The sequence below is a fragment of the Sphaerodactylus townsendi genome, linkage group LG03, assembly GCF_021028975.2.
Source record: "Sphaerodactylus townsendi isolate TG3544 linkage group LG03, MPM_Stown_v2.3, whole genome shotgun sequence".
Lineage (NCBI taxonomy): Eukaryota > Metazoa > Chordata > Lepidosauria > Squamata > Sphaerodactylidae > Sphaerodactylus > Sphaerodactylus townsendi.
Genome location: NC_059427.1, coordinates 121258496 through 121546853, shown reverse-complemented (window position 1 = coordinate 121546853; position 288358 = coordinate 121258496). Strand labels below are relative to the sequence as shown.

Sequence of the window (288358 nt, the reverse complement as noted above, 5' to 3'; positions counted from 1 at the left end):
AGCTTGGAAACAGGGTGAGGCATAGAACTGGAGTTTGGAAACAGGGTGAAGCCTTATCAACTCTTTTATGAGAGATTATTTATGATGCAAGTGATGTGATTGCTCATGCCCAGATGCAGCCTACTCTCTCAAGTTCATGATGAATAATTATTCTGGTGAACTGTGAATGTTCTAAGCTAAGCCCTTGACTGATTATACATTTCTACAGAGAATTTTACCCTGCCACCCAGCTGAGTGAGCTGGAGATGGGTGGTCTCCTGCTGCTCTTGGAAAGCTGGTGCCCCTTTAGAATCTTGAAGAAACTGATTGTTGCCTGTAAAGACACGAAAGGCGACATGCTGGTTGGACAGGCAGAGAGGGATTAGACTGCTGTTGGCTGGCATCCTCCTATGGGCTTCCAGAGAACATTTTTCTCCTTAGCACTGAGAAAAACCTGAAGAGGAATTTCAGAGGATTTTAGCTTGAGGTTTTTAGCAGCCGATTATACTAGCACAAATATTTAGGATCAAATAGTATGACATACAGAGCCATCTAGCTGCCCTTGATCTGGACCGGGGCTTTTTGGGTTCAGCCTGGTGGAACTCTAATGAGACCTATGCCCTGTGCATGACCAGGGAGCTGTAGACATATTCCTCACTTTCAAGTTCTTTATTAGACTGAATTTAATTGAGTACATGACATGCCAAATGTTTGAGGATGGATATATTTTGGGACAGCCCCATACTTTTCATGGCTGCCATGAAGTCCTGAGCCATCCCTGGTAAGCTGATCCTAAGTCCTTAAGAATCAGCAGACTTGGAGATCTGAACATCAGGTCAGTCAGCTCAGGAAAGAAGACTAGTGAGCAACAGGCTAGAGGGAACATCAGTAGAATCTCTGATCTGTCCTATGTCACATACCTTCGTTACAGACACTGAAAATAGGGGAAATGATTGCCAGAGACCCTGGAGATTTTAACACAAATTTTATTCCAAATATGTTTTTGAGATGGTTGAAACTATGGGGAATGGGTAAAACATGAAAGTATTTTTACCAGGTCAAAAAATAATGTATCTCTTATTCAAGTAGCAGTATTCCCTGAACAGACTACATCTTAGTATCATCTTATTTTTATAAAATAAAATGAAACAATAATTATGAATTCATAACTTACTCCAGTACAACCATTAAAGAAGGAAAATACTCTTATAGCCTGATTTAATTGTTGAACATAGGTTATAAAATTCAGTCAACGATTATTGCTCTTACTCAAAAGAATTTCCCCCACATTCGTTTAATATTGACTAGACATGTTTCAATTAAAGGCAGACTTTGATATAAAACCAAGAAACTGGTTATCCTAAATAATGTCCAAACTGTGAAGTCTTTTACATTGCCTTGGTTCCTAAATACCTTCCAGGGATTGCACCTAGTTGATTGAGATGCATTCCTAGCTCAATGTAGTTGTTACAAAATATATGTGTGGTGATTGTATCTAATTGATTGAGATGCATTCCTGCTTTAATGTAATCACTATAAGATATATGTAACCAGCCTGATACATGTTACCATTGCTGTACTGGGACATTCTTTCCTTGATCTTTCTTTTATGGCTTCACATGTTGAGTAGATAACTAGGCTTTCCCCTGACGCATTCTGGTCCCACGGGAAGCCGGACGTTTCCATTGTTCTGTGGGGGCAGGAAACCAGGTGGCTTTATCTCTATCTGTCACCGACCTTGAGTGTCTAAGCTCCAAAATAATTCTTTATCACATTATTTGGGAATAAGGGAGGTAGGATCAACCTTTGGATAAAGAGGTAGCAAAAACCAGGTTCAGCAGGTGCTTCGTTGCCTTCCAATAAATGCTGCTAATCAACAATACAGAATCTGTTTATTGATTCAAGGTCCGAGACCTCACAATACCACTTAGATCTTCAAACAGATAATTATATCTAATTCTTTGCAAGCAATTCATTGTATAGATAAGGAGGGCAGAAATATGACATTGGGACAGAAAGCCATATCTGTTACATTATTGAATGCTTGAGATAAATATACGAGGAAGCAATCTTTTAAGCGGGTTGCCATCCTATAACCAAAGAATGGTTATTCAAAACTCTTCAGATGGTCATTCCTGGATAAACTGAGTTGTCATCTAAACCACAAGCGCTTGAGATTGTCAGAAGGGATCAACACTTTTTTTCTGCTGCTAGTCTAGAAAAAAATATACTTATTATTGGAATAAAAGCTGCAAATTCATTACCATGGACAGGAATATTTTTGCGTAATCTTGTTGTATTGTATCACTACCACTGTGAGTCTTCAAAAGAGACCGCCAATCCCCACCCCAAACCCCACAATAAAATATATTCCATCCCATCAGATCTTTCAGGGATCCTTGCTGAATATAATGAAAATTTTACACATGGATGTAAATCAGGGATGTCGTATATCTTACCCATATCATAGACATTATCTTTTTCCTTATCTTTGAAAAAGCTAATGAGAGGGAAAGTGTGCATTTGCTGACACCGAAGTACCTCTACCCTTTGATAACCAGCAAATGTCTACATAGGCAGGTAGCCAGAAATCTACTTGCTATTAACCACATGTTGTAACTATGTGCTATGCTGAATAAGTTGCTACTTGTTGCGTGCTCAAGGTCACTTAATGCAGTCTGGTTGTACCCTTTAACGATCCTGTGATATAAACTTAGTTATTAAACAGTGGTAAGAGACTACATTTAATAGCCCTTTCAACATATGTTGACAAGCAATGGGAAATTTTAATTCACAATAATGTGTTAATTGCATCAGAGGACAGCAGGTATTCAGTATTCATTAATGGAATACAAAGGCATGAGTTTGTGAGAAGATAAAAATATGCAATATAGTCTATTGGTTTTCATTAGGTTTTCCAGAGCCAATCCATATCTCTAGCCTGTAAGGGCCAATTTACAATATTCTGAAACAGAAAACATTTACGTGCATTCTGTATGTAGTGTTTGTGGAGTTGCAATGTACAGTGGAAATCAGCCATGACAGATGACCAGGGTATCCCAGTTTGTATATACATAGCTAAATACATGTGATTGATCCTCCCATGTAAACTGCACATTATTTCCTACCTAGGAATCGGCATGGACGTCCAAGATCTTTCTTAACACCCAATGATCCTCTCAGCTGCCAATTTAGCGACAAGTACAGGCAAGTGGGAGTGTTGGTCTACTTTGTCAGAATACGCAACCTGTCCCTCAGAGCTGAACTCCATAAACCTATTTGTTCTCCAGCCTCCTGCTCTTTCTTTCGCCCCAACTCAAACCCAATTCGCCCACAAAGAACATTAGATGTTGTGTAAAACAGCAGGGGAATCCTTTAAGCATCGAAAGGCACCACATGGCTGCAGGGAATTGTCTGTACCAGCATTCTGTGATGTGGAGGGCTGTCGGAAATCAGTCTGGCCCAGGCAGACAGCAGAGTGAGGTGGTGATAAAAGTGGCAGAGAGGACTGTGCTACCATTGCAGATTGCAGAAGGAGGACAAGGTTTGTTTGTTTTTTGGTTCTGGTGGGTTTTCCGGGCTGTGTGGCCGTGGTCTGGTGGACAGTGTTCCTAATGTTTTGCCTGCATCTGTGCCTGGCATCTTCAGAGGTGTATCACAGAGGGAAGTCTGTTTCACACTGTTTCACATAGTTTCTCTGTGATACACCTCTGAAGATGCCAGCCACAGATGCAGGCGAAACATTAGGAACAAGATCCGCCAGACCACGGCCACACAGCCCGGAAAACCCACCAGAACCAGTGGAATCCAACCGTGAAAGCCTTTGACAATCCCTTGTTTTTCTTTTCTTTGGGGAGTGGGAGCTTTCCCACACCAACATTTGGGGGAAATTAGCACAGCCTCAAAAGACTTTTTTTTCTCTTTAATTTGCAGGGAGGGTGCGTGTGTGTGGGTGTGTTAAGGGAATAATTCTTCAAAATTGTAGTTGTACAATCCCTTTTACCCCCCTGTGATTCCAACTCCTCATTCTGCTGCGGGTGTACTATTGGCCAGGCCGTGGTACAGAGTAAATACAGCTGTGTCGTCGTTTCAAATGAGCAACACTTTCCCAAACGGACCCGTATTAACAACGATAAGAATAAGGCAAAGCAAAGTAGGGCTTGTGGGCGAACTGGGGATTCCCTCCCGGGTCTTTTTCTGGCGCGCCTGCTGGTCGTCGGGGAATCCTCTTCTTCCCATGCAGCGCCCACTCTGGTCTGGGGTCGTCCTCAGCTGCCCTGGCGGCGAGCGGCCACCTTGGCTTCGTTGCAACGGAGTCTCCACCTCCTCCGCCGCTTCCTCCGCAGGCAGCCACGACGGCTGCAGGGAACCCACGGGGTGAAGAAACCGGACGGCCCTTCTAGGAAGAGGAGAGCGAGCGAGCAAGAGAAGGGGGCAGCGTGGGCCCCAGCAGCACGGCTCCCCTTGCAGCCAGCCAGCGTGAGCAGGTGAGCGGTTGGCAATTTATTACTAGATCGGATCTCGATCACCTTGGGAAGGGGTGGAGAACCACGTTGTTGTTGTTGTTGCTTTTTGCAAACCTCAAGATCTTACCCGGCACTTTTCAGTGATCAACGTGGGTAAGATCTGCCGGCGATTTGTGCCAACACACAGCGTCGAAATGCACCGGCAGGTTGGGGTTAGAGCGTGATCGCGGCTACTCCTGAACGGATAGTTCCGATGCCTGGCCTAAAAGGCAACAGTTCAACTACACCGGTTCTTAACCCTTGACCTACTCCCACCCACCAAGTACACAGGATTATGATATATGCATAGCATGGCGTAAATACACCGATCTCAGGCATCCTGTTTACTGTTTGCCACTTTTGAAGGTCTAGAGGAGAAAATCTAGCAACTGAGTCAGAGTGAGCTGTACAAAACCGCTGTACTGGTCGTTGAAAGTGATTGCCTGGGCCGAATGGACTGGCTGAAATTCCAGATGTTCCCATTCCCCAGCCAAGTTCTGAATCCCCCAACCCCAGATTTGTAGATTGCCCTTTGAGGGTATTCTATAACTGAAATCACTGGTTTGTTTCCTTAAATAATAAATCCTTAGAACTATGCTGTAACTAACAAAATGTTTTTGGGACCCTACATACTAAAACATTTATTATTGCACAGTCTTTTGCTAGATGCAGGAAGCTCCAGTTAGAATGTCCTCTGCTGCCATTTAAAGTACAAGCTGTAAAATCTCAAACCAAACCATCTCTTTTCTTCCCCTGCAAAAATCCAGATTTGTAAATCTGCTCATGACTTGATTGCCAGCTTGTTTGACAGATAGCCGTGAAACTGATTCCTGAAAGCTGCTGCATCTAGACACCACAGGACCAAACTTTTTTAAATGGAGGGTTTAAAAAACAATAACAACAAGATTCATAGAAGAAATTATTTACAAAACTTTAAAACAACAAGTTAGAACTTTACAGACCACAGCATCTCAAAAGCATAGAACAAAAAGATAACAAATCCATTCTGTCTAATAGCAATTAAATATAACAGTTTCTGTTCTATTAAGAACTAGATTCCATTGGATGACAATCTCTAATATCCCAAGCTTTCTGCAAAGCAGTTAAATGGAATTACACAAATATCTCCTTTGATCTATCTAACCAATTTTGTTTTTTAAGAGATAGATTTGGCAAAAGTTAATCTTCATGTGGTAATAAGTTAAAAAGCAATTTTCTGAAATCTTTTTGGGATTATAACATAATTTAATAGACATATTTCAGTAGGGGGGGCGCCAAAAGCAAATGACAAAGAGCTTGTTGCTCTGTCCAAAAAGTACTAGCCCTCACGCATTTCTACAACATGTGCAGAAAATCAACCTTGTCCACAGAACCAGCAATAACTGGCATGATTTCTATAAATTTGTGCTAGTCCCAAAGGGTTTAAATGCCACTGATACAACATTTTTCAAATCCTCCTTCCCCCTGAGCAATATGTGGATAATATGCTAGACTGTTTTATAAGCTATTTTACAACAGTGGGGTGCTGTGTGGTTTCCGGGCTGTATGGCCGTGTTCTAGCAGCATTCTCTCCTGACGTTTCACCTGCATCTGTGGCTGGCATCTTCAGAGGATCCTCTGAAGATGCCAGCCACAGATGCAGGCGAAACATCAGGAGAGAATGCTATTAGGAACACGGCCATACAGCCCGGAAACCACACAGCACCCCAGTGATCCCAGCTGTGAAAGCCCTTGACAATATATTTTACAACACTTTAAATACTTAAAATGTGCCATATGACTCCTAATTAAGATTTATGCTGATATAAAAAAGGAAGGCTTAATATACATATATTTGTTTAAATCTCGGAATATTGCAAAGGGGTAGCCGTGTTGAACAGTTGAACAGCTGTGTTAAAAATAAAATGAGAGCAAATGGACTTTGTATTATTAAACCTCTAAATATCAATGCTAGGTCGCCTTGTCCAGGAAAGGCCTTGTCCTCTATGCTCGGTTTTTTTAGTCCTTTAGGGCAACTATTTTGGCCACTCTGTGAAACAGAATGCTAAACTAGATGGACCATTGGTTTGATCCAGCAAGGCTCTTTTTATGTTCTTAGGTACCTATTGATCAAAACTGGAGGATAAGCATAAAGACACATTATTACTCCTCCTGTGTTGTGTGTGTACAAATAAAAGAGAAATTTGTGTATTCATATGCACTGTATTAAAAAAATTAATAGGAGTGACAGAAGGAAAAGACTATTTGTAGGAAAAGACAACATGTAATCCAGTACATGTTGGTGGGTTTGTGTTATGTTCCTACCAAGGACAGGGGCTTTCAATGGAGTGATGTCATGAAGCATTTCTTAGTGGATAGGTTCATGAAATATGAAGGCCCCTATCTACCACATTAAATTCTGTGTTGAAACAAGTAGGGTAAAGGGAACAAGGGACTCAACTGTATCTATACCCTTCTCTGACCTCAGCCTTTGCGTGCATTGCCTCCTCTTGGTACAAGAGTTTTATAACATCAGATAAAGGCAGCTAAATGGAAACAGGCCAAAGGAGAAACTAGTAAAGAAATAGTGATGAGTAATGCTAGCTGCTACCTCAATAGAGGCGTGTCTGCTATTGTATCAAGAGACATTCATACTCTTGCAAAATAGAAGAGGAAGGCAGATCTCTCCCATGCTAGCTGGATAAAAGACTGAGAGGTACTTTAGAGAAGCACAGAGAGTTCTGCTTACGAGCACGGGCTATTTTGCAGCTATTTCTTTTCATTGAACCATCCACTGCTCACTCTCGTTTGTTTTCCTTGACATAGGTCGGCTGAGGCAAAAGTTCCCAGGGACGATGGTTCAAGGAGAAGCCACCCCTCAGATCTCCAGAGTTCAGGATAAAGGATGGGCCTGGGTGGTCTTAGGAGCCACAATGGTGGTTCATGGCCTTACACTAGGCTTTCCTTCCTGCATTGGAGTCTTTTTCAAAGATCTGCAACGTGATTTCCACGCTAGCAACAGTGAGACGTCATGGTTCCCCTCCATCATGACAGCTGTGCTGCACGCAGGCGGTGAGTATTTTTGACTTATTTTATATCCAAATCCTAGATAATCTGAAAAAAAACCAGCCACAACAATAATAATAAACAAGATTCTAATATCCATGCATAGCAGAAAGTGAGTGGGTGACTTTAAAATCAATATTTCGCTACAGAGGATTGGCCCCCCTGTTGGTTCACTTCAGTTCAACCACTGGAGACAGCACCTTGGAGACAGTACCCATTAAAAAGGTCCCTTGGTTGATACTAACCATACATATGGGAATTGCTGCTTTCAAGAAGAGTGCACTCAGGACCCTTCCGCACATGCAGAATAATGCAATTTCAGTCTACTTTCAAAGCACTTTGCTGCTGGATTTTACTGTGCAAAATAGCAAAATCCACTTGCAAACAATTGTGAAGGTGGATTGAAAGTGCATTATTCTACATGTGTGAAAAGAGCTTCAGGTGTTCCTATGTAAAGGGGGGTTTCTGCTGTGTGGGAACTCTTTTTTCTATCTTTACTTTTCTAACGACACATGTACTCAGTTTTGAATTATTGCTGGTGTTCTCTTCTCCGTGCTTGGCTTCTAAAAAAAATCAGATTTATGGCATGTTTAGCCATTTATTTGACACTTTTATGAAGGCATTTTAAAAATGTTGGGCCCACCTCCAGAGGGGAGGCAATAGTCTTGTGATTGGTTAAACCTTACGGCAATTAGCACTTGGCACAGATGCCTTCTGCTGGAAACCAGAAGAACTGGTTACTCCTGAGCTCATGTCTTTGAAGAAGGTTGTATTTTTGACCCAGTGGGGTAAGTGTTAATCTTCTGCAGGTTCACCACTCAGAGACCAGGCAACAACATTAATAATCTTGGAGGTAAAGTGAGTTAGGAGGCAAGTCAACATCAGGTTACATCATGGTGACAAATGATTGATTTATGGTGGATACTGCACACTACAGCTAAGAGTCCTTCTGGAGGAACACTGAGCAAAAGACCTGAGGAGTGACAGGGATCTCTAGCTGGACAATTGTTGAAAGAAGCTTAGGAAACCATGACAAGGCAAAATCTCAAGCTGCGTAAATGTTTCCCTTACCTGTTGAGTTGACAGAATTCAGACCACACACCAGTTATTTTTTATTGAATGCATCAGATAAACAAATAACAAAATGCAACAAAGTTTTGGCTGTGTAGCTCTTAGAGATAGAAGAGCCCTACTGATTCACCACAAATAGGGGAATGATTGACAGAAGTATTGTGCTGTGTAGCCCATATAAGGCATGTACATACTGCAACCCACCAGGTGCTTCACAAAGCCACTGTTGTGGTCCCAGGAAGATCCCCTCAAAAGGAGAGTTATGAAACATGGCTGGCTTGCATCCTGCAGACTCTGGCTGTTTCCGCATGGCCACGCTCGGGGGGTGCATCTGCGTATACGACGCCAACGCACCCCCTGGGACCGTTCGCACGAATGGTCCCGGTAGGGGCAGGGAAGATGGCGCAGCGTTGCACCATCGCCCGAACGCCTTCCCTTCCCTCCGACCTTCCGGTGCGTCGCCCAGGCCAGGGGACACGTCCCCCTGCCCTGCGCAACAGCTCTGGAGTCGCAGGGCAGGGGGGGCATGTTCCCAGGCCTGGGCGACGCACCGGAAGGTGGGAGGGAAGGGAAGGCGTTCGGGAAAGGGGGGGATGGCGTCTTCCAGCCGCTGCCATTCGCATGGCAGTGGCTGGAAGCTGCTGTTTCCGAAATACCTCACCCAGGGAGCGAGGTTCAGAAACAGCGGCTTCACACTGCTCGGGGGTTGTGAGGCAGCGGCCATGCAAACCCCTCCCCAGGGACGCTGTTTTTAGCGTCCCTGGGTCGCTGTATTCCTCCAGTGCGGAAACAGCCCGTCTGATCAATTTGGTCTATTCAGAATCTCTTCTGTTTAGCCACGGTGCCTCCGTCAGACTAATGACATTATTTACAAGGTTCATGCACTATACCGTCTCGTACTCATGCACCTGTCTTAAAGGATTCTGGTGGTATCCTGGCAACAACGAATCCTGTACGTCTGAGGAATCTCTCGGGGCAGGTGCTAGGTGTGTCCAACCATTCTCAATTTCATATCCTGTGCTTTGTGAAGTCATGTGTAGAATGTCTCATTCTTCAGTGAGGAACAAAGTCATAGCTTTTCTACATGGGAGGATTACAAGCGGTCAATTGAATGATATCATAAAGAAACAGGTGCCTAACATGAATTTCTCCTGGTCTTCTTAGATGGACCTTATCTAGTAAAAGCCTGGAAGGATTTTCCATTTTAGACCATACAGCTGTAGAGGGGCAGAGCTACGTGTGTTGCTGATTTCTGGTAACTGCACCGAAGGTAAAGTCAGCCTGTCCTCTACATAATTTGTTCTTTCACAGGCTGTATGATTGGAAGGGTTATATAAACTAACGATAAGACGGAAAGGAGATTTAAGCCAAGTCACAACAATTAATCATATAATAGGATAAAGTTGAGCTGGGCAGTGGAAAAACATAGAATTTGGCCCTCCCCAAGAATAGCCATATTAAAATTGCAGTCTGGTTTTCTTGAAAGGCTCCTGTGCTATCAGCATCTGCTGTGCAAGTAGTTCTTAAAAGCATAGGAGCATTGCTTGAAAAAAACTGGCAGTCTACCCCTCCAAGTCATTTCCAAAATAAAATGGTTACTTAGAAGCTGAACTTTATAATGTTTTATATGAAACAGAAGACTCCCCTGTTTCTTCTTTAGTTTATTATGTTTGAATTAATTCTAGAGGGTAGCTGTGGGGTTAGACTCTTTTAGCATAAAGAAACAGGAATCTTATAACACCATGAACACTAACTCAATTTTATTCCAGCATAAACTTCCATGGATTTTCATGGTCCATTTCTGAATAGGTGGCTGGTTCATGAAAGCTTATGCTGGAATAAAACATGTTTTTAAGGTACACCAATACTTTTGTTTATGTTTGAACATATACTGATAATTTTCTTTTCTGATCGTTCTGGCTTTTCTGGCACTTTTCTGATTGTTCTGGCTTTTCTCTTTATACCAAAGCCAGGAGCAAAGTATCAATTATCTGCCCTGTGCAAAATGGCAACTGTACTTTTGAATATACTTTTAGGCCACCCAGTGAGTTCATAACTCAGCAGAAACTTCAACTCTGGTCTCCCAACTCCAATCTGATCCTAGTGTTGTCGATTAGACCACACAGCCTCTCATTATATTTGGCTATGAAGGGCTGTGCTATCATGCTTCTCTGGTTTTCCTGTTTGTGTACCCATAACAACTGTGTAACAAATGTAAGTTCAGTAAGTAAAGCTTTACCCGGCACACAGAAACAGTCAATGGAAAGGCTTTGCCCACTGAATTTTCTCATGTCTACAGTTGTTACAAGCTTGAGAGACACAGACCGGAAAAATACCGTTGTAGTTCTAATTTGAATATCAGTATAGGGAAGCTGAGTTAATGGATTACCTTTTGCCCGCTGACATTTGGCTATGCTTTGCCCCGGTGCTTTAAAACTTTGACTCCAAGCTTCTTTTGAGCGGGGGTGGGGGGGGGAAATCTATGTTTCTCCATACACCCACCTGTCCTTGTACCTGCTGATCTTTATTAATCTTTTCTGTGGGTGGTTCTTTCCTGTGTTCACTCTACAAACAATGTGAAACTGAGGGAAAGGGGCCAGTTGTCACTCGGTGCTGATCTTTCCATTCACACACACCAGTGCTGGGAAAACATTAGGAAATTCAAGGTCATTCCAAGGCCATGTGGGAAATAACAAGCTGATATTTGATTTGCCCCAACTAGACCGCAGAACCCATGACACAGTTGACAGATGAGTGAGTCAGAAAGAAACTGTGCTTTGCAGAAAGTAGATGAATCTGGCAAAACCCAGGCAAAACAGAAGACACAAAGGAAAATAAAAAAGGAAGGGAGAAGACACCACTCTGTTCCTGAGGTAGAATTAAAGGTCTGGTTTAAATATGATACTTCAAAGCCGCTTTGCATAGATAGGTAGCAGTCCAATTTAAAGGAGATGTTGTGTGAGCCCAAAGTCTCACAGGAAAGTACATTTTGTCAGCAGTTTGCTGTATTTTTACTCTTCAGGAGTGAAAGGAAAAGTACCTTAGACATTGTGCCTGTGTTCTCATACATGGCTTCTGTTCTGAGCACCCAAATATTTGATTAAAGTTAGTATTAACAGCTTCCTTAAGGGGAGTCAGGATAATGGTTTGTCTGTTTCAATCTTACCTCTGTTAATCTCTTGCCTTTTATAATTTTTAAAAGTTATTTTTCATAAAAACACAACATTATAAAAACAGTTAAACAAACAAAAGAATGAAACTTACTTTCAATTCTAAGTGTAAATATAAAGAAAGAGCCAGTAGAGGTGTACAGATAATGTTCTATAAGAGCATAAAATGTTCAATTGATACTCAATCACAATTATTATTGTATTCTGAATAAAATCTATCAAGTTATAAACTTCTATCGTCCTGCAAATATCACAATACTAATACCTATACATACCAACGATTACACACACACACACTACGTTTCCATTATTCACATCTCTTTTCTTTGTTTCTTTTACATGTGTGAAGAATATGAGATACACATTTTCAATTTATCTTGCAGTTCATGATTAGATCTTTCATTGACCAAGCTCGTTAATTTAGACATTGTTGCATACTCCATTAATTTATTTTCCAAGTTCTCTAAGCTATGGCATTCTTCCATCTTCAAGTTTGTTGCAAATGCCACTCTAGCTTCTGTCATCAAATATCGAAACAGTTCTTCAGAGTTTCTTGTAATATTCTTTGGTAATATGCCTAATAACATAGCCTTGGCCTCCACAGAAAATTTATTTTTTTAAATTAACCATCATTTCTTGGCTTGAAAACCCTACGGGGTTGCCATAAGTCGACTGCAGCTTGATGGCACTTTCCACTTCCACCATTTCCAGTCTTCTCAGTGACTAACATCAAGACTCCGATCTCTCTTGGGTCTTGAAAGGGCTGCTATTTCTGGTGAATATTCTGTGTCTTGAACAACTACATGACAAGCTGCTATATTAAGGCCCAGGAACTCTGTCAGCAACCAAAAATGACAATCCTAAGGTCTTCTCAGCCAAAGACCATGTTTCCATTTCCTGTCCTGACCATAGCAGAAAGACAAAGGGGTCACAAAGAATTTTGTACCCCCGCATTACAAACCCCTTGAAGATTTTTGACACTGATTTGATTTACTGTATGATCTCTCTGGTCTTCCATTCATATTGCAAAGACAAGTTGTACATCAGAGCAGTGTAAGGTACCAGAGAGAGGACCAGAAGCATATTTTTAAACATTTGTGCTAGCCTTTGAGATATTTCCTGGGATTTGGTTTGTTTATTTGTTTTAATGCTTCAGAAAAGATTTGAGAGGAGTTCAACTGAAAGTTCCTGAGAGAGCAGAAGTGTTTTAGTGTCTGGGAGAGACTTGTGATTTTGGCAGGAAAAGAGAATTGGGAGAAAGAGAGTCTGAAACTCTAGCCAGGATAGGAATTTACTTCTAGGTAGAGAAGAATTGCTAGCCCAGGATCTTGGAATATGGTTAAGCAGTCTTGTAGAAGGTTATAGTGGTTAGAACAGAGCAAACTATCAGGGAAAGAGATTGTGTCAGAGCGGGTCCATTCTCTTGTCAGAAAGGGTATATCATGCTTCGTGAGAGGGAGAGGGGGGGGCGCTGACCCGCAGCAAAGTGAAGATCTTAGAACATTTAGGAAACATTCACTGCCTTCAAGTATTGGGAGGTGGGATAATTTTCCCCTTGTGATTCCTGGCCTTCCCAGTAGAGTATATATCTGTTCTTTCTTCATAGTCACTTCCATAGATTCTGTAGAGCTGAAGGACTAGTGGAGGCACAGCAACCAGGTGATTTGGTAGCAGCACCTAGTATACATGCATAAGGGCAATCCCTGGAGCTTGAGAAGTTCTTTAGTTCCATTCCCATCACTTTGCCTGTCATGCCTATCACACACTGAAACCTTGAAACTGACATGGAACCTCATGCATACAAATACACTGTCTTCTTGGATGAAATTGAGGGAGTCCAGGATAACTAGATGCCGTCATCGCCACCTGTAAAATGAGGACTCGCGGCTTTAGAAAATTGCCTTCATCAATGTTGGGAGTTTTTCAAAAGAGTGTCAGAGGGGATATGTTATGGACAAGGCTTGGAAGAAGGGGGTTGGGATTTGTTTCCTTATACAGAAAAGGCATCACAGTCACAGGAATGAAGAGCTCAAAAGAAGGCAAAATGAAATGGTAATGTAAGCCAGGGATCCATTGGCTGGTTGCCAGCTTCTTGCCGCTTCTGCGGTGATCACTGTTGGGTCATGCTACAGCTGTCTAAGCTGTCTGGTTGGCCTTTGAACTATTGCTGCAGGGGCTATATCAGCTTCCGAGATCTCTGTCTCCCAGTTCTCCTTCTGCTGATGAACTGCTGGTAGAGGCATCTTCTCCAGTAAGGTGTACTTTGGTTCCTCCAGAGTTCTTCTGAAGCAACTTTTTACAGGGTTTTTTTAAATACGCACTGGTTTATGAGAGTAGAAATGCATTGTACCTGAGGTTGAAGTTGCTACCAGTTGTCATTTCTGCGGGGAAGATCTTTTGCCTGGCCACTGGGATGGGTTCCCAGTTGGGACTGATTGCACCAGCACCTTCCAAAGGGGTTCTGTCTTCTGGACTCCTTCCTTGCCCTGAAACATTTCCTGCCACCACAGGACCTTGTAGGATCTACACTGAAACTGCATCCTCTCCATCCAACCCACTGTAGGTAAACAGGTGGGTATCACTGTTACCAAGACAAGATCTGAACAGAGTCTACCCTCCATAAGTCCATAACTCTTGGAGGGGACTTGCATGTCCCAAACCTCTTCCTCCAAGTCCAAGGGATTTGCCTCAAGCTCTTGAACTGTAAATTCTACCTGTGCTGCCCCAGGCACTCTCTGACCTGGGACCTTTGGCCTCAGTACTGGAGATGTTCTGTCCCTGGACTCAATCCTTCACTACTCAAAATAACAAATCAGGTCAAGCCAAAGCTGTATTCATTGGCACTTACTCCTGAGTTAACTGGACTAGATCCCACCACTGCCATCATGTAGCAGTAAAAGCCTAGGTACTGTCAGTAACCAGGCATTCTGGATTTGGGCAGTAAACTCAGGTCGAATCCCCACTACTGTCTTAGCCAGGTTTCAGAACACAAACTAACCAGGTTTGAGGGATGACCTCCCCATTGCTTGTGTGGCAGATTCCATTTTGGATGCTCGTTCTCCCCGTTAATCTGCGTTCCGGCAGGACCTGGTTGCAAGTGGCATAGACCCATTAACACGGTTCAGAGCTGATCCAAGGAGAGGGATGAGGGTTGAAACCCTGAGTCATTTCCCACCCTGGAGTGTGACGCGAAATTCAGGCAACCAATGAGTGCTGCGATGTGTGCACAGCCTTTCCTTGGTTTCGTTTCCACTTTTGCGATCGGCCAGCAGAAGGAGATACAAATGTTAAACTGTCAAACGTGTAACTTTGAATCGTTAATGGTTTACACAGGTAAAAATTAACTGTTTGCACAGTTAAACAGTTAAACGTTAAACTTTTACACACTGTTTTTTTTATCATGCCCCTACAATGTACATTTCCGCAGTGGGAAAAGGTCGCGCCCCATCAAGGCACGTCAGACAATCAGGGGAGTCCGGCGAAGCGAGCTCGCCTGGTAGTGGGGATTGCTAAGAGTTCTGCAACCAGGTGTGTCTGCTGTGTGCTCACCTCGGTGGGGAGGGAGAAACTCCAATGAAGAGGACACTGTTTCAACACGAACAGGTTTGAATCTGCGTGCAGATTTCAAGTGTGGATTCAACTGCAGACTGCTTCAAAATCAAAACAACTTTATTGAGAAAATTAGAATGATGATTAAAATCAAACAGAATTATAGCATGGCAATAACAGCTACACAGAAAATAACAAAGTTAAATCAGTAAATACTCACTGAATTCCCACACAGCATTGTTGTTCTTGAGGCCTTAAATTGAAAAGTATAAGCAAAGGTCTCTCTGGTAACAACAAAGATGGGGTGTTAAAAAAAAGAATGAATGCATGTTACATTGAGGACTCTTTATGGAAAATGCTGGCCATAGTCTGATGACCTCTTCCAACCAATTCTAGGGTTTTCCCCTGACCAAACCTTCTAGACTTAGAGTGAATTGTTCCTTCCCAACTGGAATGAGTAGTTTCCCCCCTCCCAGCTGGAAATTTCTCAGCTGCAATGAATATTCTTAATTAGAATCAGCCTAGGAACAGGTCCTTGAAGATAAGCAATTGCAAAACAACAACAACAACAATCCTGCACCTGGCTGGATTTGCAGCTAGCTGAAACCTGAAGATTCTCTTAACGTGGATGCTTTCTTGACAATATCTGTACGTACTTAAGTTTGACACTTAGTTTAATTGCTTTTCAGGGCCTCTCTGCAGCATTCTAGTGGAGCGATTTGGCTGCAGGATGACTGTCATGCTGGGAGGCCTCCTCAGTGGGGTGGGAATGGTTGCCAGCTCATTCTCCCAATCCATTATCCAGCTTTATCTAACTGCTGGATTTATCACTGGTGAGTATATCGAAATGCAGGGTTTGACTGAAAGGGGGATTGGAGAGGTTAGCTCTTCTTTAATCCTAGCTGCTCTGTTACTTTCAAAAAAGCCAGGCAGAGGAAAGTCAAGGCTCGGCAACTGCCTCTGATGGCTACTTGTCTTTTCATTCTATGCACATAAGAACATAAGAAAGAGCCTGCTGGATCAGACCAGAGTCCATCTAGTCCAGCACTCTGCTGCTCGCAGTGGCCCACCAGGTGCCTTTGGGAGCTCACATGCAGGATGTGAAAGCAATGGCCTTCTGTGGCTGTTGCTCCCGAGCACCTGGACTGCACCATTCCTGATGGTTCCCAAGCAGAAAATGAGGAAACATTCACTAATTTCTGAAAAGTGACGTATAATTTCAGAATGTGAATGTAATACTACATAATACTGATCAAACAGTCAACAGAGTATCATGTAGAAGTCAACCGCAATGTATATTGTATCAGTAGAAGCAGGCAGGATCCAAAAGGCAGCAGTGATCTGGAAGCTTTACTGTGTTTATTTTGTATACATTTGAGCTTTTCATTACAAAGCCAAATATTTTACCTCTTGTGTTCCACTGCTTCTTGATCTCACAGTATAATTATTTTGCCTTTGCCTCACTATCTCTGAAGGTAACATTTCAAGCAGTTGCTGGTCCATAGAAGCTTATGCCCCAGTTAACTTTTCAGTCTTTAAGTTGCCACAATACTCCTTTTTGTTTTGTTGTCAACAGATTTAACTTGGGAAAAGGTGGTAACACAGTCTGTAATATTCACAACCTTAGATCATGGCGAATGACAGATTAACCCTTTAGACCATAGGTGTCAAACTCGCGGCCCTCCAGATGTTATGAACTACAGTTCCCATCATCCCCTGCCAGCATCATGTTGGCAGGGGGTGATGGGAACTGTAGTCCATAACATCTGGAGGGCCGCAAGTTTGACACTTGTGCTTTAGACCAACAGCAACTAAAATGAGCATGGAATTGACAATGACATCTGCAGTCAGTTGAAGTACAGAATTTATTGGGATACAATACCAACATTTGAATTCCATGTCTTTGTACTGATAGCAGATATTGTAGCAGATCCAGGTAATACTAGGCCAGGAGAAGCAAATAGGTTCATTCTGAATGGGTAAAGTGGAATGCTAGAATACCAGTGCTAAGGCAGAAAAGCATCTTGGTTTCTAAACAAACTTCTGCATTGCAAGTTGATATTCTTTCATATCTCTCTCTCTTTTTTCTTTAAAGGACTAGGGACCTGTTTTAGTTTCCAGGCAGGAGTCACTGTGCTTGGCTATTATTTTGTACGTCAGCGAGCTCTGGCTAATGCTCTGGCTTCCACTGGTGTCTCCATTGGTTTCACACTATGGCCTCTGCTCTCCCAGTACTTGCTTGATGAGATGGGCTGGAGAAACACTTTCTTCATGCTTGGGGGAGTAATGTTGCACTGCTGTGTATGTGGGGCTGTGATGAGGCCAGTACGAACCAAACAGCCTGACCCATCGCTGAAGTCCAGTCATGGACATTTAGCTGAAGACACACATTTATCCAATGGAAATACCTTGAGTCATGAGGTGCATCGATCAAAGTGTGACACTTGCATCCAGACACTGCAGAAGTACTTAGCTTTTGATGTCTTCTGCAAGAACAAAGGCTACCGGATCTACACCATTGGAATAGCCTGGATGGTGATGGGTTTTGTGCTGCCTATGATCTATCTGGTGCCCTATGCTGTCTTGAATGGAGTGGAGGAGCGCAAGGCATCCCTTCTCATCTCCATCATTGGATTCATTAACATCTTCATGCGCCCCATGGCAGGCCTGCTCTCGGGCCTCAAGATCTTCACCGGTCGGAGGATCTACATTGTCAGTGTGGCTGCAGCTTTTAATGGCCTGAGCAACCTCATCATTGCTATCTCAGCTGAGTATAGTGCTTTTGTCATCTACTGTGTGGTCTACAGCATCTCCATGAGTGTTCTTGGTGCTCTTATTTTTCAAGTGTTGATGGACGTGGTAGAAATGGATAGGTTCTCCAGTGCCTTGGGCCTTTTCACCATCGTGGAGAGCATCACCATTCTCATTGGGCCCCCTCTTGCAGGTGAGATGTGATTCTGATGTTACAGGTATTACATAATTTATTGCAGGAAAGTTATTACCATCTCTAGGAATGCCCCAAGGGTTGTTTTCATCTTCATCGGTAAGGTGCTGACAGTGTACATGGATGATAGAGGACTAAGAGCAAATAACCATCTTAATGGCCATTTCATCCTCCAATTTTCCCATTGGCCATAGGGCCTCGGTCCTTTCCTTTCTTTTTATCCTAATGCCTCCTGTATCCCAGTTGTACTTACCTTGAACCCTGCTTCCTCAGTCCTTTCTAAACAATCCCTGTCTACAAGGCAGTTCTTAAGGCAGAATGATGCAAAAGGAATAATGCTGTCTAATTAACTGAATGTCCATAGAAGCACAGAACTTAAAGGAATGATCCTGTCCCAGCCCCCATGTTCTTTGTTATGTTGTTGTGATAACATGGGATTCTCATTCTGTAAGTGGGTAGGGGAGCAAAGAAGCAGCACTGAGCATCTGGTGAGTGCTACAGTGCAATACATGTGCTCATAAATGGACTGGGTGGATGTGTAGATAGAGGTTTCTGCAAGTGGTTCATGAATGGGAATGTGAAGTGTTTGGAGTGCATGTTCAGCGTAAATGAAATCGGGAAATGGCTTCAGCTAAGTATTGGTTTTTCCAGAGTATGTGTACTTGAATATTGTTGTTGTTGATGATGATCATTTTATATCCATACTTTCCCAGGACACAGGACTGTGATTCTCACAACAACCCTTTGAGGCAGGCTCAGAGAGAGTAGCTGGCATGAGGTCACCCAAAAAGCCTCATGGCTTGTAGGGATTAGAATCCAGATTTCTCTGGTCAAGTTCAACATTATAGCCGCTAACTGGTGGTGGAAAGCCTTTTCAGGTCACAACCGATTTATGGTAACCCCATATGATTTTCAAGGCAAGAGACGTTCATTGGCAGGTTGCCATTGATGGCTCTGCAGAGCAATGCTTGTCTTCTTTGGTGGTCTCCCATTCAACCAGGGCTAACCCTGCTTAGCTTCTGAGATCTGACCAGATCAGGCTAGCTTGGGCGACCCAGGTCACTAATAATACTAAATAAACCCTGCAGGGGGAAAGCCATACGGTACATGGAAATGAAAGGCACAGAAAGAATTAGTCCCCTTCCCACAGCAGGCTCTTTGATCTCTCTGTTGCTCCCTGTCAAGCTGCTTTTCTGTAACAATAAGTTACAGTGCTTTAACATGCAGTTATACATACTGGCCTCTCTCTCTCTCTCTCTCTCTCTCCCTCCCTCTCTCTTTCTCCCCCTCCTCCCCTCCCGCACCCTTCTCCACAGTCTGTCTCTAAACATGGTCGTTAATACTGTAATCATACTCCATTGCAAGTACTTTATGATATTCACAGCAGAAATGCCAATTCTGAACAGATCTCTTTCAAACATGCAGGGGCAACTGGAGACCTTCCATTCTGCCACACATTGTAGTATCTTGCTATCTGATTTTCTGTCTAGGTAGCAGGAAGTGGGCGGGTCAGTGAGGGGTGAGAGTGACTCAGCAGAAATGAGAAGGGTGGTGTCTGACCAGAACTGTTAGTGGTTCTCAACCTTCCTAATTCCGCGACCCTTTAATACAGTTCCTCATGTTGTGGTGACCCCCAACCCTAACATGTATCCATTTTACAGATGGAGAACACTGATGCAGAGAGTCTTAGGCGACCCCTGTGAAAGGGTCGTTTGACCCCCCAAAGGGGTCGTGACCCACAGGTTGAGAACCACTGTGTTAGCACATTGCCCTGCCAAACAGAATTGTTCCAACTGGTATTTCTATTGCAGTGGTGGCAAACCTTTTCGAGACCGAGTGCCCAAATTGCAACTCAAAACCCACTTATTTATCGCAAAGTGCCAACAGGGCAATTTAACCTGAATACTGAGGTTTTAGTTTAGAACAGGGGTCTGCAACCTGCGGCTCCGGAGCCGCATGCGGCTCTTTCAGCCTTATACTGCGGCTCTGCATGGCCTGGAGGTCGGAGCGTAGCATGGGCGTGTCCCTCCAGCCCTCCAGAGCAGTGCTGGAAGGAAAGGTGAGTGGAGGGGCCGAATCGGAGGCAGCCCCACTCTCCGGCTCAGTAGATCTTCGGGGCCATGGAAAACGAGTCCAAATGGCTCTTTGGGTGGTAAAGGTTGCCGACCCCTGGTTTAGAAAAAATGGTTGGCTCCAAGGTGTGTGTTACTCAGGAGTAAGCTTGGTGAAGCAACCTCACAACGCTTCAAATGGGTGAATCACAACTCTAGGAGGGTTTACTCAGAAGCAAGCCCCATTGCCAGCAACCGAGCTTACTCCCAGGTAAAGGATCGTGCCCAGGCCAGCCTAGATGTATGTGTGTGGGGGGTGATTTTCTGCCCCCCCCCACACACACACGACGAACTCTGTGCATGTGTGCCCACAGAAAGGGCTCTGAGTGCCACCTCTGGCACCCGTGCCATAGGTTCGCCATCACTGTTCTATTGGAAGTGTTTCCACTGTTTGCCAGTCACTGTGTCACTGCAGTGGCTGCTTCCATATAAGCCCCTGGAGATGATCCTGTCAAGGCAGGGGCAAAGGCTTTGCTTTTTCTTGTTGGCAGAAACATGGAAGCGGGGGAGAGGGGGCGGTGAGCGGGGAAGATGCTGAAACCAACAAAGCATGGGGACTGGCTGGGGTTAGGGGTGGAGAGAGCTCCTTCAACAGCATGCTTTATTTGTTGCTGCCACTTCCCCACAAACACATGAGGATGCCAGGAAAGATGAGAAGAGCTCGCTCCCCTGCTACCACCTGCGCTCGCTTTGCAAGGGAAAAGTGTAATTGTCTGCAGAACAGGGATGCTTTCTCCCATCTGCCTAAAACTTGGGAAGAAGAATCCCTGGCTGAAGCACACAGTCCTTGATAATTTCATCCGCACTGAATGGGGAGAAAAACAGTTTGATTCTGATATTAAAGACGCCTGCTCACATTTTTTAAAATGGCGAAAGTATTTTGTTTGCAACCTGTGAACACATAATGTGATTAATTTCCCAAATGCCTGGCTACATGCCCTATATTTTGAGCAGGTAGTTGCTTTCTTTGTAATTTTTGGGAGTTAGAATTTGAAGGCACTTGAAAGCAAGCAAAACGAATAAATTCCCATATACATATTTTGGTTTGGGTCCCTTTTTAAAATACAGAGTTGACCCTGTGCTAGCCTTACAGTAGACAGGAAAAGCCAGATGGTATAAAAATAGTCACAGGAAGGAGATGACAAATTGCTAGCACAAAACATAGATGTTAAGACCTTAAAATGTTCGGGGTCCGTTCCCAACCAGAATCAGACAAAGTTCTCTGCTTGGAAAGAATCTGAAAAATAGTTAGGTGTGTGACCCCTGTGCAAGATTGCATGTGTGTGTGTATCATCAAGTCACAACCAGGGGCAGAGTGAGGGGAAACTGCACCTGGGGCATGCATGCACCTTGCACCCCTGCCACGCGTCACCCACCCCTGCCCTGGCCTGACTCCGCCTCCTCCATGGCTCCGTCTGGGGCATCACCCCCCACCCCATGGGCGCTACACCAGTGGTCACAACTGTCTTATGGAGACCTCAGAGGGTTTTCAAAGAAAGATGATTCTCAGAGGTAGTTTGCCATTTTGCCTATCTCTGCATGAGCTGAGAATTCTGGGACAAGTCTGACTTGCCCAAGGTCACACAGCAGTCTTCATGTAGAGAAGTGGGGAATCGAACCCAGTTCTCCAGATTAGAGTCCACTGCTCTTAGCCAGCACAGGATTATTGTGCATGATTGTAGGCATAATCTAATGGTTGAATTAGTGGAGAGTTGAAGCTTTTCACAGAATGCTGGAAAATGACATCATAAAGTAAACAACATGTGTTGAAAGTGGAGCCCGATACCATTGCTAACAAGGGGAAAAAGTCTGGAGGGAAAAAGTCATGTCCTCTTAATAGAATATGGGATGTTTGTGTGTGTAAAGTGCTGTCAAGCCACAGCTGACATGGCAACTCAGTAGGGTTTTCAAGGCAAGAGACTTAACAGAGGTGGTTTGCCATTATCTTCCTCTGCATAGTGTCCCTGGTATTCCTTGATGGCCTTCCCTCTGAGTACTAACCAGGGTTAGTACTAACCCTACTTACCTACCTTCTTAGATCTGGCTAACCTGGGCCATCCAGATGATATTCAAAAGATGTAATTCACCAGGCAATATTATTTATCAGGATGCTGTGAAAAGCTTGAATTGTCTGTTTTCACCCAATAAACCTGTATTAAAGAGCCGGGTGTTTTTTTCTTCGAGCTGTTGCCAATCCTAAATCCAGATATACTGGGCAGTGTAGGATAAAACTTGGATGGGAATCCTGGATGTGCTTCTCTTGTAATGTTTCTGATACTAGTGATAAAAAAACCTAGGAATTGTGGAGTAGATTTGAAAGTATGGAGACAGGAGGAGAGTTAAAGGCACAACAGTTTTGTTTGCGGTTGTACTGACAGCAATGGGGCTTAGTTCTTCCATCTGCAGCTTACTTTCCCTGCCCTCGTGCTCTGGAGAAATTGTCTGATGGATCCCCATAGCAGCTTCCAAAATTCATTATAGGATGCTCATAACCATGTGGACAGATATTATTCTGTGGAAAGGATTCAGAACAAAAGAATTCCCATCTTTGGTCAGGACAATGATCCTCTTAGTCCAACAGTGGCCAGCCATAGCTCTGAGAAGATGACAAGCAGGGCATGAGTCCCTTGGAGCTACCCTGAGAATGAAGGACCCATTTTAATTCGTCATGGCTAGTAGATGTTAAAAGGTCTGTCTGTCTGTTATGTCTGTCTGTTATGCCATCCATTTTTAATCTATCTAAGCTAGTGTTGATCATCACATTTTATAGTCATGAAGCCCATACGTTAATGTTTGGCCTGGCAAGCAATATTGTTTTTGTAGTAAATGCAAGAAGGCTACTACTCACACATACAGTCTGTGTTAACCGTGGACCTCATAGCCTGTGCAGACATTGGTCCCATGTGATCCTAACCAACCTGCACATCCGGACTGTAGGAGTTCCAAGTTCTGAACCTGCTTAATGCCTAGAACTAAAGTTGACTCATTGATAGTTAAATACTTTTTCTCACTTCATACACACCCATCTGTTGGAGATTAAGTTCCAGAGCATGTTAAGTCATGTAAAAATACATTTTTAATAAGGAAAGGGTAGAACCTGAGTAGTAAAAGAGGACAGAGTGAAGCAGAAGCAGCAGCAGCAAGGGGGAAAGAGAATACCAAGAGGGACAGAGAGGTTAGCAGTACAAGAATAAAGGGGAAGCTACTGAAAGGGACAGCAAAATAATGATAGTGCAGAAAATAGGGAAGGCTGAGGAGAAGGAAGGAGTGAAAGGTCATGTAGGAAAGGGCTGGGACTGGCACAAATGTAAGCAAGGACATCCCCCATTCAACATGTCTGCTTGAGAGTTTCTAATATTACCAAGACTTAACCAGAGCAATATGTTGAGAACACTCAGGCTATCACATCTAACATGTTTAAGGGGAAATGTGTACAAACCTAGCTTGCTGCCATGCTTTTATGTGTTCTCCATACCTCCCTCCTTGCACTAAGCATTCCAGTTAAAGAAAGCCAGTTACCCATGATGTACAAATGCAGGTGTGCAAGTTAAGTGAAGACTTCCTCTCTACACATACACACACCCCTAACGAAGATGGAGGGGAAAGGAAGGGCAGCAAGCTGAATCCATACACATTTTTTCTGAATTGTGGCTAATTGTGATATTTGAATGCAGCTATAGATTATCAACCCCAAGTGTCCCCTCAGATAGCACCATTTTGATATCTAGTCCCCTAACAACACTATTAGAAAAGTACTATTGTTCTATGTCAGTGATGGCGAACCTATGGCATGCATGCCAGAGGTGGCACTCAGAGCCCTCTCTGTGGGCATGCACACACAGAGTGAAAATCACACCCCCACACACATCTAGGCTTGTTTGGGCCGCTGGGCACGACGTGCGCATACCGCGGCGAGCAGGGAGCACTCGACTGGTTCCTTTGCTCCAGGTGGCTGCTGCCCAAGGTGGAGGCAGAGGAGGTGGAGATGCTAGTGAGGTGCAGAGTGGAGCCAACCGTTTTTTCTAAACTAAAACCTCAGTATTCAGGTTAAATTGCTGTGTTGGCACTTTGCAATAAATAAGTGGGTTTTGGGTTGCAGTTTGGGCACTCAGTCTCGAAAAGGTTCACTATCACTGTTCTATGTATTGTCGAAGGCTTTCATGGCTGGAATCACTGGGGTGCTGTGTGGCTTCTGGGCTGTATGGCCATGTTCTAGCAGCATTCTCTCCTGACGTTTTGCCTGCATCTGTGCCAGCCGCAGATGCAGGCGAAACGTCAGGAGGGAATGCTGCTAGAACACAGCCATAAGCCCGGAAACCACACAGCACCCCACTACTATTGTTCTGTTTTTACAACAGGAGAACCAGGAACAGAAAGGACAGGATTTGCTTCAGTCCATACAGCAGTGCCATATCTAAACTGAGATTTGGGGGCCCGTTCCACCACCAATTCTCTGGATTATATAATCTCAAAGCATAGTTGTGTTCTATGAAGTTAGGAATTACAATGCAGTTCTTGATGGCAGTCAATGGCCTTGTAATGAAGACTAGTTTAGTTTGGGACAGGAGGATCTGAGTGTGTATAAATCATCAGTTTTATCCTTCTCCCTGAGAACTGTAGCTTCTTGGAAACTGCAGTTCTCTGAAAGGGTGTGGCTAAGAATCCTTATACCCTCAAATACAATTCCCAAGATCATTCGGTAGAAACAATAAAAGTTAAACTGGTATAACACACTAAAGTAACAGGTTTTCAGTGCAAATTTCAGTGAATAGGGGAGTGGGGGTGGCATACTCCTGTAGTTTCTCTGTAGAGGTGTCTGTATTCCATGTTGAATGAAGCCATATGTGCTAGTTTGCAATGCACTTTAAAGAATATAGGGATCATAGTAGAACGTTGGCTGCCATTGACATGTTGACTGAGCTTCTAACTTTTTGTGTTGCAGGTCTTCTTGTGGACCTCACAGGCCATTTTAGTTATGTATTCTACACTTCCAGCTTCTTCATGGTGACAGCAGCTATGTTCATGGGTTTTAGCTTTTGTACCATGGAAACAAAGAAAAAATTGACAGAGAGTCATAAACCGACTCCTGAGGACCCTTCCAGGGGCAGATACACAGAAGTGCCAACAGAATTAGAGCCTGAAAAGAATGGTTCTCCTGCAGTCGTTTATGTGACCAGCATCTGAATCCGGAGGAGCTGGATATTGCTTCCCTTGCTAATGCAAGAGCTCTGATACAAAAAGAGCAAAAAAAAGAACAGTTCCTTCTGAGTTGCCATCCTCCTTTCTGTCGTGACCGACTGCTCAGCCGTATCGAGCTCTGATTTTTCGATGAAGGATCCAGACCAGGAGATAAGGCATGCAGAAAGCCAAAGCCCACATTGGGGAAAAATTTCACAGTGCAAGCCATGGGTGGGGCAAAGGTAGTCACAGTCCCATGACATCTGCATTACTTGAAGCTTAACCATTTTTGTTATCAGTTTTTAAGAATGGAAGGACTTCACCCATCGGTTTATGCACTTTTGTTGTTTCCTGACAAAGTGGCATAAGTCTACCAACGAATGAATAATAACACTTTAGTCATTTTGGTTCTGCTAAACTCTCAGTGAAGTCCACTGGTTGCTTCCCAACTAATCACAAGGGAGGACATCTTGTTTGTTTACCACTGGGTTCTTTGACTATAGCGTTGAAATATTTATGCTTGCTGACCAGTTCCAGGCAGTCTGTTGTGAAATAAGTTCTGTGTGTTTCTACTCTCAGTAGCAGGTAGGTCATATGTACTATAACTAAACGAAGTCAGTTATTTCTGCATTTCTGTAGTATTTTCAGTAATCATAAAGACTCAAAACTGAAGTCACAGAGCATAGCATACCTGGGCTACTCCCAAGTGCCTGCGTATGGGTCACCAATAGTGTCTTATCCCCTTTCGATCTATGCTGCAGAAAAGAAAAGTTCAGGGCTAATCAAAAAGAATGGCCAGTTTGCCAGGAACACCTCTCAAGCCTACTGAACCATGGCAATTGTATGGTTGCCAGTAGAGAGGTATGTTTAGGTTTGTCTCAGTATGGGCATCTGCATTCTTGGAAGTCTACAAGGCTCTAAGTGGAGCAAACTCAAAAGACTTACATAAGCTATATGAAGGTGATGATTATATGTGGGTAATTTGGTCATTTCGTGTGTGTGTATGTGTGTGTGCGCATGCCAGCCTTAGATGCAAGCACAAAACAAAGCAAACCATCAAAATGAAGGGAGACCTTCCCTGCTCTGGTCTGAAGGTTACATTTTTTCAAAACAACCTACACAAGTAGGTGATTAGTGAAATGGCAAACCTCCTCTGAAATCTCCTTCCTGGTGTGACTGTTTCAAACAAAGGCTAGTCTTAAAATCTTCCCAGAATGTTTTCTGAGTTGGCTGGCAAAGTTGTAGACAGCTTTGCCAGGTCCTCCAGATTTGGTACAGTATACTGTTCCAATGCTTGTCAAAATAGCAGTGTTTGAATTGGAACATAACTGTGCTTTAATTTTCTTCTTCTTGCTTTCTCTTCATGATTCCCACGTTATTGTACATTCTTTTCTTCTAGTTCTGCTATCTCAGAAAACACTGACCAAAGATTGTTAGTGTGTTTTAATTTTTTTAGAAAAATGAAAAATATGGTTTTAAATGGCAAGAAACTAGCAAGAAATGGCTAAGAATGCTAGTGTTTTCTAAAACAGAAAGCAATCATTAATGGCACCTATATTAATCTACTTGAGGGCCAAATTGGGAGGGTTAGGGTTACCCCATTCATCAAATCCAGCTGTCTCCTATTACTGCCCTTAATTGTGGCCAAAATAAATATAAGCAAGCAATCACTGTCAAAGTAGATGGAGCAGCCACAGAGGCAGGTCACTTAGTCACCCTTTTTTACTTGGAAAGTGACTTTACGAAGAGGGTGGGTTGAAATCCAGTTCGCTTCATGACTGATATCTACAATGAGGCCTCTGTGAGCTTGCCTTAAAGCTGTTAGGTAAAGGAAGTCCCCCTGTGTAAGAACTGGGCCATTACTGACGCATGAAATGACATCACATCACAACGTTTACTAGGCAGATTATGCTTACGGAAGAAGGAAAAACAATCTGTATTCCCTCTATTGACTCAGGGCTTGCATTGAAAAGAAAGGGGCAATCTGTAGCTACACACCGGCCCCTTTTGCACAGACACTTTAAAATGTTTTCAGGCAGGAAATAAAACGCTTCCTCCATGGAGTTCTGCATTGTTTTTATATTCAATGTTTTATTTACAGCCTAAAACTGTTTTAAAATGAATTCTCTTTCAAAATGATTCTCTGGCTGAAAAAATTTAAAAATGGTTTCATTTGTTTATGTGGTCCCTTTAAGATGTTTCCCATGCGGTACTTCCTCACCAGCATCATTTTGTGAGCTCACTTGTGCCCCTCACTTATTTTGTAGCATTTGAGCAGTTTGTTCAGTTGGGGGGGGGGGGGTAATTTTCAAAGAAAGTAGCGTAGAAGGTGCAGAGAATTGCAGCACCCTGCTGTGAAGCATTGAAACAGCGATTCCACATGACAAACAAAATAAAAGGCAAAAATCACAAAATTGCAGCCAGAAATTGTTTGGAGGGGGTGAGTGCAGACACAAATCTTTGTAAAGGGGAATTGAAAATGTTTTAGAAACTTTTGGGGGGATTTCTGTGGAAAGGGTCACATTTGCATGTATGAGTTCATGTTATAATTAGGTAATAAAGCCACCGTGCCCCATTAGTTTCTTAGTAGCATAATACCAAACAAAACCCTCAGAATTAGTCTATGCTTCCAATCATTTTGAGGGTAAGGTAATTTACCATGTGTGGAGAATGAATTATTAGAATATAAATTCAGTATATATGCATGCAAATTGTGGTTCTGGAAACTTCTGCTTTCAAAATGGCAAAACATGGGATGGTGTAAAAGCCGGAATGAGCCGAAATGGGCATTAAACAACAAATTAGAGGACCACAAAAAACTGTGCCATGCATTAGACGCACTCCAGAACTACAATCTACAAAAAATTACATTTGTTAACCCTTCCCAGGCCAAACATGCCTCCAATACAGCAAAAAAGACCCAGAACAGCTCGGAACAGGCATTAAATGAACTACAGGGCCACAACAAACAGTGGCATGCGTTAGACACACTCTACAATCTAGAACAACAACAACAAAAAACCACAGAGCCAGCCTGCCTCTCTTACCCCTTTCCAGTTGGGCCAAAATGCCTTTGGAGCAAGAAAATGACCCAGAATGGGCATTAAACGAATTAGAGGACCACAAAAAAACCTGTGGCATTCTCTTTTTTGGTACTAGATTGCAGTTCTGGAGTGCATCTAATGCATGCCACAGGTTTTTTTAAAACTAGCGACCTGAGTTCATGTAATTCTATAGCTCTCTCTGTAATGATTGACTTTAAGAATCTTAGGGTCATTATGGTCAATGTATGTGTGCCCCCAAGCCAAGATAAGGAGTCCTTGGCAGCAGTATAGAATAGTCTTTCAACCTATATTGGGGAGTTAGAATTGTTATATCCACATTTAGAAATTATCATAGTAGGTGATTATAATGCTAGGGTAGACAATGATGTGCTAGCTCTTTTCCCCCCGGAAAAATTTATCAAGCTAGATCAATTCCAGATGTTATTCACCCCTCATCTAAAGATGGGATAGTCTATGAGGCTGGTTGCAAATTAGTAAGACTAGCTTTGAGCTGCAATAAAACCTGGCAAATGCAGGGGAGTATACAAACCCCTAGGGGTTGCAGTGTGATAGATTACTTGTTCACCTCCCCGATTATGAAAAATTATTTATTTTTTATTACTTCTGGCCCAGAAACCTATTATCTTATAAAAAGAAGGATCCTAGAGAATGAACAAATTGTTGAGAGAAGCGTGCATTAGTTCTTCCCCTGTCTCCTTAGGAATTAAATTATTGCCAGGCAAAATGGCTGAATAAATATAATTTAATCTCTCCTCAAAAATCTAAGACATTGCACAGTTTATTCATTATCTCATTTTAATTCCCTTCCATCCGTTATGTTATTCGGGAAATTTCAGAGAATAGCATTAGATAAGAGAGTATGCCCTTGTGCAATGGGAGCTGTTGAAACAGAACACATTCTATTGGTCTGTCCAACTCACAGAGCATTGTGTGAAAAAAATTTCTCCTATCCTTGAAGAAAAAAGGAATATTGCAGGGGTTGAATTGATAAATGTTCTCCTTAACAATTATACTGCTGATGTTTGTGAAAGAGTTGCCAAGTTTTTGTTAGGAGCTACAGATAAATGTAAGTTATTGTAACGGGTTTCGTGGATGGTTCAATTTTATGAACTGATTACATGTTTTGCACTTTAGAGCTTTATATTGATTTTAATGCCTATAAAGGCTGAATTAATGAATGAAAACACCAAACTTATACTTCTGTAGTACTGAGGATCTACAGTGATTTTAAGCCCTACTATGCCTTTTGGTTCAACAGCTTTCAGCAAGTAACTCTATTTGCACTGTGCTTCCACAACACACCGCAAGACAAATGAATGTGCTTATTCTCATCCTCCTAAAACCAGGTCCCAAAATGGAATTCAGGCAACCTCCAAGATCTTCAATACTAGGGATTCTCAAGAATGCCTTCACAACATTGAGATGCAAATTGCTAGTAATTCCATATCAGGTAATTAGTCTGCTGCAAGTCTGTTCATAGAACTGAATGGGACCGAAGAACGAGTCTTTGTGAGAGTTTAACAATAGACCAAAAACGTGAAATTGATATAGGCTGCTACCCCCAAAATGTTAACAAGGGACTAGTTTCTAGGCTATGGCCAGTTTGTTACTATTTCTTCTCCAATAATATTGCTGCAAAGCCTATATGTAGTTGTCTTACAATACTTAAAGGTCACATGCACTTTTGTACAACTGACGGCGCTAAAGTGAACTGACATTTAAGATGTTTGAATTTATAATGCAAACAAGCTTTAGTGCTTTTAGTTTCTGGTTAAGGGAATGTATTATGTTTTTTTTCCTCTCAGAACAGAACATTTGAGAAGAGACCTTAGCACTATTCTATCCTTTTCTAAATAAAAACAATCCCATGTAGTAAAGCATCTTTTTGAAGAGGGTTTTTTTTGTATGTGATCTCTGTTGTAAATTTAGTTTTGTGCTTTAGATTTTCTGTGATTTCTCCTAAACTTTCTGTTGTGGATTTAAAAGAAGTATTTCTCCACAAACAAGGTTATACATTGGCTTGGATCCTGATTAAATTTTGCACATTTGCAAGGCATTTATGTGGTTGGAACAGAACATTCTGGGAAATTACAGGGTAGTTAACCTAATGTCTATTCCAGGTAAATTGATGGAAAACATTATTAAAGATAAAATTGTCAAGCATAGAAAAAGATAAGTCCTGCTGAATAAAACCAGTAAGGCTTTTGCAAAGGTAAGTCCTGTCTCTCTAACCTTTTAAAGTTATTTGAAAGTGTCCATAAATATATACAGGTAGAAACTTTGTTTATCTGGATTTTCAGAAGACTTTTGACTTTCAGAAGACTTCAGAAAACTTTTAATACTGGGGATTCTGAAGGATGCCTTCACAACATTGAGATGCAAATTGCTAGTAATTCCATATCAGGTAATTCGCCTGCTGCAAGTCTGTTCATAGAACCTGAAATGGGACCCAAGAACGAGTCTTAAAAATCAGAAGATTTTCAGAAAACTTTTGACAAAGTCCCTCACCAAAACCTCCTGAGCATACTTCAGAGTCATGGGATAAAAGGACTTGGAAATTGGCTGAAAAACAGGAAACAGAGTAGGAATAAATGGTCAGTTCTCACAATGGAGATTTGTGAATAGTGGGGTCCCTCAGGGATCTGTATTGGGATGGGTGCTTTTCAACTTGTTCATAAGTAGACTGGAGTTAGGGAGTGAAATGGACAAATTTGCAGATGACACCAAATTATATAAATCTATCATACTGCCTTTATATAAATCTATGGTGAGATCACGCTTGAAATGTTATGTCCAGTTCTGGTCATCACACCTGAAAAATGATATTGTAGAGCTTGAAAAGGTGCAGAAGAGAGCAACTAAAATGATCTGGAAGCTAGAGCAGCTGCCGTATGGGAATCGGCAATGGGGGAAACACCCTAATCTGGATAACCCCAGGCTAGCCTGATCTCGCCAGATCTCAGACTCTAATCAGGGTCAGCCATGATTAGTATTTAGATAGGAGACCACCAGGAATTCCAGGGTCATGACACAATGGCAGTCATGGCACAATGGCAAACCACTATGAACGTCTCTTGACTTGAAAACCCTAAGTCAGTTGTGACTTGATGGCACAAAAAAAGGTGGGAGGAGGGAGACATGATAGAGCTTTATAAAATTATGCATGGCATGGAGAGAGTAGACAAGGAGCTTTTCTCCCTCTCTTCTGTGACACTAGGACCCAGAGTCATTCTTTGAAGCTGATGGGGTAAGATTCAGGACAGACAAAAGAGAGTATTTACACAACACACGGTTAATTTGCGGAACTCACCACAGTGGCTGCCAACTTGGAAGGAGAGTGGACAGATTCATGGAAGGCAGGGCTATCAATGGCTACTAATCATGACGGACACCTACTCCCACAAGTACCAGATGCAGTATGCCTCTTTAAATCAATTGCTGAGAAGCAGAGGCAGGATGATGCTGTTGGCAGTGTTCCTGTTACGGACTTCCTAGACGTAGCTGGTTGGCCACTGTGTGAACAGAATACTGGACAGGATAGACCTTTGGTCTGATCTAGCACGGCTCTTCTCGTCTTTATTTGTGCCCCACCCTCATTCCCACTTCCCCAAATGCTGTTCTCAAGAATGGGATCACTTATGAATACAAGAGACCATTTGAAATTGGCGGAAATTACCCTACTCCTTCCATTAGCAGAAAATTTAGTCTAGATTCAACCCAATATAATATCTCTGCTCTCTTTTGTTAGAAAAATGATTATGGCCTTGCTGAGACCCATAAAATTCCCAATTTATTTTTCTAGTTGCCTTGCATACGTTAATTGATTTAGCAATGGCAATGTATCAAGGAGGGAGGGGCTGTGGCTCAGTGGTCTGGTATGCAGAAGGTCCCAGGTTTAATCCCCAGCATCTCTAGTTAAAGGGACCAGCAAGTACATGGTTTGAAAGACCTCTACCTTTGACCCCTGGAGAGCTGCCGCCAGTCTGAGTAGACCAGGGGTCGGCAACCTTTAGCACCCAAAGACCATTTGGCCCTGCCTCTCTAAGCCCCGCCCCTGGCCTCCACAAGCCCTGCCTTCAGCCAAGCGGGTGGGATAGAAAGCGGTGGCGACACCAACAACGGCAAGTTGCACATGGCGAGCGCACCTCCTTCCCCACCCCCTCCTTCCTTCCTCTCTCCAGCATCCTTTCCTCTCCTTCCCAGGCGCCAGATAAGGGAAAGAGGGGAAAGGACTCCAAAGGGAGGGAGGGAGGAGGGGTGGGGAAGGAAACACACTCGCTACTTCCCAAGTACAACTTGCCGTCGTTGGCGTCGCTGCTGCGGAGCCGCAGTACGAGGAGGAAAGAACCACATGCGGCTCTGGAACCGTGGGTTGCCGACCCCTGGAGTAGACAATACTGACTTTGATATATCAAGGGTCTGATTCAGTATAACGCAGCTTCATGTATTCAGTGTTAGTTGACAAGTGGGCAGTGATTTTCCTGGCTTCAGGATTAGTTGGTGGGTACAGAGCAGGGTGTCGTTTGACATATTATCTTACTTTTAGTAGATAAATTGTATTTAGGATGTTCCTGCTTCACATTGACCTGTAGTTCCCTAGTCTCACCTCACAAAGCACTACTAGCACCCTTATCCTACCTAACCACCAGTCACTACATTTAAATCTCTCACTAAATATCTCCCTTCGTTTTTTTTTCCCTTTTCTAAAAGTAGGAAACAAGTTTAGTGATGCTCCCATAAATTGTTATCACCACTTGCATTATATATGAACAGGTTATTGTGCTGCTGGTGCTAGATCTGTGGAAAACACCTATAGCACTAAAAGAATAGTTCCAATTTTGATAATACTTGGTAAGGTAATAAGTAACACAGATTTCTTTCACTGGGTTGAAGTTTGTTACATTATAAAACGAAGTTCCTGCTTGCTTGTCAAGCCATAAAACAAAACTGGATTAGTCAGGAAGAGGGCAGGGAAATTGGCCATCAATCAAAAGTCATAAGCTGGTAACACCAACCTAACTAGCTTTATTATGCAAGATTTTAAAAAACTGGCAAAGCTGGGGAAACTGGCCAATAAGGAGAACCTCCCTACTGCTATTGCCTTCTTCTAATGCAACAGTCCTTTTTCACAGCTACCGTAGGAAGTAGTGTGCTATTATGGAAGATAGGTTTAATCACAGGTCTATGACGGACTAAAGCATTAAGTTTTAGATTAGAGAGCCAGCCTGGTGTAGTGGTTAAGTGTGATGGACTCTAATCTGGACAACCAAGTTTGATTCCCCACTATTCCACATAAGCGGTGGGCTCTAACCAGATTCACGTGTTCAATGTTTTTCCTCACTCCTCCACACAAAGCCTGCTGGATGAGCCAGTCACGGTTCTCTTGGAACTCTCTCAGCCACTCCTACCTCACAAGGTGTCTGTGGTGGGGAGAGGAAAAGGAGTTTGTAAGCTGCTTTAAGACTCCTTATACCCTGTTGAGAAAAGCAGGGTATAAATCCAAACTCTTCTAGTGAAATTTACTCCTTAAAGAATATATATTAGTGTAAAGTATTGCAAATGAAACCAGTCACTCCAAAATAAGGAGCCTGCAAGTCAAAGATACTCAAAATCACTTTATTTTAACAATTCTCAGATTTCCCCCACATTGATTCCATGACTCTCCTAATGAGCAATTATTATTAATAATTCAATTTATATCCCACTTATCATGGTTTACAAAGGATTTCCAAGAGGTCTCTTAACCCAAACTGATTACTGCCCATACCTGCTTGGCTTTAACAAGTTTTCTAGATCATAAAACCACAATTTATACCTTGAGTACTTTAAATCATATGCATCATTCACACGCAAGCAAACTAAAACTGAAATTCTTAAAGGACAAGTTATGTTCTTAGCTGAGCCAGCTCAATGAATCAGTGATGTTATGATTGTCCTCAAAACTTAGACCAAATAGTCCCAAAAGTCTGGGATTGAAAGGGATGACATTTTTGAGTTCTTCCAAGATATTTTCCTTGATTAGCTTAGAGCCCATTAAATGCTGCTGACAGCATGTGTCCCACATAACTGCTGATACTGCCATCATCAGTCTGACCTAAAGCAACTACAAGACAGTTTTTCCAAATGCTTCCCTCTTGGTCCAGATCATATGAAAAACTGGCCAAGCAGACATAGAAATGTCATGGCCCCCCCCAAAAAAACCCTGGAAAAATTCAGGGAAAAACTTGTTCTTGTGATTTTCGCAAGGCCTCCCCCTCCAGTTTTTCCAATGCAAAAATTGAACCGGGTGGGGTGGGGTGGGGGGGGAGTCTATGAAATATTTTCTCTTTTAGAATGAGTTAAATACTTTTACTGTAAACGTATACAGCTCATAAATCCAAGGTGCAGTTCCATACCTAGAAGGAAGGATACCCAATCTTTCTGAGGGGAAAATGGAGGGCTCTCGTTGCTTCTCAACAGTTGCATGCCTTCTCTTGTCCTTTCAATCTGGCCTGACTGATCTTCCACAGCTGCCACATTTACCAATAGATTAGCTAAAAAAAATAGTTTATTGTCCTACTTTGCAGGAGGGAGATAAAAATCAGAGGTGAAGCAGAAAATGCACCAAAGCCTCAGAGGAAAACAGAAAGTTTCACTGAGAACTGAGCTCTCTCTAACCAGACAGCAAAAATCAATGTACATGTGTAAGATAGCATAGGGTGCATGAGCTTGCAGTTTTCTCTAAAGCATTGGGTGTATTTGCAACTTTGCTTGACAAAACTATGGCATTAAATAACTTTTAAATTCCATAAATGTCAAAAATTGCAATTTTATATGTTAAGTAAGTTTTAAATGATGTTTTTATGTCGTTAAAGTAGTAACATTATTTTAGGTTTGACAGGACAGAAAGTGTTGCATATATTTCAATTTTTCCCAAAATTGCCATCCCCCCAGAAAATAAAACAGGGGAAAAAATTTCCCATGGCATGGAAATTTCTGGAAATTTTACAGCTCTTAGCAGACATTAAATATATAGAAGTCATTCCTTCCTTGTTGTTATTCATTTGCATCCATTCCCCTTTTCTTTGTCAATCAACTGTGTTTATTTGAGGCACAATTGGGAAAGTTCACTGAGGTGAGTGGGAGAAGCAGAAGAGCACAGTGGTGCGATTCTCATTCATTTCAGTTGAATACGATCTCTCCAGTGAATTGCACACTTCACACTCTTCTTATGCATCATGGTCCTGCTTCTTATGCATCATGGTCCTGCTTCTTATGCATCATGGTCCATATAGTTCAGAATCTTATTCCAACACAGGCTACTCAGATTTTACAGAAAGTTAACAAACTAGGGAAGAAGACAACAGTCCTCCTTCATTGCCCGTCCCCCAACTAATATCCGAAGGCATAATCCAGATTTACTACCTTTAACTTAAACAGCAAACAAATGGTGGAAGCAAGATGAAATACCATTACACCATGATCCTAAATGTATTACAAGTACATACATCCTACTAAAATTATTAACATTACCTATACGCATTACCCACATGCAAATCTGATTTCTCTCTGATAACTATCATTAGCTCATCCAATAACCCAACCCCCCCCAACCCCCCGTTTAAGTCCTTTGAAAATCTGAATCCTGGAAGCAGAATTTTTATCCAAAGTACAATAATAGGAATTCCGAACAGGCATACAAAATACAGGCAGCTCCAACTGAATTATTGTATCCACACCTACAAATATGCAGAGGTCGTCATTTTATCTGCGTAAAAAATGTACATGGAAAAAATAGAGTTATATAATCTGTTTCATTTACAATTGAGTGTCTAACCAATGAGAGTCCTTCCCATGACCAGATCTTCCAGGTGTTATTAAAAGGTGAACAAAGACTGTGTGGTGACCCAATGTAGGAATACTTGAGGAACCTTCACACAGAAGAGATAAAAGACTCTTCTCTTTTGCCTCTTCTCCACCCCTATTTGGCTGAGAAACTTCACAAAAATCTAAATAATGCTTCAAAAATTACTGTGTCCTAGACAATGATTTTTAAAAGTATGTTCAGCAAAGCTAGTTTTACCCCATGCACCAGGCAGTGACCTAGGCGCTTCTGACCAGGCACTAACTATGTTATATATTGGTGAAAAAATTCTAAAGGGAGGCTTTTACTATTCAACATAGTCCTGAATGTTTTTTTTAATCACTTAATACTGTCTGATAAAACAATGGTTTTGTTTCATGTTCCAAGGCATAAGAAATAATTCAGTAAAACAACCAAGAACTGATGTCAAGTTTCCTCACTCCCCAAGCCCGGTTTTACTTGATAAGTCACATCACTCAGTGAACAAGGCAAGTGCACGCAGCTGCTGGAGGCCAAATTGCCCCCCCACACACACACAAAGGTTGTGGGTAGGTGAGAAATCCCACCTGGTCCATTTAGTCAGCAGGCCAGTCAGGTCTCTGTTTCTGTCAGCAGTACAGGCCCACTAAGAGGCACTTCTTTTCTGTGCTAGCTCAGCCAATTGCTTCTGGCGCCTCTGCAGCACTTCTTGGCGCTTCTTCTCATGGCGTTGATACTCCTGGGCACGAAGCTCTTCTATCTCAGGGAAAAACTGATGTCTGTGGTAAACACAGATACACATAGAGTTCAGTGAGTTTTCCTGTCTTACTGGGCAGGTGTCCCTGAGCTTCTCCTTGCCCTTATCAGTACAAACTCAGTACATACATTCCCATCAACTGGGATATCTGCCTGAAAAACTTGTAAAGCAAAAGACAAGACTTTGCAATGAGTGACACTGAACTTCCATTAACTCGGTCCAGCTCCCTCTCTACTTATAGACATCAGGTGTATGAGGCTAACATTTCATCTGATTCCAAGATGCAGATATACAGCTTTTCAGGCATAGTCCAGGTTCAATTCCAGTTCAAGTAACATTGGTGCTTGGGTATTTGTTTAAACAGGCAATGCTTCATGGAAGTTTCTCAGAAGATCTGAACGGGATGGGAGTCTTTGCTGGATTGGGTGTTCAGCCTAGCCATCCAAGGGTCTACTTGGAGTACTGATTTGGCTGACTCCCAGCTTTTAAAAGCAGGGAGTTGATTGGCATCATCTCCCGGGGTTCTGCTGCTATACAGATACTCCAACTGGACCCAAACAGCAGCAACCTTGGCACATAAGGGAATCAGTATACTTTGCTTTGGGTTAAAAAAATACCATCAGCCTGCCTTGTGGGAGGTTATTAGTGTGTGCTCTGGGACCTGAGGTCTCTTTGCAAAAGTAAGAGACTGAGTAAAAGTCGGATTCATATGATTTTAAACTGATCGTTAAATTCATATGATTTTTACATTGGAATGAAATAAAACCACCATGATACTGAGTGTAGAGCATGGGGAGAACCACACCAATCATGCATCCAATGCTTTATGGTGCAACAGGGGTGCATAAATGTGGTTGCAAAGCATGGATCCTCCTAATTTTTATACTAGATCACCTCAAAATCATCATCAGATCACAGATCATGTCCCTAGCTACTGACGTGATGTGATGATGATTTTGGGGTGACAGTGCAAAAATCACGAGGATTCATTAGGATCTGTGCCTTGCAACCACAGTTTTGTGCCACTGTGGGCACCACAACACAACAGATCCATGACTGTTGTGTTCAGATTTGCAGGTAGGGAAATATATGATCTGATGGTGATTTTGGGGGCACCTAGGAAAAAAATCAGGAGGATCCATGAGGATCTGTGCTTTACAACCATGGTTTTGTGCCCTTGTGGCACCATGACACATCAGATCTATGATTGTGTCCAGATCTGTGGATAAGGACCTGACATGGGATCTGATGGTGATTTTAGGGTGACCTAGTGCAAAAATCAGGAGGATCCGTGAGGATTTGTACTTCACCACCACATTTTTGCACCACTGTGGAGCAATGATGCACCAGATCCATTATTCTTGTGTTCAGATCTGCGGCTAGGGACATGACATATGATCTGATGGTGATTTTGGGGTGACCTAGTACCAAAACTACAAATCATGTTTTTATGCTGCTGCAGCGCCACAAAGTATTGGAGCCACGTTTTTTATAATCCATCCCATAGTCCTGACATGTGCTTTGATACTGGTTTGGGGCGAGTTCTTCAAAAAGAGAAGGATCCATGCGGATCCTTTTTCCCTTTAAAATATTCATTTTACAATCAGGGTGCCCAGAAGGCCCCGTTTAAATTATTTATTAGCCGTCTGTGCATTATGTTCACAGCAGCTGTATTGAAATAATACCAATAAAACAATATAATCTAGGTTTAACAGAGATGCATACCCTATTTCTATACTGTCATTCCGCCCTCTGGCTCCTCCCGCGAGAACAACCTCCCCACCTCTTTGGCATTGTACCTGTACACGAAGGCGGTGGCCAAAGCGCATAAAATGCTCCCAAATAAGAACGGCTTAGCTAGCCGCTTCTTCGCCGACATGTGCGACATGCCTGCAAACAAGCACAAAACGCCTCTGCGCAGACCCTTGCCTTCTCCCTTGACCTTTGCAGGCTTCCGTAGGCAAAATAATAATACAGCTTGAATTTCCGGCAAAAATGAGGACTGGCCACGGGCTATGGTGCTCTATGGAAGCACAGTGGCGGCGCTCTACCCCTTGTCGTTTCTATTAGCGAAAGCCTCCCCTACTTTGCATTGGAAGCGAGAGTGAAGCGCCTATTCCATTTGAAACCGGAAGTGTTGATATGGACTGAAGCTTTCCCCCCCTACCTTTAGAGTGCTGCAACTCTATGGTTCCCGGCATTTCTTAGAGGCAACTTCCGACCTGTAGGAGGGGTTTCTTTCCCCCTGCCTTCCATCAAACTCTTGCAGGATGGTTTGCACAGGAGCTTATGACGGTGGGGGAAGTTGCAATATAAAGTGACCGAGAGTGTGAAGCGCTCTCAGGATAGCAGGTAACAAAAAGGAGCAGGGGAGTAAAGCAAAAAATAGTGGAGGTACCTGTGGTGTTCTGTTTTGTGACCCCTGAATGATTATCGGATTTTTGGAGCACAGATTTTTGTACCCCCACCCCCCATGTCAGTGGCATCTCGTAATCCTTGAGGAGCCTCGTGAATTGTTTTGTTTTTGCTGCAACAAACTAGCTAAGATAACCAAGCGCCAGGCTTAAGGGCTGGTCAAACAGTTGATTTCTAAAATAGAAGTGTATGACAGCCTGCCAGTGTGCCATGCGTGTTTTTGATTACATTGCAACAAACTAAGCCAGCTATCCCAAAGGAATCTGTAATACCAAACAACCCCTTTCCCCCTTTATTTCATGTCGTGTAAATCCCTGTTGTTAGTCTTGTTGCTTTGATCTGGCAGAGTTCCTATAGAATAAAGAGAAACAACAAAGATGTTTTCCAGTATACCAGAATTCAAGAGTACCCAGTTGGATAGACTGGGAATTTCCTGGCGATCTGGGGGAAGTGCGGGTGGGTGGGGACAGGGAACTGGGTGGAGTGTAATGCTTTGGAGTCTGCCCTGCAAAACACCCATTTCCTCCAAAAGAACTGTGCTCCATGGTCTGAAGATTAATTGTAATTCTGGGGGAATCTCCAAGCCTCACCTGGAGGTTGAAAATCCTAGTACCCTGTAAAATTGATTACAGTTGGGTCATGACTGCATAGCGATGGTCCCTAGTAGGTTAGAGAACATTTTAAAGGATTTGAAAAACTCAGTTTTATTAGAAGCTAAGTCTTCAGGGTCAGAGATAGTATCATTAAATCCAAGGATAAATAGCAGTGGAAGTACCCGGAGTCAGGCTGCTACTGAAAACTGAATGATGGATTAAATGGACCATGGTCTGATCAAACTATATGTTCTTCTTATGCCTTAAGAGCATAAGGCCCTTAAGTTCGGGGTGCTGGATTGTGCATTAGGAAAAAAAATGCTGAATTTCTGTTATTGTCATATGATTTCCAAAGACTCACAAAATGAGTTTCCCAGGGTAGATGTGAAGCAGGGGAGTTATATCTTCTTGGGTCATCATTTGTGTACTGTAATCAATAGGATTGGAACAGCAGTGCTTTAAACCTCTGTCCTACTGGAAGGGACTATTTATCGATTCGATTTCGAATACCTTTAATGGCATATAAATTGTTTAAGATTAACTTAGCAAGATAATAACAGCCTTTACAACTTTACAATTTCTGACGAGTTAAAATAACCCCATTTAAAAATTTAGCCACCGCTTCCAACAGCTCGTAGTTGTGGCTGTTTAAAAGATATATAACCTTCTGTTTATCTGTAATGCCTTCACTTCCATGCAGGAAGGGGAGACTATTTATCCATAGCAGTATGCTTACAGTGAACCCTAAACAGAATTACCATACAATCCAGGAGTGGGGGGTGGAGATGGAACCCACTTGACATAGTGCAGGTTCATATCTGTAGATTTACTCTCCCCAGGGGACTTACCCTAGCAGAGGGGCAAACATGCAAGTGGGCAGATGCTGTGGCCCTCTGGGACGCCTGACCACAGTGATCCTGCATGCCGAAAGCATGGTCCCAGGCGTGGAGCTGACATTAGTTGGCTTCCACCCCAGCTTTGCAGTGAGTTAAGCGTGGCCTTGCCCTTGAACTTCTGCCACCCTTTTGGGTGGCATAAGTCCATTAAGCTCTGTGGAGGGCTTTTTTGCAGCTGGTTTTGGATGGGTTGCTTTTTCTTTTTCTGCCTCCCTGTGCTTCTGGAGGTAGAGAGGTGGTGTGGCAGTAACCATGTCCCCAGCAGCCTGGGTCTCTGGATTGGGCTGCCCCACTTTTCTATGCCCATTGACCTCAGACAGGTTACTGGGGAAAGTAGGAAAAATAACTGTATTTCTGTATACAGATACCAAATTGTGATTAGAAATAAACATCAAGTGATTTCCTGAATAATCTTGTCAAAAACCTGTACCTAAAATTGAAACTTTAAATAACTGATGTATGTTAATAAGTGGTTAGTTATTGGGCAAATAGCTTAGGATGGAATGGTAAATTCTGAGATTTAATTGGTAACTGTCTGGTTTATTCTGCTTCTTCTCTGGTGAAGAAAGGATTTATTTATACAAACATATGAAGAAGTTCTCTTCAGGTGTGGTGTTGCCCATATTTGCAGAAGCAAACAGTACTGACATTGAAAGCTTGAACAAAGCACAACATAATTGTTCAGTGTTTTGTTTCAAAAATAAAGCCTGAGAACTGCTGGCTATTGCTGTATTGACTGGTCAATTTTATAAGACAATGCCGGGCATTTAAGGATTATCCTACAGGCCCTATTTTTATCCATTCATAATGCATACTGAAGCCATGTGTTAACATGATCTTAAAGGTAAAGTCCCCTGTTCAAGCACTGAGTCATTATTGACCCATATGGTGACAGCACATCATGATGTTCACTAGACAGACTGTGTTGACAGGGTGGTTTACCATTGCCTTCCCCAGTCATTTACATTTTTTCTCCAGCAATCTGGGTACTCACTCTACCAACCTGGGAAGGTTAGAAGGCTGAGTCAACCATGAGCTGGTTTTTTAAAACCAGTTTCCATGGGGATTGAAATCAGGTCATGAACAGAGCTTTGATTTCAGTTGTGTAAAAATATGGCTGTGCATAATTTTGTTACGAGGTTAGTCTCTAGGGAAAGAAAATTAAGCAGAAATCTTATACCTATCAGAACTTTTTAGCAATCCAATAGTGGTATGTACTTCATGAAGCACACCTTTTTCTCCAGTATCATGTCCCAAAACCAGCAGGATCTGCAAGGTCTGAGTCGACTTGAATACCTACAAGCCCTCGTTACTGAATTCCAAGTAACCAAAAGTTCTGGTGAGTATATTTTATTGACTCTTAGCTAATTTCTCTCTGGGTTTATAGATGCCTTATCCAGTTCAGTTGCTTCTTTCTTTGTCTCAAGGGTGGTTTTTGTTATTTTGCAGAAGCCAAGGAGCAAGTACTAGCTAATTTAGCTAATTTTGCTTATGATCCGAAGAACTATGACTATCTCCGGCAGCTCAAGGTCTTGGACCTGTTCCTGGATATGCTCACAGAGGATAACGACACCCTTGTGGAATTTGCACTTGGTAAAGTTTTTAACTTAAATCAGTACGTGAAATTATAGCCTTTTCCAAAGGCTAGTGGGGGTTTAGGAGAAACCAGGATGCCAGCCTCTGTACTTGGAATTAGACATTAGACACATCAGTTCACAGGCAAGGCAGTGTGTCAAAGTTTGGTCAGTAGGAAAGAGTCATGTAGGACAGGGTTAAACATTTTTTTTCTTTGAAACATATGTGATGCTGGCTATGCACATTTTAAAAGAGAAAGCAAATGAAACTGCACTTTTAGTAGAAATTGTAGAACACAGGCTACAATGTCAAAATAGTTAAACATAAACTGAAATTGCAACACTTGGGAGACATTGTCAACTTTGCAGGACTAGCACACATTGAGCTCCCAGCCTGAGACACCTTAAATGCCCTCTTGCTTGGTCTTCGCTTCAGCTATAACCCTATTTCCAATAGGCCCACATTTTGCAAGTGGTATATTGATTCTGGAAAATGTGTGAACTGAGTACAATTCTTACAGATTGCAAAATTTGAATTTTCTGATTCAGATGTAGGTGAGACTTTAGTATATAAAATGATACCTCCAGTTCTCTCCAGGTTTTGCGTGGATTTTATGATTTCTGTAAAATCTGTCCAACACAATGAACACAGACATCCAATTACCATGTGATAACATACTATCATGTGTATGCAGACCATATGATTAACTAGTTTTCTGCATGGTCCTTTCAGGTAGTGAGCAGAATCTTACCACTGTTTTGATTCCCCAGACCTCGGCAGGCTTTCCTTACAACTTGGCAGAATCAGACCAAATGATACCAAATCAGACCAGTTTATATAGATTATATTATATAGATACAATTATATAGTAAATATACCATTATATTATATAGATACCATTATATAGATACCATTGTAAGTTACCACTTGACCAAGTGTTCAGCTATACTCACCTAAAACATGCATCTACTCTAGCATCCCACTGTAGGACCCTCCAAAATGGGAGCTTACCTTGCATGGACCTTCAGAGGAATACTTTTCACAGTCAAGGTTAACATTTAACAGTTTGTTCTTATGGATGTTTACTTGATATTCAGTGAGAATTACCTCCATGTTAGCATGCTTTTCAATAATGATTATTCAAAGAGGAAGCAGTAATGCCTGTTAGCAAGAGACCTAATGCAGCATTAGTGTCAGTCACAGATGAGGGGACCTGGGTTCAAATTCATCCTCAGCCTTAAAGCTTATTGGGTGACCTTGGGCCCTCAACTTAGCCTGTCTCACAGGTTGCTATGTGGCTAAAATGGGGGGGAGGGGTATGTGCCTCCACATTTTGAGTTAATCAGCTTAATTCAGATCAGGAAAGGTAGAATAAAAGTGTGGCATTCAGGCAAATAAAGAAAGGAGTTCAACAAACACTTCTATCTGTATTTAAAATGCACATGCTGCAGGCACACTGAAACCTCATAAAAACTGAAGAACTTGTCTTAAAACATGAGAGAAAAACAGCTGATAGAATGAGGTCATAACAGGCTTTTATTCTGTCATATTTTAGGTGGCCTTTGTAACTTATGCTTGGACAAAATCAACAAAGACTACCTCTTGGAGGCTGATGGGGTAGCAGCTGTGATCAACTGCCTGTCACGTTCAAATGAGGAGACTGTGATGTCTGCGGTCACCACTCTGATGTACCTGACCACACCCCAGTCTCGCCAGCAGATCACTGCTCTTCCTGTAGTGGAGTGCATGCTGCGTTTCTCTCTCTCTGCCAACAGGAGGTTGTCCAACCTGGCAACTATCTTCCTTGAAGACTACTGCAGCCCTCTGCAAGTAGAGGAGGCCAGGAATCTTACCAAACACACAGCTTTAGGGATCCCCTTGCCAAAGAATTAATGCATCAGCAAGGCCTTTCTTCTTTGAAAAGTGGCTCATCTTCCTGCCAGTATACCAGAGGAAATCATTACAGGAATTCTGACCTTGCAAATAATTGTTACACATTTGAGTAAGTATCCCAACCCTAATTCTCTGTCATTTTAGGGGCTCCTGCTTTCCAGCTGTTTGAAGTATGTTTTTCAACTGCCACTTTGAGGTTTTAAAAGCTGTCAAAGAGGCTTTAATAAGTATTATGTTTGTGGGGAAGTGGGGGAAGGTAAGGTTCTTTTAATAGAAGTTAGAAGTTTTTTAATTACATGATACAGGACTGCAGGAGGGGGCAGATTATTGTATCATAATAGCTATCACTTCTCATGCTCAATTTTCTTCTGGCCTTTTGTGTACCAGTTCTGAGAGCTTTTACAGCAGGGGTGTTCACACATTTGAGTTTCATGGGCCAAACTCCCCACCCAACAGACACCCAGGGGTCACATTCTTGGTTTCACACTCCCAGATTACAGATCCCCCCCCCCCCAACACATTCTTTGCAGCTCTTCCCACGGATGCAATTGAACTTACTTGGTTGTATTACTTGCCAGTATGACTATACCTGAATTGGCCCTTCCACACGTAAGACAGAAAAGGAGAAAAAGGGAAAACTGAGTGGGAAAGATAGGAATGAGGTGAGGAAGCAAGTAGGTGAGCACATATAACATTTCAGTCTCTCGTAGTCGAGGCCGCAGTGCTGCCATTCACTCGGGTCACCTGCCTGCCAACCAAAAAGGGGAGGAGGAGAAGCATCCCTGTGCTGTGGTGATCCCAAGAGAGCAGGTGGGCAGTCAGGCAACACTTTACTGCCTCACTCAGCCTAGCAAAAAACCGTTGCCTGGTGACCAGCAGCAGTGGACTTGTTGATATTTTTGGTAGGCCAGATATTTGATTGTTTTGCTTACTTACAAATAATAAAGATACTTACACAAAATAAAGGATTTAGTATTTTAATAATTCTCAATAAACAAAGGAAGGATTACGGGTAGGATAAAATACTATAGTATTGTGAATTGGGGTTGGGAGATATCGTTTGATTGGGTGTGCTACGCCTTTGTCCAGTGGAAATTAGTAATTGGGCATCCCAGTTGAAGTATGTGCCCCATTCTTTTTTACATCATTTGGGCGTTTGCTCTCCAATATTGCCCTCCAGTCGTCAGACCAAGACTCCAGTCGCCTTCGTGGGGGCTGCAGCTTTAGATGTTTATTATGACAACAAGAGAACAAGATGTGTTCCCATCCTGGATTGGGCTCCACCCCTGAGAAGAAACAGAACATTGCAAGGCCAACCGTTTCATCATCCAAGCAATACCTTTTGATGCAAAAGCCACACCTTGCAGATTTTCATACCTGTGACCACATCCTTGTCATCAAGCAGCAGATCAGCTGACACAACTGTCTTATCTCTGGTCAGAATTAATCGTTCCACAAATCTGGGACCCAAGTGCTTTTCAGTCCAGCTGTACTGTCAAGCAAAGAGAGAACAGCAGTAAAATAAATGTTCAAATTCTAATAACAACCTTTTTACTACAGGCTACTAGACTGAGTGTGATATTTAATCAGCAGTACCTGATTTCAGTAGGTCTCAGAAGTTAAGTAAAGTCGGCCCTGGTTAGTATTTGGATGGGAGATTTCCAAGGAATACCAGGGTTGTGACATGAAGGCAAGCAATGGCAAACCTGATTTTGAATATCTTTGACTTGCAGGACCTTTATTTCGGACTGACTGGTCTCATTTAAGGAGTAATGGGACATTTGAAATTTGACTATTCAACCATAAGGAGTCTCAAAGTGGCTTACAAACTCTTTCCCTTCCTCTCCTCACAACAGACACATTGTGAGGTAGGTGGGGCTGAGAAAATTCATGGAGAACTGTGACTAGCTCAAGGTTACCCAGCAGGCTTCATGTGCAGAAGTGGGGAAACAAATCCGGTTCACCAGACTGCAGCAGAGCTCATCTGAAATGCATTTTGTAAGCTTGCAATTATACACCATTGCTTTTGCCAACAGAAACACAGAGTTGGAAGGGACCTCAAGAGTCATCTAGTCCAATTTCCTGCTCAATGCAGGAAATTCACCCCTGTACTATGACCCCTGCACTGTGGCCTGAGAAAGGCAAAAAACCTCCAGGATCTTTGGCATGGAGGAAAATTCCTTCCTGACCCTAAAGTGGCAATCGGCATTACCCTGGGCATGTAAGAAAGGGTCATGAGCACCAAACACTGACGCATTCCTTCCTGCCGTCCCTCTCATTATCTGCCTCACAGAATCAGCAATGCTGTCAGATGGCCTCTACTTAAAAGCCTCCAAACAGAGGCCTCCTTATAATAAACAGCACTTGGGGTAAGCAGTGAAACTGTGCCCCCTCTCCATGGTATGGCTGCTGGTACCCCTCCCCCCATTTAACACTTTTTCTCTTCTATCTCCCACTGTCCACAACCATTGGAATCCAGGTCTCTCTGAGAGAGAAGCGACAGAGAGGGTGATATACTTTTTCCTTTCTCTCCCTCTCTTCCCTCCCTCTTTTTCCCCTCCTCTTTTTCCCCCCATGTTCTGAGATCAGACATCTTGCCAGCAGCCCGCAGGACAGCTACATGAAGGGCGGCGCGACCCTTTCCCTCGGAGCCCCTCATTTACTTTTATGGAGAAATTGCCTTTTTAACTTTAATTTTTCTCCCAACTTGTTTGTAGCTGTTTTAGCTAAAGGTCACACCCGAGCTGTGAATTATTTCCTTCCTAGTTAGGATTTCAACAACCCCTTTCAAGTATTTGCACCTGATAGCAACAATGACTTTGCACCAAACTGTTTTGTTAATTAGGGTTAGCGTGTGATCGGTCTGTTTATGCCACCTGACCAGCAGTTTTGTATAACTGCCCAACATTCAGAGAAGCACTTCTACATCTACTTCCACTCTCATTTTTATTATTCTCTTGACTCATCTGAGCATAACCTTTTCTTTTTCAGCCTGCTATCTTAGGCAATTTGAAGCTGTTAGCCTCTGCCAGCCAGTTCTTATCAGCAATACTTTTTCGTCTCTTGCTTTGCTTGCTTTTTGTTTTGAAGCTATGCTACCAATGTTTTATGTCGTTATTTTAATCTTTAGCTATTTTTTCCTGTTATTTTGTTTATTGAGCATGTGCTGTACTCAATAAACCTTAAAAATATTTTATTCAATTTTTTAGCCTCTGAGTCTTGTGTGCACCCCAAATCCTGACTCACGTTTGAGAAGTGGCTAGTCAGCACATTCTCTACAACTTTTCTCTGGCTTCTGCCAATTACTTTCTGGCAAACTCACTTTGCTTGGGGCACTGTGGCAGCCGTTGGCCTGCTCTGGTAACTTCACTGGGGAGCCAGCCAGGGGCAGGAGGGGAAGGCGGCACCCAAAGCTGTGCCTCAGCATCAGTCCCCTCTTCAGCCTGGCCTGCATCTTCTCTCACTTCCACCTTCCTGGCCTGTGCGGGGTGGGGGGGGGGGAGCCATGACATGCACAAGTGGTACCTAGGTCCCACAATCCTCCCTTAGATCCGCATCTGCCACCAAAGAAAGCGAGCTCATCACCTTGCAAGGAAGCTTGTTCCACTGAGGAACCACTCTATCAAGAAATCATTCCAAACTTTAGTCGAAAACTGTTTTATTTTGAACCATTTGATTCAGATCTGACCTTCTGGGGCTACAGAAAACAGCTCCAACTATTATCCATATGACAGCCCTTCCTGTTATCTGACTCCCTGTACAGATCCTGGTGACTCCCTACAGAATCTTTTTAGTGAAATAAATTCTTCACTTCGAACCAGAGTTGGATCCTAAGAAGTGTATGCAGGTGGTGGTCATCTTTGTCACCTCCCTGTTCCCAAGGTAGTCCTCCCACCAAGGCCTCCCCAAAGCTGATGCTGAAGGTTGTGGGGTCCATCTGGACAAAAAGGCACATAAGCCTTGTGGCTGACCAACAATCATTCCCACTTCAGTCTTGTGGCAACAAAAGTACCACTATTCAAAAAGGACTATGGGGCTGATTTTGACCAGTTCCTCAGGTTGGGTGGCTTTCTGTTCACATAAGTTTTAGGAAATTCCTGGGAAAATGAGAAGGTGGGAAAGACATGTGACTTCATAGAATCAAACCCATATTTCTTTTCCCCTGTGGTCTCTTTTCTGAGGAAAAAAACTTTGAAAAGTCCCAAGAGGTAACAGTAAACAGGTCATGAAGACATGAGAATACATAAAGAGATACAGTGTGATCTGCATTAATTTTTTTGCCATCAAGTCACAGCTGGTTTATGGCAATCCTATGGGGTTTTCTAGGTAAGAGACATTCAGAGGTGGTTTGCCATTGCCTCCCTCTGTGTCATAACCCTGGTATTCCTTGATCTGCATAGAAATGTAACAATCTCTGTTGTTTTTTTAAAGTTTCTTGGTCTATTGGCTCTACCGTTTTTAATAAAGTAGAGGTAAAGACTTGCTGCTCCATTGTGGATTGGCTGGCAGGGGACACCTTTTCACATCTGTGTCAGAAGACTGTCAATTTTAAAACCCATGTCCTTTGTACATTTGGTAGAGTAGTACACAAAAAAAGTATGCCTTCCATGATTTGAGTGGGAACAGCAAATAAGAAATTAGGCATATGTCTCCAAAACAGCAAAAGCAATGGCTCCATCCTCTTTGTGATAGGCACTTCTAAATTTTAAATTTATTTAATTTATTTATTTACATGTATGCCCCACCCTTTACAAAGTCTCAGGTCAAGGTAGCCATGAACACTCTTTGTAGCAGAAACACCTCATATTATTCATCCAAGCTGTACCTGAAATGTATTATTGAAGCCCAAGGGATATCGGCAGAGGATGTGGATTTTTTAAAAGTGTGAGAATATACCACTGCATTTATCCAATCTTAGGCTGCAGGAAGATTTCAGACTTGAATTGGTGTGGTAGGATACATGCTGCTATTTGTGAACAGTAAGATTAAAATTCAGAAGTTTAAACTGACCCCCTAAGCAGTGGGAGCAGCAGTGGCGTAGGAGGTTAAGAGCTCGTGTATCTAATCTGGAGGAACTGGGTTTGATTCTCCGCTCGGCCGCCTGAGCTGTGGAGGCTTATCTGGGGAATTCAGATTAGCCTGTACACTCCCACACACGCCAGCTGGGTGACCTTGGGCTAGTCACAGCTTTTCGGAGCTCTCTCAGCTCCACCCACCTCACAGGGTGTTTGTTGTGAGGGGGGGAAAGGCAAGGAGATTGACAGCCCCTTTGAGTCTCCTACAGGAGAGAAAGGGGATATAAATCCAAACTCTTCTTCTTCTGCTGCTTCTGCTTCTTCTTCTGCCTCTTCTTCTTCTTCTTCTTCTAAGAATTTAGCTCACTAGAATGTGGCAGGCTAGTGAAAGCAGATAAGCTAATAGCATAGTGCTCCAGACAGCAGTCTTACCATGACACCGGAGCAGACCAACCAATAGCAGCAAGAGGCCAAGAAGGAGAGAGCATGAGTGAAACTTCAGCAGTAAGGCAATATGAAAAGGAAGGGTGCCAACCTTCTCTGAGATGCAGTACTCATATTTCCGTAGGGGGCTGGTACAAATAAACACTTCAGTGCTGAAAGGACAAAGTGTTGTTAATCACTGTGAGTACATGACACTAATGCTGAAATGTGTTTTTTTTTTATTTTAAATGGGTCTTACTTTGGCATTTGGATCATTTCCTGCATTGCTTCAATAGCTCCTGGAATAGGATCCAAGCTCAGAAAAAACCCTGGGGACTCATATACACTGGCTGCCTTATCCTAAAATCACACACACAAAGTTAGGATTTCTTACCATGGCGTTCTGAATAGCACATTGCATGTTTAAGTTTGAGCTTTGAAGAACAGGTCTTCTGATCATTGGAAGACCCAAAAATCAGGCTGATCTGAAAAACCGTAAGGTCCCACTGGTCTCAATCAAACTGCAATATAAGGGAATGACAGAACTGTGTTTTGTTGATCAAAGTCGAGACTTGGGAAGTAGTTATTTTCTGCATGCCTAAATTGGTAATGCAACCAACCTGCAATTACCAGAGTAAACCACCGGTAGTCATCAGGACTTGTTTCTATATGGAGCTTTCTCTTTCCACTAACAGAATATTATTTACTTTTGTTATATAAGCAAATATTTTACCCAAGTTTCAAAACGGCTGCATTGTGGCTCTTATTTTAAGCATTAGAATCATTTTAAAGAATCCCCAAATTGCAATGCAGATGATAAACCTAGCATTCAAATGCCTGAAGTACATCCAAAGTTGAGATGTGCTCCATAGCAACACATCTCAGATCGCAAAAAGCTATTGCTCTTTCTACTTCTAGAGACTTTAATATGTACAAATATATCTCAGCTTTCCTAAGAAAAAGGATATCTATTTTAATTCCAGAGGGTTACTGAGCTCTGATTCTGGATTCCTGGAGGCACCCCTGGGCTCCTTTCTGAGATGTCTTTTTGCACGAGCGTATAAATAATTCGCTTAACACATATATCCGGGCAGTTCCTGGCAAGTTTTCTTTCAGACCCTTCTACGTTCTTCTCCCCTCTCCCCAGAAACACTACGGGTTCCGATCTTGAGAAGCGGAGACACAGGCAGCAGTGCCTCTTCCGGGCTCACCCCCAAATCCTCTCGCAGGCTGCTATACTGCTCCCGAGCGGAAAAGCCCCTTCGCTCCGACAGTTCTATATGGGGATCCCCAGGATAGGAAGCGAGAAAGCCCCTCAGCAATCCGCCTTCGAAGTCAGCCAGGACCCCATCCATATCCACCAGCACCCGCAGCCGATGAACAGCGGGGGCCGCCATTCTCCCGGCCCGCAAAGCAAACACGTGGGGGACCGAGACCGACTTCAATAGAGCTGGCGTCAGCATTTCCGGGTGGGCGGAGCCGAAACCTCGGGATTGGTCTTTGGTCCCCGTGACGTTCACAGGAGGCCGCACGCCAAACAATCGAAGAAGAGAAGGAACTCTGTTTAGGTATTTTGCTTCCTGGGCTTGCTGGAAGAAATGGTGGCAAAAGCTTTGACTCCCACTGCGAGATACCCCCAAACCTGAATCCAGAAGGCAAACTTTTTGCTAGACTCCAGCTGGATTCATAGACTCCATGGTTAAATGCTACCATGCTGAGAGGTAAGGAGTCATAGAAGCCCAGGGTATGTGCCATTCTGTTTTCCTCTGTATGAAGAGTGTGTTTCACCACAGTCAGGACAAATTTCAAGCTGATTCTACCGCTAGCCTTGAAAGGAAATCCAAATCATGGGAATACTTTCACCAAATGACATCCAGTAGATTGTCGAAGGCTTTCACGGCCGATTCGACTGGTTCTGGTGGGTTTTCCGGGCTGTGTGGCCCTGCTCTGGTGTAACAGACTTCCCTCTGTGATACACCTCTGAAGATGCCAGCCACAGATGCAGGCGAAACATTAGGAACAAGATCCACCAGACCATGGCCACACAGCCCGGAAAACCCGCCAGAACCAATCCAGTAGATTGTTCACTGGAAATACATTTACTGCAGAACAGGACTTCTGTAAAATTCCGTTGTGATAAAAGTAACAACGGGGAAGCAGAGCCCATATGTAGGTAGCTGATTACCCAGAATGAGAAAGTCATTCCTGCTCATGCAGTGCAGTTGATCTATGCATGGGCTTAGGATCAGGTGTACCTTGTCGGTTATGATGAAGGCCACTGGATACTAAGCCAACGTGACCGAAAAAGGACCCAGAAGTGGTTACGCCAGTTGGCATACACCTACTTCTATGGAATCCAAGCTTTGAGGAAAATTTGCAAGGTGGGTAGATTTAATAGCACAACAGCATTCTAGATTTATATTGCAAAGCAACCAACTTAAAAGGACTACCAGTCAGTTATTTAAGCCCACTAATTGTAAGATCTTCATGAGACACTGTTATCCAGAGGAGCTAAAATCCCACGATTTAATTTAAATGTTCTTTTAAAAGTTTTAGTTGTTTTTTTAAATAAGCTATGTGAATAAATGTTTGTCACAGGCTACACCTAACTGAACCTATATTTTATTTATTTCATCAAATTTATATACCGCCCTCCCCCAAAGGGCTCAGGGCGGTGTCCAACATTAACCATAAAAACAATTAAAACAAGTAACCACAACCAATAACCGATTAAGAACCACCATATATAACTTACAGATGGCCTCAGCTCCCACCCGTCCCCCTTACTTGTACCCACGGGAGGCCAGATGTTTATTATCTGGCGACAATCAATATTACCCCGGCTGGCCAAATGCCTGGCAGAACAGGTCCGTTTTGCAGGGCCTGTGGAAACTCTGTTAGTCCCGCAGGGCCCTGATCTCACCCGGGAGTCTGTTCCACCAAGTAGGGGCCAGGGCTGTAAAAGCCCTGGCCCTTGTAGAGGCTAGCCGGATCGCCTTGGGGCCAGGGATCACCAGGAGGTCCACCTCCGATGAGCAGAGGGGCCTAGAAGGACGATACATGGAGAGACAGTCCCTCAGATATGCAGGGCTAATACACTTACGTACTGATTTAAGAAAATCTTAGGATGAGATTGTGTGTTGCTTATGGCATGATCCATGTGGTCAGCAGTTACTGGGGGTTTCCTTTTGTGAATAGGCAAGTGATCAAAAACACTTAGGCTGTTTCCACACGGGCAGAATATGGCGGCCTGGGGACTGCAAAAATGCCGTCCCCAGGCCGCCATCCGCACAGGGGGCGCAGCTGCATCCCAGCAGCGCCGCCCTCCCGTCCCCACACCAGCATTTTCCCAGAGCGCTGGGAAGCGCTCTTGTTGGGGAAATGCCGGCTTTCCTGGCGCTTCCCCCCCACCCCCTTGCTTCCCTTACCTGCTCTCCGGCCCTCCGGCGTGTCGCCAGGGCCTGGGGACACGCCCCCCTGCTCTGCGACCCGGAAGCAGGCGCGCAGGGCATGGGAGGCGTGTCCCCAGGCCCCGGCGACGCGCCAGAGAGCAGGTAAGGCGACCGGGCAATGGCGCCCAGCGGCGCCGTCTCCCCGGTTCTTTCTGGGACCGTCCGTGTGGACGGTCCCAGCGTCATCGGGTTGGCATCGAGTACGCCGACCCGGCCGCTTCCGCGTTCGTGCGGAAACGGCCTTAGATTCAGAATACCTCAGCTGGGTTTTGCCTGTGACCATACTGACTTGTTTGCCATGCTGTTAAATATCCCCACTCCTTTAGAAAATTATAGGCACTTCAAGTGACCTTGCTTCATGGACTTGAATGCAGGGATGTACTAAAAGGAATGACAGGATTGCCCACTGGAAACAGTGGGAGGGGATGGATGGCCCATTTGAAATAATGGGAACTAGGAATGTCAATGGATTTGCATGGGCTCTATTGAAATGGCACAAAAAAATTATGGCACAAAAAAGGTAGCAAAGAAATGTGAAATGAATTAAAATGACAGTCTCTGGACCCAGATAGACTACCCTGACACTGGAATGGCAATTTGCACAGTGGCGTGACAGCCCCTGGGAACAGAATCTGTGATCTGCAACTGGATTAACAGGTCACAGACTGGGTTTACAACCCCAGGGAACAGAATCTGTGCTCTGCGACTGGAATGACAGATTGCAGACCAGAAGGAGGGCCCTGGGGAACAAAATCTGTGCACTGGGAATGGAATGACAGGTTGCACACAGGAGTGACAGCCCCAGAAAACAGAATCTGTGCTCAGGAGTTGTCCAAGGAGCCATTATAAAGAGCACGGATTCTGTTCTCTGGGACTGCCCTGTGGAGAATGTCATTCTAGTGTCATGGTAGTCTAGCTGGACCCAGAGACCTTTGTTTTAATTCATTCCACATTTTCCTGGCTACCTTTTTTGTACTGTAATGTATTTCAATGGAGCCCATGCAAGTCTATTGGCATTCCTGGTTCCTATTACTTCAAATGGGCCTTCTATCCCCCCCTCCCCCAATTGTTTCCACTGAGCAATTCTGTCATTCCTTTTAGTACATCCTCTGGACGCATAGAGAAGAGAGCCAGTTGTACATGTCTTTCTTCTATACCCCCATCTCCAAGCTACGGTAGTAATATTCTGCAGTTAAGTTGCACGTGAGCTCCATTGCCTTAGTTGTCCCTTCTACATCATGACCTTCACATTGTGTTTCGGCTTATCATAGGTCAATGTTGGACCCCACACACCCAAAGCGGGCCCCAGTCCCCCAAGGAGGGCTGCTGATGAAAAGCCCTCCACATCTGCCACTATGAAAGGGGCTGCTGCTGCTGCCACCCCATAGAAGCCGAACAGCCACTACACACAGACCACCGGAAAAACCTGCAATCTCACCACTCATTTCACCTTGTAAAAAAAAAATGTTGTAGGTAGTTTTCCAGATCAGGGACCACACTCCTAAACCCAGTAATGTAGAAGGGACAACTGCACAGCAAACAAATCTGAAAATCAAATGATCTTGCCCTAGGCTTTCCAGCAAAGTGTTTCCATGTCATGTTTTAGTGGATTTCATTCAATTATGCAAGTAACAAAGCTATGTATCAGATAAGCAACCTGAAAATAAAAGCTCTGACACTTCAAAAATTTCTATATTTTTTATTTTTAAGCAACAGCCCAACTTTATCATATTACAATACATTTAGAAGGATGAAATTTTAACCTCATGGTCAAAACACCTGCATGATCATGCGTAGCACTGGAGTCATTTGGATGGGAATGCCCCTTAAGGCTTTCCCATCCAATACTCACTTTTGTAAGATCCTGTTCCACCTTCTCTTTTAAAAAAATATGGAAGGGTTTGATACTGGGGCAACAAAACAGCAGGCTCACATCACTGTATTTGGCATGGGCCCTATCTCATCAAGGCTGAATCAAGATTCCACACATTGAAGGCAGCATGGTAGTTATTAGCACCATGTATCTGTTCTGTAATGCACAAGAGCACAGGAGACACTTGCCACTAATCGAAGGATACTGTGGATAGCCAACCAGTGTATGGCCAAGATGGGCAGGGAGTAGACCACCACATCTGTACAACCCTGACTTTCAACTGTTCTAAGCCAACTAAAAGGTTTCTACAAGTTTCAGGACAAAAATGCCACCTACCACACATTCAGAATCAACCAGTCTAGTTTATGATACACACTACAATATACTTTAAAAATCTTTCAGTCAGCCATGGGCTGTGTAGCAAATTCCACTGTTCTAAGTCTACTACTGCGGGGAGGGTGAAATCACACATACCACTTCCAGTAGACCCAAGGGAGACAAAATCAAAGTTTGAAAAAAATCAAAACACCTTAAAAAACTGAAGTACTTAAAGTGCTTCTTTTAATGAAAGTTTCAGATGTACAGTCAGGTTCAAGTTGTGCCGTTCACAAGCATGGAAGGAAAAAGAAAAAGATGACAGACATGAGTTCCAAGTAGTTAGGAGCAAAGAATATCAAGTTTAACCAAGGACTAGACTGGACTTTCCACCAGGTGGATTTCTCCTAGATGGCACAGGGGCTACTGGGCTAGGAAGAGGCGCAGGCGGCAGGGACTTCTCTTCATCTGGGCCTGAAGCAGTTTCTATTTCAGCTTCGATGTTTTCTAGAAAGAGAACAGCAGTGATTATTAGAAAAATGTCTTCATTTTTAGTTGAAGCTTATTTTACTGGCCAAGAACTCCCACAGCTTGTGAGTTTGTGTTTGGTACAGCCAGCAGAAGCCACCACCACAACCCCCGAAAAATACTTTCCCCCTCAATTCTCCAACTTTAAGCTGAAAATTTGGGAAGCACTGAAACACTCGTGAAATAATCTCTTTTGGAATGAGTGAAATGCTTTTTAGATCAGGTTTGATTCAAAATGTAGTATGAATATGTAAAAAATCTACTTAGATAACGATAATGCTTTTGATGGTGTAGAGAAACTGTTATTTTGTCCACAATAAATTCAACACAATGTATAATATACACTATTTAAAAATTCAACATTTCCTAGTTCACCTCTAGATCCAAATATGTTGCTAATGCTATACTGGACTGTTATGAGACCTTCTGTTCATGTAACATACTTCCTTTTGTTTACTTCAAAATTTGCTGTTCTCCATTTGTATTTTTCTTCACTGTCAATAGCAAAAATTAAGGTGCAGATGCAAAAGTAGCATTGGGGGCGCCAGACTATTGCTGTAGTATAGGGCTGTGGTGGCGAACCTATGGCACTCCAGACTACACAGACTCACGGACTACACTCACGAACTACAATTCCCATCAGCCCCTGCCAGCATGGCCAATTGGTACATCTGGAGTGCCATAGGTTCGCCACCACTGGTATAGGGTATAGCCACAGCTTTGCTTGTAGAAAACCAACAGCGCAATCCAGAGCTGAGGTGGACAGGGATAACGCTGCTTAAATGCCGCTCCATCTGCTCCACAGGGCTTTCCTGCAGCACGGAACCCCCCCCCCCCCAAAGCTTTTTTTAAGAAGAACCTCCAACTCATCCGTAAGGAAGAATAGAGATACACCATGAAAAACGCAGCATATCTCTGCCGACAGCTCCACCAGTGTATGGGGGCAAAGAGGGGTCTGGAGGCTGACTACGGTCAGCCCCGTCCCCCAGAACACCCCAGAATGTTGATGTAGATGGGGGAAGAATGCAAGCACTGGCATGTGGCCAGGCATCACAGGGCATGGCAGATTTTAGCTCTCCCCTCCCCCCCACGGATTGCGCTGCCCGTTTTTACATTTTATGTGCATACTTTTACATTTCATAAATATGAAAGGTAATACAATTTGATATGCTAAGTTATCAATCATTCAATAGGATAGATCTGACAGAAGGTTTCCATGGAGGAAAAGGGAATTTTCACCTTCAGCAGACCTGACTCCTCACTCACACTGTTGCTGGGGGATCTCCCCTATCTGCCAGAAGTAGCATTTGGGGGGTGGGTGAGCTACTGTGTAGTGCAGGGGTAGGGAACCTGCGGCTCTCCAGATGTTCAGGAACTACAATTCCCAGCAGCCCCTACCAGCATGGCCAATTGGCCATGCTGACAGAGGCTGATGGGAATTGTAGTTCCTGAACATCTGGAGAGCCGCAGGTTCCCTACCCCTGGTGTAGTGCAAGAAAGCAGCACTGTGTGAACAAAAATCTTCTGTGGGATTTACCGCTAAAAGGACTAAAATATAATATGTTTGTTTAGCAGCACACATTTCCCCAAAATTTGTTCTTTCAAAAATATTTTCCCCATCACCCCAAACTCCCAGCAAATTTTGTCTCTGACCAACTGTACCATGGGATATTTGCTACCAGACTGTTGATTTTCCTACTAATTCCCTGTATAGAAATGGTCCAAACAGCTTGCTTTGACTGGGAGCACTGGCTCCATCATAACTTCTAAACAGTTGAGTAGTGCAACAGCAGAAGTGGGGAAAACTCTCAAGAGCTCTCAATTCTGCAGCAATTCAGGCCTGATTTTCACAGGCTTCTCTTTTGAGGGCTTGATTTGTGCAGGATACTTGGGAAAGGTAGTGGGTTTTAACCCGACAATTTAGCAAAGGGTAAAATACCACACATTTTTCTGGTAACTGAAGTACTGAATACTTGCAGTACAGGAGGTAGCATATACAAGCAGCTTAGCTATTTTGCTTGAAAAACAGCTACCAATATTTGTTCAATTCAAACATTTGTTTGTAGTAAAAGACATCCATTACAAGCGGATTTAATTTCGCAGCTCATTGGAAACTAAACATGTTGCAACATGAAGCTGCGTGCTGTTAGATATGCTATGGAAAATCCTCCATTTTAACCAGACAACTGGGGTACCGTGTTAATTAAGACAGACTATTTCAAAACTGCTTGGGATGCATCTTTTCTGGAGGTGTTTCAGACAACATAAGCGCGTGGGCAACAGATCAGGTTTAGTAGACAAAACAACCAATACTCTAATTATGGGATGCATGAGCAGAACTTCTTCATATGTATATAATCAAACTGCTCTTGCATGGTCATCCAGAATAACGAGAATGTACAAGATTAATGCTATCCTCAACAACCCGCATATGCAAGTATTAATTATTCTACCAAAGACTAAGATTAAGACAACTTGATGTATGACGTCCAAATAAGAATTCATTTTCCGTGGGACAGACTACCTGCTTGCATCAGCCACTCTTTATACAAACTACTGGATAGGTTCCTAATTATTCCAAGCACATGTTTCTAGAATTACTGCTATTAATCTTTAATACGATCCAAAATGTTTCAAGCAATAGCTTTCATTGGTTGAAGAGCTCTGTGCATTCCAAAGTTCTCCAGCTGATACTACACGGGTTAGAGAGAGTAGAGTGCTTCCTTAGTTAAGGAGAATGCTTAAATCTCACACAAGTTCCTCAGAGTGGCAGTAACAGATTGCTAGGGACAAATTAGATGGCCCTGTGCAGCATGTAGGTACAGGACAACGTGAACAGTATTGTATCTGTATCTCTCCGCCCTCCAATTCAGGCAATATCTACCCCAGTGTGGGTGCAGAGCCTTTCACAGGTTCCACCTCCTGTTGGAACCGAGAAAGCATTATTCTGTGCACTCATGCACATAGTTTGGAAGAGGCTTCATGCCCCCAGTTTGGCAAATACATGAATGGGATCAACAGACTCAACTATAGGAGCAGAACCAGCCCACTTAATCCTGCTCCCTTATTACACATCTTGCTTATTGCACTGGCAGCTGATTTATGGTGATCCCATTGGGGTTTTCAAGGCAAGGGCCAGCTTGTCATTGCCTGCCTCTGTGTAGTGACCCAGACTTCCTTGGTGGTCTCCCATCCAAATATTCACCAGGGCCAAACTTGCTTAGCTTCTGAGGTCTGATGAGATCAGGGTAGCCTGGGCAATCCAAGTCAGAAACAGGACTGTACCACAGCTGTATTACCTGTTAGCTGTAATTATTACCCTGCTGTCACTGTTCCGTTTCTACTTATGTAATATCAGGGTCTGCACTATGTGCATAATACTTTGTTTTAGGTTTCCATATAATCCTAGACCTGTTTCACTGCATTGACTTACACTTCACTGGGGTATCTCAGTGAAAAAGGCAGACTGTAAAGAAGATTAACAAGAATTAAGCAACATCCTCTGAAACAACAGGTCCATTTCTGCAGAAGCTTCAGATGAGACACACGTTAGTCTTGCCTGCCAACTTGGTAGAATGGAAGACTGTTGTAGCTGAGGCCAGCAATTCATACTGCTTGAATGCTTCATTGTCCACAGTCAGAATGAGCAGTCAATTTTATGAAGTATGTATGCATGGCGAGTTCCAGACTTTATCTTTGCTCCCAGTAGCAGAATATTCATCCAAAGGGACAATACCGGTTTCAGCCTTTTACTTTAACTATAAGGAGTGAACCTACCTAACTCAACCTGACTGGGCTTTAAAAGAAGCCAGCTTGCAGATGCTCAAAGCTATCATATGACATGCAGAAGTTATACCAACAGCTCACACAATAACTTTGTGATAGTTATGCAGTACTGTTGTTCTGGGAATGTAACAAAACGACACTGCAAGCCAGCAATTGCGTAGGAGTCCCAAGTATTACCATGCAAGGGCCTTGCTGGATCAGACCTCTGGCCCAAGCATCTCACTTCTCACAACAGTTGCTGCTGAAAGGCCTGCAATCCAACAGGGAGGACAAGACTTTCTGCTATTTTCTACAGTTTACTGTTCCTGATTCTGAACAAACAGGTTCCATCTACCTGTCATAGCCAATTGCTATTGACGGACCCATCCTCTACAAAGTTCCCTAATCCTTTGAAAAACAACAATAACCAAACTAGCAACCATTACCCCATCCTGCAGCAGTGAATTTCAGAAACCGAACCAGGCTTGGACTGAAATTGTACTTCTTTGTGTTTCCCCAGATAAACCGCACAGCACAAGGTTCCTAGCACTAGGAATCCCTGATTTCTTCTGTTCACCTGAAGACTCACATTATCAAGCTAATGCACAGTATCCTTACCATCAGTACAGGAAGCTGAAAGAGGGCACAACTACGGATCCATTTTCCTATAGCATAATTACTGCAGTTTAAAACCAGAGCACAGTATATTGAGTTACAAGTGCAAATAAGCCCTCTTACAGGCTTAAGCCATTACAGAGGATATTACAATAATCAGTCACACTGCCAAGAGTACCAGCACTCTGAATGTCTGGGCAGTTTTTATACACTATCGAAGAGGGAAGGTTAAATGACAGGTATCTGAACTTGTGTGTTCTCATCTGGTACATCTGAGTTAAAATTCCTGTACAGAGGATGCATGGGTTGTTTTTTTTAAAGCTAGGCAAAAGTGTTTTTAGTAAAGCAGATGGAAAGCCCAATTTTTGTGAATGTAAAAAGGCTTTATGGACAGATGTGCTGATAAGTTGTACTTCAAGAAATGAGGACCATGCACCTGTGGCTAAAGCTAACTGTTATGCATAAGGAGGAAATCTTATTCCCAGGTCCTGCATTCTAAATTCTTAGGAATTCAAGGAGCATTCAAGAGTTAGGCCTCGGGGAATCCTGTTTGAAACCTACATTCTTTGCTAAATGGGTTGGCTACTGTACATTCCTTCTATGCCTCCTGAATAGTAATTATTCAGACTTTCGCAAAAAAAGCAAGAGAAAAAAAGATGACTGGGGCTAAATTACCATTTGCTTTTGGGAAAGGAGGCTATTTGAAATGCAAATGCAACCCTAGACCATTTTAGAAAACTAAGGGCTAAGCTACCTGAGACAAAGTGATCCCCCTATTTTGTAAAAGTTAAAAACAACCCTGCCCCCACACAATTGGATTGGGGCTGCGACACAGGAAAAGGAAGCTAAGCTTTTTCTCCCAGTGCCCTTTCCTCATACAAATCCCCCACATGCTTTGTGTGATACCTGCATGTGTTCCCCCTGGGGTATTGGCACCCAATAAGGGAGAATTTGCATAGAGAAATCCTGAGGGGAAAATGCGAAAGCACACCCCACCCCCCCCACCCCCACCCCGTTCACCTCAGCTGTCTCCTCAGATCCTTTAAATTATTAAAGAAAAAGGTGATACAACCACAGATTTTTCACAGCTGATTTGTTCCACAATAAAAACGACACATCAATGAAAGGGGTCAAACCTGATCGTGATAACGAAGGACAATGAAAGCCATGCTCAAATATTTTCATCTCTTGTGGTGGTGGTGGGAGTTTTCAATTTCATTCTTTCCCTGGTAGCATAAAGCACTTTGTACAGCTCTTCACATCTGAGAATTGAGATTTCACTTTTCCTAGCTCCACTCTTAGGGAGGTGTCCCAAAACATGAATATTTTAACCACCCCAACTGTGAGGACAAAGAAGAAGAGTTCTGTAGAACCTAAAAGACTGCACACTGTTTATATCATGAGTCTTAACTTCCAAGCCCTTCCCCTCACTCCAGACACACAAAGGCTGTCTACAGTTTAACAGTGGTGGAGAGAGACAACCCTACATACTCAGAGGTACTCTGGTAAGTAAATGAATTAACATTATATTATTGATGTTTATTTATTTATTGAATTTCATATCTGCCCCTCCACTCCCAAGCTTGGGGTGGCTTATACATACACAAAACATTTTAAAAATCTACTAACCATAATAAATATTTAAACAATCCAAGTGTCAATTACATAAGCTATCGTAATTTCAATAAGCAACAACCACACTGAGGAGTCCCGATAGATTAATAATAAAAGTTGGAATCAAAAATTGAGAGTGGGATTGAATTGAAGGTAGAAGCCTAAATGGTTAACCATAGCTGCGTTAATCACATGATTAATGGCACAACTCTGTCTTACAGGCGCTGGAGAACTGTATAAGGTCCCCCAGGAGCCTGGTCTCCTCAAAAAGAGTGCTCCACCAGGCTGGAGCCAAGGCCATAAAAGCCCTGGCCCTGGTTGAAGCCAGCTAGACTTCCTTTGGGCCAAGGATCACCACAAGTTGGTATTTGCTGAATGGAATGATCTTTCAAGGAGGTACCAGGAGAGACAGTCCCAGACTGTGTAGGGCAGGGGTGTCCAACTCTGGCACTTCAGATATTCATGGACTACAGTCCCCATCAGCCCTTGTTGTAGGGCTTTGTAAGTTAGTACAAGAACTAATCTAATTTGGTGCTCTACCCATAGCCAGTGCATCTAGCAAAGCTCAGGTGAAATATGCACCTACCATGAGGATCGCATAAGGACCCTCACTGCTGCATTCTGGACTAACTAGGGCCTCCAGAGCAGATCCAAGGAGCAAATTTTAGTAGTTTACTACAGGTGACTGTTGCATGGATCACAGTGGCTAGGTCAGCCTGGGAAAGAGAGGGTGCCAATTGTTTCACCTGATGGAGAAAGAAAAACACCACCCAAGTGATTGGGTCTCCACTCTCAGGGAGGCATCCAGGAGCACATCCAAATTCTTGATGGTTGATGCAGCTATGAGCTGCATGCTGTCCAGGATCAGCAACTGGCATTCCCCATTCAACTCCTCCGATCCAGCCACATGACTTCCCTCTTTGTGGGATCCAGCTTTAAACAACTTTCATCCATCCCATCACAGCCCCCAAACAACTGGTCAGAATTTCCTGGGTGGCTTCCAGATGGCTGCCCATCAACAGATAGAACTGGGTGTCATCAGCATACTGATAACAGCCCTGTCCAAACTTCTGGATTAACTCAGCATGGGATTGCATATAGATATTAAACAATATTGGTGAGAGAATCGCCCTTTGAGGGACCGCCACACACCAGAGGATGGCAGGCAGAAGTTCTCTCACCAATTGCTACCCTCTATCCCCAGCCTTGGAGAAAGGAATTTAGTCATTGCAAGGCAATTCCTTGAACTCCCATGCCAGCATAATCAACTGAGTCAAACACTGCTGACAGATCCAGCGCTGCTCTGCCTTGGTCCAGGTGCCTCCAGAGGTCATCCATGAGGGGGGCCAGATATCTCTACCCCATGGCCAGTGCAGAAGACATACTGGAACAGATCCAAGACTGATGTCTCATTCAGAAAAGTCTGGAACTGCTCCACAACCACTCTCTCAACTACCTTGTCCAGGAACAGAAGGTTCAACACTGAACAGTAATTGCATGGCTCCCAAGGATCTGAAGATAGTTTTTTAAAGAGCAATCTCACCACAACCCCTTTCAATCCCTCAGGGAAAGTCCCTGAACTGAAGGCCAAGTTAATATTCCCTAAGGGAGTCCACACTGCATCCCCGCTACCCTTCACCAACTGGGATAAGCATGGATCCAAGAGGCATGTAGTGGACTTCATAATCCCAAGTATTCCGTCCACATTGCCCTGAGAAAGTCTGTTGAAGTGATCCAATTTGACCAAAAATCTAGCGAGGGCCTCTAGATCACTATCTGCATCAAATATGGCTGGAAGGTTCTGGCAGAGCTGTAAGACTTTATCTGCAAAATGGCTCACAAAATCATCACAGTTAAGAGTCAATTCATTATTATTTTGTGGCCTATCTGATAAGGCAGTTAACGGCTGAATCACCCTAAATAACTGGGCTGGATGTGAATTGGCAGTTGTGATATTAGCGGTGGAATATTCTTCTTTTGCTGGCTTTACAGCCATTTCATAGGCCTCCATAAGCATTCTGTAAGATGTTCTTTCTGCTTCATCATGAGACTTCTGCCACTTCCATTAAAGCCAACTTCTTACTTCTTAGCTCCTAGGAGTACAATGGAGCTACTTTGGAACAAAGATGCAGAGTGCATCGGGGACGTTCATTGATGGCTTCAGAGAGCCAGCCATGCCAGTCCTCTATCAACTCATCCAATGAGTCACAGGGAGACATCGGCTCCCGCAGAGCATTCCAGAATCCTATGAGATCCATAAGTCTCCACAAGTGAGTATAAATCAGCTCACTGCCTATAACAGAAGGGTGTAGTACAGTCATAGGAGTCTTCAGGGCACGAATCATAATAACCGGATTCAACTCTGCCCCCAAAATTGAACCCATGGTGTGGCCTGCTAAATGCATGGAACCTGAAACAAACTGGGAAAGTCCTAGTGGTGCCATGAATAACACCAGATTTAAAGTCTGTCTGAAGGACGCATCATCAACATGGGTGCTGAAGTCCCCCAGGATTATTAAGCCGGGAACTCCAAGGTCCAGCCCGGCACCAATTCCAGCAGTTTTGACAGTGAATCTGCCAGTGCATTCGGCAGATTGTACACCAATCGGATTGCCAAACTCTCCTCAGCATTCCATGCCAGGCTCACACGTTCAATAATTAAGACTCTGCCACCTCTTTTGGTTCATGGTAATTTCTGGTGTGGCTGTTATATCAACAGTCTAGATCAGGGGTAGGGAACCTGCGGCTCTCCAGATGTTCAGGAACTACAATTCCCATCAGCCCCTACCAGCATGGCCAATTGGCCTGTAGTCGACCCACGCGGTCAGCGTAAGAACGAGACGAGACGCGGAGATAACATCTGGTGGAGATCGCCAGCAGCGGGAGACCGGAGGTCCGTGTTCCTAGCGAGTCTCCCGTCTGCCGGTTCCTGGCACCTTTTATTGTTACTCTATCGGGGGCGTGTAGGAGGGAGGACTGGGGGGAGTTCCGGGAGAGCGGGAGGTCGGGAGATCATCATGTGATGCATGATCTCATCTGGCTACGTGCGGAGAGGAGCGTACGCGTCTGAGCCTAATCCTCACCTGGGGGCAAGACCATTGTCCCTGCGCCCGGTGATTGAGCCAGACAGTTCACGACCCGTGACTCATGGGGGGATGAGGAGTGGGGGTGCGATGCGACCGGCAAGGCCGCAGGTCCGTTGGCGTCCCAACGTTCTACTACGGCACTGCTGGGTCGGCAGTGCACTACTACATGGCCATGCTGACAGAGGCTGATGGGAATTGCAGTTCCTGAACATCTGGAGAGCCGCAGGTTCCCTACCCCTGGTCTAGATCAATCAACTGCAGTGGCACAAGTCTTCCCTCCTTCCATAGGTCCTGGAGCAAGTGTAGTGCAGGAATGGGCTTACAAACTTTCCAGACCAGGTTGTCTTTCTGACCTTGGGATTTTAAAATCTTGTTTCAACAGGCAAATTTCTGGATGGCTAGCCACAAGATGAAGGAAAGCCCGATATTCAGTTTAATAAGGTGCTCATCTTGACTGAACACATGGAAAAATCTCAAGCCAGCTACGATTGGTGTGCACTGGACAGAGGAACCAGTTAAGACTATCTGCTTGATTTTTTAGAAATCAGTCATTTCTGAAAGCTGTTTTCATGCATAAAGAAAAGCAGCTCGGGGAAGACAACGATCTACCAAGAAGCTGAAGGACGGATTGTGAATAATGACAACTGCTTGCCAGAAGATAGGTATGCTATTTCACAGCTGATAAAGCTGCCCATGTGCACAAAGCATTAAGCATTGTGGGTAGCTATACAGTTGAACAGGAAACTGGACTAATTTCAGTCTATTCATCCATCCCACTTTTCTTACAAATGAGGGAGGTGGTTTTAGGTTGCTTTGATAGTTCAGGAGCCCCTTCCTGCAGTGCAAGGGACTAAATAAAGGCAGACCGTGGCCCAGGATGATAAAAGCATTGTACAACACAAACACAGCTGATACCACATACATTAAAAGTTCCTTTTGTAGAAAGGATGTCTAGATATCACAGTTACAACCACTGACATCAATAAAAGTGCTACAGCATTAAAAGAACCCCAGTTCTTCAAGCCATGGGCTTATTTCCATGTTTGAATGCTCCATATACAGCAAGCCTTACGGCCCCACCCAAAATTGGGGAGGTGGGGAGTTCTATGGAAGCAGTACGCAGTAGCACCGGCAGATTTGCCCTCCCCAGGACACTTGCCCCAACTTGCAATTCCCCTGGCATATAGCTGCTGTGAACCTCCCGGCCATTTGCCACCTTATGCCAGCGGCCAGGATTTTAGACTTACGGAACCTAAAAAGGTGCCATAAGTCTATTGAACCCAATGGGAACTTCTCAGTGAGGAGGCTTTTTTGCTTTGCAAGCCTCCTCACGTTGCTGGGAAGCCCCTAGGAGGGCCGTGCAGCTGGTCACTCGGCCTCTTGGATGGGGCTGCCCAACTGTTAAAACAGCCTTTAAACAGCTGGTATACTGAAACCAGTCAGTCATCTCCTTTGAGACTAGACTACACATTCCATGGGGCTATTCCTAGCTCCCCCCACAACCCAAATAATAAAAGATCTGTTTGCCTTGCTATAGTAGCCGGAGGTCCCAGAACTGTCATTCACAAGTGAAATCACTGCAAAGCTTAGCTTTTTAAATACAAGGCCTATCTTTTAAACACCCTCCCAAAATACAAACCCTAACCTTTAAACATACCACTACCACCCCAAAAAAGAGAGAGAGAGACAGAACTGGGCACATGTGCATATCTCCCAATTGTATATACATGTACCCCACCTAGCCCTCATATCAATTGTCATGTGTGTTGGCAAATATGTGTCTGAGCCTGCACAGCATCAATGTAGAGAATTAAAGCTTTCTGCAATTAAAAACGTAAGAACTGGGCTTGGGGCAGTAAAAGGACTAGGGGCCATAGAGATTAAAGATGCCCCAAGAACAGCAGAGTAAAGATAGACACCCTGTGTTGGAGAGATTCAGAAACCAAAAGGTAACATAGGCATGAGAAGTAGCTTTGATCTCAGGAGAGAGATCCGGAAATCTTATGTAAATGTACCAGAGTAAACTTCAAAAGGCCTAAATTACCTTGTGCCTGGAACAGAGTTTTCCTGAGCCATAAGAGACAAAGGCTAGAGAGGTTCCACCTTGGGCCAGGCTAAGGGAACCAGCTCCCTGCCATGGCTCTGAGTTTTGAAACAAAGGAATCCTATGAGAATGTACTATGCTGAGGAAACTATGTAAAAGCAATCTTTTTTATTTTATCATTTGAAATAAAGACTTTAAAAACTCAGCAGTTGGGAGTGCCTGGTTGGAAAAGAACCCGGATTTGGAGCCTTCAGTCTTGATCTCGTGACACCCCCCCCCCCCCCCCCCAAATCTGTCCTTACCTCTGTATTGTTGAAGACTTTCATGGCCATAATCACTGGGGTGCTGTGTGGTTTCCAGGCTATATGGCCATGTTCTAGCAGTATTCTCTCCTGACGTTTCGCCTGCATCTGTGGCTGGCTTCAGATCCTCTGAAGATGCCAGCCACAGATGCATGCAAAGCGTCAGGAGAGAATGCTGCTAGAACACGGCCATACAGCCTGGAAACCACACAGCACCCCTATCCTTACGTCCTTAAACTATGCTTAAAGGAGCAGCAGTGGCGTAGTGGCTAAGAGCAGGTGCACTCTGATCTGGAGGAACCGGGTTTGATTCCCCACTCTGCCACTTGAGTTGTGGAGGCTTATCTGGGGAATTCAGATTAGCCTGTGCACTCCCACACATGCAAGCTGGGTGACCTTGGGCTAGTCACAGCTTTTCGGAGCACTCTCAGCCCCCCCCCCACCTCACAGGGTGTTTGTTGTGAGGGGGGAAGGGCAAGGAGATTGTAAGCCCCTTTGAGTCTCCTGTAGGAGAGAAACAATTTGGGTTGCTGTCACACCTTCACATGGAGACATGTCTATTTTTAAAAATTACTTCTCACTCATGTGTAGCTGTGCAGGCATGCACAAATGAACTCCCACATCCATGCTGATGTCCCACTATATGACCATCTGCACCTGCGTAGCTACGCAGATGCAAGCTGCGAAATTTTTAAAAAAGGAAAACTGAGGCGAATAAAGTGCCTCCTGCCTGGCCATTCACTCGCGAGCAGCTGCAACCTGGGATTTTTGAAAAGACTCGCTTGTTTAGCAATTTTCCAAAAACCCGTTTGGGGGGAAATAACATGGGACAGACTCATTTTGGGGGCGGGAACTGTGTGAAGTCCACCCCCCATCCCCTGTTTTTTTTTTAGCAGCATACACCCGTGTCTATTGGCCCACACGTAACAGGCCAAACACATCCAGTAAAGTTCCTTGATGTGGAAAATTACTTCTTTCAAAGGTAAAAAAAATAGTACTCACCAGGAACTTCGACTTCTGCACCCTAGAACAACAATAATAAAGTTATTTTCTGTTTTTAAAACTTTACTACAGACTATTTTCTTGGGCCTGCCCCACCTAACAGCAAATATACGCAGGGACAGTCTTATGTAGAAGCCTTGTGTATAGGAAAGTGCACAGACTGTTAATGTAGACTTGGAGTCTATGACCACGTTATTAGCACAAGCATTTTCCTACCTGTTTGCCAGATCAGTATTCCTAAGCTTTGTACAAATGCATGCTTATATGCCATGAAAGTCTTACTGGCATGCAGGAACTACATTTAAAATAACATTTAAAACTATTCTACCTTGCCTTCTTCCAGGCATTCCCTGCTAAGAACTGGCAATTCTGCAGTCTCTCGGCATCAGGAGAGATTGGATTATTCAGTCAGTTCCAATGCGGAGATGCAGCAAATTTCTGGCAACACAACTGATGTACCGTCTAACTTTAAAATATTACTGCTGAAATGAGAAACTGGAGAAGTGACTAACATAGACGAGTTAATTAGCACCATGCATACCAAAGGAAGCTTTCGGGCCTGATACAGAATGCTATCAATCTATGAGTAGTTGAGCAACAGGATGAAAAACAAGCCAATAGGTTACAAAGTTTTTGTACCATAGATCAATCTTTTGTAGCATAGATCAATCACTGAAGACGGTATATAAATCACCGTGGCATACTTCCCCAGCCTGTTGCATCCAATTAAGGAGGCTCTAGCCCAGAAAAACAGGCTGAAGAGTTTAGTCTCAATGAGTTCATCTGCAACAGATTGCTGTAAATACTTGGATGGGATTAATCATGTGAAACTAAAATACCCTACATGCACCCCATTGTAAACATGAATGCAAGTGGCTAATCCTATTAAAGGCACCTCTTCATTAATAATCATTGGTACATTCAATGTTGAGAGCTGAGCATCAAAACCATGGTGTCACACTGATGTAACATTACAAATCACTGTGTTTCTCCATCGCCTTCAGTTCAAGGAACTATGTGGGATCTTTTCTAACTCAGGGTTTAACTCCTAATGCTAGGCTTAAAGCATAAGCAGTTCACCAGTCAATGGGCATTTCATCATCTCGTCCAGTAGAGGTAGGCCAGGACAACACATTCAAGTCGAAATGATAACACTATTGACCTAGTTTTTGGAAAGGGACTCCGCTAGCAAGGAAAAAGCAATCACTGCAGGGCAGCTATCTTTGACAGCAGTTTAATCAAGATCTAGCCTTAAATCAAGTGCTTTAAAAAAAGCGGCTGAATGAAATTACTACAAAGGAAGAAGGAAACAGAACAAGCCAGTAAAGACATTTCGAAGACTGAGATGCTTCCTCTGCTACCATTTTATAGTTAGAATTTGAGAAAAGTTCTTACCTTTGGATCTATGTAGTCGCCACAGATTGCATCAGAAGAGTTTCTTCTTTGGGACCCAGGTGCTTCAGAACTTTCACTGACGTCACTGGGCTTGGCGGCTACAAACAAGTTACTTTGTCACTTCATTAAGAACATAAGAACATAAGAACTAGCCTGCTGGATCAGACCAGAGTCCATCTAGTCCAGCATTCTGCTACTCGCAGTGGCCCACCAGGTGCCTTTGGGAGCTCACATGCAGGATGTAAAAGCAATGGCCTTCTGCTGCTGCTGCTCCCGAGCACCTGGTCTGCTAAGGCATTTGCAATCTGAGATCAAGGAGGATCAAGATTGGTAGCCATAGATTGACTTCTCTTCCATAAATCTGTTCAAGCCCTTTTTAAAGCTATCCAGGTTAGTGGCCATTACAACCTCCTGTAGCAGCATATTCCAAACACCAATCACACGTTGAGTGAAGAGGTGTTTCCTTTTATTAGTCCTAATTCTTCCCCCCAGCATTTTCAATGAATGCCCCCTGGTTCTACTAAGTCATTCCAGCATTTATATAAAGCAAATGTTAACAGTCAAAGCAACAAGGTTTGATATTTCCAAGCAGTAATTGTTGATAGCTAGCCTTCTCAAATATCCTTTATGATGCCACTGGAAGAACCTAAACCCTGCATCAAGGCTACTCAGCATTCCAAAACTATCTCTTTTGGTATTGTCTTAAGTTACACTGAGTTTTGGATGGGTGCCTTTCTGTTTTCATTTTTATCCCTAGTCTATTTTGGAGCTTTATGCAATTTTCTTCATTTACAGGGAGGTCCTCACAAATGAAGCCACACGACTATCACTAGCACCATAAATCCTTCTAACTCGTGCAGAACACGTGCAGCTGATACCATAACTGGCATTGCTACTACCAAGGTGTCAGGTGGTTAAAAAAAACTGCACTGGGGGAAGCCATTCTTGCACAGCTGACTTTAGAAACGGCTGACCTACGTTTGGTTTTTGTGTTTCCCTCCCTACTTTTACTTTAAAGGCATTTTAATTGCCAGTTTTATATTTTGGGGGCAATTATAACCTGCTTTGCCCTGACCTGGATAGCCCAGGCTAGCCTGATCTTATCAGATCTCAGAAGCTAGACACGGTTGGTTCTGGTCAGTATTTGGATGAGAGACCACCAAAGAACACCAGAGTTTCTTTATAGAGGCAGGCAACGGCAACCCACCTCTAAATGTCCCCTGCCTTAAAAACCCTAAGCAGTCACCATAAGCCAACTGCAAATTGGAAGAGCACACACAAAAATTCTGCTTTGAGGGTGCTTGTGCCTGAAAGCAAAGATAAGAATGCTGTAATAAATTCAAAGTACACCAAGGTATAGGACTCTGCCAGCAGTAATTTGCATGCATTCAAGCTAAAACTTGCTTTTGCACTGAAGGATGCAATGCCAGAGATATTATACCAGAGATAAGCTGAGAATAACATCTGCTCAAGATTTAACTGCTGGAACTTGTAAAGTACATATTTTATCTTGAATTTCTTCCTCTATGGAAATCAAGAGTGCTCACAAAGGATTCCCGGGAGGTCTTGCCTCCAGCCACTGACCAAACCCAACTAGCTTAGCTTCAGCAAGACTGCTGCATCAAGTTCCCTGGGAGACTCTTGGAGCAATGCCTACAAGTTTCAGTGCTCCACCCAGTAAAGCGAATAAATTCATGCTTTTCACACACCTAGGGCTGTTCCACTGTAAATAACCCTTAAACTTGAAGTCACCGCTTCTCTAGTTTGTTTTTAATTAGTTGGCAAAAGCTATTTTACAGATTCAAAGCAAGGTCAAAAGGTGTACTTTTCTACAAGTACTACAGTCTCTACATCCAGATGTACATAATGCCTCTGTCTTTTAAGCGCAGTGGAAATCTCTTGAAAAAAAGAAAGTTGTACCTGTTGGCCTGGCCCAGGAAGGTGGATTCTCTTCTGGAGTCCCAAAGATGCTGGATGCCATCTTGTTCCTTCTCATTGGTTGCTCCTTTGACTCTTCAAATCCCAAGGAAAAATTGGAACCACCACCTGGAGGGCGAAGAACCCTAGAAAAAGATTTCCAGGTTGTTTTTAAAGCATCTTAGTTGTACTGAGGTTCCAATGTGCACAAAATAGAGTTATTCTTATAACAGGCTACACATCACCTAAAACCAGGTCTGCCTACCTTTGAGCATGGTACACTTTTAGCCAGAGGCGTAGCAAAGGGGGAAAGCGCCCAGTTCACCGGTGCATACTCCGCCCCAGTCCCACCCCCAGAACGCCCCCCCACAGGGGCACGTGCCTGGTGCATCGTGCGCACCTCACCCCGCCCCTTGAAGCTATGCCTCTGCTTTTAGTCCAGTTCACACTAATCCAGAGTGATATGTTGTTTAAAATGTCAGACTAGGACTAGGGAAATCTATGTGCAAAGATCCACTCTGCCATGGAAGCTTGCGGTGTGACCTCAGGCAAGTCACACACTCTGTCTAACTTAATTCAGAGGGTTGTTGTGTGGATAAAACTGAGGAGAGGAGAATGATGTAAGCTGCTTTAGGTCCCCATTGAGGGGAAAGGGAAATAAACTTCCATGAAATAAACGTATAATCTGTGGCCTATCACATGAAAGCAAGACACAGCCCTGTATCTTCACTTCTCATGCATATTAACATCAAAAAATTTCATGATCCCTCCACATAACAGTAGTCATACCATCCAGAAAAAACATGACAAAAAGGTACTACAGATTCAGTAACACTTTAAAATGGATTTGTATTGTATTATAACATCTGTGTATATCTGAAAATCAGTAATATATGTACATATGTGAGACATTACGCATTCAGTCTACAGAATGCTATTGATTATACTGGGATATTTAACAAGATGGCTGATACTGTTTTGCAGCTTTTAGAGACTGGAGGTCTGGTTGAAGGTACAGACTAAAGAGTCGATGGAGTTTAAGAAAGCTTCTTATGTTTGTACGGCTTGGATTACTTGTGCAGCTGCCTAGAATGAACCCCTCAGCTAACACAGCCTGTACTCATGGGAATTCTATTGGATGCACAATGAACTTTCAGTCCTTGACAGAACAATTGGCGGATGCTTATTTATTTTGATTTCACACCTTCTTTTTAATGATAAGATTGCTTCCAAAGGAGCTCATGGGTATTAGAATCTAACACAAACTATTATTAAGGTTCAATATAAAATGCCTGCCTGCTCCCCACTGCAACATGGCCTCAGTGATGGAACTTGGTTGAAGGAAGACTCATCTCCAGAATACACTGTCAGGTCTCCAGGCAAATGTGTTGAGCTGGAGGTCTCTTCCACAGTCAGTAATGTGTCTGTGTGTGTGAGTGTGAAGTGCTGTCAAGTTGTTCCCAACTCATGGCAACCATAGGTGACAAAATAAATTAGAAGTCCAGTGATATTCAACAAGCAACAAACTTCATTTCAGCACAAACCTTCTTGACTCAAAGGTCCCTTAAGAGCCACGAACAGTGGGGAGAGGGGTAACTTGTCCTCCACCACACTTACAGGCTGCCAAAGGTGGTTGAGAGGGAGACATCAACTCCTGGTGAAGCTCCTGATACTGACAACTGCCTGATGCAGTTCTGGACCATCCTGGACTGGCAAAGATATACGAAGGGCCAAGGAAGTCAACTAATGGTTCTGCAAGGAAGAGGTTGCCTGGACAGTGGTGCCTCAAAGTGGGGACACATTTCTAACCGTGGCTAGAGATGGGAAGGGATGGCCAAAGTGAGCCAATATGTCTCACCAAAACCTTTCACAATGAATGTTTCTCCTTGTGATTAGGTAAGAATCACATGGATGAGCTGGTGAATGGTTGTGAACTTCTGGTTGCAGCTGGCTGGGTGCTGCCTGTCTGAATGGGGCCCCAGAGCAAGTGGATCCAGATAGGGAAGTATGGCTGCACTATGGCAAACCATCTGGCAGATGAAGCTGGGGAAGGAGGTTGGCTGCCAGGGAGTCAAGCCTGGAGAAGGCAACAATTTGCTTAAACCAGATGGATTCATGGTTTCCAATAACTCCCTCTGGGAGTCACCACTTCTTTAAAGCATGAACATCCAATCCAAAGATTCAAACTACAACAGTGATTTTGTTCTTTTCCATTATACAAAGACTGATGATACTCAAAACAAGAATGCACATGAGCTGCCTGATGATCCAGAGTATAACTATGGAATTTTTCAGGATACCATGAAGATTAGGTCATTAATTTTTCTAGATTATTGATCAGGAAATTTTTTGGAAGTGCAGCCAATTTTTCCATATCCCCAAAAGTGTTACAGATCAAGACGTTCCGCCAGGCATTTGGCTAGCCAGGTTGAGGATAACAACACCCCAATTCCATCTAGGTCTCCTGTAGGCGCAGGGCTAGGAGGGAGGAGGAGGGGTATGCCGCCATCTATTTTATGGTTTTAGAGTTCAGGAAGTTCATTTTAATGTTATATGTATATTAAATGGTTTTATTGCTGATTTTAAAAATAGTGAATCCTATTTTTATTGTTGTCCACCACCCTGAACCCTTTAGGGGAGGGCAGTCTATAAGTATGATAAAATAAAATAAATAATAATAAATAATCAACCAAGGATGGTTCATGAACATTAACAGAACAACCACCAACACAGACAAGTTGGAGCCCTTTTTTTAGAGTTCAGGAAGCACTCCGTACAATCAACAGATTTCTACAAGAGCGTAGCCTGTAAGGAAGCATCGTGTATGTGGGTGTTTAAATATCCACATTTTCCTCACAATATGCATGTAGTTTTGTAGTTCTGTGATTTTTGTAGAATTTCTACAAGCAAGACCATGCCTGAGTAGGGACTTTTCATAACTGACAAGACCCTAATAGGTAAATAGCAGTGCTATACAAAACTTTTTACAAACTGCATAAAAACTTTGTGAAGAAATTCACCAAACTTCAGTTTGGCCTGTACATTTATTTTTCCAAAGGTTACCACGGAGATAGTTAGGAAATTGTTTGCTTACACATCCCAATGTTATTTAGGGTGTGCATTCAAATGGAGCAGTATGTGTTGAATGAATTTCAGTAAAACATACGTGCTTTGTTTCCTGATAACTATCTCTAAGTCAGGTGCCCAGGCAAGTGGGCATTCATAACACTCTTTCAGTTGAAAAGTAATAGTTCTGAACCATTATCATGGCCGGCAAGGCCAACCAATGCCAAAGAGAGGCTGAAACAAAAGCCAGGAGCTTGTTATGGGAAAACATGCAATTTGAAAAGTAACATCAACATAATTTAAATATTCCTGCATAATTCATAAGCTTCTGCTTTTGAAAGGAATTTGTCCAATTCTCCAACTGCAACCCATCCAGTGAATATATTCCATTTTTCATTTGAAAGAAAAAAATGTGCCCAACGTCGTGGCTCATTAGCCTCACTCATTTATATCTTCACTTGTCCCCCTAAATTCCCATTTACCCCCAAAATGGACAGCAATATCACTGCTGCTTGACATCACAATTTGAGAAGAGTAACTGTTACCTCACTGCACCAGATTAGCACCTGGAAATCATGAGGTAAGAACAACAAAGGCAGATATAGGAATTCTAGATAAAGATGAACAGAACGCCTGAGATACACAAGAAGTTCTGCTTTATGTAACAGAGCACACACTTTAGGGATCATTTGCAACTTAATGTCCCTATGTGAAACAAATTTGCTTGCAAACCATTGGAAGTACATTATCCAACCTGCAAGAAAGCTGCCACCATCAGAGGCTTGCGTATAGACAGCTTCAATGTTTTTATACAGGTGGAGGACATTCCAGGTGCCAAGAAATCCAAAAGATGTTAACTTGCATGTTATTAAGTGTCACGACCCTGACTTAGAAAACTTTGTTGTGTGACACCATTTCAGATTGACAGGTAGTTCTTGAGTTCTTTTAAAAACACTTTCACAGAGATATATGACATCTTTCCAGAGACGTGCTTGAAATTCTGTTTACTCTCACCAGAACGGGCAAACTGCTCATTTTCAGTTTCCCTTTAGTCTGAAACAAGGCATCCCTTCAACCATTTCCAGGAAGACCATAATGTGTGTGTGTCCCCCCACAACCTTCCATGGCTCCCTAAGAAATCCAAGCACAGCTAATACAATACTGTAGATGTGTGACCAATACAAACGCTGCTCCAATTGGCAGCACTGGAGTCAAGGCACTGTTTAAGATTTCATTCATTTACGTCAACGCCAGTACACAATAAGCTTCATCTACCTACCAGTCCTAGCAAGACTAAAAGTCTTCCCTGAAGTTCTACTGATAGACAAAAGTTGGACCAAGATAGGGGCAGCCTTTTAGACGATGCCAGGGAAGCAGCCGACCTAGCTGCTGCCTCCAAGCCAGGACTTAACAGGTAGAGATGGCCACAGATGGGAGACAATAGAAGTGTGCTCAAGCCCCACCCAACATGAAGAATCACTGACAGCAACAGTGTTACTAGGCTAAAGCACCGGCTACCAAGATATCACCGACAAACAAGGAAAGCCAAGCAACCGTGCCAGGGGGGTGACGCAGAAATGCTTGAGAGCGCCTAACCCGGCTGCAAGATTGATCGGGGAGGAGTAGATGCCTCCTTTGTTAGGCTTGGAGGGAAAGGCTGCGCCGAGCGAGTCTTCAGGCAGCCCAGGCTTGCATCTCGCCCCCGCCTTCCCGGCAGCTGTTTCTCTTGGGGAAGGGTAGGAATTGGGATTACGACAGGCACAACTGCCAGGCGCTCCAAGGCCTCCCTGACACATGCCCGGGTGGGTGTGCCCCTTGACTAAGAGACTGGAGGCTTGAAGGGGCTGTTGCGGGGAGGGCGAGTGCACGTGGGAAAGAGGCACCTCATTCCTGCTTTGGAATACTGAAGATTGGGCTAGTATTAGACCCTCAGTCCAGCTTCGGGATGCTGCAGACTGGGACCCTCATTCCAGCTTTGGGATGCTGCACATTGGGCTAGTGTTAGACCCGACACTCGCTCTCCCCGCAACAGCTCCGTCAAGCCTCCAGGCTCAGAGCTGTAGGGTGTGGCGATCCTGCCCATGCCTTAGGCAGGCCAGGAAAAGTGGGGAGGCCGCTTGCTGCCGGCCACCAGAAGCTTTCCCAAGGGAGGAATAAACGTGCCCCACGTGCAGCAGGAGACCCAGGCCCAGAGTGCATCAGGAGCACCGGTGGCCCTCCAGACAAACGAGAACGGCTGGGCTGGCTCCTCGCCTGCGAGTTACCAGGAAGGAAAGCTCAAGGCGTGGGTGGAGACAGGCCGCGGTCCCCGTACAAAAGGGGGAAGGAAGGCGACAAGACAGCAGCACAAACGCACAAAGGACAGCAAGTGGCGACGTTCATCAAGCCCCCTCTTCTTCCCCTGCAACGGCTCAATGGGAATTCTACACACTCTGCACGCACAATCACAACCACACACACACGTGTCTCTGCCATTCTCATCACCCCTCTCCAACCTGGAGCTGCTCCGGCCACTGGGATCCATCCCCTTGTAAGTGGTGGTGGTCGTCATAGCGAAGGAAAAAGATGGGATGAGAAAAGCGCCGGAGACAGAGGCTATGGAGTGATCTTATTCCACCACCTCCTCTCCCGGCGACTGCAAGAGACAACTGCAGTGCCCTCCCCGCGCCGGCATCTCCTTTTATACATATTGCTCTTCGCGTCATCTCATTGGACGGTTCAAACCCGCTCCTCCCATCTTATTGAACCAGCCTCGTGCCACTCCAAAGATTGGCCCGCCTCCAAACTCCGGAGACCTCTCTGCTTTAATCAGACTGGTCGACGGCCACTTTGGCTTAGCGCTGATTGGTTGTTCTTGGATGCTCATCCCCCTTTGTTCATAATTTAGCAACGCGGCTGTCATTCAGATGAGACCGTTTGGGATTGGCTGAGCTACACATGAGGCAATAACAAGTTCTCAAGTCTTTCTTTATGAAACAGCAAATTTAGAGATTTAGGGGGATCTTAACGACTAGACGCCGCTGACAGAGGCGCACGCTATAGAGCACAGGTGTCAAACTCGCGGCCCTCCAGATGTTATGGACTACAATTCCCATCTTCCCTCCAGATGATAGGAACTGTAGTCCATAACATCTGGAGGGCCGCGAGTTTGACACCTATGAGGGAGTAGAGCAGCAGTAATGCGCAGCTGTTGAACGATTTTTGGTTCCTTCTAAACAGCTTGCATAACTGTAGTATTTCACCAAATGTTTAAATAAGACTTGTATACACAATTAGGAAGATTCCTCAGCACTGTTTTAAATCTTACTATGCCACATAACATATGCCACTCTAGCACTCCGCTTCAGGTCATCATTATTTTTAAAACCTCGTTGTATTGTGGCGTATTAAAACTCCATGGACTGGGGAAAAATTAATATACGGTAATGGAGCACAATGGTATCAGATGGGGGATGAGGATGTATCACTTCCGTCTATTCTGCATCGAAGTAGGAATTCAACTTGCAAGGCAATGTAAGTTGAGCCATTTCTTTTAAATCACAACATTGGAAGTCAGAACACAACTTTCTTTTTTTCAACATGTGCAGCAAGGAACATTAACTTGCAGCTAGTAATGTCTTAAGTTCAGCTAAGTAATTGGTTGCCTTTAGAAACCTTTTCAGGGCGAGCAAAGTCCAATTTTCAGGTCTCCCCAAGTGCCAGAGTCCCTTGCTACAGCCCTCTGGATTGTGGAACAAACTGGAACCCAGCTTCTGAATTTAGTTTAGGTATTCTAGCCCTGCAATTCTAATACGATTCCAGTAATAACATCAATCTAAACATCCCACACACATACCACTTCTACTCCGCGGTCTATCAAATTTAACAAATAAATAAATACATTACTTTTCACAATGTTATTCCAATCATTTTATCTTATTCAATTTATAAGAGCACATCAAAGCTATCAAGCTCCAGAGCAAGCAGCCTCCTTCACCAGGGCTCACCTCCAGACACTTACTCCGCCCCACTGGGTTAAACCATCAGAGGGTTAACAATAACTATGTTAAGCATAACTATTCCAGACCATGGAAAAGGAAACAAGGACTGAACTTAAGAAACAGTTGCTTTACCCAGCCATGAATTAAAAGCCATAAGCAAATACACTTTCTACAGGCTTTAGTCATTATAATTAGGGAAAAGCTTTTTTGGGTATGCATGTTATCTGGCAACAAAACAATATGGTCTTGCTAGCCAAAAGGGCAGAGTGGTGCCACTTTGAAATTCTATCATTATTTAATCTGATAAAGGCATCAATCACCAAAGAAAAAAAAGTTTACTTTTCCAGTACCAGACATATCACAAAATCCTGATCTTGATAGCGGTGTCAGAAATAAAGAAATCCATTTCTGATCTTTGTTTCCAAATAAAATGAAACTTTATTTTATTTTTCTGCAGTTTAGATAGAAATAGTTCCTGTATTAGATAGAAGATAGGATTTGTTTTGTGTTTGTATAAACCCTTCTCTCTTCAAGGCAGAAATGCTGGTGATAGCCCAGCCCTGCCCCACCTTGGTATGTCCTTTTCATTCACAAAACTGAGACCAGACTTGTAACAAAGGAAACCAACGGACATCAGCCTGCCTTAACCTCATCACCCAGCAGATAAGGGGTGCTGTTTCCTGATCTCATCACCCAGTAAATCCTTTGTGTTTTTCCCGCCTTGGACTTGACTGTGCCTAAGTCAGTGCCTCGCTCTGAATCCACCGTGTGGCATGGCCCATTTCTGTGCTCAGATTTGTGAGTTGGGGCATGTTCTATAATGTGATGGTGACTTTGAAATGACCTAGTGGAAAAAATCATTTGGGTGCTGTGTGGTTTCCGGGCTGTATGGCCGTGTTCTAGCAGCATTCTCTCCTGACGTTTCGCCTGCATCTGTGGCTGGCATCTTCAGAGGAGATTGTTTGGTCACAGTGGGGGAGGGTGGCCGCCCATGGGGGGCGGGGCAATCAAACTCAGGTTTTGCCCAAGGTTCGTTTGCCTAGGTTCGCCACTGGAGTGCAGTATATATTAAACTGTACTCGTCAGAGTTAAAACATAATTTAATCCAGTACTTGAATGTATCCAGCCATGCTCTAGTTTCAAGTAGGTTCTGGATGGTTTCTAAGCATAGTACAGCATATGGTACAGAGTGCGGTAACCCAAGTGTTTTATACAGGAAGTCAGATTGTATTCTTTCAATGGCATTGTTCCATGCAACTATCCGTAAAGGAACTCCGTAGAGAAGTTGTTGAACTGCCTTAGAGGTAAAAAATTTTACAGCTGCTGGGACATATCCTTTTCCCTTAGTATGATTTTTTTTACCACAGCTGATGCAGTGTGATAACTGACTTTTATAGCAGTGTCTCTGTGCCAGGCCCAAGTGGCTTCATGATGGAAGGTTAGGCCTAAGTATTTAAAAGATTTGGAGTGCTCAACCTTAATCCCATTAATAAGCCATCTAAAGGGCTTAAATTAATTGGGGAAAATGGCAATTTTTAATTTTTCTGGGTTTAAGGCTAGGAAGTTAGATGTACAGTACTTTATGCTTTTTCTAAGAAGCCCTTTGAGACCCACTTGAGACCTAGAGATCAGTATCACATCATCAGCATAGAGTATAAGTGATATGGGTTTGTTTGAAAGAGCTGGGCTGTGAGTTCTTTCCTGACAATATGTGTACCGTGTCATTAATAAATTAAACAGGACTGGAGCCAATACACAGCCTCTCTTAACATGTTTCACAACTGATATCTTAGGGGTTAAGTCTCCTGAGTTTTCTTAAGAAGCAAGCCTTTATTGGCATAGAGGGTCTCCTGAGTTTGTACATTTTATCTGGCAGGTTGTGTTTGAATTGAGAGATTTAATAAGTAATGGTAGTCTAGGATCGATTCCCATCTCTGTTAATTTAAGCCATAGCAGCTCTCTTACAACCGAGTCAAAGGCACTTCTTAGATCTAAAAAGGCAGCAAAGATCTTCGATTGTCCCCTTTTTTAATACTTTAGTAACAGAAGGTTGAGGATTGTACAATGGTCGAGTGTAGAGCAACCTTTTTAAAATCCTATTTGCTCAGGGTATGAAATTTTTCCATCATTGATCCAAGTACAAAGCCTATTTAACAGGTGTTTGGCATAAAGTTTACTGGAGATAGATAAAAGGCTGATTGGTCTGTAATGAACTGGTGACATATGGTCATCCTTTTTAAAGATTGGTGTTATTATTGTGTTTATTCAAGACCCAGGGACTTGGGTAAAACCATAGTAAAAAGGGAGGTCAGGAGAGGGGCCCACCAGTCCTGGAGTGCTTTATAGAGATCTGGGGAACAGCAAATATTCTCCCTTTACCTTATCCCCCTTTGTTGTCTGAAAGAACTTTCTTACAACTCATAACCTTATGGTGTCAGGAATAACTATGCTGTGTAGGAGTACTATGAATATATAGAAAGATAGCTTTTACTGTGTTTGTATATCATGTCTATGCCAAGCTGTCATCCTGTTGGTTTTAACAACTTTTGAATTTTAATAAAGCTGTGTTGTATATTTATGAATGTGAGTTTATTGGCCAAGTCTAGGTGCATTTAGGGATGTCACTGAATGCAGCAGGACTCGCAGCAGGATATGCTATTAGCGATATGCTCGTCAAAGTCCTTTTTTACGTTCCTGCTTGCATTTCCTTTGTGAATGGCTTTTGTTTTCCTCACTTGGGTAAGCAATGGCTTTTGTTTTGCTCATTTGGGTAAGCCTTTCAGTTTCTGAAGGAAACTTCTTCCACTCTGTAATGGCTTCTCTCACCCTGTTTGTTAACCATGCTGGTGACCTCTTGAGACTTTGTATTATCTTTCCTGACTTGAGCCTCTAATATTGATGTTTTGAGTAACACTTAAGCCTTTTCAAGAGATTTGATTCTCGACTGTTGCTTTCAACTTCATTTCTTACATTTTTTTATTTTAGAGAAGTTTCCTCTTTTGAAGTCCAGTATAACTGTGTTGCAGTTCCCTGCTATTTTTCCACATACATGTGAATTAAATTTGATGCCTTTGTGATCACTGTTTCTAATCAGTTCAATAGCCTCCACATCTGGGCAGCTCTATGGAAGATTTAAGCCCAAGGTTGTTTCCCCTCTATTTCAGGGGTAGGGAACCTGCGGCTCTCCAGATGTTCAGGAACTACTCTATTTGGTTTCATGACCAGCTGTTCTAGTGAATAATCATTTCAAGTATCAGAACTTTTCCTCTTTGGTGTGGTTGTAACATGCATTTATCCAGTCAATATGAGGGTAAAATTGCCTATTACAACTTCCTCTCCATTGTAGGCCTCCTTGATTTCATTTTTCATTTCAAGATTTCCCTGAGCCTTTCGGTCAGGGGATTGATAGCCCATCCCCAGTACTAAATTACTTTTGGGTCTGCTATTGTCACTCACAGCAATTCTGTGAAGTTGGCTCTTTTTAAGGTTTCCATTTGTTAGATTCTATCCCCTTCTTGACAGACATAGCAACACATCCAGCACACCAGTTCCCTCCCTTCTACCAGGTTATGCTCACAATGTTTTTCCTTAAAACTGAGCACTCAACTCCTACATTTTGGGTAGGAGGCCTCTGGTATTTGCACAGAAATGCCTCCACACTGTGTTTCTCTCTCAAGATATATCTGGCATGTGTCTTTTCCACTCTGGCTCTTGGACCTCTTCACTATCCTGCTCTACTTTACTCTCACCTTTCTGATCCGGCTAATCCCCATTTGGGCAAAAAAAAGTTTTCCCCTTCATCATACTGGGTCAAATCGGCCCCAAACCAAATGTTTCACAGCTTCCTCTGGCTTTTCCTGCTGGAAAAATCATGCAATATATTTCTAGCTGCTACTACAGACCCACAGTTAGCACAAGGAAAGAATCTGCACACCAATGAGAAGCACAGTCCTTAAGTCATGGCTACCGTGTTTCCCCGAAAATAAGACAGTGTCTTATATTAATTTTTGCTCCTAAAAATGTGCTATGTCTTATTTTCAGGGGATGTCTTATTTTTCTAGGGGATGTCTTATTGTTCTGTTCGGTGGGCATGCTTCCAAACAAAAACTTTGCTACGTCTTACTTTCGGGGGATGCCTTATATTAAGCACTTCAGCAAAACCTCTACTACGTCTTATTTTCAGGGGATGTCTTATTTTCGGGGAAACAGGGTACGTCCCACTAAATATAACTGGACTGAAATAGCCAGTACTCAGCATGTTGTTTCATGTACACTGAATTAAAATTATGCCTTTATCGTCCTTTATTTCAGTCATGGCATTCACTCCAGCCTCAAACTCTCAGGATGAGACAAAGAAGCAGCATGTACAATCCACTGAGCATCCTATGCACTTGCATGACATTTCATTCTTTGGTTCCTATTCCTTGCACAGCAGTCTTTTTTCCAATATGCACAACACAACCAACGAGGTAGGCTGCTACCATCATTGAGTTTCTGATGCCTTCATTCCACTGCTGACCAACACAAGTTTCCCTTCTGGAATTATGTATCAGGAATGAGTTTGCATACTTGCATGCACCATGCTAATTAAATTAAGCAGTTGAGAAGCAAGAACTAATGTCAAGGAGCCTCCAAAAACACCCCAGTACACCTACTTCCCATCAAACAGATTCACTTTAAAACAGTGATCTGACAAAATAGTTGTAAACTAGGCGTTTACCTCCACGTGCTCTGCTATGACTAAGGCAGCAGCTAAAAGTATGGAAATTTGTTGTACAGCATTCATTGTAGATGGCAAGGCAGAAGTCACCATGAACCCAGCATTTACATTAAATGCAAAACTGTCACCTTGTGTGAGGTTCCAACTAGCAGGGTACCCAGCGGTACACATACCAGGAACTGATAAGCCATGTTGTCCTTTCCACATGTTGCCACCGACTGGGAATGTGGACAATTTATATTGTTTAAAATAACATGTGAGATGCTTAGGAAGTCTTGAATGGCCTACAGTACTTACAAGGTTTAACTTTCCTACCTCCTCCTGTCCAGAGCTACATTGAAAATTTTAGGTCCAAATGCCTTCTGAATTAATGTATTTGAGCAGCAGTCTCTAAAAAACAGTCCTGCTGATTTTACAGGCTACTTGGTTATTCCATATTTATGGCATCTGAAAATTTCCAAAATAGCTGCCTAACTATGAAGTAATTTAGAAGTGCATATAAACTGCTTTTCTTTAGTATCAAGTAAACAAAAAGAACATTTCAGTCTGGCCACTCTCGTTACAAACTCTGGTATTTCTTGCAAAGGTCACCAGTGTAAGAAAGGCTGCCCTTAAAAACAAAGGCCAGTTAATCTGTCTCTGGTTTATTTTCCCTTGAAATAGAGAACACCACTATTAGATGTGCATTTTGCAGAAAGCTGAGCAAACAACTACTGGAATTTGTCTGCCACAGGAGCAAGTCCAGAGCGAAATATTACCATAAAACAGAAAAAAATAAAAAACTGTTTATTTTAAACAAGAAGTTTATTTAAACAACAAGACGCTTTACTTGAAGGGAAAACTATCCAAGATCATTTTTGTTTAGAGTAATTTATCCCTACTTAAAGACAGATTGCTCTACATGTAACAGCTACGTACAAAAAAGTTATAAAATCGTCCTTGGTTGTACAATGATAAAAGAAAAACATTGAAATTATCCAATCAAATAAGGTATGCAAGGTTTTTGTTTTTTTCCAACAATGAGAGCAAAATAACTTACTGGAATATAAAGATAAAAGTTAAAGGAGCATGCCACTAGTGGAGAAGTGGGGCATTTTCACGGACCAGTTTGTTTTTACCACCCCATCTCCATACGATGTTGATCAAAACATACCATTGGCCATTTAGTTAAAAAAAATATGCATGTCTGTGCACATACACCAGTTACTTTATGTACAATAGAAGGAATAGGAAAAGAAATCAAAGAAGAGAGAAAGCTATACTGCAGTAGTCAGGATGTGGCTGAACCAAGTCTCGTTTTCTAATTGTGAATGTGTTGTCTGTGGGAAAGCAAGTTTGGTTCTCTTTTAATAGACTCCTCCTGTCTGCTGCTGGAACACGTCAATTGTATCTTCATCCTCCATTTCCAACTGCACGAGAAAACACAAAAAAAGTCAGCTCAGTTATAAGCAATGCATCCAAGCCTTTGTATTTTTTCACTGTGTCTCTAGAAAAAATACAAGGCCAATACATTATGGGGTAGAACATTATTTGTGGCTGCAATACTACAGAGCCAGTATAGTGTAGTGGTTAGAGTGACAGAATGGAATCTGGCAGACCCCACTTAAATCCCTACTCTTTCATGTAAGCTTGTGGAGTGATCTTAGCCAGTCACATACTCTCAGCCTACCTTACTCCACAGGGCTGTTGTGAAAACAAAATATAAAAGAGAACAATGTAAGCACTTGAGACCTTCACAGGGGAGAAAGGTAGGGTATAAATGAAGTAAATATAGCTCCCAGTCATGTAAAACCTGATATATGTTGCATAACCATATGATGTCCATAGGAAGAGGCAAGATAAAAAAAAGGGAGGGGTCTGCAAACTGCAGAATAAATATATGCAAGCAAGCAAATATCTTAGCACAATGCTGTTTACCAAAATACAACTTCCACATTTCTGAAGTCCCCGTTTCTATTACTGGCATGAACTGTTTGCTACAGGAGAGCCAGATTGGTGTAGAGGTTAACAGCAGGTGGACTCTAACCTGGAGAACCAGGTTTGATTCCCCACTCCTCCACATGAGTGGCAGAGTCTTAGCTAATGAACCAGATTTGCTTTCACATTCCTACATTCCTGCTAGGTGACCTTGGACCAGTTGCAATTTGTTCAGAACTCTCTCAGTCCCACCTACCTCACAAGGTGTCTGTTGTGGGGAGAGGAAGGGAAAGGAGTTTGTAGGCCGCCTTGAGTCTCCTTACAGGAGAGAAAGGCGGGATACAAACCCAAACCCCTCCTCTTCTTTTAATTAGTCACTGAAACATACAGCCAATGATCAGAGTTCAAGGTAGCTGGATGCAATGACATAAACTTCAGAGGATATAATTTGCAATACATAGGAACTTTCCATAAGCCTGATACCAAAATTCACATAAAAGATGATACCTAGTTTTCATTTCGAAGTGTCAGTTGGGCAATTTTACCTGAACTTTAGTAACATTTTTCAGATAATTAGTTCAAAACTACTACAACACTAGTAATTTTCTTTTTAGAAGGTGTAGTAACACCATAAATTCTGATTTGCATGTAGTTTGGTCAACATGTTGATTTAACCAGTTAATGTACAAGATTACTGATATTAAACATAAACTGAACAAAATACAGCCACAGAAAACCTACACCAGAACACATAGTTCTTACAGTATGCCTAACTACTCCAGGTAATTTGGACAATTTATAGCAGATTAAATTACAAGACATTCTAACACTCACTTAAATTATTAAAATCAAAGCACTGCTCTATATAAAATACTGTTACATATTTCAGTCTACAAATTAAAATACTCTAATTACTATAGTGACATCACAGTTAATAAGGTCATTATTAAACAATTTCTTAGTCAATATTTGTTACCCTGTTTATACTTTTCACTCCAGTAGAAACCTTTTAGTTGCAGTTTTTACCTGTGCGGGCGTGTCTGTTTCATTGATTGGTTGCCCATCAAACCGGAATCTGATTTGCCTCATTGACAAACCCTACACAAAGAATAAAAGAAAAACAATAATAACATTGTCCAGTAAAGCAGAACAGCTAATCACCAAGCATTAAAACTTACTTTCCTAACCTTGAAGACCACTTCTATAGTAAATTTAAAAAGTAGTGGGGGATTCAGTGGTAAATATATCCAATAGAGCTACTCAGCACTGCCCCTACTGGTACAATCTAGAAGATGCTAGAACAGGTACATTAAAACCAGAAGCAGTGATTTAAGAGGAAAGATTTCAGCAACCAAAAAACATTGGAGAGAAAGAACACTTGGGGTGATGAGTTTCAGAAGGTAGCATCTAACAACTTTCCCAAATCAATAGGACTCCTCCACAATGAATACCAGACAAACAACTATTTCTGCAATACTGAAGCCACATGTGTTGATACCAGAATATTAATGAAGCCAGAGGCGTACAGGAGGAAAATGGCACCCAGAGACATCTGTTCTCTGAGATCCCCCCGCTACACCGAAGCCCACTTCGGCCCTACTCCCTCCGAAGTGGAGCCAGCAGCCGGGTGAGGCTTGGGGGAGTTCTCTGGCTTCCTTGGCCCCATCCATGTTGATGACGACATGGGTGGGGCCGAGGGCACCAGAAGATGACAAGGCAGCAGGACTTCCTGCTGCCTTGCCGTCTTCCTGTATATGTGGGGGGCTGATTTTGCCCCCCCCCCACGTGACCAGATCAGTGGCACCGGGGGACAGAGGGTGCCCCCTGTCCCTAGGCAAATACGCCACTGAATGAGGCCAAAAGCATTGTTGAACAAAAGGTTTTTCAACTTTATATTAATTAACAGTTCCTCCCCACCCACAAAAAAAATTGGGCTTTAAAAAAATCATATTGCTTGTAACATGTAAATGAACAGGTTTCGTTTTGCTCAAGAATATGTATTACCTAGCCTGGGTTACAATAGTAGAGGGTAATGTTTGTGTCCTAAATATGGTATCTGCATTAAGTATCGAAGAAGTTGTGGAACCATACCTTTTCTTATGCATAATGAAGAATATACCTAATGTTTATCCTTGAGTATTTTTCCTGTGACATTTAAACAAGCTACTGCCACAATGTAAAGACGAGATGACAATCTCATCATATGCAAGCATTCCTACTGCAGAAAAGAATATACTGGCCCTTGCTCCCACCTATTCCAATCATGGAACAAACAGAACCTCAACTGATCCCAGCATAGGCAAGACAACTGGCTCAGGAAATATTACATTTAGTCTACTCTTCATAGTATTTCACCCTTAACTTTGCAGCACATCTGGCATCAGCTATCACCAGAACCAGAGGTTGACAGAATGTAAAACTGGGGGGCGGGGCGGGGGGAGCTATGCTTCTGAGGCACTTGGAGCATCTTCAAAGCACAGAGCAACGTAACCTGGACACAGCACTCCCTATGAAGCCTGTAGGGGGTGAGAGGAGCACATCCTTACATTTGGACCTCACAGTCACCAGCATACTCCCTTCCATCCAAAGGATATGCCCAAAAAACACAGCCTGCTATCCAGGACAGATACATATTAGGAAGGAGATTATTCCTTTTCCAGTACATGGTTTAGCCAAATTATACTGTAGGGGGAAAAAAAACCCCAAACAGTCACAAGTAACTGAAAGTTACACATTTAGCCTCTTAGGGTGGAGCCTATCCACAGGCCTTCATTACAAAAGTAAGACAGCTACTGCTGACAACTTGAACACAATGTAATACTTTAACTTTGGTAAATCTAAATGAGATACGCTGATCAAGGTAACACTAACTTGGACAATAGAGCTAACTCTGCAGACTCACTAAATGTCGCATGAATACACAAATCCTTTCTTGTTGGAATACAGATGTTTTAAACAGTCCAGTATGAAAGAATAACCTCTACAGACCAGACCATCTTCAAAGGAAAGCTTAAATTCATTCACATACATATGCAAGCAATTATTTTACAGCACTCCACTGAAAAATCCTTAACTCTCCATAGACGTTTATGGTTAATTCAAACCCAGAAATGAAGAAAATGAATATCATGAATTGCTCAATGTCACAGGATGACTATGAAGTGACAATGTCTAGATTTTATACATTCCACCAAAATACTGCTAACGTGGTTCTGAAAAAAACTGTTTCAGAAAAAAAGATGTTTTAAGAAGTCAAATGTTCTTCACTGCAGCAACCTGGCACTTAATATTTTCTCTCATTTACAGGTGAAGGTGCCTCATCTACAGAAGGCAAAACTGCTTGCATATATCTCTCAACTGATATGAAGATATTGGTTCACTTGCTTAAAACCAAATATTTCCAATTTCCAACACAGCTGTTACTATCTCAATTTGTTAATACAGAATAATTAGAATCCAGAAGCTAATACCAGAGGACCTAAGGTTACTGTTATCAGCATTTAACATTCAGCCATGCTTCCCGCTTACAACCTCAAGCAACAGTGTAAAATTTACCTTCTAACAGTAGAACCTTGGGTAGAGGGCTATATAAAGATGACACATTTTTGGTTTTGCCAATTTCCTGTTTTTTCTCCTTAGGAAAGGAGAAGATTTGTACAAATGGCTACCCATATGTTAAATATAAAGGTTTTGGTGTGAAATTGCAGGATTAAGATGCTTTACTTCAATAGCATGAAGGTGCTTCAAACCATATTTCTGAGCACTCATATAGCCACCTCACCTGTCGTTCGCAGTAGGCTTTCATTAGTTTACTAAGTGGTGTATGCCTTTTAATCTTAAATTGCACCACAGATCCATCTTGCCCTGCAACCTTCAGATTAATGTGGTCATTGTTTTCAGTCTTCACTCCTTCCTGCAAGAGAAAATATCATTTTAAAGACAAGTTATTCCACCTAAGAAATACCTTCACATTCAGGTTGGGTACCACATTAATCAAACTTGAAGAACAAAACCACAGCTCAACCCCCAAAATACCATTCAATACTTACAAACCTGTAAACGAAGTTCTAGAGGACTACTATCAAGTAACAATGCACCAAGGTGCACAACTAAATAATTAAGATACTGTGTTTGCAATAAGCTTCCGTGTTTGGAATAAAAATACTAAATTTCATTTTCTTATTTTATAATATTTGCAATAACAAATCATGGCCAACAACGAAAAGCGGTTACCTTCATTTAATTACAGCACTACTTACTAGATGATGAACATTTGAAACAAAGAGTCATCCTGACTTTTCACAGGAGAAAATGTTTTTAAAAGGCTAAGGAAGTAAGATGCAGTTGAGAACGGCAGGAGAGTTAATTTTATCCTTGTACAGAAAACGACATCTATTTCTGGAGCTTTAGCTTCAAACATGCTAATTACTACCACGTCTCCTCCTTTATTTGAGCAGGGCCAAACATTCACTTATTATTGTTAAGCATATACAACTCTGAAACACTTATTCTCAAATGGGCAATAAAGAAAAACACCACCACTCCCCATTTGTATGTAAAAAAAAGAAAGCCAACATATTTATTTTACACTTTATCCCCATTTGGAAGCATAAAACTAGGATGCTTATGTTAGTAATCTCTGTAAGCCAATAACTGAGAAAACTTCGTATTCAGGATTTATTTTCTAAATGCTCCAGATTTTGATTTATTTTTAAATGGTCCATTCAAATCAGGTTATAAGAGACTGGACACCCGTAAGAAAGAGCTCTCGAACTTTTCCTAACAATAAAGTCCATGCGTAATTCAAAACAACCATACTATATCGATGGACTTGCCAGAGTACCTTTGCAAGTCTGTATGGTGACTTTCAACAATATATAATTCGCAGAACTGGGACTGAATGAAACTACCCCTCCCCCAAATGCAGAGAGAGACCAGGGTGGGTAGGAAAAATATATGGCGCCCTAGGTCAAAAGGCAGCCTTTTAACACCCGTTATTACAGTCCTCGCGGAAGGCCGCCACAAAAATCCCGACTTGTTGACCATTCCTACTAATTCCATGGTGTGGAAAACTCTTCTGTAAGCCTACTGCAAAGCACTCCCCCCTACCCTTCCCAGCGCAGCAGCATGCACGCCACGACCAGGCTCTCCGGAAAACACACAACCACGATCTTTTCGGCACCACGCACACAAAGCAAACTCCATAAATCTCCAGCCCCTCTGAAAACCCCACAGGCTCAAGCCGCGGCCCTTTCCCAACGCAGGAGGCCTGGATGCAGGAGGCGAGAGGAAAGCTCTTGCGAGGATTTGGCGCCTCCAAAGCCGCATTTAAAACGAGGCGCGGAAAGAAAAGGGAGGCCGGCCCACCTGCAGCAAAAGGGCCCCGGCTGGAGTGGGGAACCTCCGCCGGGACCGCCTTAATGTATCCGCGTATGGACCGCAAAAGGCCTACTCCACATATCAGTCGTTAGTGGCACAGGATCAGCGCATGTTTTTTTCCCCCTCGCAGCCGGGAAGTAAAGCGAAAAAGGCTGTCCCGCTGCAAGAGAGGCGATCCCTCGCAAGAGGAAGGCAGGTTCTCTTTTGCAGGGAAAACGGATCCGCTCCAGCCACCCGGGATCCCGCTTTCCGCTCCCGAGAAGAACCAGACGGAGGCCGAGGTGGGGGAGGGGAGGAAAATGGCGCGCAAGAACCGGCGCGGGGGAGCCAGCGCTGCGCTCCTTCCTAACCGCCCCCCCCCCCTCCATCCCTGCCGGTCCGCGGACCTCCCGCGCTCACCTTGGGCTTCTCATCGGCCATGGCGAGTCGGCGGGGTCGGTCCGCTCCAAACACCTCACCGCAAGTGGGGGGAAACCGAAAGATGAAAAGGCGATCGCGGCGGCCGAGGCAGAAAGGCTGGGGGAGGGGGCGAGTGAGCGCGCACGCACTGCCGCGGGGCCGCGCCTCAGCTGGCGTGTGCGCGCACGCAATGCCTTCCCCTCCCCCCTCAGTCGCATCCTCATTGGGCCGCGGCCTGCGAGAACGCACGGCGCAGTTACATAACTGAAAAGAGAATGGCGGAAAAGGAGTGCGCGCTCGTACGTGCGCGCGCACGGGTGAGCCGTCCGCGCCCCTGCCCTACGTGCGCGCGACCCATCGGGCGCAGGGAGCTCGGATCTTGCTCGTGAAGAGGGTATTGTCTTTTCAAAATGGCCGCTGGGCCTGTGAGTCTGCTGAAGTGTTCACTTAGCAAGTTGCCCTGGGCAAGCGTTTTAATTTAGTGCCAGTATCTACTTTCCCTTGACTCAGTATACAGCATCTCTCTCTTCTTTTCCATTGAGTAGATTAGTTTTGCAAAGACTATTGTTATTGTCCCTTTCTGCTTCTGGTACAGTCATTCTCGTGTGTCCATATTATTTCATTTTTCCCTTTTCTCCTGGATAATAATTATGGTCAGTTATTAGTACTGCTAAGATTTTCTCCTTGAACCAACTAGTTTGTAACTCACTAAAGTGGGATGCCAGCCTTCAGGTGGGACCTGGGAATCCCCCGAATTACATCTCTCCAGAGTACAGAGACCAGTTCCCAGGAGCAAATGAGTACTTTGGAGGATGGGCTGTATGGCACTGCACCCTTCTGTGGTTCCTGTCTTCCCAGGTTCCATCCCCAAATCTCCAGGAGTTTCCCAACCTGGATCTGGAAACCGTAGCTCATCTCTCCCAACTTCAGAGATCATTTCTGTTGGAGAAAATGGATGCTTTCAAGGGTGGAATCTATGGTGTTGTATCCCATGGGGTCCTTGTCCTCCCCAGACTCCATTTGCAAATATACAAGAGCTTCCTGACCTTTATGTGGCGACCCTACACTAAACTTAATTGCATTTCCTCACAAAACAAGGAATTCTTTTCTTTCCACTGTAGGTATTTCTAAACTGCCCTTTTATTTTTCCTCTGTATACTGTTGTTGAAACGACATAGTCAAGGCGCAGAGGTGTAGCTCCAAGGGGACGGTGTAGGTGTGTGTGTGTGCGACGCACTGGGCGCACGCCTCTGTGGGAGCAGGGGCATTCCAAGGCAGAGGCGTTTCGGGGCGGGGGCAGAGGATGCACCAGTGCACCAGGCACTTTTTCCCCTTGCTACGCCTCTGTCAAGGCGGAATGGTTGTCGGGGTCACCAACTGAGTGTGGTTAGTAGCAAAAATTAAAAAGGCATGTGGAAACTAAAGCATTCTTCATTAACTAGTGACCTCTGCCCATGAATGGCCAGATGAGAAAATGATAATGCGTATTAAGGTAAATAATTGGAATTTATTGTTTAAAATCTAGTCCTGGGTCAATATAAAGCATTGCTTAAACAAGCCCAGAATATCCTGTCACCTACTTTAAAAGTATTCCTTCAATGAAAATTGAATGGGAAAGATCACTATTTAATTTTTGAACTTTTATTCAGCACTCTTTATAGTATAATTATTTTTGTTTTTACATCATTGTTTTTCAATTTGTAATCCGGTTTTATGCCAATATTTTTATACTGTCGAAGGCTTTCACGGCCAAAATCACTGGGGTGTTGTGTGGTTTTTGGGCTGTATGGCCGTGTTCTAGTAGCATTTTCTCCTGACGTTTTGCCTGCATGCCAACCACAGATGCAGGCAAAACAGGAGAAAATGCTACTAGAACACAGCCATACAACCCGGAAACCACACAACATCCCAATATTTTATAGGTTTTATGCTATTCTTATTACATTATTACATTTTGTAATCTACCTTGAATTTCAGCAAGAAAGGCAGACTATAATGTAAACAAATAAATAAAATTGTAACACATTATAGTTGTACGTAATACATAATTAGATGTACATAATAAGCTACATTATACAAAAATACTTGTGCTCATCAAATTTTCAGAGCTAGGCATTCCAACTTTGCCAGCATTCATTGACTATTTTAAGGTTCACCTTGGGTGTTTGAAAAGATAAAATATAAGCTGTGATAAAGTCCAGTGCTAATGGTTCTGGTGGGTTTTCCGGGCTGTGTGGCCGTGGTCTGGTGGATCTCGTTCCTAACGTTTTGCCTGCATCTGTGGCTGGGATCTTCAGAGGTGTATCACAGAGGGAAGATACACCTCTGAAGATGCCAGCCAGTATTATTTATTTATTTTTCAAATTTATATCCCACCTGCCACAGTGGGGTTCAGGGTGGCTAACAACAAATGTAAAGCACAGCGGTTTTAAACTTTCCATCTCTAACCATGCAGTCCACAGGAAAGAGGGGCAATTCCATAGCAGTCAGGGATGGCACTGCCCAGTGACTTAGGTATAGATTTTTTAATGGGGGGGTTCTGGGGGTGGGGTCATGCCTTCCCAAGCCCCGCCCCCAGCCTCAGTGCTTATAAAAGCAGCTCTCCGAGACCAAGTACGGCAGACTCCCCTGCCCCGCCTGCCCCTGCCCCCCCTCATCGGCTGGGTTCGCAGCCGACAGTCCCTTTGGCCCTCCCCTCTGGGCAGTGGCGCAGCTAGGGAAAATGGAGCCTGGTTCAAAATCTGAGTCCCCCCGCAATGGGCGGCCGCTGTGATGCTGTAATCCACCCCCAAACAGCATCACTTTAAATGGTGTTTAAACTAGGGAGCCCAGATTCTCCTTTTAAATCCACCTTAAAGGGAGAATCTGGGGTCCCCACTTAAAACAACATTAAAAGTGATGCTGTTTGGGTTGGATTCTCCCCCACCCTGAAACAGCATCACTTTCAATGTTTAAATTGGGGACCTCAGATTCTCCCTTTTAAATCCATGCCGAAGGGGGTGGATTTAAAAGGAGAATCTGAGGAAATTTGGGGGGTGCCTGCTGTCAGGGGTGCAATTGTTAAACTAGCAGCACCAAACTTTCAGGGTATCTTTAGGAGACTCTCCTGATGATACCACACAGGTTTGGTGAAGTTTGGTTCATGGGGTCCACAGTTATGGACCCTCAAAGGTGTAGCCCCCATCTTTTATTAGCTCCCTTTGGAAACAATGTGGGATGGGGCACCCCCTTTGGGAGTCCATAACTTTGAACCCCCTGAACCAAACCTCACCAAAATTGGGTGGTATCATCAGGAGAGTCTCCCAACAAATCCCTGAAATTGTGGTGCTACTAGACTAAAAACTGCACCCCCTGCAGGTCAAAAACCAAAAACCACTAAAAATACAAAAAACCCATAAACGGAGGGCGAAGCTTTGGACATGTAATGGAGGGGTTTGAGCCTGAGAACCCCCCCCCCCTTACCTATGTCCTTGGCACTGCCTCCTCCTAAGGGGTTTCAGGCAGTGTGGGGAGCTTGGATACAAAAAAAACCCCTCCATGGCCGACCTGAAAATCCCTAATGCCTCTATATGGGCAATCCTACACTAAAACATGGCATAAGTCCCCAGGTGGTATTACTGTGGAAGCCAATTTGGGACTGCCCATGCACCATCCCCATCCATGCCACTGTGGGCTTCTGCAGCTGAGGGACACTGGTGTGCACAGCAGCTTCCAAGTTTGGGTGCTCTGCCACCACCAGCATAATAACCCCTCCCCCAACGTATTTGCCCATTACGCTGATGGAATGGGCACCCGCATTGGTGCAGTCTCATGCCAAATCCATTACTCAATTCACACACACACCCCGGACTGCATTGCTAATAATATAAACCCAAAAACCCAATTAACCCTTACATCTTCCAATAACGCAGATGTTACACATTTAAAAAATCAGCTCTTCCAAAACTGGATGGTATAAGCCAGCCATAATAAAACTGGGGGTGAGGGGAGAGACTTCAGATGGAAACCCATAAGCCAGTGGCATGGGAAAATGTATGGGAAGCTGTCATCAGTCATAGGCCTGGTAGAACAACTCAACTTCTATACTCTGCAGAACTGATTAATGTCCCACAGAGCTTTGGTCTCTTCAGACAGCGTGTTCCTCCAGGCATGTGGTAAAAAAGCTCCAGCTCTGGTTGAGGATGGACTGACCGGGCCAGGGACCACCAGGAAGTATGCTGGAACGTGAAATGCTGTATGCTGGAACGTGGAAGTCTTGGGGCGGGGGGGGGGGGGGGGGGGGGACAATGAGTCAGTCATTACTTCTCTCAGCATAGGCATTTGTGTTTGTGGTGTTTGTGGGGATAAAATGGAGGAGTAGGCAACAATGTACATCACTCTGAGCATCATGGAACAATAAATACAAAAAAAGAATTTCTGACATACATGGCCCAACAAGGATGCATCAACAATAGTTAAGACACGTTATCATTGCTTTTGTCACATAAAACAGACTGAGGCATCCGAGGGCAAACCTCAACAACCTGAAGACAGAAACCTGAGTGTTTTCATTAAAGCCAAAGTGAACAGCTGCTTCTATGATTTGGTATGAATGAGCTCCAACCTGGATGCCCCAGGCTAGCCCAATCTCATCAGATTTCAGAAGCAAAGCGTGGTTGTCCCTGTTTAGTACTCAGACGGGAGACCACCAAGGAATTGCAGTGCTGCTTTGCAATGAAAAGTAATGACAAAGCATTGTTTTTAGTCTCTTGCCTTGAAACCCCCCCCGTGGGGTCACTGTACATTGGCTCCAACTTGACAGCAGTTTACATAGCCATAATTATGCCCCGATGTGGATAGCCTTGGCTACCCCAATCTCATCACATCATGTAGGATAAGTAGGCCTTGGTTTGTATTTGGATGGGAGAGCACCAAGGAATACCCAGAAGCAGGCAATGGCAAAGCACCTCTGAATGTCTCTTGCCTTGAAAACTCTATAGCAGTGGTGGTGAACCTATGGCATGAGTGCCAGAGGTGGCACTCAGAGCCCTCTCTGTGGGCACGTACAGAGTACCCCTCCCACACACATGTATCTAGGCTGGCCTGGACAGCTGGGCTCAATTATTAGCATTAAACCTAAGACCGAGGCCGTTTCCGCATGGCCAGGATGCGCCCCCACGCCGCCAAGAGTTCTGGTGGCGTGGGGGCGCAAGCCCGTTCGCATGAACGGGCGAAGCGGGGGAAACACGACAGGCGGCGAAGTGACTCCGCACGCGAGCCGCCTGCCGCCCCGCCCCCACTCCGCGGTGTCCTAAATTAAATTAAGCCTGCTGAAGTCGCAGCCCCGCCCATGCGCTGCCCTTCGACCCCTGGAGGTTGGAGGGCAGCGTGAAACTTGGCGTCGGCGCCAACAGCGGCAGCTGGCTACCGGCGAAGCAAGCGTATCTTCAGCGGTTAAGCACCACTCCACGGGGAAAGCGCTTCCTCTAACAACAACCCTTTAAAGGGTTGTTGTTTGCGAACAACAACGCCGCCCTGGGGGGAGGGAAGCGCAGTCAGGTCGCCGCTGCTGGGTTGCAGCAGCAGCGCCGCAATGTCTTGAGAAAAACGGCGACCTGAGGGCGGTGTTTTTACCGCTGAGGCCGTGGAATATGGGCTTACGTCGCGGAAACGGCCCTAGTTTGGGGGAAGTAGTGTAGGTTACCCTATTAAGTACTGTTACACCCCACTGCTTTTCATGTGAAGAACTACAGCGTAATCCTTTACCTGAGAGTAAGCTCGGTTGCTGGCAATGGGGCTTGCTTCTGAGTAAACCCTCCTAGGGTCGTGATTCACCCCTTGGAAGAGTTGCACGGTTGCTACAAAGCAAAGTCACCGACTACCACCAAGCTTACTCCTGAGTAACACACGCCTTGGAGCCAACTGTTTTTTCTAAACTAAAACCTCAGTATTCAGGTTAAATTGCGGTGTTGGCACTTTGTGATAAATAAGTGGGTTTTGGGTTGCAATTTGGGCACTCGGTCTCGAAAAGGTTCGCCATCACTGCTTTATAGGCATGGACGTAGGTAAGGGGGGGTTCTCGGGTTTGAAACCCCCCCCCCATTCGTGTCCGAAGCTCCGCCCACCCGTTTGTGGGTTTTTAAAACATTTTAGTGCTTTTTTGGTTTTTGCCTGCAGGGGGCGCATTGTTTGGGCTAGCAGCACCAAACTTTCAGGGATTGTTTGGGGGTCTCTCCTGCTGTTACTACCCGGGGTTGGTGAAGTTTGGTCCAGGGGGTCCAATGTTATGGACTCCCAAAGGGGGTGCCCCCATCCTCCATTGTTTCCAATGGGAGCTAATAGAAGATGGGGACTACACATTTGAGGGTCCATAACTTTGGACCCCCTAAACCAAACTTCACCAAACCTGGGATGTATTATCAGGAGAGTCTCTTATTAATACCACCCAGGTTTTGTGAAGTTTGGTCCAGGGGGTCCAAAGTTATGGACTCCCAAAGGGGGTGCCCCCATCCTCCATTGTTTCCAATGGGAGCTAATAGAAGATGGGGACTACACCTTTGAGGGTCCATAGCTTTGGACCCCCTAAACCAAACTTCACCAAACCTGGGATGTATTATCAGGAGAGTCTCTTATTAATATCACCCAGGTTTTGTGAAGTTTGGTCCAGGGGGTCCAAAGCTATGGACTCCCAAAGGGAGTGCCCCATCCTCCATTGTTTTCAATGGGATCTAATAGAAGATGAAGGCTACACCTTTGAGGGTCCATAACTGTGGACCCCATGAACCAAACTTCACCAAACCTGGGTGGTACCATTAGGAGAGACTCCTAAAGATACCCTGAAAGTTTGGTGCTTCTAGCTTAACTATTGCACCCCTGACAGCAAGCACCCGCCAAATTTCTGCAGATTCTCCTTTTAAATCCACCCCCTTCGGCATGGATTTAAAGGGAGAATCTGAGGTCCTCAGTTTAGAAGAAGAAGAAAAGTTTGGATTTATATCCCCCCTTTCTCTCCTGTAGGAGACTCAAAGGAGCTTACAATCTCCTTGGCCTTGCTCCGTCACACCAAACACCCTGTGAGGTGGGTGGGGCTGAGAGAGCTCGGAGAAGCTGTGACTAGCCCAAGGTCACCCAGCTGGCATGTGTGGGAGTGCACAGGCTAATCTGAATTCCCCAGATAAGCCTCCACAGCTCAAGTGGCAGAGCAGGGAATCAAACCCAGTTCCTCCAGATTAGAATGCACCTGCTCTTAACCACTACGCTACATTGAAAGTGATGTTGTTTCAGGGTGGGGGATAATGCACCCCAAAACAGCATCACTTTCAATGTTGTTTAACTAGGGACCCCAGATTCTCCCTTTAAGGTGGATTTAAAAGGAGAATTTGGACTCTCTAGTTTAAACACCATTGAAAGTGATGCTGTTTGGGGGTGGATTCCAGCATCACAGCGGCTGCCCGGGCCCCCCCACAAAACTCCAGGCTCCATTTTCCCTCTATGCCTCTGCCCAGAGGGGTGGGGCAGGGGAGGGCAGGGCAGGGGAGTCTGCCATCCCCGACCTCGGAGAGCTGCTTTTATAAGCGCTAGGCCAGGGGCGGAGCTTGGGGAGGCGTGGCCATGCCCAAGGGCCGGGTGGGGGTGTGGCCCCACCACCAACCCCCCCCCCATAAAAAATCTATACCTACGTCCCTGTTTATAGGGTCACCATAGGTGTTGCAATATTTTGGCCAAAAAAAGAGAGCTTCTTGTACCCACTCTTTAAAGGTTTTCAGGTTGTTTTCAGTGTTCAAAACTTGTGATTCCTCATAAACTGGAGTGTTCCTTGATGAGATCAGTAATGGAATACAAGCTTTCCTGAAAAGCAGCTCGTTAACCACATTGTCTCTTGTATTGTGCAATTACAAGAGAATATCAGATAGGTTTTAGTTGCACTCTCAGTTAACTTGCAGCAGTGGTGAAGTCCAGGGTGAATTTTCAGTGCCCTGGTGGCTTTTCCGCATGGGTGTTTTGGTTGGTTCTGCCTACCCATTATGCTTTGGTTTATCCCTCTTTCTGCACACTTTTTGTGCCTTTTGCTTTGGGAGAGTCGTGTCCCCATGTTTTCCTTTTTCTTTTGAGACCACTTTTACCCAAACCTTGTTCTGTAGATTGATTTTGAGGAGCTGTTTTCCTTATGTATCATATTTCTGTCAGTTTTCTTTGTCCTGTCCACTCCCACTCATCTCCAATAGCTTTAAAAGGGGCTTGGACAGATTTATGGAGGAGAAGTCAATCTCTGGCTACCAATCTTGATCCTTCTTGATCTGAGATTGCAAATGCCTTAGGAGACCAGGTGCTCAGAAGCAACAGAGCAGCAGAAGGCCATTGCTTTCACATCCTGCATGTGAGCTCCCAAAGGCACCTGGTGGGCCACTGCGAGTAGCAGAGTGCTGGATGAGATGGAATCTGGTCTGATCCAGCTGGCTTGTTCTAATGTTCTTAATGCACTTTTCAGTCATTGGACTGTTGTCATTCTTAAACTACTCCCTCTTCTTCTCTGCCTGAAAATAAGTTGTTTTATCATTTTTGTTAATGGCACCACAATTTTAAATAGCACTCCTCTGACCTCCCATCACTGACTAGGCTCAATTTAAAGTGTTGGCTGTGACATGTATAGCCCTTCATTACCTTGGAACCTCATATCTGTGAGTCCATCTCTCCCTCTATGTTCTGCCATGACAGTTTTGCTCATCCAAGCAAGGCCTTCCTGGTTTTCCTCAGTTGTGCACTGTTTCTCCTGGTTTTGTAGCTCTTCAGATTTCCATTGTGGAGTAGCCATTTACTTGCAGAGCCCCATGCTATAGGTTTATATGCTGTTAAGGTGGTATAGAAATTTCATCAATTCTTCCTTGCCATGGCTTCAAATTGTAAAAGTATCATCCACAAATCAGAACTATACTGTTGGTTTTTGGAGACCTGATTATGGGGTATGTTTTTTAAAGTGTTCCATGTAAAACTCAGCTATAATGAGTCTGAGGGGGCTTCACACGACCAACCCATCCACCTGTTTTGTCCCATTGGAATGTTGAAGCAGGGCTGTGATATCATTTGGGAAACTCTGGTTGATGAGTGCAAGAATGTCCTTTATTGGGACCTTGGTGAATAGAGAAACCATATCAAAGCTGATCAGTCTGTCATTGGATTTGAGTTTTAGGGTGCTGATTTTGTTGGTGAAATGAACTGAGTCTTTAATAATGGGCTGTTGTTTGCCTAATGTGGGTTTGTAAGCACACATCCAAAAGTTTCGGTTGTGCATGTGTGTGGGATCTAATGGCACTCACAGCGGGCTTGAGGGGAATTGAGTTCTTGTTAATTTTGCTGAGTCTATATCATCTGGGAGGAAGAGTTTCTGTCTTGTAGAGTTGTTGGTGTGTGTTTTGGTGGAGGAATTCTTGATCAACTTGTTGCTTTGTTGAGTGATTTTGCTGGCTGGCTCCATTTTTAGTTTTGTATATGTTGTTGGATTCAGAGATTCTCTGATTTTTTTGTATTGTTCAGTTTTCATAACTAAAGTGGCATTGCCCATGTCGGCTGGAAGTATGAAGATGTCTAGATCTGAACTGAAGGTTTTAATGGCATTTCTTAACTTTTGTGCTATAATTGCTGGTGGGAATGTTTGCTTTCTATAGGGTTCTTGCTGCTTCCTTAGGATCTTTGCAAAAAAATGGTCATAAACTAAATTTATTCTGCTCACAGCACCTATGAGTTAAACACTGTAAATACAGAAGCCTGCATGGTGTGGTTAGTGTTTAACTAAGATCTGAAAGACCCAGGTGTGAATCCCTATTCTGCCAAGTAAGCTTGCTGGGTGAGTTCGGCCCAGTCTCAGCATAACCTACCTCACATGGCTGTTGTGTGGATAAGGAGAAGGGGATAATGGATTATGATGCTTTAGGTCCCCATTAGGGAGAAATCAGAGTATAAATGTCTAAATAAATATAATATGATCACAGTGGTGCTTTATTCACAATTTTAAATGAGCAGTGGTTTCTCCATCTGCACATTTGGTGGCATTCAGAGTGGTGGCTAACCACAGTTTATTGACCAATGGGATCACATATGTTCCAGGATCATTATGGGCATATCATTTACACTTACATTTTGCAGCTGCATACTCAATAATATTCATTTATCAATGGCGTGTATCATATTGAAAAACATATTCAGAACTTACTGGACCAAATTATGACTCCTAGACAGCAATGCAAGAATGCACAAATTATTTATGAACCTGGTATTTTGATGAATACACTGAGATCTGGAAGTCAGCAAGGAAAAAATGTCAGGGCTAGAATACTAGACAGACAAAGCATGCAAACTGAGACCAAGTTATGATTTGAAAAGGACTCACAGCAATTCAGTTCCTTTTATTTGAAAAATGTTTTATATTTCCTTCAAAATGTATGTGGGTCTGTGCTGTCGATCTCTATTTTTATTTGCAAAGGCAAAACCAACTGTTGACTTCCTAGAGTTACCTACACTACTACCCGTTGTAGGGATCCCTGACTTTGCACAGCCCACAAACAATCTGGCTTTAAAGCAGCAGAGGCCTGGATAAAATATCTAGCTTGGTATCATACACAGACCACCAGACACAGGTAGGGATTTTCCTAAGTGCTCTGGGATGGGAGTAGCCATCCTCATAAATGCTCGAAATAATGTATTTGTCATGCCTATCAGCCTCCCCAATAAATCCAGCCTTGAGTGTCAGTGTAATCTGTTTTTATTGACTGAGAGTTGCAAATAGCATACATGTCTGGCATTGCCAGAACTGAGAATTTCCATGCAAATCAGAAGTGTTATTCCCCACCAGGTTTCCTCCCCACAGTGCTTCCCAAAACTGAAACTGTTTGCTGGGCACAGAGCTTGTCAAGGTCAGGGAATGAGATAACCAAAGCAAGCAGATGCAAGAAATATCATCTATTATTACTATCTTTATGTTTGATATCACAGCTGCCAGTGCTTTAGCTGGTTGTTGGCCTTTCAAGCCTCACCTAGAGGCCTAAGTAGTTATAATGTATCGGCAGAGTGTTTGGTGGATCTCAGCAGGGCTGCCTTCTGAATCTAACAGATGTTAATTTTGTCGATTTGAAGATGTTTCAAGTGCTGCCCTAGCATTTTTGGAATGGCGTTATTATTATTATTAATTAAATTTAATAGGCCGCCCCTCCTCTTTTGGGCTTTGGGCAGTATACAACGACATACATACAATATAACCATGATACTTTGCAAGCCAATCTGAGGGATAAATATCTCCCGCCTCCCCTAGAGGCATGGCAAGATCACGTGGGACAATATTAATCAGTGATCTTCTGAAAACCTTGAGAATTCCCCACTCCCTTGGCCATAAGGCTCAAGTTTGCAGTATAACAACCACAGACCTCTGTAATGTTTCTGGGTTCCAAAACAGAGACCAAAAGAATGAGGAGTAGTTCAAACAGCTTTGATCTATGGAGCAACTCCAACAGGTTGATGCAGACACTCTCAGCTAACTCAACTGCCCATTTGTACATGTGACCTTAGGGTAGGTCTTCAAATTAACAGACTAAACTAATATAAAGTAATGTCTTGAAAGTGTAAATTCTGTCACAACAACCTCAACTCCTTCTCCATAATACAAGACCTCTGGATAATTCAATCATACGTCTGAACCTGACTTGTTTTCCCTGCAGTTAGACAGCCGCTGAGGAGAAAGGAATTTTTAAAGATCACAGGAGTTCAATTTGGTTTGGGAAGATGGCATGAGGGAGGATGGGCTCCACCTCCTACCCTCCCCACTCTGTTTTCCTAAGCCAAAATGACCCACTATGGAACTGTACTGGCACAAAATATTGTATATGCAACTCTAAACCTATATTGTATATGTCAAAATTCTATGTGATGTGATTATATAAATGCTCAGTATATAAATGTATGCCTGTTTTGGAATATTACTTGTTAATTTATTAGTTCTTTCTTCACAGATTAGTTATCTGTTTTATTTGTGTATTTTATAATATTACTTATTATCCATAAATATTGCTATTATTATCCATAAATATCGCTAATAAATAAATAGTGTTAAAAATTCCTTTCTTTACAACTGTTGTGTGACTGAGGGGAAAGTGAGTCAGGTCTGGGGAACTTTGATTTAGATTGCTAAAATTCACAATGTAGTTGGCCCAGTGTCAGCATTAGTAAGTCATACTGACTGACATTCATAACTTAATCACTTGTAACTTGATTTGTCTCTTGACATCTTAACACATTTTCTAGCACTCTCTTCACAATGGAAAGTTTGCACTGTCCTATATCAGCCTGTGTTTGGACCCCCAAGCCAGTGAAGGCCTGGACATTGCCCAAAAGAGAATGCTGAAGCTCCACTCAAGTTGCACCTACGTAGCAACCAAGCCAGGTGTTTCCCCCATATATGTCCAAGTAATTATATGTGAAATATAGAGTATGCCCTGAACCCTCTCTTTTTCATACTAGATTCTATACTCAGATCTTCTTCCTATTAGTAGGTTGTGCTGCCAAATCTCTTCACAGCTAAAACAGCAGGAACCCCTTGCGGTCATTGGTTCTCCTCCCGAATCATTTTCCAGCATCACCAACCCAACAACTCTGGACCCTTCTTTTCAGGACAGGAAATGTGATTTCTTTTGTACCCCCTTCCCACAGCTCAAGTTTGTGTTTCCCTCTTCCCAGTACCAAGTCAGTCTCCCCCATAGATATATCAAGTTAGGCACTAACTTATTCAAAGTTTCATTGAGATCATAAACAAGCTATTATATTGCAACACAATCTTGTATGCTTTGCTGATATTTCATTTTCTAGCTCTGTATCTCTAATAGGGCAATAAGGTTTACTTGTTCATTATCTGTCTTTCTTCCAGTCCTTCCCTTTTTGAATGGGATTATTTTGTCAAATTAGGACCTATGTATATACCGAACTGGACATTCCCTATACATGTGCTGATGTCTAAATGTTTAGAGGGCATGCTACAAAATTACATGCTTAACAAAAGGATTTTTTGGTGCAATACCATGGTTTAAAGAGGCAAATTAAAGGTATCAAATTAAAGTGTAGAATGTTTAGATGGGCAGAAAAGTTAGTTTTTCCAATTCAACCCCCAATTTATTTACAGTCCTAATGAAAGTAACACACTTCTGAGGTCATTCACTGTTTAGGATTATTGTACTGACAGTATGTTATTTATATATGACCCAACCACATATAGAAACCATGTTAGATTTGTGTCTGAGCAAAGATTTTTAATTTCATGTCCAAAGGCTGTCTGCCGCACCAGATTACTGAAGAAGCACCTTTGATGACCGATTTCAGTGAGTGTAGTTATATTTATATTATAAAAGGATAAATATTAAACTCTCCCAAATCAAATGTTTTTTAAACCCATCCCCATTTTTTTTAAAAGCTGTTTTCTATTTCTAGCTATTCCCTATTCTTTCTTACATCCCCATCGCTTTGTATCCAGACCATGTAACTCTTTTCCTACATTTCTAGCTCCTAGGATTTGGGATAGACCCCAACATTTTTTCTCTCTGTCAAGCTTCACCTGACTTTTGGCAACCCCAAAGGGTTTTCCAGGCAAGAGACATTCAGAGGTGATTTGCAAGTCCCTGCCTCCATGATATGGTATTCCACACAGAGGCCTGCCAGCCAAATACTATACAGATTGACTAAGAGCCTGTGGTCGGCGCAACTTCACCCAGTAAGCTTCCATGGTGGGAGTGAGTATATGAACCTGTGAGTCCCAGCTCTTAATTCGACACCTTAACCTCTGCACCACACTGGCTTTATTCACCAAACAACAAATATGGATGAGTAGGGACAACTACTGTTCTTTTCTCCTGACCACTTACCCAAAAGTTATAAAACATTCCCAAACCTCATGAGGTGACATGCAGTCTTTGCAAGCAGCATGTTTTATGGCTGGCTCTGCCCCCACCCCACGGTCAAGCAAAAGAAAACCCCACACACACAGCCTCCTCGACTACCTGCGCGTTTTACGGCCCTGTCAAGTTATAGTGCATTTCATGGATGGGGCCTTCCTTCGTCTTCGACGTGGTGCCTCGCGCAGTGCCTGTCTCCACGGCCCATTCCCGTCACTTCGAGCTGGAGCCTTTTCAAACACTGTCAATTTCTGTCCGCCACCTCTGCAACACAGTGAGCCAGATTGTAGCGCTACTTGATTCGCTAAGTCTGAAGAAAAAGTTTCGAAACTTTCAGGCGGCGCAGGCGGCGCCCCCGACGGCGGCAAGAAAGCCTGACGGAGGGTCCTTCTCTGAGTGCGCGCGAGACTTTCCGAGAAGTCCGGCTATTGGCTGGGAAAGCTCAGCCTCGGCGAGCGTCTGTATGAAGCGTGGAAGGAACAGGGCGCGGGAGTTCCGCTTGGGCTGAGCGACATGGAGGAGCTGGACGTGGAGCCGCCGCTCACTGTGCGTTGCTCTTCCCTTCCTCTCCGGGGCAGACGCGGGTGGCATTGAGAGCAGTGGAGGACCGGGATGGGGGCGGGGGGAGGGAAGTGGATTGAATGGCAGAGCTGTCAGGCTTAAATTTTTGTTTGTATTAAGTTGAAAGAGAAACCCCCACGACAGTTATAGGAAAGCAAGTTCGGTACGACACTGGCTTAGACTGGTCGATGTCTTGCCTCCGCACCACGCTTTTAGCGGAGGCGGTGGGGAAATATGTGAGGTTTTGATTTACGCGCAACTGTGACATGGAGTACACAGAGGAAAGCAAACCAAAGCAGCAGTTTCTGGAAGTTGAAATGCATGTTAAGTCTTGTCTATATTTTGTTTCAAGATAATATAAGTCTAGCTTAACTGAGGCGGTTTTATACTGCTGTGCGGGAGAGTGGTGGACTGAACGTAAAAACCTCAAAATATTGAAGTGCTAAAATGCAATAAAACCAGTTGGTTTACAGTAATAACACAAATTTACAGCAAGCCTAGGAATCATTGTACGAAAAATGATTCTTGTAAAACTGGCCTTCTGCCTCCATCCCCAACTTCTTCAGTGTTGTTAGCTAAACATTATTCAATGAGAAGAAGAAGAAGAGTTTGGATTTATATCCCCCCATTCTCTTCTGTAGGAGACTCAAAGGGGCTTACAATCTCCTTGCCCTTCCCCCCTCACAACAAACACCCTGTCAGGTAGGTGGGGTTGAGAGAGCTCCGAGAAACTGTGACTAGCCCAAGGTCACCCAGCTGGCGTGTGTGGAAGTGCACAGGCTAATCTGAATTCCCCAGATAAGCCTCCACAGCTCAATCAGCAGAGCTGGGAATCAAACCTGGTTCCTCCAGATCAGAGTGCACATGCTCTTAGCCACTGCTCTTAGCTTTCTTATCCCTTCCCACTGGTGGATTTTGTTGTTTTTTTGCTGCAGCAGTGATGAAAAATGGGCTGGTTTTGAAAAATGGGCTGGGATGAAAAATGGGCTCCTCTAATCTGAGACTGCTGCACCAAGGATCTAAACCCATTTCAAAAATGGGTTTTGAAAAATGGGCTGGGATGAAAAATGGGCTCCTCTAATCTGAGACTGCTGCACCAAGGATCAGTCCTAAAAAAATTTAGGACTGATCCTTGGTGCAGCAGTCTCAGATTAGAGGAGGGGGCTATGAATGTATGAAGGCAAACTCCCATGTACCTGAGCAGTCATTGTCTAAGTTTTCCCCTTACCCCCTATTTAAATTGCTATAATAATTCTCAATGCCCCAGTGATACTATGACTACATATACATTATGTTAGATAGTTTACATATAAAATGTATGTAATCCACATATGACATTTTGGTTCCCATGACTTGAGTTTGATCCTGATGGATCCTTCTTGTGTCAAGAAGAAAGAGCATTGCTCATTAGTCTATTGAACAGTTTTACATATACTCTAGATTCAAGTTATTTATTATTCTATTTCTGTTATTTATAGACTGCCTTTCTTTCCAAGACTCAAGATGGTTTACGCAAAGTAGATAAAAAACAGTCAATATGGTAGAACATTTGATAAACAAAGCAGTAAGATTTGGATTGCAGAAATCTGGAAATAGTAGCTGAAATTAAATTGAACCAAGTCATAAACATTAACATAAACAGCCCACTACATGATCCAGAAATTTAATTGTAGGATTATACTTACATCAACAAACAGTACATACTATGCATACTATACACAGGATTGAAGACCGTAGTGCCTGTTCCTTTAGCAAAGCATCTTTCTGAAACATGTGGAACTGCCTTATACTGAATCAGACCATTAGTCCACCAAGAACGTACTGTCTTTTCAGACTGATAGTGTTTCTTCGTGGTCTCAGGTAGATGTATGTCACTTTACCTACCACTTGATCCTTTCTCTGGAGATATTGGAGTCTGAAACAGAAACTCACTTCATACTAAACAGGTACGCTATCATTAAACCATTTTGTTACAGTACAGACCTATTAGAGGTAAAGTAAGTCCCCTTCGCAAGTACCAGGTCATTATTGACCCATGGGTGATGTCACATCACAGCATTTACTAGGCAAACTTCCCTCGTCACCAACACTTTACCCCTAGCAAGCACGGTACTCATAGAATGGATGGTTGAGTCACTTTTTATCTGGCTACCCGAAACCGATTTCCATCAGGATCAAACTCAAGTCATGAGTACAGCTTTGACTGCAGTACTACAGTATCATTATGAGTCATGGTGATCTCTGTTATATTTGTAAAAATAGATCAGTTTTGTATATCTTGTGGAAAGCCAGGAATGTGGAAGCAACTCGACCACATCAGACAGGCTACTCCATAAGGTGGGAGCCATAATAGAGGATGCAGGAAGCTGTGCTCAACTGGGTGAAGCTGTTGTGGTGGAGCATAGGAAGAGAGGTAGTCACACAGATAGGAGGGATGAAGGGCTTTGTATGTGATGATCAATACCTTAAATTGAGCCCATTAACTGATGGGCAATCAGTGTAAGAACTATTTAAAGGCACAGTAACCGAGTTGCAGCATTTTGCACCCACTGGAGTGAGAAAAATGACTTTGAGAGGAGATCTATATAGAGTGCATTGTGGTGGTCTAGTCTCGATGTTACTATGGTGTGGATTCGGGTGGGCAGGCTAGCTGTGTCAGGGTAGGAGGCCAACTTCTAGGCTAAGTTAGAAGAAAGTGTTTTTGCAGCTGCATTAGCAGAGCATGTAGTGTAATTTTTTCCAACTTTCTGGGAGAATGGAATGAAGGTGGAAACATGATGCATTGCAAAACCTGAGTGGCAGTCTCATACAGAAAGCCCTTGAAAAAAAGAAATAGCTTTCTTGCTCAAGTACAGATTTGACAGTAATAACGGGAGATATATGGCCCAGTCTTGGCAGATGGAGAAAGGCATTGAGAAGATTTTATGGTTGAATGGAGAAGGAATGGTTCTGTTTACTTATTCCAGATTTTGTAATGAATCCGTGTCTCATTTAAATTTATTACGAAGTGTATATAAAAGCTAAATCTCTTTAAGTAGTATTGCTTTGTTTGTTTTTCAATTTGTCATACAGCTGATTCCGGAACTGAATTCTGAGCAGAAGCAGTTATGTTTTGAGTGGGGACCTGTGGAGATGCTTGTGTGTGAGACATTGTATGAAACAAGAGGTTAGCAATGTTGGTCTTTAATATGCATTTCTGATGAGTTCATGTTACTGAGTAGACCCAAGTTAGAGAGCAAACTAATGTATTGTTAAGCTTTTGTGGGTCTGAATTCTTTGTGAAGGTTGCATTCATTTTTTTCTGCCCTGAACTTCAAAGCTCATGGGGTACATGTTAAAACTCCTTGTACAACTTTATTTACTTCAAGAATATGCATGTTTTCATGATCCATGATTGCTAAGATCCAATTACATCTAGAACCTGTCGGAGAGGGTTTATTTCTGGATGTAGTTAGTATCCTAATTCAGATTAATTACAATAACTAAATAATGGAGTTTGTGTTGCTTGAGTTTTGTCAATTCCAGATCATTATTGATCCTAAGAGTAACCATGTTACATTGTGTATTAAAACTTCCTTTTGGTTTGTTTTAGAGAAGAAAAAGAAAAGGCCAGGCTGCCCTTTTGTTTATGTTGTCCGCAAAGATCAAGATGTATACTCACACACACTGCGGAAACTTTTCAATGAATCTCATGGGATCTTTGTTGGGTTGCAGAAGGATGAGAAAGAAAAGGTTGGGAAGTCTAGGACAACGCAGTAAGTGATCTAAAGGGCCTTAACAATGTGAAAGTATCCGACATCATCCACAGTCTATAGGATATTTATTAATTAAACCAGTAGCTCTACAAATGTAATTCCAAATCATGGCTTGATATTATTTATGCCCTACTCCCTCAACTTCCATCTTCCTCTTCTGTGCTACAGTTCCCTTCCACCTTCCCTTTCGTGACCAACCACAGCTTGTTGTTACATTCAAACTGTAAACCACCTTCAGATCACTTTACTAGTTCAACTGTAGTAACAAAATTTGATTTTCTTCACATTGAGAAGTGAGGGAATCAAAAGTGAAAGAGAAGGAGAGGAGAGTATGAGACCCACTCATGGTTTGCAGGTGATGGTTTCAATCTGCATAGGAATGAAGCCAGTAGGGAATTTATTGGAATTGGATATTTTATTTTTATTTGTCTTAGCCACTTGGCTTTCTTTGATAAAATGTGGTGGTAGATAGATTTTTCCATAGAGGATTTTTTTTTTAAAATCACCTAAGATAGGACTGTAATTATTCTTGTGAAAACTGAAGATCCTTCTGTCTATGCATGTGGGGGAGTTTTGCAAGAAATATCATAAAATCTGTCTTACACATAAAATTCTGATAAACTATGGGCACTAGAAAATATTATTAGAATGCAACTTAACCATTGCTCCAAGGAAATATTGAAGAATCTTAACTACTGTATTGAGTTTATATGAATGAATGTACTGATGGCTGTTTTTTCTTATACATTATCATATTCAGCAGTGTTGAGTTTTGTTTGCTTGAAACTGTTAACTTAAAGTTGTTGTTTGTATATTTGAAGTACCCCGTGACCAAGTTATGTTTGATGAAACCTGTGAAAAATCTTTATTATAAATGAAATAATTTTTAAAAAACTTTATAACACTTCCTTTTACTTCTGAAAGATTGGTTCGAGTGAGCAAAAGCTACCGTTCAGTCATAAGAGCCTGTATGGAAGATTCACATCAGGTGGCTGGTGAGTTACCTTATTTACCTGAAAAAAAGATATCTTCCCGCGATGTACGCTGTCAAGAATAAGAAAATGTGTCATCTTTGATTCACATGCAGTATAAGTTACAGTTAAGTACAATAACAAACATTTGCATGTAATTTTTGGGTAGGGATCATTTTACATTCAGAGTTTATTTATTTATTAGATTTTATAGGCCGCCTCACCCCCGAATGGCTCGAGGTGGCTCACAGTCAGAGCTATACTCAATAGCAATTACATAAAAACATAAATATAAATTAACCCGATAAAATGACACAATTACAGCAACAACAATATTTCAGCAGCAACAATACACCAGAGTTAGTGAAAACAAAGAAATAAAATCTTTCTGTCTTTCTTTTGGTTGAATACAGCATTCTGCACTAGTAATGTGAAACAGGTAGAGCCTCTTTTAACAGAATATTTTAAGGGCAACCTGAATGTTTCTATAATTGAATAGTTATCCATAATCTTGCTTCTGCACACCAATTCAATTTGTAAAAAATAAGAACATAAGAAGAATCATGCTGGATGAGGCCAGCAGTCCATGTAGTCCAGCAAACTATTTCACACAGTGGTCAATTACTATGGAGGGCCAATAACAGGGCATAGAGACACAGGCCTTCCCCTGATTTTGCTTCCTGTTCACTTTGTCTGAATGTGGAAGTTCCATTTTAGTCACCTTGGGTTAATCCAAATACTATGGATTAAGATCTGGTGGGGGTTTTTTTTGGGGGGGGGTGTTACATCAAAAAGAAGCCCACTAGCAGACTGATGATTGCACAGATAGTGGGCAGGGTATAATGGAAGGAAATAAAGCCTTTGGAGTGTACCAATAAACATTAAAGAACTAAATATACTGAAAAACATTAAAGTCTGTTTATAATGAGAGAGACAAACAGCCATGTTGCTGGATCTAGGCTGAACGTGTACTTTCTCACAGGTGGGTGGACAGGGCTTTTTCAATTGTGTACCCCATTCTTAGGATCTTCTTGCCTTGGTAACCAAACCTTTTCCTCCTTGTTTCTGGACTTGCAGAGATCTACTTAAAGCTATATTATATTATCTACCACTGGTGGTAGATAAACTGACTTTTCCGACCCCTAATTCTTATTCTTATTGATTTTAAAAATGTGCTGATTGCTGATTTTATTGCTTCTGAAAGTATATTATTATTGCTTCTACAACCTGCTTTTACTGCTACGATTTTAGTGCTTTGTTCTAAAATTTCTAAAATGTAATTGGTATCCTTCCTTGAGAGGTACAGAAAGTAGTTTGGACACTTTAAATAAATAAATAAAATCTGTGAACTTGGGAGAAAGTGGAAGTCTGAACATCTTTGTCTGTTTTAGTTTCTGCATGGGATCCAGCAATGCGAGCACAGCACAGTACCCAGGTAACGTACATACATTGTTTTGAACTGTCACCATTGAGAATAAACTTTTACTAGCATCTACCATAAAAATCCCCCCCCCCTTTTTCGGTATGGTACTGTAGCTTGTTTAGTTTCCATTGAAATTGGCCCAGAAGGAGGTTGTGAACGGAATCCACATACTGTGTTATTCATTAAGGCCGTATCCGATCTATCCCTCAGACTGGCCTGCTATTATACCCCAGTTTTTAAAGCAATCTTTCATTCTTTCCAAGCTGCTGCCTATCTGAAACTTCCAGTGACCGACAGACAGAAAAATTGGCATATAAAGTATACCAAATAATTATAATCGAGCTATAAACAAAATTAAGGGTAAGCCATAATTACAAATTACAGATAGAATAAATAAACAACGAATTATCTCTCATTTTTTATTTTGGTGCAGCTTTATAGCACCTCACAAAAACTTTGCTACTTTCTCACTTCCAGTGATTAATGACTCCTTCAAAATAATTTAACAAAATAACAAAAGTCTCATGGTTCATCTTCCTAGGCTTCCAAAGAGAAACTCTTGAGCAGAGAAGTGGCGGGGACTGGATACTGAATCGCTTGCTTGCTTGCTTCTGTGCTCCAAATCTTCCCTGTCCCCTCTGAAACCCAAATCCAGATAGTACACCGCAAGGCAGAGGCACAAACTCTTCTAGTATCAACTTATTTCTGCACAGCAAGACATGCCTGAAAAATGTTTGATTGTTTGACTGCTGAGCCTTGTGACTCAAGCTGAAAGTATAAAAACAACCGTTGGCTTTTAATTGGTGTCTGTCTCTCTTAGGTCTCCATTCTGTCTGCTATGGAGTTGATCTGGAATCTCTGTGAGATCATGTTTATTGAAGCCGCACCAGGTGAAAATTGTAGTGTAACGTAGATCTAAAGGCAGAATGTTTATGTTAGTTTGCTTCTGTTTTGAAATTGCTTATGAATCATCCAGCAGCTGGATATTTCTATAAAAGGATACTCAGAAATATCTTCAAAAGCATGATCTCAATTTGTTGCCTTTTTGCTACCTTGAATGAGGTCTACCTTGTGCCTCTTGTCCAGATCTTGACTTCTTCTTCCCTTTCAGTGATGACCATCTCTTCTATTGGGCAGAGTCTGTTATCCCAAGGTTGTGGAAGACAGATGCAAAAATAAATTTCTTCTCAGTTTGAGTTTCATGCAGACTAAAGTATAATAAGTAGCAAGTATGTAAGAATAATATCTACAGAGAATTTGATGTTCTGTTTTTGGTTGGATTGAATTCTCTGGTGCTTCATAGCAAGTGTTCTCACATGGGTATAAGCCCAGTTTTCACAAAATTAATTTCTGCATGAATATTGTTGGAAATTATGTATGCCATTGCACATCATGAGTGTGTGTATATGGAATCAAATTGGTAGTGGTGTATCTAGCAAGTTAGTCCTCTGTTCGCTTGTTACGTTTGACTGTGCATAAGAAGTACATGCTTGTTCTTTGAGAAATTATGTATGTCTAGGAAATGAATCCTGTGTATGAAGCAGAGGTTAGCAAACATGAATTGGAATTAGAGTAGCATCCTCCAAGAACAGTAGCTGAGGCAGGAGAAAATGCTTCTTCATATCTCAGAACTAGATCAAAAGGGAGAGACATTTGGGACGTAGAATATCATCAGCCCTGTTATTTGCATCTCTTCTCCCCCCATCCCACAATAGTTGTAGAGCTAAGGTTTCCCAGTGTGACACCCAGATCTCAAAGATTATGAGAGTATATAATGTTTTTTTTCCAGCTGGTCCCCTCCTCCTTCATCTTCTTGACTGGGTTCGCCTTCATGTGTGTGATGTCGACAACATGGTTGGTGAAGTTTTGAAGAGTGAAAATTCAGCAAAACATGAAAACTTTTGGAATGCAGTAAGTGAAGAATTATCTTGTACAAGGAAGCATGTGTGCTTCGTCTCTGATTTTATTTGTTGAAAATATGAAGTTGGAGTCAGAAAAAAAGCAAATTCTTGCAGTTTAAATCTCCATGAGGAAGGAAGGCTCTAATGTTTTTACCGTCTGTGAGAGTTTGCTAAAAATTCTGTATTCCAGGTATTTTTTGCCAGTGAATGAATGGAGAGGCTAATCCTGCAGCAAACTGGCTTCTAGCTTTGTACCATATGTTCTTGGATAAAGTTGAGGAGAGTGGTTGTTATCCCACGTGTACACAATTATGTATTAATACGCTAACCATTATAAGTTTTAAGAATTCAAAAGAATATCAGCATTCAGAACAGCAGTGAAATCTTCCATCCGTGGGGTGGGTGGGTGGGGAGCATGGAGGTCCTCACGATTGACACTCACAAGACAGAAGAACACAGTGGAAGAACCAAAAGCTCATGAGGCTAGCATCTCTACTTAGCATATAGCTTAGCATATAGCTTTATTTATACCACATCATTCCCCCCTGTTGTGAATCCAGATTGGCTTACAACAGTCTCCCCTTCTCCATGTTATCCTCGCATCAACCCTGTGAGGCAGTTTTGGCTGAGAGTGTGCGACTGGCCCAGTATTACCCAGAAATCTTTAAGGTACAATGGGGATTTGAACCTGGACGTCCCATAACCTAATCTGACAGTTAAGAGGGTCAGCCGCTAACCAGTTCATTTTTGGATGGATTCTGACTAGGATGTTGTGGAACATTGTGGGCGGGTCTTGATGCTTCTGCCTGTTACGGTCTTATATATGTCTTGGGGCAAAGGAAATCCTTTAAACAAAGCAGTTTTCCTGCTGTTCCTGGTGAGGCAATGGTCTTGAGTTTTTCCTGGTGTTGGACAGTAAACAGGTAAAGACCCTTAATGGGGTTGCAACATAGATGGTCATGAGGAGGATGAGTCAGAGGAAAGGTTAAGAAATGTAGACAATAAACTGTTTTTACCCCTGTGTGCTGTTGTTCATATTCAAGTGCAGTTTTCTGTGTATGTGCCAGGCATAGGGGGGCGGGGGGTGTCATTAGGCAGTCTTGTCCACAGTCCCAGTATGGAGTTCTGAATTCCACAGATTGGTCAGTTCAGGGCACTGTTCTGACAGGGCATCATTCCAGGAGAAAGACCATTCTCTCCCACTCCACGCCATCAAGGTTAGGTTGGCTACAGTTTTTCACTTTCTAACCTCTTGCAACAGATCTGTGCTATTGTATGATGCAAGTTTATCCTTCCCATGTTGTCACATAATACCTTGGATCCCAAGCAGGTCCATGTTGGGGCAAAGTACTCCCACTCATAGATTACTACCCCGCCCCCCAGAAGCTAGAAATGCCTGCTGAAATACTGTTTGGGGGAGTTACCTCAGGCTGCCCAGGTTGGTGGGTTAGCCCTACCTGCCTCCTTCGGGATAATGCTGTACCTACCTTGCTATAAGCTACTCTGTGCCTGGTTGCAACAATATATGTATAGGACTGAGCACTGATATTAATCTGTAGGTCATTTCTCAGGTTCAGTTCCATATTCTGCTACATTCCATTTTGATTTCCTCCCCAGATAACTATCTTTGTGCTTCAAGGACGAATGGATGAGGCTCGGCAACTGCTCTCTAAGGAAGCCAGTGCCAACCCTGCTTCAGTGAGCATGTGCAAAATTTTGGATGAGCTGATGAAGAAGATGCCAGTTCTCAGTGTATGCATTTTGTAGATTTCTCTTATTGTTCTGCTTAGTAAGTTTTTACAGTGGGGGATTCACAAAGGTGTTATTTTTAGTTTTTTTGCCTGTGTAAGATCATACAATTATTTTTGTTTTGATAGCAGTTGCTTGTATATCTCTGATATACAGCTTGAGGGAGATTGTTTTCTTCTTTGGCTGTGAGGCAAACCCCTACATTTGGCAGTAAGATTTGTTAAAGTTAATTGTATAAATTTGTACAAAAGCATTCATCACCTTCCATTGGCCTGAATGTTTCATTTTGGAGTTTGTACCCATGTCTTTAAACAATGTTATAATATTTCTGATCTCTGGATGTCAGGTTCCCCCACCCCATTTCAAGGGAAGTTATTCAAAACACTGTACTGATGATCTTGGAGACCCTGCTTGTAACGGAAATACTTCCATGCTTATTATATATTTTACTTTTCAGCTTGGTAATACACAAACTCTGACAGAGATGGAACTAAAATGGCAGCATTGGCATGACGAATGTCAGCGCTTCTTGCAAGATGGGACTTTTGCGTCCAACCCCCACATGGAAACTATCTGCAAGGTTTGTGGAAATTTAGAATGAAATGTGGGCAAGTCAATGACGGGTTGCGGATTCTGCTACAAGTATGTCATGAAGAATTTAAAGAAAGATTAACTTTTTAAATCGATTCTCTTTTCTATCAGTCAGCACTGTGTGATCTTGGGGAAGTCTTCAGACTGTTAAGTGTGATCTTACCCCTTACAAGACAAATACATGCAGCTGGGTCTGGGTATTTAAGCAGCGATTGGGGGAGTAAAAAACACTAAGGCTCACACTATCAGATAACTATTGTTTCAAAAACTGAATATTCAGGAACAAGTATATTATCCAGATGTAACCACTTACAGCTGCTTATTAAATGAGGATTCCTGCTGAAAGACTGCATTTCTAAAACATAGATCACACTTACAGAATTTCTGCAACAGCAGGCTCAAGAGGTAGTAGAAGAAAAATAAGAGTTTCGATTTTGTACCCCACCTTTCTTTCGTGTAAGGAGATTCAAAGGGGCTTACACACTCCTTTCCCCTCCTCTTCCCACAGCAGACACTTTGTGGGGTAGATGGGGCTGAGAGAGTTCCGAAGAACAGTGACTAGCCCTGGGTCACCCAGCAGGCTTCATGTGGAGGAGTTGGGAAACGAATCCAATTCACCAGATAAAAATCCCCCACTCAAATAGTTCCCTGTTGTATGTTAATCTGCAATGTTAGTTCATCGTTACAGGGAGCTGAAGTCTTTCCTCACACTAAGGCACTAAGGCATCTGCTGTGCTGGGAAACTGTCATTTACTTGGCCGGTTGTGATCTGGACTACTACGTAGAATGTGGCTCTGCAAATGTCACTGGCACACATCAGTTTGTGTCAGTGACACTACTTTTGCCCATACCTTTGTTGTAAACTTTCAAGGACTGAATTTTGTCTTTGGAGAGCTCTCTGCTGGAGCACCGTAGTGCATGAGCTCCTATCTCTTCTTAGAGGCTAAATCTCAAGGAACACCAACGCATCTAATATTTCCCCTTCCACTATATGGACTTCTCTTTTTTAAAAAAAAGGTTTTTACATACTTGGTGGTGGAATGGCAGGGAAGAAGGGTGAGGGGAAGAACATTACGTAGCACTTGTGATGAACAGCATGGCTATTTCCCTTTCTTTTTCATGTTTCTTTGGAGAAAAGCTGCTTGCCACCAATTACATAGGAAGAAGAAAAGGCACAGACAGTATTGGATGAAAAGAAATGGCAATAATGTAGTATTAACAGCCCAGTTTTTTAGAATAAAAATGAATAAAATAGTATTTAGGGTTTCTGCTGGGAAAAGTTAAGTGGTTTGTCTCTGTTCTTTGTCATTAGATCCTATTGGGAGATGAAAACACCATTCTAGGGAAGAGAGATCTCATGACTACCTGGTACCATTTTCTGGTAACTCGGTTGTTATATTGTCATCCTACTGTGAAGCCCATGGAACTCCACCTCTATGCACAGGTGACTTGGGAAATGCTACTTTGAGAGACAAACTGGTTTTAGTCTTTCTTCCACCTCATCCTATCCTGGTTTCTTGCCGTCCATGACAGTGGGAATGAGAAGGATGACACAGTTGTGGCGACGGTGCATTCAAAAGTGACAACTTGGAGACCAGGCCATCCCTTTCCCCATCCTAAGCAAGCTTTAACAAGCAGCAAATTTTGAAAAGTTTCCAAAACATTGTACCAGACAATATATCCCATAGTGATGTGTGTATGTGTGGTAGAGTACTTGCTTAGCACAGAAGGTCCCAAGTTCCACCCCAGGCATCTCTAGTAAAAAGGATCGGGTAGCAGGTAATATGAAACACCTTTGCCTGAGAAGTCAGAGAGATGCTTCCAGACTCAGTGGTTAGAACTGACCTTGATGGCCTCATGGTCCAATTCATTATGCGGCAGTTTCACGCACCTCAGCCCTTTCTGTCATTGAGATGGTCCTGACGTGGGAAGAGCTATTGTGACTTTACCACTGACTATTAATGGAGAATGCAGCTGGACATGTATTATAAGTGATTAACTTTGCTTATATGGGCTATATCAGTGATGGCGAACCTATGGCACTGGTGCCAGAGGTGGCACTCAGAGCCCTCTCTGTGGGCACGCGCAAACAGAGTTCATCATGTGGGGGGGGGAATTGCCCCCACACACACATCTAGGCTGGCCTGGGCCGCTGGGCTCGATTATTAGCATTAAACCTAAGACCTAGTTTTGGGGAAGCAGTGTAGATAACCCTGTTAAGCGCTGTTAAACCCCACTGATTTTCATGCAAAGAACTAAAGCACGATCCTTTACCTGGGAGTAAGCTCGGTTGCTGGCAATGGGGCTTGCTTCTGAGTAAACCCTCCTAGGGTCATGATTCACCCGCTCGAAGAGTTGCATGGTTGCTTCAAAGCAAAGCCAACAACTACCACCAAGCTTACTCCCAAGTAATGCACGCCTTGGAGCAACTTTTTTTCTAAACTGAAACCTCAGTATTCAGGTTAAATTGCTGTGTTGGCACTTTGCGATGAATAAGTGGGTTTTGGTTTGCAATTTGGGCACTCGGTCTCGAAAAGGTTCGCCATCACTGGGCTATATGGTAGTAGCACTTTATGTTTTCTTATCTGTCTTATTGAGGGAATGGAGAGAGAATAAGAACATAAGAAAGAGCCTGCTGGATCGGACCAGAGTCTATCTAGTCCAGCACTCTGCTACTCGGAGTGGCCCACCAGGTGCCTTTGGGAGCTCACGTGCAGAATGTGAAAGCAATGGCCTTCTGCTGCTGCTGCTCCCGAGCACTTGGTCTGCTAAGGCATTTGCAATCTCAGATCAAGGAGGATCAAGATTGGTAGCCATAGATCGATTTCTCCTCCATAAATCTGTCCAAGCCCCTTTTAAAGCTATCCAGGTTAGTGGCCATCACCACCTCCACTGGCAGTGTTTTTCAAACACCAATCACATGTTGCGTGACCAGAATGCTGTTTCAATCCTCCTTTTTTTTTGTATTCTTGCCACTGTATGTTTTTTAGTATAACTGATCTCATCATTGAACTTGTCTCATCTCTTTGTTTGTAGTCAAGCCTGGATCAGTTTCTTGGGGGTGAGAATAGTCCTGAGCCCTTGGACATTATCTTGCTGGCAGCCTTTGAATTTGACATCCATCAAGTGATTAAAGAATGCAGGTGACTTTACTTAGTCATTGGGGTTTTAGAGTGCTTGATCTGTACTTGTAATCAGCCCCATAATCCAGAATTTATTTAAAGAAATTGCTTGTGAATGTAGAAGTGGGTGCTGAAAAAAAAGGAACCTGCATATTAAAAACAGCAACCATCAAATGAAATATGCATACAGCTAATGCATATGATTCTGCAAAATGTAATAATGCTTGGTTAAGATGGGTTTTAATTAAGGTTGTAAAAAAACTCTGCATGACGTGTCATCAATTATAATTTTACATTCCTTCCTTTTCGCCTTCTTTGTGCAGTATTGCCCTGAGCAACTGGTGGTTTGTAGCTCATCTGACAGACCTGCTGGATCATTGCAATCTCCTCCAGTCTCACAACCTATAGTGAGTACTTCTTAATTTTTTTATTCAATGGTAAGATAGCCTATTTGAGCGACCATCTTTTCTGATATAACCCCCAGTGGACATTAAGATCAGGAGCAAAGGGGCTCCTAGTAACCCCTGGCCCACGTGAGGTTTGGTTGCCCTCAATGTGGGCCAGGGCCTTTTCAGCCTTGGCCCCTACTTCATGGAGTTCTGCAGGGCCATTGAGAACCTGGCTCAATTCTGTTGAGGCCTGGCTGTTTCCATCTATCTCCCGTGGGTATGTGCCACTCCATTGTAGATGTGAAGTTTTGTGATAGTCGCCATCATTTATTGGTTTACCATCTGATCCAGGCCTAGCGGTCTGGTTCAGTTAGTGGTATTTTGTAAATTTATTTAATATTTATTAAATTTTAATTAGACTGTTTTAATTATAATTGAATTAATGTATTATAAGTTTTAGACCGCTATTTGGCTTTCCAATTTTACGGGTCTACACATGCCGAGACACTTTTATTGTATTGTTGTTGATCTGTAAATCGCCCTGAGCCAGTTCTGGGAAGGGCGATTAAGAAATTCGAGAAATAAATAATAAATTACTAAATAGATAAATAATTCAGGGGTCTGGTGTTGACCTTTTAAGCCCTATATAGGCTTGGGACCAGCATACTTTAAGGACTGATTACTCCCATGTTAATCTACCCGGCCACTTTCACAGTTTGATCAGAAAGGCAACATAAAAAGGTTTAAAGTAAATGGACAGTTGTAATTCAGAGGTCTCTTGATGACTGGCAGCTCAAAAAGAAGATATTCATCAGGCTAGGCTCAGTTCTAAAGATTTCCATTTAGACACACTTTTTTGGATAACACTTAGCTTTTATTCATGTGTGTTATCTCAATCCTTCAACAATCCTCCAATTGGCCATGCTGGCAAGGGCTGATGGGATTTGTAGTCCATGAACATCTGGACAGTCACAGGTTGCAGACCCCTGGCCTAGGACCTGTGGTCTGCTTGTGATAGTGGTAATTGGTCACTTCCTGGCTTGCACTCTCAACCACCACACTGTATTTGGTTTACTGACGATGTATGACTAAAATGCTTCCTGTTTTCTGGTTGTCAACAATCCTGTGGCACATACTGCTAAGTTAATTCACATGGCTTTTGCCTTAGTTCTTAACAAACAGTGAACTTTGAAGTTCTGCCACAGTTTTGTTGAAGTCAAGCACACGCTTTGCATGCAGAAGATCCTGGATTCAGCCCCTGGCACCCCCATTTAAAAAGATTCTGGAGAGCTGGTGCTGAGAAACAGCTGCCTGGGAAAACTGCTGAATGGTTGCCGATGCTGGACAACATGAGCTAAACAGCCTGGCAGTGTTATATGTTCATGTGGATGTGTAAACTGAAAGAGCTGGTTCGATAGAAAAGGTTTCTGCAAATCTTTTCTTTTCTCAGCTATATGGTACATGACTTGGCGGGAAGAGGGTTGCAGAAACCTTTTCTATGAGACCAGCTGTGTTCCAGGAGACAGAGAGTATAGCTCCCTTAAATATTTTTTTTCCATTTTACAAAATTATGTGATTACACAAAAGGCAGCTGTTAACGAATGGTCAGCTATGGTCCAGTTCTTGATATAAGTGAGGAACTTCTTATAACGTGTTCTTCTTTCAGTTTTGGTTCTAATATGCGTGAATATCTCCTGTTGGAGTATGCTTCTGGACTCTTCTGCCATCATAGGTAGGACCTTTCTTTGTTTCCTTATTTTGAAAACGTCATAAAAGTTACTTTAAAGAAAACTGTGGTTCTTACACATAAGTAGTCATTGGATGTGTTCAGGTGAGACTCATTTGTGTGTACATGTATATATGTATAATATCAAAATACAGAAAACAGAAAATATTAAAAATAAGATACAGAAAATGAAATCAAACATGAAAGAAAGAGGTTGATTGATTGATGAATTTTGGGAGAACCAGCTTGCTAAAGTGTTTTTGCTTGCTAGCATCCACTGATCTTGATTATTTTTGGGGTTTTTGGACCTTCTTTCAAGGGTCCAAGCCCACCTTTAACAAAGCACCATGTTCCCAGAAGTCCCCAAGGTGAGAGTACTTGCAAGATTCTGCATTTAAACTGAACTAAACATTTTTATTTTATTCATTAAACTTAATATACCGCCCTATCCCCGAAGGGCTCAGGGCGGTGAACAACAGAAAATCAAACAGAAAACATAAAATCTTAAAACAGGTACATTCTAAAATGGGGCCCACGAGACCCATATACCACCCTCTTCCAAAATTTGAGGATGGGTCCCAGTGATGTTAGGGGACCCTACTAGCAGGGGGGAAGGGCGGCACTATCGGCGGCTGGACTCTCCAAAGGCCCGGTGGAACAATTCGGTTTTACAGACCCTGCGGAACTCTCCAAGGTCCCGCAGGGCCCGAACAGCTGATGGTAATGTGTTCCACCAGGCCGGTGCCAGAGCTGTAAAGGCCCTGGCCCGTGTGGAGGCCAGCCGCGTCATCGAGGGGCCAGGGATCTCCAGTAGATTCGCCTCTGCTGATCGCAGAGGACGAGCTGGGACATATGGGGTAATGCGGTCCCAAAGGTACAAGGGTCCCAGGCCGCGTAAGGCCTTGAAGGTCAACACCCACACCTTGAACATGATTCGGAGTTCGATGGGCAGCCAATGCAGGCGGCGCAGCACAGGGGAGATATGTTCATGAAAGGCGCCCCCTGTGAGCAACCGGGCCGCCGCATGTTGCACCAATTTCAGTTTCCGGATCAGGCGCAAGGGAAGGCCCGCGTAGAGCGAGTTACAATAGTCCAGTCTGGAGGTGACCGTTGCATGGATCACAGTGGCTAGGTCAGTGTTGGAGAGAAAGGGGGCCAGCCGACGGGCCTGACGAAGATGGAAGAACGCAACCCGGGTTATATGGGCCACCTGGGTCTCCATTGAAAGAGACGAATCCAGGTGGACCCCCAGGCTGCGAACGGAGGGGGTCGGCGCCAATATGGTCCCCTCCCACACCGGCGGCTGGAAATCCCCAATCCCACCCCCCCGACCAAGCCAAAGGATCTCCGTCTTCGATGGATTAAGTTTTAACCTGCTCTGTTGTAACCAACCAGCGACCGCCTCCAAACATTGCTGTAGAGCTGCAGGGGCGGCGGCAGCTCCCCCCTCCATCAACAGAATGAGCTGAGTGTCATCAGCCCCTGTAGAGCTGCATGAGCTGAGTGTCATCAGCCCCTGTAGAGCTGCAGGGGCGGCGGCAGCTCCCCCCTCCATCAACAGAATGAGCTGAGTGTCATCAGAGTGTCATCAACATGCAAGGAGGGAGGTCAGGAAACTATTCCAGAAGGGTAGTTGCACCAAAGGGCTTCCAGGTAAGAGTGGAACCATTAAACTTAAAGGTAATCTCACCAGGGTCTTCTGCTGAGTTACTGTCAAGAGCCTTGTAACATGCTTATTTCCTTACTAGCCAATATTTTTTACTTGTTCATTCTGACTGCCGTATATACATAGGTGAAAAGAGCGGTAAAGACAGTTTGATGTCCTCCATCTAATGTTATCCGCAGTTATTATGTCTTTTTAGCATTGTGATTTTTTTAAGGCGTTGAGCATATGAAAGCCTAGCTGAGTAATCTAGAAGGCCATTTGGTCAAAGATTCAGAAGTCCAACTCTTAAAGAATAATGGTTGTGATTCAGTTGAAGACAGCTGTTGCTGAGTTCCATTGAAATAAATGGCACAAGTTAATTATGACCAATGTGAGTCTCGTAGTTTCAGTGAGATGGTTGAGATTTGAATGTCAAGATTTAAGCACCTTCTGCAAAAATGGCTGTTGGGTTGTATCCTGCAACTCTTTTCAGTGAAGTGCGGAGCTTCTTCTGAAGCCAGAGGCTCAGTGGTTGGATACAAGCCTTGTGGCCTTCTGACATGCCTTGCTGTGTGGGGAAAATATTGCTGCCATGTTTATAATTTCTGTAACCGAAAAGGCTAGAAGTTAAGTGATTATGACTTCTTATAAGTGTATTGTCAAAGGCTTTCACGGCCAGATTCAACTGGTTCTGGTGGGTTTTCCGGGCTGTGTGGCCGTGGTCTGGTGGCTCTTGTTCCTAATGTTTGGCCTGCATCTGTGGCTGGCATCTTCAGAGGTGTATCACAGAGAGAAGTGTGTGTGTGTGTGAGTGAGAGAGAGAGATCATGGATTGAGGAGTATTCCTTAATGGACAAGGACACAGCAAAATAGACCTGACTCTTTTTGCAGGCTTGCTTTTGCAGAAGCTAATCCCACAGAATCTTCAAACTTCTCTTTCAACTTCCCTAAATTGAAAAGAGGGGGAAAAAATCAAGAGTTCTGCTGCATGTTTTTAAAAAGGATGCTCATGCACTATTCGCATGTTGTTTCTCCTTTTAAAAGACTCTTGCACCAAATCTTAAAAATTGGGTTTCTATGAGGGCAGTTTTTGTAAAGGAAGCTCTGAAAAGCATTTGTGCATGAACAGAATATGTGCAGGGTGTGACCCAATGTGTTATGTTATTGTAGCTTTACACCACAACCTGCCTGTGCATTGTAAGTCCAAGCCCATTAAATCAACAGGCTTGAAACGGAGTAACTCTGTGTAGGACTGCACTGTTAGTGGCTTCTGAGGTAATACATAATTGAGTGCTGTCTTTTGAAAAATGCCGCTTGATGGTTCCCCTTCCTCTTTTGTAGCTTGTGGCAGCTTGCGGTAGACTATTTTGATTACTGTCCAGAGTATGGTAGAGCATACTTGGAGCTTCACATTGAACGGATCCCTTTGGACACAGAACATAAAGCCCTCAAAGTACTGAGAATATGTGAGCAGAGAATGATGAGCGATCAAGGTGAATCTTCGAGAAGCTTGGGGTTTTTTTTGCGTTTGTGCAACTGCCAATCACTGAAACTGCTTGCTTTTCTCTTTTCTTGGACCTCTTTTACCAAGTTCGTAGCATCTGTAAAATCATGGCCATGAAAGCTGTCCGGAACAACCGCCTTGGCTCTGCACTGTCGTGGAGTATTCGAGCAAAGGATGCTGCTTTTGCTACCCTCATATCAGACAGGTGGGCTTCAAATTAGAAAGGAGTAAAGGAAGTTCTCTGAAAATGTTTGGGATAATATTGCAGCTGTTAGAGGACAGTCCATTCAAAACTAATCCCTGCAATCATGTTGGAGTAAAGGTCTTCGCTGTGCTGGAAGGACAAGATGCAGATTGCATAACATTGCTGACATTTAATATTGATATGCCCATTCCCATTGGTCTCCTCTTGCATAAAAGGCAGCACAGAGGGGGAGTCCATCCTGCATTTCAAGAATGGAACTATTTGGGGAATGGTAATATTGCCTTATTGGAGTCCTTGCAAAATAGCTTCTTTGAATGGTATCAATATTTTCAAGAACTCTTAGTATCATTTTGAGAAAAGAGATAGGGCTTCCTTCCAGTGATGTTAGAGCAAATGAAAGGATGATTGGGTACTGGTGCAGAGTGGAAAATATATGGCAGATTCCAGTTTACCAAAGAAACACTGATGTAAACAAGTGGGAGGGGGGCTTGGTCCCAGATGTTCTAAGATAAAATGAGGCCGTATTCAATCACAGTAGGCAGTATGGGTTTCAACAGAACCTTCATAGGCAGATTTATAAATTTTGTGTAAGCTTAATGTAGAAGGAATAAATAACCGGTGATCTTACTGGTACTGATGTATTGATTCTCTTTAGTTCATTTATTTAGCATTTAGCATTAAGAAACTGGAAATGTTTAAGGCTTGAATTCCTCTGAAGCTAAACAGTAAAGATGGAATACTATTATGTTGTGTCACGTTTTGTGATAAATCCAGGTTCACATTAACAAGGTTGAGCAAACCATAACAAGCACTGAGCAGGCAATTTGAAAAGCTTTTCGAATAATTAATTTATGGTTCTTGCAGAAGGGGTCTGTTCCAAAGATATAGCTGCTGCTATAGTCTTATCAGAGATGTTTATGTCTTGCCTGAATGCCATTTTGCCATTCTTTAATTCTGGTGGAGTAGTCGTGTTATTTTGTTGCATATAATTGCAGTGGATTCTAGCCCAGAAAGGCTTATACTTCAATAATCTTTAAGGTGCTGCAAGACTAATTTTTATCTTTTAATTAAGAAAACTCCTCTACATTCACACATCCATCATAATAGCAAAAGAAGGACACATTCTAGCTTAGCAATTCCCAAACTGTGTGTTGCTGCAAGAGGCTTGCTACTGTGCCACAAACAATAATTACTTAAATAATCCTGTGAGCTTAAAAGTTTCCACCCAGAGAGGTTGCTGCTGGTTGCATCTTTGCAGGAGCTGCTTCTCTGGCCTTGCTGCCTTCCAAAATGTGTACTTCTTCATATTCTAAAAGTAAATCTGGGGCGTGTCTTTTATTTTAATTCAGGCTATTAAAAATTTGGATAACACAGTTCTAGGTACGAAAAGGTAATTCTTTTTATTACAGTTTTTAGTCTACAGGATACTTTCATTGAGGGGTTGTCTTACTGGAATGGAGTAACAGTGTACATGAATTGATTGCCTCGATTGCTAATCTGGTTTTCCCCTCCCCTAGATTTCTGAAGGATTATTGTGAGAGGGGCACTTTCTCGGATTTGGACCTCATTGACAACTTGGGCTCAGCCATGCTGCTTAGTGATCGGCTGACATTTCTTGGTGAGAGCTACCACCCACAGCTTTTTAAAAAATGGCAGCAAAATATCAGTACTTGTGTAACACTTAATGCAGCATATCTTGTAAGTTCATATATGCAAAGTCCAGAGGACAGAGAATGGTTTTAATTGTGCATCTCTAGGAGAATGTAACAGCTACCCAGTTTCAGAGGCCTGTTCTTTCCCCAATCGCAAAGCTGCCGGGGGCGGGGGATGCCTGTTCTGGTGGGAACTACATTTCCCAGGTTCTCCTGGGATCTCCCCCCACGGTACACACCCCCTCATTTACTTTAGCAAACCGAGCAGGCTGGAGAACAGGAGAACAGCAGGCTGGAGAACAGGCTGGAGAACAGCCTTCTAGGCTGCAAAGGACCTGGTGGGAACTACATTTCCCAGGAGACCCATCAGAACAGTTCCCATCAGAACAGGCAGGCCTGTTCTCCAGCCTGCTTAGTTTGCTAAAGTAAGTGTGTGTGTGGGGGGGGGGGGGGGGGAAGCCAGAATGCTACGCCTCTGGCCTTCCCTGATGCATTCATGCATGGCATGAGGAGAGAGAACTGAAGCTCACTGGGTTCACCCCTTGCTTGCGCATGATTACCAAGTGGTAATTCTCGATACACATAATGAAAGCACAGAGGAAGTACCCGCATATACTCCCCTTATCCCTGTGATTAGCAGTGTTGCTATTGGGATGTTGCTGGTCACGGGGAGATGGTATGCTTGCTGGCCCAGGTTTGTCTCCATGGAGATCGGGCGGGGCGGGGCCATAATGTTTGTGCTCTCTTTCTCCCCATGTGTTGAGTGAACGCACGCATCTGCAGCTGCATTTGCCCCGTAAAGTGATCCTATTGTAGTAGCATTTGCATCAGTTCAGCATTAAATCTGGTCTTTTGGTTCATGCATGGGTAGTTCCAAGGGCACCAGTATTAAAAGGGATATTCGTGTCTGGAGATGTGACCTGATTTGGCATTTGGATACAGGGAAGTATCGAGAATTTCATCGGATGTATGGAGAAAAGCAGTTTTTCCCAGCAGCCAAGCTACTGTTGACATTGATGACAGCTCGTATTGCTCCTTCCTCTTTCTGGATGACCCTGTTGACTGACGCACTCCCACTCCTGGAGCAGAAAGAGGCAAGTGTGATGTTTCTGAACAGTGGATGATCTGTCAGTTGTATAAGTCCAAAGAAAATCTGTCTGGGTCAACTGATACAAGACAGGAAAGTTTATAGACACAAATAGCTTTCAGACCGGAGCATAACGTGCTCCAGTGTTAGATTGCTGCGAACAGTCAGGCAAAGTTGGCAGTTTTGCTTGCCAGTACAGCCTTCCAGTTCTGAAACTTTGTATATTATTCAGAAGAGAGATGGAAACATGAGCTTCCTCTTTATTAATCTGCTTGGAAGATAACAAACAATAGTAGTCGTGTTGGATAAGACCAGTGGTCATTCGTCAGCCAGATGTCACACAGAAGCATGCAAGCAGGGCCTGCAGACCACAGCCTGTACTTGTTGACTGCTGGCCAACCTTCTGCCTCTGAACCTGGAGGTCCCATTCATCTATCAGGACTAATGGTCAATGATAGACCATTAATCTCCATAAATCTGTCCAGGTCTTCTTTTAAATTCACCTGGATTACTGGTCATCACTGCATCTTATGACAATGGGTCCACAGGTTAATCAACAGGTGTGAAAGTTTTATATGTCTGAATCTATTACTGATTAACTTCATAGGGTGACTCCAAGTTCTAGTATCATAAAAGGGAAGTTTCTTGGTCCACTTTATCTACACCATGCTTAGTTTTGCAGATCTGCATGTCACCCTCATTCATTTTTTTTCTAAACTAAAAAAAAACAACCCCAGGATTTAGTAGCCTTGCCTTATAGGGCAGGTCTTCCAACCCTGTAATAGTTCTGGTTGCCCTTTCCAACACTCTCCTTTTTGGGAAGTCCACTTTATTCCAAAGAAGATTGTACAATGGCATTATTGTACCCACAGTTTTATTTTCATTCCCTTTCCTGATTATTCATAATATGGACTTTGTCTTTTTTTATTGCTCTTGTACACAAAGTCAATATTTTCAGCTGTCAGCCAGAATCCTAATATCTTGGTCTGTCATTGCCAGCTCAGACTCCCTCAGTGTTTACATGAAGTTGGGATGTTTTTGCTCTGGTTTGCATATTTTTATACTTTGAATTTTAGCTGCCATATCATTTTCATTGGCTGTTCACCCAGTTAGGAGAAGTCTTTTTGAAACTCCTCATAATCTCCACTCTGAACAGTGTTGTCTAAAAACTGCTGCATCCTGAAGAGATTTAACTACCCACTCATGGTACACAGCAGCCAATAGAAAGCTGCAGGAGGATCCTAAGCTGTGCATAGTTGTCATGACACTGTTTCCTAAACTAACTTCCACTGCTCTCAATGAACTTTCAATCATCAACTTTTTAACATTGTCTCACTATCTTGACCTGCCAATTAGGTTCCTGGTGTGGAGGTTCCATAATTACGCTGGTTTGGAATTAGTCACTTGGTATTATATTAGTGAGATGTTGAAATCTTTTTATTGTCTTGTTATTATTTGATTGTTGTGGGCTGCCCCAAGCTTGAAAGGGGAGGGGCGGGATAGTAAAACTGATAATAGTACTAACAATGAGATGATAGCTGCCTCTGACTTGCAGAGCCCTAAATGCTGCACCAAATGTACATGGCAGCTTTAGGTTTTCTCTTTAGCAGGGTTGAATCATGCTTAAAGGGCTATTCTGCCACTAAGTCAAGGTATACAATTCCACTTTCAAGAAATGACAATTTGTTACTCTGACTAATATTTCTCCAGGTGATATTCTCTGCTGATCAGACATATGAATTAATGCGATGCTTGGAAGACGTGATGGCTACAAAATCAAAAAACACCACATTCCAGGTAATCTTCTTCAAAGGCCAACAGCTGGATAGTGATAGTTTTGAGCTCCTTGATGTTTAACATTTAAAACACAGCCCAACCAATTAAGTATTTTTATGTCCCATAGATTTGCTTAACTTTTCCATTGATATCCCTGGATCACGCTATTCATATTTTGTGGGTACATGTCAAAATGGGCTTCCCATTAAAGCCCTCTGCCTCTGGTTTGCCTTCTCAGTTGTCCTGGCCACATTTATCTATGCTTTTGTAACTTTGTGGCAACCAAGAAACTGCAAGTGGTTCAGAATGCAGCAGCCCAGTTATTGTCCAGTTATAGCCAATGAAAACACATCTTGCCTATTCAAAAGAGCTGTTCTCACTTTGTTTCCTAGTTCATTTCAGGTTCTTGGTTATGACCTTTAAAGCCCTCTATTGCCCAGGACCAACATCTTTCTCTCCTGATACATCCCTTTGCGCCAGTGATGTCTCTCTAGCTGTAACTTAGCTGCCCCTCTTCCTCTGCTTAAGGTTGCCCACTTGGCATCTGCAAGAACCCATTCCTTTCCAGCAGTGGTTTCCATCTTGTGACATGGCTTCCCTGAGGAGAATGCCATCCCTTAACATTTTTCAAGTGCTGTAAGGATCTTATCTGCTAGGGCTTTTAATGCAGTTTGAGGCACATGCATTTTTGAGGGGAGTGTTAATGGTTTTTATCCTATTATGGACTCTCTCAACATGAGCCTGGGTGGCAATGCCACTCTTCTGATCAAGTGTTGCTGATTATCTTTTGCCTGTCCTTTGGCCTTTATTTGTGATCAGTCCTTTATGAAATAGCCTTTTTGATACGTCTGGAAGGTGTTAGGTACCTATGTAAGTGCCCTCAAGTCATAACTGACTGATGACGACCCCTGCAAGGGGTTTTCAAGGCAAGTCAGAAGCAGAGGTGGTTTGTCGTCGTCTTCCTCTGTAGAGTCATCCTTGGCACTGAGCTTGCTTAGCTTCTGAACTCTGACGAGATCAGGACATACCATGCTGCCTTCCCTAGCCACCCTGATACATATTCAGAAATTATGCAAGGCTGAATTTTGTATGAGCTTTTTCTATGGATGGTTAGGTTCCTAAAGGAAGCTTGTTTGAGGTTGGAAGGAAGTTGGTTTGTCTCATTGCATATGCTGTCTGTTTTTAATTATTTGTTTTAACTTTGTATTGTCGAAGGCTTTCATGGCCTGACTCAACTGGTTCTGGTGGGTTTTCCGCGCTCTGGTGGATCTTGTTCCTAACGTTTCGCCTGCATCTGTGGCTGGCATCTTCAGAGGTGTAAGAGAAAAGTCTGTTTCACATGTCTGTTTCAGAGACTTTTCTCTGTGATACACCTCTGAAGTTGCCAGCCACAGATGCAGGCGAAACATTAGGAACAAGATCCACCAGACCACAGCCACACAGCTCGGAAAACCCACTAGAACCTGTTTTAACTTTATTGTCAGTTGTATTAGGTCCCTGTAGAAGAAAAGTAATCTATAAACTTAAATCAAGATGCTTCCAAGTGCCAAATCCAGAATAACTAGAAGCTGTCTTTTTCTTGGCAGTTCAAGTTGTTCAATATATTGTCGAAGGCTTTCACGGCCAGAATCACTGGAGTGCTATGTGGTTTCCAGGCTGTATGGCCGTGTTCTAGCAGCATTCTCTCCTGAATGCTGAATGTAGGCGAAATGTCAGGAGAGAATGCTGCTAGAACACGGCCATACAGCCCGGAAACCACACAGCACCCCAGTTCAAGTTGTATCATGCAAATCTGTATTTAAATAACAGCAGTTGAGCCTGCAGATGTGAAGAACGTGAATATGTGTATTGGTGGTGTCTCATTGACCAACTGCAGTTTTTCCAGATTTTCATTCTGAACTCAGTCTCAGACATGAGAGGACTTAGTTTTGGGCACGGTCTGCTTGAATTCCATGCTAATTGCTAAAACCGATTGAGAAAAGAGCTTCAGAAACTTCTTAATGTGACCCTTTAGTATGAATCACTGGACTACTTAAATGGACTTTTGAACATGAGTTTTACACAGATGTGGAACTGACATTCTGACCATTTAAGAAGGCTGCTCAAATTGCATAGGAATCTGTTGGTGTGGCTCTGGAGGATACAGAAAGTATGTGGGAAACTGACTGACTGCTGCATGTATTTCTGTTACTGAAATATTATGTTCTCCTGAAAAGCCGGAGAAAGAAAGGAAAAGCCAATCTGCAATGGTGTTTGGTGAGCTGAATTTTTTTTTTTTTTTTGCTTCTAGGATGACGACACTGAGGCAATCAAGGTAGAAATGCTGAGGCTCGCTCTGGCACGAAACCTCGCACGAGCCATTGTAAAAGAAGGCACATTGGAAGAATAGCGTTATGGAGTAACTAACCAACTTTGTTTCACTGGCTCACTGTACATATGGCTGTTTTTCTAGGAATAAATGTTTTTTTGATGACCTCTTGTAAATTTTCTTCCGCAGCGTGGTGGGATGTCTTTTGAAAAGCTCTCTTCCTTGATGTTGGGCCTAACGTTCAATTTCTCCTGTCCTAGGTCTTTGACAATTTATGATGATTTCTGGTAAGACTTCAATACTTTGAGGCACTTTCGCATGAGATTGCCACAGATGGTCTCATTAACAATGCCTAGCCCATTCAGGTAGCTAAACCAGATCTAAATCTGACTTTTTACAAGTAAAGGGACTCTTCTAACTAAGGCCAAAGGAAGCAACTGTTAAAAATAATTGGAGTGATGTATATAAAAGGTGTCCACCCCATGGGGGAGCTGTACCACCTGGCAACATCTCTTTCAACAGCTCCCTAAGTGTTTAAAAGTAAATTTTCATGTAAGTTCCACCATCTGTTCATGGGGGGGAAATCACATGACCCTTTATCTGGACATTTCCGTTGTATTCAACTATAACACAGGTAATGGGACTGGAACAAGCTTTATATACAGCCATTGATTCTAAGAAAAAAAATGGAGTCTTATGTTGTAGCAGACAAACACCCTCTAATACCAAATGGCTGACAGGCAGCTGAAGCAGAGTAAGGAAAGCTATTTTATTGAACGTGCAGAAAGGAAGAACAAATGCTTTGGAGACATATGTACAGTCTTGAGTGTTGGTAGAAAGCTGCAACTTCAGCCTATAAACAAGTAACATTCATAAATAATTTCCGAAGCTTGTAACAGTACACCTCCACAAAGTGAGACTATGGGTTCTTTCTGCTGGATTATGCAATATGGGCACGACACTAAGAAAGCCACTTGGTAGAAAGAACTTCTGCTTCCCCCCCCCCCCCCCCCCAGCTTCCTGGAGTGACTTGCAGCGAGTCCTGTTTTCTAAGGTTAGACAATGGCACCTAGCAAACTTTAACAGCCTAAGCAAAAACCTGATGGCAGGGAGACTAAAATACCAGTGAGGATTAGGTGAGGAGGCAGAAAAAATGCCACCCTTTCCCCATCAGTTAATTCTCTGCAGCTCCTGTTTGGCCTATCCACTCTTTGTAGATAGTTATGTACACAATTCTGTCTCTTAGCAGCTGCCACTGGAACTTTTCACATTGTGGTGGTTTGCTTTGTACTTAAAAACTTTTAACCTGTTGCCTACACGTGTCATTTCAAGAGGTAATCTAATCACTTTATTGTGATTTCTGTCTGCTACACATTTCTATTAATGCTTTTCACTTTGAACGAGACTTTACTTTAAATGCAGATTATTTCCACACAGGCTCCTCCTCTCAGTAGAGTAAAATTGTTAGTTTAGGGCAATAGGAAATAGATATATTTTTCAAAGTCAGTCTGCTCAAAGATTCTTTGAGAGTCTATTTAAATCAAAACTGTATTGTGGCAAATAGAAGTGACTACTACATCCAAAGCAGTGATATCACTTATATAGTTTTGCGCCAGCTTACAAATATAACATGTTCAGAGACATCTGAACATTTCTGGCCTCTCTCCTACTGGAGACAATTGCACTTAACCACTTAAATACTTGGAATGAATAAAAAGAGCACAATTAACCCAGCACATGCATGGTCATGGCTTTGCTTTTCCCTTAGATGCAGGCTCCCTTGAGGCTTTCCTTTTGTTTTTATGTACATTACATGTTCCTAACTAATAATACTGCCTTCAGGAGAATGATCAAGACCTTAACTTTTATCACTTCTGCCCTTCGACCCTGACTTGACAGCGGAGCCAAATGAGATTCCCTTTCTCAGTACTAATTTACCTCCATGCTTGCTTTTCTTGGAATGAACTCGGGTGAACTCTGCCTTTATACCTCTTAATCAGTTTTACTTCTCAACAAAACGCAATGCCGCTTCTGAAAGCAGAGAGAAAATTACCATCAAGCTGTATTCATACAAAACTTAGTAGCTGCCTGGAAAGCACACATTGCCGTTGGAAGTATAAAATCGAAGGTAGCAGATTCAGAGTTGTGTGTTCTGTTCACGTGGGGCACGAGTGTAAAATACACAGCTGCTGTTCACCTGCATGGTTTGTACTAGCGTTTAAGATTGATGTTGCCTAAGAAAGGAAATGGAGCGACAGGACATGGCAGAAACCTCCTCTTTTGGATCCTGTGTTATTGCTCAGCAAGCCTACAGGTTGTCCTAGTTCTGGCACCAAGGAAGTAAAAAAACGTGGAGCGTAGGAACATCTGTTAGGGCTCTGCCCCAAAGGAGCTCATGAAGGCATCATAGCCCTTTGTAGGTTTCTGGCCAATATTAAGAGAAAGAGAGAGAGACCATTAATAATCTCCCTTCCTGCTTAAAAGTTCTCCAGAATTATCATTTTCAAGTTTAACAAAATGGAAGATAGGACTGGATTGGCCAAGAAGGATTGCCTGCCAGGCCTCTGTTCCTCATTGCCTACACAAGTTCATGCTCGGCATTCATGCCCCAGACCACTTCACCCCAGAGTGCAGAAAACATTCTGGACTAAAGCTACAGGTGGAGTGGATAAGACATGAACAAAGTTAAATATCATCACTGGGTACCTCACATACCCCTTCCTCTTCACCTTGAGTCCAGTCCCTTCGGGATGCATTTAGGTCATAGGTTCCCCCATTGCTCAACTGGGGGGAATTGATCTACTTCCCCCACTTCTGTGCTGGGCTGGTCTCCCAAAACAAAGGTCAGCCGGTATCTCAGCCTCACTTTCTCCTACAACGAAGAAGAACAAACAAAATGACATGGCAGTTAAGCACGAAAGAAAAACAGATGAGTACAGAACCAGTTTGATGACATGTTTTGTAATGCGTGGCTCCGTAGTTGTGAACAACCCACACCAGGGCCCAAGATTAAAATTAATCATTGTTCTAGCAGAGATTTTTAAAGTATTGATGAGATATCACTTTCATGAAGAGAACAACGTAGAAAACCTGTGCTTATGCAAGAGTGCCAAGAATCAAAGCAGAACAGAACATTGCCTGGAGAAGCAATGCAAACACGGGATATCTTATATAAAGACTTGAGCAGGGGAAACAGAAATCTGAAGACATAGCAGGGTGATAAGACAGCTGAAGTGGACAAAATATAGCTCTTTATTTCTTATATGGCCCCAGACTAGAAACGTGAAAATCCAGAGAACTTGTGGGTGGGGATGAAGGATTTCTCCCCAAGGAGAATTTTGGGGAGCACTTTTGGAATGAGTGAAAATTGATAGCATAGGGTACAATAAGAACATAAGAAAGAGCCAGCTGGATCAAACCAGAGTCCATCTAGTCCAGCACTCTGCTACTTGCAGTGGCCCACCAGGTGCCTTTGGGAGTTCACATGCAGGATGTGAAAGCAGTGGCCTTCTGCTGCTGCTGCTCCTGAGCACCTGGTCTGCTAAGGCATCTGCAATCTCAGATCAAGGAGGATCAAGATTGGTAGCCATAGATCGACTTCTCCATAAATGTGTCTAAGCCTCTTTTAAAGCTATCCAGGTTAGTGGCCATCACCACTAGTTTGCAGTTCTCTAATTTGAGTTTTTGGTACATCTGTGATTTGCTTGTACAAGTTGAAAGGCTTGATACTAACCATGTCTGCTTGGAACTGTCTCATTTTATTCAGCAGAGCTGACTCTAGGAAAGTGTTTTTAGGTTAACACTGCTAGGCATTCCTATCTTTAAATTTCATAAATGTGCCAAATAATATTTATGCCAAGTTATAAATTACAAATTTTATGTCAAAGCAGCAAAATAGGTTTTAGTTTGACAGAAAGTAATATATATTGTATGTATTGCAATTTCTCTAGGTCCCCGCCACACCCGCCCAATGCATCAAAATTTTAGGAAATTTTACACCTCTATCTTTCAGTCCAGTTTTCAGCCTGCAGATTAGAAAATGCTGTCTGGCTGTTTACTTAAAGGCTCAAGTGTCATTTGTGTGTGCCAGTCTTTCAATTTCTCAGTCACAAAGGTATACTGAGCAGACCCAGACGTGACTTAATGTTAGAATGAATGAACAGGTGCATCAGTTCAGCTTCAAACAGGGTCCTGGGTTGGATCCAGCTAGCTTTGTCACTCAATTGTTCCCAATTCTCTTCCCCACAATCTCACATGGCTCTTATCCATGCAGGTCCTGTGACCCCTAGGACAGCTTTTTGGGATGGTCAAAGGACCCCTCCTTTTGTTTCAGCAGAGCTACTTCGATCCAACCCTTTGTTTCCAACCACAGCCACTCAGATGCCTCTGGAAACTGACATAAAGAACACAGAGGATAGCCAAGGTCATCTATCATTTGAAGGCATGAATCAGTCAGAACTGAATAATTTATTTTCCAAACTGATCTGTTTAGACTCTACGGATCATGCATGCTTTCTCTTTGTCCAAACATCAAGGTGGGGGGACGGGACCATTCATCTGGAGAACTTCAACAGTCCAGTTTGAACAAATGTAACTGAATTATCCATCCCGGCAGGAACAATGGAAACGTTTTTGACTGTTAGACAGAGCCCTCCTCACCTTTCTAGGATTTGCAAGCAACATGACCTGGGTAATAGCAGCAGGTGCCTGGATGGGATTGAATGGAGCTAGCTCTGTCCCCGAAGGTGGCTGCAACTTCACTTTCATGGACTGCAGGTAAAAACAAAAGGACAAATTCTTAGGTAATAAATGTTTGTGTGATGGAATATTTGGGTGAGCACCATACATTTAATAAGCATTGATCAAACCATAAAAATCAGAATTGGCTGATTGGGCTAGGGAGATAAATCACATTAAGTGACAAGTTCATTACAAGTCCCACTGATTCAATGGGATTTAATTTCCCCTTAGGTGCTCTAGGCTGAAGCCTGCATCTGTGGTTTGTAACTACTGGCTTGAGTCCACTGGGGCTTGTCTGTGGTTAGAAAGATTTCCACCCTTAGAGTGTGACTTATTGACTTCCTTCACACTGTAATCCAAAATGTGTCTCCTTTCCCAGGAACACACAAAAGTTCTGGTGGATCCAAGCCACTGTCACGCAAAGTGGTGTCAGGAAATCCCTGCTTCTTATTAGAAGCTGCTGGAAAATAACTGGCAAAGCACCAGCATGGTTCCCAGGAAGGGAAGCTCCTTTCTCAGTTTCCTCCAGCAATAAGAGGACTCTGGTTTCTTGATGTAGCGGCAGCTGGCGATTACCTTCTTGGTACCCCTACCTTTGGCACTGCAGCTTGTAGCACAATGTTTTTGATAGGAAGGGGAGCTGTATTTAACATGGACACCACCACTATCAGCACATCAGGCCGACCATGTGGACACTCCTTGGCAAAGTGCAGAAGGATACGCAAGCCATTTCTGTCATAAGCAGTCACAGGAAGAGCACTGCCTAAAAGCAGAAGAATGCATTTTCATGATTCAAGAATACATTTGAAACTAGTGGAAGGAATAGTACACTGAGGTTACCCTTTGAGTGCCAGGAGCTTCAGTAGAGAAAAAAACATGTATTCTACATAGCTAAGCTGAATCTCTACTGCTAGATCTGATGAACCACTAAAAGAAAATGTGATATATATGCAAACTAGCTATCTGGCACAAAATAGAAGTAACAGCCCTCTCCACGTTCCAATTTCCATCATACCATCCATGAGAAATTAACTTCTCCTCCTGAGATCCTTATTCTGTGTGTGAGTGTGCATGAACATGCCATCAAGTCACAGTTGACCTATGGTGACTCCATAGAGTTTTCAAGACAAGAGACGTTCACAAGTGTTTGCCATTACCTGTCTCTGTGTGGGCTGAGAGAGTTCTGAGAGAACTTAAACTAGCCCAAGGTCACCCAGAAAGCTTCACATAGAGGAGTGGGGAATTGAGCCTGGTTCTCCAGACTAGAATCCATCACTCTTAGCCCCACTACACTGACTCTTGATCCTTACTAAGGACTAGATAATATTCACAGAGAATGTAACAATTGCATAGAAGTCCAGGTGCCCATTCTGTCAATGACTGGAATATATAATGACAATGAGCCAAATATGCACATTTTCTTAATTTCCATATCAATCCAAATGATGAGATGGTGACTTTTCAGAAACGGGAGGAGTGGTGAAATACTGCGTGGACACACAGAAGTCAGAATTATAGAGACACGGTGAGATAAACACTAGCAGAGGTTCACCCAGATCCTCTCTTGAGCCTTTAACAAGTATGGACAATTGCTTCCAGCCTTTTCCTGAAATCACAAGGGCTGAAAAAAAGAGCATTTATCCTCACCTAATGGAAGCACTCCAATACTAGGTTGTGGGAGGGGAAGAAATGTAGTCATGCGGATTTTCCAAAATCTTGTTCTTATACAATTTCCATAGAACTTTATGCAGGAGAATAGTTTGGGTAATAAAAGGGAACGATTTGTCCCTCAAACTCCAAACCCATGAAGACAACTTTAAAGACTTGTGATGCAAAGTAAAATATCAACTGGCGGCGGTGGGCGGGGAGGGAATGATAAAGAGACATCTAAAATGCCTACTCGGCTTAATGGACTCCAGTGGGACGTGGACGTTGGCCAAAGAAATCTCCGGTCCTTTCAGAGGACTTCCTTGCTGGAATAAGGCTGGCTGGAAGAGGGGACTTCCTGTAGTGCAGCTACTTGGATAAGGAACTGTAGGAACTCCTGGAGTAGTGAGTGGTAATCCTGCAGAAGATGTTGGAGGTGAAGCTGTCGCCGGGGGTAATGCAGCGTCTACATAGAACATGGAAGCTGCCGTGTTTACTTGAGATGAAGGCCTGAAATGGAAAGAAAGTAGGATAAAAATATTAAAAGAAAAACCATAGACTTCTCCAGTGCCATCCTGTTTCTACTTTCTGTCTCTTGCTTGTGTGTGAATAATGCAGTTAGTGTGTGGCAACTGTTATATGAAAATGCAAAACCGTCCACCTGTGACACATAGTATATAGGGATTAACGTTCTGATTCAGTAGATGGGCAGAACGCTAACTTTTCAGCACTCATCCAGGTATTACCCCGAACAAAACAGTATTGGGTCACTAAATCAATTGAGAAATTAGGTTAAAATGTCAACAGCTGGATACCAATTATCATACTAAGGCCTATTATGCATGGAGCCCTTTCCTCGGGGCTCTTCGCTCCTCAGTGGAGCCACAGTACCCCCCACCCCCTCCATTCTCCTGCGCCCAGCCCTCAGCTGAATTCACTCCATCGCTAAATTCCCCCTGCCCCCTCCATACTTTTTCTTCTGATGAGAAGCACTGGCAACACACTGGGGGCAGGGGTAAGGCCATGGGAGGAACGTGCCCTTCCCGGCCTTAATCACATCCTCAGTGTGTCCCCAGCAGGCACTGAAGAGGCAAAAGTTTGTTGGGAGGGGTTGCAGCAGCAAGGGGGGGGGGATTCAGCTAGGGGCTGGGGGCCGTTTTGTGGTGGTACACCACTGGCCTGTCATTTTGATAAAGCTGCGTATGAAATTATAACTTGTCTAAAGCAGAGCTTCTGTTCTCCCTTGTTATTAGCTGATACCTTGCTACACTTCTTTAGTTATCCACCGAACCATACGCCTTTCTATGGAAGAGACAACCTATTAATTTTGTTGTAAAATGAAGATGTTGGTGGAAATCATTCTAGAAGAGGGTGGCAAAGCAACAGAAGTTACATCAGATTCCTATTTCATCTCCCCAAGTTTCCTCGATAATCCAGCCCAGTTATTCCTCAATGCTGCCTCACTTACCAATTGCAACCCATGCCACTAGGTCAATGGCAGCGGAGAGTGTGATGTAAAGATGCAGGGAGCTAAGTAAGTGCTCAGTTGACCCAATGTGCCACAAATGGGGAGCTGCAGAGCCTTTTCAGCCCTGGCTCTGGTCTGGTGGAAGGCTCTGTCAAATGAGATCTGGCTCCTGCAGGACCTACCGCAATTCCACAGGGCCTCTAAGATACAGCTATTCTGCCAGGCCTACTGTTGAAGGCAGCAGCAGCATTTCGTCCAAGCTGGCCACCCTTTCCTCCTCTTCCCTTTTTCACTTCTTTCTTTTTCTCCTTTTCTTCCCCTCTTTCTTTAATCCATTCCCTTTAGTGAGAGATTTTATGGCGCCTTATAATGTACAGTTGTGTATTATTAATCCCTAATTTATTGTTGTAAGCCAACCTGTGTCTGTCAAGGGAAAGGGCGGCCTAGAAATCAAATGATAAACAAGTGAATAAATAAATAATTGGGGTGTGCCATGCCCAGAAACACCTGCTCTTTTCTAAGAAACACTTTAGTCATATAATCCAGATAGCTGCATGTTCTAATAAAAGTGATCTAATTCCCACTTTTTAAAATTTGTGTGGTGGGGAGTCATAGTAACGATATTACAACAAGTATTTTCAAGAAAAGAACATAAGAAAAGTCCCCTTTACCCTTTGGTCTCATCCAGGAGATGTCCCATTGGATCCATCTTGTGTAGACCATTGCTTCCCACTGCAGAGCTCCGATACCCGGGGGCAACTGGCATGGTGCTAGGCGGGCCCAGCGGTGGTCCAGAAGAAAACATAAAAGGGGCTGCAGATGTAGGGACAGGGATATTGGGAATAGACTGAGGGGCTGTGAACGTGGAAGCCATAGGCGCTGATGTTCCACACGCAGCAGGAAGAAGAGGGTTCACTGCAGAGTTGCAGGCAACAGAAACTGGCTTTGGATTCAAGAAGTCCAAGTCTATTGGTTCGTTCTGCAGCAAAGGAAGTAGAGAAGCAACAGTAATCCCTACAATGCACTGAGAAATATTTCCCTTCCATTACAATAATCTACGATGACATTCCGTCAGGTTGGACATATTCCACCCATCCCACATGGGATGCACCTCAAACCTCAGTCTTGGGCAGATTTAGGCATGCTACTAATTTCCAAACCCACAGACCCCTAAAGTGTATCATTCCGAGTGACAGTTTATTCCCAACGGCATAAAGGTAAGTACCTGGAACATGTTCCAGTGATTGCTCTCAGCTGATTCCTTTGCTGCAGTGGGAGCTGGATCAGTCAAGCCTGAATGCAAGAGGCAATGTTAAGGTATGGGTGGGGGGGAAACTCATGCAAAACATTTTGGAAGGTGAAAACACACTTCTGAGCTGGAGAAGATCCCATGGAAGTACATGGGGTATGCAGGATAAAATGTCAGACAGCGAGACGGAAGATCTGAATCCACACTCAGCTGGAAGACCACCTTAAGTAGCCCAGAGTACGTCATTCCTGCTCAGCCTGTTACCCAGGGGGCCGTGAGGCTGAAGAGCAGGCAATGAATGTATGAGGTCAATTAAGCGACATATACAGTGCAGTCCAAACCAGCATTATACCCTTCTAAACCCACTGACTGCAACAGACTTGAAGAGTGTAACTCTGCTTAAGATTGCACAGGTAGTTAAACTGCTGTAAATTAACACACTTTTCATTATTGTTCTCAGTACTTGACTTTTTTCTTCCGAAAGAAAGGAAGAAAAGTTTATCCCAGATGATAAACATGATGTTTATAGACATGCACCAGTATTGGGCTTCATACAATTACTAAATTTTTCAGATCAGGTTTAAAGTTTTAGGTTGAGCTTGTGCTTTGGGGCTCATCCAAGCCCATGCTGGTCTCCCCTTCACACCCACACACTCTAGAGAGGCTGAGCAAATAGAAGGGAAGGCAGTATGCGCTTCAGGCCACAAGCAAGGGCAAAACCAATCAGGTGAGTGGGAAATTAGATCATTGCCACACTTGCATTGATTGGCTCCCACAAGGAGAAAGGAGGAGCCAGGAAACTGCTAGCAAAATAATTGGTTTGGGATGTCAGCTGCCTCCACGCCCACCTGGTAAATACAGAGATAGTCTGTACCCAAAATTCCTAGACATATGAGATCATACCATTCTGTTTGAAGTCATTACACAATATGAAGAGAGTAGAGTATGCAAAGTGCTGCATGCTAGAGATCCTGCTCCCATACTAAGGAGCAGATACATTTTACTGTAAATTTTACTAGGCCCAGCTAATTCAAACAAGCATTGTCAGTCACAGAAGCAAAAAATAAATTAAAAATCCAGTGTTACCAGTCAATCAGATACAGAGGGGAGTTCACTCACAGCCATAGGAATCATGTCTTGCAAGAAGATGCACAGCTGCCCACAGGGTTCCTTGTATCTGGTAGTGCTACCTGACAGTCGTTCACAGCAAGCACACCCGTCTTACCTAAGCAGAGAAGTTCCTCATCCAGCAAAGAGAGTGAGTTGCCCATGCTGGCCAACTGAGCAGCAGAGGCTTCAGCCTGGCTGGATGAACGACTCCGAGAATGACCAGTCATGTGAGGAGGAGGTGGAAGGATGGGGATTTCTGATGACGAGGCTGGTGCTGGAGTCAGTGTTGGGGCTGGCGTCAGTGTCACTGGAGGCATTGGTGGTGGAGGTGGAGGCGGCGTACTAGAAATATCCAGTCCTGCCAGGTCAATGAGCGTGTTGATGTTATTGGCAGAATCACTTCCTGCAGTGATCAGGAGGGAACAGGTACAATATAAAGTACGGATAACAGTCTCCTCCCTGCGCTTGAAACCAAATTCACCTTTGCCCACATTTCTTGATAGGGACCTCTGGTACAGTGTCCATAGAAATCCAACAACTCTCTTGGGAAACCACTGCACTATGGCAGGGATACTCAGATTTTGCCAAAATGAGACCTCCACATAAATAACCAGAGGCCCCAAATAACAGTGTAAGCCTCCACTGGTTCATGAAAATGTTCATACAGACACACAGGGCCCTAGTTGGTGGCATTTACTCTTCTCTTCATGTCTGCTGCAGGTGGGTGTTTAATTTGGTTTCAATTTACCAGAGCTTAAAAGTGTAGGAAGATAATCATCCAGTGAGCTCCCACAGCAAAATCAAGATTCAAACCTGGGTCTTGCAGTCACTGCTCTGAACCACTAGCTGCTACACCACACCAATTTTCATGGGGCAACTGCTGTTGAACAGTAGCAAGCAGTCAGGACTAATTGAGTCATGCAAGTCAGGTGATTTCAAGTCACTCAGCTATTGCCAGGCCTATGGTTGCCATCCTCCAGGTGGGATTTGGAGATCCCCACAAATTACAACTGAACTCCAGACAACAAAAATCTGTTTTCTGGAAAAATTGCCTCAGAGACTGTAGTATTATAACCTGCTGAGGCTTCTTCCTTCCCCAAACCTGACCTTCTAGAAACTGAAGGCTGGAATGCTGTACTGTAATCACAGTTTTTCTGAGCTCTGTCAGCCCCACCTACCTCACAGGGTGTTTGTTGTGAGGGGGAAGGGAAAGGAGTTTGTAAGCCCCTTTGAGTCTCCTTATAGGAGAGATGATGACAACTACTGTACAGTATATAATAAATGTTCATTTTTTTTGTTCAACAATCATTCTCCTTCATGGAAAAATAAGACATCCCCTGAAAATAAGACGTAGCACATCTTTGGGAGCAAAAATTAATATAAGACACTGTCTTATTTTCGGAGAAACAGGGTAGTTGCCTAGCAACAGCCACTGAGGGAATCTGTTGCTTAAAGCTACAGGTGCTCCTTTTATTATTTTCAGTTTTTAAAAAACCCCAATGTATTTTTTTTAGGTTTCACATTTTTTTGCAAACTTGGGCCCTTTTCAGGTTTAGTAAAATATGTCTAGCCTGTTCACAGCTCCAATCACCAGATTAAATATCCTCAGATTTGATCGATTTTGCTATTAAAATATAAGACAGCAGAGCAGGATGGAGGAAAAGTAAAAGTATTGTGAAGCATCACTAATAAACATTTCACCCACATTCATCATTAAGATTTGGTCAGCTTCAGATATTACATGTTTATGGATACATTTTTTGTGTACCCATACAACTGTAAGGGCAAATACATTTCTGGCTGTACAAATCATACCAGTACATGCTCCCAGGGAGTTGGGACAGGTTGTACTTTTCTGCCACCTGTACACATGGTACAAAAGACACTTTGTAGTAGTATGTAAATCAGATGTATAGCTGAAAGACATGGCCTCTAACCTCATTTGCATCCACAATGGTAATGCACTTGGAAAAAAACAGGATAAGATTATACAACTTAGCCGAGAAAAGAAGCAGTTTAATTAAATTGCTCCAGGGTAGCACTGCCCATGAAAATTCTAGCACCATCTTGGAGGTCCTAGTAACCAGTGAACAGCCTCCAAAATGATATCAGTATCCTAGAGTGGATACTGCTTTGTCCAAGATGGTCTCACCCAACAGAAACTGCACACTGTAGGTGCCAGTGTATCCTGAAAACTTTACAGGGTACAGCAGTTGACACATATACTCCCAATGTGCTTTACTCTGGCTCACAGGTAGACCAATTCTATGTCACCTGCCCTTTCTCAACCTGCATATCCCAGCAGCAAAGACCCTAATTCCTTGTCCCAAGTTTAGTCCTAGAAGGGTAGTGTGGTCTAGGAGCAATTTGGGGCTACTGCAAAGGGGCAGGGAAGCAAACAAGGGAGAGCTGGTGCTTTTAAGAATCCTTAGCCCTGTTTGGAAACAGGTGTTCTAACAAAAAGGAGCCCAGTCCCCAAAGAATACGACTCACCATCTGTCCTAGGAAACACAGAAGCATCCACTTCACCATTGATGACTTGCCCCTCAATAATTCTTTTGTAGGAATTTATTACCCGTGATAGATTGTCACTAGCTTGCAGTATATCTCCTATGAGAGAGAAATAGAGACAAAGAGACAGACTGCGTCACAGATATAAATCACTGCACTCTCAGTAATGTTTTCCAAATCTAGCCACATAATCGACTTGTTCAATGTATTCCTAAAACAAAATAGGTACTAAGACATAACCTGTGTATATTTCAGCTGTATACTTCTCCAGCTCTCACACTCTTCATTTCTCTCACAATTTAGCAAAATACACAAAAATGAGACACACAAAAATTGTGGAGGTATTCTAAGAAACACCACTGACTATTCAACATCGCCTTTTCCTATCTGACTAGATTTTAATCACCAGTTATGTAAAACAATTGTTTGTTTTTTGTACACACACAGAACTGCTGCTTCCTCTCTGGCCCCAGTCAGGTCCCAAACAGATACCTTTAGTATCCTATCAACTGACAATTTACATTAAGCTCGTGATGTGTTCATTCTACTTTGCCTGGTACAACTGCAGTTGTATAAGAAATCTACTCCAATATTATATTGTTAGGCTATTGCAAACTGTTACGTAGGTGCTTATTGTAGGTGCTAAAGTACGTGATATGTTGTATGTGATATGTTATGCAGATGCTTGCAGTAGTTGCTGAATTATATTGTATGCTATGTATTATGCTGTTACGCTATTATGTTGTATGCTATTGAAAAATTTATTATGTGCTATGCAGATTATGTTGTTAGTAATTAACCTGCAATGGGAACATTATTGTTATATTTAGCTGTTGTTGGATTATTGCCAGGGTCTGGTGCAAATATTGTATTATGATGCTTGGCCTTGTTGTATTGCTGTTGTTGTCATTCACCATGTTGAACACCGTCCTGAGCCCTCCGAGGGAGGGCGGTATATAAATTAAATTTCAAATAAAAAAATCAAATAGGAAATTAAGACTCAGTACAAGTGGCACAGCCAATTCAAAGATGGCTAGAATGAACACTAAAATACAAACTGAGAATAATAAGCAGTGAGTAGCTAGTAGGGACATGGTCTTTACCAATCTCTTCTCTGAGCCTTGAAGACTGAAGTGTGGTTAATATTTTGGAAATCATCTGGGTGACTAATGAACGATAGTTCATTTCTGAAAGAGGATGGAGGCCAATGTGACATTTTACATATAACAGTTCACCCTCTAAATTAAATGGATTAAGAGCACATCTGGAAGTACAAGAGAAGTTGCAAATACAGTTTAGTTACAGCTGTAACCTAAGCATAATCAGGAGAACCAGCCCTCCACCCCTGCAAGGTTTTCTGTTTTACCTAAATAGCTGTCATTATCTTCCGTCTCGCTGGCCAGTTTGAATAATGTCCGCCTCTTTGTTTCGCATCTGTCAAAGAGCTCCTGGAAGTAATGGTGAGAGATAGGAGCCAATAAGCCAAACCTGACAACAGGTGCAACTCTGTTCTAATTCATTCCTACTTACCCACTCATAAACATCCATGTTTTTGTTATAATAGAGGTATTACAACCCCATGTGTACTCAAAGAGACTTCAGAAGCTGAGGCTGCAATTAGTCATGATGCTAGAGATTAATGGTCGGATCTCTAGAAATCTTACATTTTATTTGAAAGCAGCCACTGAAGGGACAGAGGGATTTGTATGAGGGCCATAGCCTTTTTTGGAACATTGGTAAGACAGGAGTCATGGAACTGGTTTTTTAAATAGCCTGGAGGATATGGTTGAGACCCTTGAGCATATTATGTTTTCTTGTCTGAGGTACGCATTACCTAGACTTTCCCTACTTGTCCCGGCTCTAGGGGGAAAAATAAGTTGTTCTGAGCATATAAATACTATTTACCTGTTGAATAATAGCAATGGTGGGATAACTGGAAAAACCGCTGAATTTTTGTTAGAAGTGCTCAAGTCAAGGACATAATGGAAGTTTAATCACCTCTTCTTTCCCGGCCTTACACGACTTGTCCTGACTGTCTTGTTTTAAGACCCGTGCAGATTTCCACTTTGTCTTGCATTTTTTTATTTCTTATTGATAAGCCTAATAAAGGTCAGTTGAAGTTGAAATAGCCTGCACCATTTCCCAGACAGAACACTCCTCTCTCTAGCTCCCCCACTCCCTGGCCAGGTTGCTATGTACAGAGCAGATCATCTAGATCAGAGATCTCCTGCTTCACTTCTAGTTGTGCCCTCATTCTGCGTGCAAACCTGGATGTTAAGTTCCTCTTTTTTTAGAAGAGAATAGTTAAATATCTGTACCATCGCCAAAAAGGCAACATAAAAGCACCAAATATTTTGCAAGAAAAAAATTTCTTACCCACCTTCATGAGCTCCTTATCAGCCTCTGAAGAGTCCTCTTTACTATAGTGAATCAACATCTCATTCAGCAGTTTCACATTGTTGTTCACCTCCTCCAAGATGTGCATGCGTTTTGTTACTTTCTGTATTCGTGCCTCGTCCTTCACGTTTTAAAACAAAAGAAATAAATCTCACTTTTCTCTTGCATCAACTGTGGCAAGTTAGCCTGAAGAACCCAGGAAGCCTCAAAGTTCCAGCGACAAAGATGTTATGCTTTTCTATAAGAAAAGCCATTTTTTAATTTTTGGCAGACCTCATTAATATCTGAACAGGCAGATTCGATCTTATGCAGCTCACACTGATTTCAATATGTGCTGGATTACAGTCTTACTTGATCTGCACAGATTAGCCTTGAAACAATTCTGCTTGAAACTTTGGGACAGAAAAGTATGAATTGTTGGTGTTTAATATTTCTCGAGTAAAACAATAAAGCCTCATGTGAACTTTATTCCTGAGCAGCATCCCCATTCTCTCCCTGCAGGTCAACTCTAACTGCCCCAATAAAGTGAAGCTAGGAAGAACGACATGCACCAAGAGATGGGGCTTTTCTCTTTTTAACAGCTGACCAGAAGAGGGGGGGTTTTTTGGCAGGTGTGACTTGTCACACAGAGGTTCTTTGTTTTGGACTACTATAAAAGATGCAAGAGTTCTCTTCATTTTTAAAGCCGGCTGTCTTAAGCAACGCGGGTCAACCAGCAGCGCTCCCACCACCACCACCACCTCAGTGCCTTCTGCACTTTTAAGAAATTATGCCTTCGTGTTTTAAATGCATCTTTCAACCTTTTCACTGTAAAAATGAAAAACAGAAATTTATTTGTTAGCTTAGTTTTAATTCTCTCATCTGCACAACTCTTGACCATAACTTTAGGAAAATTATATACCTTGAGGGTAGCATCCAATGAAAGCAGCTAAAATGAAAGGAAATAAGAACCTCCATGCTCACAGCTGACAGTTACACCTCAAACAGAATGATGTGTGCCTAAGACCATCAATTTCCATTGTAACACACACCTGCCTCTGCTTAGGGTCAGGCTGACCATGGAAGAATGAGCAGGGAAGGCCAAGGTGATAAGCACAGTTGATGCCGAAGGTCAAGAACAAAATCTAGAACTGGAAGGCAGAGACTGCAATGCCACAATCACTTACCTGGGGGTAAGCCCTATGGACTAAAATTGAGCTTTTTTCTGACTAGACTAGACCCACTTAGGTTTTGTCCCAGCGTGAACTACAAATCACTGGTCGGCTTGCCTTAGCTCGCTATCCAGGATCTTATTACAGCTTCAAACTCATTTATAAGAATTTGTTTTTGCTCATGGGGGATATCATCACTGCTTAACGAGGGCAGAGGAATTCACAACTTCCAACATCTTACAGTCCAAAGAGATTCTAAAATGCTTCAGAAAAAAAAGAAGCCCCAAGCAATCACCACCCTTGCTCACGTGCCGGTTAGTGCTCCATCTCACCTCTTTCACCATAGACTTAATAAGCTTGTTTGCTTCTTGTAAGTCATCCGGATTTTTACTTTTTAACAGTTTTGCTAAAAGCTGTAAAAAAGAAAAAGTCAGAAAAAGTGTTAGCTCAAATTTCTCTGGTTTTCAAGAGCTTTACTTGAGGACTCAGTACCATGAACAACTGTTGTGATCTGGCAAACTGTTGTAAACATCAATGTCTGAATTTGCCTCTGGAAGCTTTCCTTGTGCAACAATTATTTCTGTGAACTTGGCTTTTATCTGCTCTTATTTTTAATTGAGGGGTTTATGAATGTCCATGAGACACCTTGAAAGCCTGGCTCTGCAGACAGACAAGACAGGCCTTCCTTAAGACAGGCCTTCCTTAAGTAAATGAAGTCTAGATTTGTCCTTGAAGCAGTGAATTCTAGATTTTTGGCAGCCTCAGTGTACAATCTAACGGAATTCACAGTTGTTGCTTCTGATTATCATGGATTCCAAAGAAAATGAGAACTGCTTGAGATTAGGAACTGTATTTCTTAACTGTAGTAAACTGTGGGTATGACCAACAAACAGGGGCAGGGTTGGGGGGGGGGGTAAGTTGACCTCTTGACAAGCATCATAAGATTATTTGATGGTTGCTTATGAGAGTTCTCCTTTTCACTTTACCTTGGATTTCTCATCATCATCAAATACAGGATTTTTGGGGCGAGGTGGAGGAGAGGGGATGAGCGTTCTCTCCACGGGAATTACAGGGTCTGACAGGACAATGCCTGAAAGAAAAAGGAGACAATGATTTCTGTTAGTGGCACAACACTTTTTTTGCTCCACACAAGCTGCCTGTGCAAAAGAAGACAGCTGTAGTATGTCAAGGCATCTACTACTTGCTGATGATGTTCCAGCAGGACTTTGGCAAAGATTATGTTGTGCTACTGCATTAGCAATAAAGACCCAGCCAGTGCTCTAAATCTTGATTCAGAATGGTGGGGTTCATCAACAGACAAAGCTCACTATAGAAGTTGCCAGCCTTTGTCCCTATAAACCTGCCTTGTAAGACCTTTTTTGCCCTTGAGCCTGGGAATTTGCCATCATTCTGCTACTTGCTGATATTTTCTGGTATTGTCAAACCTGATCTTAATATCACAAGCATTTGCCTGAGCAGCAAAGAGGAACTTAACATCCAGAGTGGGCAGCTAGTGGGATAATAACAGTGCAGCCAGACTTTCATTGTGATGATACATAACACTCCACAGTAAAGCTGCAAGGGTGTGAACATCTATGTATCAAGTCTTATTCAGTTGAGCAAGTCTACCTTAGACAAACTGCAGTGACTACTTATCAAAGCCATTACATTATGACATTCCATTTAACAAGTTGCTCTCAACCTTGTCTCTTCAACATGTAGTAAGCGTCTTTGATTTTCGACTCCTCCGGCAGGGCTACCGTCCAACTATACAGCAGCTCAATTATTTTGGTTTTGACCTTCTCTGACACTCTATCACCAAGGTACTGCCAAAGGAAAAAAAAATAGAAATTATGTGGATTTCTTTCCTTTGAGATACAAGAATCTACTCTGAACCACTGCAAGTATGAGCCGATGCTGTAAATGTTTTCCGTGCTGATCTGAGGCAGGCTCTTACAGTGTTTCCCTGAAAATAAGACCTACCCTGAAAATAAGCCCTATCATGATTTTTCGGGATTTTTGTAGGAGGCTTGAAATATAAGCCCTACTCCAAAAATAAGCCCTGCCGGAAGTTATAGATCAGGATGGTGTGATCAAGCAGGGGAAGCAATGGGGCCGCCAAGAGCCTCCCTCAATGAATTGTGAAGGTACCGTATTTCCCTGAATATGCGGTATACAAATCAAATAATACAATACAATACAACCCTTGAAAATAAGCCCTAATGCATCTTTTGGCGCAAAAATTAATATAAGACCCTGTCTTAATTTTGGGGAAACACGGTAACAGTCACACACAGGTACTCAGGTGCTCCTCAAGATGTTAAAGGGGCTAGCTGCCAGATTAAAGTCATTTTCCAATAATGACTTAACAAAGACATTTCTAATTTCAATAGTTAGATCAATTTTAATGGCTAGATCAGGAGCATTATTTAATGCAGGCAATGTTTTATTATAGATGGAACAGAGTAAATTAAGAGACAGCATGCATGATTTTCAAATGCCCTTTTTTCATAGGTCACAAAAGTTTCATTATAAGCCTTTATTCTACATTATCCAAACAACATGTAGAAATGAGAACGGTTAAACAAACTGACCAATATCAAGCTCTGATTATCACATTTTGGGATAGAAACAGTATTTCAAAATGTTACATAAGCAGCAGGAACCTAATTCCTGATAATACTTAGAAATGAAAAAAATGCAGAATGTTCAGCTACCCATACGCTAGCTCACTGGATAATCCATTCACTATGAGAACCTTTATTATCTACACCTCAGTGATCGTAAATGCTTTTTTTGTCTTGTCTTTCTACCAAGCCCTATCCCAGAAAGATTGTAAGTGTGTTTTAAGGACTAGGGCAGACTAGACATAGGTCAAACTTCATACTAACCTTCGGAGACACAACTTTAATCAATTCATTTAAAAATCGAAACTTCCCTACTTCGTTATGAAATCTTCGCCCACAGTTCTTCATACAAGCTTCCAGCACCTGCAGGGAAGCAAAAATCAAAATATGATGAATCAAAGAATAAGGATGGAACTGTTTGGATGAGGATTTCCACCCTATTTGGTGTGAGCACAGGTTGTTAATGAGCATTTCAACTATTACTATTATTATTTATTCAATTTAGTAGACCGCCCTACCCCCGAAGGGCTATGACGTGTACCATTTCAAGTTCATTTACGATGGAACTCCCTGGAGACCAAGTTTAATCCCCTGCCCACCTTCCTTTGTTTTTTCCCAAAACTTTTGTGAGCATGTGCCATCAAGTCAAGGTTTTCAAAGCAAGAGAAGTTCTGAGGGTGGTTTGCCACTGCCTGCCACTCCAAGTCATAATCCTGCTGTTCCTTGGAGATTGCCCATCTAAATACTAACCAGGGTTTTTGAAATCTGGTGAGATCAGGCTAGCCTGGGACTATCCAGGTCCAGTTTTATCTGTGTATTCATCCCAGCTTCACTACCTGAGCAATATATTACTTTCAGCACTATACCATGTTTATGTAAAAGTCCTATGCAGACCACATTATGTGGGAAGGAGAAGCCAGGATGTTTCTGTGTGGCTGATCCCATAGTTGGACATCTCATTTTCAAAGGGGCTATGCATTTAGATTTCAATATACATAGATGTTAAAAGTGTGACTGGTACCTTTCAAAGGTGATGCTAATGGAGGATATATCATAGACAATGACAGTGCCACTTCAGCTAACCCTGGTTAGTACTGTGCAGAGGGCAATGGCAAACCACTTCCGATCATTTCATACCTTAAAATCCAATGATGAAACAATCCAAAACACACTCTCTCTCTTTCATATGTGCTGGAAGAGAAGACTTCCAGGACAATGGCACTCAACTAGTTGCTGGCGAAGAGCCAAGGACAAATCTGAATAGCGCTATTCTTAATGAGGCAACTGTATTAAAAACTGAAGTATATTCAGTTGTTGATGTGAGTGGATACAAAAGGAAAAGTCCAAAGCTTTTTGACACATATAGCAGGAATAGGGAAAGTGCAAAGTATAAATCAAGGTACAATTTAAATCAAAGAATGAGAAATTGAGCTTTTAAACTCCAAAATCCTGGGACTGAGAGAAATACAGTGGACATTTTCAGCCAGTAAATTACAAACAGTTTTAGTTAGAAAATGACACATACAGAAGAAACAGAATTGCTTTGATAGCAAAACAAGATGTAACACAAGAAATAAGGGGCTTTAATACATAATCTGATACAATAACGCCGGACTTAATGGAAAGGCCATCAACATGAAAAGACATCATTAAAATACACTCCAGGTACAGATATTCATATATAATGAACATAAGTTATCTGGATGTGCTTGTAAGCTCCCGAATATATTGGCAAGGACTGGAATGACAAGCCAAGAAAGAGAGAGGGGAGGACATGGGGAGAGGAGAAGGGGTCCAGTGAGGATAAAGAGGCAGCAATGAGTTATCATGGAAAATTAACATTAATTGCTCAAGTCCCAGGCACTGCTCCTCTAAACATTGTCCAAAGCCTTGAGGAGACACCACAGGCACGTCCGCAAACTTCCCTTCACAACTAGGAAGGCTGGACACTTATTTTCAAACAAAAGGTCAGATTAATCTTGCATATCTTACTCTCATTTACTCAGAAGCAAATCCACTATGTTCAGTGAAGTCTAAACTCAAGAAAGTGTATTTCATTGCAGCATTAGGAAGCTAGATTCAAGACCGTGCAACATATGAATGTACAAATGGAGAAGGACAGTCAGCATGTATACTGGGAATTTTAAAAACCAATGTAGAGTTTGGATTTATACCCCATCTTTCTCTTCTGTAAGGAGTCTAAAGCTGGCTTACAAACTCCTTTCCCTTCCTCTCCCCACAACAGACACCTTGTGAGGTAGGTGGGGCTGACAGAGTTCAGAAGAACTTCATTAGCCCAAGGTCACCCAGCAGGAATGTAGGAGTGCTGAAATACATCTGGTTCACCAGATAAGCCTCTGCCACTCAGATGGAGGAGTGGGGAATCAAACCCAGTTCTCCAGATTAGAATCCACCTGCTCTTATCCACTACACCATGCTGAATGTTATGATGAACAGATGCAATATGCCTTGATTAACACTTAGGGAAGTCCTGATCTCAGAGAAAACATACTTTCTTTGGGAAAAAAGAACCATAAACTTCTCAGATTGTAGACTGAGAGGAGATAAGATTCCTTTATAGATACAAACAGGCAGGATAAAGTGACCACTTGCCCACCTATCAGGAAGAGGCAAGATAGATGACCTTTAAGACAGGTAGGTCTGAAAGGTTTTGAGACGTGTACCTTGAAGTAACTGGAAGAAAGATACAGCTAGGCCAGAAAGTGTTTAAAAGATGTGAGCACTGTCAGAGGCAAAAGCTAACGTCCAGGAAACAGGACAGCAATGGAGTGAAGTACATCTTGACCAGTCTCTATGTCAAACTTCTAACACACTTGCATCCATTCCAGGGAAGGAAATGACAATGGAAAACCCGTGACTGTACAACTATCTTAGCCTCACATGTTTTCTTTAACGGCCTTACGGTTCGTTGTGAATAACAATCTTGTAATGAAAATCGTTTCTGGATCACGCCTGTTTTCCGGTAGTGATAAGCCTTGCTCTAGTGAATGGAGATTCTCTTTTGGTAAATAAAAATCTTTTCCTGGTAAAGATCTCAGACTGTGGCCAAAGACTCTCATCCAGGGCACCTCATAGCTTATCCTCAAAACAGACAAGGAACTCCTGATTGGGCTGCAGACATTTGGCTGGCCAGGGAGCAGGGTGTGTGTGAAGCACCACCCAAATCCACACGCACCTAGTGCCTATCTGAGCCTCAAGCTACAGGTAAAGAAATAAAGGATGTGGGTGGCTAGTGAAGAAGAAAAGAGAAGAGAGAAGGGGGAAGGCCCTCTGATTCTTGGGCAAAGACAGCTGGAAGGAAGGGGGGACTTTTTATAAGGTGTACTTACAGTCAAAGCTTGGATTGCTTCCCATTCCTGTGGTGACTGGATTTTATGAGCCAGCAACCTCACAGCTATCTGTGGACTGGAACAAATAAGTAGAAAATTATCATTTTTCACCTGCTTTTGGAGATGTCACTACATATGTTACAAACAGATCTTAAGGTTTGCTCTGCAAATATAAAGGCCAAAAATATTCTGAAAGTAAAAGGCAAGAAAGAATGCTGAAACTGTCAAGAGTCTGCACCCAGGACGATGATTCCCACTGTTCCATGCTCCTCTCTCCTCAGCAGCCATTTCTGACTGTAGAAAGGTTTATTATAGGGGTCCCAAGACCTTAACTGAATAAAAGCCATGCAAGATGAAGACTGCAGTGGGAAAGGGGGAAGGGAGCAAAACTGTCCTCTGTTTTCTCTTTTGTCTGCTAACCTCTGTTGATGCAAGAGGTGAACCAGTTGTGCGCCCTTTGTCTTTCCCACTGCAGTCCCCCTATGTGCCTATTGCTCCATGTGGATCCTACGACATCAGGAATAAACCTTCCAGGGCTTAGAAATAGTTGCTGGGGGAAGGGCAAGCTGCTGACAGATCACAGGATCCAACCCAAGATTTTACTTTGGTCCCTCTTGTGAACCAAAATGATCTGTGAGTGTTGATTGCCAATTCCCTCTTTAAGGCTTTATGAAATTTTGTTATGAGATTTGTAAAATGTAGCAGAAACACACACACACACACCCAGCATTCTGTAGCTTTAAAATCCTTTTCTGATATCAAATGTTTTGTCCTTACATGGTTGGGTATGTCAAGTCAGGAACGCCTTTATTTGATTGGTGGTATACCCCAAAATTGAACATGTAGTCATGATAGACTGTGATTTTCTTCCCTTCATTTTCTTGGTAGGCTAAATATTTCTAAGCTTCTAAATATTTCTAAGTTTCACAGAAATAAGCAAACACTTTTAGAGGCATTAAAAAACTCCATGGATGCCAGTGGTTGTGATTACTGTGACGGAATGAGACTTCGCCACAACCTTAGGTTGTTTTGTCACAGCCTCTGAAAAGGGCCAGCCTCTTTTACAGTCAGAACTTCTTTGCTGCTTTTTCATGTTTAGATGAATGAAAATGATCAGTGCCTATCAAAATTCCTAGCAAACTACGGCAAATAACTACCCCACTTCTAACTTGCTCATGAATCATACTAAGTAAAGCACTGGGAATGCCAGCTTTCAGCTTCTACCATAAAATCTTGAATGGTTGAGTGGTTTTGTACACATACCCTTCAAGTTCTTTGTTGATCTGATCACAGAAGCCAATAATGTATTCCCAGTCTTCTTGTCTATTCAGAGGGTTGGTGGCTTTATCTGATGAAATGAAACAACAAGTATGTTAGGTCAAGATACAAACAAAAGGACCTTGTTTTCTTGGACAGGATAGTGGCTTAGAGCTAAAATACTCAGCCCCTTTTTGCTTTCAAAAGACTTTATGGAGTGTGTGTTATGGAAGGAAGGGGGGACATGATGTCTTTTCTTGTTGGGAAACTCAGAGAAAGAGCTCCCTGGAAAATACTCTGTTAACCAGCAGCACCACTCAGAAACTTCCTGAGAACATCAAGACTGACCCACAAAGAAGGTAACTGTCTAGTGCAGGACTACAGCAATAATGAAGTGACAAGATAGAAACCCTAGAAAAATACCTTATAAGCAACTATGTAGCATTCATGCAGTCAAGCACTTAGAGAAGAGATTCAGAGAAAGATCACAGAGGAGTAAATGGTACTAAGCAAAACAAAAAATCAAGTCTTTATAAAAGAGAGGAAAAAAGGAAAAGTGGCGGAAAGGGCAAACCAAAATACAAGGAAGGCACACAAGATACACAGCACAGAGATTTTCAAATAAAAAGCAATCCTGTGGACCTAGTTTCTGCTGAAGACTGAAAGGTGAAGACAAAGGAAAAGCCCACAGATATGTATGGTCAATGGAATGCGATCTAAACCAGCCTCCTTTCAAAGTCCAATCTTTGATATCAGATGCAACTGTTACAATCAGAGATGTATTAAATATAGTTCTACCCTCATCAAGCATCTGGAAATGGCACAGGACTTCCATGACAAGTAGGTGGTCTGGGCCAAACCAGGTTGTCTTTTCTCCAAGAAGGATTAACTCTGTTGGGATGGTACCGTGTGGAATGGAAACAAATTGGCATCTGAATGTAATCCCCCAGGTGTCCAAGTTCCCAGACACTTTAGGTGTTAGGTGTTTAGTGCTGGAGTCTCCTTCTTTGGAGGTTTTTAAACAGAGGCTGAATGAGCATATGTCAAGAGCGCTTTGATTGTGTGATTCTGCATTGAGGGGGTTGGACTTGATGGCCCTTGGGATCTCTTCCAACTCTATGAGTCTATGATTCTACTCTTGTGCCCTAGTAAGGTTCCAGGATTTCTGTCACAATGGGAACCCCAAGCCCCATGCTCAGAAAGAGCCAGGATATAAAGCCAATTCCTTGGCTTCAACATACCTCAGATCAGTCTCAAATGCTACATGCCATGAAACTGTTTCTAAATCAACTGAGTGCAACGAACATATTATAAAAATGACCTCCAGAAAGTGAAACAAGCATTCATTCATCACCTCCCATTTGCCATTTTGTTCCACGTCTGCCAATTTCTCCAGTAATGAGTTGCAGATACATTGCCAGTTTTATTCACGGAACATTTCTCATAGACTAGTCAAAGTACGGAAGACTTGAAAATGCTCAACAATCTTCAACAGTTCATAATATTCTAAAGATCAAGACAGCCCTTTGCAGCCACTTAATAATCAAGGGAGCAAACCATCCAAAATTAAGAACTTTTGTCCCTTTTATTTGAATGGAACGAAAGGGCAAAGTTTTGGCTGATTCAACTCCAGTGGTTATCCTGCTTCCAGTGCATCTGTACTTTCACGTATTTGATAACAAAGGCACTTGCCTATAAATATTCATGCCATGACAAAGGTTGATTCCGCATGGTGGAAATATAACGGGTTGACGAAGGGAATATTCCAGTTTGGGGAAGAACTTTGCATGGGTCCCTTTCCCAAAAGGGGATTGAATCGTTATATTTTCCTCAACCCAGTTTTTTTTAAAACACCATAATCACAATCTTTTTGAAAAATCCCAGGTTGAACCTGCTTCCAAAGGAACAGTACAGGCACCCAACCGCTTTATTTTTCTGGCCCCCCACACAGTCTCCTGTGTTACGTCATATCAGTTCTGTTTCTGCTGCGCTGTCAACCAGTGTGATGGCCCGCCATTTCAGAAACATCCCCAAGCATGTTTTCTCCTCTCGGCAGTGACTGCGAGTGCCATTTCACCCAAATGTGAACAGCAACAGATTCACAACAAATGGGGCCACTGGAAGTCCCATTTCCATTTTTAAAATTACTTTTTGGGCGTTCAGAACATACAGCTAGGTAGATGCACATCTTTGAATGTGGATGGGACATATCGCTTTGCTCCCTTTTTGGACAGATTTTATTATTTTGTATATCACAATGTTGGGGGGAAGGTTGCATGCTTTATGTTTACATGCGTTGTGGTTTCAAAGCCCTAACCTTTTTTTCCCATAAGCTGTAGAAATGTGAGGGGGAGGTCCTGCTTGGGCTGCCAGGGTTGCTGTAGATTCTTCACCAATCAGAAGCGGTCCCTTAGCAGAGGATGGGAGTGGGTGGAAGGGGGACTGTGGTGATGGAACAGCCAATCAGAACGCAGGAAAAACAGGATATTTGTGCCTGTGCATTTGCATTGTAAAAGAAAAGTGGGTTTGTGCAAAGGGGCAGAAAGAAAACGTATTGTTTTCTTCACAGAAAACAGGCACCCATGCAAAGGACAAAAACGGTAGACCTGGATTAAAAAAGAATGGATATAACTCATTATTATTATTATTATAACTCATTATTATGCTGTGCAGAATCGACCAAAGAAACCAATCAATCTGTAAAGTGCCACAGTCTACTCCTCTAGACTCTTTTTGCTGTCTGGCTTTTGGATTATGAAAGCATTCTTGGCATTTGAGAATCAGGTAGATCTTAAATCTTTGGGATTTCTATGCCTTGTTCTTATAATACAATACTTCAGAATATCTTTCCACATCAGTTCACCTTCCAAGGAATACCTATGTGTCTGCCATGAAAGGCCTGCATACTGCAGGGTATTCAAGGGGCATATTCTCAGCCCATATGTAGCATAGCTCAGGACTTGTATGCTTAACTGTTGCCCCCTTAAACTGGGATTGAGTCCTGTATTCATTTGTAGCTGCAGATAACAAGAGAAGATTAATAACCCTCAACAAGTTATCTTTCAGGGAAGCTGTCCAGTATTACTGATTTTCTCACTATGAAGGCCCTGATAAGTTTTGGGGAAAATCCTAACATTCTCTTGAACATAGATTATATTCTTGTTTTATACCTGGCACTGTTGCACTCACTGGAGTTTTATTTCTCAATGTTTTCTTTTTTATTTCTCAATGAAAACATGAATCAAACTTGATTATCTCAAGGCCTGCCTTTCATAAATTTTATTTCTCAATGAAAACATGAATCAAACTTGATTATCTCAAGGCCTGCCTTTCATAAATTTTGCAAGTGGCAATTGTAGAGAACACAAAGTACCAACAAAGATTTGTGATTCACTTGTTCTGCTCAGATCAGCACAGATGATTAAATCTGCTTTTTACAGAATTGATCAGGAACGTGAGAGAATGAAAAATTGTCCATTCTTGGGGCATAGCAATAAATGTCTGGATTATATTACAAAAACAGCAAATGGAATCAAGTTGACTGTTACAGGAACGAAGAAAGGACAAGGAAAGGAAAAATCTTACCAGACAAACTAAAATACAAATTGTCTGAATAACTTAATTTGGTGAATACATTGACAAAGAACTGGATGGTGCAGCCCAGCATGATTTATTTTATTTTATTGGCATCCTCAGAGTCTACTGATGTATTTCTGATTTGCAAAGCAAGGTTGTTTGCCTAGAATCAAGGAGACCTGGGTTCAAATCCCTACTCATAGAATCATAGAGTTGGAAGCGACCCCAAGGGCCATCAAGTCCAACCCGCTGCAATGCAGGAACACACAATCAAACACTCCTGTCAGATGGCCATCCAGCCTCTCTTTAAAAACCTAAAAAGGAGACTCCACCACACTCCGAGGTAGTGCATTCCACTGTCAAACAGGCCTTATTTTTTAGAATTGAGAATTAAACAGATACTTGGCCAGATACTATTTCTCAGTCTAATATACCTCAAATACATAAAACAGGAATGAGGGAAGCACATTTGTCACTTTGAGCTCCTGGAGAAAGGCTGAGCTAATTCTTTTTAAATAAATAAAAAATACTCAGCATCTTCTAGCATTTAAGGCACAATTAATCTAAATCAACTAATTTTGAATCACACTCTTCTTAAGAACTGGCATGCTGATGAAGCATTTAGCAGGTTTGAAGTGGACTGTTAGAAAATAATAAGTATTCCACCAGTAAACTGCTATCTACTTTCTACCTCTAGAACAGGGGTAGGGAACCTGTGGCTCTCCAGATGTTCAGGAACTACAATTCCCATCAGCCTCTGTCAGCATGGCCAATTGGCCATGCTGGTAGGGGCTGATGGGAATTGTAGTTCCTGAACATCTGGAGAGCCGCAGGTATCTCTACCCCTGCCTAGAAACTTCAGAAGAATCTCTAAAGAATTTCAGTGATAGGTAAATGGGAGATTCTGAGAGCTTACTCATTTTGTTTTTTTTTTTTTGTATTAGCCCTGCGTTCACACACATACAGACCACATTTGTGATCTTAAAAAGCACTGTTTTAAAAAAACCTGTTTGATTTGTTCACCTGAAAGTGACAAGGAGAGTGCCTACACAACTGTTTTAGTAAGCCCTGATGTAGCCATTGTTCATGAACATACAAATTAAAACTAACATCTCACAGTATAATCCTGGCATCACCTCTGTACATCCTTCTGTGACTCTGTAATATCACAGAGACACTGTTTACAGTTTTCTGACATTAGTGTTCTGCATTCGACCATGTACAACATCAAGTATACTTCACAAAGGTTTCCTACCCTATCGATTTTCTACACCTGTGTCAATCTGGCCTTAGGTCAGGATTTGGAACACAGACTGCTTTGGCCACCTTGATTGATAGCCTCTACCAAAAACTAGATGTGGGAGTGTGACACTGCTAGTTCTGATGGATCTCTCAGTGGTGTTTGATAACGTTGACCATGTTATCCTACTGGTCTGCCTCTTGGAGCTGGGACTAAGGGGCATTGGGTCACAGAGGCTTGAGTCCTATTTGGGAGGCTGGTCCCAGAAGGTGGTGCTGAAGGACCAATGGCTTGTGGGAATCCTCAGGGCTTGAACTTATCTCACATGCTATTTAATCTCTACATGAAGCAACTGGGAGAGGTCCTCAGGAGGTCTGGGTTGTGATGTGAGAATTTGATACCTAACTCTACCTATCTTTTCCATGTAATTCTACAGAAGCTGCTGACCTTCTAAATCAGAGCTTGGAGTCAGTAATGGGTTGCATGAAACTGAACAAGCTGAAACTTTACCCTGACATGACAGATGTGCTCAGGGAACAACTGAAAAGCAGAGTATAGGGACTTGTAGATATCCCCTGCCTTGGTGAGTTGCTTACCGCTTTACACCCCCTTGGTATGTCAGGGTTTGTAGCTTGGGAGTGCTGTTCAACACAGCGATGCACCTAAGAAAAAATCGGGGGCTGCGGTAGTAAGAACATGTGTCTCACTTGAGTTCGGCTGTTGCCCCATTCACGGCTCTCTCTTTCTAACCTAAGCACAATTACCCATGCCTTACGCCAGTTCCATATCTAGACTGCAGTACGTTAGTCAGGAATGCCGCGGGAACAGATGGCGGCTTCAGAAGAGTTGCAGAATGCTGCAACTAAACAGCTAGTTGGGGCCAGTTACTGGGTTCATGTGACCCCAATATTTCAGCAATTACACTGGCTTCTGATTCACTCCCAAGCCTAACTCAAGGTGTTGGCTTTGACCTTTAAAACTCTTCATGGCTTTGAACTGACATATCTGAAAGACCATCTTAGAAACATAGAGCTAGAAGGGATCTCAAGGGTCATCTAATCCAACATCCTGCATAACACAGGAAATACACAAATAACTCCTGTGCTTCCCTGTAGACCCACAGACCTATTCCCCACATATTCATACCCCAGCTACTAATACCGCAGGGTATCTTGACTATCCCCATCAAGTAAAGCTTCATTCTGGGTAAGATTTTACAAGTCAAGAATTTTTCAGTGATAACGATCCCATGATGATTATGGAACAACTTCCCCAGGGAGATATGCCTGGACCCCTCACTCTCAGTTTTCATGAGGCAGCTGAAGACAGTTTTATTCATGACAGTATTCCATAAATTTCATTTTTATTGCCTATAAATAGTTTAAAGTTATTGACTTTGATGTATTTTATTGAGTTTGAGTGTTGTTTAAATTGTAAGTTGCCTTGATTTCTATAAGGTAGAAAGGCAAATAATAATACATTTTGGATGTAAATAAATTCAATATTCTGAAATCTTGGTCCTGTTTCTTCATTACCTCATTTGTTTCCTCCCCGCAACCCGCATTTAGAAGACAGGTTAGTAACATTAATAAGCTGCCACTGAGGTAGCCCCATCTTTATTTTCAAAACTTTGCTACTAATTTTCAATTAGTACGCCTCAAGTATGCAAACGAATCATTACTAAAGCTATGACATCAATATTAAACATTCACAAATCAATCAGCAGCAGTAGAAGAGAATTATACTCAGAGGACCTGGCCCATTTACATGCTTGCCATGAGAGAAGTGATACACTGCCAAAAAAAGAAAGAAAAAGAAAGAGAAGCCCAAGGCAGCTACAATTTTCTTCCTAGTTCTTCTGATCCAACCCCTGGGAGATATCCTTCCCATCCACTTACACAAACACAGATCAGGAAAACTATTTTACGAAATCTTGTTCTCTGAAGTACAAGTGAGAATCCAAGATCAAACCTCACTTACTCATATTTATTATATTTTCAAACATACCGTGGTGTATATTTAACAAGTATTTTTAAAAGTCAAGATTCTCATCAAAACAATCCATAATTCCACTTCTATATATGATTTAAATGTACATCTATTTTATTATGTAGCATAAATTATCCTGCAGTATTCCATGAGAAATGTCAAAGATTTATGCCGGGTGATGGAACCCTGCCCCAACTGGGTATACTATCTTTCAAAGTTTCTTATCTTTGCAGACTTGAAGATTAGAAGCCTGTTTTAAAAAAAGAGAGAGATTTTCAAAATACCCAATTCTGTACTGACTTTCCAACTTAGCCTCATTTCGACACAGTCATCACAATGTAGCCTGATGTAAACTATGCTCCTACCTGTCAAATTACTTTGAATATCCTATAGGCAATGTGGAAAAAACAAATTGTATCCAATATTTATCACTCCTAGAGGAGAAAATGATAATAGCGAACATCTTGATATGGGATAAATCTTGAGCAAAGTGTTTGTCAATGGAGCCAACCCTTTCATTTCAATCTGGTTTCAGGCCTGGTTCGAGTGATCCATTCAAATCTGGTTTCAGGAAGGCCTGGTTCTGTGAAACTTCAAAACTCGAGCCTTGATACCATGGTGGATGGCATTCAGTGGGAGAGATGGACCCAGGGAGGAATGCAACCTGGTTTTATTCTCCTGGACCTCTTGGTAGCTTTTGGATGTCATCAATCATGGTATCATTTTGGATTACCTTTGAGATTGGAAGAAACTGTCGCTTTGGTGGCTCCAGTCCTCTCTTGAGGGGTAGATTTCAGATTGTAGTTCTGGATGACTGCTGCTGCTTTGACCCTTGACCTTTGTACAATAGGGTTCCCCAAGGTTCCATCTTGTTCCACATGTTTTTTTGCAGCATCTATGGGTAAAGCTCACTGGGAGAAGTCATCTGGATATGTGGGCTGAGCTGCCATCAATACATACAAATGACACTCAGCTCTAACTTGTGCTATAAGCAAACTCCCAGAGGCTGTGGAAAATGTGAAAGAGGTGCTTAGGGAAAAAATTCAGTGAATGGATGAGGCCTCATAAAGGTGAAACTTAATCCCAACAAACCAGAGGTGCTTCTGGTAGGGGAAAGGTCTGAATCAGAAAAATGGGTTTATCTCCTGTTGTTGATAGAGGTTGCACTCTCTCTAAAAGGTATAGAGTTGAATCTTGGAGGTGTTCCTGGACCTGGAGGCCTCCTGTTGGACAAACAAGTGGCAGTGGTGGTGGTCACCAGTTTTGACTACTGAGCCAGCTGCAGTCGCTTCCTGGGCGAATAAGGTCTTGCCACTCTGGTGCATGCCCCAAGGTAACATCTAGGGTTATATTGGTATAGTATTAACAGCTATGAGGGGCTGCTCTAGAAGGGCTTTCCAGAAAGCTAAGACATTTGGTACAGAATACTGCAGTCAGAGGCTGACTGGGAATGGGGAGTTGTAGGAACCTTTATCACTCCAGTCTTGTCCCACCTGCACTGGCTTCTAAGTTTGCTCCCCAGGCTCAATTGAGCAGGTACTGGAATTGACCTTTAAAGTCCTACCAATTTGATCTGGGCAGGAGTGAATTAAAAAAATCAAATTAAAACAATCAGCATGTTTGGGGTTTAAATCAGATTTTTAAATTGGATTTTTTTAAATAGACAACTTTTAAAAGGAAATATCTTTCTATAGTTTTATTTTTAAGATATAATATAATTGAAAAGTTATTCATCAAGTGAAATAAGGGACAGTTTTACCTAATTACCTATTGTTTCTATTTCTACCTAGAGAGAACATTATAAGCAAATGTTTGTTTTGTAAGGCTTTGCAAAACTATTAAATTTGTAACTACCCAGAGATAACATGCTTCTTCTTTCACTGCAAAAGTGTTATAAAAAACATACAGAGCTGAGAAAAGACCTTAGACCCATTGTCTCATTTTAAAATCTATGTACACAGAATCAACCCCTTAAGTCTTAAGTGCTAAGTTTATGGCTTTGCACAAGGAGCTCTTAAAAAACAAAACTGAACAGAATTAAATTATAAAATAATTCCAAACTGCCTGGGAATTAGAATTCCACAAGCATTTTAAAAGAATGAGACAAATTGCTGTTTTCAGCTCACGTTTTAAAAGTGAAAAAATATTGTCAATATCCATTGATAGGGGATGAAATCTTAAGTGCAGGAAAAGAAGAGTTAGCTGGGACTTTACTTTCAAGACATCATTAGAAGAGTTAAGCTATGAAAATGGATATGACTGATGGATATCCAGGAATCATCCAGCAGTACATGCCAGCTATAATAAACAATTCAAGACATATATATTTGCTGCTGATGTCTTAAAGAAAGTCAGGGCAATGTAAACTAGTGCAAGTCCACTTATTATTAAGCATTTGGATTTCAGGACTGTTGAAGTAATGATTGGTACCACTTTTAACGGCAGTAGCTCACTTCCCTTGGATTTAATTCATTCCAAGCTGAGAAATTTGTTTGGGAGCTGATAGCGGAAATCTTGTTTCTTCTTTCCAAGATAATGGACATAAATTAGGGAAAATGAGGTTGAGTAAAGGATGCGCGATGTCTTGAAATTTTTTCTTGTGCATGCCTGGCTGTTGATGTAAAGTTTTAAAAGATATTTTGCTTCTAAATCCACATCAGTTAACAAATATGGATGTTTAAGCAAATTCAAGGATTACATACATCTATAATGGCGGTGAACAGTTTTGCGAAGCAAACTTCATTTTAAAAAATTGTTATTCGATGGCAATGATTATTTACACTTATTTAACCATTAAGTATAGCAGAAAGCTGTCCTCAAATATGAATGATTACAACCTATTAAACTGGTGATAGTTCGCGTATTTTGCAATACCCCTCACAATTAGCAATCAATGTGATACCTAATAATAAGAATAAATCAGTAATTTTTTGATACAACTGTAAAACTAATCTTGAGAATTTATTTTTCTAAAAAAATGAACCCTTCTGGTTGAAAATGTTAAAAGTTTATACCAGGAAGAATGAGTCTCTTAGATTTAAAAAAAATCATGATTTAAATCAAATCTACCATTAACAGAAATATGCTAAAGAAAGACTGTGCTGGCGGCTTGTAACACTTGTCGAACATGTTGTATCCTACCTGGCAAATTCTGGCTTACTTTTGACATTTCTATGCAAAAATTACGCTGGGCCCTGTAGTTGGAGGCTACAGGTAAGGTTGGAACCAACCAGTTTTCACCACTTCTCTAGAAATTGGTTACTAATATTCTCTGAGTGCCGAGAAGGAGTTAAGCTAGAGCAACGGCTCCTTGGCCAATAGGGACTGGAGGTGTGTATCAGGCGGGCGCCACTGTTTTGAATCCACCACCATTGGAACTTGTTATTAAAATTTTGGGATCCTACCACTGAGTATAGAGAAATATTGAAGGAAACAGTGCTTCGAAGCAGTAAGTAGATCCCAGGTCATGGTTTTAAAGGTATCGCGCATTGAACTTCTTAGGTGAACTTGCAGAAACAGATTGGCAGCCAATGTAACTGTTTCAAAATGTGAGCAGGAGACATGTTCCCAGTGGCTAGCTCCTAATTGAACAAGTTAGGGTTGCTGCCTGGAAGTCTGGACCGGGGTTTGTGAAGTTTCTTTGGTTTTTTTTCTTCAAGGGCAGCCCTGTGCACAGAATTACTTTTTTACTGCAAATTTCAAACCATGGAGGTTATTGAAACATGGATCAATGTGGCCAGATGAGCTGGAATCTAGGTAACAAGAAGTTATGCAAATCAGATGCAGCAACTAGAAGCTGGGCACTCCTAGTCACCAACCTGCTTTACCAGCACCCCAAGCTCTTTTCACCTGCTCTCAATAATTTGAATGAAACTGGAACTAGATCTTGGAGTGCAAAGGGGGGTCCTGCTTTGTGAACACCATTCAGAAGATGGATTCGCTCTGGAATGAAGCGACTTAGCTCTTTGGTTAATCAAAACTTACCCAGGTCTGCAATGTACATGTGTGAATTAAGCCTATTTAACTTTTAAAAGTACTACAGTTGTGGGGATAGAACTATCTGAAGAAATTCAGGCTCACAAACAGAGCCTCTCAGTCGAATGAAGCTTTCACAACATCCTAATAACTGCCTTGTCTAAAGGGACCACAGTTAATTCACAGTTTCACAGGATCAATAGACTCAGTGCTTGTATTCCCCCTCACTCCCAGAAATAAAAAAAATAAACAGAGTGAAATCCTCCAGGTCAAGGGTTCTGTGTGTTCCCTGTGATATTGGGGTGGGGAAGCCCTAAATACATACACCTTGCTTCCACAGAATGTAGTTCTCACAACCAGGGTTCCTCAACATGGTGTCCACAGGCTTTTTTCTAGACACTAAAAGAGAACTTAAGGGGGGTGAGAAATGGTGTGGGACGGAATTGTGCTGAATGCTTGTGAGCATCACTTCCAGGGAATACTGGGAGAGCTTTCATGTGGGACACTCTAGCATTTCCTAAAAAATGCTATGGTTTTATGGATAGCTGGCTTGTAAATCCCTGTAGCGAGCCTTCATGATGTTACTTATGGTTTTCACCAGAAGTGATATCAAGCCCTAGCCCTGATTTCATTTGAAACCTCAAGGCTCAGATTTTTTTTTCATCAAGAGATAGCAGTCCAGAAAGCAGTACTGCTGTTGAATTCATGTGACTGTTGTATTCCAATGCAATAACATCATTGTTTTGACAAAATTTTCTTTTTTAAAAAAATGGTCATATGTAGTAACTGTCCTTGAAGTAACATCTTAGAGGCATTTTACGATGGTAAAGCTGCCAAAGGACTATGTACCAGGAAGATTCTTGTTAAACTCTCACATCTGCCACGAATCCACTTAGGCAAGCTATTTCTCTCAGTCCCAGTTGGTCATATGCAATGTGAAATACCAACAACCTGCTTTACAAGATGACTATTACAGCACTCGGAACACATCATAGGATGGTCTGTGCAACATAGTAGATATAATGTCCTGATAGCTATAATCCTCAATTTAACAATTTTAGTGTCTTCTTATACCTATCCTCCTTTATGTTTTCACCCTTTTTAGTGCTTATGCTTACTACTTTAATATGTTTTCTTTTGTGTACTATCAATTCAATTTATTATTGTGTACTATCAATTCAATTCAATTTATCTTATATGAGTCTATGACAGTAATAAAGATTTAGTTGACTGACTGGTGCCATGTATACAAAGCATGGTAAAAGAAAAAAATTGTGTGATATTTATTTTAGCAAAAACAATTTTTGTCCTTATAATATAAAACATTAACTGTAGAGCCTTCTAGAGTCTAAATAAACTGAACAGTACCTCAGAACATTGTTCATCCTGAAAATCTACAAATGCAAATACCATATATACTCATGTATAAGTTAAATTTTCGTACATTTTTAATGCTTTGAAGAAACCCTCGACTTATATCTTGGGTCATTAAAATTTTTTGTGTGTTTTACTTTGCACTGCCCGTGGCAGGGGCGCAGTTTGTATGATAGCGGCACTACAATTTCAGGGTACCCTCAGAAGACTCTCCTGATGATACCAGCCAAGTTTGGTAAAGTTTGGTTCAGGGGGTCCAAAGTTATGGACCCCCAAAGGAGGTGCCCCCATTCCCCATTGTTTTCAATGGGAGCTATTAGTAGATGGGGCTACCCTTTTGAGGGTCCATAACTTTGGACCCTCTGAGCCAAACTTCACCAAACCTGGCTGGTCTCATCAGGAGAGTCTCTTTATGATACCAGCCAGGTTTGGTGAAGTTTGGGTCAGGGGATCCAAAGTTATTGACCCCCCAAAGGGGATGACCCATCTCCCATTGTTTACAATGGAAGCTAATAGTAGATTTTTCATTTCTGATAATATCCCTCTTAAAATCTAAGTTGGGTTACATTTGGACATACAGATGATAATGAGGAATCCAGTTTTGAAGGATTTTAACTCTTGTGTTTTAGCTTGGTTGCTGGTTGAGCTGAGGTTTTTGTACTTTTAAAGTTATTGTTGATACCATATTGTTCTTGTTGACCCCCTTTTCCACTTACAGAGCCAGTTTACTGTTTTTCTTTGAAATAAATATTCAAAAACATTTAACCTACTGATGCCTCAATTGATGCTGCATTTCCCACCCTCGACTTATACGCGAGTCAATAAGTTTTCCCAGTTTTTTTGTGGTAAAATTAGGTGCCTCGACTTATATGAGGGTCGACTTATACACGAGTATATACCAGGGGTAGGGAACCTGCGGCTCTCCAGATGTTCAGGAACTACAATTCCCATCAGCCTCTGTCAGCATGGCCAATTGGCCATGCTGGTAAACTAAGGAGTATGAAGTTCCTAATTTATCTGAAAACTGCAAAATTCTCTACCCCTCTCTGACAAACTAAGAGGAGTTCTTTTTAGCAAGGAAACCAGTGGTTTATAATGCAATTCTAAGCAGAGTTATCATCTCATAAGACCACTGTATAACTGCATTTAGGATTGCACAGTTGGAGAAAGTAGACAACGCAGAATTTAATGACCTTCCTCCTTTAGAAATGAATTACGAGTTAATGAAGCCAGACTTCAGATTGTCTGTATCTACTACAACTGCAGCTTTGGATTTCTGCTTAGATATCTCAGTCTCCATTCAACGCTCATTTAAATGCACAATAGTCTGCTGAGTCTGTAGTGGAGAAGGAGCTAATTTTGTTGCATCAGATAAAGGCCTACCTTCTATCTGCTTTATCTTACTTTGGTATGTCTTTATCTAGAAGCACTTAGGAAATATAGATTGCTTGGACTCTGAAAAGGGAGGGTGGGCACAAAACGAAAGAGACGAAAGAATCAGGCAGATAGCAGAGAGAAAACAATCATCAATTGGGTGGATGAAGAAACTCAGGAAACACAGGGATAGGTCCCATTCAGTTATTTCTCAGTCTTTCAGGAAACCACAACATTTCCCCACACAAACTTAATTGCAGGACTGGGGAAGGATAAACAGGCCAGGAAACAATCAAGAACAAGATAATGTATTGTCGAAAGCTTTCATGGCCGATTCAACTGGTTCTGGTGGGTTTTCTGGGCTGTGTGGCCGTGTCTGGTGGATTTTGTTCCTAACGTTTCGCCTGAATCTGTGGCTGGCATCTTCAGAGGTGTATCACAGAGAAAAGTCTGTTTCTGACTTTTGAAACAGACTTTGTGATACACCTCTGAAGATGCCAGCCACAGATGCAGGCAAAACATTAGGAACAAAATCCACCAGACCACGGCCACACAGCCCAGAAAAACAAGATAAGTTCACTAAGACATCATATTATACTGTGAAGGAGCCTGTCAGGAACAGCTTACTTTAACAAAAAGGATACTGGGGAAAGACTGTAAAGATACCATATATGAGCCCCATATATAAGCCTGGGTGGACATTATGGTCTTCCTACTAGGGTCTGCCTTCTGTTCTGGCACGAGTTTAGAACAGCTACAGCTCAAGGGATTTTTTTTTAGTAGCACCTCCATCTCTGCAGAGCAGGTTGCCAAATGGTGCAAGTACCGTATATTCTTGTTTGTAATTTAGAAGCAATGTGAGGCAGAGCTATTAAGAAGCATGTTGGACTGAATGGTATTATCTTAGTGGTTTTAGAATGTTGGTTTTTCTCTTATCCATTGTATATTGGTGTTTTTTAAATATATAAATCATTTCAAGCTTATTCAGGAAAATTGGTTTATAAATATATGCACAGTCCACACCACCCTTTTAAAATATAACAACCTGCCAGATCCAGGAGGCACACTCCACTTGCACAGGAAATGCCTGAACTGCTCATACTAATTAGGAAATATTTTAATGACATTTCGGTGAAGTGTAAAGGAAGTAGAAGGAGAATGATCATGGCCACAAACATTGTAAGGGAATATACATACAGCACACATCAGTTCATAGAAGAATGTCCCAAAAGTTCTTGAATATGATGTAAACAAGTTTTATTATCTTCTACCAGAGAGGTAGAAGGCTGAGAAAACAAGGAGTGCGCCTAAATGCACTAAATGAGTTCCAAAGCTGGGTGGCATGTGAACACCAATACTTCCAGATCACACTTCATACCATCCTACTCCAGATTTTGTATAAAGGAGACAGGGGGCAGAGTTGAGGGAAGCTCAAATATTGAATAACCCCTGTCTTCTCCCCTTCCTTAGTTATTCTTAGAAAGGGGCACATGTCTGTATGTAGCATAAATCGGAGAACGCTGTAAGCTGCTTTGGGTCTCTTTGGAGGGAAATGATGGGGGTATAAATGAAGTAAAATTAAAATATACCCACACATGCATATGGTCAATTGAAGGCAACAGAGGAACTGAGAGACTCGTTTTGGGAACATAAGGAAAAAGACCCTCTGGTATGGACTAAAGAAAGGGGAAGTAGGACACTATGAGTCATGATCTGTGGGTCACGGGTGAACAGCAGAAATGCTGTGGGCAGAAAATGTGGGTACTCAGGGTAAGTCATCACTGCAAGACAAAAAAAAAAAACCTTGACAAAGATCAGGAGCAGGGATGGGCAGAGGCCGGTGACACAGTCACAGGCAGGGGGGTCCCAAGGTGAGCAGCACCTTTAACTTGCCCCCAGGCAAAAGAAGCCTGTGTTTCTGTCGTCCAGTCCAGCTTTGCAGGAGGGATGCGAAAAACCTGCATCTGTCGACATGTTCTCACCTAGCTAAGGCACAATCTTCCTTTGCATGAGATCACACAGCCTCTCTACCCATGGCCGACGTGCCTCGCCATCTCTCCCCTGCCCCGACCCATCTCCAGACCTTCCTCGGGACTGCCGTAGCCCCATTCACACTCCCTACAGCCCGCGGACCACAGCCCCAGACTCCCCGTCCCGGGGGCTTCCTGGACCTCCCTCCCGCCCTTGCGTCCTTCCCCCAAACCGAGGGGGAAGCCGAGCCGCCACCCCCTCACTGGGCGGAAGGGGAGAGGACGGGGGTTACTCACTCAGCCAGGACTCCAGGCTTTCCCCTTCCGCCTCCGCCATGTTGCCGGCCGACCTCGAGACTCCGCCCCCTGACCGGCGACGCCACAGCCGAGCTGGGCAGAGCCAGCCCAGTAGAGTTCGGGAGGAGGTGGAGAAGCTCCCATAGGTTTTACCTCACCCTTTGCCCAAGAGTTCGGCCCTCCCTGTTGTAATCTCTGGACATATTGAGCAAAAGCAAGACAGCCAAGGAATTTCATAGCTAAGTGGAGAACTGAGTTGGGGTCCCTCTGTGTTAACACTCCCACTACTACACTCCAAGTAATATCAAAAGACCTTCAAACGTAATAGCTTTTTTCTGTTTGAAGCAACCTCTTCATTTGTTGCTCAAGCAAGATGTTCCTGGAGTAGTAGAGGCGTAGACTATGATCTCTTAACATTTCCATACATAGAATTGCTGGGACTTGAGAAAGGGAAAAGGCGGATCTACACAGATCCCCATGGATCCTCCACTATTTAATGGAGAACTCCCCCAGAACAGTATCAAATCACATGTGGAAGTCAGGACTATAAAAAGTGGACACAACACTTCGTGGCACAGCAGCAGCATGAAAACACGGATCCTCATGAATTCATGATTTTTGGAATGAAACAAAACCACCATGTTAATGTGTAGAATATGCCTAAGGCCCCTTCTGCACATGCAGAATAATGCACTTTCAATCCACGTTCAATGCACTTTGCAGCTGTTCGAAATAGCAAAATCCACTTGTAAACAATAAGTGGATTGAAAGTGCATTATTCTGCATGTGCAGAAGGGGCCTTAGTCTATAGGCAAAACCAAAACAATCACACATCCCATGCTTCCCATCCATGGTGGCACAAAAATGGTTGAAAAGCACAGATCCTCATGACGTCTGCACTGTCACTGCCAAATCACCATCACATCACAGTTCATGTCCCTAGCCACAGATCTGAGCAAAACAATCACTCATCCAGTGATTTGTGGTGCCACAAGCTCTGGCCATGGATAATAAATGGTGGATGGATAATGAATAAGGGGAGACCCAGAAAGTTTTGGATGTGTGATGTTTGTGGTGCAAACTGTGGCGGTAGACATATGTGCTTTGATAGTGAGTGTGGGGTGACCCACTTCAAAAGCCCTGAGGCCCATATGCATCCATGCTTCAGAACCATGTCTGCGCTGGGGGGCTAGCCCATGGTGCCACAGATGTGTGTTGTTGTGGTGCACCGTGCAATCTGTGGTTATGGACATGATATGTGGGCTGATGGTAAATTTGGGGCAACATACTGCTAACACTCTGAGAATCCATGAAGAACAGGGCTTCAAAACCATGTCTTTGCACTGTGGCAGTACTGCAAAGCAATGGATGCTTGATCTTTGTGGTGCAAGCTGTATCCATAGATTTAACATGTGAATTGATGCTGTCATTAGGGTGACCCAATGCAAAAGCAATCCATGAGGATCCATGCTTTGCAACCACGTTTTTGCATCACTGCAAAACCACAGTACAAAATAGGAGATCTATTGTGACTATTGTGCTGAAATTTGTGGTTGAGCTGTGATATGATGGTGATTTTGGGGTGACCTAGTGCAAAAAGCATGAGGATTTGTGCCACTGGGCCCCACGGTGCATTGGATGCATGATTTTTGTGGTACGTCCTATAGACTAAGACATGCTGTACATGGTGGTTTCATTCCAGTGTAAAAATTGTATGAATTTATGAGGATCTGTTCAAAATCACCTGGATTTAACCAGTCCCCACAGTTTTCTATAAGAACAGTGGTATGGGATCAGACATTTTGATTCAAGTCCTTCAGGTCATGTGCAATTTCTACAATTCAAACCATGATTTGTCTTCTGTGTTTTTCCCCAAGAACTGAGCAGCTTTTGTTACTACATCTCACAAAGTATTCTAGTGTGTTTACTGAAAGTTTAATCTTGCAAGATTATGCATGCTACTTTGGGAACAAGTCTCATTGAATTTCCGATGAATAGGTGTTCACATTTGGTGTTGACATTTTGAAACACTCGCAATAATTGGTTGTGGTGGGTTTTCCAGGCTGTGTGGCCGTGGTCTAGTGGATCTTGTTCCTAACGTTTCACCTGCATCTGTGGCTGGCATCTTCAGAGGTGTATCACAGAGGGAAGTCTGTTACACACTGTGTCCAGAGAGAAGAGAATGTTTGGGGTATATATTGTCCATGTCCCAGGGTGGGGAACCAATCAGTAAGTGTTTGAGTGGAACTTGTTGTGGAACTTACCTGAAATGTTAGGAACAAGATCCACCAGACCATGGCCACACAGCCCGGAAAACCCACCACAACCAGTTGAATTCGGCTGTGAAAGCCTTCGACAATACTCACAATAATGATCCCAGAGAGATAGCTATATTAGTCTGTTGCACAAAAACTGAACAGAAGTCTAGTGGCACCTGAAAAGACTATGTTCTTATGGCATAAACTTTTGTGGACTAAAATTCACTTATTTTGTGCATGAAATTTTATTCTAGAATAACATTTTCTGAGTCTTTATGGGATTTTTCTATTCTGCACAGTAAAATCCAGCTTCAAAGTGCATTGAAAGTGGATTGAAAGTGCATTATTCTGCATGTGCCAAAGAGCCCTGCATATAATTACATCAATAGAAGAGAATTTCGAATAGTTATGTGAGAGAAACTCCAACGACAGAATGACAAACATATATTTTTTTAAAAGGCAAAAGAAGGGATTACTTTCTGATTTTGTAAGATTTCGAACTGGCAAAGAGATATATTTTAAAAACTGGTTTTTTGGTCCCGTCCCCTCCACCCCGCCCGCTCCCATTGATCACTGACACCGTTACACGTAAAAGGCTGCTATGCAGAAGCCAGTTTCTAACGGAGCTTAAAGAAGGCAAAACTGTCAGGCAGGATCTTAGACACCTACTGGTAGGGTCCTGAAGACAGACTCAACATGGCTGCCCCCATGATGGAAAAGCTCCGGGTGAGGGGACAACAGTTATGTGGCTATACCAAGGTTTGGTTACCTGGGTAAGTGAAGTTCTAAAATAAGGGTTTCCAGAATCTGTGCTGATAATATGGGATGCAGAGTCTTTGCTGTACATAATTTCAGTTTATTTGATATAACTCCGTCTGCATAGAGCACACGCACCAAGGCTTCAAAACGTGCCATCTTCATGAAATACAGACCTGACAGTTATAGAAAAAGAACTTGAAAAGGTAAAAGAATCTGTTGCCGCCCCCGCCAAAAACATGCATATTCATCTACCAGCCATATAACCGAACTACCGTATGCCAAAAGCAGCTCAGCAAATTGTGTGTAATGCATTCTGGTCCAGGTGACTCGCAGTGTAGTTTTCCACTCTAAATACATTGAATTTCAATGGCCCCACCTGGAGGTTGGCAACCCCGGCAGCAACTCTGAATGATTGCGGTGCCAGTGGTTCTATGAATGAAGATGTCTGTTAAAACATTCCACTCCCTAATTTATAATGCATGTTTGTGAGAATCAATGGGCAATAAGTTCTTGTGGTGTCAATGTTCCTTCCTATAACCATAAGATGTTCATTTGCGATAACATCTGGTTTGTTTTTGAAGAAAAATGGGGAAAATATTTAAATTGAGATGTTTATATAATTTGGCATGAGGCAAGATGATGGATCTGGATCTGCAGTGTATGTTTGATGTCAGGAAGGGTTAAATAATTTAAATGAATTGTTTATCTCCTGGTACTAAATGGATATAAACTTGATTGATTTTTTTTTACAAGATAACATCTATGCATTTTAGATTAATGTGAAAAACTATCATACTTTTACTTCATTTGGACATCCAAATGTGGATTATAATCCACGCTAAATATGCTTCCATATTTTAACCATACTTTAACCATCTTAAACACAATTTTGAACATCAAATAATCTGATGCTATACATGTATACTCTGGTAACATTGAGACTGAACTATTTGAATATGCTGTAGGTGGGGCTACCTTTGGAATATGCTGTAAGTGGAATATTCTGTAGGTGAGAATTCATCTGCCATTTCTCAGACTGTCTTTGTTCTAACAATGCTCCATTTGAGTCCTGGTTCCTACCTAGTTCTGTCTTCAATGCGCTGGGACCCAAGTGGAGCATCCTAGAATAAGGACGGTCCAGGAAATGGTGGATGAATTCTCAAATTTGATGTCATCTTTATCCTGAAAAGATGTAGCTAAGTGCATGAGGGTAAAACCTCTTGCTTTCATTCCCACTTGAATTCTCCCTTAGCAGTGACAGGATTGGACAGTCACAGGGTGCTGATCGGCCAGGTAATGTGGGATACCTTTCAACATGTTCAGTGAAAGAATGTGGAGAGGATTTCTTGGAAGTTAAAAACCTGTCAGCTGCTTGTATGACCCTTGCCCCTCTTGCCTTTTCAAGTATTCAGAGGAGGAGGAGGAGAGAGAAAAAGTAAATGCTTCCATGAGAGAATGAGTGATTTCTCCTGTCTTGAGGTGGATAGTGTGTGTTCATTCCTAAATAAACCTACATTGAATCCAGAAGATCTGAACAACTATAATCCACTTTCAAATGTACCATTCTTCAGCAAGATCTGAAAGAATTCAGAGTTTTCTGAATGCTGTAGATTGTTTGGATCCATTCCAGTCTGGTTTCAGGCCTAGTTATGGGGCTGGAACAATTAGTTGGATTACATCAGCCAGAAAATGCACAGGAAGGTGGTGCAACTCTTTTAATTCTCCTGGACCTTCTGATGACTTTTGATACCATAGATCATAGTATCCTAGTATCTTTCAGGGTTGGAATTAGGAAACACTGTTCTGTGGTGGTTCTGATCTTAAGGTAAGTTTCAGAGTGTGGCCCTAAGAGGGTTGTTACTCCTCTGGAGTTCTGCAAGTTTCTATCTTGTCCCTCATGCTTTTTGACATTCATGGTGTCTGGAGCCGATCTGCCTAGACATCACTGCCCCAACTCATCTCAAAGATGCCACCATCCCATCTGTTGGCTTGTGTGGCCCTTCTCAGCCCTCAGAAGAACCTAAAGAGGCTAGAGCACTGGTGGGCTGCTGCGGCTGCTGCTGATAGCTCCAACGTTTGCTGGCCCAGCCAACTTCCATTTCACCTGTCCCTGCATGTACACTGACATCAAGCTGGCAGCAGATGGGAAACACTGCTCCACTCTGACCCCAACAATTTAAAGCTCCAGGTGGGTGACGGGTCAAGGGGCCAATCAGAGGCCTGACCATGCCCGTAGGACAGCCCATAGAACAATGGGAGTCTTGGGTAAGGTCCTGCCACATCTTCATCACATTGGTCTTAGTCTCTGGAGCAGCTTGCTCCCTCACCAACATAACATTCCTTCAGATATCTAAACATGGCTATCATGTCACCTCTTAACTTCTCTTCGCCAAACTAAACATACCCAGCTCCCTAAATCTCTCCTCATAGGGGTAGTTGTAGTTGGGCAGTTGTGCCACCATCTGTGTCCAGTGTGCATCACCATATAAACCTGCCTATAGCTTATTGTTGTATACCTTTCGTAAGTTGCCCTGAATGCTCATTAAGTTGAAGGGAAGTACATTAAAATGCATCTATGAAACTGGGTCACAGAACTGGATGCAAGGGTGTAGAATCTGTAGAATTCTATACTTTCACTTCCTGGGGGTTGAACATTTTTTTGTATTAAATTCTTATTCTGTTCCTTGAATCCTTTACAGGCTGACCCAGATCAGGTGGAGCCGATATGATCCCATGTATCTTAAACCAGTAATAAACAAAGAAGCATATCAAAAGCCTCCAGAGCAATTATCAGAAGAGGAAAAGGCTGAACAAGAGCTAAAAACAGTCCGACCCATACAAGCTGCCCCTTCCTGTGTCACCAGTTCTGTGTTCTATGATCCATTGATAAGGTCTGAATCTGGCTATGTATCAGTATATCAGTCTCATTGCTTTTATTGGGAAATCTAGTTAATAATCAATTTGTAACAGATAGCAGCAACTATTAGTTGAAGGATCCAGGAAGTATAATCAGCTGGGTGACCTGAAGTGTCAGGGCTATTTTCCGCTCCCCTCCCCTCCCTTGCATGCCATCCCTCACTCCCTCCCCTCCCCTCCCTATGGTAGTGATTTTAATGCAGGTTAGGAAAACTGAAAGCAGATATGAAGTAACTGGCACTCTTGTCCTGGATCTCCATGCATAATGTTGTGGTTGATCAGTGTAAGGGTAGAGTTTTGCAATAGGGATCTTGTGCCTTGATAACGAAATCAGAAATCTAGGATACTCATGGTTGTACGTTGTTGTTACAGCAAATTTACTAGCATGCTGATGATGGGAGGGAATAAAGTTCTGAGCCGGACCCTCATGAATCAGGTATTTATGAATGGTTTTGTCTCACTGTTGCCAATTTGGCAAAGCAGCAGTATCCCCATTTTAAAAGAGTCATAGGCGGATTCCGCATGAGCCAAAAACAGCGATGTGAAAACGGTGTAAAATGGTTTAAAACGGTGTAAACTGTGTTTTTTGGCCTATGCGGAATCCGCCAAAGAGAGTGCCTACCTTTGCCCTTGTCTTTCTAGTGTGACCATGTTGTGTGTCTGCACTCTTTTCCCCATTCTTTTTATTTTACTGGCTTTGTAATCCAAAATTCTTAATTTTGCAAGCAGAACAAATGGTGTGTAATGTTCCTCATCTATTATGTCTTCCTGCATTGCATGGGATTGGACTTGATGGCCCTTGGGGTCTCTTCCTGCTCTATGATTCTATGCTTGTACATAGGTAGTTGCATATATTTGAAGTCACACATCCAATTGTATACCCCTGCTTTCTGCATTAAATTCTGAGCAAGTTCTGAGGAATTCCCCAGTTTCTCTCTTTTAAAAAAAGACTTTTATGGCCACTGAGATTGTTTTGAAAGTTGAATTCTCTGTCTTGTCTCGCTCCTGTGACATGAATGAATCAGGGTCCAGCTTCCAGTAGCTAGAAAGGAAACTCAACAGTTGGGGACCCTGCATCATCTTATTGAAGAAATTGCACTCTCTGCCTAGAGATACTTGGGAGATGTGTATGGGTAATGCTTTCTTCATTCATGGGGCAGATAAAATGCTGTTGCTTAGAGAATCTTTCAGAGAAGGAGCAGAGGACCCCACTTATCTATTGTTTGCAATTCAGACTTTAGAAGCCATTAAGAGGAAGCAACTCGAGAAGTACTATAAAGCCAATGAGACGGAGAGAGAAAACATTGAGTGCAACCCTTACACTATCTTCCATCAGGCACTGAAAAACTGTGAACCTATTATTGGGTTGGTGAATATGCAGAAAGGTGGTCGATCCTACCAGGTAAGTCATCAGCCTGTTCAAGAGCTGAGACTCTTTCTTTCTTTCTTTCTTTCTTTCTTTCTTTCTTTCTTTCTTTCTTTCTTTCTTTCTTTCTTTCTTTCTTTCTTTCTTTCTTTCTTTCTTTCTTTCTTTCTTTCTTTCTTTCTTTCTTTCTTTCTTTCTTTCTTTCTTTCTTTCTTTCTTTCTTTCTTTCTTTCTTTCTTTCTTTCTTTCTTTCTTTCTCTCTCTCTCTCTCTCTCTCTCTCTCTCTCTCTCACACACACACACACACACACACACACACACACACACACACACACACACACAGACACACACACACACACACACACACACACACACACACACACACACACACACACACACACACACACACACACACACACAAAACACACACACACACACACACACACACACACACACACACACACACAAAACAACCTATTGGGCATTGTGCTTTAAGTTACTTGGAAGATGTATGGAGACCTCTTCAGAGAGCTAAGCCTCTCATTTATGTACAGAAGTAATACTGTACATGCACTTGAGCCATCCTCAGCTTCATCTTTTCGTTCTGAAAACCTTGTGATGCAGCTAAATAAAGGGTTGGCTGAGAAAGGGCAGTGTTCCTCGTTAAGGCTCAGAAGGCAGGGCTATGCCCAGTGTAGTACTGCCTTTGGAAATCTCTGCCCCAGCAGCTTAAGTTCCCAGTCTATGAGTACCTTGGCTCTCCTATTACAGTTCTTGCTCAAAAGAATCCAGTGCTTTGAAGTTCATATCTTGGACAGGGAATAAACACCACCATAAGCATATGCCAGTTGTTTCAAGTTTCTTTTACTCAGATTCAGGGTGTTTTTAATGCAGAGTACGTTTAATCTTTGTCTGCTGCAGGTGCCTACCCCCCTGAGGGACAGCCGGCGGCGCTTTCTGTCTATGAAATGGATGATCACTGAGTGCAGGGAAAACAAACATAGGCGGACGCTCTTGCCTGAAAAACTCTCCAATGAGCTGCTGGCAGCCTTCCACAATGAAGGCCCTGTAATAAAGAAAAAGCACGAACTGCACAAAATGGCAGAGGCTAATCGGGCGTTTGCACACTTTCGTTGGTGGTAGAGAATGCACCATTCTGGCAAACACACTCTAGGATGACGGAGACTTCACTGCAAGGAAGGCAAAGAACATCCAGATACATTTCTTGGCATACCACATGCCTGAGCATGCTTCTCAAATGACTCTTTTCAAATGATGTTTAACAAACCTCAGAGCAAATTACCTTTTGAAATTTCGTATTTTAGGAGTTCCTTTCTTGAATCTTACAAGGTAAAAGTTCTGATTACTCTCATTTCCTAGATGACTTCAAAGATATACAAGCACCTGTTTTCTACTTGCTGTACATTTCATTCTGAATTCTTCGTTAGAAGCAGAGCCAAATTAAGAACTAACTGATAATAAAGATAGAAACCACATTTTGATCTCTCTGATTAATAGTCTCCTTTCCTACATTACTTTTGTTTTTTATTGGTTGCTTGACTGTGATGTATGTGTAAAAGGAACTGAGTGAAATTTGTGACCTTGCCTAAAAGGAACTTGAAGGGAGAAGACTGCAACTAACTTTCTGTCTCAAAGAGAATGATGGGAAAGTTGGTACTCAACCTTCAAATTTATGCCCTTGGTTCCAGATGAGAGCAGGCTTTCTGGATCATGTGTCATGCATGTATATATTTCATCACTTGATTGCTTTACACTTCATGATTGACAGTTGAATGTGGTGGTGTAGTGGTTAAGAGCAGGTGCACTCTAATCTGGGGAACCAGGTTTGATTCCCCGCCCTGCCACAAGCTGTGGAGGCTAATCTGGTGAACCAGACTAGCTTGTGCACTCCAACACATGCCAGCTGGATGACCTTGGGCTAGTCACAGTTCTTTGGAGCTCTCTCAGCCCCACCTACCTCACAGGATATTTGTTGTGGGGCGGGGAGGGGAAGTGAAAGTAGATTGTAAGCCCCTTCGAGTCTCCTACAGGAGAGAAAGGGGGATATAAAACCAAACTCCTCCTCTTCCTAGTATGTGGTACTGTACTTGCAATAAGGTGAACAGAAATTAAAATTCTGTTTGATGTACTATTTGAGGGTTCAACCACCACTTGCTGTTGCAAGCCATCCAGCTGCTGACCACTATGAACTGCACCTGTGGAAAGCTAACACAAGTAGAAGTTCCTCAGCCCCAGCTGCAGCTATGTGTTCATGCAAGATGTATTAGCCGAGAACTAATGTGGCCTGTTGGGTACTGATCTGTGGGGTTAATATGGCATGTCTGCTATGCAATGGCTGGTTAGTGAAGTAATTTCTTAGGTAGGGAGCCCTGTGGCACAAGGTGGTAAGCTGCAGTCCTGCAGATGAAGGTCTGCTCATGACCTCAGTTCGATCCCAGTGGAAATTGGGTTCAGGTAGCCGATTCAAGGTTGACTCAGCCTCCCATTCTTCGGAGGTCAGTAAAGTGAGTACCCAGAGTCCTGGGGGGTAAAGTGTAGATGACTGGGGAAGGTAATGGCATCCTCTAAACCATAGGTGTAAAACTTGCGGCCCTTCAGATGTTATGGACTATGGTTCCCATCATCCCCTGCCAGCATCATGCTGGCAGGGGATGATGGGAACTGTAGTCTATAACATCTGGAGGGCCGCGAGTTTGACACCTATGCTCTAAACAGTCTGCCTAGTAAATGTTGTGATATGACATCACTTCATGGGTCACTAATGACCCTGTGCTTACACAGCCCTTTACCCTTTTACCTAATTTCTTAGTTCAGCTTTGTTATCTGTAAAATGCGGGCAAGCATGACCTGTTGTGTAAACCAGTTTGAGCAAGACAGCAATACACTGGAAGAGTTATATAAATTATCATACTGTATAAATAAATTTCTCTTGCTGAATGTTGTGCCTGCTGCTTCTCTCCAAAGAATGGTCTCTATACAGACTATAAAACAGCCTTGCAAGTAAAGCCACAAAATCTCATAGGTAACTTTTTATTGTTACTCTAGCATGCTGACCTTCGTGGATTTGCTACTGCTTTGTGGGCTAAAAGGAGAGGGGAGAAATCAGCTTAGTCATAGGGAGGAAATGTTTATCATTGGCCAATAATTGTGATCCTGTCACAAGGCCCTCTTTTAATCAGGAGACCTCAATGAGTGGGAAAGAGAGAGAGCATGCAGAAGTACGAGACGTTTATTTATTTTAAAAATTGCCAAAGCAAACCAGCCTTCTTAAAAGAAATTCAGGAGGTTCTAAAAGAAATTCACAATACTGTAGTTCAAAGTATTTATTGTACAAATGTGACAAAATGAGGTCCAAGCTCTTATGTTCTCAAAGGGTTAAGCCTGCTGAACGGTGAGGCTTTGGAGCAGCCTGAGGGCGTTCCAGCTCCTAGGGGGGAAAGGCACTGCCTTTCTGGCTTGCTACACCCAAGCGGGCCAGAAGTAGGGAAAAGGGGTTGAGGCACAGAATTAGTTGCAGGTTGAAGGCATTTGTTTTAGCACCCTCCTGCAGCTACGGAAGAGTCAGTTTGCTCATCCTGCTTTTTAAAAAGGTGCTGCTGTATTCTCCAGGGCCATAGACAATGTGCTGTTCCCGGAAACACTGAGCACTACTTGTAGATGCAACGGCCTGATAGCAGCTTCTGTTACACACCTTGTGCTCTGCCAGTGTAAGCAACAGTTCAGTCATGAGGTGTGTCCCTTGATCACTAAAAAAATCAGACAGGGAGGCTGCTAAAAGTAGCATCAGGGCAAATTAGTGGCTCCCTGAGGCCATTGGGGGAAACAATGCAGGGGGAAGTTTAATTCCCTCTATCCCAACAGAATCAGGTTCTCCCCTACCTGAGATTTTTTGAAGAGGGGTGGGGGTGGGAAAGCTGGGAACTGAATACATGGAACTCATCATCAAGTGCGTCGTTTGATTACACTATTTATGTTCAGAAATACTGCAAGGTTTACCCGCTCCTAAAATGTGACTGCGGACTGACCACAAAAGATGACGTGATGGCATATTCCTTCTTTTTTTAGAAAAAAGCCCTGCCTGGATAAAATTAGCATGGCAGTGTGATGAGCCTTGCCTTCTTGCATGGCTACGCTAGTTTTCTATTATCAGGGACAGTTTGGAGGAGCACTCTGGTAGGCACACATGCATCCCTGCAGTTTGAAATGGTTCAGTTCCGTGCCTCTACGTTCTGAATGAGTTGGCTCTAAGCAGAATCTCAGCTTTCAAACATCTTATTTTCAGGATGCAAAACAAAGGGATGGCACACCCTACTATCTGCATTTAATTTATGGCAGTGATGCTGGTATATTTAATCATTGCTAGTTCCACCTGTTTGCTCAATAGGGCCCCTACTCCACATGCAACGTAGTGCACATTCAATCCACTTGCACAGTTGTTTGAAAGTGGATTTTGCTATTCTGCACGGTAAAATCCAGTGCACTGAATTCAAATGCAGTACACTGAATTCAAAGTACACTGAAAGTGGATTGAACATGCATTATTCTGTGTGTGCGGAAGGCGCCTAGAAGTGACAATTTGCTGGAAAAGCTGCACGTTTTCCATTAACAAACCAGCAATAGGAAGTGTGATGCAACTAGCTGCTGTTAGTGGATGGTAGAAAGGAAATTGGGACTTGGACCAAACTCAGAGCAGAGGTAAAATTGCCTAGATGTCATTCCTGTCTCATAATGACAATCTACACCCAAGAAGCAAATGGCTCAAAAGGAAGCTAAAATTATCTGCTAGTTTTTTCCCCTTCTCAACCAAAAGGTAAATGAAGATCAGCTATCAACACTATTAAAAGAATAATTCACCAAGAAGAGGCTGAAGAGGGTTTCTAATGTCCATAGAATTATTCTCTGCCAAGGTTTAAACCACTGCCTTGCACACATTCCAATCAGCATCTGCAAGCAAGTTTTCAGGAGGCAGCAATTCTACAAAGAAAAGGCCAGCTCAGTTTGTGACTGACAGGTCGCTATTTAGTGCAAGGCCATGCCAGACAGCAGTTCTGAAATTATATCCTTTCCTCCTAAATCAGGCTGCACCCCCCTCTCCCCAATTTCAGCCACTAGTTACCCAGAATAAAGGGACTATTATGCAAGCGCATGATACATCCTATGTACAAAAAGTGCTAGGGGAAGAAAAGTTAACAAAAATAGTTGCAGCGTTTGTTTGGTTTGAAGTTTGCTGGTGAAAGGAAGTCAGAGTAGGAATTCAAATCCTGCCTCTGGGTAGCCTGAGCAGATGATAGCGACAGCCTGCTCAATCTGTGACTTCGCTGTAATAGTATTTCTGGGCTGCGTCTGTCATTTTCCATTCGGCAGCCCGGAACTCAATGATTTCCAGCAGAAGCAGCTGGGAAAGGGAGCTGAGCCCCTCCTGCAGCAGGAAGCCATCTCTTAGGAGGGAAAAGAGCTCATCCATCCTCTGGGAGTTCATCTTCTCAAGCTGCTCCCCGATGCGGTGCAGCTGCAGCACCAGGCAGTCCACCTTAACAGAAGGAAGAGAAAAGAATGTGGTCTGTCAAGGTGCAGCTACTGAATGATATTCCTCCTGTTCCCAGGCTGGATATTAGAACAAAACCAGACAAACAAGGAAAGGAAAGAGTAGGTCCCCTGTCTTCCTCCTGCAAATATGCAAACTGATTGGTGTAGATTTTCTAGCCCCAAAGCAGAACAACTGGAGTGCAGGCAAGCCGAAGATGGCTTTTCCTGCTGTGTCCCTGGACACTCACCTCTTCTTCCTTCTGCAAGCTGTCAGGCTGGGCCAGTCGGAACAAGCAATCATAAACTGGGTTCACCAACGCCATCATTGGCATGTTGTTTACCTGTTAGGGGGCAGCGTATTTGTTAAGTGATGTTGGAAGAATAACTGAGTTTTTGAAGACACATCATTTTTGCACTCCCTCCCTCCTCTCCCCCAGATTTATTTTAAGCTGTTTGTGATCTGTTTTTAGGGCATATATATTTATGCTGGGCTTAGAGTTTTCACTTAATGTTTTGTCTTAATTATTTTTTTATTCTGTAAACCACATCCAGTAGGTTCCTGAAGAGGCAGCATAAAAGTTTTCTAAATACAAGATAATAATTTAAAATGCTCAAGAGCGTAGCAAGGCTAAATAGGTTGCAAGAAGAACACTAAAGAATTCTGCGGCATCTTTAAAGTTAAATAGCCAGCGTGGTGTAGTGGTTAAGAGTGGTGGACTCTAATCTGGAGAACTGGATTTGGTTCCCCACTCCTACACATGGGCAGCAGACTCATGAACTGGATTTGTTTCCCTGTTCCTCCACATGAAGCCTGCTGGGTGACCTTGGGCTAGTCACAGTTCTCTCCAAGCTCTCTCAGCCTCACCAGGTCCCTGTTGTGGGGAGAGGAAAGGAAGGAGTCTGCAAGCTGCTTTGAGAGTCCTTACGATTCAGAAAAGTTGGATACAAATCCAAATTCTTCTTCTTCTAGGGCATAACCAAAATACTGAGACATGAGTTTCAAGCCTACTGAACTGGATGCAGCACTCTACGTAGGTAACAGATCCCCCCCACCCCACCTGGAACATCTCATTCATTTCTCACCTTCAACAGGCGCTGCCTTTAGTTTTGTTTTCAAGATATAGTGTAGTGTTTTCCCTGGCAGCAGCTGCTGTCCTTTAGTAGACAAAAGGTAACTGCTCCCAATTAAAACGACACAGTGCCACTTTAAAGGGCAGGAATTAGCCAGGTTAACCAGCCCTATAAGTCCTCTTGGCCTATCCTGGCTGCTGCTTTAAGAAAGGCTGCTCCTTTCTCCAGCATTCAAGGGAGAGGCAGATTCCAATTCACATATTCCCTCATGAACACTTGAAGAGGCCAACAAAGAATTTACACATTTGGATTAGTGACTTCAAAGAAGAGGGTCATCCTCTCACCAGGGTCTTCTTACCTTCAAGTAATCAAAGATGTTACAGATGAAGGTGACATAGCAGACCCAGGCCTGGAGGGAACGGCCTCGCAGTTCGTCACGGTCTTTGTATTCCTGCTGAAGTCGGTTGAGAAGGCTTCGCCGGAAGATACTCTGGCCAGTCTGCTTGCTTTCTGCCTGTAACAAAGGTGTGGATCCCAGGTGGAAAGGCATTGTGGTACAAGGAGCAGAGTTTCAGAATAGGATTGAGGGGCAAGGTTCAAATCTCCATTCTTGCTGAGTGACCCTGGGCCAGTCATACACACTTCACCTAACCTACTTCACAGGGTTGTTGTGAGGATAACATAGGGGAAAGAAGAATGATATAAGCGGCTTTGAATTCCCGTTGGGGAGAAAGGTAGGATATAAATAAAGTAAATAAATGTGTACATCTAGCTGTGCATATCTCTCAATATTCAAACCCCATCACTGTACAGAAAAATGATGCAGGAGCCTATAGGGGCATAAAGTTTGCAGGGAGGCAAAACTGACAATGGGCCATGAATGTGTTTTGCTCACCAAGTCTGGGCTGTTGTTGGAGGGATAGATTCCCCTTCTATCCTCTAAGTTGGGCTGGATACCCAGAAAGGTCAGCAGGGCATGCCATTACCAAGCTCCATCTGCAGGAAAGGAATCATGGCTGGAGGTAATGCCAAAATGAACAGCATGCACATCCAGAACTTCTTTAATGCAACCTACAGGCTCCTTTCTGTGTGACGTAGTGGTTAAGAGCAGGTGCACTCTAATCTGGAGAACTGGGTTTGATTCCTTGCTCTGCCACTTGAGCTGTGGAGGCACTCCGCGCCACCCCCTGAGCCCCGTCCCCAACTTCAGTGTTTATAAAAGCACCTCTCGGAGGACAGAGGACTGCAGTCTCTTCTGCTCTCCCCAGAGGGAACGGCAGAAGCCGGGCTGCCAGCTCCTGGGAGTCTGGGGGTGCAACTTGGGGGTGAGAGTGGAGCCCTGCCCCCAGGCGTGGGGGGGGGGGGGGCACCCTGAAACAATTTGTCTCCGGGTGCCATTCCCCCACATATGCCTCTGCCCTGGGCCGTATTCTCAGCATAACCTACTTCACAGGGTTTTTGTGAAGATAATACTGGAGGAGGGGAGAATGATATAAACCACTTTGGGAGAAAGGTCAGGTATAATTATTCAAAGCAAAGAAACAAAGGAAAAGGGAATTTTTGAAATAAATGATTTCAGAAAAGTTAAGATAACGAGAAACTTATTTCACAGTGTTCATATGAATGAAAATAATTTTGAAAACATGATGGCATCTTCTGGGAAAGACCCTATAACAAGAAAGCAAATAGAAAGGGGCTTACTTTTGTTTCCAAATCTTATGCTTTCCAATCCTATTTTTCCAATTTTTTAAAATCTGCATACACTTCTTTGCACATTTCGGACTAGCAGTACTAGTTTCACTGACTTGAAGTCTCATGTTGAGATGCGATTTATTTTTTTATCATAGACAGCCACATTCATTAAAGTGGTGTTCAGTATGTGCAAATTGGATCGTGGCATATGGTTGACACTGCAGAACAAACTGCCAATTCTACTTGTAATGTTGCACACAAATGGCTTTAAGCAGCATGTTCTATAAGTCTTTATAATATAAATGAATGAATAAATCATGTGAAACATGGATTTTCAATTTCTCACCTGAATGATGGTATAGCAGATACGCCCGGCCTCTTTGCTGAACACATAGTCTTCGAGGGACTGATCCACAATTACATTGGCCACTTTCTCCAAGTCTACACTGCTGGGGTCTACATAAGAAGATACAACATTGTTAACAGTAACTGTAAATAGTAACTAGGAAAAATACACACTGGCCAATTATGCACAATGTATCTGTTGCATGATGGGGGCAAATGTCCATTGCAGCAACATTTCCTGTATAGATGTATTTCCTGGAGCCCTGCTTTCACTTTCCATTCTCTCTGTGGTAAGCAAGACCACTTCTAGCACAACTTTAACTTGCTTTGCTGCCAGAGCATGACAGATTTGCCAGTGAGCACAGCTTTGCCCCGGACATCTTCCCTCTGCTCACAGCCAGCCTGCCTAGCTTCACCCTGTTAGCCATGATTTTCCCCTCATTTCCCCACTTTCATATTGCCAGCTCCTTCCTGCTTATATCGAGATTTTGATATAATAATAACAGAGGGGACTTTTCCAAGGAGTAGTCCAAGGAGGATCTGTTTTTGGCTCCACCACACATCCCCCGCTCTACTTCCACCCTCCCCGATAATCGGGAGGGCTTTAGAAATGTATTTCAAACCAGCCTTTCTTTTAAAACAAGCCTCTCTGTTCCCTGCCACAGCAGAAGTGGCAGGAAGAGAGAGAGAGAGAGAATGAGTGTATGTTGGTGTGTGGAGAGGGGAAAGGTCTGTGCCTTTAAGGCTGATTCAATGGGCAGAGTAGAGCTAAGAGAACTAGAAACTGAGAGCTGGCAATGTTCAGCAGACAAACTGTGCTGCAGGCTGTGTTCTGCCTCCTCGTGTGTTAACAGACAAAGGCAAGGAGACCCCATTACAAGTCCACTGCACAATGAAGAGCCACAAGGTAAGCCTTCCATGCATAATGGGCCACAGGCATATTTTTGAATGTCTAAAATAGTTCAGCTAATATGTCCTTTATTTCTGGATTCCTTAATTTTTGCTAGCTGCTTAGTTTATGGACTGTCCATGGATTGCTCCAACAAATCTTTTCTCATGACAGTGTTCCTGCAGCGAAGACCAGTAATTATTCATTTGTAATGATGGGAGAAATCTGAGGTCAAGATATAGTGACATGTTGAAAGCTATTCCATGATTGACCTACATTATACCTACAATACAAGTGTAATTCTGTTTCAAACTGGGCAAGTTTGGGAACTGCAGTCATATAGAGTGGTCTGGAATCCAAACAGTATTTTTAGAAACATCAGGAAAACAGAATTTCCAGAGTTGTTATTTTCTTTTGAGATGGAAGGGGAGAAAATGAGAACCAGTTTTAAACTAGTTAAAATGGCTAATGGTAATAGGTCTCTAAAATTCCAGATTTCATCCATTTTTCAACAAAATTAATCATGTTGATTTGTGGAGGGAAAAATGCCAGAGAGAAAGACAGAGGTGCCAACCTTTGAAGGCTGTTTTCAATAACTGCTGACTCTCTACATCAAATGAGTGTATTTTATACTCTTCTTTGCCTGTGTCTCCCATTTCTTGCTCTGTTTCAGTGGTGCTAGGTCAGGGAAGCAGCACACAGCGGCAAACTGTGGAGACAGAAGAGATCAGACATAGGTTATTGAGACAAAAAAGGAGTTTGGACTAGATGTCAGAAACTCTGGCTTGCTATGGTGCAGGAAACAGAAGTGCCAAACATATGGGAGGGATAGCAACATAATGGAGTCCCTGAAAACTAACACGAAGTTGGAAATCTCTTCAGCCAGAAGCTATAACTCCCATCTTCCTCCCCTTTAGATCCTTCTGATTCAAGACTTCTCAGTGTTTCATTCATTCTGTTCACATTAGGGTTTTTTTGTATAGAGGAGGGAGGGAGAAAGATATCTTTGTTCTGCATGAAAACATCCAGGCTTACCTGCCCACCCTGTTCTATTCCAGCCCCAAATGCTTATTGCCCAGCTTAACAATGAATTGACAAATAGTCAAACACACTGCTCACTCATCAGAATTCCCTGACCATGACATGCTCATGCTGCAGGCAGACACTATGAAGGAAGTCACAGCCCTCAGTTTGCAAGATGGTTAATAATAGGATGTTTTGGAGGACAGCGATTCATAGGGTTGTTGTGAGTCGGAAGCAACTTGATGGCACTTTACACACAGACAGCTGCAGGGCAATGAAACAAGGCATCATTCCAAGAGGAAGAATGAAATAATCTGGGGTTCAATCAAATGGCCAAGCTCAAGAGTGAAAATAGCTATTTTTATACCACACTATTCCCAATTAGTTCCCACTAACCCAAGAGGCAGTGATCTCTTTTCAAGCTCTTCGTCTTCTCCATCTTTCAACCTTCACCTTTGTGTCATGGGCCCTTCTCATTATCCACAATCACATTAGTAAGTTATTTGCCCACTCCTGCATTGTTAATTATGTGTTTTCTGCAATGCCTGAAAAGGCGTCTCTTCCAGTAGATTCCTTAAGACACACACATCCCAATCTCCAGTAAAGCTGTTTATCAGGCATCTTACACTACTGCCTGTTGTACTCTCATCCTCACAATAACCCCTGATCTCTGCCACACCACCTTGCCTTCAGTAATGAAGTAAGTAAATGATATAAACAACAGTCTAATGGCACCATTTGGAATACAAAAAGGCATGCATATATCAGTAGAGAGGGTGGCTAGATTCAATCACAATCCAAAGATCTGCTCTTGGATTTTTCAGTATTAAAACCTCAGCATTTTTAAAAAGTGGTTCCCTAGGACATGTTATCTAACCTTTTGTCTTCACAACAGCTTTTTCTGCTGTCAAGTCACAGGTGACTTATGGCATTCCCATAGTGTTTTTTTAGGCAAGATACTTTCAGGGCTGTTTTGCTATTGCCTGCATCTGCATCACCCCAGTATGTTTTTTTAAAATTTTTATTTGTTTGTTTGTTTGTAACCTTTAATTGCATAGGGGAAAAAGGGGGGGGGGAGAAGTCAAAGGTATTGAAATCAGTTATTCAGTTTACATGTACTTAATGAAATAGATATTAAAAATTTTGCCACATTTTCAGTTCATCTAACATTGCAGTCATTTAAAAGCAACCAAATCCTATCCAAATCAGAAATGAGTAAACATCTATTTGCGTGGGGATCAATTAATGATCTCCTTTGCTTGATATGTTTAATATAGTGCAGTAGAACATGTTTGGTGAACTCGACTTGCTTGAGGGGACATTTACATAGTCTTTCTTGCAAAGGGACTTGAGAGAATCTTCCCCATGTGACAGCTGAAGGAAGGACATTTAGCTGGGCCTGCATAAATGCTTGTCTCATAGCTGGTGAAGTGAGGTTGATAAAATAACCCCAGTGTTCCTTGGAGGTCTCCCATCAAAATACTAGCCAGGGTCAGGGTTGAGAGTATGACTGGTCCAACATCATCCAGCAAGCTTCCATGGCACAAGTGGGGACTTGAACATGGGTTTCCCAGCTCCTAGTCCAACACCTTAACCACTACACCACACTGGCTCTCATTACAATAGTTATAGCAATGTCATAAATACTATTTAAATAGGCTTATTTTTAAAGTCTTGAGTTGCATGCAGCCACTCATGACTTGGTTCCAAACATGTGTCTGCAACAGGATTTATGCACACACACAATCCCTGCTCACATTAAATGGTCTACTCACCAGAACAACTAACTTATCCTATCTGCCCCTTCTTTGTGAACTGGAAAGTCAGTTTTCTAGTTCACCCGCCCCCCAACATACACACATGCACACACAAAGGTCTAGTACACAGTTACATTGTGATAAGCTCACTGCATTTTGTAAATGTTAGCATGCCAGTGTACTGTCAGAGTAGGCTATTGCTGAAGACTCAGACAAAACTGGGCAAAGATATAGGCACCCTTTATGTCCAATGAAATCCTGGCAGAGTGGCAACTGCCTCCACCCACTGAAAACAGAAACACAAACATACATAACAACTATAGTGGGTTCTGAACTGCTCTTCAGATTAATTTTGTTTCTGTGTGCACTACAGCAGCCATACACCCCTGTGCATACTGAATGACATCCACTGTATTGTAAAGCACATCAACTAGATTTTCACTTGGACTGTGCTCTGGTCAAAGTGTAAGATGATTAGAGGCATGATTCCATCTTGTTTGTGTTATTGCCAATTTGGCCTCAGAGATCAGTGGCAGAGCACCTTAGGGTCCCATGCACAATACTACAATCTTCACTTTAAAGGGGGATCTCAGGTTTTATAGGCTGGGAAAGATGTTGGAGTGCTCATGGATGAACAGCAGGTCTCAGTATGAGCCAGCTTCTTAATAAAGCTCAGCACAGACCTTCAGGGCCCACAGTTGGTTTGGCTTTACCGTTCTTGTTATGTATGACAGTTTGACAGATTTAGTGTGATGTTCATACTACTGCTGCCCAAAAAATCCTCTACTTAATGTAGGCACCTCACACTTTGTCTACACCCCTCACCACATGTATATAGCATTTCCATAAGCATATTCCCAATCCCTTGACCTTCCCTGTCACTTTTTCTGGGCAAGGACTGCCAAAGTTCAACAGACATGTGTGTCTCCCATGTGCATACCAGGAGGTGTACACATAGTTGACATAATTCATTGTATGTACCTGACAGCCAGCTGAGGCACATGCAAGCAAACAGCCCTGTGGATGGGAAGGGGTCTAGGGGTCAGCCAAAGACCGGTTGTCTGAACATGCTGCCACATCTTGCAGATCTCAGCAAGCCATACGTGGACAAGTGAATCAGTTTTAAATTCCAGGGCACGCCAAGTCAAGTCAGCACAGAAACTGCTCTACCCACTCAGAGCTGCAAGTTTGTTTCTGTCTAAGGGACTTCTGCAAAGGACCAAGTGTCACTAACCTGTTGGGTCTTCGTTTCCCGTCTCAGGACAGGAGCATCTGCATTTTTTAGTTGGCAGAGAAATCGCAGCCCCCAAACCCTCCCCAATCTACGCTCATTAATTCTTTTTGGTTTCTGGGTCGGGTCGCTGGAGGTAGATCAGGAAGAAGCCCACAGCCAAGAACAGCAGCAGCAGGAGCAGGAAAGGCAGCAGCTCGAGCATGGAGTGCAGGTGCAAAATGGGCATCCTTCCTCTCTTCGCCCCGCCGCCAGGAAAAGCGCCCAGGCGATGCCAGCAGGCAGATCCCCGGGCAATTCCTCTTACTTTTCACGAAAGACGAATTCTTTCCATGGCTTGCAAACTCGGAGGGTTTCCTCTTAGGTCATTTCCTAGCGAGCCCAACCGAAAGGAGGAGCAGCGATTGTGACAGCGCAGCCGCAGCAGCAACAACAGCGCCACCTTCTGGGCAAAGCGTCCTCGGCTCTCTCCTCACCCTTATTTGCTTTCACACCAACAGCCTGCGAGCGACAGGCCCCTTCCGCACATGCAGAATAATGCACTTTCAATCCACTTTCACAATTGTCTGCAAGTGGATTTTGCTATTCCGCACAGCTGCAAAGTGCATTGAAAGTGCATTATTCTGCATGTGTGGAAGGAGTCACACTCTCTTTTCAGGAAGGGCAACTCCTTCCTTACCAGAGCGCCATTTCAGGTTTCAAAGGAGATATCAATCCGGAGTAGTAGTTTGGGTTGTCAACATGTCTTCGCTCTTTAACAGAGGCTTAATATGTGGGAATGGGCAGTTCTTATTGCACGGGCTACAGGAAAACATCACATGATAAATAACATTCCATTAAGCCTCTGTTAATGAAACAGGTCATTCCCCCCACCCCCCACCGGGTTGCCGGCAACCCTCGAGATAACTCTTGACAGCCCGCTGCTGCAAAAACAAAGAGTCTTGCAGTGCCTCCAAGAACGTTTTATTCCAGCATAAGGTTTTGCAGAAACTGCATATGAAGCAATGGCCTGTAGTCTAACACCTCCCGCCCCTGAACATTCTTTGTATAGTGTTAATGCTTATTACTGCTTGAACCAGGTACATTTAATTGTATATAATAAAGGCTACTCCCAGTGTAGATTTTGCAGACGAACGGCTAATCCTGAAAGAAAATAAGCTTTCTGAATAAAAGCTCCAATCCCACTCTCCCCACATCACAGCTTCATTGCAGTAGCTTCCAGCAATGACCCATCAGGTAGCAAAGAGAGAGAATTTCAGTCACCTGTATTCAGGCCAAATTAATCAATACCATCCTTATAAAGCAAACATTCTGTACACATTCATAAACATACTACTTTAGGTTCAGATGGGAGGGGAGGCAATCACACACAGTAGTCACTCCATCTTATGACCAAACACGTGAAGTATTTTCCAATCAGTTTGGTAAGTATCGCATCCACAAAATCGCTCCCCTAACTCCATATTTCTGGAGAGGCAGGGATCCACATAAGAATTCCCTTTCTATTAAGCATTTAGGGGGTTGCTATGTAATCCTGGGAGCCACAAAAGTAGGCTGTTGTTAAAAGGCCTTTTAAAACCTCAGCCCATCACACCTTTGCCTCCTTTTGACCCTTCTTTTGTCACAACTTTGCTATGCCCACTTTCTGGCTATTCCCTCTGAGGGAAGAGGGCGCAGCTAGAAGGCTGTTCTGGAGCAGGTTCTGGAGCCAAGCCTACTTGTGAGCGCTGAGCCCAGCGGCAGGCTGGAATTCCCAGCTTCATGACTCACTCAAGTCTCTTGCGCAGATGAATCTTCTACAAGGGAAGGAACCCAGAGTGGGGGCAGTGGTGGTAATAGCTCTTGCAGAAGGCCTCCAGTTCAATCCCAGCCTGAAACCTCGGTGAGTTCCCACCAGTGTTGATTATCAAAACGGGCAAACAGTTGAAACAGGTTGGGTTCACACTTACTTTGCAAGAACAGCAGTAGTTAGCTCTCACATTAGCTTTAGCAGCAAGCGCTTTGCTTCTCTACAATATACGCTGCCAAATAAATGCACCAGCCTCGAAGTGTCAATCCAAATCCATGCTGTGCAGTAGCCCCTCTCTCTCTAGTGGCAGTTGGCTGTTAGAAAAAACTGGAAGTCCTTTGAAAGCACTACTATGGGCACCTTCCTTGAAAGCAAACATTTAATATAAACAGCACTAACCCTGCCTCCAGGTACTTGCTTTGCTCTTGTTTTTGAGGAAACAGTATCCAGTCCTCCGTCTGCCCTGGATGCACCAATTAGGTCAGCCATCTGTTATTTTAATAGTCCTTTCATGCCTCCTGGATTGACCAAAGCTTATGCTGATCTCATTAGATACCACTGTAAAAAAAGGGCGCACACTCTGTCTTGCTGTGCAGGAACAGTGCCCCCTTGTGAGCAGGACTGTGAACTACAGAACCAATAAAATACTGTCAAAGGCTTTGGGGGCTGCACCTTACTCATACTATCTAAGCCAGTGGTTCTCAACCTGGGGGTCAAACGACCCTTTCACAGGGGTCGCCTAAGACTCTCTGCATCAGTGTTCTCCATCTGTAAAATGGATAAATGTTAGAGTTGGGGGTCACCACAACATGAGGAACTGTGTTAAAGGGTCGCGGAAGGTTGAGAACCACTGATCTAAGCTAAAACATTTGACAAGTATTCAACTTATTACCAACTTCAAGTGCACCCCACTTTTGTGCAAGATGATGTGCAGACACTAGCTGCTGACATTAATTTGCATGCTAACAAAGCTTCATTTGATCTGTTTATATTAAAACTGCTTTTAAAGGCACAAAAGGAGGCCAGACCCGTTTTCTGATCACTGGCAATCTTCTACAGCCACACTTAAAATACAGACTAACAGGTATTGCTTTACACAGAATGTTTGGTACTTGGTAATGGATCCTCAAGTTTGAAGCACACACATATGGTGCTAATTATGAAGAACACCTGGGTGTATGTATCAGCTTCTCCTTTCTGGACACTTGATCCTTTGTAGAACTTTGCTTTCTTGAAGTGAGAAGGAAAAAAGGCAAATTTCAAGGTATTCCTTCATCCATCCTCAGGACAAAGGACAACAGCTGCAAAAGTAAAGCAGTCACTAGACAGATTTATGTTTAATATATTTAATAAGTTTCTTCTCAAAGTAGCATGTGTTCCACACAGGATGAAAACCGGAGAATGCTCCAAACCCTTAAAAGAATTCTGCTCTTGAGAAAAAAAATCAGTTTATAAGAAAAAAACAAACAGACAACTGTTGTGCTGGGTTAAGTGTTGAAAAATAGAGGAGTTAAAAAACAAAACCATCTTACAGTAAGAAATGCCAAAACATTTATTCCTTGTGCTAAGCATGTGGAAATGTAGTCTTAGCTGGCAGCTCAAATAATAAGAGCAACTAGATCTATTACAGATAATTAGAGCAGAGCTCTCAACATTGCAGGAGCCTAAAGACTCCATTGTGGGTGGGTGGGTGGGTGGGTGGGGGGCTGTTATTGATATCAAGGCATCCAGTAAGACTGCTGGGATCTTTGGCTTTGCTTAAAGAAGCACACCTTGACAAATGGAAGGCATGAGAGTGCAATAAATCTGTAGGACTAAGGGGTATGGAGCATAAACTGCAGAGGGTAACATGGTGGTACAGCCCTCATATTTATTCATTTAGTTCTTGAATTTCTTAATCGCCTCTCCCAGGACTGGCTCGGGGCAATTTACAGATCAGCCACAATACAACAGAAGTGTCTTGCCGTACGTAGACCCGTAAAATTGGAAAGCCGAGTAGCGATCTAAAATGTATGATAAATTAATTCAATTATAATTAAAACAGTCTAATTTTTTTAAAAAATTAAATATTTAATAAATACCACTAACTGAAACAACTGCTATGGTTGGATCAGATGGCAGACCAATGGCGACAATCACAAAACTTCACACCTGCAGTGGAGTGGCACATATCCACAGTGGATAGATGGAAACAGCCAGGCCTCAAAGGAATGCCTGGCAGAACAGCACAGTTTTGCAGGCCCTGCGGAACTCCATGAGGTCACTCCACCAGGTAGGGGCCGAGGCCGAAAAGGCCCTGGTCCATATGGAGGCCAAACGGACCTCACGTGGGCCAGGGGTTACTAGGAGCTCCTTTGCTCCCACTTAGTTGCTGTTGCCAAACCAAAGATTACTGAAGAAGGGTCGTGTGGTCGGAAGTGCAAACTTGTGACATAATGACAGATTTTGCATTTGAGAAAGGCCCGACACTGAATTTTACACTTCTGACTACAGCAAAAACTGTCCAAGGTCCTCTGTTAAAGGAAAAGCAAAAAGCAATGATGCTTGAGGAGAAATATTATTGTCAATATACCCCTATGCGTTTCTGGCATTGCACTTTTGGAAGGGAAAGAGAACACTTCATGCAATCTTTTAAGTTACATCTCCCTGATGAAGCTCATGTGAAACACTGTATAATGAATATTTTCCCTCAAGCACCATTGGGGTTTTTTTTTGCTTTTCCTTCATTTTGTTTGGTGCCACCCATATCTCTTTTTTTCCAAGTTCCTCTATTACAAGAAGTGCCACCAGATGAATGGAAAACTGCTTGCACTTTTGGCTGCCTTTGTTTCTTTAATGCCATTCTGAAGCTGTTCTGAGAGCAGCACATTCATACAGAAAAAAAATGGATACTGGGTTAGCCAAAGTAACCATGAACGGGGAAGGCTGCAGGGGAGAACCTGTACTAGAATAAGCATGTGTGTGCTTAACCTTTCCTCCAAGCTCCATTTCCCCTGCAAATTTCCTCCTTCTAACACGACTCAATACAAATCAACCTGAATTTGGGAATGCTTCATTGGCACCTAATTTGTATTTCTGCCCTGAGTGACTGTTATGAAACAGAATCATCTTGTCAACTTGGAAGGCAAAACAGAAAACAATGCATGGAGAGCAAGAGAGGGAAAGAGGAAAAATGAGCCGGTCCAAAGTACACATTTTACAGGTACAAACAGCTTTTGTTCTCAGTCAGTCAAGGGCTCCATAGGCCAACTCTCTTCCAACAACACTCAATGGAAGAATGTGAATCTCATTAAGCATGTGACAGTTAAATAAAAGCCACACCTTTAAGTGTATAAGGAAGAGCCCTAGTTTTTCAGGTAGATTATACAGGGTGACCAGAATGATCTTTCCTGTTTCCACTTTCTGTATTCCTAAGTGACATGGCTCCAGCTGTACTGATCAAGGGTGATCCAATTGCCTCTGAAATCAGATCTATCCTGCTAGCTCTGAAAAAACCTCAATGTGTAAGAACACCTTCCATACAATAGTGTAATTGAGTACTCTTGCTTTCAACTTCCCTCTTTATTGATCTCTCCCCCCGCCACCCACCCATTCTCTGGAATTCTTGCTTACAGCTGGATTTGTACTGTGGCAAAAGGGAACGGGAGCACATTCCCTTTATTTTCCTCAAGGCAGCTGTGTGGCTGAGCATGTGCCGCATCTTTTGTGAGACAGGCGAAAACCTCCTGCTTTCCCAAACCACTCTTACATGATCTAGCAGTGCACATAACTGTAATGCCATCATGTCATTACAGACAGTGGCCGAAACTAGAAGAAAGTGCCACCTGCCATAGAATGAAATGAGGAACAGGACCAGTGCTTCTAGCCGTCCAAGGAGGCCATATGAATTCACATAGATGTGTCTGGTGTGTCAAGAAAGCTCTGCTGCTGTTCACTCTTAATCAAAAACCAGCAGCAGCAGACCAGAACAACCATCAGTGAAATGGAACTGGGACCCTCTCGCCAAAGAACAAGTCCAGTCCTTCAATATTGACGTGCCCCAGGCAGATTTTCCATCACTCACGCTAGTTTCCTGGCAGATTTCCTTGATTCAACAGGACATAAGAATCCAGTTTAGCTCTTTGATGCAAAATGCGGGTTTCAACTGATTTCAGCTCATGACCAGTTTGAAGAAGTAAGTTTCTTTGACTCAAAAATACTGCCAAGGGGATATGATTGTTTTAGAAAATTTTTTAAAAAGCTAAAAAAGCTAAAAACGCCCACAGAACAATAACATTTGCGCACCTGCATTTGTTTTCGTCATTCTTGTGTAACAGCTAGGAGGGCTATCCTAAGCAGCATTCCGCCCTTCCGTGGGCTTAGAAGGGTGAAACTCTGCTTGAGATGCTGCTGCAAGAGACTGACATCAACTATTGCAAATAAATAGAAAAGGAGGAAAGGCACAAGAATGGAGATTTCCACTGTGGCATGCAAACCTTTGCCACAACATGAAAAGATGTGCATAAGCATCCAGGATACATTACAAATAGGAGAATAAAAGCCAATACCTTAAAAATGTGTAACTGTTGTGGGTTCATGTTTCCTGCCATTTGCAGTTTGGCTAGCCAATGAGAAGTGTGTATGTGGGGGGAAAAGAGAACACTAGCACCGAAGGTACCACTGAGACGGAGTGGTTGCACGCATACACCTCTCTTTTCTGTGGCTCTCTCTTCCTTACGGAGGATGCCTTTAAAAAATAAGATTAGCAGCCTTCTTGACTGCTCATGAAATATTGTGACATCATTATGGCCCATAAAGTTACCAAAATCAAGACTAAGAACTGGAGATGATACAGTACTAAGCCGTACCAAGTCTCCCAACTGTTCAACAGGTAAATACTCCCTTGGTCATACCAAGTACCAACAGGTAGATACTCCCTTGGCTGTACCAAGTCTCCCAACTGTTCAACAGGTAGCTACTCCCTTAGCAAACTCAAGAATGCCAAGAAGCAAGAAACCAAGCTGCCCCGGCTTGCCGTAAACACTGCTAATTTGCAATGTTGGGGAAAACCGGCTGGCAACTAAATCACTTGCCGAGGCTTCCTCCCACTCTTTGATGATGGGCGGAGGGATTGTGTCACTGGAGAGTTAAAGAGAGATGGTCAGCAGGTCAAAGCAACCATTACAGCACCAGTTGCAAAAGGGAGAAAGAGCAGTCAGAGCTTTGCAAGCAGGACAAGAACACCCTTTGTTCTCAGAGTAAACTTCATCCAATCAGATGGGTTTTGACAGTTTCCAAGAGCCGATTTTTTTTAAAAAAACTTTTCCCTACAATTAAGTCAGGCCTCTTCTGTGGAAGCAGTTTAGTCCACGCTGTAGGTGGAAAGGACAGCAGTTGTGGAGGGCCAGGTCTCTCCGTTGAGCTCCTGTCAGTCTTTCTCTTCCTTCGAGCTCTTCACGTCCTTCAGGGTATGCATCAGTTGGCAGAAGAGCTCATACCAGAAAAAGGTGAAGCCTGTTGAGAATGCGGCCTTCAGCAGGCTTGGGGAAAGGCCCTTGAAGAATCCACTGGGTCCCTCGTCCCGCACGATCTGCCGGGCACAATCCATTAAACCGCTGTATGTCTGCACCTGGAGAGAAGAGGGAGCAACAGAATAACTCTAGCCACTACAGGAAGTCATGGGCAGGTTTGCCTAGCACGGGAAAATGGCTTAATGAAGTCTTAGGGATGCATCCACAGTCAGAGGCTCTTGGGAGCCCTCGTCTCTCCTTGAATGAGAGTAAGGAGGAAGAGGAGGAGGAGGAGGAGGAGGAGAAGCAGAGTTGGATTTATATCCACCTTTCTCTCCTGTAAAGAGACTCACAGGGGCTTACAAACTCCTTTCCCTTCCCTCCTCACAACAAACATCCTGTGAGGTGAGTGGGGCTGAGAGAGCTCCGAAGAACTGTGACTAGCCCAAGGTCACCCAGCTGGCATGTGGAGGCTTATCATTAGATAAGCCTCCACAGCTCAAGTGGCAAAGCGGGGAATTAAACCTGGTTCTCCAGATTAGAGTGCACCTGCTCTTAACCACACTGGCTAGATAGATATACTTTCATCCAAGGAAGTTACACTGACTTAACACACGCACAGCATTGACAGAAGAGTTGACAGCGGGGCTGGGGAGGACCAAGTTTTTAAAACCCAACCAGGTACACACAATAAACCATGCAACTTTTCAGCTCTGCAAGTAGACAACTATCTTCCCAGCAGGAAAATCTTACTTCTTTGCTTAGAGGAGCTTGTATCAATACTGGCACCCAGACCTATTTGCTCTATAAAACAATGAAAATCACACACAGAGACAGAAAATGGGAGACAGCAGTAAGCCCAAACCACTTCATCCCCCTCCACACTTGAGGAGGGGCCATGGTTTAATGACAGAGCATCTGCTTGGCAGGCAGAAGATCCCAGTTTCAATTTCTGGCATCTCCAGTATAGACAAGGTGAGATGAAAGAACACAGTCAGAGACCTGCTGAGTAGACAACATGGATTTTGATGGTTCGATGGTCTGATTTAGTGATAAGGCAGCTTCAGGCATCTACTAGTGAGGGACAAAACTGAAAGAAGTGCTCATCCCTGGCCCTCAGGTGGTTGTGCTACTGTGGCATTTGCAGTCTCTTTGGGGACGCTGGTGAGTAGTGGGGACCCAAGCCACAATTCTTAAAGTGACAAGAACCACTCCTCTTTTTCTGTTTGGAACCTTCCGTTTTACAGTTTCAAACAAACCAGAGAAGGCAGTGGCAACAGATGGATTGGCTGAATAAAACACAGATGGTGCCTTAGCAAGAGGTATGGTTACGTCTGGGCTTGGCCAAAGGCAAGAGCCAAAGGATTGCTGGCCATTGCCTCTTAGCTCACAGTCCTGTGACAACCATGTCAACACAACCACCACCACCACCACGGACTCATTGTGGATTAAATTTGACGAGGTTCCTGGAAAGCTGTGTATTTTTGTTCAGTTTTCTTATTATTTGGATATTTTACTCCCCAGTGTGGAAGAAAACTAGGATAAATATATAAATATATTTAAATAAATGAATTAGTAATGGGGAAAAAACTTTACATCACATTGCACATTCATCTCAGAATGGCTCACAGGAGATGCTACCTTTGTCTTGCTGATGCTAGATTACCTTTTGCTCACATTAGGAATGAATTTACAGACTATATTAATAAACAAAAAGGGAGGCAGCAGAAAAGTCATTGGCTGCAGGCACACCGAAACGTCTCTCACCTGTCCAAACGCTGCCCGGGCTTGCTCAAAGCCTCCCACTTGCAGTCTCTTCTTGAACAGGTCAAATGGGTAAGTGAGGGTTTTGCTGATGACTCCAGCACAACTGCCACACACAAAGTTTTTAACATTGCCTGGAAAGCAGAGAAGATGCAAAGGAAGGATTATGTCTTAAAAGAACAGCTTGGTGGAGCCGGTGTGGTGTAGTGGTTAAGAGCAGATGGATTCTAATCTGGAGAACCGGATTTGATTCCCCACTCCTCCAAGTGAGCAGTGGACTCTTATCTGGTGAACTGGATTTGTTTCCCCACTTCTACACATAAAGCCTGCTGGGTAACCTTGAAGTAGCCACAGTTTTTTTAGAACTCTCTCAGCCTCACCTAACTCACAAGGTGTCTGTTGTGAGGAGAGGAAGGGAAACGAGTTTGGCCCCTTCTGCACATGCAGAATAATGCACTTTCAATCCACTTTCAAGGCACTTTGCAGCTGGATTTTACTGTGTGGAATAGCAATATCCACTTGCAAACAATTGTGAAAGTGGACTGACAGTGCATTATTCTGCATGTGTGGAAGGGGCCTCTATAAGTTGCTTTGAGACTCCTTACAGGAGAGAAAAACAGGGTATAAATCCAAACTCTTCTGCTTGGCTCCTAACTATGCTTTCTGCTGTCAGAAAGTACTTCTACCAGTGGGAGGAGGAGATGGCAGGTGATTGTTGCAGAGATATCTGAAAAGCTAAAAAATAGTTGAGGTGCTAACTCGCACCTACAGCTAATAGGCAAATGATGCTGATAAAAAAAATCTTTTGGTGACATTTTGGGTTGGGGGAAATGTGGGAGAAAGTGGGTAAGTGAGCAGGGGAGAAGGGAGAGGGTGGGGTGAGCAGTGGCAGGAAAGCTGGGAATCTGAGAAAAGGGGATACTGGAGACATCTCAGAAGCCCCTCTTTAACCCCCAAGGATGGCTTTAAAGGTGGAAAAGGTCCTGCCTTTGACTGTTATTGGCGGGGAGGGGGGATTGGACAACAGTAAGAAGTGGAACAGCCCCAGTGACTATGTTCTCTCATCATTATGGACCACTAGAAATGTGGGATCGATGCTACCTTTCCAGTCCTCCTCAGGGCTGTCAGAGAGCAGCCATGCTCTTACAGCCTTCAGGATGACTGGAAAGGTGGGCCCAAGTTGTTGTATGTTTGCCTGACCACAGCAAACTGTTCACACCACTGTGGCAACCCTTGGACAGTCTAAAAGATTACACACAACATTTTGTTGTGATTTGGCATTTCACTATAACTGATGACTTGTCTTCAGAAAAAGACAACAGCAAGGGACTGGGTGGTACAGGAGAAAATGGAAAGACAACAGCAAGGGACTGGGTGGTACAAGAGAAAATGAATTATTAAAGCAGCCAACTACACAGCCCTTTTGGTATGTAGTGATTTATGAACCTATCTTCATAGCAAGCCCTTGAGCAGGATTGTGCACTACTAAGTGACAGACTATTCTTGACAAGAGTCTAGTTCAGTAGCCAAACTTAAAGAATAGAATAGAATAGAATAGAATAGAATAGAATAGAATAGAATAGAATAGAATAGAATAGAATAGAATAGAATAGAATAGAATAGAATAGAATAGAATAGAGCAACAAAACCAATAAGGTAGCCAGGGTATGCGCTTTTGGGAGTCAAACCAACCAGTACCTGATGAAGAGAGCATTGACTCTTGAAACCTTGCTGATCTTTAAGGTGCTACTGGACTTGAATCTTCCTCTTCTACTGCATGTGAACATGGCTACACACCTGCAACTATCTTTGTTCTGTAGCAGAACAGAGTTTGCTGATCTCTTCTCCCTGCATCCACAGTACCAAAGACTAACCTGCTTTTGATCCTTCACCTGGAACAATCCATTCATACAGTCTTGACAGAGAGTTATATAATGAAAACTGGAGGCCAGCATAAGGGATAATCGCAATGATGGCAGGGTTGAGACCCCTATAAAAGGTCAGCAGCCCTTCTCTCTGATACATGTTGACCACAGCATGGCGGAGGTTCTTGTAAATCTAAAACGATACAAAAAGGAGCAATCAGCGAAGGCTTTTGATATTGATACTACTCCCCATTCTCCACTGCAACACAGATTTCAAACAATTCTCACAATTGGCTCAGGGAGCTGAACTTCTGAAAGTAACACTTTCAGACATTTCTCCAGTCTCCAGCCACATCCCCCTATTATAGGCATTTGCTCCAACACTCTGATCAGCATGCTTATCCTTACCTCTGAAGCTTTCCTATTTTATACAATGATTCATCAAGAAAAAAAGGACACATATACAATAGCGAATTTATTTTGAAAGCAAAAACAAAATGGCATCGTAGTAAGGGGTGACCCAAAACAAAAGAATACCATGTGTGAGCTAAAGAATTAAACAACTCAAAGTAGTTGCATACAGAATCTTACCTTGTGGAATTACATTTGATTTTTCTATCCATAACCATCCAACTATAATAGAAAATATCTGTTAAAGTACAATTCTATACAGATCTGTATAAAACTGCTTTAACAGATTATTGTCCATCATAATTGGAGGGTTATGGATAGCAAAATCAAATGTAACCTTCACAGGGTAAGATTTTGTATGCGGCAACTTTAAGTGAGTTGCTTAATTCTATATCTTATTTTGAATGCAGAATCTTTTTACTGGTGCAGAAGAAAGCATCACCAGACACGAGATTTGGATTTGTGCTTTGGGAGGAGCAACTACAAGGTCAGTGTTGTGGCTCCTCCTGCATCTTTTCCTCAGCCCAGTCTCTTTTGGTACCACCTCATCTAATATTTTCCAATCCTAGCTACTCATGTAAGTGCTCTCCTCCTGTGAATACTCAACATAGTCAGGGGAGATTGTATTTAGGTTTCAGTTCAGTGTATTCCTCCCCATTCCCAGCTTCTTCAGAAAGCTCCTTTCTAAGGTTGTAGGACAGTGGTGGCGAACCTATGGCACGAGTGCCAGAGGTGGCACTCAGAGCCCTCTCTGTGGGCACACACACGCAGAGTTTGTCATGTGGTGGGGGGGGGGAATCATCCACACACACACACACATCTAGGCTGGCCTGGGCCACTGGACTTGATGTGCATGCACCTCAGTGAGCAGGGAGGACTCGGCTGGCAGGCCTGGTGCCTGTGCTCCAGGTGGCTGCTGTCCGGGGGGCGGGGCAGGGGGGGGAGGCAAGGAGGCAGAGATGCTAGAGAGGCAGAGATGCTAGAGAGGCATGTGGGACTTGCTGGAGGCTACAGCAGGCTAGCCCCTGCTCGAGGGGGTTATTCAGGTTAAATTGCCATGTTGGCACTTTGTGATAAATAAGTGGTTTTTGGGTTGCAATTTGGGCACTTGGTCTCGAAAAGGTTCACCATCACTGTTGTAGGACCTTTTCACAAGACTAGCTGCACAAGTGATCGGGCTGAGCAGGGACCAGGGAATGAAACTGTTCCCACTTCTCAGCAGAGGTACACTTGGAACCGTGGGAGGAAAAGTAATTTCATCTCCCTGACCCTCCTCTCTCCAGCTGCACAGCTATTCTCCTTGAGAATGATCTTCTAGCGATTAGAAGGAGCTGCAAAAACGGAGAGTGATGTGAGAAAACTCCATGCTTCATACACAGATAGGTTTACACAGGCCACAAACGTCACATGCAAAATGGCACTTTCAGAGTTACCAAAAAAATCTTTGTGCGCAACAACATGAAAATGGATATCGACCAACAGAAAATATTATTTGCAAAAGCAACTGAAGTCAAAGAACTATTGCAAAAGGCACATCAACACCTCCAGGGACAGCACAGCAATAATATTGTTTCTTCCCCTCAAAAGAGCCCTTCCTCAGTTTGTCTTACCTTCCTCCTCCTTCTCAAGACCATCCGTCTCCTCTTTTTGCTTCTTTCTCCTGTTTCTGTCTCAGCTAGCCTATCAGAATAAATCTTCAATGCTCTGTATTTAGGCTGCTTCCCTCTCATGCTTCAAGCCTTTTCTAGAGACCTGGCTTTTTAACCCAGCTTTCCCTGACCCAAGTGAGTCAAACTCTTGTCCTTCAATTGGCATTTGAAATTCTCAGCTCTGCTCCTCATGGTCAGTTCCCAAACACTTCCCCAGTCAAATCCTTCTAAGGTAGGTCTGTAGGTCCTCTGATAAGTCATTTATTTGTCTTGGACAGGGTCTTTTATTTGTCTTAGACAGGTCTGCCACACCAATGGTGTGGAAGGACCCAAAGCACTTCACAGGTCACTAGGTGGCTATCACCCAATTTGGAAAGGGGCTTTTCTGATCTGAAAGGTAGCCATATAACATTGGAACCAGACTGGAAAGCCTCCTCAATCACCTCTTACCTTTGGCTCTCCTTGGGCAGCCATGCGGGTGCGCAGTGTGTCAAGGGGCTGAACCGTGATGGTGGCAGCGCAAGCAGCCAAACCACCACATGCGAAATGCACACCAAAGTCACGGGCGTGGTACGATGTGCCATCATGCACCAGCTTGGTCAGAAGCTCAAAGGTGACGAACTGGCATCAGAAGACAAGAACAGACAACCGAAATAAGTACATTCGGGTTAGGTGAAGAAAGGCAAACGGTACTCACAGCCTCCCAATAAGTGTGACGGCTTTTTAAGTGCAAGTGAGCTGCCAGTGAACTTCCACTGCTATTGACTTCCTCTGCAGAGTCCTCCTTGGTGGTCCCCCATTTAAGTACCAACCCTGCTTAGCTTCTGAGATCAGGCTATATCATACTGGGGTGTTGTGGGTTTTCCGGGTTGTATGGCCGTGTTCCAGTAGCATTTTCTCCTGACGTTTTGCCTGGATCTGTGGCTTCAGAGGATCTGATGATAGTAAAGCAAGTGGAGTATATATACCTGTGGAACGTCCAGGGTGGGAGAAGGAAACATTTGCATTGGTTAAAAGTGTTAAGGGTGCAATTTGCAAGTGTAATTTGCATGTGTTAAGTGGAGTCCACCCATTTTAGCATATATATGTAACACTGAAGTTGCATAATCAACCAGTGGGGGCATCCTCATAGTAGTAGCCTGGCATTTTAATCCATTTAATTGTTTCCTGCAGAGATACATCCTGTATCTGGGTGGTGTTCACTAACCATTGTCTTGATTTTAGTGTTTTAAAGTACTGGTAGCCAAATTTTGTTCATTTTCATAGCTTCTTCCTTTCTGTTTAAATTGCAGGAAACATACATGCAGGATTACATACATGCTAAAATGGGTGAATTCCACCTAACACATGCAAATTACACTTGCAGATTACACCCTTAACACTTTTAACCAATGCAAATGGTTCCTTCTCCCACACTGGATATTCCACAGGTATATATACTCTACTTGCTTTACTACCATCAGATCCTCTGAAAATGCCAGCCACAGATGCAGGTGAAATGTCAGGAGAAAGTGCTACTGGAACAAGGCCATACAACCCGAAAAACCCACAACACCCCAATGACTCCAGAAGTTAAATCCTTCAACAATATTATATCATACTATTCTCCATACCACAAGTGCAACATATACTCCAGCAACATGTGTGTATATGTACAGTGCTGTCAAGTTGCAGCTGATGTATGGCAAACCAGTAGGGTTTTCAAGGCAACAGATGTTTAGAGGTGGTTGGCCAGGCCAGTGACCTCCTCTACATAATAATCTGGTATTCCATTGGTCTCCCTCCAACAAGGCCGACCCTACTTCTGAGATCTGATGAGCTCAGACACTAGCCTGGGTCATTCAGGTTTGAGTTGTTACAGCAATACCCCCCCCCAATTATGTGGGGGATCTGAGCAATGCTTTAGGCAACAATACTATGGATGCTTCCCCTGACAGCAATCCTGGCCAACCATACTGGAATTTATTTCTGGGTAGAAGTACATACTATTGGGTCATTAGTCCCATTGATTAACTTTGCTCCAATAAGAGTACTCTAGCCTTATCAGCTGGTTCCAGATTCTTAGAGAATAGAATTAGGGCAATTTACGGGAAAAACCCTTTTGTGACTGCTTCATTTTAACATCTGCAAAAATAGGCTCTTGTCTATGAAAGCTCTGTAAATATTAAATTTACCTGTAAATAGAGAAGGCCACTATTTTATGGAGTGTGGGGCTGTTGATCCTGACATGACAATTCTTGTGGAATGTCTCCCTTTCAACTTCCCTATTGAATGCCCTTGTCATAACAGAGCTCACAGAATCTCTAGTGCCCTGCAATAAGGTTCACCCGCATCCTAACAAATGGTACTGTGGCCTCTTCCCACAACACAGCACACAAGAAAACAGGGTGGAATGATCACAGCAATATCACGGTAAGAGGAAGATCAAATCACCTCACCGCTACAGGATAAGAACAATGCAATAGTTTTGAGCTATCATGCCCGTACATTCCAGTTGACAGCAGAACCCTGGTGCGGGTCCATTAGAGTGCTTCCATAGAGGGAAGAACTTCCATCCTTTGAGTGCGATTTCCTCACCTCCCCACTCCCACTGCAGAAGCAACATTTTGGAGGGGCACTAGAGCTGCAATGGGGGGTGGGAAGAGAAAAACTCGCACTTCACAGACAAAAAAAAAAATCCATTTGTGGAAACACTCTAATGGACCCAGGACCCAGTCTTTTATACTTGTCCCTCTGCCCAATCAAACCCTTCTGTGTCAACATCTTAATTGTGGCAAAGTAAATATCAGTCTATGGAGACACACAACTGAAAGGCAGCTGCAATTTTAAAGGCTGCTGTTGGAGAAGGTACCATATTCCAAAGTAATGAGTTAACCTGAAGCATTCCGATTCTTACCTGAACAGCTCCAAAGCTGACCGAGAGGAGTTGAGCTGGAACGTGGCCCTTCCAGAAAGCCTTTGGCCCTTCCTCCCCCAAAATCTGGCAAATAGCCTGCCAGATACCATAATATTTAGCCTGTGGATTTCTGGAAGACAGCTGCTCAATCTGGAGCTAAAGCAAGAGGAGAGTTAGTTTTCAGTGGTAATGTTTGAAACTTAAAGCATCTGAGGGTATAAACAAATTTGTTCTTTTTTTGAAAGGAAATGAACTGGGTTCGAATCTCATAACTTGAGGTGAGCTATCAAAACAACATTTTACATGAAAAAAATATATATGTATACTTAAAAAGGATAAACAGACATGAACAATTTCAGAGATACTGGAGGACAGCCAAACCTTAAACCAGAACACAGCTATAATCAGTTACAAAAAGGCTATTCCTTCTGATCCAAGAGCAAGTCCATTTCAGTTAGGGCATCCAGAACAAGGTAAGGGGACTACATAAAGCTATGCCAAGGATTGCTTTAAGGACAATTTCCTGTTCGTTTAAAAGCTGCACCAGAACTCTGTGCCTAAAAACAGTTTGGTTCCATCTGCTGTGCAGTTAAGGACAGCTGAAAAAAAGACAGCAACTCTAACTGTAGGCCAGGTTATCACTTTAATGGCTGACCCTCTGGAAATTCAAGGCTAATAAACAAAATCAGCAAGAATTACTATTTGAATCTCACCTATTCTGATTTCTTCACTACTGATTTCCATACCTGTTTTCCAACCACAATAACCCATGAACAGCCTTTCACTTAAACATAACTTTCAGTAGTTAAGAGTTTAGTCACCTAGTGAGGCCACATACTGCCCTCCTAACTTGAGGAATGGCCTCTTAACAACTTCAACAATAATCTGCGAGGTATGATAATCATGTCACTAACCACACAGTCAGAACTGTTTACATGCTAAAGATCCAGTATCATGAACAGTTAATGCATGGCCGATTACCAGCTTCAAGACTTTATTAGTAACTCTAGAAAGGACAGTTTTTCAGAACCATCCACTGTAATGTTGGAAGGCTATCACACACATTGTAGAAAGTTGTACCTGAAAACGGATCTTTAGAACATCAAAGGGGCTAATCAGTGCCCGAGTGACCAACCCAGATGCAGATCCTGCTACTGCTATTTCTGCTGCTGAGAGGGATGCGCACTGGGAATCAGGGTCATAGCCAACCATTCCTCCAGGATCCAAAGGCCGTTTCAATATCCATTCACTCCTGTGAACAATGCCATTGACAGCAAGTAAATAAAGAGTTCTAGCTGTGAAATCTGCTTCAACTTGAAAACTCATTTGGGAAGCTAAACTCTTCCGGCTCCCAGACACGGCTGGTGTGCATGAATTGGATGTAAGGCATAACTGGGATCTATGTATATAGAGTTCATTCAACACAACATTTATTTACATGAAATTTAAAACACACATTCTAAAAACATTACCAAGTGTGCCCTGGAGTCAAAGGGTGGCATAATCTCACTTTCTTATCACTCATAACGACTGTATGCACATATATGTAAATGGGGCATTAGAAGTAAGTAAACTGAAACTGAACCCCTGTTGTTTTAGTTATGCTATAAAGACAACACTTCAACAAAGACTAGCCAACAGACAAACACATTTCTGCTCAATAATATGTAACACAATATCGAGAAACAAGTATAACAACGTTACAAGACTAGGAGGGCATTTTCAACCACATTTAACCACGTTACACAAACCAACCATACAAATACAGATTTGGTCCATATTACAGCTGTGGCAGAGTTAACCACGTCATGTTCACACATATTGTGCCCCTTAAATTCAAATTATGACCTGAGATTCCACTCATGCTTTAACAGCTCCAGGAAAACAAACAATATATCAGCAGGAGTTGTGGCGCTACCTATCTTAATTCTGAAACCTTCAGCTGTCCACCTTCTCCTCTTGCCAGGCTTCGCTCAGCAGCAGTGGGAAAGAAATGTCAACCAACAGACTATCCAACTATCTATCTCTCCTGCCTCAGCTTCTCACTGCTCAGGAACTCTTAAAGCCACTGGCAGAGTATCCAGATCATACAAAATTGTCAAATAGCTGACCTTGAATTATGTAGTTTGACTGACAGCAACTTGCAAAGCCCTTAAAGCAGAGTCTTTCCAAATCTTACTACTTGCCCTTTCCCCCAAGACTATGACTCCGGCTCTGCAAGGTGGTATGAGGTAACCATACAGTCTGATTTAAAGAGGATAAACTTGGCCTGAACTTGGGCACGATGGAACCAAACTTTTATTATAAGGAAAAGGTTACAGAAATAACATGTTTCAGATGCAGGTACACTTGGACTGCTTTTCAGTGATGGGTGGAAAGTTAATAGTTCGAGCAGAGTCTTACTGTGATAAAATACAAGCTTACTGCTTTGTTTGGACATTGAACAGAAAGCTAATGTCACTCACTGGTTTTAAACTGGACACAAAAGAATTATCTTCTCTTGAAGAAAAAAAATCTATTTTAGACTAGTGGGGACTTCCACAAGACTGTTTCCCCCACAAGTTCAGTGTATATTTTCTAGTCACTGACAGAACACATTTTCACAACCTCTTCTGCTCCTGCTGAGAGTAAACTACTGCTTGCTTAAATGGGGAACAGCTAGTTCCAATGAGGGTTACCAAAAGGCCTAGAGAAAAAATAAGAACATAAGAACAAGCCAGCTGGATCAGACCAGAGTCCATCTAGTCCAGCTCTCTGCTACTCGCAGTGGCCCACCAGGTGCCATTGGGAGCTCACATGCAGGATGTGAAAGCAATGGCCTTCTGTTGCTCCCGAGCACCTGGACTGTTAAGGCATTTTCAATCTCAGATCAAAGAGGATCAAGATTGGTAGCCTTCTCTTTTAATAGAGGCTTAATGTGTAGAAATGGGCAGGTGAAGTTTTTCATGGCATAACATGAAGTAACATCCCATGAAACCAAAGGGACAGGAAGTTTCTTTCTCCATGCAGCAGGCAACTCTAGCTGCTTCTCACTGAGTCACAGGAACGGTCTGGCAAAAGCCCACAATATTATCCCAAATCACAAGATACAAATGATTTTGTTTTGAGCCCTAGCCATTGCTTCCTCCCCACCCCATCAAAAATGAGGACTGTGCACAGCCAACGGGAAACGATTACTCATAGCTCATTGGCCTTTGCATTTTTTGACTAAATCATCACAAGCAAACCTCGTAACAAGGCAATATAAACATATTACATAACAAAAAAGGTCTGTGTGTTTTTAAGACTGAAAAACACTGTTTATCACATTCATTGAGCAGGACGAGGTGATTCAATGAGGGACCATTTGACTGGAAAGAAAAAAAAGATCAATCGGACTCAGGCGGCTTAACCTCTTCCCGTATTTATATCTAGAACTTGTGAAGCATTAAAAAAAAAGCAGGAAATATAGCTGAGTGTGCATTCCCAGCACAAGCAGATCCTACATGGAAACAGGGTTTGCAACATCGGTCTCTAAGAGACACATAAATATAGGGATTAAACCCTGAGCATCTGCAACACCCCACTTCCCACGGAGTCCCCACCCTAGAACCCTTCCTGAGTTCGGCATCTGCTCACCCCCTCCCGGCTGTGCAGGCTGCTTCTTCCACCCAAGGACAACCGCCAACAGCGGGCGCACCCCGGCGCTCGCTCACCACACTAGGCAAGGAGTCGCTACGCTCGCTAGGCCTTTTGGGAAATGTAGTCCGCTGTGGAGTGCAAGCTGCAGGCTTTCTCTTTGCACCTTTAGCCCGGGGGAGCAAGGGTGGAGGATTAAATCAGCCGATCTACTGTTTGCAACGCTATCTACTCGTGTGAGTTCACTATTCGCCTCTATTGTCTGTAAAATCATCCAAATTAGATTGCTGTGATTCTGAACTAGTTTTCAAAAATATGCAAGGAGGGACTTACGCCATCCTTCCCACATTTTAGAGTACCTTAGAGACAGCCTCCAAGTAATGTGTTCAGGTCGCCAAAGAAGTTTCATGCAGTTCTGCATTCGAGTTTCCTTCTTGGTTATAGAGCCGAAACTCATCTGCTTGAGCCTTTGCAGGAGGGTTGTGGATTCCGCACAGCATATTTATAACGATTTCAACTTGTTATAAATATGCTGTGCGGAACCCACAACGTTCTCGGCCATTGAAAAGCGAAGTTATGCCTTTGCGAATGGCAGCGGTTTTGTCGCTGAGCTCATCGCTCTTCGTTTTCTTAGTTGGGTTCATTGGTTTTAACCTGTAACACTGAATTTCCATCCTTTTGTAACACCCAGTCGTCCAAATCTCTCGTGGATCAGCAGGGGCAAATATTTTATTTGGGTTGCATAGCTAATTCGCTGCATAGCAGGCGGAGCTCAATACTTACGTTTAAAAAATGTAATATATTGGAACAGGAGCTGCTTCCCTAATGCCATCTCTATCTCACAGTTATAAAGTAGTGATTGTTTTAAAAATTCCAGGTGGAGCAATGAGAAAATTCCTATAAATTAGATTGTGTTAATTCATTTCATATGTTCCCACTAAGGTGTTACATTTATGTCTAGCATTATGAAGACTGCTAATGGATTGTTTAGGTCACTAGAATTCTATTTTCCTGCAAGCTCAAGGGAAGCATACATGAACTTACCTCATTGTATTCTGACAACCCCCTAAATAAATTTAGGTTGAGATTAATTGGTCAAACAGTAAGCTATACCAAAGGCATGAACTCAGATGCCCCGAATTCACATTCAACACTAGGCACAGCATGCCATCAAATGTTATCACCTTATTAAGTCTGAAATATCCTCCAGTTCATAACCTCACATTAATGTATTTGATGCATCATCTTATTGCAGCTGAAAGCTCAAATACAGTATTATCTTTAAACTTTCTGCTCCTGGTTGTCTGAATTTTATAGCTAGGATAAACAAGGATAGACAATAGGGCTATATGAGTCACAGGAGGGAAAAATAAGGCCAAGGCCCATGGTGTAAAATAGGTAAAAATATATTTTATTACTCAGCAAACTTTGCCCAAGAAACTTCTTCCGGGGGAATCAATCTTGAAGTGGTTTTTCAAAGAAAAGATCAGTAGATAAGAGACTACTGATCTCAGACTCTTCTTGGGAAAACTACTCCAAGACGAATATTCTCCTGAAGTAGCTTCTTGAGTGAAATACCTGCCATGATTCTCTTAGTGCCTCCAAAGCCACAAATACACAGAGAGTAATTACCTCAGCAGTATATCCACCCTACTAGACCATATTTGATGACAAACAAGCAATCAATACTGTGGTGTAGTGGTTCCAGTATGAGATGAAACCTACCACACAGGGTACAATGGAAGAAGAGAATGCTGTAAGGCACCTTAAGATCCCCAATGGGGAGAAAGGCAAAGTTTATATGAATAACACTCAACCACTTGAATCGTGCCAATTGTTTTCTATAATGTGTGTCTAGAGGAGAGCCTGAAGTCTGAAACTAGAGAGTAAAGAATATTTCATAAATGCACAAGCTCTTAAACACTTTCTTCAGTGACCATAAAAACATACATGCATAAAGGTTCATTCTTTGTACACCTGAAGTGTTCACATAGAGTGCTTTAATATTAAGGCAATACGGCAGTTCATTGCTGCTGTGGTTACTTGTTGGCTAACAAGCAGCCAAGATCTAAAATTGGAACCATATGTATTTTGGATGGCTGACGGCTTGCCAGAAATCAGTACGGCAGTTAGGTATGCAGATTTTCTTTTTAAAATAGAAATTTAGATGGAATGGGACATCTGAAGAGAATATCTGCCTCAAAAGAATTTTGTACAGAAAGATGAGTGCTCTTCATGAACAGCAGGACAGGCAAAGTAAGGTCATTTGCGTAAACAGGAAAAATGTGCTCATGAAGTGATTTTTGTTCCAGCATGTGTAAACATTTTCCTCCATGGATTTAGGTAGCTAACAGTTATCACGGATGTTGAACAGCTATCTGCAAAATGTCTAGGCTTTTTTTCTTAGAATACATAGACCCCATTTAAAAATGCCCATCTCAAGCCCATCTTTGTACTGCAACTTGGGGGTTATAACTTGCCTAACCTGCTAAACAAAGATGATGAAGAGATTGAAAATAAATTAATGGATGTCTCAGGATCTGCAGCTTAGCAGAAAATATATACATTTATTAAAAAAACACTTTCATGAGGATAGCAGTGTAAGTTAACAGTAGCAGAACAAAATGTGAGTCCAGTAACACCTTGAAAGATTGACCAAATTTTCCTCTTATACACCCTAAAACCACTAGTTTCACCTTCCTAGTTTCACCCTCTCGGGTTCATTCACTTGCTTATTTTTCAGCCTTATTGTGTATAGGCCATAACACACGTTATCATATTTTAAATATTTGCCTAACTAGGGCATCAACAATGTGTGTGTGGTTCAAACTCTAAAATGTTCAATCTCCCCCATACCTATCCACCAGCTGAAACTAACCTGCTAAATGGTGGTGAATACACAGTAGGCCTAATGCCTTTCTTATCCCATCAGTCAATGCAGTCTCAGCCTCTTAAAAGCATCCACAGCACTCCATTTGCCCAGTACAAACCATGCCAGCATTGCCCAGAGATTGATTCTACCTTTCTTCAGCCTGGAATTCACTATTTTGAAAAGCTCAGGCTCTGAACAGAAGAAGGCAATCTTCTGGAAGCGATGCAAGGTTGATCTAATTGTGGCACTGGATGGCTTGGGGAGAAGAATGTTGGGAGGTTTTGAGCTTTTATAACTGTTAATAATCCTGTGGCTTGATCCTCTGAAGAGGCCAGCCACAGATGCAGGCAAAACCTCAGGAGAAAATGCTACTAGAACACGGCCATACAGCCCCAATCCTGTGGTTTGCTAGAAACCCTGAAGAGATGAAATATTGGCTGGATGAAGACAGCATTTGAAGGTACATCACTTCTTCATCAAAAAATTCTTGCTAATGACCAAACAGAAAAAGACACCGACATTCAAGTGAAGAATTTGTTGTATATTTATTATTCACAGTTAATTACTATCTACCAAATGCTGCTGCAGAGTTAAAGGATTACGTACATAGGCCTTTTTATTTAAACACTGATTTTTTTAATAGATATATACACACAAGACATTATGTCTGCAAGGCTGCATGATATACACCAATTCCAAAATAAGAAAACAATCAAATGGTCCAAGTGTAGAATGCCATAGATTCATTTTCCAATCATTTTAGAAAGAAGAAAGTGGGAGGGGGGGGAGAGAAAAAGACAGCTAGCGAGGAAAAGGGGAGAAATTAACACGCTACAGGATAGCTCTCTTTCATCTGCTGGAGAAACAAGTGTAAGGCAGAGTCCATCTCAGGAATAACACACTTGTAACACTTAATATAAAAAAGGCACCCACCAACACAGGAATTTCTCCATTTGAGCGGAACAGGAGATCTTCCGTGGAGGCTCTGGGGTTTGCTGTCATTGGGATGAAAGTTTTGGCTGTGTGGCACAGCAGCAGGAAATAAGATGAATATTGGCACGCAAAGAGCTCTGCAGCTTGCTCTCTCCCATCTTACTTCAAAGCACTGATGAAGCCCTATATAGCATCAGTGAGTGTTGTTGTGGGGGTGGGGAGGGTTCAGGCCTGAAATACAGTCTTCTACACAGCCTGCTGTGAGTTGGGAGCACAATACTGACTCCTCCACCTGTGATAACACTGACATGAGGAGGTAGGGAGTTGCTGGAGCACAAAGATACCAACTTCCTTTTCGAGAAACAGTCACTGATTGCGTTTGTGCCCCAGCCAACTGTAAAAGGGAACTGGTCAACAAATCACTGAGCATCGTATTTAAACATTCACTGGATGTGATTAAGCATAATTTCTTGATGCTTCCCTGCAGTATTTGGGAAATTACATAATTCACAGGACATTCCAGAATATTCACTCTCCATCCAAATGTAGCTTCATACACTATACCCCAATTTTCATCATGTCAGGATCTGCTAGCATTTCTTGCAAAAGGTTCCTGGCTAAGGTTCTAGCCATGCCTTTTCGAGAATACATAATGCCTTTTCTTACCTGGTAATAAAGACTATCAGATGCTTTTACAAGCTTTAAGTTGCATCTGATCTATGGAGATCTTTGTATTTAATATAACTAACTTCTAGCCATTAAACCCCTAAAATATTTACACAAAAGTGGGAAGGGGGAGGAGATATGAAAAGCTCTGGACTGTCCTTTTAACTTAAGGAAAAGGCACTAATGGAAAAACATAATTCAAGAATGTGCTCAACTACACACATTAAAAATAGCAATCGTTAATGAGAACATGATTTGGCTGCAGCTTTAAACTTCTCAGAACAGCCTGTGCGGGAAGAAAGCCTGTCACCATCTTCCCTCTGCTCTACGGGTGCTGCAATTCCAGATGGGGAAGAAAATGTAGGATCTATATCTTCCAGGCAGAACACTGGCGATTAGAGGCAAAAGCGGAATGGGATGTACATGAGAATGTGTGTGTGTGTGTGTGTGTGAGTGAGTGCATGTTTTGTCATTAAAAGACCATGCTGTGGATTTGTTCCCCTCTTAGTCCCTTCTCGAAGACTGTTTATGGAAACAGCAAACACCAGCCGAGTTTCTCGCTCTTCCTTGAATGGCACAGAACAGACTTCATAGCATTAAAACTTCATGCAGTGATGAACTGGTGTGTCAGTGTAAGGGGAGAAAGGAAGAGTGGCCAAAAGGGGCCATCCAGGAGCAATGAAGAAACCTGTTAATATCTATTTAATTTAAAAAGGTAAGTTTTGGCGCAAACATTGGACTCCTCTCCTGCCCCCTCCCCACAAAGTTCCGTACTGAGTAAAAAAGTGTTCCCCCCTGGAACAGAGAGGTGACTGAGATTTTATGGCCTGACGACTGGAGATCACTGGCTGCAGTTAGACTCTGAATGGGTGCTTTATTGTTTCTCTCGTTCCTTAAATAATCTTTTATAATCTGCTCTAGATGTTCTGGTTCACCGGGGTCACGTAGTTGCGTGGAAACATGCCTGTTTGTCCATGGCAGGCTCCTTTCCACCAATTGGGGTCAGAATTGTCAAGGACCTGGATAAAGTCTCCACGGCGGAAGCCCAGTTCTCCTTCCTCTTGAGGGTCAAAATCAAAAAGAGCCTGGACATATGTGGGTTGCTGTAAAGAAAACAAAAGGTTAGAGATGTTCATGCAACTACATTCTCTACCCCCCCCCCCTTACCCCCTTTTTTTTTGCATAAATAAACTTTTGTTCAGTGTCTGGTCATGAGACAGGAAATGTTTAGCTTCTGACAAGCTGCACATAAACGAACTGCTTTACACAGAAAGAATACTCAAAAGGTGCTCATTTCATCCATTGATACCTACATAGGGAGCAGTCATTTCATGACAGACTGTGGACTCATGTAAACTCAAATAGATACTTTGATGCGAGAGTCATTCCTATTGATGGACTCCCACTGGGCATCTTCATCATCGACACCTACCTTGCTCTACCTCTCCTGGTGCTTATCGTCTTAATAAAAGCAGGAAAACTTTTGCACCATTTTGAATCACATCGTTGCAACTTACATGTCAGCTGTAGTAACTATTGCTTGCTGGCTCCAAGGTTAACACTCTGTTCTGACATCCTGATCCATTACCTAATCACTCTCTATTTGATCTCACAAGTTGGCTACATGTTCTGCCTCTGTAGTGATTCAAAAAGGGATACAAGGCCATCAACTGAGAATACATTAAAAAAACCCCAACAAATTCCAGGGCTGGACTTGTTTTCTTGGTTCACAAAAGCACCCATTCCCTCTACAGAAATGATAAATTATTGAGTGACAAGTTCCATCTTTGCCCGTCTAGACTCTGAGGTTTCCAGAACACACCCATCAGAATTGACTATAATACTGACAAGATTAAAAACATGCAGGTCTGAATAATTTGGTTTATGCATTTTATTTGACGCTCCTTGAAATCAGCACAAGGAGTTATCAGAGTTTTTGAGTGGTGTACGTATGCTAGCATATGAGTTCACTTGACCCAGACTTCCATCCTTATAGGGTTGATAAAATGAGTACCCAGCTTGCAGGGGTAAAGTGTAGACAACTGGGAAGGGAATGGCAAACCATCCCATAAATACAGTCTGCTGAGTAAATGTTGCGATGCAATGTCACCTGTGGGCCAGTAATAACCTGGTGCTTGCAGAGGGGACCTATCTTCAACAAGTGCACTCTTAAACCAAACAGAAAGTTAATGTAAAACCTAACATTCTAAACAATACAGCTTAAAAACTTGAACACAGATGTATAAATAATTATGATTGACAAGTACAGAATATCTGAATGTTGCTTCCTCCCTCGCTAGGAGTGCCTTAGGTTTCATGATAGAAAGAAGGCAGGATACAAATACAGTAACTTGTGCTCCCCTTACCTGAGGCACCTGCTCAATGTCCCGGAGGAATATCTGCTGATTCCTGGAGACAGAGGTTGATCTGTGATAGTCTACTAACTCATTCAGAGAACTGAACTTTACCACCCAGAGGAAGTACTTGCCAGCCCCATCTCGAAGCACTTTGAAGTGTTGCACATCGTTGCCAAATCTAAGAAGATGGGAAGACAATAACACATCCAAACTTAGCATCATCTCCAGCTTTTAAGGTATGATGCACAACAGGTGTGGTTTTGTGTTGTTACAAACATATCAGGCTATACCAGTGGTTCTCAACCTTCCCTTTAATAATGTTCCTCATGTTGTGGTGACCCCCAACCCTAACATTTATCCATTTTACAGATGGAGAACACTGATGCAGAGAGTCTTAGGCGACCCCTGTGAAAGGGTCGTTCGACCCCCAAAGGGGTCGCGACCCACAGGTTGAGAATCGCTGGGCTATGCCCCTTACCTGGCTAATATTACCTGAGCCAGAGGCAAGCAAATGTGAACTTAACAGACATTTGAACAGCAGGGGGCAGTACTGTGCTACCAGAAATCAGTAGGTGTCAGTGGTGCTCAATACTCACAAATGCATGACTGTTTCTGTGGTAAAGATATAAGCTGTCTGAAACGAGTATTTTGTTTCTTGTTACTCCTAACTCCTGGTACTATAATTTCTACCAAAGATTTACCTATTACTGCGTAAGAGTGAATTATCTTGGGGAACCTGAGAACAAAATAGCATTTCTGAGAAAATATTTTCAGTTAAAAACAAAGCCTCCCACACTTAAGATAGTAATATTTGAGAATCTTTGTGAGACTGCATGGCAGAGCTTGGCAGGAGGAGAATATCCATTTTTCCTGTCTGTCTACTGCCAAATTTGTAACCAAACCTTTTGAATGGACCTCTCAAGCCACTGCACCTTTTTTGTAAACACATCAATCGCTGCGGGCTACTTCTGAGTTAAGTGTCTCATGTGACGAAGCCAAAAATAACAATGCTTTGAACCAGAGGGGTATTCATGAAAATTTTAAAAAGTTATCTTATCAGAATCAATCTTTTACTCCTGTAAGTGTTTAAAATGTAGAATATTGTGATCAAGATGCCAATTCTCCCAGAAAGGATGAGTTAATAATGTATTTGTGAAAGGTATTCTCAATTTCACCAGTCTGAGCAGTGAAAGCAAAAAGCTAAAAAAAAGCCAGAGCTCCAAGAAGGAAAACATTTAGCAACAAGGGAAAAAGGAGAAACAGCATTCAGGTCAATAAGTAAGCATCCAATATCGCTGCTTGATAATTATGCAAGGCAGGGGTGTCCAACTCTGGCACTTCAGATGTTCAGAGACTACAATTCCCATCAGCCCCTGCTGGCATGGCCATGAACATCTGAAGCGCCAGAGTTGGAGATAAGTTACAGAGTTACAGACTTTCTTACATCACAGCTAAACTGGGTACCCCAAATTCTGCAGACAGAAAAGAGCTCTAGGTTTTGGGGCAAAAATTATACAACTTAGAAAAGCAATTCAAATGTGCTTAAACTCCCTGGGGTCGGGTGCAGAATGTACATCAAGCTGCAGTACTCACTTGACTGAAAGGGAGAAGTCCCCAGGAGCGCTCTCACTCTCCCGGATGAGGAAGGCACCGTCATGTCTCTGTTTGCCCAACATCTCCTCTGCCTTTAATCGGGGAATTTTCCCAAAAAACCACCTGTACAGAATGGTGAAAATTAAATGCAATTCAAACTCCACGGAAGAGACAAGTTTGGATATTTGCACTGCTGGAAAACAATTTCACCAGACATAATCAACTGAACTTTGGTGAAATCCACAGTAGTTAACTTCTAATTTCTAATGGTAAGTGCTTTTACAACAATTTGCAACCAAGTCAGAAAAACACCCGACAGAAAGAGGATGTGAATGCTTTTTTGCCTAATGGAAACAGATTTACTACCTTTTCATGATTATATTGCTGAACGTAAGATGAGTGAAATGAGGGGAGCAGCACTGGATAAATTTACAGTTTGGCAGTACGGTTTCAGAGCCAATGAAATCAGGAATAAACTGTCCTTTATGGATACATCTGATGAAGTGAACTCTGATTCTCAAAAATTAGGCTGGGATAAACTGTTAGTCTCTTAAGTGCCACTAGACTTGTTTTTTTTTTCCAAGCCTTACCAATTTTAGTAACTGGCAATCCCCTGGCTTAAGTCAACCTACAGATGCAAGGCTAATGACTTTTTCCAGTGTTCACCCTCTCCCACCCAGAAAAATCCATTCCCAGGGTCACAGGGTCCATGTGGATTAACAGCATTGTGGGCTGGGAGGTGGCGGAGCAGGGGAAGGCGATCTCCTCTTCCATCAGTGCAGTGCCGCTAGAAGAAGTGGCATAAAGAGCAATTTCATCCCCTTCCCCCTTCCCATTGCAGCTTCCCGGCTTGCACGGCTATTAATCCACATAGGTCCTGTGACCTCGGGAATCGACTTTCTGGGTCTGGAAGGAGAATGAGGGAACTGCCTGTGCATTACACTGACATACAGTGGGATCTGACCTATTTTTATGGAAGGGAGGTCACATAAATCTATCTTAAATGTTTATCTTCTCTTTGAAGAGAGTTGGCAGCACTGAATATGGAATTCATCACCATGTTTACTCTGTAGGAGTTTTTAAAAACACTAGACACAATGGGAAGCACACAAAGTTGGTGACTGATTCCAATGACTGCATTGCAAATAAGAGCTGCATGTTTTCAACCTCCAATTTCACTTTCACTACCAGAGAGTGTAGGAATTGCCACAAAGCAGGCTGGTTTTTATATGTGCTGCATAATATGGTTTAATCTTTCAAAAACAGAGCCTCCCTTCAAATATATGAATTGTTCACACTACTCAAGAATGATGTAATCTGCAAGGTTATAAGAGAAGATCTGTACATGGATTTCAAAATGTCTTAGTATTCCGTGACAGCAGCATGTCTGGCTGAGACAACTCGCTTTTTAAAAACATGTACTTAAAGACAGATAAAACAGCGGCTTTTTCAAAATGATCATGCTGGAGGCTGAAGTTTGTGAAAGTGAATGAAAGACCCTGTTGCAGCTGTGGGATTCAGCCAGTGTCCTACGGAGATACTGTCGCTCCCTCTCCTAAGTTCCTGGCTCAGCTAGATCTACAACCACAATTTACAGCCAATTATCACCATGGAACCCTGGAATATGTGGCCAGTCGCTATGGAGCCATGTTATGCAGAGCCTGACTTGTTTCACAATCAGCATGTGAAGCATGTCAGCGGTATGTAATTTAGGCATGCTTCCTCATTACCGGAGCCAGCCAATTCAAAACCACAGCGTGCTCTTTTACTGATGGGCAACGCAAACGGTTTGGAAGCCAAAGATTATACACTGTGTTAAATGAAAAGACAGCCCGAGGTTGTGATGCGTTCGACTGCATTAACTAGGCCCATTTATGATGCCTAAAAGCCATTTCTCCCTGATAAATGGAGGCACTCAAAGATGTGGTGTGGAAGATTACGAAGCTGGAGGACTTTGTCATCACAACTGAATTAGCGTTTGAATTCAGCGAAACCAGAGTGGAGTGCACTGAATAGGGCAACTGTTCTGAGTCCTTAGCAAATGTCCAAAAATCTTATTGGCACCTGGAGACATTTGCTGAGTCTACTAATGGAAGGCTTCAAACTTTCTTCAGTGGAGGGCGGGAACCCAGTGTACCCACGCTGGCACACATTCTTTCTGTTAACCTTGCCTGTCTCTCGTCCTGTTCCCTCCACTACAGTCAATTGGGTTGTAAGCTCAGAGGGATTTTTTTTTACTTTTATTGCTCTGTAAAGCAGTTTATGCACTGATGATGTATTCAGGATCGAGTCACAGACCAGCCACTTATATTGATAAAGTAATACATTTCAACAACACATTACAAAGAATGGAATGCCAAAGACATTGGATTATTACACTTCCACACCTGATCAATCCACTGATGGAAGGAGAAGGGCATTTTTGCTCATTCCCCCCCTCTCTCACAGAAGACCTCTGACTCCTGTTTCATTCTGTTCCTGGGGTCTTCTCACCCAAGGGGAATGTTCTGGGGGGCATGTGGGGCTCCAGTAGAGGGAAGGTAGAGAAATTTCGCTCTGCCAGAAATTCCTTCTTCCAGTGATTTTGTATTGGATCCACCCTAAAGGGACTGCTAAAGGGGCTTCTTTGGGGAGTGGGGCGTTAACACAATATGGGCACCAGGAAAGGTGCTGGTTTTGCCCACAAGCACCATATTGGGAACTCCTGCCCTATTCTTTAATCAAAGTCACTCTGACCAATCAGAATCTAACAGTCAACCATATTATTTATGTGTTTGCTTGTTCAATTTAATTTATGCCCATCCTCCCCTGGCAAACCGGGCTTATAGCTTTTCTACAAGTATATCAGAAAAAGAATGCCAACTAAATGGGTACAGACATGAATGAAATGTGTAACGTTCACACAAGTTTGTTTTTGAATAGTTCAAGCTGGGCCAATTGCCACAGCACCACCAAAAACACTGTGTTGGGTAAGGCAAATCTAATCAGAACAGCAACAAAAATCTGGGTATTCCTGCTGATCCTGCAAGGCTTACACTGAATGCACTGAATGAGAACACATGATCCATTTCGTTGTGGCTAATACCAACAACTGGCATTTCTATTAGCTTCACTCTACATTAATTTAGCTTGATGGCATCTCTGACACCAAAAACATAGTTACTATATGGTTGAATGACGCTATACAAGAATATACTCTCAGATTCATGGAGACATATTTTTGATGTGGATAATTCAGAAGGCACATACCTGGTCTCTTGTGCTGACATAAACAGGACTTCAGAGTACTTTACTACAGCTGAACTGTTCTCTATACCAACACTAGTTTTCTATACCAAGCAGAATTTCCTATTAAGAACCTGTGTTATAAAGTAGTCTCATGGTTATTTATAAAACAGTAGTTACTGAACTACATCTTGGTCAACTTCATGATAAGGTCCCTAGTATTAAGATACCTTTTTAAAATCTCACTTCTGTCAACCTCTACAGTAGGGATTTGTTTACTTTCAAAGTTTGACATTTTGCTTCTCCACAAAAGGGGGAAAGCTCTAGTACCCCTTCTGCTACAACAAACAGAATGTGTACCAGAAAAACATAAGTTACCATTTTATACTTACGGATGTGGTTTCATTTCAATATAGTTTTTGGGAATGAAGCCATCTTTGCCGTTGAGTTCTGCCTTGTACCAATTTTGATCACATTCTTCATTCAAAACCTGGGGAAGAAGGGAAAAAAAGTTGTATTTCTAGACAACAAACTCTTGATACAACTTTTTCCAACTTCTCTCCCATCTTACTCAAACAACCAAAACATACCATTCTAAGATTACTCTACTGAATTATTTAGAAAGTCCAACTTGCCAGTTCTGTATTTAGTCTTTCAATAAAGGCTCCAACCAAACTTTGTCTAAAGTAGATCTAACACTTCACTACAAAACTTAGGTGTAAATGAGCATAGCTTCTATATTCTTAGAGAATAAAGAGACCACTCACCACTCACATAAAGACACCACTCACATAAATGCTAGGCTCCATTTTGTAGCTTTCAAGAAGTAGAAGAAAAAGAAAAGTTTGGATTTATATCCCCCCTTTCTCTCCTATAGGAAACTCAAAGGGGCTTACAAACTCCTTTCCCTTCCCCCCTCATAACAAACACCCTGGGAAGTAGGTGGGACTGAGAGAGCTCCAAAGAACTGTGACTAGCCCAAGGTCACCCAGCAGTAGTGTGGTACAATAGTTAAGAATGTCAGAATTGCACCCAGGGAAGCTGAGTTCCAATTCTCACTCTGCTATAAAGGTCAATGGGTGAACCTGGGCCATTGTTTCAGCCTAACATCTCTCAAGGGTTGTTAGGAAGATAAAAATGGGAGGGGACCCATCCACCTCTTGGGTGAGATTAAACAGAATTAAATCAAGTGAAGAATGGGTGAGATTAAACAGAATTAAATCAAGTGAAAAATACTTAGCTGTGCAGAAAACCTATATTCTAGAAACCTTTAATCTGCTAATGCAATTCATGCTTTTTCACCTCCCTGAGAAGCAATGTGCCCATCTCCTCTGCCCCTCTATCCCTCCCCATGGGAAATTAAAAGCTCGCATACATTTGTGCCCCTCCCCCCACAAGGAATTCGTTTTCCAGGTAAGCAAACCTACAACAAAATATGCATGTTGTATATTAGTCTGTTTACGTGTCTTTATTGAATTATTTAGCACAATATTTTACATGCTGTTTTCTGATGGTTACTGCTTTGGGTATCCAAGTGGAAAGGTGGGATAGAAATTTTTAAATAAAAAAGTAATTGTTACTTGTGGTTAGGGACTATATTTTTGACATTAGGAAAAACATTAAGGACAGAAATTGACTAATATTACATATAGAGTATGTATGACAATTAGACCAGAGAGAACCTGTCTTAGAACATCATCATATTTTGTGTCCTTCTGAAATCAGAGTAGTTCCACATCAAGCTGTAAAGTACCACCTCCTCTTCAAAACCAATGCACTCAAAGTAAATTTTACTGTGCAAACCTACCTGTGCTTTTAGAGGTATACTCAGAAGTAAGTCCAACTTACAAGTAGGACTGCATGCTAGTCTTTGTCACACATTTTTAAAATTTATTAGCCATCTTGTTTCTACAGATCAAATACTCTGTAAATTTAATGTTCCAAAATAATTTAAAGATTTAAAAATCTGAACATCATTTACTGCTGGGGAAATTTTAAGATTTGTTTTGGAAAACTTTCACAGAGTACAACTGGGACTAAAATCCAATTGTTAATTATTTACTTGTTAGTCTGTCTTTCTTGCTGAGATTCAAGGTGGATTACACAATATAAAAAGGCAAATAAACAGTATAACACAACCAATGGATAATGCAATAACACAATGATTATAGAATTAGAGAACAATGCAATCAAAAAACTATCTAGGCAATAGCAACCCGGCTGTAAAGTTCAGCATCAGCTAGAGTTTCCAAGGTCCCTTTAAAGGCAGACCCATGTAGAGAACATTATAATAATCGAGCCCAAGGTCGCCATGGGAGGGAGTCATACGGCAAGATTAGCCAAGTCAAGGTAGGAAGCAAAAAAAGATGAAAGAATGCATTTTTTGCAGCCGTGTTAGCGTGCTTCTCCAGCAATAACACTGCATCCAGTATACGCTCTTGGCTTTTAACCCAGTTGGTGAGCGTCACCTGAACCCTACTGAATGCACTAAGCAGAGTGCCCATCAGTACCTCAGTCTTCCCAACCAACATTATTTCTGTCTTGCCAGCATTCAGTTTCATCGTGCTTATCCTTAGCCACAACATTAAGGCACCTGCTCATCATCTCCACAGAACGCATCAGGCAATTAGGATAAGGAAATACAGAGCTGGCTGTCATCAGCATATTGACAACAACCTACTCCCAAAATCATGAATGATTTCCCCTGAGAAGGGTTTTGCTCAAACTGAATCTGCAAAATTAGCTGACTGGTTCAATTGATGAATGCTTTCAGATATCCCTTATTATAGCTATATCCCAAATGCTGGTGTCTACAAATGCCCATACAAAATATAAGCAAGTAAAAGCTCTCTTTAGCAATAATTCTCTTCTGCAGGTTTTTGTAAAAGCTCATTTCGTGTGTGCTTTATACAAGCTAATGTATGGGCATTCCTGTGCTTTGTATCATATATTAACCTGACAGCAGGAGTAAGTATTTAACATCCCTGTTCAGTGCAAGGCCTAAATTCTGGTGATCTGGCTGAAGGTGTCAACAGAAGACTAGAAGCAAAACATCCTGATTCATCCACAGTGAGAAAGAATTGCCTCTTTTTGTAGGCATCAGACATGACACTGACATTCTTATGGTGCTGAGAGCCAAGTCAGCAATTAATCTAGCCAAATTGATGGGAAATAAAGCAACTGTTTCTTTTATGTTGGAACATTGGAGGTGACAGGACAGCTATTTTTAGCAGTTACATTTAAACACAGAGGCAGCCATCATACAGCCTCTGCCTGTATCCAGCCTTGCACTAGAGTCACACAGTGAAAAGGCTCAAGACTGAAGCCTGTCAGTTCTCAGTTTGATAAGAGATCAATTACTAATGCAAACCCATCTGTTGCCATGGCAGCCAAGAAAAAACCCCCAGATTTCTCAGCAAAAAAGCAATAAAGAAACTGAAGAGGTTCTTAGTCTTACATTATCATGACCAAAACAAAACAAAATAAAATCCTCATCTTTCCGCCTACCTAAGTCACTATTGCTACAAAATTGCCAAGTCCCTCAGCTGGGAAATGAGGAAGTTCAAAAATCTGCTTGATAAAAGTTGTCCTGTAGAACTAAATGTAAACAGAATAGAAATATGGGGAACAGAGTGGCTCATCCACTGAAGTATTGCCTGCTTCTCTCATAGCATGGCTCCAATGAGGTGACCAACTAGAGAGTAGGGCTGACTTCGCCAGTGAAAGCGGTGCAGGCTTCCGCCAGTGGAAATGCCCTCCTCTGGACATTTACCCTGGTGGAGGGGCAAAACCACTGGCGTGTGGCTGCCGGAAGCCTCCTTAGGTGATGGGATGTAGTGTGGAAAGATGCGCCAGTGTCCTAGTGTCCCTGCTGCTGCCACAGCAGGATTGTGGCCGGGAGGGGGGGAGCCAACATTAGTCAGCTTCCTCTGGGCCATTCACCAGTTTACGCCAGCAGCAGGGAATCTGGACTTGCATGAAAAGGGTTGCGAAGTCCATTCAGCCCCATAGAGGCCCCACAGTGGCAGGCAGGCTCTTTTGTTTTTCAAGCCTCCCCATGCTGCCGCCGGGAAGCCTCTCTGGGAGCAGTGGGGTGGTTGCAGCAGCAGCGCCGCCCACCTTATCACTTGGATAGGGCTGCAAGTCACACGGGTAGATTGCCCTGTAGCACATTACTTGCTGAAAACACTTCCAAGTCTGAGAATGCATTGTCTTACCTACAATATATACAGCTGTGTTGGTACCTGCCCAAATGTATATTAAAAACTCTCACATCCAACTTAATCAATTAAAGAAAGCTTATGTCAGTATGAAGAGGTAACTTGCCCTTCAAATAAGTCTTTTTGGTCTGGAGGAGTTAAACCTTGCAAAGTAGCAGATATTTGGTTGGATGCTGGCTGTTCATTAACAACAAAAAGGTAGAAATACCACCAACACTGAAAATTAGAATATTCCAAATGCTGCAACAGAAACATCACAAAAGTAATCGACTTCTGCATCAGCAATATTCCACTGTTTTGCATAATGGAGTGCAGCATTTTGTGATAAATTATCAGAGGGGAAAGTATCTAGAATAGGTATCGAACTCGCAGCCCTCCAGATGTTATGGACTACAGTTCATATCATCCCCTGCCAGCATGATGCTGGCAGATGATGGGAACTGTAGTCCATAATATCTGGAGGGCCGCAAATTTGACACCTGTGATAGAGTTACAATCCAGCAAAACTATTTGTATGTGCAGGGGCATATGTAAGAAAGCCGTATGCATAGTTAGAGTTTGTTATAATATTTAAAGCCAATTTGCTTCAGATGCTAAGGGAGACTTGGTAAAACATTATTCAGAAATGAGTACACCTTTTCTTATTATGACCTAAAACATGTATAAACGAAAGAAAATTCATACTCACGGTATAGAATTATAGAATATGATTAGAACAAAGCTTGCAATAATCGAAAAACATAATGAGAGACTGGCGACACATTAGTAGTTAACATTTTGGGAAAATCAGTATCGGTGAGTTACTGCTTTTAATTGCTTCTGTCTACAAGTCTTGCACACTTGTGGAGGTTACAGAACCAACAAGCCATTTTTCTTTACTGCATGCTTCTCCTATTTACACAAGGCAGCTTTTGATTTCTTTAATGTAGGTTTATTTTAAAGTAGCTTGACTCATCATACTTGTAAATTGAATCCCATGAGCTCCCCCAACCCACAGCAGCTTCTTAGAAGGGTCCACTGAATACTTGCTGTGAAGGGCCTTTCTACTGAACGGCTAGGGAGACATCTTGAATGGGTGTCTTCTCCACCAACTGCAAGGAGGCAGGAACTAATTAAAAATATGCATCACTTCCTGTAGAGGTCCCCTAGTGGCTATGCCTCAGTATCCTTTCTGGCAAAGCAGTAACACACCACAATACAGGAAGACAGTAACAAAACTATGCAATGTAAACTTACATTACCTCTTGTGCTCAACAGGAACCCTAACAATACAGAACTGGAACTGACGTTGGGGACTGATAGCAACCAGGGAGGGCCAAGATATCTCCCTAGCCGTTCAGTAGAAAGGCCCTTCACAGTAAGTATTCAATGGACCCTTCTACTGGAGGCGGGAGACATCTTGAATGGGACCTCCCAGAGCAGTGTCCCTAGAAGAAGGGTGGGCCGCATCAGTCCCCAATGATGTTCTCCGGAACACTTCTTGCCAAAGCCAGTTCGTAGGCATCAATGGAATTGATTTTGTAATGCCTGACAGACGATGAAATGGAGGGCCCAGTAGTGGTTTTGCATATTTCCTCCACATAAGCATTGGTCCTGACTGCCGCATTGATTGCGGCACTAGCTGGGAGTATGCGATGGGCCCCCTTGGGTACCTGGAACGCCTGGGCCTAATAAGGCTCGATGGTGGTAAACCTGATGGTTGTACTAATTGCTGCTCGTGACATAGGAAGCCCCCAAATTTGGTGGGTTGATATTGAGGCATAGCCACTAGGGAACCTCTACAGGAAGTGATGCATATTTTAATTAGTTCCTGCCTCCTTGCAATTGGTGGAGAAGACACCTATTCAAGATGTCTCCCGCCTCCAGTAGAAAGAGGAAGCACAACATTTCAGCAGACAAAGAAGAGTTTACTGTGAGTGCTGACTGAGAGCCACTCAGGATGTTATCAAGGAAACAGAAGACAGAACATCCTTCCTTATTTCGGTCTCCGTTTTACAGTGGAAATTAGAAATATAGAATTTACACAGATTGCTTTTATTTTTAGGGAATGCTGCAATCAGTCTCTGTTGAAATAACCTCCTGCTCAAATATATGCAGTATTCTCCTTTCTCCAGTCTATACGTTCAGGTCTAATTTTATAGTCACACTATTAAGTACTTGCAATGCTGGCAGTGTTTACCCCTAGATACTTGTTCAAGTTATAACAATTACATCCTGATGGATTCTTGATTCTACTCAATTACCTCTCAGCACCATTTAACAGCAAGGGAAACTGACTGGGTGTTTAAGTTTGACACTGCATCAGACAGGCAATCACAAATGTTGGTACCTACCATGGGAACACCCTGAGTGTCATCCAATACTGAATAGCAATGAAAGATGTTGTTATAACAGGATAATTGGGCAGCATCATTTGAATAGCCATATTAAAACATTGCCTGCAGTGTAGATTGGTGGTGTCGTTGCTTTGTTTTCTCCCAAATCTTAACAAGGCTGCATGTACACATGCCCTAATTCAGGGCAAACAAAGTTCTGCTTGCAACAAGGAGTTCTGCTCGCTATACAGGTGCCTCCAGGTAAAGCTAGAATTCTCTTTTTAAAAAGATTTGGGATAAATTGCAATTGTGTGACCAGATGATCATTCCAACCCCAAACCTCTATGACATATTTGAGCTGGGGAACTGCCTTACTTTGATGTAGTTTCAGAGATGAGTCAATCAGGAAACCTCCTTTCGTGTAATTTCAGAATAGCCCTTACAGATTTTAAGACTATACGGTAGATCTCATAATTGCCAAATGAGTCATCCATGCTAAAGCTTCACCGAAGATTACCCCTAGATGTTTGAAGGTGTTGCATTGACCTACAGGTATTCGATCTATAATCCACTTAAATTTACAAGGCTTTTTCCTAAAGATCACCACATTGGTCTTGGTATAGTTGATATTTAAGGCCTATTGCTTACTATAACCACACAGCTTATGCAACAATCTTCTTATGAGTGCAAGGGAGATGAGAACCATACTGTCAATACAGAAAAAGACTGATATTTTCTGGGAGCCTAGAGAGGGAGAAACTGACGCAGAGCCAGATAGCTTTGGGATTATGTCATTTAGATATAAATTAAACAGCAATGGGGGATGAAACACACCGCTGCTTCACTCGTCTGGTAATTGAGATTTCTTCTGTTAAAGAACCTGTGGTAACCATCCTAGCTTTTGCTGAGAAATAATAGGTGTTTACCTATGTTTGTGCCACCCAACTTTGTTCAAAGGCAATCTCTATCAATAGAGTCAAAGGCCGTTGTCAGATCTACAAAGGCCATATACAAGGATTTAGTCGGGCCCTTGATAAGATGGTGATGAGGAAGGTAGACACTAATACATTGAGCTCTGTCCTAAAAAAACACACACACATTGCAGTGATTCTGTGAATTACTAGGAGACAGCCATTCCAAATTGTGCAACAGTCCTTGATCAAATGCTGAGGGCATCTCAAGCCATGACCAATTGCACTGCACAACTGTTACCACTTTTGAGGAATTCTGGCACACCTTTTGAGGAAGGAAGGAAGGAAGGAAGAAACAGAAGATACTGATTTGACAGGAAGAAGTAATGACCACAATTACCTATATGAGCATTTGCTATATTGAAAAACTCTGCTGCAGGCACAGGCCAAGGAAAGATGCTCAAGTGTTAAAGAGGATAAAGTCCATCAGTCTATAGCCTGAGAGTATAGGCAGCAGCCTTGCTCAGATCTTGCAAACTGAGAGCCATGGCTTCCTTTATTGAGTCAATCCATCTCAGGTTGAGTCTTCCTCTTTTTTAAAGACTGATTGTGTGCTGTTACAATGCATTATTGTTACCTTTTAATTTATTTATTTGTTCAATTTATATGCCGCTCTCCAAAATGGCTCAGACGGCTCACAACATTCACACAATACAATATAAAATTACTAACTCAATCAACATCCGGTTATTAAACAATAAACACAACTAACAAGCTAAAACTCACATGCGACCAGTAAAAACTCCTTACCTGCTCCCAGGAGAAAGCAGGCATATGAGCATTTTCAATGAGTAAACGTGAGCGGTTTAATTAGCACTGTTTAACTATTAAGATCCTACAAAAGACAGTGTTATCTGGGGACTTATTTTTGTGTTTTTCTACAAGATGAATGAAAACGAGTATAAGTTATCAGCAGAATCATTATCTCAACAGTAACAGCAAAAGTAACAGTCAAGTAAATGTGAGGTGGGGATACAACAGATTTCATCTTACCTTAAAAACTGAAAACAGGCTTAGTTCCTAACTAAAAATGAATACCCGCATGAAATTAATACTAATTCTATATATTTATATCATTTTATAACTGTGAAGGTCTACTCAGTTTTCAAAATTTGTAAACGTGCTCACTGTATTTAAAGCTCTCAGCTCCTTGCTTAAAACAGCTAGTTGCAGCGTTAGTTAAACTCATTTCCTACGAGTTCTTAATTTCAGCAGTTGGAATGTTTGCTCTCTCCTTCCCCTGCTAGAATATGTTTTAAAGATTTAAATCCTGCTTTTCAATTGAACGATAACAAAGGTGTCTGACAACAGATTAAAATAATCTTCACATCTGGATGCTCAGAGCAATTTGAATTTGGAGGGGAGTTCTCTCTAGCAAGAAGGAATAAAAGCAAGTTTCCCGAAGCTGCTAGTTTTCTGGCTAATGGCTGGAATCAGGGGGTCTTCCCTTTGAGATGAAGATCTTCAAGGAAAGGGCGAGAGCACAACTTCCTTGGGCGGGGTGTGTGTGTGTGGGGTGTGTGTGTGTGTGTGTGTGTCTATGGACTGCTGATAATGACAAAGGCCAGGATGTCTTTCCCCTTATACAGGGGGCCTACTATTACAGTTTTGTATTTGATGGGTCTAGTATTCCGTTTGGTGGCACATTTTCAACAATCCAGAACATGCAGGTTACATACAAAGACCCTGCCACCATAATCTGTAGTAACTGCATCAGGAATGAATGCGAATTTAATAGAAGTTGGACCAAGCAATAAGGATACTTGGGTCAGGTACCAAATCTCTGGGTTTTCCTTTTTCCATTTGCTTTGGTAACTCTTACTTATCTTGTCTTGCCAACAGAATGACTTTTATGGTGATGCTGATGATGTTAGATACACTTTTGGTACAACTATGTAAAATACTTATCTTTTGTGCTCTACATCTCTAGCACCTTCTACCTATATCCTTGAGGAGATTGCACTGAGCCACTAATTTAAGTGTGCTTTGTTGTTGGTGCTGGGATGGGGTTGGGTACTTCTTATTTGTGTAGTACTTGTGTAGTAATTACTTGTGTAGTAATTAAACTGCCACATGGGGACTTAGGAGATCCAGGTTTAAACTCGCATTAAGTCATGAAGCTCATTGGGTGACTCTGGACCAGTCAATCTATTTTATCCTAGCCTACTTTACAGGATTACTGTGAGCTTGAGATGCAGGAGGAAAGAATAACTCATGTACACCTAATCTACATATGTGGAATAAGTGTAGAAGAATGCACCTGTGAGATGGGGGTATGTGTGTATTTTTTAAAGGAAGCAAGAACTAAATTAGCCACTCATGGATATCACTACTTCCCGAAGAATTGAGGAAAGGGTTAAGCAAGGCGTTTTCCCCCCAAACGGAGAAAATTCAACAGAATGAGATCAGAATAACATGATTACTAAAATCTGCCTCACACATATGCAGCTGGTATGTTGTCTAATCATTCCATTCCAAGACAAATGGAGAGGTGTTAACAGAGATAAGACAATTTTCTAGAATAAGCAGCTTTTCAAGGTTTACCCCCAAAGCAAATCAACATGTTTTCCAGTTTCCTGCCCATATCACCAGTTTGAAACAGAAAATACACTTATTCCTGGTGCTTTGGCTATATTTGCATTAAAGCCATGGAAAGGACTACTTCTAAGAGACTGGTATCTCTGAAACAACACTATCCCCTGTTCAGGATAAAGATGACAGGAGATGTGATAATCATGAAGGAGCTGCCACAGGAGATATTGGTGAAGAGGAAAGAATACATGTTCCTTACAGAGGCGCTAAATAAGAAAAATGTTCCCTTTAGATCAGGGGTGGGCAATTATTTTTTCCATGGGGCCGCATAAGAAACAGAAAATATTGTGGAGGGCCGGGCCAAAAGGCAGGGGGGCGAGGCACTTTTGAAGGCCCGCAGAAGCCGGCAGCCAAGGCAACCGGCTTCCGCGGGGCTTTCAAAGGCGCCTCGCTCCCCAGCACGGCAGGGGGGGCCAGTCAGGGTCATCCGGCGGGCCGGATGTGGCCCACGGGCCATATAATGCCCAGGTCTGCTTTAGATGGTGGTTATCAGAAGGATTAGTTTTTCTTTTAATGAAACTCAGCAGAAGATCGTTGACATATAACAAGCAAGAAAATTTGTTAGCAAGAACAAAAAATACCTTTAGAGTCCTTTAAAGTATAGTATATCAAGCTGGAAAAGCTAGAGGGTTGGAATAAATGGACGGGGAGTTACTTAAATCATATATAAAATATAGTTTAAAACAGCAAAGGCTATCTAAAAGGTTAGGGAGAGCAAAAAGTAAATGCAGATTCAGAATAGCAGAACTCTGGATAAAGTAATAGTTTAAAACAGATTGTATATATAAGTATTGGTAATCAAGTCATAAAATGGAGGTTACAAAGGTTTTTTTCTTTTTTTCTTGTTACAGGAGGAAATAGAAAACTAGTATAAGAGATTTTGATTATTTGATATAGAACATAGGGTATATGATGAAGGGGAGGTGGAGTCATGTACAGTAGTTAATATGTCTATAAATCTGTTTATGCTCTTTTACCTTTTTCTGTGGTCACAATATGTACTGGGGTTGAATGTTGACAGCTATGGACCAAGGGTCTGATTCAGTTTAAAACAGTTTTATGTGTTCATGTGACCATTCTGTTGATTAGTGTAAAAGCTTGTAAAAGTACTGGAACAGGGTTGAGAGTCTTGTGATTAAAACCTCTTGTTGAGAGAAGGGTAGTTAATTACCAACCACAACCAAGTACCTCTTATAGTCATCATTGTTTGAAATCGAGTGTTCACTTTATCCTTACTTTTATTTTCTGCAAACTTTCTTGCACTGCTTTCTGGGAACTGTAATTTGATTCAATAAGTTCAGGGCATGAACCAACATGATAAATACAACAGACTGTGTGCAAGCACCAAAACAGTACATACATTTGTGAGGTGTTTAAGTGGTTCATGTCTTGCCCATGGAAAATATAATCTACACAAGCCTGTAAAGTATAAGCACGTGACAACAGCAGCTGTCTGATCAGCCACCATTCTAAATGCTGCCAACTGTGCAGATGCAAGAACACATGAAATGTTGCTTTTTTAAAATAGGGAAATATCTGCAAACAAGTTAACTTTAATTTTTAACACGTGTGAAAACTGAAACATTGCTAGTAGGCAAAGACAGTTCTACAGTTCTATGAAAAAACTGATCCTAATGAAGTTAACAAAACTGAAGGAATGGGTAAACCTCCAATAATTTACCCGCACGTCATTTCTTTCTAATTGTCACAGATTATAAAGTTCAGCCTTGAGACTTGTCTTACTTTGCTCTCTAGAGTATCCATTATGTATATAGTTACTAGGGCTGTGCAATTAAAAAAAAATCAGTAAAATTTAGACTTGGGTCTCATGGCTTTGAATTTTTGAGGGTGTCCAGATACTTCTGAACCCGCTTATATTGGAAAATTCAGGATTCTGTTAGATCCAATTCCGTTAGATCCAATTCGAATTCTCCATCTTTACTCTGCCATCTCCCCTCACTTACCTGAACTCCAGTGGCGACACCGGGGAGTTGAGGGGTGGGGGCTGCCTCCAAGTCCCATGTGGAACCTGGAGGGCCCCTTCCTCACATGCAGAATAATACACTTTCAATCCACTTTCACAACTGTTTGCAAGTGGATTTTGCTATTCTGCGTAGTAAAATCCAGCTGCAAAGTACATTAAAAGTGGATTGAAAGTTCATTATTCCACATGTGCGGAAGGGGCCGAGGTTTCAGTGGTGGAGCTCTGTGTTCCCCCAGCCTCTGAGTTCCACATGGAATTCGGAGGCTAGGGCAGTGGAGCCAAAGGAAGGTAAGTGAGAGGATAGGAAGAGAGGGAATTCTTTAAAAAATGGTGATGGGTCTGAAGCAGCCAAAATCATGCCCCCCCCCCCCAAAAAAAATTGAATGATTTGGTATCTGCTTTTCAGTTCCCTTTAAATTGCCACCTTCATTCAGGTTAAAAAAAAACCCCGAATGGTGTGGTTGGTTTTTTAAAAAACGGTGGTGGGTCTGAAGCAACCCAAATCATGCCTCCACCCAAAGCATGATTCAGGATCTGCTTTTCAGCTCCCTTTAAATTACCAACTTTTTTCAGGTTAAAAAACAAACCTGAAAAATGCCAACAAGTATTTTTCCCCCCCCCCCCCCCCCGCTTTTGCCAAATGCACGCTTCTCATTGTTACTTTCTGGGGCTCAGACGTACCTTCATTCATCCTGGCCTCTTTCTTATGGACAACTTTAAGGAAAAGGCTTAGGCTCATTCCGCACATGCAGAATAATGCACTTTCAAACTGCTTTCAGTGCTCTTTGAAGCTGTGCGGAATGGCAAAATCCACTTGCAAACAGTTGTGAAAGTGGTTTGAAAACACATTATTTTGCGTGTGCGGAAGGGGCCTTACACAGTGGTGCCTGAAAAAAAAATCTCTGTGCCGTCAAGTTACAGCCAACCTACGGCGACCCCATCAGGTTTTTAACACAAGAGACATTTAGGCAGATTCCGCATGGGCCAAAACCAGCAATTTGAAAGTGGTGTGATAACGATGTAAATCCTTTTACACCGTTTTAAACCATTTTACACCATTTTCACGCCACTGTTTTTGGCCCATGCGGAATCCGCCTAAGAGTTAGTTTGCCTCTGTGAGGCAAGCTTGGTACTCCTCAGTGGTCCAAATACTGACCAAAGCTAATCCTACTTAACACCCAGGATCTGATGAGATTGGTGCTTGAATAAAACACACCGTATTGTAGAACATTTCCTGTGAAGTAAGAAGAGCTCTCTCTGAACAAGAAGTCTATTTCAGAGGGATATTCACATTAGTCTGCTGCAGCCAAGCCAAAGCGTCTTGTACTACCCTTAAAGAACAAAAAAATGTATTCAGGCGTAAGCTTTTATGAGCTGGAGACCACTCCATCAGATGCAGAGAGTGTTATATTACATTAGCAGAGAACTTTGTGCTCAGGAAGGTGATGGGAAGTGGAAGAAAATCTATCACTCAGAAGGCAGAAGATTCAGTTTTCTAGACAAGGTATGCTACATTACATTGCAGAGTACAGATGAAAATGAGATCCAATCAAAAGAATAAACAATCCAGTCACTACGGGCGTGGGCTGCTTCCAACTGCTGATCGTTTGGCAAAGTCTTAATAGTGTAGACAATAGTGCAGGGATAAACAATTAGTTTTTGTAACAGGCTAACCATCCAAGTCCCCGCTGGGCAGTCGCTTGCTAGAGTCTCCCTGTGAAACTATCCAATGTTCACTATTTTTTTTAATTATTATTTGTTGGATTTATATCCCACCCAACCCCTCAAATATTCTAAAAACAAGCCTGAAAACTTGGGCAAACAATATTCATAGTGGTATGATGCTTTTTAATGCCATCGATTACACATGCCATATTTATAGAGTTCGGCAAGAGTCTCTTACCTGGACATACTGGGTAGCCAGGAATTGCCTTCACTGGTCAAACAGGGAAGAATGTGTCATACACTATCTCAGAAGAGTCTGATCTTTTCTTTTCATGGCTGCTAATTTGCCCCACATAACACTGGAACGTGTGGACATACTGAGCTATTAACTTTCCTACTCTCTTATATGTGCAACAAAAAATTAAGAACTGAAATGTCAAGATGGATTCCTCAGTCAGAAAGCGACTTTAGCTCAGGCAAGAGCATTACTAAAGTTTAAACTGGTTAAATACTGATGACGACCCCCTCTGGTACTGTTCGATTTTGAATTTCACCCAGTTTCTCCCCTATAATGGAAAGATCTGAACGTGAAGCACTTTGCTGCCTACATTCCTTTGCAGACTCTGATTCGCCCCTCACCCATTGCAACGTGAGTGATGTTGTTGGTGAGAGGTACTTGTTCAGCATTTCTGTATTTGGAACAGGAACAAGAACTGGGCAGGGAGTGGCATCCAGGGCAGGGAGTGGCATGGTAGGGTGATGGAGCCAGTTTAAAGGAAGCCCAAAGTGTAAGCTTCAGGAGCTCTACCCTGCCAATTTTCTGCAATGGTTACCTGTAGACAACTGAAGCTCCTGGAGGTGGGGTGTATCACCCCTCCCATGTCAAGCATGTCTTCTGCTCAGGTTTGTATATGTGTCAGCTTTTCCTCCCATACCAGCAGTGCTGGCCAGAGTGCAGGAGGCAAAGAGCAGGAGTTGGTAAGCAGGGGAAACGGGATATGCTGACAGTGCCACCATACTCCACAGTCTGACGTCAAAAGAACAAGATGGGTTAAAAGAACTTTCAAGTGACAATTTAAAAAAAGAAAAAAATCATCTTCACAAAAAAGCACTTGGCTGACTGACTTCTGCCTATGCATTCATTCTAGTTCCCAGAACTGTCTGATAAAGTTGTGACGGAGCCGCGTGGCGTAGTGGTTAAGTGCTTGCACTGCCACTCACACAGTCAGGAGTTTGAGCCCCCTGTGGGTCAGATATCCTGGCAGTTGACTCATGGTCAACTCAGCCATCCATCCACTCCTTGGTCGGTAAATGAGTACCTAGCACATAGCTAGGGGGTAAAGAATAGCTGGGGAAAGCAGTGGCAAACTACCCCACAAAAACGGCTTGCCTATGAAATCACTGCTTGCAGTGGTACCCCAGGGTCAAACACAACTGAAGGGGAAACTTTACCTTTACCTGAAGCCTTTTCCTACAACATATGCTTGTGAAAGCGCACTTTCTGAACTCGGGGCACTGAAATCTAAATGGCAAAACAAGCTGATATGGAACAGCAAGTTAGTCTGGAGAAGCGAAGGTTAAGGGGGGACATGATAACTATGTTTAAATATTTGAAGGGATGTCACGTTGAAGAGGGAGCACGCTTGTTTTCTGCTGCCTTAGAAACTAGGACATGGGAGTAATGGATTCAAGGTGGAGGAAAAGAGATTCCACCTAAACATTAGGAAGAACTTCCTGACTGTCAGGGCTGTTCCACAGTGGAATTCACTTCCTCAGAGAGTGGTAGAGTCTCCTTCTTCGGAAGTTTTTAAACAGAGGCTGGATGATCATCTGTCAGGAGTGCTTTGATTGTGTGTTCCTGCATGGCAGGGGGCTGGAATTGATGGCCCTTGGAGTCTCTTCCAACTCTATGATTCAAGCATCTGAAGCTGAAACTTTAATTGCTTCAACCAGATCTTCAACCTCTGTTTCATTAAACAATGAAATATAAGAACTACGCATACCTGCCACAGCCCAAATAAGTAATATTTTGCACAATATATACACCGCTATTTTTAAATGCCTGTAGATGTTGTGATGAATGAAATACCAACTAATTTAAAAGTGAATTCTTTTCGCCATGATGTATTTTTTGTCATGATGTATTTTCTTAATCAACTACTACTAACAGTACAACTGATATCATGCGGGGGTTTGATATCAGAAAGAGGTCCTCGCACTGAAATTGCTGAGAACCACTGACCTATGCAAAGTATAATTTAACAGAATATTTATCAACAAACGCCTCAGGGAAGCAGCCCCAAGGGAAAAGTGATTAATCTCACCAGGCTAATGCAAATACTAAAAGAGAAAGTATTACTTTGATATTTTAGTATTACGGTATACTATTCTATAACTACAGATACTTAGCCAGTAGCCAAAATGTCTAGCTGTTTCTTTCATGCCGTTAACAGCTTTGAAGCTGTAGCTGCATATTCATATTAGTGTTTCAAGTAAGGGAAAACATAAGGCAATTTGTTTAAAATATACATCAAGGCCACTACAGTGGTCTGGCTTAATATTTAATTCGTTGAGAGACATTTTAAATTTAAATTAAGCTATCAGGGTAATTTCATCAAGTAGAAGAATAGAGCACACGCTGGTTTTCTACAGTTTTACACAAAGCTGGAGGCAAAGAGAAACAACTGGAACATTAGAACAAAGAGTAGCATCACAGTATACCACAGAACTGTTGTGTTTGAAAGAATTCAGGGTGTATGCTATGAAGCAAGACAGTTTCTGTGCGCGCGCGCACACACACACACACACACACACACATAACACTGCCTTATATTGAATCAGACCACTGGTCTATAAAGTTCAAGTGCGTCAACTCTGACTCTCAGAAGTTCTTCAGGATCTTTCATATCACCTATTACCTTTAACGAGAGGTGCTAGGAATTGAACCTGGGACCTTCTCCATGTGAACCAGATGCTCTACCACAGAGGTTCCCAACCATTTTTCACTCACGTACCTCCTGGCAACCCATTTCCCTAAAAATGTGCCCCATATTAGCAAACCCATTACCTATTTTTTTCATGTACCCCCAAACTCTCTGCCGCATACTCCTGGGGGTACGTGTATTCCAGACTGAGAATCACTGCTCTACCCCTAAGCAATGGCCCAACCTACAGGAAAGGAGAGGTGGACTTCCAGTTAACTAATCAAATACTACCAAATATCCTAAATGCTACTGTATAGGTGGCTTCCCCTATTTTTCCAACTGCAGGTACTCCCAAACAGGACAAATGGCAGTGCAACTGTAAGCAGTGTTTCATCCTTCTAAGTCCATTGAATTGCTCAGATTGGCTCAGAAGGGCATAACTCTGCTTGAGATGGCACTGTTCATTTCCCGCCTTCTTAGCACAATGCTACCATTTGTGTAACGTTAGTAGGATACCTTTCACTTTGTCCAGTTCAAGGATGTGGGCAAGATTCTTAAACATTTCAGACATACCACCAGCTTGTATGACTCTTATCCTTCATGACTGCTTAAATCTCCCTGTGGGCATTGACAGACTGGGTCCAAGTGACAGTAAATGTCCTGCTGACAGAAGAGGTGTTGCCCTTACCATGAAGCAGGAAGTGGTGAATCCTTTCCTACAGAAACCTACTCTGAACCCAGGAGTTGTATAATTACTATCCCGTTTCTAATGTACCATTCTTGAGCAAAGTGATTGAATAAGCGGAGCCTAGTGTCAGGGGGATGTTATCTAGTTGATTGAGATGAATTCCCGGAACCACATACCCAGAGGCGGAACCCGGGAGAATGGCACCTGGAGACAACTCTTTCTCCAGGGAGGCCACCATGTCCCTATAGACCAGTGGTGGCGAACCTATGGCATGGGTGCCAGAGGTGGCACTCAGAGCCTTCTCTATGGCCACACGCAAACAGAGTCACACACCCACACATCTAAGCTAGCCTGGGCCACTGGACTCGATTGTTGGCATTAAACCTAAGACCTAGTTTTGGGGAAGCAGTGCAGGTAACCCTGTTAAGCGCTGTTAAACACCACTGATTTTCATGCAAAGAACTAAAGCGCGATCCTTTACCTGGGAGTAAGCTCAATTGCTAGCAATGGGGCTTGCTTCTGAGTAAACCCTCCTAGGGTCATGATTCACCCGTTGGAAGAATTGCACGGTTGCTTCAAAGCAAAGCCACCGACTACCACCAAGCTTACTCCTGAGTAACGCACGCCTTGGAACCAACCATTTTTTTCTAAACAAAAACCTCAGTATTCAGGTTAAATTGCCTTGTTGGCACTTTGCGATTAATAAGTGAGTTTTGGGTTGCAATTTGGGCACTCGGTCTCAAAAAGGTTCGCCATCACTGCTATAGGCCGTACGTCTCTGCATGTACCTGCTACTATTGCTGCTACTATTAAGATATATGCAACTAACCTGCTATATGTAACCACTGCAATCTGCGCATTCTTTCCTTGATCTTTGCTTTATGGCTTCACACGCTTTTGGCAACTAGGATTCCCCTGGCCCTCTTGTTCCATTGGAACAATGTTGCTTTCATTATATCGTGGGGAAGGAAGCCAGATGGCTTTCTCTTGCTATCTGCTAGCGACCTTGGGGCACCTTAGCTCCAAAGGCTGTTTTTCACAAATTCTTGAGGAAAAGGGAGGGGGGGGGGATTGCTCAAGGGATAAAGGGGACTGTGAATGCCAGCTTCATCAGAACTAACTTTACCAGTGTGGTGCTTCGATGCCCGCTCAATAAACGCTACTGATCAATACTTTAGAGTCTGTTTATTGTCTTACGGGTACAAGACCTAACAACTAGCCAACTTCATGGACTCCTGAATGCAGCTGATTAGCTGATCACTTGGATCCATTCCAATCCGATTTCACACATCATTATGAAACTAGAACAGCCTTGGTCACCCTGGTGGATAACTCACAATGGGAAAGAGATAGGAAGAGTAGTGTTATTTCTCCTGGACCTCTAGGCAGCTTTAGATGCCATTGATCAGGGTGTACCTCTGCTTTGCCTTTCAGGATTGGGTCCAAGAGACAATGTTCTTGCAGTGGTTTTGGTTCTAGCCTCAGTTGGTGGCATCATTTGAAACAAGGCCTCCAAAGGCAACCAGGAGTGGACAAGTAGGTTCATATAGGAGTAGGCAGTCCTTAGAGTATGCTAGTTAGATGGGTGATAACCCAAGAAATGGCCTTCTTGGTTGTGGCACCAAAATGTGACAACTGCCTCCCTCATTTGTCTACCTCCCTCAGTCACTGTCTTCTGCTCACAGGTAAACACTTTATTTTGTTGGAATGCCACCACCCCACCCCACCCCACCCCAGTGGTAAACTCCATCCTCACTGGCTGTAAGATATTATACAGTTCAATAGTTTACATGCACATTTTAAATAGGGTTTTGATGTTTGATGCCAGAAAGGGGGGGTATAGAAAGGTTTTTAAAAATAACAGCGACTATTTTGCTTTGGAACTGTTTCAATTGATCATTCACATTTACAGAAACGTTATCCATAATTTCAGAGATATATTTAATTGTAATTAATAATTATTGTAAAACAATAAAATGAACTGATTTTTGGTAGTTATCTATCAAACCTGTTAATTATTTTTGTTATTGCTCTAAATGAAGCTTATGCTTTAAAATGCTTGATCTATGCTTTCATCGGTCAAATGCTTAACCCTACAAGAGAGGTGATTTAGCACATGAAACTGTTCGCTACCAATGCAACGAGAATCTGTTCTAAATCAAACACAAGAGCTATTCCGTGGTCTTCAATGTCACACAGATAGAAGAGGCAATAAAACAAAGATGCTCAATATAGTGGGAGAATGTTTTAAAACCATCAGAGTCATTGTCAAGAAGAAAATATCTTCTTCAAGATTAAAATTTAAAGTGATTAAAAATCTGTGTAGAATAAAGTGCAAAGAACCAACTGTAAATAATTTAGCTTTAGGCAGAGAGATAATGTGCTAAGTAAAGTAAAACACCTGGCAGAAGGAATGGGATTCGCTAGTCTGGATAAAGAGCTGCAGTTTTGCAGGGTGGGGTGTGGAGAAAGCAGAATTGCTGCAGGTGGAGGACTCTAACACAGCTGAACAAAGGGGCTGGAAAGCTGTCGCAGATTTACCAGCAGACCCTGTTCTTTTGTCTTGGGGCTGCAGAAGGTCTTTTAGATAGGACTCCAAAACGAGGCTAAAATGTTCTTTTGCTTTGCCTGAATTTACTATTTGTTTTGGGTGCTCTTGCCTGCAATAAATCTTTGAATTTAAGTCCTCTTGTGCTCTTTCTGCTTTAACAAACCCATTTGTCATGCTACCTGACAAATGTGTCTGGGCAAAAAACCACCTCTTTGGGACAACCCAGAAGTTGAGAAACAGGAAGCCTTGCTTTGGGACAAGCTTCCTAACACAGTAATAAAAACAGTAATCCCTCGCCACCAGAGGCAGAGTCAGGGGAAACTGCACCCAGGGCGCATATGCGCCCTGTGCCTCTGCTACAGCACCGCCTGCCCCACCACGGCTCCGTCTGGGGCATCGCCCCCCTGCCCCATGGCCGCTACGCCACTGCTCACCACCCAACACCTGCATGAGGAATAAACATAAAAATTAGAGTGAAGACACTGACTACTTAAAGACATCGAAGAAATAATGAATAAGAACTGAGAGCCACCATGGTTAAGGTATCGGATTAGGACCAGTCCAAATCCTCACTTGCACTACTGAAACAGGCTGGGCAGGGTGGATAAAAATCAATGATTTTTTTTAAATTAAAAAAATGGATTTATTTACTTCTATTTAAATAGGATTTTTAAATGCTTTTTGAGGAAAAATCTACCTAAAGATAGTTTAATTTTTTTTGAACTCATTAATCCATTCACAATGTCATGCTCCTTATGAGGCTTCTGAACAGTTATTATTCTAAAAATGAAACCCTCATCTGGTTGTAAACTTTAAAATGATACCAACAAGAATGAATCTTCATTTAGAAAACTATGCTTTGAATGTAAGTCTTATTGACTAGTGATTTAAATTACAATTAAAATCAATCTGATTTAAGTCAAATTCACCCGGCTGCTGGGTGACCTTGGGCCAATCACAACCTCTTAGCCCTGTCCTTGGCTAGTATTTGGATGGGAGACCTCCAAGGAATGCCAGGGTTGGGACATGGAGACAAGCAATGGCAGACCATCTCCAAATATCTCTCATCTTGAAAAACCTAAGAGAGCACCATAAATCAGCTATGATTTGACAGCAACCCCCCCCCCCAATACCAAATAACATCCTACGTTGTGCTATAATTTCAAGATGCAACAATGACTGAAATTGAACAATGCAGCAATGAAGGGAACAAATTGCTTGTTTTAATACTGATCATTTTATATTGTTTTTTATGAATTTATTGTCTTGGCTTTACTTTGTGAGTTGTCTCAAGCAGGTTTCTCAAAAAGCTGCATTGACTGAAAGTTTTACAAAAAACTCAAACCAACAAAGAGCCGGACATGCCACAGGCTGTCATCATAGTGATGGAGCTGCAAATACATAAGAGCACAACTGAATCAATTCAATATTTATGAAACTGTAGGCAGTACCACTCTCCTACTGGATTACAAATGAAGAGATCACTAATTCCTCCACTTAAGGAACCAGGTATGGCCATAACAAAAGCACAATAAAATAAGTCTGCCAGGCCAATTTTCTCAAATTGGGATTTATGGAACCCTGGGGTCAAGTCATTTGTAAGAACAGAGGGAAAGCCCATCCAGATAACATGAAAAGAGAACCCTGTCAGTTTTCTAGCAACTGGGGCAGGGACTCTACCACCGCAAAGGGCAGGAGAACATAGAACTGCCCTATAGCATCGCAGAACACTAGCCAGACATGGCACTAGTTTTTACTAGGAACCAATAGTTCAGACCTAGCAACGTTAAATGGTTCAGCAACTTCAAGCAGGTTCAACAGTAATGGGAGGCCACTGCAACTGGTTAAAAACTGAAGAGGTTTTCATTTTATTTTCCCATGTAAAGGATTTCAGCAGAGAGAGACCAATGTCATTCAATACTCATAGATGGCACAGTTTTAAAAACCAGAGCAAGGGGGGGTCTGCATTTGCTAAAGTTTAAGAACCACTGATAGAGAGCATACATTGTTTGTGTAAGAGCCTAAAATACTTCTCTGACATCCCAAGCTTGCTTGCAGAATGTTTACATATGTAATTTTGACTGTATTCAATAAACATGAAATTTAAACATGTATACCTGGAAGCATGGAACCATTCTGTTCTATTAAAAACCTTTATTAATAAAGGTTTCCATTTCTCAAATTCAAGCAGAAACTGTCCACACAAAGATGGCTCCTATTTATAAAATACTGGAATAGAATCAAGCCAAAGGAATCAGTGCAGTTGTAGACATTATTTGTTTGAGTCTTCTGATTCAATTCAGAGTTGGGCGTTATTATGAAAAAAAAATTTCTACTTGTATATGGATTTCGTAATAGTAAACAAATATATTACACCTATATTTCTAAAAGAATAACAACAACAAAATTCTGACAGTCAGAATTCAAAGGGGTTGCCAAAGCAGTCTTTAAGGTACCCCTGGATTCTTGCTTTATTTTACTTTAACAGACGATAACATTTGTTTCAATCGTGACTTTTATAAGTAACAGCTCACTTCTTCAGATTTCTTTTTCCTGCCTCCCTGAGCAAAGGCGAGAAACACCCAGCAAGATGTCCTCCGCCTCCAGGAGAACTGGCAGTTCTATTTAAAGGGAAGGCTACAGGGGAGGGAGGTAATATGACAGAGAAGTGGGTCATCTCCTCTCCCACCTTATAACCTTCCCTTTAAATAGAATTCCCAGTTCTATTCCCTTTATATTTCTGAGGAAGACAGCTGTGATTCATGAAAACTAACATTGGAATAAATGTTGTCAATCTTTAAGGACTTTTGCTTTAAACAGAATTCAAATCAATAACTACAAGCCACAATGTAAGAGTAGCATTTCAACTCTAGTTTCGGGATTGGCACCTATTATATCACTGCAAAATTAAACCTTCAGTCATTAGATTTGCCCCCATGGTCCCACCTTAACTTCAAAAGCTCCTTGACAGCTGACAAATTCACGATTCAAGCTTTCTTCACCGGGTATTCATTAAACATTTACAGTTCTGCAAATATTTAAGTTGAAAACATGCACCAAGCTCATGCCATTGCAGCTTTCGAACGTCGGGATCTGACTTCACTTAAAAAAACCTGAACACATATATATTTTACACTATGGTAAAATGCCAGTTGGTCCCAGATGGTTTAATGACAACATTGCTAACACACAACAATGAAACTCATTAGATACAGCTATACAATTAAGCTGAGTGCCAAACAGCTGTCTGAAATCCAGTTCCTCTACAAAAGCTTCAGTTCAATGTCCCTACTTAGTCACTAATAGCTTCATTTGAAAAACAAACTCTTTGTAGCCGTCACGCTAAGCAAGGCAATACTAGACTTCATATTTAACACATAATTTGACAACAGATACCCCAGCATGGCACATCATCTCCACCAGTAGTAATTTTAAAGGGATTCCATTAAACTCGGTAGGCTGCACTGTCTGAGAGTACAATTCCAGGGATCAAAGGCTGGTTGATCTTGCAAGCAGGATGCCTGATTTCATAATGAGACTGCAGTTTAATGACTAAATTATTCTAAAGTTGCATTCCGAGGAAAAACTGCAAGACCAGCCTCCACACATCAGCATGATTTCAACTTATTGCCATGCAGCAAGAGAGGTTAGAAACAATCTAAAAGGAGCAAGAGAAAACAGGAGAAAGAAATCCAGTTTGTGCCTGTAGTGTAGAAGCACAACAATTATAACTTTTAGATTCTTTTGGACACAACCTTTGCCACTGATGACTGCTTGTGGTCATATTTGCAGAAGGCAGCATTCGAAGCAGAAATTTTTATTATGCCAATATGTTTGCCTTTAAGTGCTGCCAGGGTTGAGAGAAAAGTAGCCCTCATTCCCACCCTTGCTAGCAAGTGACAACATAATGAAAGGTAAAAAGAAAGGCTGTCACTTGCAGAGTGACCTACACTTAAACTGACCTACACTTAAAAGAAACCTCTTAACAGTGGAAGTTCTCAAACATGTTGCTTTTGAAAACCAAGCACACATTCATCTGAAGTGACACTGCTGGTAAAGTACTGTTGTTATTAACGAAGAGCAGATTTGTTCAGATCAACCATTATAAGTAATAGAACATGCTACAGTAATGCTTCTGTGCCAGCCAGCTTCCTCATCCCCACTGACAATGAATGCCATTTAAACCAGGGATCCCATCATGAGACTAGATTCCTCAGATGCTTTACTCAAATTGCAGCATACTGTAGAAAATTATGATCCTCTGGAATGAAGGAAATTCAGAAATACAGTAAAAAAATGTTATCCAGAGAATGAGGGCTGTCACTTAACCAGAAGCACCGGATACTCAAGCTAATTGCTCTGCCTCAGCCCTTAACCAGAGCAATCTGTGGTAACCAAATGCTAACATCATAGTTACAGCCGCCGACACCTGGTACCCCCCACCCCTTCCACATTCTATGCAGCAGACAGACAAGTGGACCAGCTGCCTTGGAGCTCTCTGACAAGTGCTGGTTTTCAACAGCTTAAGACAGGCTCAGGGTGCAGGAGACACCAAGTCTAACATCAGCTGGTAGTGCCAGCTGTCAGAAACCTAGCAACAGTCAAAGGCATTGAGCTGGCTAGTTGGATACATGACAGTGGGGCATGCATTTGCCTGAAGATGAAGAAGTATGGTGGTTAAGGGGAAGTAACTGGCCCTCTGGGTAACTAAGTATTCTGGATAATCAAATGCAAGATAATGAAGTTGTGCCTTTAGTTAGCAGCATTTAAAAACTGAACACTCATTTCATTTTATACTAGAAACTTCAGGAATGTGCAGAGTCACAGCAAGTCATTCATTAGGATCATTTTCTTAGAAGGCTACTGCTCATAACGACCCATTGGATACTCACCGTGAAGGGGTCTTCTCTTGGGTGGTGAAGGCCATCTTGTTGGGTTGTTCTTCACTACTTGCTAGTGAGGCAGGAAGTGCTTTTTGGTCATATCCTGTTGGCGCCAAAATGACCCAGTATCTGACCAGCCGAGCGATTGAAAGCAGGAATACTCGAAGAAGGAGGAAACAGCTGAACACGCTGTAATAAACCCTAGTAAAATTTGGCAAAAAACTGTAAATCCAACAGGTAAAAAACCAAAAAGCTGATATAAGTATAGAACAGAGTCTATCAGGCAGAAGGAGAAGGAGCATATTATCAAAGGAGAACGAGAACAGGGAGGGCCAAGATGGCCTTCACCACCCAAGAGAAGACCCCTTCACGGTGAGTATCCAATGGGTCGTTCTCTAGGGTGGTTTCGGCCATCTTGTTGGGACTCCCCAAGCAGTACCCCAAATAGGGTGGGTTCCGTTAATCTCCAATAATATGCTCCAGGACCCTTCTGCCGAAGGATGCCTAGACGGCGTCCATGGATGTCAGTCGGTAGTGTCTGACAAAAGAAGAAGGGGAAGCCCATGTGGCAGCCCTACAGATCTGATCTAACGGGACATGCCTGACCAGGGCAGCACTGGATGCTGCGCTCCTGGTAGAGTGGGCCGTAATTCCAGTAGGAACTGGCAAATTATTTGCCTTGTGCGCCTCTAAGCAGGCTCTGATGTTGGAACCGATGGCTGCAGAGGACATAGCCTCCCCCAGCCGGGGAGGCACTACATTAACAAAAAGGGTCTCAGACTTTCTGAGCTGTTCAGTACGTATGAGGAACGCTTTAAGCGACCGACGTACATCCAGACAGTGCCAGAGTCACTCCCGAGGGTGTGATGGCTTGGGACAAAAATTTGGGAGGACGACCTCCTGTCTTAGATGGAACCCTGAAGCCACCTTAGGCTGAAAGGACGGGTCAAGCTTCAGCACTACTCTATCTGGGAAGAATTGACAAAGGTTGGGGATTCACTGAAAGGGCCCTAATTTCAGACACCCGCCTAGCGGAGGTGATATCCACCAAAAAATAAAAGCTTCATGCGCAGCCAACAGAGATGGATTGACTGGACCAGCTCGAATGGTGACTTGGTGAGCGCGTCCAGAGCTGCATGAAGCTGCCAAGAAGGAAACCGTTGGGAGACAGGCGGCTGGGACCACTGAACTCCTTTCAGGAACTGGAGGGCGTTAGGATGCCTGGAGACGGGGATTTTTCCAACCGCTGGAAGGACGGTGGTTAAAACAGCCAGCTGCTGACGAAAAGTAAAACAATGAAGACCTGTAGCAAAACCATCCTGTAGGAAAAGCAGAATAGATGAGACAGATGGTGACTCTGTATCGATGTGTTTTCTCCTGCACCATCTGACGAAAGCCTTCCAAGAAGAGCTATAGATACCAATGGTCAATTTTCACCTGGCCGCTACCGTGGTATCTACGACTGCCTCAGAATAGCCCTTGCGAATTAGACCTCTCCGCTCAAGAGCCACGCGGTCAGCCTGAGCCAACCTGGATCCGGATGGAGCAAGGGGCCCTGGAACAGCGGATCCTGGGAGACCGGCAGGTGGAACGGGTTCGCTATGGAGAGCTGCTGGAGAACGGAGTACCACGATCGCCTGGGCCAGCTCGGGGCCACCAGGATGACCTGCCTCTTCTCCTCCTGTATCCTGCGGAGCAACCTGTGAAGAAGAGACGGGGGGGGGGGAGGCATAAAGGAGACCTGACGGCCATGGTGCTGACAGGGCATCGACGCCCATCGCCTGAGGGTGGAAGAAGCGTGTCAAGAATCTGGTGGTTTGAGTGTTGAACAGGTCTATCACCGGCTCCCCTAGCTTGAGCGTGATCAGATGGAAGACCTGAGGCTTCAATTTCCATTCTGCATGCGAGATGCTGGTGCGGCTGAGCCAGTTTGCCTCGGTGTTCAGGCAGTCCCTCACGTGTTCTGCTCTCAGGGAAGCCAGATTTGTCTCTGCCCAGGTGAGAACCCGGAAAGCCTCCCTGTGCAGTTGGGAGGACCGAGATCCCCCCGATGATTCAGATAACACTTGGCGGAGACATTGTCGGTGTGGACCACGACATGTTGCTGAAGAATCCGGCTCCTGAAGGCTCTGAGAGCTAGGAGGATGGCCCGGACCCCGAGGACGTTGATGGGAAAGGCAGCCTGGGGGGACGTCCAGAGACCCTGAGCAAATTGCTTGTCCAACTTGGCCCCCCACCCTCTGAGGATGGCATCCGAAAGAAAAAAGGGTGGATCTGGGACTGAGCTGCAAAGACCTTCCCCCGCTCAGATTGTTGGTGGAGGTCCACCATCGAAGGCTGCACCTGCACTGAGGGGAAAGGGGTTAGAAGTGCTTGAAGGGGATGCGCATGAGACCTGCCCCATCGGATGAGATCTATGGTAGACAAGAGGAGACCTAGCAGACTCGCTAGTTGTAGCAGGGAGGTGGAACGTGCCTGTAGTAACTTGTGGCAGACCTCCTGGATCTTCTTTATCTTTGTTGGTGGAACAAACAAGGATGCAGGATGTGGTGTCGATCAGGGCACCTAGGTGCTCCATCCTCTGAGTAGGGCAGATGGAACTCTTGTCCAGATTGATGACGAAGCCGTGTGCCGGCAGTGTTGTCTGTACTGAGCCGACATCCCTGGACGCCTGCTCCCTGGACCTGGATTGATCAGGAGATCGTCCAGATTGGATGCCTTGGCTGCGGAGGAGAGCAATCGGGCCACAAGAACCTTCATAAAGACACGGGGGCCTGTAGCCAGATCAGAGGGGAGGGCTACATATTGAAAAGGAAGTTTCCCAAGGCAAAACGCAGGAAGCGGTAGTGGGCAGGATTGGTGGGAATATGCAGGTATGCATCCCTCAGGTCGAGGGATGAGAGGAAGTCGCCCTGTTGGATGGCTGCGACCGTCGACCTGAGAGATTCCATTCTGAAGTGGAATTTGCGCAGGAACCGATTCACATGGCGAAGGTTGACGATGGCTCTGGTGTCTCCGTTCTTTTCGGGAGCAGTGAAGAAATGAGAGAAAACTCCCAGGCCCACTTGTTCCGTTGGCACCGGTTCGATTGCCCTGATGGCCATCAGGTGCGCGATAGCCATCCTCAACCTTGCTTCTTTTTTCGCTTTGAACTGATGGGTGAAGGGAGAAAACGGTCCCTTGGCAAACAGCGGAACTCTAAGGAGTAGCCGGAAGAACGATCTCTAGGATCCAGTGGTCGGCAAAGGGAGGTAGCCACTGATGTTGAAACTGCAACAGGCGACCTCCGATCGGCACGTCGAGGTAGTCAGGCCCTGTTTCCCTAGGAGGGGTCAGGATGAAAGGAATTTTCCTCCTCTAGGCGATCCTCCGAAGTCCTGCTACTTCCGAAAGGAATTATGGCCCTGCCAGGAAGGCCGTCTGATCTCCCGCTGGAGACGAAAGGAAGAGCGAAAGGACTTAAAATAGGGCCTGTGGGAGAACCTAGGTTTGTCCGGTCTGACAGACCGGGGCATGGCCTTCTTGTGGTCTTTGGTCTCGGTCAGGATCTTTTCTAGTGCAGAGACGAAGAGAGTGCCCGCCTGGTAGTCGTAGCTGGCGACCACTGTCTTGGACAGGGTGTCCGCCTGCCATGGTGTGAGCCAGAGGAGGCGGCGATTCACGGCGGCTGCTGCCATGATGCGGGATGATGTCAGAAAAACGTCGAGCGTAGAGTCCCCCAGAAAGGAAACTGCCATAATGACTCTTTCCACCCTCCTAACTCCCCTGGTCTTGGGGATAATGGTGAGAAGGCGTTGGAGCCAGACCAAGGCCGCCCTGGCCACCGTAACCGAAGGGGCTAAAATTCTGATAGCCATGGCAGAACCCTCATGGGCCCTACGTAGGCTGGATTCCGCCTTCCTGTCTATGGGATCCTTAATGTTGCCTTCACGGTCTCTATGGACCAGCCCCCCAGGATGAAGGGCGGAGACGGGACCATCCACCAGAGGGGTCTTAATGAGGCTGTGGAGGTGGTCAGGGGCCAGAGATGGAAAACCCTTGTTGGTAGCGGGATTGGCCCGTTCATGCTTGAACACAGGTTCAAAAACTCAGGCAGGGGGAAAAAACTGAGAAACCTCCTCCTCTGCCGGGAAGGTGGAAGGGAGCCCCCTTGGGCCAGCCCTTGATGGGCTTGGGGGGGGAGGGGGGAGTTGGGGTCCTCTGCCTCCTCAGAATCGTGCAGGGCTAAGGCGGAGATAGTTCTGGCTAGGAGAACTGGGAGCTGCTCCATCCTGGAAGGCCTATTGCTTTGGTCAGGAATCTCCGGAATGGGAGTGTCATTGTCAGAGAAATGGTCTGAATCGGGACCTAACTCCCCCTCACTGGTGTGGCTGATGTCAGACCCTTATGGAAACGCCAGCCGATCCCTATCTGGCCTATGGGATCTAGGGGATCTGGATCTGGACCTGACTCTGCGTCTGGTGCTGTCTCTGCTATGGGAATTTGCTGAGAGACTTCCTCCGTAATGGAGGATCGCATAAGCGCCACGAGCTGGTGAGGGGGAAAAACGACTCCATTCGTTAGGAATGGCCTCCTGCAGGCCTGAGGGGCCTGGAACTGCCAACTCCTGTCTTGCCGACAGGGAAGGGCCTCTCACTGCATTGCGCCCTGGGCGCGAGGTAGCCGACAGCCGATCCGCCGACGATGCGGCCTGCGCAGCCGAGTCAAAGCGCCGCGGCGCTGCTTCGGTGGGCCCCTTCTTTCCCGCTCTTTTCTCTCTGCCGCGGCTGTCGGCAGGGGGTTCTCGGCGGCCCGTGCACGGGCCGGCTGAACCGGCGCGCCTCCCTCCTCGCTCTCCCGGTGAATGGGAGAGGTTCCTGTGGCGGGCCCGATGGCTGGCCGAGGGAGCGCTGGGCTGCTCCGCCCGCTGAAATCCCCGGAAACGCGAGGGGGAGCGGGATGCCCTGGCCGCCGCTCTGGCGCCCGCTCTGTTTTCTGCGGCAGAAAGACAAAATCCCTCCCCCGGGTGGGAGAAGGGGGCCGTGGCCATGCCCCTGAGAGTCGCCGGAAAGGTGTGTGGGGGGAAACGGTGAGGAAACTACACAGGGGAACGACTCACGACTGACTGGAACAAAGGGTAGACAAAAGGGACGATGATCCGTCGCTGAGGAAAAAACTCTTGAAGAGCTAGTCGAAGTTGCTGCGCTCACTAGCGAGGCAGGAAGATACTGGGTCATTTTGGCGCCAACAGGATATGACCAAAAAGCACTTCCTGCCTCACTAGCAAGTAGTGAAGAACAACCCAACAAGATGGCCGAAACCACCCTAGAGAACATTATTGCAGAGTATCAGAATACTTATAGCATTGTTGAAGGCTTTCATGGCTGGAGTCAAATGGCTTCTGTGGGTTTTTCAGGCTGCACAGCCTGGTCTGGTAGCTTTTGCTCCTAACATCTTGCTTGCATCTATGGCATACCAGTCATAGATGAAGGTGAGTGTTGGGAGCAAATACTACTAGACAGGGCCCCTCACAGCCCAGAAAACCAACCACAGTCAGCATACTTATCTATAAAGGGATGAATGGCCAATTTAGCTGCAGGGCCAGAAACATAGTCTGAATACTTATGCACCTTTACAACAAGGCACTGAGAATTCTCCCAGCTCTCTCATGAATTTAACATGCGGAACGCTCCGTTTAAATAAATAATTACTTCCACCTCGCTGATGTGTTTTCCAATCTAAGTTGTTCATGTTTTTGCAAATGTTAACAGAAGTTGTAAATTTGATAGTTTATCCTCGTGTTTATAACTGCCTCCATGTGCTGTGTTTTGAGAAGGTTAACTGCAGCTGAAGCAGCTGAGAAAGAGAGCAGAGATGTAGATAAAAGTGTGCATAATACCTCCGTACTTGCACTGTCATCACTTTGATCTCTGAGACAACACAAAAGGCATGCAAAACATTTAGTCTTTACAGATAGATTTAAAAGAAAAGATATGCACTGAAGTATGAGTCAACAACCAGCACACTCATAGGAGTGGGACTGCTACTAGCCTACAATGTTAAATATCAGAAGAGGAGGGGAATCTGGTTGCCCAATCACACGGTCTTCTTAGAGAATAATATCAGTAATTATCATGTACCAAAAGTTTAACTGATGCTGGTAAAAACCAGAAGACTTCAAATATACAAATATCTTACCAACATCATCTAAGGCAACAAAACCATCTGCTTACACTTGGATAAACCATGTCCGAATGAAGGTTTCCCAGGCCATCTTTGCATCTTCATGGCTGACTACTTGTGAAAGAAGAGATTCAGGGAGAATCATTTACTTCAGCACCCAGCAAGATCAGAAAAGTTTCTGTAACTCACGTATCCATTTGCCCTCATCCCTCCTGCAACGTGTAGAACACCCAAGTTGAGATTTCACCTTCATTTGAACACAGAATTCCCCTGCTGAAATAGCTGCATCAAGTGAACAGGAGATATAATCTAACAGTCTACAATTCAAGCTGTGATGACCCATTTATACTCCAGTACATAAAACAGAGTTGAAAATCCTCCAGAGAGAAGCACAGAGAAGTAGAAGTACAGTTTGCCAAGAAATAGGAGATAATCATGGGTTGACAGGATTGGGAGAACAAGGCACAGTAGCATCTAAATCATTTTGCACTAGACACACAGTGAAGCATGATGAGAAAAATAAGAGCTCATTGCTAGATCAATAAGATTTCTTTACAAAATCGAAAACAACAAGATTTAAGCAGTGTTGTCACCAACAGGCTAATGACACTCACCTCTATCTCGTCTTTCTCAAGGAGGCTGTGGAAACTGTGCACCGATCCGGAGGCAGTTTTGGAATCTATGATGGCTAACAAACTGAAACTCAATGGCAACAAAGTGGAGGTTCTGGTAGGGGGAAGGTCTGACCCATGAAATGGGTTCCTCTCCTGCTCTGGTAGAGGTTGATCTTCCCATAAAGAAGCAGATTGTATTGTCGAAGGCTTTCACGGCTGGAATCACTTGGGTGCTGTGTGGTTTCCGGGCTGTATGGCCATGTTCTAGCAGCATTCTCTCCTGACGTTTCGCCTGCATCTGCGGCTGGCATCTTCAGAGGATATGATTCTCTGAAGATGCCAGCCACAGATGCAGGCGAAACGTCAGGAGAGAATGCTGCTAGAATACGGCCATACAGCCCGGAAACCACACAGCACCCAAGGCCAGAAGTGTTTTTCACCAGCTTTGATTGGTGAGCAAGATATGGCTATTTTAAGGGGGGGAGGTCTTGCCACTGTGCCGCATGCCCCATCTAACATCTAAATTAGGCTACTGCAAAGTGCTGTATGTCAGGATGCTCCTGAAAACTGCCTGGGAATTACAGCAAGTACAGAATGCTGTAGCCAGCTTGTTGACTACAGGGAGCCATAGAGAGCATATCACTCCAGCCTTGTTTCCTCTACATCAGCTTTCAATTTGCTTCTTGGCTCAGCTCAAGGTGCTGGTATTGGGCACCTGGGTTGGGGGAAAGAAGAATTTAATGTGGTGCCTTCGCAAGCTACCCAGCCCTACCCTAGGTGATGATGGGGGAGGGGGGGAGGAGCAAGAGGAGCTCTTCAGAAACTGGCATAATTTAATCAATAATATGACCCCAAGGTAAAAAAAACTATTTCATTTTTTAAACCAAATCACAACATGTCTGTCACAATGGTATCAGTGTTACGGAGATGTACATGTTGTTTGTAAGATGATGAATCAACATATGCAGCTGAGTGAAATGGCTGACTGAAGAATGTCACTGCTGCAGCTGACCCATAAAACAAAATGCTTTGCAAATCAGAAAACCTTTCATAGAGAAAAGTTCTAACTGCCACATTTTCTGCAACATTAGAGTTTAACTTGAAGTAATTTTTTTTTAATGAAGGGAATCATTTATTAACTCCAGGTGGGACATGGGCTGGCAAAAATTGAGTGGCGGTGATAAGGGACAGCCCTACATGCTCAAGGGTAATTTAAAAGGTTGTATTTTATTATTGTACTTGTGCCTTTGCTACTGTGGCACACAACGCAAACAGTCATGTGGCTCTTTTGGCTGATGCTAACTGTGGCGGATTCCACATGGGCCAAAAACAGCGGTGTGAAAACGGTGTAAAATGGCTTAGAACGGTGTAAGAGGGCACACACCGTTTTCACACCGCAGTTTTTGGCCCACGCGGAATCCGCCTGTGATAAGGCTCAGTGAACCTGTGCCAATGTAAGTGCCAATGGTATAGATAACACGGGGCTAAATATACTGATGGCCTGACTCAATGTAACGTAGTTTCATATGTTTGCGGATGCACATCAGCCCAGGAGTAAGCCCCATGAAATCCAGCAGGACTTGCTTGCTTCTAAGTAAACATGAATACGATCTGCGTGAACATCACTGAAACTTCTTCACCACTGTTTACTTCTATCCTTTAATATATAAAAGTCTTGGTCAAAATGATTATGTTCCCCTTTGTTAACTGTATCTTCACCAGATTCTCATCTCCTGCCCTGCCCCCAGGGAATGATTTATGGATGGTTTTTGGTATGGGGGATGCTTATTGGTAAGTTTTACCCTTGGGTTGTATTTATGGTTCCAAGATGCTGACTGGAAAGTCTGCTTATTGATTTTATTGTTTTGCTTAACTAAACAGCTGTAAGCTACCCTGAACCCATCAGGGAAAGTACAGTCTATAAACCAAATAAATAAATAAAATTTCCACTTACTATAGGACTGGATCCAGCAGAAGATTTTTTACTGTGGAAGCGATTTTCACACGTTCCCTCCCCCACACCCCTCAGGGAGTCTTCTTTCCCACCAAGAACAGCATTTCAGTATTCATGCTACACTGCAATGGGAAGTGAGGAAATCATGCTTCATAGATTGAAATCTTCCCATCAGCAGACATTTCTGGCAGGATCTAAAGTTTTGATATCCTGTGGTTGACGGCCAAAATTATTAAGCTCCATTTAATACTTCACTTGTCATTCACTTATCACTTAATCTGGTGACATGTAATGGGCATTTCAGAAGGCTTAACATGGACCAAATTCCAAAAGTTGTTCTTCTCAGTTGTCGCCATCCATCCCTTGCCAGACAAGCTGAGACACGGGCAAATGATTCCTCAGTTCTCCCCTCAGTATAAACGACAGCAAGGCTCTGTTGGAGTCTGGAGTCCTTCTATGTTAGTGGGGTCTGACTCCAGTTGAACTAATCAGTGTAATAATGGTAAAGCTCTTCTTCAATTGTATCATTTCAGGCTCCGGAGGAGCTGCATGCATACATTTTTAGATAACGCTGGGCTAAATATGGTATATGGTATATATATGGTATATTTAGCCCAGCGTTATCTATACCATATAGCAACAAAATTCTACACTTAGAACATTAATTTGTCAGGGAGAAAACTTCAGTTTTATTTTCTTGGCAATGTATTCCTATATGAGCAGAGATAACTGAGGAAACATTAAAAAATGTAAGGAATTCTTAAATGGGACTTCAGTAATCACTCTGACTCTTGATTAGGCTGTTCTTAATCCCCTGGCTCTGAGGGTCAGTTTATAGTGTTTTGACTTCCATGGATCTGTGAGGGACAAAGCCAGTTTATCGCCCAACAACTCTAGCTCAGTTCAAAACAGAAATTTTAGCTGCTGAACAGGGCTTTAAGCAAAAACCATGTGTACTTGAACTAAAACCTCTCTGTCACAGCACTACTGTGGCATGCATGTATGTTTCCATATACCCTAATTTTTAATTTGTTGTTGTTCTTGCACCTGTAGACCAGGTTACTGTATACCACTACTACGTTTTTTTTAAATTTTGGAGTTAGTCTGCCCACTTGAATGCAAATATATTGTTCTGTTTTCAGTAAGAGACCTTGAGGGCCAATACAGTGGTCTCCTAAATAAAAGAACAAAGCAGCCCCTTTCCAAACACAGCTGTGAATGGAAATCAACTCCTATACAAGACTCTGACAAAAGTTGCTCTACACCTTGGATCTGAAACTTGCAGACAGACTAACTTGATTTCCAGCAGACTGTGCAATTAACTCTACACAGGACTGCAAGATACTTCATATTTTCTTCTTTCAAATTAGCTGGAAGGGGTTAGCTGGCCTGCACACCAAATATTTTATGCTGTTGCTTATTCTTATTTAATTAAATATCAAAATACATGAATCCTATTTCCAGTAATATAGGATTTCCAGTAATAACTAGCTGTCATAAGGATTTTTAAAGATAAACCAACATGGAAGTATGTGAAGCTTTTTTATGTGCTTTTATCACATTTTTAAGTTTGAGATCATATAAAAATCTCTGCTATTTTGGTACAGCAGCTCAGTTCTGGAGAACACTGAAAAATTTAACGTACCTTTAAATGATTAATATTTTTAAGAAACCTATGCCTTCCAAAAGCTGACAATGCTTTCTTTAAATAATTACTACTACACAGTTAATGATAAAGCATACTTTATCATTTATGCACTCATTTCATTGACAATGCACTGTCTGAAAGCTGACCTATTTAGGGTCCCCAATAAGATCTACTTCAAGTTATCATTTTTCTGTGCCAAAAATCAAATTTCAGCTATTTCCCAGAATAGCTATTTGATAATTCTGTCATACCTCTAACACAGCTCCATTTTTCCCAAGCCTAACCTAATTAACAAAAAGTTATATAATGGAAATTTTTCAGGGTTAGCTCATACATGAGTATATACAACTCAGCCTCCTGCTAATGTAGAAGTTAGAGATGTATGTCTGAACTGGATCAATATTAAAGTTCTATTTGATGACTCAATACATACTGAACACTTTAGTCATCAACTGATGAATTTGCATGCATGAACCCATCTTCAGTTTAGCAGTCCCACTCACTAAGAGAGCAGCTTTTCATGAATGTATACATGTGTAGCAAATCACCTGCCCAAAATACTTTGCCAACCCCAAAGCTGAGCTACACTATGGGTTGGATCCAGCAGAGACGTTCTTGGAAGGAACTGGCTGAGATGCTCTTTCCCTGCCTTCTCCAAGCTTTGCTCTCAAAAATCCTCTTGTGGGGTTGAAAAAACTTTGAGAACAAAATACACCACAGCACAGGGGCACTGCAACAATAGAGAGGAATCTGTTTTTTTGTTCATCCTGTGCTAGCAGCTTGTGTCAGCAGAGGAGACTATTTTACCCATTCTCCCCCACATGCACACCAAAGAAGCACCCTGTACTGTAATCCATTTTATCTGTGAGGCTGTCTTAAACTGCCGAGAGAATTTTCAGAGCAAACAGGAAGCTGCTTGAGGAACTACCTGCTCCTCCAATTTCCTCTGCGAGCTTCTCCACTGGATCCAACTCACTGACCTGCACCATGTGACCAGAAATAGGTACGTTAATGAGAAGATTGGGTCCTTATTCCTTCTAGTCATATGCAGAATGTTTTTGACGTGGAGGAAGTATGCAACAGAGTTCGCATCAGTCAGCATATAATTTTGCTTCATGGAACACACAATACTTCTGTCTTTGAGTTTGACAACAGGCAGATAAAAACAGGTGTTCACTGCTGCCAACTATAACATAACTTCGTGAAAATTCATATAGGTCAGATTTGGAGGAGGAGGTTGAAGGGTAGCAAAAATAGGAAGCCCAGTTGCCTTTTGCACAAAAATGTTATTTCACAATGAAGTTTCAGAAATGTTTTTCATGAAGGAACTGAAAAATGCAGTATCAGCACCAGGTCTTCAGAACTGCACCACTGTCTGACATTGATCTAAGGGGGAAGGCAAGCAGACTTACTGAAAAAGAACCGCATGAATCCCACTCGACTGTGAAGTTTAGAAGAGTAGCTGGTGTGAGTGCTGAACAGGAAGAAGCCTTGAGAATTCAATTAAGACAGTCTAAGGACTAACACTGCATAAATAATATCTCTTCATTCCTTCCTTGAACCCACAAGGAACTGATTTATATTCTACAGTGATGAGCATTACATGACCACTGGGGGTTCAATAAAAGAAGGTACAGGAAAACTGGGTCTTCACTGGAGACTATTATGGGGGTGGTAGTGGAAACCATAGTTTTAAATACCTTTTCAATCAGTTATCAGGGGGGAAAATGCTGTCTTCCAACCACTCTACAAAAATGGCTATATTATTAAAGTTTGTGTTCAGCAAATGTGGTATACTTGCATTCTTCTATAGTGTCCATTTTGGAAATTATTAGAAAGGGGATGGGAAAGAAGGTAGCCAATAGTGTGATGCCCTTGCATCACTATGGTATTGCCTAATTTGAAACACTACGTGCAGTTCTGTTTGATGCATCTCAAAAAGGATATTGTTGAGGAGGAGAAAAATTTAAATTATGCATAGGGTGGAAACAGCTTTTTTCTTGTTCTCCTAATCCTCAAATCCACAAACCATCAATTCGTTGTTTTCTGTTTTGAGCAAAAAATCTCAGGGATTTCAAGTTCTCAATAAACTTAAATAAGTTATTCTTTCTAATCAAAGAAGTAAGTTTAGCCAATTCCAATATCTTCAAACAATTTTTAAATTGTGTGTACAGATGAAGTTTTCCATTTTGGGGCACACAATATTTCCACAGAATTCCATATATTTTTTCAAACTGTCTGTCTACAAGACTCAAAAGGAAAGCCTGTGGTTATCTGATCTACTAGGCTTTATTTATGTTGTTATAAAGCAGAGACAATAGGATTGCCACCTCTTTCTGTTAGGGAACGTCTTGCATAATAAACATTAACACATCGTATTCAAAGGGAATAGTGAGGATAGTTCTTATTTCCAGCCAAAGAATTCAAACCATCTATTCTTTCTTTGCCACCAAATTCCAAAACCAAAACGAAGTATCAGCATACTTTATATTTGGACAGGTGCCAGTTGGCAAAGACACAAGAACAAAAATCTTCCAGGGACATACTACAATTTCTCAGGGACACAGTGTGTAGTAGATTCATTGTGAACGTAGGTATAAAAGGTGGGATCCCTGCTACAGCTGACGAAAACCGATGAATAAGCAAAGAAATTTAAATTAATCATTAAGTATATTTTAAGACCCTAGGATGATAAAATAGCTAGATCCATAGTGGTAAACATGGAAACCACAGGAATCTGAATACAGACTCTGAAGATAAAATCTCATAATATATTCTTATTATTATTTATTAGATTTCATAGACCACCCATCCCCGAAGGGTTCTGGGCGATGTACAGTAAAAACAATACACAATAAGATACACATTATAAGCATCAAACATTAAAAACCCTTAAAATCACAACAGCAGCATTATCATAAAACCCACATTGATTGGTGGTGTCCGATCCTAAAGCCGGGAGGGGACCAGCAATGCCAAAAATAACGAGAATATAATAAGAGGCAATGCTGGAAATGGTATAAGAATATAGTGTGGGGCATCAAGAGGGGGCAGGCAATCCACAGCTGGCCTCCCCAAAGGCCTGGTGAAACAACTCAGTTTTGCAGGCCCTGTGGAACTCACCAAGGTCCCGCAGGGGCCTAACTGCAGATGGAAGAGTGTTCCACCAGGCAGGGGCCAGAGCCTGTATCTGTATCTCAGACAATAAACCATCTTACTGTATCTCAGACAATAAAGTACGGTATCTACTGTCTCTATATCTATAGGGAAATGCCCCGAGTACTTTGGAAACTTCTTTTGCAGATGCTAATAGACGTTGTAGGTGCATCCGAATAGCTTCTAAGTTTGTGGATGGGGGCCATCCAGTATTGAACCTAGACATGAGCAATAGTGGCCAGAGGTACCCTATATCAGTCGGATGTAACATAGAGGTTGCACTCCTCTTCAGAAAGAAAGGAAGTAATTTTCTTCACCAATGCCACTAATCACTTTACATGGGACTACTCTTGAAGAGGCCTCCAAAGTTTTACTGGCTCATCTCCTTTACATACTTTCAAGCGATTATGCAGCAACTTCACTAATTACATATCCGCTTCCTAGCCCCTTTCAAGGTAATGCTTCCACCTTTTGAGGAATCCACATCCCTAAGAGACTTTCTATCTTCATACTTGTCACCAAGAGCTTTGGGAGCCTTGCTCTGCATTCTAACAGTGGAGGTCAGCATGACCTTAGCCATAAGCAGAGCTGTGTCAGTGACTGCCCCGAGGTTACGGAACAGCCTCTCAGAGAAGACTGGGCAGAACACGTATTTGATGGCTTTTAGGGCAGGCTGAAAGATCTACAATAAAGCATTATGGAGCTGATGTACAGAAGATTTCAGCAGCTGGTGTGACTTTTATAAAATAAGTAAAATCAGAAAATACAATATTGTTGGGAGCCACCTTAAGTGCAGGGAAGGCAAGTTACAAATATTTTAATATTTGTGTGTGTAAGTGTAATAAAACATGGAGAGCCCAACTGAGGCAAAATTAGCACTTACTATTTTGTAAGGCAAATGAGAAAACTCTGCTTTATCCGACAGACATTTTGCAACAGCACTTGTGAAAAGATTGTGCAAGTACTGTCCAGATCAGTAGAAAAATAATCATACCGCATTCTACCACATAAGTAACCCAGTGTTTAGCTGACATACAGTTTTGAGTCAAAGGTTAAACATCTTTTACGTTTGGAATACGGCCATAAGGTTACTAATAAGCAAGCAGCTAATGGATGTAGTTCAAACATAACTCAAACAAGTCCAGAATATGTGTACACCGCAGTAATGGTATATGACATCATCAGCAAATTATCTGCTGAAAATCAGATAGGAGTCAACATGCACCTTCCATTTTTCCCCAAAGTAAAATGTTACCAATATTTCAAACATTCCTTGTAGAGTAACAGGATCTACTATTTATACGGGCAGCATTTTAAGAACCACAGATCTGCTAGACCAGACACAATGATAATTTCATACTTCTAAACAGCAATTTAAGAAATAAATGATAAAGTATGCAAAAATAGCATACATCTTCTCCAGCTGTCTCCATTGTAGCCATGAGGGGGGGAAACCTGTCAGATAGTATTAAGTTAGCATTGTAATCACTTTTATGTATTTATCTTAATCCCCCATTGCCGTTTTCAAATGTTTGTTATCTTGCTTATAAGCAAAGAAGTAATAAAGCCACAATCAGCAAAATCCCCCAAAATACATATACTACACTTGTTGTTTAACAGATCTAATGTCAGTTTCTTCCATAATCCAAATAGTTGGCCTGTCTTTTTCTTCTATGCACGCAGCAAACACTGATAAATGATTACTGTTCTCACCAGAACTCAAGGATATCTCAGAAACAAGAGAACTAAACTCTGGGATGAGAAAAAATGGTTATTATCACTACACAGATTACTATTAATCAGATATGGCAGTGAGCGTGGCTTAGTGGATAAAGAATCAGGCTAGGATTCTGGAAGACCTGGTTTGAATCCCCACTTCTACCATAAAGCACACTGGGTGACCTTGGGCCCATCACAAACCCTCAGCCTGGCCTACCATGAAGGGTTGCTGTGAGGAAATGAAGGAGGGGAGAACTATGTTGTAATCCAGTTTAAGTTCCAAATTGCAAGAAAAGCAAGATATAAATAAATGCAAATGCATGAAAACCAGAACTTTGAATTTGCCACCAAACCTGAAACAGAAACTTCTGTTTCTTTTATATGAAGTGTGGTAACTGTCATCACTTCACAAGGACATCGTGAACCTACATATTTTTAGAATCACAAACAAAGCGCCAGGATAAAGTCAGCAAATGCTGAATAGATTATCTTCTTAAAATTATTTATGAAAGTAAAATATTTCTGAATTTAATGCATGTGATATTAGTTTATATAATTATATATATATATATATATATAATTAGTTTAGTATACCGCCCTCTCCCTAAGGGCTCAGGGTTAGTGTATGTGTGATATGTGCGCGTGTGTGTGTGAGAGATAAATACATACATACATATATGTGTGTGAGAGAGATAAACACACACATATATATGTGAGATGTATATAAAAAACCTGCATTAGTGAGGATGTTGTTCCACTTCAATAGTCATTTTTCTACGAAAGTACTGAATAAGGGACACATAGGAGTGTTGTGGGTTTTCCAAGCTGTATGTATGGTCTGCTGTGCGATCTTAGGGCAGTGGTGGCAAACCTATGGGCACGCACAGTTTTCCAAGCTGTATGTATCAGAAGATCCTCTGAAGATGCCAGACACAGATGCAGGTGAAACGTCAGGAGAAAATGATACTGGAACATGGCCATACAGCCCGGAAACCCCACAACACCCCAGTGATTCCAGCCATGAAAGCCTTTGACAAGGGACACATAGTTCTAAGTGCATTCTGGGAATCAGCATCCACATTACAGCAACAGCAAGGCTACACAATTTCAACATGTGGGAGAAAATACTGAACCTCCATCACTCTCAGCACTAGCTTATTTTTTGGAGTGCCATCAAGTTACAGCTGACTTACAGTAATTCCCACAGAGTTTATGGGGCAAGTGATGTTCAGAAGTAGATTGCCATTGTCTTCTTCTGCATAATGACCCAAGTATTCCTCAGAGATCTCTCATCCAAATACTAGCCAGGGTCAACCCTGCTTAGCTTCTGAGATCAGGCTAGCCTGGGGTTCTCACACTTCCTTAAGTTGATGTAGATACACATTAAACAGCTATGCACAGAAGGGTCTATCTGCTGGGTGAGGGTATCAAAATATTCAGTCTGCAAAGCAGAGCAACCGATGCCAATCCCTGCTAAATAGATGGCTTTGATCAAGTCATTGGCTTGGATTCATCAGATTTCCATGGAGGCAAAGGACTTCTACTCATGGAGGACATCTTCTCCCACTCTCTTCAGCCCAAGTGCTTCATAAAATGCTACTCCTAGGAGAAATGTAACCCTCAGGAAAAAAATATGGAGGAGCTTGGCAAAATCATTACCCCTTTAGCCAAAGAAATTTTCTATGGGATCCAAATCATCATATTCAAGCTGAATCTACCCTCTCAGGGGTTTGCAAGGTCAAAAAGGGATTTCTCCCTAGTCCAACTTTTGAACTACCATGGGTATTTCCAGTTCCCAATTTGATGTGGACCAGATTCCTACTTACAGCAAGATGCTGGTAACACCAGTACAGTACAAGACTGATATTTCAATTCACCATCATCAGAAACAAACACCTTTGCCAACACCCCTCCTATTATAACAACCAGTTGCCCCAGACAGAATTATATCAGACTAGAACTGGAAATGAACTCTCCTTTTCAATGTCTGTGTATTGGCCTTATTTCCTTCAAAAATAGCCTAAAATCTATGCATATTATTTGTTATTAAATTCTTATAAAACACAAAATAAAATAAAAGCTGTCTTGCACTGTGTTGGTGAGAAGTATGAGAAAGCCAAAGAACATTCCAAATGTACTGCAGGGATGAATGATGCAAAATGACAGTGTAAGATTCAGTCCTCCAGGAGGGCAGGAAGCCAGCAAGAAAGAAGCAAGTGAAGACATAAGTTAGATCAGCTTTCTCCTTTCACTTCCTGTCCTCTTCCTAATCATATTGTGCCAATTAACCATGGCAATCCAGTGGATGTGCTCATCTCTATAGTTTTAAGCCATTATATATTTTTAATTTGATTTAATTGCATGCATCCACTAAAAAGACTCAGAATCAGGGCTTTCATGTAAAATTACAAATAAGATGCAGGCTACACATTATGTTTTATTAAAAGCAACTGGATCCTACACATCTTTTTACTATTTTACTAAGCTCCCAGAGAGAAGAGGCTATATCACATTCATCAAGTTTGAAAGATCAGTCTTGTATTTCCAATTAATACAACATAATGCTTGTAACATTTTTATTCTGCTCTAATTACTCCATTGCATCCTCTCAACTTTGTCAAGTACATTAGGCTAAGAGGCAGTGACTATCCCAAGCTCACAGCTCCATGCCAGAATAAGGATTTCAACCCTGGCCAACGTACACCAAACTGACTGCTATACTAGACTGCTTCTGATTAAAGCAAATTTCCAAAATAAACTCTGGAAGCCCTATGCACCACTGTTTCCTCACTCCAGACACACAAATATACCACAATAAGAGTTCTAGACAGCTTCGATCAACAATTTCAGAGAGCATGGAATTAAACTGGACTGTGACTAGAAACCTGGAGCTTATTTATTTATGAACACAAAACAAAACAAAATCATGCGTTTGTGTGCGAAAGAACGCATTTCTTATATTTTAACGCAGAGTTCAGTCATCTATTCACAATGGCAGTGATTAGTGATCATGTCTTGTGCCTGTAAAGGTTTGGCACTGGCAATACAAGAGAGTAGCAGCACACAGATATTAAATATAAGAAAGTGCAGTCAGACAAACCTAAGCAATCATAAACTAAGCTACCAAAATCTACAACTTAACGCTATAATTGCTTTACTTCATCTCCCAGCATTTGGACTGCTAAATGTTCAAAGTGGTAGGAAAAATGCCTCTATAAAAAGCTGCAGGCAGGAGACCACTTTAGCCTTTTCATTCTGACACTGAATGTTAGGAACGATCCGATGGCATCTCCAGAGAAAGAGCACAATCATATCAGAGAAAGCCTGAAGAGGGCAATCTTTGCTCAGTCTTACCTTAAGGACATCCCCTCGTTTGAAGCTGAGCTCATCGTCTGCGGTGGCTTTGAAATCGTATTTGGCGATGGCTTCCATGCTCAAGCCGCTGGTGGACAGCAATGATGGGACTGGATAGGAAATCCTTCTCCGGGTCCTCCCGGTTCAAGCCTGCACCCTCTCTCCTCCGCGCTCCCGCTTTCAGCCTGACTTCGGGCTCCGTCTTTCACATGCAGGGGAAAGCAAGGAGGGCCGACCCGCCCTGGCAGGGAAGGAAGAGAAGGGACATTGAAACAAGCAGCCCGGATCAATGACAGAGGCCGCGCCCTGGACCTCTCCCACCTCCCGGCTCGACTCCAGCCTGCCGCTTCCTCTTTCTGCAGCCTCTCCCTCGCTTGCTCTGGGCACAGCCAGGAAGCGCTGAGTGGCACTCGCCGCGGCCAATAGCAGTGCCGAGGAGAGGCCGCCGTACGGACTGCCCCCCACTCAGCTAGCAGCACAGGCCGGCGCCGCCGCCCCCTGCCACGCCCCCAGCCAGCCTTCCAGCAGAGCGGGCGCTACTCTGCGCTCTTACCCTCTTCCTCCTGAGGCGAAGCGGGGAGGCGAACAAAGCCGGGCTTCATTGCCAGGCAGGCAGCAGACAAGGGAGCGCCGGCCGACTGCCCGTCATGGAAGGGATCGATCCCCCTCCTCCCTTCCCCACTCAGCGCCCCAGAGCTCCCTCCGCCCCAGGCAGGCGCGCTCAGGTTCCCCAAACAGCTGTTTCCCAGGAGAAACGCCGCAATCGCCCTTTAGCTCCAACTTCAAGCCTCCCCCTCCCCCGACTTTCCTCCAACACGGTGCCTGGTCTGTTCGAGAGAAATCTGAAGCAACGATCACTCGCCTTCTTCGCCCACGTGTGCAGTTGCTGGATTTTGAAACGCGTGACGAGCTCTAAATGGTCTTATTCACGACTGGGGGTTTCCCGTGGTTTCTGCCAAGGTAGACTGGGCGTTCCTCGTCTTTGTAACGAGACTAACGGAACAACCTTAAGCTTAGTATACTAAATGGCATTTTTAAAACCTCCTGGTTGCGGGGTGGTACTGGATTTACGAGCAAAATATGAATGGAAATAATTTCAGGAAGCTTATCTTAAAAAGAAGGGGGATGTAAGACAGGGAACAGCTTTATTTATTGATATATAAACCACTCTGAAGTAGGTTAGGCTGAGAGAGAGGCTCATGCTCACCCAGGCAGAGTTTACAGCACACTTGGGATTTAAACCTGGGTCGCCTAACCCCTATCCCACACTGGCTACACCAGTCTTACTTTTGATCTCACAAGAGAGAAAGAGTCGTAAGTCACACTTACATACCATTAGTTACAAAAACAGAACAGCTGTTTAAAGGAGAGCCCTCAAACAGGTGCATATTCTAAAAGGCAAAACCCAGTTTTGAAATGGAAGAAACCTGCAATTGAATTCCATGATATTTTAAGAACAAGGGATGTCAGTGTGCCCTATCACATTGCTAGTTGCTTGGTCGAATTTAAGAATTCAAAGAACTGATCAGTAGTGTTTTCTCTGTGGGTATGGATCAAAGTTTGAACATAATATGTGAAGAAGAGTCTTCTTAGGGGGAATGCCTCTCACTCAGCAGGCAAGCTGAAAACACACACACCTCCCCCCATTGACATAAAAAATCGCAAAAATTTGGAGATGTTATTCTTATTGTCCACTACTAGTACTTCAACTGCACAATTTTAAGAAGTCGGGTCTTTTCTGTAATTTCATTTAACGCTGCTACAGTTAGCTACACCACAATTTCGGTCTTTTTTTAAGGAGATGAAACATACTACAGTATGCCATTGCTGCATGGGAGAGAATTCTTAGCATTGCATTTTTTTTAAAGGCCTGCATGAAACTTCTTGTGGTATAGCAGGGAAATGCTTACCCTTAAGAAAATGAAACATGTGATAAAACCCTTTCACAGAAACTCTAGCTGTGCAAGCTGGAAGAACTGCTCCCCCACCAGTCAATTTTTTATTTATATGCTGTAAAATATGCTTGCAACTGAAATACATTTTGGAAAGAATACACCACTATGGCTTGCTTCTAGGGTTGCCAATGACATGGAGAAAAGTTATTTGGTCTTCTTACTACAGACTGCATGGAGTTTTTGTTTCAAAACATATCTAATAAAGGAGTATGGCATTGTAGTTCCATGCTTTTGGGCAACCCTATCTGCATCAGAAAAATTCCAAGTGTGTGCTGATTCCTCCCCTATTCCAAAGTTGTTACTTACTAAAGCTAGTTCAAGGAGATCCTATCCATATGTGTACTAAAGAAAATCTTACTACCGTCAGACAAACCTTGTATGTAGGTGTGTGCGTATGAAATGATGTCAAGTCACAGCTGACTTGTGCTGGCCCCACAGGGTTTTCAAGACAAGAGATGTTCAGGGGCATTTCGCCACTAACTTTTGCCTCAATATTTTGAGGCAATATTTTGCCTCAATAAGCTTATAAGTTAAACTTTGAGACAAGGGTTATGCAAGGGTGATGGGAAGAACAGGGGAAAATACAGCAGAGAAGGAACACTGAGGTTTCAGTAATACTGAGGTTTCTGTACAGAAGGGGGACTAAGGGATTTGGGGGCAGGACCGGAAGTGAGCAAAAGAAGTGGCCTCACTTCTCTTGCATAAGGGTCAACAATAGAGAAACAGCAGAGACCTTTATTGTGGCAGGAAGCCTTTAGATCACACGTGTCACACTCCCAGCCCTCTAGATGTTATGGACTACAGTTCCCATCATCCCCTGCCAGCATCATGCTGGGAGGGGGTGATGGGAACTGTAGTCATAACATCTGGAGGGCCGCAAGTTTGACACCTGGGTCCGTGAGTTTGACACCTGAGTTTGACATCATGGGTCTGTCTCAAGCTTTTTGAGCTGGTGGGTACTTTTGGAATTCTGACACAGCATGGCAGGCACAGCCAAAAAATGGCAGCCACTGGAGGTGAAACCAGCCACAGAATGGTTCACACAGTTTATCTTTGGTCGCATAACAAAAACATTTTTAAAAAAAATCTGCACAGCCAATCAGATGCTTGGCTGGACAAAGGTCCTATATGGCCTCACCCACTTTCTAAAAACTCTTAGAAGGTGCCAGGAAAGGTATTGGCAGGCACTATGGCACCATGTTGGGGACTCTGCTTTAGATGGTTAAGGATAGTGGAGCTGAAAGAATGATAGCCAAGGCAAAAAAAAAAGGCTAATAGTCATGTTTTACAAATTTAGAATTGAAAAGCAGCAACAAAACAAATGCTGTACATAACTGTATTAGCTCTCTCAAACCACACAATGAGTGCAAATATACGTATATTTGCACTCATTGTGTGGTTTGAGAGAGCTAATACAGTTATGTACAGCATTTGTTTTGTTGCTGCTTTTCAATTCTAAATCCTGGACAAACACATTACTCTTGAATCATACTAAAGTTCCCTTAAGTTACAAAAAAACTGTATTACAAGAAATCCACCCTGAAAGTCCAACATATCTGCCATCTCTGTGATACTCAGAAAAATTGGGAAAGACGAGGAGCTTTTCAGTTTGTGTTAGGCCAGGGGTAGGGAACCTGCAGCTCAAGAGCCGCATGCGGCTCTTCTGCCCTTGCACTACGGCTCCACGAGCTGAGCCGCTGGCTTCATCCTTGCCCACCCTGCAGGCAGCAGGGCGGGTGCACCAATTGCCCGCGGCCAGCTGGGCAGCGTCGCGGGCTTCTCCTCTTGCCCGCCTTGTTCAAGCGGGGCGGGCGCTTTCCCGGTGGCCGGCAAGGCCAAGCCGCTGGCCCCATCCTTGCCCGCCCTGCAGGCAGCAGGGCAGGTGCATCCATGCGCTTCTCAGAATGAGTGGAGTAAAAGGTAAAAAAGCCCAATATATACAGTGTTATCTTTATTTTAAATGTCAAAAATTATTTGCGGCTCCAAGTGTTTTCTTTTCCCATGGAAAACGGGTCCAAATGGCTCTTTGAGTGTTAAAGGTTCCCTACCCCTGTGTTAGGCAGTCTGGAACAGGTGACAGCTACAAAACTGTTGTCATTGTTGCCCATCTAAGAACCTCATTTGTAAGTGTTGATATATTTGGCAAGCAGCATATTGCCTGGTAAGTATGAATACAATGGACAAATTAGAGCACACACTGAAAATGTTTAAAACTGACCATAAACATGAACACAATCGCAATTCAATCCCCAATCTATTTAAACCAAAACACTTTCATTTAAGATATTTTTTGTACCACTGACTTCAGCTGAGACTCAGCTGTCGGTTGAACTGAAACAAGCCATTGCTGAAGACAACATGAAGGCAAGAATTTAAAGAGAACTACAAAACCACCAATGAAAAGCTGATTTTTAAAAATCATATTTACCACTTTGCCCAATAAGGTATCTGTTATCATTTCAGCAATACTTAAAACACTGAAGAATGTGTCTGCAAAGGAATGAAAGCTATCAAATACACTAAATTAACTGAAATAAATTATATTTCATAACTAAATCCAACAAGAACATCTATAGTCTTACCAGGAAATTGCTTACATGGTCTTTTAATATCACATGTAATGAGGATTGCATCTACTTAGAGCTGGCACAGTAAGTAGATAGCAAAGATAACATGTTAGAAAACCTCAAAGTTGACTATCACGTGCAATACTTGTTACAGAAATTAACAGATGGCCTGACAAAGGAAGTGGCAATACATTTCCTCAAAATACTCTAACTGCTCACACATTTCTCAATTTTCATCAGATTGGAAAGTCACTATAATCATCTCAATTCAAAACTGAAGGGGGAGGGCAGATCATCCTGAAAAACCAAACTCAGAGAGTCTTATATGAAGAACTCTGGTGGAGCAAGGAACCTTTCCATGCAAGCCAGACATACCACTCAAATTGCCCTCTAGTACTTAAGCAGCATTTATCTCCAAAGAGGTATACAAAGCCAAACATAAGGCATTCCGTGGAACACAGAAGCAACAGGAAGCACAAATCTCCTTTACCCCTGCAGATGAAAATGTGCACAGGAGTAGCAGCTAGAAACCAGATCACATATTACTCTTCTGATTCCCTGGTTCAGTCTTCCTGGCCACTGAAAAGATGTATTTATCAATGAGTGATGGGTATGATAGTGTTTGTAAGCCAGTTCATAAATGTATGCTCACAATTTGATTGTTTGAGTATTGTGGTTTATGTGTGTAAATGAGGCATCATAGACAACTTTCCTATCACTTCTAATACAGTGTATTTCAGTGGAGTCAGTTACACAGCTCAAATCATCCATATTAACGGCCCAATCCAGGGGGGTGAGGGCGAAGGCAGTTGTGGAGGTGTTGGGCCACTTTGCTGGCAGATTTGTACTCCAAGGGCACTTACACTGGTGGAGGGGCAAATCCTCCAGCAGGTGGCTGTAGCCTCCATAACAGTCAGATGCAGCACAAAGTGTTGCACCAGCTTTCCTGCCAGGACAGCGGGGGTATTCCAGAGGTATGGCTGGGGGTGGAGCCAGGGCTCTGGATAGGGCTGCCCTCTTCCAGCGGATGATTCAAGTGATACACAGGCATAACTGAATCAATTCAGCAAGGCTTTATTTGGCAATGTGCTTGAATGACCAGCAGTAAAAATTATCCCCTTTGGGAGGGAAAAGTCACCAGTTCAGTGACAAGGACTACACAAGGGAGTAAATTTAAAGATAATGTGTAGTAAGCAGAACTTCCAATGTTTCATGCTGAACAAACAGTAAAATAAAGAAAGGGGTCAGTCTGTCTTTCAGGAATGTTTCCCTGGTTGTTACACTATGTACAGAAACAAAACTACCTTGCTGCCCCCATGTTCACTGTTAGATATTTACAAGTATAGTATGGAAATCCACTTATCCATGTAAAATTAAAAACAAGAAATAGCTAAAAACAAACAGCAACCCAAGTCCAAAGCAAAGCAACACTTTCTGCTTATAATGGTACTGTAAATCCTGAATTATCTGAATGCTGATTTATCCTACCCAAATGTTGATTTAGTGGTTAGTATATAAACTACTTAATATTTCAAGGCAAAAGGTACAGGCATTTCCATTTTCTGCTCTTGAACCAGTCCCAAAACCTTTTTGGGCTGGTTGCGCCACACCTATTGAAGAATTAAATGCAGTTTAATCCTATGAATTTTACTCAGTAATGTCAAACTGAATCTTTACTGTGGCAATATCTGAGACATACACAAAGAAACCATATTACAATACACTCTATATACATTCATATGAATAATTCAACTTTTCCTGTACAAGACAGATAATTCTCACAAGAGTTTCCTTTTAGTTTTTGTCAGGTATGAACAACTAGCTCTACACTGAGTCTTTACACTTTACACTCTTGAGTGGGGTCTCTGCAGCACCCACTACATTCTCTAAAGAGCTCCATGGAGAACTAGCCTTTGAGGAAGGACAGCAAAAGCTATAACTCTTTTCTGAGGAAAAAAATAGCTGTCATTAACATTCTAGGAAGTTTGATGAAATCTCCGGTAGCAGGAATAAGTGTTCACTTCCTCCTTTATGCCAGTAACAGATGTTCAATAAATAGCCAGTTTTCAGAATGTAATTCCACAAACCATTGAAGTGAATGTGAACAAGCAGTGACACTACTTAAAATCTGTAAATTAGTATTATAGACTTACTTAGCTGGGCTGATTATAACATATTTTCCTTATTACACTGCAAGGAGGAGAGAATGATATTATTTCCGGATATTCTAAAGGATAACAACAAACATGTGGAGGGGGATCTTTAAGTAGCAAGCGAACTAGGACTTCTGTGAAGTAGTACAAGCCTACATTCCTGTCATAAGGTCTAATTAAACTACTCTTAGTCACTACAGAAGAAAAAATGAGCCAATGAGTCTCTCTTTTTTGAAACTATAAAATAATAGACTAGTTTTATGAGATGCATAGAATTTTTTGTCAGATTCAGAGCTTCTCTAATCAGATGTTCATAGATTACCACAACAACAAAGTATCTATTTTCACAGCTGCTCTACATCAGCCATGTGCTTTGTATACATAAACACGTCTGGAGTCTCCCAAAACGTTAGTTCTAAAGATAGGACAGCAAGTCAAAACGCAGCGGCGCTTTTCTGAGAAAACAGGCACAGGATCAGGTTATGAGGACAATAATGCAGTGCAACTCAAAAGTTTGCTCGCAGTATCGCTCATTCTGTTTTTTTTTTCTCCCTATGGAATATTCTGTTCAAAACAACTTCCGCTTCCCTCTAAAGCGCAGGCTATAACAGTATCTAATTTAATAGGCAAAGGAAAGCAACGAGATACCACTATTCACATTACCAAAGAACCCTCCTTCCAAAAAGGAGTACCAAGAGACTATCCCCTCGCGTGATCCAATGCAAAGAACGATTGAAATAGTTATTGGGCAACGGATGAGTTGCAGAGGGGAAGCACAGGAGCGCGCGCCTTTCGTCAGAGGCAAAGCAGAGGGGCGCGTTTCCTAAGCTAAGGTAGAGCCTGGCCTCTTGACAGCCAAGGATGGGGGGGCGGGGGGAGGCGCCCACCCAACTGTCTTTGTCAACCTCAAAGGCGCAACTCCGAAACGACACAGACACCTCCTCACACTCACCCCGCTCCTTTGCACTCACTCCTGCTTACCGTAAGCCGCTGGGGTTCCGCTGTGAGCGGCCCACTCTTCTTCCCCTCCGAGGCTTCCTCTTCTTCCCCCCGCCCGCAGCAGGAGCGCCGTCGCTCAACTTCCGCTATGACCCTCACGCGCCACTCTCGCGACACCGCGGGGAGATAGAACGAGAAGTCCTAAAACTAACGGCGCACGCGTGGATTTAGGAAGCGAGTAGACCGACTGGGAGGGAAGAAAGGATGGATGGGCGCATGCGCCTTAACTTTGTGCTCTCGAATTGGTGCGAACGCGTCGCCTTTTCCTGGTTGAAATGGAAGGAGACTGGCTGTGGTGGGTTTTCCGGGCTGTGTGGCCTTGGTCTGGTGGATTTTGTTCCTAACGTTTCGCCTGCATCTGTGGCTGGCATCTTTAGAGGTGAATCACAGAGAAAAGTCTGTTTCACACTCTCTGATACACCTCTGAAGATGCCAGCCACAGATGCAGGCGAAACGTTAGGAACAAAATCCACCAGACCACGGCCACACAGCCCGGAAAACCCACCACAACCAGTTGAATCCGGCCGTGAAAGCCTTCGACAATACATGGAAGGAGACTGTTTAGATGTTTATTTGGGGGGTACATTTGCTACCTGTTTTACAGATCACTAGGGGAAATGTACCGTAATTTTCCATGTATTGAGTGTGTGAGACTGCCTTACGGCGCTACGGTAAGAGTAGGAGAAAGATCTTTCAGTGATTCCAAAAGGGAATTAAGTAATATCGTGTATTATAGGACTGCATTACATAGTACAGTGCATGATGGGCAGATACAGTCTGGTAAGCGTATCCTGCATCCAGTCTCCTTTATTCTCATCCTGGTCTACTCCTCGTAGGAAAGCTAGCCTCCAGGTGGGACTTGGGGAATCTCCTTTAATTACAGCCCAGCTCCAGAGTGTAGAGATAAGTTTGCTTGAAGAAAAATGGATGCTTGGGAGGGTGGAGTTTATGGCATTGTTCTCTACTGAGGTCTCTGTCCTCCCCAGACTCCATTCCCAAATCTCCAGGAGTTCTCCAGCCTGGATTTGACATCCCTAACCCCATCCACTATTGGTGGGGACCTGGCAACCGTATTTCAAAGAATATATATGTTTCCTAGTCATGCCGTCACTACTTTACATTTTCCCCTGTAAAACCCCTGGCTTCATAGTATCGGAATAAAGCACAAGTGAATGACAGGAGAATTCTTGTGGGGCAGAGCCAGACCCAGAAAAGGAGGAGAGACTGCTGCCAACATTGAGGGCAAGGGAATATATTTAAACAATACCAGAGGAGACTAGGAAAGAGTTCCTTATTTTTAATAAATGTTGTGAGTATTGTGAGTTGTGTTAAGTTTGCCATCATTAGCCAGTTGGGGTCCAGACCTGTGTTACTCAGTTGCAACAAAAACAAACAGGAGTTTTGAAGTACCATAAATATAAATAACATTTTATTCCACTCTGTGGACTGGAGTCCTCTTCTTCAGATGCTGTATGGTGAGAATCTGCTCACAGCACCTGAAGAAAAGGGTTGTAGTCCACCAAAGCTTATGCTGGAATAAAATTGTATTATTTTTAAGATACCATAAGACACCTATTTATTTTAAACCAAATTTCTTTCTTTAGCCAGTTTCTTTTAATGTTAAATGAGCACAAAAAAGAATATATTTTACTTTCAATAGTGCGGCCACATGTAGAGTGTTTTTAAATATATGCAAACCTTGAACCTTTACACCTGGAGGTAGTGATAGAATGTGCCATCAAGTTGGAGCTGACTTATGGTGACCCCATACAGCTTTCAAGGCAAGAGACGAACAGAGGTGGTTTGTCATTGCCTGCCTCTGAGTAGCAACCCTGGACTTCCATGCTGTCTCTCTTCAAAGCATTAACCAGGGCTGATGCTGCATAGCTTCTGAAATTGGACAAGGTTGCACTAGCCTCGGCCATCCAATTCAAACCTTCATGCCTCCCTCTTGCAATTTGAAAGAGCCCAAAGCAAACCGCACATATTTAACTGCTTATCATAGAATGCCTCAAAAACTTAGACTAGGGCTTTAATCGCAATAGTGTGTGGGTATGCACATACACAATAGACACAAAAGTGCTATAGTGCTGAGACATGAGACTTTCTTTAAAAGAAGGAAGACTTCTTTTGTTTTATCAACTGATGTCTTAACAGTGTGGATGGATTTGGCCTAAAGGAACTAGAGCCGGGACCTTGGACAATAATGTTCCTTCACAATTATGATTTTTTCCCCAGTGGGTGCTATTTGTCAGGAGATAAAATTATTTATGTATTTTCGAAGGCTTTCACAGCCAGATTCAACTGGTTGTGGTGGGTTTTCCAGGCTGTGTGGCCATGGTCTGGTGGATCTTGCCACAGATGCAGATGAAACGTTACAAACAAGATCCAATAAAATTGGATCTTTAATTTTACGGCCGTAACATCAACCAATAAAATTATTACTTTAAGTGCCCATTGTAGAAGGTGATCCCTCCTCACTGGAGTGGTATCCTTGTGAGGAGTTTGGCATAGACAGAGGAAAGAAACAGAGAGACCTTTGCTGTGAGCTCGCTGACAGTGCTCCAGTGCTCTCTCCTTCAAGGGTGACCAACTCAGGTAAGCTCTTACCCTGCCAATGGTCATCACTCAGAGAAATGTAGAGCATCTGCTTGAAACATAATATTGAGCAATGAATACCATGGACCACCAAAAAGACAAGTGTGTTCTTGATCAAATCAAGCCTGAACAGTCCCTAGAACCTAAAACTGCTTTGGTCATATAATGAGTAGGGCCATGGGGGAAAAAATAATCTTAGGAAAAGAGGAAGACCCAACAAGATGAATTAGCTCCATAAAGGAAGCCACGACCCTTAGTTTGCAAGACCTGAGCAAAGCTGTTAATGATAGGATGTCTTGGAGGACATTGATTCATAGGATCTCCATGAGTCAGAAGCTTGACAACTCTTAATACATACACAGCTGTAACAATATTGTGATTTCTTACTTAATAGTCAGCAAAGGTCTTCAAGTGTTTTTGAAAACACTGTGGGTATTCTTGCTTCAGGCTAAGTTCAAAGCCCTTGGATACTGGAAATTTGTCAAGTCATTTTCAATTAGAAAAATATGTTTGTGAAGAGATGACATTAAGAGCTATTTTAAAGCAATAATAGACTAATATGGCCATTCATGGAGGAAGCTTACCATTACACACTGCTCTATAACTGAGCAAATATAATCATGGTTTATATGAGCCATGATAATGCCACTGCTGAACCCAGTGTTCTTGACTTCAGAGCACTGAAGGAACATATCAGGGATATTTACACCTGTGAGCAGGTCCATGACTTAAATCCTGGAAGCCGGGTTGAGAGCATCTGAGTAAAAATTAAGGGGGAGAGAAACAACAATGATCTAATTGTGGGGGTATGTCCTGGGCCCAGTGCTATTCAATATTTTCATCAATGACTTAGATGATGGAATAGAGGGCATACTAATAAAATTTGCAGATGACATCAAATTGGCGGGGGGAGGGTAAATAATGCCCCAGAGGGGCAGAAATCAAAATGACCAGGACAGATTAGAGAGCTGGACCAAAACTAACAAAATGAATTTCAGCAGAGATAAATGTAAGATACTAAGGCAGAAAAAGTGAAATGCACAGATATAGAATGGGTGACACTTGTCAACAGTACATGTGAGAGGGATCTGGCAGTCTTAGTGGACCACAAACTGAACACAAGTCAGCAGTGTGATGCAGCAGTCAAAGAAGCTAATGCAATTCTGGACTGTATCAATAGGAGTATAGTGTCTAGATAGAGGAACATAATAGTACCACTCTATTCTACGTTGGTCAAACCTCACCTGGAATACTGTGTCCAGTTCTGGGCACCACAATTTAAGAAGGATATTGACAAGATGGAACGGGTCCAGTAGAGGGTGACCAAAATGGTAAAAGGTCCGGAATCCATGCCTTACAAGGAAAGACTTTGGGAACTGGGCACGTTTAGTATGGAGAAGAGAAGGTGAAGTGGTGACATGATAGCCATTTCAAGATTTGAAGGGAAGAGGGAGCAAACTTGTTTTCTGCTGCTCCAGAGGCTAGGCAAGGAGCAGTCAATTCAAAGTACAGAGAAAGATTCAAACTAAACATTAGGAGGAACTTCCTGATGGTAACAGCTGTTCGACAGTGGAATATGCTGCCTCAGAGTGTGGTGGAGCCTTCTTCTTTGGAGGTTTTTAAAGAGAGGCTGAATGGCCATCTGTCAGGAGTGCTTTAACTGTGTATTCCTGGATGGCAGGGGGTTGAACTTGATGGCCCTTGTGCTCTCTTCCGACTCAATGGTTCTATGACTTATAGTGCAATTCTAAGCACAGTTGCATCATTCTAACCCCACTGACTTTAATGGACTTTAGAAAGATTGATCTCTTCTTAGGACAGGAAATTCCACATTTTACTAAGAATACTCTTCCTTTTGTGGCTACATCAAATAAATAACTATTCACTCTGGACATTTCTGTAGTTGTGGTTTTTGCCCACTAGTGCAGATAAATTGCTGGTTAGGGCAGACAGTGAGATGAACCTGTATGAATGTGTCTAATTTGAAGCCATTCATGGTGATATAAAAAGCAAAACATCCTACTAGTGGAATCAGATCTGTTCAGATATAAGTTCTCCAGATCAACTGGAGCTACCAGTTGCAGACTGGCATGCTTTGTGCCTTTATTGTACAATGTGGGATCTTCATACGAGGGGACTTTCTTTAGGGAACATCCCTGTGAGAAGTTTGGGTGGCTGCGATCCAAGGAAGGGCCCTCTGTGCCACAGTTTCCCATCTCTGGAATACCCATGCAGCTGAGGTGGCCACATCTCTAAGAGTCTTCCTTAGAGTGGGTTTAAGGACCCACATCTCTGGAGACTCCTTATTTTAGGTTTAGAGGTGCCTGAGGATGTTTGTATTTTTATAGCAGCATCATTAGGAAAGTGGCTTTGCCCCTCCATGTCGTCGAGCTATTTTATTATGTTTATGCTGTGTTATTTGTTTTTTATCTTATTCTATGCATCAGATTTAGGATCTGTTTGTTGGTTGAAAGTTTATTAGTAAGCATTCTAGAATAAATAAATATAAAAGCATCTTGGTGTACAAGAATCAGTAGGTTAAGCTTTTCAGAAGTTGGAGACAAATTCTGAAGGGGCAGTGAGTGGGGTTCCCACTCTCCAGGTGGGACCTGGAGATTTCCTGACATTACAGCTGATCTCCAGACTATATGGATTAGTTCCCCAGGATAAAATGGCTGCTTTGGAGGGTGGAGTCTATAAAATTATATCCTGCTGAAGTCCCTCCTTCTTCAAGCCTTCTCCCCACCAGACTGTACCCCCAAACATCCAGGTATCGACACACACATAGAAAAATAATAAACACTGGTGTTCAAAGCCAATACAGTGCAAGATGACATTATATTACCTCATACTGTCTGTATATCAGACCTCTGTTGAAGTATACAGCAACTCTAAGTTTATTGACAATTGGAAATCCTTGATAGAGTATTTAGACAAAACAGAAAAAATAAACAGGACTGGGCCCTGATCTCCAAGGTCAGTGCCTTGGACTATGTTTTCAATTATTAATTTGCATATGTAGCAAAGGCTCATGGGTATGTTGTTGAAATGCTCACCATAACTTGAAAACATAGTCCAAGGCACTGACCTTGAAGCTCAGGAATGTGGCCCCGGCTTAGTCCTGCCTTGCACTATCTTTTCAAGTTATTGTTGATATGGCCACCATAACTTGAAAAGATACCCTGTTTCCCCGAATATAAGACATCCGCGGAAAATAAGACGTAGTAGAGGTTTTGCTAAAGTGCGAAATATAAGGCATCCCCCAAAAGTAAGACGTAGCAAAGTTTTTGTTTGGAAGAATGTCTGACGAACAGAACACAGGAAAAATAAGACATCCCCTGAAAATAAGACAAAGCGCATCTTTGGGAGCAAAAATTAATATAAGACACTGTCTTATTTTTGGGGAAACACGGTAGTTCGAGACAGGACTAGATCTGTTAAAAGCAGATGGAGGGCCATAGCCCTGATCTCTAGGGAGACCCAACTTTGCATAATCTGGAGGTGGGTGGGGCTTCATGGACCTCCTGCAGTAGGGATGGGTGGGGCATCTGAAGGAGGCTTTGTCTCTGGTGCTGTTTGGACACTCGTGTGCTCCTGTCTGTTTTGTGTGTGGACTATAACAGTACAAAGTCCTGTATGACATAGTTGGCAACTCTGCTTCCAAATAAGTTGCAAGCGAATCCTGTGCAAATTAACTCAGAACAAATCTTAACTGCGTTCAGTGGATCTGATTCCCAATTAAGCGGGTTTAGGAGTATGGCCTTACGATATAATCCTAAACAGAGTTGCATGGTTCCAAGTCTGTTCCAATGATGGGTTTAGAAGAGTGTAACCACACTTAGGATAGTGAAGGACGATATAATATCCATTGATACGGAGTAAAACTAAACACATAACCTCCTTTTACATACATACACACTGCATTCTATACTTTTATGAAGCTGACCTACACTGCATTATATCATTGGTCCATCAAGATTCATATTGTCCACTCTGATTGGCAGCAGTTTTTCAGGATTTCAGATGGAGGCCTTTTGCATCATGTAGTGCCTTGTCTTTTCCATTGGAAATGCTGGGGATTGAAGCTGAGATTCTCGGACTGAGCCACAGACCCTCCTCCTGTTTTTATGATAATAGTACAAGTGTGGCATTTTTTCTCCAAAATAACTTCTACAGTGATCTTTATTGCCGACTGGCTTTTTTCATACGAATGCTGTGTTAGCAGAGGCAGCACAAGGTAGTTTGGCAGCATCAGTCACAGACAAATTCCCGTGTGGATTTCTGGCATGATTTACCTCCGTCATCAGACTTCAGCAGCTTCATTTTAATTGTCCATCTGGTCCTGATGTTGCACACTGCTAAATGAAGTCAAATGTGTTCTCCTGTTCTCCTTTAGGTGTCACTGAAGTCAATGAAAACACCTTGAAGGGCCTATCACTAGTGAGTGGAAACTGTTTAGAAGCTTTATGGGCCTGGCGGCACTTACTCATGAGTGTTATTGATTTCCATCCATGTTGCTCATTTCATCCATTTTGCTCTGTTGCCCCGAAGGCTGGACCAGAACCAACAGGTTAAAATTACGAACAATCTAAAGATTTTTTGGCAAAACATTTGGAAGAACTTCCTGACAGAGCAGTCCGCAGTGGAACAGACTTCCTCAGAAGGTGGTGATCTCTCACTTTTTGGAATTTTTTAAGCACAGCCTAGATCGCCATTTGAAAGTAATGCGGATTCTATGAATTTAGGCCAAGGGGGGGTTGGGGCAGAAATGGGTAAGCCAGTACTTGACTCTTGTAACCCTTTCTTATACTCCCAAGGTAATGCTAATCACCTTTTTGGAGTCAGGGGGGAATTTTCCTCCAGACCAGATTGGCCCAGAGATCCTAGAGGTTTTTTGCCTTCCTCTGGGCATTGGGAAGAGGTAATTGGGGGCATGGGTCGTTGTGAATTTCCCACAAGGTAGTTGTGAATTTCCCGCATTGTGCAGGGGGTTGGACAAGATGCCTCTTAGAATCAATTCCATCTGTATGTTTATATTTTCTGTGACTAACAACCTATCATATCTACCTAGTTGCTACACCACAGATTTATCTTTTACCAAATTCTCTCACCGTAAAGATAATAAAGTGATAGAATGTTGAGGCAGTGATGAATGGATTGTACCACTACACTGCAGACTCCAGGTGGAGTCTGTTTTGTTTCTGAATGTTTCCTCATGTGGAAATCTTCTTGCATATAAAGAACTAACAGGGAGAAGGGCTTTATGTCTATCCGCTGAGCAAGATGCACAAATGGATATTTGTAATTGCACAATTGTATTTCCTTCCCACACACTTCAGTAGGTAAAATGTTTATGATGCTGCCTTCAAACAACAGAAGCTGGAGCTGGTGCAACCGTGTGCCAGCATGGATGCCCAACCCGCTGGTGGAAGGGGCAAATACACCAGCAGGGGGGTAAATTACTCCAGCGGGTGGGTACTGCACATATCTCGAGTTGGACAGCCAGTCAGAGGTATTGAGTTACAGCAGAGAGCTGCGTCCAGTCAGAGAGTCTGTCAAGCAATTTCAGAGGTCTGGTCTGAGGGTCAGAATACAGAGTCAACAACTCAGAGGAAGTGTTGCAGCTTTGTTGTTTCCAGGGTGGAATGCTTAATATAGGGTCTTCCAACACATTAGTCTTCATCCTACGGAGATTCTACTTCCCCCTGCTGCAGAAGGTGCTTTCTTTGAGCTAGCAGATGCATGCTTCTCTGTTTAACTTGCAGAAGTTCCCTGTGTCACTGCGTCTGTTGACATGGGGGCTCAGATTAGCTACGTGCATGAGTCTCCTCCGCTGAAACAGGGCCGGATGCCCAGACTGCTTCAGGAGGCACTTCTGGTTCTGAGTCCTGACTTGTCTGTTGTTCACCCTGTAGAGCCTGCAGGGGCCCTGGCTGCTCCAAGCCCAGCCCTTGTTGGTTTCCAACCTGGTCTTGGCTTACTAGGCTCTGCTCATCCCCTGAAGACTTATCGGTCATCAGGGGATGGCCCACAACAACACAGTTTTGCAGCACCTGTCCCAGAAGCCACTACTCATCTCTAAACCCTCTGGCACAAAATGCTGTACTGGTGCGGCCGGGAGTAGGCCAGGGAATGGAGCTGAACTCAGTAGGCTTCCACTGCCCATCCAGCCTTATGCCGGCACAGCCAGCCTTGGAGATATGCCACATTTTCCATGACATATGTCTGCTTTCCCCTATGGAGGATTCCGGAAGGCTTAAAAAATTTTTTTGGGCTTCCTGTGCTGTGGGAAGGCCCTTTGGAGGGGGCAGAGCGGCACTGGAGCAGCACCGTCCCTGTCTGCCAGTCTGTTCAGGATTGGGCTGTTAATCTCTTATTCAGGGATGTCACACTTTTCCCATTAACTCCAGGATTCTAACTTTTTAAACATTCCATTTGCTTCCAAGTAAATGGGCATTCAGCTTGATTTATGCTTTTTATATCAAAGTGTATTCGGCCGCTTAGGCATGGCCAGATATCTGTTTGCTCTTTCTGATCTGGAGCACCAACGTGCCATCACTTTGGCCAGATGCAATGTGCTTCCTTCCACTTTGAGGAATGGAAGAGGTTCCAATACACCCCATAGTGAACGTTTCTGCATCTGCATGTTGAAAACTGCATAAACTGTACATCATGGTCTCAGTTCATCACAATGTTCTGTATTATTGCCCCCTTCATAACAGAGCCAGAACGAAGTTTCTCTCCACTTTATTGATGGGCTTAGAGTGCTGAACAGATCAGTAGAAGACTGTTGTAGCCCATGCCATTAAAGGTTATTTAAAAAAAATATCAAAGTATACCAGTCCCCTTTGGTTCCCATTTACTCCTGGGTATGTATAGAATTTTGGTCATGAGACAGCATCTAAAATCAAAGAGCTGTTTGTCAAGATGTTTTTACAGTATAAGATGCTCAGGAAAGTGCTTCGACTCTGCATTTTAAGTCCTCAGCACTGCGTGACTTACATGCATCATGACATAATTGGAAGTAACTATCCATTGCAGAATTCTGTAATCAGCCACAAATTCAATGCTATATTTTTAAAAAATATGCATATCTTTTTCTGCTTTATTGTTTCAGCATTTGTGGTGTGTGTATGCGCAAGTCAATGCAAATGTCTGGAACAGAGCTTGATATTTACAGTAAACTTTGTTCCCCTTGTGCCAGTGGAATAAGCAGCTGCTGGAACACAATCTCTATAACAAAGCAGCTAAAGGTAAGGCCGCTTAACTGAGCAGGAAAAGAACATGTCCTATCACTTAACTTCATTGCATTAAGTTAAATAACATCACATGGTAATTGCTTACAGATCAAATTGATATCAAGAGCACCAGTTTAAAAGTTGACAGCTCTGGCTAAACATCTTCTGCCATATTTAACCCTTCCAAAGCTTAAAAACATCAAATAAACAGATATCAATGAGATCTTACTCATCCAGAAAACAATGACAACACAGACAAGGCCACACTTCCCGTGTATACGTGGGCAGGGAGGTGGGGAGTTTACATTCCTTGGTCTTATAAAATCTGTGAGTTCTGGGAGGAATGCAATAAACACAAATTCCCTGCATTACTGCACATATTTCTATGGTCACAAAGATAGCAAAAGACAATTGTCATTAAAAGGGAGACTGTGGAGCCAGTGCTACTGTGCTGGATTTGAGCACAAAATAGCAGCTTGCTGCTAATGTGCAGAACTGAAATGAGTGTATGTCGACTAATGTCTGTCTGAGCTCTGTCAAGGCAGTACTCTCCCCTCCCAGCTGATTTGAGATACATACGGGGCGGGGGCAAGGAAGGACACCAAAGAAATACCATTTATTTAAATCTCCCTTTCTTACAGTGTGCTCAATATGAAACACCATCAATAAACACAGCTACTAGTGAAAAAGCCATAATTCAGACAGCTGCCATAGCGCTAAGTGGAATTTTGCCCCAATTAGTACATCTTTAGGTACTACTTAAATTAGGTCATATTTCAAATATGAGAGCATGGCAGGAGGGCACCTACCGAGAAACCACATGCTTAATCTACCTCTCTTTCTTGTGCCAGCCCTCCTTATTTCAGTCAGAGAGGTAACATGAGAAGGAGCATGAAGGGCAGCCTGCTGTGATGATTACAATGTCGAAGCAGGTGACAGGAGGAAGTCTTTCAAGTAGCCTTGTCTCAGATCTTCTTACAAGGTTGTATAGGTCAAAAACAGCCCTTAGAATTAGACATAGAAACTAAGGGGCAACCAATGAAATCAGGACATTAGGATAGTACAAACTTGTAACACGGTCTCTACTCACATGTTTATAATAATCCCATTTTATTAATGAATTTGTAAAATCTATATTAATTCTGAAATCACATCTTCTACAGCCCACACTGGGTCTTTTGTACCATACCCCAAAAGTCTCCTTTCGCCTTTAATAGAAATGAATATAATACCCATCCTGAAGAAACGTCCTGCAAAGCATGTTGATTCTTTTGCTGATTCTTTTGTAACATTTGAGTTGGATGTACGATTTTATCCCAATGGAATTTGATTGGCCTGTTAGAATACAAAAACAAACACAGTTCCCAATATTTTACAAGATCAATTTAAAGCTTTTTCTTGCTGGTCTCCTTTCTCCAAGATGAGGGGCAGAGGATAGCCATTAGTGGAGACCATCTCTCCTGTTACATCCCTCAACGAGAACTTTGGTGATCTATTCCCTGGCCTGAAGGAAGTCCGGCTGGCCTCAACCAGGACCTGGCCTTGACAAGGTGAAACACTCTGCCCGAGGAGACCAAGGCTCTGGGGATTTAATGCAGTTCTGCAGGGTCTATAAGACAGAGCTGTTCTGTATAGTTGAGGCAGCAAGTTACCGCCAGTGGCCTCCCTGCATCTCCACCCCCCTCCAGACCACCCCTGTTATGAGACAACAGGGCGGTTTCTGCCTGCCCCTTCTTTTTTAGGACTTAGGAGCTCAGTAAAATGGAAGTTTCATCATCTTGTTTTAATCGACATGTGTAAAGTCTTTTTAAAATTTTAGTGCATAGTAGATATTTATAGTTTGTTGTATGTTTTATATTTATATCATGTTGAAAACCACCTTGAGCCTGAGGGGGGGGGGGTAGTATAGAAATGTAATGGAATAAAAATAAAATAAATATTTTTAAGTCACTTTCAATGCACTTTGCATTTGGATTTTACTGTGTGAAATGGAAAAACCACTTGCAAATGCTTGTTAAATTACACTGAAAGTTAAATGAAAGTGCACGATTTGGTATGTGTGAAAGCGTTGGTTTGTCATCTGGTGGTAGGAAATTTACCTTCCTTAGTGGGTAGCATTACATGTTTGTGTAAACCATCTAGATTTATATTAACTAAACTATATTAACTGCAGGCATCTGTAATATCATACACCTTTTGAACACCTGCTATTTGCTTGTAAATTCAGAAAATATGCTTTCATATACATCCCAATTTGAGATTATATGAGCTAATGGATAAGGGGAATAGAGATGTATGCCGGTTTTGCACACCAAAATTGCCCCTTTGTTGGCACAGGAAATGTTCCAATGCAATTGGGAATTTTGCACAGCCCCCAGTACTGCACTGTGGCTGCCATGTTTCTGCCCTGGAGCCGCCCCATGACAATTTTATTTATTTTTATTTATTTATAATTGGTTTTATATACCGCCCCTCCCCCGAATGGCTCTGGGTTTGCGCCACAAATTTTCTGAACCACAAAGGTTGAGGTCCCTTTGAAATGCCCCTGCCCCTTTGTTGCTCTGGAGGTTTCCACTGCCATGCAAAACTCCTCCGTAGAAGAAACAGGGCCAGTTTTCCTGCCTTGCCGCTCTGGCCCGCCTCACCCATGGACAGGCACTGAGAAGCACTGCCCTCTCCCCCTTGCAGTGAAAAAAAAATGGAGGGAGAAACCTTGGACAGAAAAGCGGTATGTGCAGGCACCACAAATGGGAGGGCCGCAATTCTCTCGCACACACAAGGATTTTAGATTTACATTTTAGGGGAACCATTTGGGGCTTCTCGAACCGGCCCTGACTCAAGCAAAGGACAGAGCCGGGCAGTAGTGGGGAACTACAGGTGTCATGAGTACTTACCAGGACACAGAGGACTCCGAGGCAGAACCTGAGGACACAGTGAAGCCGGAGTTGGTTGCTCCTGGGGAAGACCAGGCAGCAGAACCAATACCCAGTCCTTCCTTGCCTGATGACATAGAGGTGGAGGAGCCTGCAGTTCCTCCTAGGGAACCCGGTGATGAGCCAGCTGTGCATAGGAGGCAGAAGCAGAGGCTGCTACTGCAGAAGCACAGAAGGAGTGCTCATTTGGCAGCAAGGTATGGGAAAGTAGAAGTCTCTGCATCTGATGAGGACTAACTCCTCATCAGAATCCCAGCCTCCTAAACAAGGCTCTCTATATAAGCCTTGCTGTGAACTTGTTTCTGCCTGGTTCTGCATTGTTACCTGTCACCGCTGTGTGCCTGGTTCTGCATTGATTTCTAGCCAGCTCCTCGGTTCTCCTTGACCTATTGGACTGTGACCTGACTATGCCTTGCCTGCTGCCTGCCGCCTGCCTTGATCCACTGGACTGTGACCTGTTCACGCTTGTGCTTGCCGCCTGCTTTGCCCTGCAGAGTCAGACCTGGCCATGCCCCTGCCTTCTAGCAGCCCAGTAAGCAAGGTAAGAAGCCCCACAGCAGGTACCCTCCCCAGCTAAGCCATGGAGCAGTGCAAAATCAGCCATAGTGAATATTATCCAAATGGTGCACTGCAGTTGGGCTAGACCAGGTCCTCATTGGTGCATGGAGCCCATTGATACCTTTCCTAGCACCAGGGCAGTACTTGGGGTGACTTTTGCCCAGCTGGCCTTCTGACTGGCCACTGGAGATCTGGTTGGCTATGCAGATTAAAAAGAACTGTGTTAAGAACAGCCACCATCTCAGTATAAGGATCTTCTCTTCATGACTCAAGGTAAGCTGTGGGTGTTTGCACACACAAGGAAATATTTTAAATTATATGCTTGTTTGAAAAAGTATCCTATAAAGCAGAGCTGAAATTTTGAAGAGTTATATTTGACCCACTCACTGACATTTTTCGGGTCAGTTCTACTTCTTTTAGCAGACATTTTACAGTTGTGCTCACCACCACTCCAAAGGTGCCTGCAGACTCAAGAAGTGTGGGGATCTCTGGGCTAGACAATTTTAAGACGCACCCAGCTTTCTGTAATGCCAGGGAGATAGGAAATGGGCTATTGTGCTAAAAGACTAAATGCACTCCAGGCTCTTAAAACATATCAGTCTTCTCAGTAATAACACTGATATTGATTTGAGAAGCAGAAGAAAATGCAAAACACTGCAGTAAGTTACTGCAATTTAATTCAGGCAGACTCATGATTTCATGTATTCATGTATTACACAGGAATGAAAAACCAAAATATTACAGCCAGTATGGAATAGATTTTTAAAAAATCTAATCTCTAGTAGTTCTTCAGAATTAGACTAGCTGTTAAATTCTCTGTATTTTGAAAATATGCTTGAATTGCGTGTGAATATAAAAAAGTTCTAAAGATATCAAACTCAGAACTGGATTGGGTTGCCAACCTCCAGGTGAGGCTTAAGCAGATTCTGCACAGCATATTTATAATGCGTTGTAATCGGTATAAATTAATTCCAAAGGAAAAGGAGTTCATAGAACGATTGCAACTCGTTATAAATATGCTGTGCTGAAT

General features: G+C 42.8%; 11 protein-coding genes and 1 long non-coding RNA gene across 20 annotated transcripts; 4 read left to right on the top strand and 8 right to left on the bottom strand.

The window, feature by feature from the left end:
* Nucleotides 1-4252: 4252 nt before the first annotated feature.
* SLC16A5 (solute carrier family 16 member 5) lies at nt 4253-30497 on the top strand. Of its 2 annotated transcripts, none has more exons than XM_048492024.1 (5): nt 4253-4466; nt 7290-7535; nt 16009-16152; nt 17415-18263; nt 29964-30497. In XM_048492024.1, exons 2-5 carry the CDS (start codon nt 7319-7321, stop codon nt 30095-30097), a joined length of 1344 nt encoding a protein of 447 aa, XP_048347981.1. In that variant the 5' UTR covers nt 4253-4466; nt 7290-7318; the 3' UTR covers nt 30098-30497. The 2 variants fall into 2 exon arrangements, with proteins under 2 accessions (XP_048347981.1, XP_048347980.1); XM_048492023.1 differs by lacking the exon at nt 29964-30497 and adding an exon at nt 25317-27615.
* A 3722-nt stretch (nt 30498-34219) lies between these two features.
* LOC125428103 lies at nt 34220-39317 on the bottom strand. Its single transcript, XR_007243770.1, has 2 exons — nt 38996-39317; nt 34220-37218 (listed from the first exon to the last, which is right to left on the bottom strand). It is a non-coding gene; the product is annotated as an uncharacterized LOC125428103 (long non-coding RNA).
* A 1-nt stretch (nt 39318) lies between these two features.
* Nucleotides 39319-49047, top strand: ARMC7 (armadillo repeat containing 7). Of its 2 annotated transcripts, XR_007243769.1 has the most exons (5): nt 39319-39548; nt 42345-42439; nt 42550-42693; nt 44231-44677; nt 46302-49047. XR_007243769.1 is itself a non-coding variant. In XM_048487726.1 (4 exons), the coding sequence occupies exons 2-4, from the start codon at nt 42349-42351 to the stop codon at nt 44566-44568; spliced, it is 573 nt and encodes a 190-aa protein (XP_048343683.1). In that variant the 5' UTR covers nt 39323-39548; nt 42345-42348; the 3' UTR covers nt 44569-45533. The 2 variants fall into 2 exon arrangements, 1 of the variants encoding a protein (XP_048343683.1); XM_048487726.1 differs by lacking the exon at nt 46302-49047 and having other exon boundaries at nt 39323-39548; nt 44231-45533.
* On the bottom strand, nt 45532-51487 carry NT5C (5', 3'-nucleotidase, cytosolic). Its single transcript, XM_048487725.1, has 5 exons — nt 51218-51487; nt 50266-50366; nt 50119-50179; nt 45946-46060; nt 45532-45854 (listed from the first exon to the last, which is right to left on the bottom strand). The coding sequence occupies exons 1-5, from the start codon at nt 51467-51469 to the stop codon at nt 45664-45666; spliced, it is 720 nt and encodes a 239-aa protein (XP_048343682.1). The 5' UTR covers nt 51470-51487; the 3' UTR covers nt 45532-45663.
* A 3655-nt stretch (nt 51488-55142) lies between these two features.
* JPT1 (Jupiter microtubule associated homolog 1) lies at nt 55143-77646 on the bottom strand. The gene is made up of 5 exons (XM_048487727.1): nt 77476-77646; nt 71918-72060; nt 69998-70095; nt 68603-68624; nt 55143-56153 (listed from the first exon to the last, which is right to left on the bottom strand). Exons 1-5 carry the CDS (start codon nt 77529-77531, stop codon nt 56011-56013), a joined length of 462 nt encoding a protein of 153 aa, XP_048343684.1. The 5' UTR covers nt 77532-77646; the 3' UTR covers nt 55143-56010.
* A 6819-nt stretch (nt 77647-84465) lies between these two features.
* SUMO2 (small ubiquitin like modifier 2) lies at nt 84466-91653 on the bottom strand. The gene is made up of 4 exons (XM_048490669.1): nt 91376-91653; nt 89379-89510; nt 86624-86695; nt 84466-85089 (listed from the first exon to the last, which is right to left on the bottom strand). The coding sequence occupies exons 1-4, from the start codon at nt 91394-91396 to the stop codon at nt 85027-85029; spliced, it is 288 nt and encodes a 95-aa protein (XP_048346626.1). The 5' UTR covers nt 91397-91653; the 3' UTR covers nt 84466-85026.
* A 14052-nt stretch (nt 91654-105705) lies between these two features.
* NUP85 (nucleoporin 85) lies at nt 105706-131809 on the top strand. Its single transcript, XM_048488258.1, has 19 exons — nt 105706-105825; nt 108913-109006; nt 109433-109595; nt 110520-110590; nt 111958-112001; nt 112810-112879; nt 113779-113900; nt 115508-115642; nt 116097-116219; nt 117543-117674; nt 119267-119373; nt 119676-119759; nt 121408-121473; nt 124454-124605; nt 124704-124821; nt 126339-126439; nt 127416-127567; nt 129271-129357; nt 131627-131809. The coding sequence occupies exons 1-19, from the start codon at nt 105793-105795 to the stop codon at nt 131723-131725; spliced, it is 1953 nt and encodes a 650-aa protein (XP_048344215.1). The 5' UTR covers nt 105706-105792; the 3' UTR covers nt 131726-131809.
* A 580-nt stretch (nt 131810-132389) lies between these two features.
* GGA3 (golgi associated, gamma adaptin ear containing, ARF binding protein 3) lies at nt 132390-171021 on the bottom strand. 2 transcript variants are annotated; one of them, XM_048488256.1, is made up of 17 exons: nt 170947-171021; nt 155158-155242; nt 153895-153970; nt 150809-150907; nt 149620-149743; nt 148904-149007; nt 148250-148330; nt 146750-146887; nt 145736-145817; nt 144352-144468; nt 141974-142261; nt 140725-140792; nt 140171-140478; nt 138285-138541; nt 136978-137147; nt 136304-136414; nt 132390-134516 (listed from the first exon to the last, which is right to left on the bottom strand). In XM_048488256.1, exons 1-17 carry the CDS (start codon nt 170984-170986, stop codon nt 134406-134408), a joined length of 2259 nt encoding a protein of 752 aa, XP_048344213.1. In that variant the 5' UTR covers nt 170987-171021; the 3' UTR covers nt 132390-134405. The 2 variants fall into 2 exon arrangements, with proteins under 2 accessions (XP_048344213.1, XP_048344214.1); XM_048488257.1 differs by lacking the exon at nt 136978-137147.
* A 2825-nt stretch (nt 171022-173846) lies between these two features.
* On the top strand, nt 173847-179741 carry MRPS7 (mitochondrial ribosomal protein S7). The gene is made up of 5 exons (XM_048492170.1): nt 173847-173977; nt 176663-176854; nt 177252-177315; nt 178114-178281; nt 179167-179741. The coding sequence occupies exons 1-5, from the start codon at nt 173901-173903 to the stop codon at nt 179386-179388; spliced, it is 723 nt and encodes a 240-aa protein (XP_048348127.1). The 5' UTR covers nt 173847-173900; the 3' UTR covers nt 179389-179741.
* A 1736-nt stretch (nt 179742-181477) lies between these two features.
* On the bottom strand, nt 181478-194123 carry MIF4GD (MIF4G domain containing). 4 transcript variants are annotated; one of them, XM_048491433.1, is made up of 6 exons: nt 193989-194123; nt 188364-188498; nt 186902-187011; nt 185222-185377; nt 184041-184133; nt 181478-183796 (listed from the first exon to the last, which is right to left on the bottom strand). In XM_048491433.1, the coding sequence occupies exons 2-6, from the start codon at nt 188443-188445 to the stop codon at nt 183569-183571; spliced, it is 669 nt and encodes a 222-aa protein (XP_048347390.1). In that variant the 5' UTR covers nt 188446-188498; nt 193989-194123; the 3' UTR covers nt 181478-183568. The 4 variants fall into 4 exon arrangements, with proteins under 4 accessions (XP_048347390.1, XP_048347392.1, XP_048347389.1 ...); XM_048491435.1 differs by lacking the exon at nt 193989-194123 and adding an exon at nt 193750-193823; XM_048491432.1 differs by lacking the exon at nt 193989-194123 and adding an exon at nt 191804-192190.
* Nucleotides 194124-194919: 796 nt separating this feature from the next.
* Nucleotides 194920-211358, bottom strand: SLC25A19 (solute carrier family 25 member 19). Its single transcript, XM_048490909.1, has 7 exons — nt 211282-211358; nt 208744-208915; nt 207664-207819; nt 205218-205388; nt 202717-202900; nt 200846-200976; nt 194920-199197 (listed from the first exon to the last, which is right to left on the bottom strand). The coding sequence occupies exons 2-7, from the start codon at nt 208873-208875 to the stop codon at nt 198997-198999; spliced, it is 975 nt and encodes a 324-aa protein (XP_048346866.1). The 5' UTR covers nt 208876-208915; nt 211282-211358; the 3' UTR covers nt 194920-198996.
* A 3321-nt stretch (nt 211359-214679) lies between these two features.
* Nucleotides 214680-274123, bottom strand: GRB2 (growth factor receptor bound protein 2). 3 transcript variants are annotated; one of them, XM_048490034.1, is made up of 6 exons: nt 273984-274123; nt 266328-266568; nt 223320-223417; nt 219703-219825; nt 218119-218287; nt 214680-216855 (listed from the first exon to the last, which is right to left on the bottom strand). In XM_048490034.1, the coding sequence occupies exons 2-6, from the start codon at nt 266403-266405 to the stop codon at nt 216670-216672; spliced, it is 654 nt and encodes a 217-aa protein (XP_048345991.1). In that variant the 5' UTR covers nt 266406-266568; nt 273984-274123; the 3' UTR covers nt 214680-216669. The 3 variants fall into 3 exon arrangements, with proteins under 3 accessions (XP_048345991.1, XP_048345993.1, XP_048345992.1); XM_048490036.1 differs by having other exon boundaries at nt 266328-266529; nt 273984-274088; XM_048490035.1 differs by lacking the exon at nt 273984-274123 and adding an exon at nt 266649-266663.
* Between the last annotated feature and the right edge of the window lie 14235 nt (nt 274124-288358).

Bases quoted from the DNA above. Each gene is read 5' to 3' on its own strand.
- NT5C (XM_048487725.1), bottom strand. From the start codon at position 51,469: ATGCTGACGCCAGCTCTATTGAAGTCGGTCTCGGTCCCCCACGTGTTT. The intron at 50,367-51,217 runs GTGAGCCCGGAA...GTGTGATTTTAG, and splicing joins GCCTGCGAGAGGATTTGGGG to GATAAGGCAGCCAGTGTATA. The intron at 50,180-50,265 runs GTAAGACCCATT...TTGTCCTTTCAG, and splicing joins GAAATGATCCAAATGCCAAA to CACTGAAGTGTTTATTTGTA.
- SUMO2 (XM_048490669.1), bottom strand. From the start codon at position 91,396: ATGGCCGATGAGAAGCCCAAG. The intron at 89,511-91,375 runs GTGAGCGCGGGA...TTTCTCTTGCAG, and splicing joins TGGCCGATGAGAAGCCCAAG to GAAGGAGTGAAGACTGAAAA. The intron at 85,090-86,623 runs GTAAAAACTGCA...TTTCTCGTGCAG, and splicing joins AAACAGACACGCCCGCACAG to TTGGAAATGGAGGATGAAGA.
- JPT1 (XM_048487727.1), bottom strand. From the start codon at position 77,531: ATGACGACCACCACCACTTACAAGGGGATGGATCCCAGTGGCCGGAGC. The intron at 72,061-77,475 runs GTTGGAGAGGGG...ATCTTTTTCTAG, and splicing joins AGTGGCCGGAGCAGCTCCAG to GGTTCTTCGCCCTCCAGGTG. The intron at 70,096-71,917 runs GTACAACTTTCT...ACTTGTTTGTAG, and splicing joins TTCCTGGGCCAGGCCAACAG to CCGCCAAGCCCAGTGACGTC.
- GGA3 (XM_048488256.1), bottom strand. From the start codon at position 170,986: ATGGCGGAGGCGGAAGGGGAAAGCCTGGAGTCCTGGCTGA. The intron at 149,744-150,808 runs GTTAGTATGAAG...TTCCTTTGGCAG, and splicing joins TTAAAGTTGTGTCTCCGAAG to TACCTTGGTGATAGAGTGTC. The intron at 144,469-145,735 runs GTAAAACAGAAA...TCTCTCTCATAG, and splicing joins AGATAATGACAGCTATTTAG to GAGATATACTGCAAGCTAGT.
- MRPS7 (XM_048492170.1), top strand. From the start codon at position 173,901: ATGGCTGCCCCCATGATGGAAAAGCTCCGGGTGAGGGGACAACAGTTA. The intron at 176,855-177,251 runs GTCTGAATCTGG...TTGTTGTTACAG, and splicing joins TTCTATGATCCATTGATAAG to CAAATTTACTAGCATGCTGA. The intron at 177,316-178,113 runs GTATTTATGAAT...TTTGCAATTCAG, and splicing joins GCCGGACCCTCATGAATCAG to ACTTTAGAAGCCATTAAGAG.
- SLC25A19 (XM_048490909.1), bottom strand. From the start codon at position 208,875: ATGGTTGGCTATGACCCTGATTCCCAGTGCGCATCCCTCTCAGCAGCA. The intron at 202,901-205,217 runs GTAAGAGGTGAT...GTATCGTTTTAG, and splicing joins CTGCCCAAGGAGAGCCAAAG to ATTTACAAGAACCTCCGCCA. The intron at 199,198-200,845 runs GTGAGAGACGTT...TCTTCTCTCCAG, and splicing joins CCCGGGCAGCGTTTGGACAG to GTGCAGACATACAGCGGTTT.
- NUP85 (XM_048488258.1), top strand. From the start codon at position 105,793: ATGGAGGAGCTGGACGTGGAGCCGCCGCTCACT. The intron at 116,220-117,542 runs GTTTGTGGAAAT...CTTTGTCATTAG, and splicing joins ACATGGAAACTATCTGCAAG to ATCCTATTGGGAGATGAAAA. The intron at 126,440-127,415 runs GTGAGAGCTACC...ATTTGGATACAG, and splicing joins TGATCGGCTGACATTTCTTG to GGAAGTATCGAGAATTTCAT.
- ARMC7 (XM_048487726.1), top strand. From the start codon at position 42,349: ATGTCCCAAAACCAGCAGGATCTGCAAGGTCTGAGTCGACTTGAATAC. The intron at 42,440-42,549 runs GTGAGTATATTT...GTTATTTTGCAG, and splicing joins CCAAGTAACCAAAAGTTCTG to AAGCCAAGGAGCAAGTACTA. The intron at 42,694-44,230 runs GTAAAGTTTTTA...GTCATATTTTAG, and splicing joins CCTTGTGGAATTTGCACTTG to GTGGCCTTTGTAACTTATGC.
- SLC16A5 (XM_048492023.1), top strand. From the start codon at position 7,319: ATGGTTCAAGGAGAAGCCACCCCTCAGATCTCCAGAGTTCAGGATAAA. The intron at 7,536-16,008 runs GTGAGTATTTTT...ATTGCTTTTCAG, and splicing joins AGCTGTGCTGCACGCAGGCG to GGCCTCTCTGCAGCATTCTA. The intron at 18,264-25,316 runs GTGAGATGTGAT...TTTGTGTTGCAG, and splicing joins CATTGGGCCCCCTCTTGCAG to GTCTTCTTGTGGACCTCACA.
- MIF4GD (XM_048491433.1), bottom strand. From the start codon at position 188,445: ATGGGAGACACAGGCAAAGAAGAGTATAAAATACACTCATTTGATGTA. The intron at 187,012-188,363 runs GTTGGCACCTCT...CTTCTTATGTAG, and splicing joins ATTGAAAACAGCCTTCAAAG to ACCCCAGCAGTGTAGACTTG. The intron at 183,797-184,040 runs GTGAGTGTCCAG...CCTTCTGTTAAG, and splicing joins GCTTGCAGAAGGAAGAAGAG to GTGGACTGCCTGGTGCTGCA.
- GRB2 (XM_048490034.1), bottom strand. From the start codon at position 266,405: ATGGAAGCCATCGCCAAATACGATTTCAAAGCCACCGCAGACGATGAG. The intron at 218,288-219,702 runs GTGAGTACTGCA...CCATCTTCTTAG, and splicing joins GACTTCTCCCTTTCAGTCAA to ATTTGGCAACGATGTGCAAC. The intron at 216,856-218,118 runs GTAAGGGGAGCA...TTTTCTTTACAG, and splicing joins ACATTGAGCAGGTGCCTCAG to CAACCCACATATGTCCAGGC.